At 42.5% G+C, this 282464-nt stretch overlaps 6 protein-coding genes and 1 long non-coding RNA gene across 18 annotated transcripts; 3 read left to right on the top strand and 4 right to left on the bottom strand.

Annotated features, from left to right (window-relative positions):
• The first annotated feature begins 52955 nt into the window (after positions 1-52955).
• Positions 52956-116255, top strand: CLUAP1 (clusterin associated protein 1). 2 transcript variants are annotated; one of them, XM_070761001.1, is made up of 13 exons: positions 53005-53107; positions 60676-60787; positions 61687-61771; positions 66115-66294; positions 68062-68157; positions 80529-80612; positions 82122-82255; positions 83673-83814; positions 97758-97830; positions 108764-108871; positions 111595-111650; positions 113467-113523; positions 115153-115390. In XM_070761001.1, the coding sequence occupies exons 1-13, from the start codon at positions 53086-53088 to the stop codon at positions 115303-115305; spliced, it is 1302 nt and encodes a 433-aa protein (XP_070617102.1). In that variant the 5' UTR covers positions 53005-53085; the 3' UTR covers positions 115306-115390. The 2 variants fall into 2 exon arrangements, with proteins under 2 accessions (XP_070617101.1, XP_070617102.1); XM_070761000.1 differs by lacking the exon at positions 113467-113523 and having other exon boundaries at positions 52956-53107; positions 115153-116255.
• On the bottom strand, positions 109767-167837 carry NLRC3 (NLR family CARD domain containing 3). Of its 3 annotated transcripts, none has more exons than XM_070760997.1 (17): positions 167749-167837; positions 161430-163170; positions 159482-159568; positions 151006-151089; positions 147141-147224; positions 146740-146823; positions 145339-145422; positions 143440-143523; positions 141829-141912; positions 139053-139136; positions 136213-136296; positions 134089-134172; positions 130189-130272; positions 128994-129077; positions 124880-124963; positions 122515-122598; positions 109767-109833 (listed from the first exon to the last, which is right to left on the bottom strand). In XM_070760997.1, exons 1-17 carry the CDS (start codon positions 167753-167755, stop codon positions 109821-109823), a joined length of 2940 nt encoding a protein of 979 aa, XP_070617098.1. In that variant the 5' UTR covers positions 167756-167837; the 3' UTR covers positions 109767-109820. The 3 variants fall into 3 exon arrangements, with proteins under 3 accessions (XP_070617098.1, XP_070617097.1, XP_070617099.1); XM_070760996.1 differs by lacking the exon at positions 109767-109833 and adding an exon at positions 115020-116683; XM_070760998.1 differs by lacking the exons at positions 109767-109833; positions 130189-130272 and adding an exon at positions 115020-116683.
• Positions 167838-177352: 9515 nt separating this feature from the next.
• LUC7L (LUC7 like) lies at positions 177353-200717 on the bottom strand. Of its 6 annotated transcripts, XM_070760995.1 has the most exons (12): positions 200365-200626; positions 197768-197838; positions 196701-196795; positions 194984-195082; positions 194141-194251; positions 192410-192553; positions 190822-190998; positions 189071-189159; positions 188194-188223; positions 186119-186289; positions 184873-184936; positions 177353-180279 (listed from the first exon to the last, which is right to left on the bottom strand). In XM_070760995.1, exons 4-11 carry the CDS (start codon positions 195077-195079, stop codon positions 184909-184911), a joined length of 846 nt encoding a protein of 281 aa, XP_070617096.1. In that variant the 5' UTR covers positions 195080-195082; positions 196701-196795; positions 197768-197838; positions 200365-200626; the 3' UTR covers positions 177353-180279; positions 184873-184908. The 6 variants fall into 6 exon arrangements, with proteins under 6 accessions (XP_070617096.1, XP_070617092.1, XP_070617094.1 ...); XM_070760991.1 differs by lacking the exon at positions 197768-197838 and having other exon boundaries at positions 200365-200600; XM_070760993.1 differs by lacking the exon at positions 184873-184936 and having other exon boundaries at positions 196701-197516; positions 200365-200593.
• Positions 200718-203963: 3246 nt separating this feature from the next.
• PERCC1 (proline and glutamate rich with coiled coil 1) lies at positions 203964-221796 on the top strand. Of its 2 annotated transcripts, none has more exons than XM_070760989.1 (2): positions 203964-204073; positions 220778-221796. In XM_070760989.1, the coding sequence occupies exon 2, from the start codon at positions 220846-220848 to the stop codon at positions 221662-221664; it is 819 nt and encodes a 272-aa protein (XP_070617090.1). In that variant the 5' UTR covers positions 203964-204073; positions 220778-220845; the 3' UTR covers positions 221665-221796. The 2 variants fall into 2 exon arrangements, with proteins under 2 accessions (XP_070617090.1, XP_070617089.1); XM_070760988.1 differs by lacking the exon at positions 203964-204073 and adding an exon at positions 215952-216026.
• Positions 212860-215902, bottom strand: LOC139172167 (uncharacterized). The gene is made up of 3 exons (XR_011559844.1): positions 215589-215902; positions 215052-215232; positions 212860-214747 (listed from the first exon to the last, which is right to left on the bottom strand). It is a non-coding gene; the product is annotated as an uncharacterized lncRNA (long non-coding RNA).
• An 8021-nt stretch (positions 221797-229817) lies between the features above and the next one.
• CCDC78 (coiled-coil domain containing 78) lies at positions 229818-260352 on the top strand. Its single transcript, XM_070760987.1, has 15 exons — positions 229818-230015; positions 233170-233301; positions 235881-235967; positions 237073-237252; positions 238126-238302; positions 240234-240287; positions 240425-240513; positions 241797-241875; positions 242640-242765; positions 244828-245021; positions 246544-246718; positions 249233-249270; positions 256631-256725; positions 257730-257826; positions 259450-260352. The coding sequence occupies exons 1-15, from the start codon at positions 229944-229946 to the stop codon at positions 259598-259600; spliced, it is 1746 nt and encodes a 581-aa protein (XP_070617088.1). The 5' UTR covers positions 229818-229943; the 3' UTR covers positions 259601-260352.
• A 2008-nt stretch (positions 260353-262360) lies between these two features.
• On the bottom strand, positions 262361-275098 carry ANTKMT (adenine nucleotide translocase lysine methyltransferase). 3 transcript variants are annotated; one of them, XM_070761784.1, is made up of 7 exons: positions 275060-275094; positions 273217-273348; positions 270917-271083; positions 269249-269353; positions 268245-268385; positions 265998-266048; positions 262361-263274 (listed from the first exon to the last, which is right to left on the bottom strand). In XM_070761784.1, the coding sequence occupies exons 3-7, from the start codon at positions 271076-271078 to the stop codon at positions 263086-263088; spliced, it is 648 nt and encodes a 215-aa protein (XP_070617885.1). In that variant the 5' UTR covers positions 271079-271083; positions 273217-273348; positions 275060-275094; the 3' UTR covers positions 262361-263085. The 3 variants fall into 3 exon arrangements, with proteins under 3 accessions (XP_070617885.1, XP_070617886.1, XP_070617887.1); XM_070761785.1 differs by lacking the exon at positions 275060-275094 and adding an exon at positions 274957-274994; XM_070761786.1 differs by lacking the exon at positions 273217-273348 and having other exon boundaries at positions 275060-275098.
• Between the last annotated feature and the right edge of the window lie 7366 nt (positions 275099-282464).

Below are 282464 nucleotides of genomic sequence, written 5' to 3'. Positions count from 1 at the left end.
CATTTATTTATTTATTTGCATCCACTGAGTCAAGACGATAGAACGTAGGAGGAACTGCAATTGCTGGTGGATGCCGAAATTACAGTTTTTTGAAGGAGTGGGAGAGAATTTACAAGGAGCTTGTACCTCCTGAGAGCCATTTATTTTATTTTATTATATTATTTATTTATTTTGTCCAATACACAATGAGGGTTTTAGTGGGTATATATCAATATACACATAGTAAAATACATGATGAAGGTTATAGAGGAGATACTCATAGTAAAATATATCTAAGAAACAATAGAAAAGAAGATATAGGAATAGAATATATCAATGAAAGAATAGAAGAAGAGATATAGGAATAGAGGAAAGGTATAGGAGATATAGGAGAGCAATAGGACAGGGGACGGAAGGCACTCTAGTGCACTTGTACTCGCCCCTTACTGACCTCTTAGGAATCTGGAGAGGTCAACCATAGATAATCTAAGGGTAAAGTGTTGGGGGTTTGGGGATGACACTATGGAGTCCGGTAATGAGTTCCACGCTTCGACAACTCGGTTACTGAAGTCATATTTTTTACAGTCAAGTTTGGAGCGGTTAATATTAAGTTTAAATCTGTTGTGTGCTCTTGTGTTGTTGTGGTTGAAGCTGAAGTAGTCGCCGACAGGCAGGACGTTGCAGCATATGATCTTGTGGGCAATACTTAGATTGAAAGTCTAGTCTCATAGGGTATTCTATTTCGAGTGGAGGAGTGAAGGGCTCTTCTGGTGAAGTATCTTTGGACATTTCAAGGGTGTTAATGCCTGAGATGCGATATGGGTTCCAAACAGATGAGCTGTATTCGAGGATGGGTCTGGCAAAAGTTTTGTAAGCTCTGGTAAGTAGTGTGAGATTGCCAGAGCAGAAGCTACGTAGGATTAGGTTTACAACTCTTGAAGCCTTCTTGGCTATATTGTTGCAGTGGGCTTTGGCACTTAAATCTTTTGTTTTTAGTATACCAAGGTCTTTAACCGAGTGGGGATTATCTGTGATAATTTGATTATTCAGTTCGTATTTGGAGTTCAGATTCTTCTTCCCAATGTGTAGGACAGAGCATTTGCTAGTTGAGATTTGGAGTTGCCATGTGTTAGACCACTCAGAAACAGTGTCAAGGTCTTTTTGGAGAGTAGTTGTGTTATCGGTGGTGTTGAAGAGTTTTACATCATCGGCGAAGAGGACGCAGTTGCTTGTGATGTAATCGCAAAGGTCATTGATGTAGAGAATGAAGAGTGTTGGTCCCAGTACACTACCTTGGGGAACACCGCTTTTAACTGGGATGGGGGTGGATATGCTGCTTCCTATTTTGACCACTTGTTGCCTGTTTGACAGAACATTGGGACGTCCGGCCTGCCACATTTAGCGCGGTGGGAAACTGGGAGGGGGAGATTGTATGAGTGGGGACATATAGTCAAAATAACACTCCTTTCTTTGAGAGTCAAGGTCACTCTGCCCTGCACCTGGAGGGGTATGACTGGGAGGCATCTCAGCAGTGAAGGACTACCAAAATTTTGACTACCACACTGTGGGCATGGCTTATGCAGGACGCCCTGCATTTTCTTTCAACGTCTTTCAGTGCAAATTAGGTGCTCTGGGGTAGAGCTCCATTTTCACTACCACACTGTGTGTCCCCCCCCCCCGGGTCCGGGCAGTAGCCTACCCCTACATCTCAGCCATGCCCCTCCAGTTGCAACTGAGGTGGTTGAATAAGTGACTCTTCTTTGTGACTGCTAGAACATAGCTACCAAGCCACCTAAACCTTCTCTGCCTTGGGATCTTCCTTCCCCTGCTAGCTTCAACTACGTCTCTTGATGTTTATTTATTTATGTTCTGCCGGGCTCTATGGTAAGAGTCACCTGAAAATTCAAGGGTACAAATTTCAGACACACACACACTTGAAAGTTCAAAAACAATGTTCTTTATCCCAAAAATTCAAAGGAAACAAAGCACCCTTTTTGTATTCAATTCAATTCAATTTATTAGATTTGTATGCCGCCCCTCTCCGAAGACTCGGGGCGGCTCACAACAATAATAAAAACAATATTCCAGCGAAAACAAATCTAATATTAAAAAGCACATAAAACCCTATCATATTTAAAAAAGCAAACAACATATACATACCCAAACATAAATATAAAACAAAAGCCTGGGGGAAAGCTGTCTCAACTCCCCCATGCCTGGCGGTATAGATGGGTCTTGAGTAATTTACGAAAGACAAATAGTGTGGGGGCAGTTCTAATATCCAGGGAGAGTTGATTCCAGAGGGCCGGGGGGGCTGCCACAGAGAAGGCTCTTCCCCTGGGGCCCGCCAAACGACATTGTTTAGTCGATGGGACCCAGAGAAGGCCAACTCTGTGGGACCTTATCAGTCGCTGGGATTCGTGCGGTAGCAGGCGGTTCTGGAGATACTCTGGTCCAATGCCATGCAGGGCTTTAAAGGTCATAACCAACACTTTGAATTATGACCAGAAACTGATCGGCAGCCAATGCAGGCCACAGAGTGTTGCAGAAACGTGGGCGAATCTGGGAAGTCCCACAATAGGGCCACAACTGGTGGACCAGGCGGACCTGTATTGCAAAGAGCACTCGTCCCAAAACAACCTGCACTTTCCTTCAATTTTTATAAGGCACTTTGACCCATAAATGTTTCTTTGAGGAAGTATTGAATTTAAAAAATAAATCCAGACAGACATTTAGACATATATGCACCAAATTCCTTATTCAGGCATGACAATAAAGGTACCTTTGAAGCCCAGGCAGAAATTCTACCACCCTCCTTTTCTCTTCACCAAAACCCACAGGTTCTGGAGCCCCATAAGGACACTAATAATCTTTTTCCTCTTCCTCTCTGGACGTGTTTTTCAGAAGGCTCCTTTAGGCTCGAAAGAGGACTGAGAATTCAAAAAGGAAGGAGACATCCTAATCAGAGCGCTCCCTGCGTGCCCCAGTCAGTTTCAGGTGTAAAATCCAACGGTGCCCGAATCCATGCAAGACTCTACAAATTGGATGGTATTTGAAGATGCCCCTCTCATGCAAGAGCCCAGATAATACGAAGAAGGGGGGAAAAACCCTATTCTGTGACCCAGCTGGAAGGTCCAATGGCATGACTGTCTGTTAAGGAGGAGCAGAAGGAGGAGAAGGAAGAAGAAAAAGAAAATAAAAGAAGTCTGGAGGACAGAAGGGAAAGGGCGGGGACATGATTGAAACATTTAAATCTGTCAAACGGTTAAATAAGGTCCAGGAGGGAAGTGTTTTTAATAGGAAAGTGAACACAAGAACAAGGGGGCACAATCTGAGGTTAGTTGGGGGAAAGATCAGAAGCAATGAGAAATAATGAGAAAATATTATTTGACTGAAAGAGTAGTAGATCCTTGGAACAAACTTCCAGCAGACGTGGTTGGTAAATCCACAGTAACTGAATTTAAACGTGCCTGGGATAAACATATAGCCATTCTAAGATAAAAGACAGGAAATGGTATAGGGGCAGACTAGATGGACCATGAGGTCTTTTTCTGCCATCCATCTTCTATGTTTCGAAGAGGAGGAGAGGAGAAGAAGAGAAAGAGGAGGAGAAGAGGAAGAAGGTGAAGGTGAAGGTGGAGGAGGAGGAGGAGAAGAGAAAGAGGAAGAGGAGGAGGAGAAGAAGAGGAAGAAGGAGAAGGAAGTGGAGAAGTAGAAGTAGAGGAAGAGGAAGAAGAAACCCTTTGCACGCCCTCAGACACACATTTACAGAGATACCCCATTTCCTTATCTTCCCACCTACCCACCCCCCAAAAATCAAAACCTTCCGGAGTCAAATCCCCGCTTAATCCAGACTTCAAGTAAGCCTTAGCAACACTCCACATGGGAAATGCGCGCGTACATTCCACAGCCTTGCGCCTTCGGGATAGATGCATACATACACACGACGCGTGTTGTCCAAGTTGTGGCCGCGTCCCCGGGGCTCTACCTCACGACCCCCCCAACCCACCCCCCATCAAGCTTTCCTGGCCTCGGGGGCGCCTCCCTGCCCCTTACCTCCTTGGTGCGCGTCTCCTGCACGAGCCTGTGTTCCCACCTCCGGGTAGATGGAGAGTTCTTGCGCGACCCACAAACCCCGCACTGGTGGGTAAATCGCTAGGCACGGCACGGCCTGGCGCCCCCCAGTAGCTCAAGATCGCCCGGGTCAAGAAGCGAAGGAGCTTGTGCCTCCGTAGAAGACCCGATCCTGGAAAGGTTTGGCGCGCCTTCGCCTGCCCAGCCACCGCCGCCCGCCCCTCCCCGCTCCACGTGGCGCCCTGCTCGGGGGCGGCAATTTAAAGAAACCTGGCCATCCCCCCCCCCCATCTCTCTGTCTCTCCCTCGCGTGGCAAGTTTCTCCTTCTGCAAGCGCTGCTTCTGGTTTTCTATGGGTTTTTTCCCTGCGTAAAATTGGGAAGCTCAGACGGCCATGCGTGAGGCTGGAGTCCGTTCTGGAGGGGTGGATAACCCGCCAGTGAGTCCATTCACACGAGGCGCTGTGCCTCCAGATGGGAGAGGCCCGGAGTTACAAAGCCCAAAGGATTAAATTAGATTAGATTATTATTAGAGTTGGAAGGGACCTTGTAGTAGTAGTAGGAGTAGTAGGAGTAGGAGTAATAATAATAATAATAATAATAATAATAATAATAATAATAATAATAATAATAATAATAATAATAATTTATTAGATTTGTATGCCGCCCCTCTCGGAAGACTCGAGGCAGCTCACAACAACAATACAATGTAATACAAATCTAATATTAAAAAGAACAAGTTAAAACCTGTTATTACTAAAAACAATCAATGCTACACAATCACAAATTATTCCTGGCAACATAAATGGTTCTTCAAGGTCTTGCGGAAGGCAAGGAGGGTGGGGGCAGTTCGAATCTCCGTGGGGAGCTGATTCCAGAGGGCTGGGGCCGCCCCAGAGAAGGCTCTTCCCCTAGGTCCCGCCAGACGACATTGTTTAGTCGATGGGACCTGGAGAAGGCCAACTCTGTGGCACCTAATTGGCTGCTGGGATTCATGTGGCAGAAGACGGTCCCGTAGGCATTCTGGGCCGATGCCATGAAGGGCTTTAAAGGTCATGACCAACACTTTGAATTGTGACCGGAAACTGATCGGCAGCCAATGCAGGCCACGGAGTGTTGAAGAAACGTGGGTGAATCTGGGAAGTCCCACAATGGCTCTCGCGGCCGCGTTCTGCATGATCTGAAGTTTCCGAACACTTTTCAAAGGTAGCCCCATGTAGAGAGCGTTGCAGTAATCGAACCTCGAGGTGATGAGGGCATGAGCGACTGTGAGCAGTGACTCCCTGTCCAAATAGGGCCTCAACTGGTGCACCAGGCGAACCTGGGCAAACGTCCTCCTCGCCACAGCCGAAAGATGATGTTCCAATGTCAGCTGTGGATGGAGGAGGACGCCCAAGTTGCGAACCCTCTCTGTGGGGGTCAGTAGTTCCCCCCCCCCTAGGGTGAGGGACGGACAGGTGGAATTGTCCTTGGGAGGCAAGATCAGTATCATTCCATTTAAAGTATTCTATTGCTATCATTCTACCAAAAAAAAAAAGGACCATAATGGATATCTAATTTAATTTTTTACTTTGTTCTTTTATCATTCTTTGTAGCTATTTATTAAAAAAAACCATTCATAAGAACTAGATAATGATTAAAATATCCCAACTTTAGATCTTTTTTGCGGGAAGATCCAGAAGGACCAAACTATCCTCCCTTTCTAAAGGAAGTTTGAATCACCAGCATGTCCATTTCCCAAGATCCACCCGTGCCCTCTTCCATTCTATTCATAGCACTCAGAGTGGCATAGTGATGGGTTGTTGTCATTTCAGACCAGTTCGTCCAAATTGGTAGCAGAAATTACCCACCCACCCCTGCCCGCTTGCCAAATCAACAGTGATGGCCAGCTGGCCATGCCCCCAGACCGGTCCTCCAGTCTCCACTCCCTGAAAGCTTAGTTGTTACTATCGACAGCATTTGTGTTTTTTAAAAAATGTGCTTTTTTGTGTCTTTTTTCTTCTTTTCTTTTCCTTTGGTGGGGGTGTAATGTTAGTTGTATTGTTTGTAGCGTGTTACATTTTCTTCTTCAATTATTTCATTTTTCTTTTCAAATTATTCTAAAGGTAAATAAATCTAATAAAAAATTTTTTTTAAAAAAAAAGAAAAGAAAAGCATTTTGCCTTGGTTCGTTTATTCCCAAGCAATCCTGCATCAAACCAACTGTGGGGAAAAAAGCATTTTAATTTTAAACACCCTGTTTTCAGTAGCAGCCAGACAATGTTTGCCTCTTGCTAGGATGGAATTGGCTTGCCAACTTTTTGGTTTCCGCGTTAATACGAGCAATCCTTGACTACAATTCAACCCCAAATTTCTGCTGTTAAAGTGAGACATTTGTGAAGTGTGATTTGTCCCATTTATCAAAGACTCGTGCCAGATTTATGCAAACTCGCTCAGGCTGTGTGATTCCCTACAGTCTTTGCTACGGGTTCAATCATTTTCCTCCATGGATTGGTTTTTAGAGATAATTCATTACATACATTATATAACCAGACTGCTCGTTTTCACATTGAAAATCCTTGTGGGAGTCCTTTTGGGCCGAAAATGAGAAGGAGAAAATTATTTTAACAAGATTCTTTTTAAAAAAAAGATGGCAACCCCACAAGCAAAAATTCTTCTAAGATAGCAGAGGGCAATCAAACATAAAGCTGGCATCAGAATTGCAGACAAGATAATTACTGCCAAACTGCCTTCTATTGAAGATTTATATATTGCATGAGTCAAAAAGAGGGCTGTGGAAATATCTACAGACCCCTCGCATCCTGGACATAAATGGTTTCAACTCCTTCCCTCAAAGTGATGCTACAGAGCACTGCACACCAAGACAAATAGACACAAGAATAGTTTTTTTCTGAACACCATCACTCTGCTAAACAAATAATTCTTTCGCCACTATCAAACTATTCACTAAAGCTACATTACTATTAGTCTTCTTATCGTTCCTATCACCCATTTCCTCCCACATATGACTGTAGGGCTGTAACTTGTTGCCTGTATTCTTACAATTTATATTAATATTGATTGCTTATTTGTACCTTATCACAATCATTAAGTGTTGTACCACATGATTCTTGACAAATGTATCTTTTCTTTTATGGACACTGAGAGCATATGCACCCAAAGACAAATTCCTTATGTGTCCAATCACACTTGGCCAATAAACAATTCTAATCTAATCTAATCCAAGTTGTGCACTGAGAACAAAGTTGTATATGTGCATGCTGTCGTGTGGACCTCTGGGTCTGGTGCTCAGCTGCACCAGAGCCAGCAATTTATTTTTCACTTGGTATTCGTTCTTTTGTGTTTCCTTTGCCGGTTCTTTGTATTTGCTCAAAGCTTCTGCGGTTGCAGGAGATCTGGACATTACCGATGACTGAGGCTGCAGAGCGCAGCTGTGAAAGGGAAAGGTTGCTTCATATTGTTAAGCCACTTCTTGGTGTCCCCAGTCAATATTTATTGACTGCAGAGAAATGAAAACATAAAAAAAGAGGAGAGAAAATGTTCTTCTTGGCTCTCTCGGAGGATTCGTGGGGCCTTTACTGAAGGAGGAAGGAAGTTAAAATGTTGCTCGTTTTAAGAGTGATTTTAAGAGGCTACCAAATACTATTCCCCTTTTTCTTGAATGTTTTTGGGAGATGAGAAGGATAGGATTCTAAATATGAAATCAAATCAAATTGCAGTGGTCTGAATAGTGTCAATATTAAAAGCACAATGGCAGCTATAAAGAATGTACAGTATATAGGTACAGACTAGACTAGAATATAGAAGAGAAGATTAGGATAGGGTAGAGTAGGGTAGGATTAGGATAGGGTAGGGTAGTATAGGGAATGGAATAGAATAGAATAAGAGAACAGAACAGAATTTGTCTTGGTGTATACACTCTCAGTGTACATAAAAGAAAACATAAGGTCATCAACAATCATAAGGTACAACACTTAATGATAGTCCGGGTACAAATAAGCAATCATATTAGGAACCAGTCAATATAAATTGTAAGGATACAAGTAACAAAGTTACAGTCATACAGTCATTTGTGGGAGGAGATGGGTGATAGGAATGATAAGAAGATTAATAGTAGTGAAGACTTAATAAATAGCAATAGTTTGACAGTGTTGAGAGAATTATTTATTTAGCAGAGTGACACCATTCGGGGAAAAACTGTTCTTGTGTCTAGTTGTCCTGATGTGCTCTATAACATCCCCTTCTCGTCCCTATGGGTGGCCTGTGGCTTACTCAACCTTGGGATCTCTACCAGAAGCTTGGGAGCTTGGAGGTTCTGTGCAGTACAGGTGGTCCTCGACTTATGATCAGAATTGACCCCCCAAATTTCTGTTGTTGTGGAGAAATGGCTGGGGCACCCAGATTCAGCACCATGGAGAGTGCCAGCAGCTGCCTTAGCTCCAGCACCATGGAGAGATCCTATGGGGAGGGCAGTTCCATTGTTTCAGAACCATGGAGAGCAACACCAAAGATAAGCATAGAAACATAGACATAGAAGTCTGACGGCAGAAAAAGACCTCATGGTCCATCTAGTCTGCCCTTATACTATTTTCTGTATTTTATCTTAGGATGAATATATGTTTATCCCAGGCATGTTTAAATTCAGTTACTGTGGATTTATCTACCATGTCTGCTGGAAGTTTGTTCCAAGGATCTACTACTCTTTCAGTAAAATAATGTTTTCTCATGTTGCTTTTGATCTTTCCCCCAACTAACTTCAGATTGTGTCCCCTTGTTCTTGTGTTCACTTTCCTATTAAAAACACTTCCCTCCTGGACCTTATTTAACCCTTTAATATATTTAAATGTTTCGATCATGTCCCCCCTTTTCCTTCTGTCCTCCAGACTATACAGATTGAGTTCATTAAGTCTTTCCTGATACGTTTTATGCTTAAGACCTTCCACCATTCTTGTAGCCCGTCTTTGGACCCGTTCAATTTTGTCAATATCTTTTTGTAGGTGAGGTCTCCAGAACTGAACACAGTATTCCAAATGTGGTCTCACCAGCATTCTATATAGCGGGATCATAATCTCCCTCTTCCTGCTTGTTATACCTCTAGCTATGCAACCAAGCATCCTACTTGCTTTCCCTACCGCCTGACTGCACTGTTCACCCATTTTGAGACTGTCAGAAATCACTACCCCTAAATCCTTTTCCTTTGAAGTATTTGCTAACACAGAACTGCCAATACAATACTCAGATTGAGGATTCCTTTTCCCCAAGTGCATTATTTTACATTTGGAAACATTAAACTGCAGTTTCCATTTCTTTGACCATTTATCTAGTAAAGACCAACTGCCCTAATTCTGATTTGATCCAAGTGCTGTATTCACACAAGACCCCCAGCTGCGGTCTTTGGTTAGGAAACATGCCTGTGGTGGTACTTTACCAGACCTGCAGATATCCCTTCACCATGCGTAAATCCCAAACTCCTCCCACCTTGGATCTACAGCCGAAGTGCCCTAGCTTTCTTGTAGGTTTACAACCTTCTGATTGTGGCAATCCAAAAATGACAGATACAAACCAAACTCGATGAGCTGTGTGAGATAGAGACAGAGAGCACCCTAGCCTTGCTTGCCAGCTTTCTAATTGAGCTAAATTTTATACCTATGCCATAAATATAGTGAAGGCAGGGAAGGCTGTTGCGCTAAACTAGTGCTTCTCAAATAGTGGGGCATGTCCCCATAGGGAGGCAAAGAGTGATGCTAGGGGACCACATGACCCTGGAGAAAATGCTTTTTTTGCCACAGGGAGTAGGACTAGCATCCTACTTGACACTTGTACTGGTACCTCTGTCGCATTCTATTTGGACCGGGAGTCATTGCTCACAGTCACTCATGCCCTCATCACCTCGAGGCTCGACTACTGTAACGCTCTCTACATGGGGCTACCTTTGAAGAATGTTCGGAAACTTCAGATCGTGCAGAATGCAGCTGCGAGAGCAATCATGGGCTTTTCCAAATATGCCCATGTTACTCCAACACTCCGCAGTCTGCACTCGTTGCCAATCAGTTTCCGGTCACAATTCAAAGTGTTGGTTATTACCTATAAAGCCCTTCATGGCACCGGACCAGAATACCTGCGAGACCGCCTTCTGCTGCACGAATCCCAGCGACCGGTCAGGTCCCACAGAGTTGGCCTTCTCTGGGTCCCGTCAACTAAGCAATGTTGTCTGGCGGGACCCAGGGGAAGAGCCTTCTCTGTAGCGGCTCCAACCCTCTGGAATCAGCTCCCTCCAGAGATTAGAACGGCCCCTACCCTCCTTGCCTTTCGTAAATTCCTCAAAACCCACCTCTGTCCTCAAGCGTGGGGGGAACTGAGACATCTCCCCCTGCCTATGTTGTTTTAGTGCATGATATGACTGTATGTATGTTTTTATATTGGGGTTCCTTATTTTTAGATTTTTTAAATGTACAATTGCTCTTTTAGATTTTAAATTATTATTTATTCGATTTTATTATTTATTCGATTTTTATGCCGCCCTTCTCCTTAGACTCAGATTTGTAGATTTGTCAATCTATATTGTTTTTTATCACTGTTGTGAGCCGCCCCGAGTCTGCGGAGAGGGGCAGCATACAAATCTAATAAATAAAATAAATAATAAATAAATAAAATTCTTTGGCATTATGTCCAGGGCAGACCATTCTAAAAGAAGTTCAATCAAACTTCTCAAACTTGCAAGAACCTTTCTTTTAGAACAGGCTGCCTTGGACACAACACCAAAGAAACCAGTGGAGGTACCAATATAAGAATGCAGGTACCAGTATAATTGTATAATTGTAGGATGCAAGTTTTATGGTGGGACGCAATTTGGAGGTGGCAGGTCGAACGGGATGGGCCACAAGATGTGTATCGGTGGAGAGTTGGGGAGGACGCAAAATGTTTACTTCTTCCTGGGGGGCCATAACAGAAAATAATTGAGAAGCACTGCCTTAAACCCTACAGGCACCAAGGCCCATTGGAAGCCCTTCACTGCCAGACTTCACCCCATGTCTTCCCCAACAACCTGATTTCAGGGTCATAGCATGGGACCAGCATATCACTACTGCAGAGACATGGAACCATTAAAGATAACCATTTCCATATCTGGTCGTGCCCAACTCGAGGGAGTGGTGCACATCTCCTGGTTTTGTCAAGGAAGCCACGGTTGTCCAAAGACCCCTTCCGTGGTCATGTGGCCAGCACGACAATACACAGAGGCGCACAAAATGCAGTTACTTTCCTACAGATGTGGTACCTATTTATCTACTCACATTTGCATGTTTTTCAAACTGCTAGGCAGACAGGAGCGAGCTGCAGCAAGTAACGGGAATTCGCCCCATCACAGGGCACTTGGGTCTCGAACCTGGGATGTCAGACGAACTCAGCGTCTTCACGGCTAAGCCATCATGCTCTCATTGCCGTCATCTAATGGAACCTGGCCAAGAGGCCATCCTGATGTTCTCAGAGTAGAGCTTGCAAGCCTAAGTTCTCAGACCCCATTAAAAGCCGTAGCTGAAGTCAGAAGGGAGGAGGCAACGGACGACGTAAGAACTGCAGCTGTTATCACGTTCTCCTTCTGCTATCCCTTTTGAGTCAGCCATGGCCTCAACAACTTGTCCTGGAACAGGAGCCCCCAGAGGTTTTCTCTGGCTGGTTGACCTTTTCTTCTTACTTCTCCTCTTCTTCCTTCCTGCTTGGGAAGGAAAGAGGAGAACATCATCTTTGGGCTGCAAAAATCCAACTGCGCAATGGCAGCCCAAGTTTAATGCTGCATCTCTTTGCAGCCGTTTGTTGAACAGCTCAGTCTCCCCTTGAGACTCAGAAAACTCTATTTACAGCCAGAATGATTCTCTAGCTCTCTATTCTCTAAACAAGAGAGCTGGCCCGAGTCTTTGGAGAAGGGCAGCATACAAATCTAAATAATAATAATAATAATAATAATAATAATAATAATAATAATAATAATAACAACAACAACAACAACAACAACAACAACAATATAAGAGAGTCCTTTTTTTAAAAAGGAAAAACAATCAAACCTCCATCTATATCTATTTTTTAAAAGAGCCATTGCTCTTTGGAGCAATTTGAGCTCTTTGTAACAGACATTCATTCATTCATTCATTCATTCATTCATTCATTCATTCATTCATTCATTCATTAGATTTGTATGCCGCTCCTCTCCGTAGACTCGGGGCGTCTAACAATAACAATAAAAACAATGTATAACAAATCTAATATTTAAGTAACTAAAACCCCTTATTTTAAAAAAAGCAAAATATACACACAAACATACCATGCATAAATTGTATAGGCCTGGGGGAAGGGGGATATCTCAATTCCCCCACGCCTGACAACAGAGGTGGGTTTTAAGGAGCCTACGAAAGGCAAGGAGGGTGGGGGCAACTCTGATCTCTGAGGGGAGCTGGTTCCAGAGGGCCGGGGCCACCACAGAGAAGGCTCTTCCCCTGGGTCCCGCCAAACGCCATTGTTTAGTCGACGGGACCCGGAGAAGGCCCACTCTGTGGGACCTAACTGGTTGCTGGGATTCGTGCGGCAGAAGGCGGTCCCGGAGATATTCTGGTCCGATGCCATGAAGGGCTTTATAGCAGTGGTTTTCAACCTTTTTTGAGCCACGGCACATTTTTTACCTTTACAAAACCATGGGGCACATTGGGGGGGGGGCAGCTAAAAAAAGTTTGGACAAAAAAATTCTCTCTTCCTTTCGCTCTATTTCTCTCTCCCTCTTTCCCTCTTTTTTTCTCTCTCCATCCCTCTTTCTTTCTCTTCCTTCTTTCCTTTTTTTGCTCTTTCTCTCTCCCTCCCTACCTCCCTCTATGTCTTTCTCTCTCCCACCTTCCCTCCCTCCCTCTTTCTCTCTCTCTCTTGCTCTCTCTCTTTCTCTCTCTCTTACTTGCTTTCTCTCTTGTTTTCTTTCTCTCTCTCCTGCTCTTTCTTTCTTTCTCTCTCTTTCTTTCTCTTGTTTTCTTTCTCTCTCTGAGCTTCGCGGCACACCTGACCATGTCTCGCGGCACACTGGTTGAAAAACACTGCTTTATAGGACATGGGTATGAAAAATAGAGCAGTTTCCAAACCTGTTGAGTTTCTAAATCTCGTGGCAAACTTGAGGCCTGGAGGGCAGGATCTGTCCCACAGGGTACTTAGATCTGGCCTGTGGGGCTGTCCTAGAAACAGCGTAGGTCCAGCCTGTGATGCTTCTGCCAGCAGAAATGAGCTCCCAAGATGCATTTTTGGCTGTCACAGCCACCTGCAACCCTCTGCCAGTGAAAATGGAGCCTTATTATGTTTAGTATGTTTTTTATTTAGTTGGACTGAGTGTGTATGACTGTGTAGTAGATAAGTTTTTATAATGTATTTTAAATTAGTTTTTTCATAGATTTGTATCTATATTGTATTGCTATTGTGTTGTGAGCTGCCCTGACTCTTCGGAGAGGGGCGGCATACAAATCTAATAAATTAATAATAATAATTATTATTATTATTATTATTATTATTATTATTATTATTATTATTGTGGGGGCCACGTCAGAGGGTTGCAGGCAGTGGCAGCAGAAAACATACCTCGGGAGCCCGTTTTCACTGGCAGAGTGCTCGGGCTGCCACAGGCACCCCTGACAAGAGTGACATCAAGCTGGGCACACACACCCAGCTCAACCCCACCCCAAGGTCAAACACAATCCTAATGCATCCCTCAATGAAATTGAGTTTGACACCCCTGCTTTAGATGGTCTTTTCCCACCTGCCTTGACTCCATCAGAAAACAAAAAAGGCACTCAGAAATCGCAGCTCTCCTTAAATCTCATTTTGGGCGTTCATCAGCATTGAAAGGGGTGTTGCCAGGACCTGTGCTTTCCCCTAGGCAAGTGATGGGCTCCTACGGGTACGGTCAGGTACGCAGTACCGGTAGCAAAATTTTGATATATTTTTTTCTTCCATTTTTTCCCTTCTGGGCTCTAGGTATGTTTTTCCTATCGAAGTGAGTGAGGTTGAATGTGTATAATTTTAGAAGAGCTGTGCGTGCGTGTGTGTACACACACTGTTGTGTTTGGGCCTGGGCCAGCCGTTGCTCCCATAGATGGGAGAGACGCGGCACACACTGAATGCGAAAGCCTGGCAGACAGCCAGGAGGACGAGGCAGACAGCCAGGAAGACGTGGCAGACAGCCAGGAGGACGAGGCCACTGATACGCAGGATTCAGCAGACAGCCCAGGGGATTTGGCATGCAGTCCCTCAGACAGTCTTTTGTCTCTGGATTCTTCTGCAGATCAATATATTGATCTGCATAGCAGAAGAGCTATGCAGAGAAGGGATCGACTGAAGGAGTATTACAAGTCATCATAGTAGCACCTGGGCTGGGTGTGGTTCTTATACTGAGGGCTGGGTGTGGTTTCCTTAATGAGGGCTAAAGGGATAAAAGGGAACAGAAGCCCAAGGCAAACTGTGGCTGTTTATCTGTGTTATTTTGTGGTTCCTGCTCTGAAGTTTCTGTTCCGTTCCGTTGGAGTTTTCAACCCAGCTTTTTCAGACAAGTGGGAGGTGAAAACTCTGGGACTTGCTGTTTGCTTCAAAGATTCAAAAGGACTCCTGAAACGTCTTTGCTAATTCCAGGTTGTCTTTGTTTGTTTTTTCCTGTGTTTTTGTATGCAGCTGAAGTAAGCCTTGCACTATCATTGTTTTTGGACACTAAGAACTGTTTTGAGTAACCCTTTTTTGTTTATTTAATACAAGTTTGCTGATTAGCAGAGCACGTGTGTGTTTGATTTCTTTTTCTCGGACTATTACACATTGCCTGAGCCAGTCAGGCAGAACACACACTTTATGTAGTAGATAATGGAAGAATGAATACATGCCCTCCGAAACAACGGTAATTAGCAAAATACTGGAATGTGCAGAAATGAATAAATTCTCTTTAGAATTATGTAATGAACAAAAGAAAGACATATACAGTATATCATATGGGAGAAACTGTATACATGGCTTGAAAAAAGAAAAAATCTATAAATCCACGAACATTAATATTACACTGATGTCAAGGAAGCAAATAGTAGTAAAATATGAATAATAATGTAACGTGGTTTTTTTCTTTGTACATTACTTGTATTATACTGTAGTGTTTCCTCTTTTTTTGTTTTGTTTTCTTTTTACATGTATTTTATCTTAATGTTATTTTGTGTCCTTAAGTATGTTTTTAAAACTTTTGAAAACTCACAATAAAAGTTATTTTTTAAAAAAAAAAGAAAGTTCACATCCCTTGTCTCCCCACCCACAAACTTGTCACATTGCCCACTCAGATTGTGGCAATGTGGCCAGTCCTCCTTCCGCTTCCGCCCAGGTGAGTGGGCATAGCATGGCCTTGAACCACTTGAAAGAATGCTGTTTCCCTTAAACATCAGGCATTCTATAGACAGCGTGGCAAGCCATTAATTTATCTCCAACTTCTGAACCAGCTTGACAGACAGGTTCATCTGCATCCTTTCCCTTTCTTCTTCCTTCCTTTCATTTCCTCTCCTCCCCTCCCTTCCTTTCCTTTCCTAAGGAAAGAAGAAACAAAGGCAATAACAAAGAAATTCCAACCTTCATTATATTAAGCATAAGCTAACCTAATAGTAACTCTTCACCCCCTTTTAAAATTACAAGCAAAAATCTCACTATTAACTTAATTCTTTGCTATACCCAATCCAGAATTCATTACCTTTTCAGTCCTGGCTTTGATTTATCGTATTGTGTGAATCCAGCCATAGAAGCATATTAAACCATGGCTCGTGGCTTAACGAGATATGGATCCAGCCCAAGGTGAATTCTTTGAACAAACCAGGCTTAAGCAAATTATACTTGGGGGCACCTAGTAATAAACCTATTTGTGGGTGGTATGTATTTGTTCCTATTCACAGGAAAGAAAGAGACAGAATTAACTAATGTGTTTGCTTCTTCTGTAGTGTGGCCTCCATTCTCTCCTCCCCAGAGGTCTCTTTGTCAAGGGAGAGAGGTCACATTTATGGCATGGACCCAGCAGTTTCTATTAGCTGGGCCTTTTGCATCCATGGCTAGAGGGCATCTCCAACCACCAATTATTTTATTCTTCAGCAAGAACTGGAAATGGTACAGCTCATACCCAATTCCATTTTAACTTGTAACCAACCAGTATACCCTAGGGAGGCAGTTCAAGGTTGGGGATGGAGATGGAGCTTGATTTGAAACCAGAAAGGCAGGCCATGAATGATGTGGAAAGTCCTTCTAGCCTCCGGCTGCTTTCTCAATTTGGAGCAACTCTAGATTGTGTTGCAAGAAGAGGTAGATAAGTCACCATTTCTGCTCTGTGCATGGGTCTCAGAGCGAACCCACCGACTCAAAAATACTTTATTTTATGATAGAATCCAACTATTGAGAAAAGTACACATAATGAAAAGCAGATTTTAAACTGCAAGGGAAAAGGAGTTATTTCTCTCTTTGGAGTTAAACATAAACAATGTCCGAGAAATGGCCCAAACTCGGCCTAATCAGCACTCCTTAGATCAGTGTTTTTCAACCAGTGTGCCGGGGCACACTAGTGTGCCGCGAGACATGGTCAGGTGTGCCGCGAAGCTCAGAGAAAGCAAACAAGAGAGAGAGAAAGAAAGAGAGAGAAAGAGAAAGCAAACAAGACAGAAAGCAAGCAAGAGAGAGAAAGAAAGAGAGAGAGAAAGAGAACAAGAGAGAAAGAAAGCAAGAGAGAGAAAGAAAGAAAGCAAGAGAGAGAGAGAGAGAGAGAAAGAGAGGGAGGGAAGGTGGGAGAGAGAAAGACATAGAGGGAGGGAGGGAGAGAGAAAGAGAGCAAAAAAGAGGAAAGAAAGAAGAGAGAAAAAAAGAGGAAGGGAGAGAAAGAGGGAGAGAGAAATAGAGCCAAAGGGAGGAAGAGAGATAATTTTTTTGTCCAATATTTTTTTAGCCGCCGCCACCCCGCCCCCCCCCCCGCCCTCAATGTGCCCCGTGGTTTTGTAAATGTAAAAAGTGTGCCTCGGCTCAAAAAAGGTTGAAAATCACTGCCTTAGATAACAAGTCCATTTATCATTTAAGCCTATGGATTTGCTCACCGAAGTCCAGGGCAACAAGCATTCAGCAGAGAATATCTTTTATTGAGGCAGAAATCATAATTTTAAAGCCTTGTTCAATCACACACACCCAGTCTCACATCTCTTCCATTGAACAACGTTGAAATCCCACACCTTTGCCTTTATACTGCCTGGAAGTGACATCACACTCCAAAGAGGCTAAGGCTGTAAACTAATACATTTTATTACGTAACTCCTCTCGCCTTCTCAACAATCTCCTATAGCGAGGGTCTATCCACTGACTTTCCACTCTCATGTTTTCCTCATCTTCTTATTTCATTTTATTTATTGTTAGAGTTGGAAGGGTCATCAAGTCCAACCCCCTGCCTGAGCAGGAACCCTATAGCATCCCAGCCAAATGGCAGTCCAATTTCCTCTTAAAAATGTCCAGAGTATTGGAGTTCACAACGTCCGCTGGTAGGTTTTTCCAGTGGTTGATCGTTCTGACCGTCAGGAAGTTCTTCCTTATTTCCAGGTTGAATCTCTCCTTGGTCAGCTTCCAGCCATTGTTCCTCGTCCGGCCCTCCGGTGCCCTGGAGAATAAAGTGATCCCCTCCTCTCTGTGGCAACCCCTCGTATACCTGTAGACTGCTATCATGTCCGCTCTGGCCCTCCTTTTCTCTAGGCTATCCATGCCCAGTTCCCGCAGTCTATCTTTGTAAGTCTTGGTTTCTAGTCCTCTGATCATTTTGGTTGCTCTTTTCTGCACCTTCTCCAGAGTTTCAATGTCTTTTTTGAAGTGTGGTGACCAGAACTGAACACAGTATTCCAGGTATGGTCTGGCCAGGGCATAGTAGAGTGGTATTAAGACTTCCCTGGTCTTGGATTGGGACCACTCCCCCATTGTCATATCAGCCCCCTCTGGTGGTTCCTCAGGTTCACTCAGGTCACTTTCTCCCTCACTGTCACTCTCTGTATTAACTGGCAACCACCTGGCCCAGGGGTACCCAGAGGGGCCTGGTTCATCCTCCTCAGAATCTGACATGACCTGAGATGGACAAGGAGCACTCATAACAATTTCAGGAAGCAGCTAGAATGCCCTGGGATCTTGTCAGAGCCTGATTCAGCTTCACCTTGGGAACTAGTCAAAAATATCCCATTGAATGGAGGTAAGTCAAAAGACACCTCTGTCTAGACCAAAAGTCAGCAACCCACAGCTCTGGAGCCACATGTGGCTCTTTTATCCCTCTGCTGCAGCTCCCTGTCACTCAAAATATGTCTCAATTGCCAATGTGTGACATCCATCAATGCACAATTTATTAAGATTTTTGGCCCCCAGTAGGCCAACCATGGATAAATCCAAGGGAAAAAAAGTTTCAGAAGAAAACAGAACTTTTAATTCAACTATACATGCTAGTTTTGTGGCCATTCAGGAAATCGAAGAGTTTTGTGGCTCCTGGTGTTTTCTTTTCTGTGGGAAATGTGTCCAAATGGCTTTCTGAGTGTTTATAGTTGCTCAAAGTCTAGGCAGACAGTTAATTATGCTGGACCTTTTCTGCCTGGATCAAACTTTCTCAAATTGCCCTCAAGCTTGACTAAACACCCAAGGATTTCAGAATCCAAGTGAACAGTCACAGTTATGCATTGGAGTCACTCAGGGGCAGATTCTACATGCCGCCGCTAACAGTACACTTCCTGCGGAGCTCTGCAACCCCTGCCCACCTGCGCACTGGAGCGAGATTTGCTCCCCTCTCCTCTTGCTCACTCGCTTTGTAGCCGGCGCCTTTCCTTCACTGTGGTGACTCCTGTTTGGCTGAAGCCGAATTGATCTGGCCGGGGCAAAGTGACCCCTTTTGTCTTTCCACATCCAGACACTCCGGGAGGCAACCTCGGGCCGGGTGTATGGGAGGCAGCACAAGGGAGTCACCACAGCGAAGTGGTACGCTCTGGGCTGCCCAGAGCAAAGGGAGCATTTCTTTTCTCTGGGCACTGGCAGAGGTTTATTCCCTCTGCAGGCGCCCAGAGAAAATGCTCCGTTCGCTCTGGGCTGCCCAGAGCAAAGAGAGTGGTTTTTTCTCTGGGCGCTGGCAGAGGTTATTCCCTCTCCAAGTGCCCAGAGATAGGAAAATGCTTCATTCGCTCTGGGCTGCCAAAGCCTCCTTAAGCGCCACCAAAAGGCTCCTCTGGCTGCCCAGAAAAGCCCAAGATGGCCGGGATTAAAGGGAGAATGGCAGGAAACTGTCCAGGTCTTCGTGTCGCTCTCAAATTTCCTGGGAATTTTTTCCGGGCTCGGGTTCTTAAGTAGAAAATGTTTCTTAAGAAGAGGGGAAAAAATCTTGAATACCCGGTTTTTATCTAGAAAAGTTCTTAAGTAGAGGTGTTTTTAAGTAGAGGTATTCAGATCTCTCCCTCCCTCCCTCTCTGGATGTGTTCAAAGATCTGTCTTGTTCCAGGCTTGCTGTTTAGCAAGAACAATAGAAGAGCTGAATAAGTAAGTAAACTTTACCCTAGTTCAGTAATGGCAAACCTTTTTTGGTTCGCCTGCCAAAAGTTTAAGTTTTATTAGATTTGTATGCCGCCCCTCTCCGAAGACTCAGGGCAGATCACAACAACAGCAATACAATATACAAAGTACAAATCCAATATAAGTTAAAAGCAATTTAAAACCCATAAATATTTTTAAAAGATGTGTGTGTGCATGCTAGCAATCGTGAATGTTCCCATACCCCTTCCCTCCCCCCAACATGCAGGCATACGGTACCCCACCCCTGCACTGTCACCCCCCCACCCTCATGCGCACCGGCCTTACTGGAGCCTGGTAGGTGGAAAAAAAAGCCCAAATGGGCAAACCAGAAGTTCGGGAAAACGCACTTCCAGTTCGCCATTGTGCTCTTTTTTGTATTCTGGGGTTTTTGGTATTCCGGCAAATCGGAAGTGTGTTTTTCTGAACTTCCAGTTTGTCCATTGGGGAACTTCTTTTGCCTCTTGGGCTTCATGGAAGTTTCCCTGAAGCATCCAGAGGACAAAATGGTCTTTCTCCCCCCAGAGATTAGGATTGCCCCCACCCTCCTTGCCTTTCGGAAACTCCTTAAAACCCACCTCTGCCGTCAGGCATGGGGGAATTGAAACCCTTGCCCATGTAGTTTCTGTGCATGATTTGACTGTGTGCTTGTTTTTTATATATTGGGATTCTTTTGGATTTTTTAACTTAAAACTGTAATTTAGATTGCTAAATATTAGATTTGTTATTATGTATTGTTTACCATTGTTGTGAGCCGCCCCGAGTCTACGGAGAGGGGCGGCATATAAATCCAATAAATCTAATCTAATCTAATCTTTCCCAAGGCCAAAAATCAGCTGGCCAGCACATACATGCACGCTGGAGCTGAAACACGTCAAAATCTCTTGCGCCCTCTGATATGGCTCCATGTGCCACCTGTGGCACCCGTGCCATAGGTTCCTCATAACAGCCCTAGATACAGAGAGTAGAGCAAGTAACCTTTAAACTTCAATAGAACAGAGGAATAGGATGTTTGGTCAATATAAATGACAAGATAGGCTTTCCGTATTGTTGGCAAAAAAAATTTTCTCAGCCTACAGTAACGGTACAAATGCGAAACCTTAGATTTACATTATTTAAATATTTCAGGAGTGCGTGTGTAAATTTTGCATTTTTTCAGACAGATAACGTAGCTGCAGCAGTGTTTTGAAATGGCGTCTTTAAGTGACATACGTTACGAGAGTCACCCAGAAAGTAATGCACCTACATCTCATCAGGGATATTCAGGGGTGTCCACAGATTTGTCGAAAAAAAGGGCAAGCTGACCATGGGATCAAACCCAGCCCTTTTTTGGGGGTGGGGGGCTTCAATTGTATAATCGTGGTTGCCATTTTTTTTAAAAAAAATTCCCTTCTTATTGACATCCATGTTTGGCACCGAGGATTGGGCAGAGATGTAATTTTAACCGCGACATAACATTTGCGACATAGCCTAATGAAAAATGACATTTTTCATTAAGAAGGAGTTGCTGAGATACATGAATTACTTCAAAGCATATGCATAGATTTCAAGTTGTTCAAAGCTACACAGCGAGTGGAAAAAATAATTGGAGAGGAAAATTGCTATGAACGCCCGATGAGTTACACGACTTAAGTGGCAAAACAACAGTGCTCCAATATCTCAGGGGCTGCTGCAGAGAAGAGGAAATCAAGCTATTCTCCAAAGCCCCTGAGGGTAGAATGAGAAGCAATGGGTGGAAACTAATCAAAGAGAGAAGCAAGCTCCGGGACTGCCTTCTGCCGCACGAATCCCAGCGACCAGTTAGGTCCCACAGAGTTGGCCTTCTCCGGGTCCCGTCGACTAAACAATGCCGTTTGGCGGGACCCAGGGGAAGAGCCTTCTCTGTGGTGGCCCCGGCCCTCTGGAACCAACTCCCCCCCAGATATAACAGTTGCCCCCACCCTTCTTGCCTTTCATAAGCTCCTTAAAACCCACCTCTATCATCAGGCATGGGGGAATTGAAATATTCCCTCCCCCATGGCTTATAAAAAACCTATGCATGGTATGTCTGTATGTATGATTGGTCTCTTAAATTGGGATTTCTATTTAAAATTAACTTAAATATTAGATTTGTTTATATTGTTTTATTACTGTGGTTAGCTGCCCCGAGTCTGCGGAGAGGGGCGGCATACAAATTTGATTAATAAATAAATAATAAATAAATAAATAAACAATGTCGTTTGGCGGGACCCAGGGGAAGAGCCTTCTCTGTGGCGGCCCCGGCCCTCTGGAACCAACTCCCCCCAGACATTAGAATTGCCCCCACCCTCCTCGCCTTTTGTAAGCTCCTTAAAACCCACCTCTGCCATCAGGCATGGGAGAACTGAGATATTCTTTCCCCCTAGGTTTCTACAATTTATGCATGGTATGTTTGTATGTATGCTTGGTTTTATAATAAGGGTTTTTTTTAGTTGTTTTAGTATTGGATTGTTACATGCTGTTTTTATCACTGTTGTTAGCCGCCCGGAGTCCAGGGAGAGGGGTGGCATACAAATCCAATCAATCAATCAATCAATCAATCAATCAATAAACTTGGAATTAAGGAGAAATTTCCCGACCGTGAGAACAATTAATCACTAGAACAGCTTGCCTTCAGAAGTCATGGATGTTCAGATGTTAGAGACGGAGATTATGTGGAAAAATAGAGAGTGTAGAAGAAACATCATTCTTTCTTGTGTGTATGTTTCATTGTGTTCAATAAATAGTTGTTGAACGGAAAAAAATGTGGTGCATTACTTTCTGGGTGACCCTCGTAACGTACATCACTTATAGACGCCGTTTCGAAACACGGCTGCAGCTACGCTATCTGTCTGAAGAAACGCAAAATTTACACACGCACTCCTGACCATTCAAATAATGTAAATCTAAGGTTTCGCGAATCCCAGCGACCGATAAGGTCCCACAGAGTTGGCCTTCTCCGGGTCCTGTCGACTAAACAATGTCGTTTGGCGGGCCCCAGGGGAAGAGCCTTCTCTGTGGCGGCCCCGGCCCTCTGGAACCAACTCCCCCCCGGAGATTAGAACTGCCCCCACCCTCCCTGTCTTTCGTAAACTACTCAAGACTCACTTATGCCACCAGGCATGGGGGAGTTAAGATATTCCTTCCCCCTAGGCCATTACAAGTTATGCATGGTATGTTTGTGTGTATGTTTGGTTTTATAATAGGGGTTTTTAGTTGTTTTATTAATTGGATTGTTACATGCTGTTTTTTTTATCATTGTTGTTAGCCGCCCCGAGTCTACGGAGAGGGGTGGCATACAAATCCAATAAATAAATAAATAAATTTGTACCGTTACTGTAGACTGAGAAAAAAAAAGTGGTGCATTACTTTCTGGGCGATCCTTGTATCTGTCAGATTTTCTCCCGAGTAACGGATATAGGTTACGCTGGGATCCTATCAGTGTCGGGTTGCTACTTGAATGGGGTGGGTGAGAAAATGGAGCTGTGCGTGAAACTCCAGCTGACCGGCGGGTGGGCGCATGCGCGGAAGCAAAAAAATCAATGAAAATTGCTGAAATCCCAGGCGTTCTCATGCGCAGCTGAATTTTGCACCGACATGTGCGGGTTTGCGCCGGGGATCGCAGAGGTCCACCGGGAAGCACACCAGTTGTGGCCATAAGTGCAATCCGCCCCTGGATCCCATATGTCCTTCCCTTGGAGTAAAGGTCCCGCCAAAGCCCACTGCAACAATATAGCCAAGAAAGCTTCAAGAGTTGTAAACCTAATCCTACGTAGCTTCTGCTCTGGCAATCTCACACTACTTGCAGAGCTTACAAAACTTTTGCCAGACCCATCCTCGAATACAGCTCATCTGTTTGGAACCCATATCGCATCTCAGACATTAACACCCTTGAAAATGTCCAAAGATACTTCACCAGAAGAGCCCTTCACTCCTCCACTCGAAATAGAATACCCTGTGAGACTAGACTTTCAATCCTGGGCCTAGAAAGTTTAGAACTAAGACGCCTTAAACAAGATCTAAGTATTGCCCACAAGATCATATGCTGCAACGTCCTGCCTGTCGGCGACTACTTTAGCTTCAACCACAACAACACAAGAGCACACAACAGATTTAAACTTAATATTAACCGCTCCAAACTTGACTGTAAAAAATATGACTTCAGTAACCGAGTTGTCGAAGCGTGGAACTCATTACCGGACTCCATAGTGTCATCCCCAAACCCCCAACACTTTACCCTTAGATTATCCACGGTTGACCTATCCAGATTCCTAAGAGGTCAGTAAGGGGCGAGTACAAGTGCACTAGAGTGCCTTCCGTCCCCTGTCCTATTGCTCTCCTGTATCTCCTATACCTTTCTTCCATTCCTATATCTCTTCTATTCTTTCATTGATACGTTCTATTACTATACCTTCTTTTCTATTATTTCTTAGATATATTTTACTATGAGTATCTCCTCTATAACCTTCATCATGTATTTTACTATGTGTATATAGATATATACCCACTAAAACCCTCATTGTGTATTGGATTAAATAAATAAATAAATAAATAAATAAATAAATAAATAAATAAATAAATAAATAAATAAATAAATAAATAAATAAAGCAAGCAAGCAAGCAAGCAAGCAAGCAAGCAAGCAAGCAAGCAAGCAAGCAAGCAAGTGGTGGGCTTATTTCTGAGGCCGACGGGCACAGAATTGGACAGTAATGTCACTCGCGCTGAGGTTTACGGTTTCCAATTCTCTGCATGTTTCGTTCCAAGATGACTAACTTCAACTCCCTTAAGTCACTGCTCGCCCCCGAAGCCACTCCAGCATTTCCTGCCAAATTATAATTGCTAATGTGACAGAAAGTGGAATTGATTAAAGACACACTGTTCAATTGTTTGGATGATGCTTTCATTTGCTAAATCTTGATCCTGGTCTCCCCCCAGGCCAAGGATTATAGTTAGCAATCTATCCTAATAGAATTAAATTCTGGTGAATTCCTCTGGACGTCTTCTTGGATCAGTGTTTTTTCAACTTTTAAGATGAGTGGACTTCAGCTCCCAGAATTCCTTAATTAGTCTGGACTTCAGCTCCCAGAATTCCTTAGTTAGTCTGGACTTCAGCTCCCAGAATTCCTTAGTTAGTCTGGACTTCAGCTCCCAGAATTCCTTAGATAGTCTGGACTTCAACTCCCAGAATTCCTTAATTAGTCTGGACTTCAGCTCCCAGAATTCCTTAATTAGTTTGGACTTCAGCTCCCAGAATTCCTTAGTTAGTCTGGACTTCAACTTCCAGAATTCCTTAGATAGTCTGGACTTCAGCTCCCAGAATTCCTTAGTTAGTCTGGACTTCAGCTCCCAGAATTCCTTAGATAGTCTGAACTTCAGCTCCCAGAATTCCTTAGTTAGTCTGGACTTCAGCTCCCAGAATTCCTTAGATAGTCTGGACTTCAGCTCCCAGAATTCCTTAGATAGTCTGGACTTCAACTCCCAGAATTCCTTAGATAGTCTGGACTTCAGTTCCCAGAATTCCTTAATTAGTCTGGACTTCAGCTCCCAGAATTCCTTAGATAGTCTGGACTTCAGCTCCCAGAATTCCTTAGTTAGTCTGGACTTCAGCTCCCAGAATTCCTTAGTTAGTCTGGACTTCAGCTCCCAGAATTCCTTAGATAGTCTGGACTTCAGCTCCCAGAATTCCTTAGTTAGTCTGGACTTCAGCTCCCAGAATTCCTTAGATAGTCTGGACTTCAGCTCCCAGAATTCCTTAGTTAGTCTGGACTTCAGCTCCCAGAATTCCTTAGATAGTCTGGACTTCAACTCCCAGAATTCCTTAGTTAGTCTGGACTTCAACTCCCAGAATTCCTTAGATAGTCTGGACTTCAGCTCCCAGGATTCCTTAGATAGTCTGGACTTCAACTCCCAGAATTCCTTGGGAGCCCTGAGAAGGCTGTTTTCACCCTCCTGGGGGCTTGAGGAAAACCTCCAGAGCCTGGGGAGGGCAAAAAATGGGCCTGACAGAAGTTTTGGAAGTCGGAAATGGGCCTGTTTTTTGTCTCTGGAGGGCCTCTGGACCCTGGGGAAGGCCATTTTCATCCCCCTGGAGGCTCAAGGAAAGCCATCAGAACCTGGGGAGGCCTCCTGGGAGTTCTGGATTTTTTAATCCTACCCCTGCTCTCGCGCACGTACAAGGGGGGGCAGGGGAGCACAGGGATGTCACACACGCATTGCATTATGGATGCCAGCATCCGCACACACGCTTTCGACACGTGATGAGAAAAAGGTTAGCCATCATTGTTCTAGGCAGATCCTGGCACATCCAAGTCCTTTGTCCAATTCTACCCGCTCCAACTTCTCCTATTCCCAAAATGCCCCTAATAATTTTAACAACTTCTCTTGAGGCTGCGGGGATAATTCTCTTGAGCCTGCTGTTGAATTAGCAATAGCATTTAGACTTATATACAGCTTTCTCTAAGCGGTTTACAAAGAGTAAGCCCATTGCCCCCAACAACCTGGCTCCTCATTTTACCAACCTTGGAAGGATAGAAGGCTGAGTCAACCTTGAGCCTACTGAGATTCGATCTGCCGAACTGCTGGCAGCCGGTGATCAGCAGAAGTAGCTTGCAGTACTGCACTCTAACCACTGCTCCACCGAAGCGATGAGAAGGTGAACATGTTTAATCTCCTTTTATCCAGCCAGTAAAAGACCTTTCTATTTCTCCCCATCCACGTGGTTGCCATCCAGAATCCGCCTTCTCTGATTTATAAATGTCACTGCAGTTATTGAAAGGCACCTCGGAGGGAGGACAGATTAAATTGTTATCCCCACATGTCACATCCCTGGAAGAAATGATGGATCCCCAAGGCAACAATTAGCAATTTGAAAGCAAGACACCCAGGTAACAAAGCAACAGATTTACAGTGGGTTCAGGCCCTAAGCTCATTCCAAAGTGGCAATAACATCGGTGGGTGGTGGGGTGTTGTTTTTTGGCCTCCTTTGGCTGTTCCTTTCTGCTGTCCACTGCCTTCCTCGTTGGCTTTTTAATGTATTTTTATTTATTTATTCATTTGTCAAACATTTATAGGATAGTAGAAGTTTGTATAAGCATAAGTAAAAAGTAACAATAAAACGAGGACAATAGGACAGGGATGGTGAGCTGATGCACACTCATATCATAACATTATATGCTGCAACGTTCTACCTGTCAATGACTATTTCAGCTTCAATCGCAACAACACAAGAGCACGCAACAGTTTCAAACCTAATATTAACCGCTCCAAACTTGACTGTAAAAAATGTGACTTCAGCAACCGAATTGTCGAAGCGTGGAACTCATTACCTGACTCAGTAGTGTCAACCCCTAACCCCAAACATTTTTCCCTTAGACTATCCACAATTGACCTCTCCAGGTTCCTTAGAGGTCAGTAAGGAGCATGCATAAGTGCACCAGTGTGCCTTCCGTCCCCTGTCCAATTGTCTCTCCTTATCTCATTTATCTTTTCTTCCTTTCAAATATGTTCACCTATACTTTTAAATCTTATCTTCTATTCTTTTCTTTACTTATATTATTACATATCTTTCTCTTCAATGTGTATTATGTATTGGACAAAATAAATAAATAAAAAATAAATAAAACACTCCATACAGACCTCTTAGAAATGAGGAGAGGTCGACTGTAGACAATCTAGGGTTAAAGTTTTTGGGGTTTGGGGAAGAAACCACAGTGTTAGGTAGTACGTTCCAGGTATTGGTCATTCTGTTGCTGAAGTCGTACTTTCTGCAGTTGAGTTTGGAGAGATTTACATTTAATTCGAATCTATTACATGCTGCGGTGGAAGGTGACGTAGTCTTTAACAATGGAGGGCATTTTGGTATATGATTTTATGAAATACATTTAGATCAGATCGGAGGCCGCGTAGTTGTAAATGGTCTAATCCCAGTATTTCAAGTCTAGTGGAATAAGATTTATTTATTTAATTTATTTATTTACTTACTTACTTACTTACTTACTTACTTACTTACTTACTTACTTACTTACTTACTTACTTATTAATTAATTATTTGGATTTGTATGCCGCCCCTCTCCGAAGACTCGGGGCGGCGCACAACAAGTGAAACAAATCATAAATAATCCGACTAAATTTAAAATATTTGAAAATTTAAAAAACCCCATATACTAACAGACACACACACAAGCATACCATGTATAAATTAAACATGCCCAGGGGGAGATGTTTCAGTTCCCCCATGCCTGACGGCAAAGGTGGGTTTTAAGGAGTTTACGGAAGGCAGGAAGAGTAGGGGCAGTTCTAATCTCCGGGGGGAGTTGGTTCCAGAGGGCCGGTGCCGCCACAGAGAAGGCTCTTCCCCTGGGGCCCGCCAACCAACATTGTTTAGTTGACGGGACCCGGAGAAGGCCCACTCTGTGGGACCTAATCGGTCGCTGGGATTCGTGCGGCAGGAGGCGGTCTCGGAGATATTCTGGTCCAATGCCATGAAGGGCTTTAAAGGTCATAACCAACACTTTGAATTGTGACCGGAAACTGATCGGCAGCCAATGCAGACTGCGGAGTGATGGTGAAACATGGGCATACCTAGGTAAGCCCATGACTGCTCTCGCAGCTGCATTCTGCACGATCTGAAGTTTCCAAACACTTTTCAAAGGTAGCTCCATGTAGAGAGCATTACAGTAGTCGAACCTCGAGGTGATGAGGGCATGAGTGACTGTGAGCAGTGACTCCCGGTCCAAATAGGGCCGCAACTGGTGCACCAGGCGAACCTGGGCAAACGCCCCCCTCGCCACAGCTGAAAGATGGTTTTCTAATGTGAGCTGTAGATCGAGGAGGACGCCCAAGTTGCGGACCCTCTCTGAGGGGGTCAATAATTCCCCCCCCAGGGTAATGGACGGACAGATGGAATTGTCCTTGGGAGGCAAAACCCACAGCCACTCCGTCTTATCAGGGTTGAGTTTGAGTCTGTTGACACCCATCCAGGCCCCAACAGCCTCCAGGCACCAGCACATCACTTCCACCACTTCGTTGACTGGGCATGGGATGGAGATGTAAAGCTGGATATCATCAGCATATTGATGATACCTCACCCCATGTCCTTGGATGATCTCACCCAGCGGTTTCATGTAGATGCTAAATAGCAGGGGGGAGAGGACCGACCCCTGAGGCACCCCACAAGGGAGAGACCTAGGAGCCGACCTCTGACCCCCCACTAACACCAACTGCGATACATTATTCCTTGCCTTGTCTTTCGTCACAGCAGGACTGAGCATCCATTCCTCAGAAAGGGAGGCAGATCCGGTGCAGATATTTTCGTGAGAAACTTTCCTTCCTCACTCTCTCTTTATTTCTCTCTAAAAGCTAGCCTTTCTCAGAAGTTTGGTTTCAAAGGAAGTTAGAAGTTAAGAAGTTAAGAGAATACCTTCGGGACCGTCTTCTGCCGCACGAATCCCAGCGACCGATTAGGTCCCACAGAGTTGGCCTTCTCCAGGTGCCGTCGACAAAACAATGTCGTCTGGTGGGCTCCAGGAGAAGAGCCTTCTCTGTGGCGGCCCCAGCCCTCTGGAATCAACTACTGAAAACCCACCTATGCCGCCAGGCTGACCCTTAGCTGTTTCATTTTATATATGGTTTAATTGGATGGTATGACTGTTTTATAATGGGTTTTTATAATTGTTTTTAATATTAGATTTGTGCTTTGTATGTGAGATGCTCCGAGTCTTCGGAGCAGGGCGGCATAAAGTCTAATAAATTATTATGTCAATACAACTCAGCAAACGAGATCACTATGCTGGATTTCGTATTTCATCACCAGTCGGGCGCTTCCCAAGCACCTGGGACTGCGTGATGTAGCGGCGAATTACGTTTGCTGATCCCAGTAAAGCGGCCTTTTGCAATTGACAGATGGAGATTTTCAAATGTCCGTTGAGATCCTTTGGTACTGCGCCCAGCGTGCCAAGTACCACTGGGACCACATTCACTGGCTTATGGCAGAGTCGTTGCAGCTCGATTTTTAGATCTTCGTATTTCACTAATTTATCTAGTTGCTTCTCCTCAATTCTGCTGTCTCCTGGGATTGCGATGTCGATGATCCATACTTTATTTTTCTCCACAATCACAATGTCTGGTGTGTTATGCTGTTATGCTTATTGTTGTTGTTGTTGTTGTTGTTGTTATTATTATTATTAGATTAGATTTGTATGCCGCCCCTCTCCGAAGACTTGCATTTTGGAATGCAATGCCCTATAGCGCCATCCCAAGATGAGGAGTTGAAACAGCTTATGTCCAGGATCTGAGGGGTCTCCAGGTATCTTCTCATCCCTCCTTCTGACCCATGCAATACACAGGTTCCTTCCATTTTAATATAGTTATTCTTTTACGCAATCTAACCACGAGAGGTTTTCATTGACGTCGGAGAAATGTGTTATTATCCCTCTATTTCCGAAATCTCTGCAGAATCCAGGAGGCCACCAAACCGAAGCTAAGGAGGGAAAACTTCCAATAAAAGGGCGACAAATATATTAAGGGAACTGCCAGGAGGTAAAATTGCTTCATCCATCACAGTTCCTTAGCTAGCCAAAGGTTGAGCAAATAGAGATGGCCAGGGGAATCTGCCAATGTGCTCAGCTTTTATTTTTGTGAAATAACCACAAAATGCAGCTGTGTAGTAGTCGAAGGATAACCAGATTATTCTCACAGTCCTCACCTGCCGGCTCGATTACTATATATCTCCGGGACCGCCTTCTGCCGCACGAATCCCAGCGACCGATTAGGTCCCACAATGTTGTCTGGCGGGCCCCAGGGGAAGAGCCTTCTCTCTGACGGCCCCGATCTTCTGGAATCAACTCCCCCCGGAGATCAGGACTGCCCCCACCCTCCTTGCCTTTCGCAAACTCCTTAAAACCCACCTCTGCCATCAGGCATGGGGAAATTGATTCCTCCGGGGCCGTTCCATTTTATGTATGGTTTGTTTGGGATGTATGATTGTTTTTTATATTAATGGATTTTAAAATGTTTTTTAATCATTAGATTTGTACTGTATATTGTTTTTGTGAGCTGTTCCGAGTCTCCGGAGAGGGGCGGCATACAAATCTAATAATTTGTTTATTTATTTATTGGATTTGTATGCCGCCCCTCTCCGTGGACTCGGGGCGGCTAACAACAATGATAAAAACAGCATGTAACAATCCAATACTAAAACAACTAAAAAACCCTTATTTATAAAACCAAACATACATACAAACATACCATGCATAAATTGTAGAGGCCTAGGAGGAAAGAATATCTCAGTTCCCCCATGCCTGACGGCAGAGGTGGGTTTTAAGGAGCTTACGAAAGGCGAGGAGGGTGGGGGCAATTCTAATCTCTGGGGGGAGTTGGTTCCAGAGGGCCAGGGACACCACAGAGAAGGCTCTTCCCCTGGTCCCGCCAAACAACATTGTAATAAATAATAAGAATAAGAATACTGCAATGCTCTCTACATGGGGCTACCTTTAAAGAACGTTTGGAGACTGCAGTTAGTCCAAACCGCACAAGCACTCATAGGTCTATTGAGGTATACAGTGATCCCTCGCTACTTCACGATTCATCTTTCGTGGATTCGCTATTTCACAGATTTTTCCAAAGGGTTTTTTCAATGGAAAAAGAACGCCGGGGCAGCGACGGAGGAACACTGGGGCGGGGGGGGGAGAAACTCTCTCTCACCGGTCACCAGCGGTGCGTTGTTAACAATACAGGGAAGGTTTAAAGTCCAAACACTCGTTAAATACATTAAAAAAATATTTCCTCTACTTTGCGGAAATTCGTTTTTCACGGGTGGCCTTGGAACGTATCCCCCGCGAGAAACGAGGGATTACCGTATCTCTCTCGGGCGCACGTCCCTTCACAAGATTTTGCTACCTGAGCATGCGCAGAAGCAAAACCTTGCCAGGAGGCATGCACACCAGAGACCGGTGCAATGGTGCCGAGCATTTTGGTAGAAACACCGATACTGCACACACAGTGTCAGGAGTCTTTATTAAGGCGTACAAACCTGAGCTGGCATTCACCAACACCGTCTGATCGAAACATTTAAATATGTTAAAGGATTAAATAAGGTTCAGGAGGGAAGTGTTTTTAATAGGAAAGTGAACAGAAGAACAAGGGGACACAATCTGAAGTTAGTTGGGGGAAAGATCAGAAGCAACCTGAGAAAATATTATTTTGCTGAAAGAGTAGTAGATCCTTGGAACAAACTTCCAGCAGACGTGGTTGGTAAATCCACAGGAACTGAATTGAAACATGCCTGGGATAAACATAGATCCATCCTAAGATAAAATACAGGATATAAGGGCAGACTAGATGGATGGACCATGAAGTCTTCTTCCGCCGTCAATCTTCTAGAATAGAATAGAATAGAATAGAATAGAATAGAATAGAATAGAATAGAATAGAATTTTATTGGCCAAGTGTGATTGGACACACAAGGAATTTGTCTTGGTGCATATGCTCTCAGCGTACATAAAAGAAAATATACATTTGTCAAGAATCATGTGGTACGACACTTAATGATTGTCATATGGGTCAAATAAGCAATGAAGAAGCAATATTAATAAAAATCTTAGGATATACGCAACAAGTTACAGTCATACAGTCAACATGGGAAGAAATGGGTGATCGGAATGATGAGAAAAACTAGTAGAATAGAAGTGCAGATTTAGTAGAAAGTCTGACAGTGTTGAGGGAATTATTTGTTTAGTAGAATAATGGCATTCGGGGAAAAACTCTTCTTGTGTCTAGTTGTCTTGGTGTGCAGTGCTCTCTAGCGACGTTTTGAGGGTAGGAGTTGAAACAGTTTGTGTCCAGGATGTGAGGGGTCAGTAAATATTTTCCCCGCCCTCTTTTTGACTCAGTGCAGTATACAGGTCCTCAATGGAAGGCAGGTTGGCAGCAATTCTATGTTTCTCCATCTGTCTGCTGTGCTAAATAGCCAACTTCTGTTTCAGCCCATCAAGAAGGTGGCCTCCTCATGAGTAATCTGGCTGACCTTTTCTCTGCCCTACATGTTCTTGGATCAGGAAGAGAAGGCGGTTCCTCTTCCTCATCGCTGACCGGCTGCAGCTGTCTGCTTTTCCCACCTGAAGCCTCAAGGCTGCCCTTCTGCAGCTGTGCTTCAGCCAAATCCTTCTCAGACAGCAGCTTGGAGCCATTGCCCAACTCCCCTCTTGACGTGCCCAGAACCGGGTCATCTTCCTCCAAGCTGGCATTTGGAGAGGTATCTGGGAAAGCGTCCAGGGGAGTCACCACAAATGGATTGCTCCGATGAAAAAACTTTTAGCTTTGTTTTATTTGGAAATCAGCTTTATTTATTTATTTATTATTTATTATTTAGATTTGTATGCCGCCCCTCTCTGCAGACTCGCTTCAGCTTACTGAAATGAAAATTTAACTTTGTGATTTGACTATCAGATTTGTTTAGAATTGTAAAAGTGTCCGGTGTTATGGTTAATTAAAAAACAAAAGTAATTGTATTTATACTTGCATCCGTACCAAAGAACGTCAGAAATTATTCTTGCCTATATTTTATTCTGCACTCCCTATTTTATTTTTTCCTTGACCCCCTTTTATCTCTTTTTTTCCTGTTGTATTTGATCTTCTTTTAAACTTAATAAGGTTTTCAAAGGTTTTCTGTTGTATTTTATCTTATTTGAAACTTAATAAGTTTTTTTTTAAACGAAATATTGAAAAGGGTATGCAAACAACAAAACCGAGAGAGTGGCCTAGATAATTTCCCTATATTGGATTTACAAAAGAAGCTTGTGAAAGGTTTGAAGGTTTTTATGAGTAGGGACAAAGAAAAAAATGAAAAGAAATTAAATTCTGGGACCTTGTTTGAAGGGACTAAAACCAAGATTGTTAGATGTAAAAGAAAGGAATACAAAGGGTGCTTGGAAACCCTTCCTAAGCTTCTCAAAAATGGTTTTAGAAATGATTGGCCCTTTCCCCACTTACACAAGTGTGTGAGGTTGCTTGGCAGCCTTTGAAGTCATTGTGTACTCAGACACTTGCCATAGGATTGTATTAAAAATCTGGATTTCTAGCATAAAAACCCCCCTGATTCTATAAAACCAGGACAGGAGGACACTAATCTGCATTCCTGGCAATCACTACAGGGCTCAAATAAAACATCTCACAATAAACAAAGTTTTCACCACTCTGGACAGGACATTATAGGATCAAAGGGGGGAATTTTCATTGCCTGGAGCACACAACAGCAGGGCAATTAAGGAAGATTAGCAAGATAAGGAAGGAGACTTCAGAGAAATTAGGAGTGAATAAACATCTGCTTTTAGGAAGTTCCAAGGAAATTGTTTCTTGATATCTATGGGAAAGGAAGAACTCAAAAATACGTTTGAAGTTGTATCATTTGACATGTATTATACCCCATTTCCTTATGTTCCCAAATAAAAAGGAGCACATGGCTCTACACCATGTCACTCCACCCAGAGAGAGAATGTGTCCAGGTTCTTCTTTCTAGGATTCGCGTTCGTGGGTGACCCCACACACGGTTGGGTTGCACTTAGCCCCTTTTGAAGGCATTGCTTTCATTAGGGACTCAGCAGCATCCACAAGGTGCCTAAATGTCTATTTGATGGAAGGTCAGCAATTTATTTATTTATTTATTTATTCATTCATTCATTCATTCATTCATTCATTCATTCATTCATTCATTCATTTGTCCAATACACAAATACATAGGAAGAAAATAGACATGTGGCAATATATATAACTGTAAAGGTGAACTTAGAGGAGAGGATATATGAAAGGAAGAAAATATATATGATAGGTGAAAGAGAGGAAAGACAATTGGACAGGGGACGAAAGGCACACCAATGCACTTATGTACGCCCCTTACTGGCCTCTTAGGAACCTGGAGAGGTCAATCGCGGATAGTCTAAGGGAGAAATGTTGGGGATTAGGGGTTGACACAATTGAGTCCGGTAATGAGTCCCATGCTTCGATAACTCGATTGTTGAAATCATATTTTTTGCAGTCACGTTTGGAGCGGTTCGTATTAAGTTTGAATCTGTTGCGTGCTCTTGTGTTGTTGCGGTTGAAGCTGAAGTAGTCATTGACAGGTAGAACGTTGCAGCATATGATCTTGTGGGCAATACTCAAATCGTGTTTTAGGCGCCATAGTTCTAGGCTTTCTAGGCCCAGGATTGTTAGTCTATTTTCGTAGGATATTCTGTTTCGAGCGGAGGAGTGAAGGGCTCTTCTGGTGAAATATCTTTGGACATTTTCAAGGGTGTTGATGTCTGAGAGAGATCCAGCCTAGAGCTAAGGAGAAATATCCAATGAAAACATTCAATCAGTGGAATGGGTTACCTTACTTCCTGGAGTTGTGACTGCTCCATCTCTGGAGGCATTCAAGAAGAGGCTGGACAGCCACATGTCCAAAATGGTTTCCTGCTTGAGTAGGAACTTGGATTAGAAGATTTCCAAGGTACTCTTCCAACCCTAATAATTTATATCAGGAGACTCTCCATCCTTTATTTACTGACCCCTCGCATCGTGGACACAAACTGTTCCAACTCCTACCCTCAAAACGTCGCTACAGAGCACTGCACACTAGACACAAGAACAGTTTTTCCCCCCGAATGCCATCACTCTACTAAATAAATAATTCCCTCCACAGTCAGACTTTTTACTAAATCTGCACTTGTATTTCTACTAGTTTTTCTCATTGTTCCTATCATCCTTTTCCTCCCACTTAGGACTGTATGACTGTAACTTGTTGCTTGTATCCTAAGATTTTTAATAATATTGATTGATTCTTCATTGCTTAGTTAACCCCTATGACAATCATTAAGTGTTGTACCACATTATTCTTGACAAATGTATATTTTTCTTTTATGTACGCTGAGAGCATATGCATCAAGACAAATTCCTTGTGTGTCCAATCACACTTGGCCAATAAAAAATTCTATTCTATTCTATTCTATTCTTCGCAACTTTAGTACTTGTGGACTGCAACTCCCAGAATTCCTCAGCCACCATTTCTAATACCGGTAGTTACTTAGCATGGCTGGCTGAGGATTTCCGAGAGTTGAAGTCAACAAAGTCTTAAAGTTGCATTGGTTGCCTGCATTGGTTGCCGATCAGTTTCCGGTCACAATTCAAAGTGTTGGTTATGTTGGTTATGACCTGTAAAGCCCTTCATGGCACCAGACCAGATTACCTCAGGGACCGTCTTCTGCCGCACGAATCCCAGCGGCCAGTTAGGTCCCACAGAGTGGGTCTTCTCTGGGTCCCGTCAACTAAACAATGCCGCTTGGCGGGACCCAGGGGAAGAGCCTTCTCTATGGCGGCCCCAGCCCTCTGGAACCAACTCCCCCCAGAGATTAGAATTGCCCCCACCCTCCTTGCCTTTCGTAAGCTACTTAAAACCCACCTCTGCCGCCAGGCATGGGGGAATTAAGATTTCTTCTCACCCTAGGCCGTTACAATTGTATGCATGGTATGTTTGTATGTATGTTTGGTTTTGTATATTAAGGGTTTTTTAATTCGCTTTTAGTATTGGATTATTATTGTGTATTGTTTATGATTGCTGTTAGCCGCCCCGAGTTTTCAGAGAGGGGCGGCATATAAATCCAATAAAACTTTAAACTTGAAACTTAAAGTTGCCAAGGTTGGAGAGCCCTGTTCTATATTCTTCTATGAATCAAGATGAAGAGTCTAAATTGCAGAGAGTTTGATAGTAGATTAAAACCTTGGAGTTGGAAGGGACCTTGTATGTTATTTATTTTATTTATTTATTTGTTTGTTTGTTTGTCAAACAATTATAGGGTGATAATTTGTACATATAAAACATTAGATAAATAATGATAAAAAGTAGACAATAGGACAGGGACAGTAGGCACAATGGTGCGCTTATGCACGCCCCTTACAGACCTCTTAGAAAGGAGGAGAGATCAATTGTAGATAGTCCAAGGTTAAAGGTTTTGGGGTTAGGTGTAGAAACCACAGAATCAGGCAGTGCATTCCAGGCGTTGATTGCTCTGTTGCTGAAGTCGTATTTTTTGCAGTCAAGTTTGGAGCGGTTGACATTTAGTTTAAATCGATTTCGTGCTCGTGTGTTGTTGCGGTTGAAGGTGAAGTAGTCGTTAACAGGTAGGACATTTTGGTATATTTATTTATTTAATCAGATTTGTATGCCGCCCCTCTCCGCAGACTCCGCAGATTTTATGAACGATAATTAAGTCGGAACGGAGACGACGGAGTCGTCTAAACCAAGAATTTCAAGTCTGGTGGAGTAAGGTACATTTTGTTGTGAGAAGATGAATGAAGGACACTTCTTGTGAAATATTTCTGGACTCTAATGTCATCTAATCCATCCCCTTGCTGGTGCAGGAGACCCTATGCCACTCCGGACAAAAGGCAATCCAATCTTCAGATTGTGCAGAATGCAGCTGCAAGAGCAATCATGGGCTTCTCTAAGTATGCCCATATTACTCCAACACTCCGCAGTCTGCATTGGTTGCCGATCAGTTTCCGGTCACAATTAAAATTGTTGGTTATGAACTATAAAGCCCTTCATGGCACCGGACCAGAATATCTCTGGGACCGCCTTCTGCCCCACGAATCCCAGCAACCGGTTAGGTCCCACAGAGTTGGCCTTCTTCGGGTCCCGTCGACTAAACAATGTCGTCTAGTGGGACCCAGGGGAAGAGCCTTCTCTCTGGTGGCTCCGACCCTCTGGAACCAGCTCCCCCCTGAGATTAGGATTGCCCCCACCCTCCTTGCCTTTCATAAACTCCTTAAAACCCACCTCTGCCGTCAGGCATGGGGGAATTGAAACATCACCCCCTTGCCCATGTTGTTTTGGTGTTTGATTGATTGTGTGCTTGTTTTTTATATATATTGGAGTTGCTTTTATGAATTTTTTAACCTAAAACTGTAATTAGATTGGTAAATATTAGAATTGTCACTATGTACTGTTTTTGCCATTGTTGTGAGCCGCCCCGAGTCTGCGGAGAGGGGCGGCATATAAATCCAATAAATCTAATCTAATCTAATCTAATCTCTTCTTGAATGTCTCTAAAGTTGGAACGTTCACAACCTCCACTGGCAGGCCGTTCCACCGGTTGATCGCTCTTACCGTCAGAAAATTCTTCCTCATTTCCAGGTTGAATCTCTCCTTGGTGAGCTTCCAACCGCTGTTCTTTGTCTGGCCGATTCTGGTGCTTTGGAAGATGGAGCAATCATAGGACAATTGATGGACGTGGACAATGGTGGAGATGTGACACAGCTTTCCAGTTCAGCTCCACTCGTGTGTGTTGTGCTGTTTGGGTTGGCTCCTCAACTATCTCTTTTGATTGGAGAGGATGCTGGCATAAAGGAAACTCAATTCTCCTTGGCAGGGAACAAACCTTCCTACAGCACTTTCTTTCTTTTTTAAATGGCTTACAAATAAAAACCACCCACTTGCAAAAAGCTCATGTTATTGAATGTTTTCTTTTTCCACCGATATCCCTTTTTGAAAATGTCCAAGCCACCCACCAATCTTTATGTCTTGGGGCAGTGCAGTATTTTTTTTGGGGAAAAAAAATTTCTGTTCATGATCTGTTTGTTCTTTTGACAGCTAGACTCTGTGCTGCAAACTGAAAGACAGACTAAGAGATGTTCCAAATGCATTATTTAACGGACTAGAATCTGTAGTTTTGCTGTTACTGAAGATTTGCAGGCACCGTGGAAAAGTTTTAAGCATATATTTTGTTCTGCAAGTCCTTTGTACCTTTTGCTCTCTTTATGACTTATATTGATGACCCATAGATAGAGCTGTTGAATAACCCAATTCATTTTTTTAATATAGTTTATATTGGATTTGTATTCTATTGTATTTTATTGTTGCTGTGAGCTGCTCCGAGTCCTCGAAGAGGGGCGGCATACAAATCAAATTAATAATAATAATAATAATAATAATAATAATAATTATTATTATTATTATTATTATTTGCGATGCTTGCTTTGTTTGCAATAAAGTTTGTTTGGAGCAAAGGAGAAAAAGAAATCCCCTACACGATCTAAGTATTGCCCACAAGATCATATGCTGCAACGTTCTACCTGTCAATGACTACTTCAGCTTCAATCGCAACAACACAAGAGCACGCAACAGATTCAAACTTAATATTAACCGCTCCAAACTTGACTGTAAAAAATATGATTTCAGCAACCGAGTTGTCGAAATGTGGAACTCATTACCGGACTCAGTAGTGTCAACCCCTAACCCCCAACATTTTTCCCTTAGACTATCCATGATTGACCTCTCCAGGTTCCTTAGAGGTCAGTAAGGGGCATGCATAAGTGTACCTGTCCGTCCCCTGTCCAATTGTCTCTCCTTATCTCATTTATCTTTTCTTCCTTTCAAATTTGTTCACCTATACTTTTATATCTTTTCTTCTATTCTTTTCTTTATTTATATTATTACATATCTATTCTCTTCAATGTGTATTATGTATTGGATAAAATAAATACTTTGGAGGATTTAAAAAAACCTTTGGAGTATGAAGCTATACTTCCTCATCCTATTTCATGATGGCAAACCTATGGCAGGGGTGCCACAGGTGGCACGTGGAACCATATCTGAGGGCACACAAGGTGTGGCTTTATGTCAGCTCCGGCGCGCATAAGCGTGCTGGCCAGCTGATTTTCAGGGTCCTTTTTTGGCCATTTTCATTCTTCCCAGGCTTCAGGAAAGCCTTCTGAGCCCCGAGGGCGGCGAAAAACGGCCAAACAAGGCCAAATGGGAGTTTGGAAACGATAGAAGCAATTGTCCCCAGGCTTCAGGAGGCTTCACTGAAGCCTGGGGATGGCGAAAAATGGCCAAACGGTTCCATGTTTCCATTTGGCCCAATTGGCTGTTTTTCGCCATCCCCAGGCTTCAAGTGCTTGGAGGCTTCAGTGAGGCTTGCGTGTATGCATGGGAGGGGGGGGGGTTAGTGGGGAGGTGGGTTTGTGCCAGTGATGGGCTCCTACAGGTCCGGTTAGGTACGGAGGACAAGTAGAAAAATTTTGATTTCTTTTCTTTTTTCCCCCTTCTGGGCTCTGGGCATGTTTTTCCTATCGCAGTCATTGAGGTTGAATGTGTATAATTTTAGAAGAGCTGTGCGTGCGTGTGTTCACATAAACTTTATATAGTAGGTAGTACAGTCATACCTCGTCTTACGAACCTAATTGGTTCCAGGGGGAGGTTCGTAAGACGAAAGGTTCGTAAGACGAAACATTGTTTCCCATAGGAAACAATGTAAAGTCAATTAATCCGTGCAACCAAAAAAAAACCCCGCAAAAAAACCGCTGCCGCCCGGCTGTGACCTTTCAAAACAGCCGCGCGGCTTCCCAGCCGTCTCCCGAACGCCAAACCCAAACTTCCGGGTTTGGCGTTCGGAGGCTGCTGGGAAGCCCCCCAGCCCGGCTGTCACCTTTTAAAACATCCGCGCAGTTTCCCAGCAGCCTCCGAACGCCAAACCCGGAAGTTCGGGTTTGGCGTTCGTAACACGAAAAAAGTTCGTAAGAAGAGGCAAATTTTTTCTGAACCCCGGGTTCGTATCTTGAGTTGTTCGTAAGACGAGGGGTTCGTATCTTGAGGTACCACTGTATATATTTTTGTGTGTCTGTGTGTAATACGTATGTACACATATGGCATATGTACAGTGTTCCCTCGATTTTCGCGGGGGATGCGTTCCGAGACTGCCCGCGAAAGTCGAATTTCCACGAAGTAGAGATGCGGAAGTAAATACACTATTTTTGGCTATGGACAGTATCACAAGCCTTCCCTTAACAGTTTAAACCCCTAAATTACCATTTCCCATTCCCTTAACAACCATTTAGTCGCCATTATTACTGGTACTCACCATTGAATAAGACACTTATTGATCCTGATATTTATAAACATAATTATTTATTAACAATAATTATTTTTTTTTGTTATTGATTTGCAAAAATTATTAGTTTGGCGATGACGTATGACGTCTTCAGGCGGGAAAAACCGTGGTATGGAAAAAAACCTGTGAAGTATTTTTTAATTATTTTTTTTTAAAAAACCGTGGTATAGGCTATTCACGAAGTTTGAACCCGCGAAAATCGAGGGAACACTGTACATAAAATTAAATAGTATATGATTCTTGACAAATGTATCTTTTTCTTTTATGTACGCTGAGAGCATATGCACCAAGACAAATTCCTTGTGTGTCCAATCACACTTGGCCAATAAAATTCTATTCTATTCTATTCTATATTTTGGATGTTCAATCACAGTAAATAGAGAGGAAAATTGTATCTCTTTGAGGTGAGGAGAGGCCAAGCACCCTAATCCAAACCCTTGACATGAGTAACGTCAAGTTGCCTACCTTTAATCCAGTCACATGACCTTTAAGCCATCCCCGGTCACATTATCGCCAAGCCACTCCCACCTGGTCACATGGCCAGCAAGCCACACCCACAACATAAGCCACACCCACAGTATGGTAGTAAAAAAAATTGCAACCCTTCACTGGTTTGTGTACATGCATGGGGGGGGCATCATGGGGATTGTGCATATATGCAGGGGGAGGGCATGGGTGTGGGCACACATTCATTCATTTATTTATTAGATTTGTATGCCGCTCCTCTCCATAGACTCGGGGCGGCTCACAACAATAACAAAGACAATGTAAGAACAAATCTAATAATTTAAAAAACACTAAAAACCCCATTATTAAAAGCAAGCATACACACAAACATACCATGTATAAACTGTATAGGCCCGGGGGAGATGTCTCAGTTCCCCCCATGCCTGATGGCAGAGATGGGTCTTAAGACCTTTACGAAAGGCAAGGAGGGTGGGGGCAGTTCTGATCTCCGCGGGGAGCTGGTTCCAGAGGGTCGGGGCCGCCACAGAGAAGGCTCTTCTCCTGGGTCCCGCCAAACGACATTGTTTAGTCGACGGGACCCGGAGAAGGCCAACTCCGTGGGACCTAACCGGTCGCTGGGATTCGTGCGGCAGAAGGTGGTCTAGGAGATATTCTGGTCCGATGCCACGAAGGGCTTTATAGATCATAACCAACACTTTGAATTGTGGCCGGAAATTGATTGGCAACCAATGCACATGCACGTGTAAGCATGGACAGAGAACCCCTTTTGGCACACGAGCCAAAGAAGTTTCCCCATCACTGTCATTCTTCCGTTGCTTTTATTTTTAAATACACGTTCTAGCCATTCCCCATAGGGAAAGCAATTCAACCCCTGCCTTTCTCTGCCCCAGGATATTAACAGCTTGGAGGTGGAAAAAATGTGTTTTCTTTCATTTAATTTACCCCATGCCTTTGAGTGCCTGTTTTTCCCCCCCCCAGAGGTTATTATTTCCTCCTATTAATCTATTCTGGATTTTGCATTTCCAATTGCTTCCGCCCTAGTTGGCTGCTTAGCACGCACAGATTCCATTAGTTAAACCTGGCCTTGGTGAATTTGTAAGCATTAGAAATGATTTCCAAGGTTTGGGGAGATTAAGCAAAGCCTCCAGAGCTCTGCCCTGCTGGGCTCACTTACTTTTCACTAAGTTACAACAGGAATGAAAAATAGGGGCGTTTAGAGAATTTGCTCTCAAGCCCAAACTAAGCTAAGGCTAGAATTCACGTCTCCTAGAGATTGGTCACCCTGCCAGCTTTCATGCCTAAGGCAGAACTACCGTATTTATTTATTTATTTATTTTTATTTATTCTTTGTCCAATATACAATACATATGGAAGAGAATAGGCATTAAGTAATATATATAATGATAGAAAGTAAACGAAGAGTAGATGAGAGGGAGAGAATATATATGATATAAGAGATAAGGAGAGAATATATATGATATATGAGTTAAGGAAAGACAATTGGACAGGGGACGATAGGCACACTAGTGCACTTATATACCCCCCTTACTGGCCTCTTAGGAACCTGGAAAGGTCAATCATGGAGAGTCTAAGGGAGAAGTGTTGGGGGTTGGGAGTTGACACTATTGGGTCCGGTAATGAGTTCCACGTTTCAACAACTCGATTGTTAAAGTCATATTTTTTACAGTCAAGTTTGGAGCGGTTCGTATTAAGTTTGAATCTGTTGTGTGCTCTTGTGTTGTTGCGGTTGAAGCTGAAGTAGTCATTGACCGGAAGGACGTTGCAGCATATGATCTTGTGGGCAATACTTAAATCGTGTTTTAGGCGCCGCAGTTCTAAGCTTTCAAGACCCAGGATAGATAGTCTATTTTCGTAGGGTATTCTGTTTCGAGTGGAGGAGTGAAGGGCTCTTTTGGTGAAATATCTTTGGACGTTTTCGAGAGTGTTGATGTATGAGATGTGGTGTGGGTTCCAGACAGATGAGCTGTATTCGAGAATGGGTCTGGCATAGGTTTTGTAGGCTCTAGTCAGTAGTGTGAGATTGCCAGAGCAGAAGCTAAGTAGCATCAGGTTTACAACTCTGGAAGCCTTTTTGGCGATATAGTTGCAGTGGGCTTCAGCACTTAGGGCGTTTGATATTAGTATTCCAAGGTCTTTTTCTGAGTGTGGGTTGGCTACGAGAATTTGTTTATTCAGTTCATAAGCGAGGTTTCGATTCTTTTTGCCGATGTGGGGGTAGAGCATTTGTTGGTTGAGAACTCATTAATTCTTGGTGACTGACCAAAAGTCACCCAGCCATCCTTCAAGCATTCGGTGCATGTCCAGAGGATAAAAGAACCCAAATGGCGGCATGAAAGCAGAGGGACGGAGCCTTGCACTCCCTTCACAACTGGCTCTCCGACAACTGACAGGCACGAGCGCACCGGGAGAATTTCCCCCACTGCCATTGACAAATCTGGAGGGAATGAATGAGCTGAGCCCAGACCTTGATGGCCCATTGACAAAGGTGGGGCTACTAGGAGTGAGTCCGTTTCCTGCTTAAAGCATATTTCTCCATTTCTTAGCGAGGGCAATATAAAAGTAATGCAATTATTTTTTTTAAGTGATTTATTGAATGGATTTGCACAAACACTTAAAATTCTTCAAAGTACTGTCCTTGGGCCTCTACACATTTTTTCCAGCGACTATGCCGTGACCGGTATGCGCCCTGGAAGGTGTCTTTGGGGACCTCTCGCAAGATCTTCGTCACAGCTGATTGGATCTCTTCTATGGACGAAAAACGCACCTTGCCACAACGCGCTCCGAGTCCGCAAGTTCCTGGCCAAACACCAGGTGCCAATGTTGTCCCCACCCCTATAGTCTTGATGTCACCCCAGCAGACTTCTTTTTGTTCCCAGCCCTAAAAGGAACCCGTTTTTCGTCCATAGAAGAGATCCAATCAGCCGTGATGAAGACCTTCCGAGAGGTCCCCAAAGATGCCTTCCAGGGCATGTACCGGTCATGGCAGAGTCACTGGAAAAAATGTGTAGAGGCCCAAGGACAGTACTTTGAAGAATTGTAACTGTTTGGGCAAATCTGTTCAATGAATTACTTTAAAAATAATAATTGCATTACTTTTGGAACGCACTCTGTATTCTGCCCTTTTAATATTTCCTAAAATACTTTAGGGGGAAGGTACGTGCCTACATGTGTATTTCACCAGCATCTTGTTTACAGTTGGAGCAGATGGTGTGTCATTATAATGCACTATAACGCAATCATACACCTGAAAGAGACAAGAGTTTTCTTTCCACAATCCTTCAAAAGTGTTAACACATTGAATCCTGGTTGGGAGAAAATGTCATTTCTTTGTCATGCAGATCCACAGAAATATGATAGGGATGCTCGATGCTGAAGAACGTTGCTTCTGAGTCTGCGGAGAGGGGCGGCATACAAATCTAATGAATTATTATTATTTTTAATTATTATTATTATTATTATTATTATTATTATTATTAATTAAATTTGTATGCCGCCCCTCTCCGTAGACTCGGGGCGGCTCACAACAATAGTGGCAAAACAATGTCATACAAATCTAATAATTTAAACTAAAAACCCATAATTTAAAAACATGCACACAACACACCATACATAAACAGTATAGGCCTGGGGAAGTTATTTCAGTTTCCCCATGCCTGACGGCAGAGGTGGGTTTTAAGGAGTTTACGAAAGGCAAGGAGGGTGGGGGCAATTCTAATCTCAGGGGGAGAGCTGGTTCCAGAGGGTCGGGGCCGCCACAGAGAAGGCTCTTCCCCTGGGACCCGCCAGACGACATTGTTTAGTCGACGGGACCCAGAGAAGGCCAACTCTGTGGGAACTAATCGGTCACTGGGATTCGTGCGGCAGAAAGCGGTCCCGGAGATATTCTGGTCCGATGCCATGAAGGGCTTTATAGGTCATAACCATTATTATTATTATTCCGAGGGTGCACCTATCCCAGGGACGAGCCATTCAATACCGTATGAGCCTCTTGGCATGTGCGTATATGTATGTGTGCGTGTTTGTGTAACATATTTTTGCTGATAAATGAAACTAGCGGGCTCTTGAAACCTTATTATATCCTTCTCCATCTCAAAAGCCTTAGCGGTGCTCTTCATGCTGAGAAAGTGTGACATTCAAGGCTCAAAAGAAGAAAACATTGGCTGCTGTGAAGAATCACAAAGAGAGCAAGCACTTTTGAAGTCTCTGAAGTGGCGAGGGGGGTTCTAATTTACTTCGCCGCAGGTTTGCTTCCTCCCGCGCCGTGTGGTTGCGCAGTGGCAAAAAATCAGAACACCCCAAAAGTCAAAAACAACATGGCAATGCATGTGCAGTGCCGAAAGCTTGGATTCTGTGCATGCACAGAAAGAAAAATAAATAAATATTTTATTCCCACCCAAAAAATCCCCCACTCCAAAAAAATTCCATTACTTTTTTAAAAAAATATGGCGGCCTCCATGGACCGGCAATGATCAATCCGGTTCCATGATGTCATCATGACATCACAAGTAGGTTGCTAGCGATTCAGGCAAAACGGTTGAGCCGGGAGGAATCCACCTCTGCTCTGAAGTTAAGTGTGGGAAGAGTGATTCGTCACTGCTGGAGCTGGAATGATTTGATTGATGGTGCAAAGAAATAGATCATAATAGGTTTGAACATCTGGCTGGCTGTGCAATGAGTCAAAATAATAATAATAAAACGGCAAACATAGAAACTTTTCAAAAGATGAATAAATCAGGGAATTGAATGATTAGCTTTGCTGTCAATGGATTTTTCTTCTTATAGTAAAAAAATAATAATAAATAAATAAATAAATAATAATAATAATAATAATAATACTGTCCTCTATTTATGACCATAATGACCATACCCATGAGCAATGTTCCCTCTAATTCTTTTTTGGGGTGGGCGGAAAAGTATAGTGTCTGAGCGGTAGTCCCTTTGGGACTGGGCGGCACAGAAATAATAAATAAATAAATAAATAAACAAACAAACAAACAAAAAACCCACCCTGTTTTGCCTCAGAGAATTTCAAAATAAAATACTGTACTGTGTGTCTATAACAGTGAGCTCATAATAGGGCAACTCTATCAATATCAAAATGCCACTTAAATAGTTGAGCGAGTTTCAAACTAGATTTTGATTTTCTTTCTCTCTTCCTTACTCCCATTCTTTTTCTTTCTCTTTTCCTTCCTCTCTCTTTTCTATCTGTTTCTCTCTCTTCCTCTCTCTCTCCTTCCCTCTCACTCTTTCCCTCTCGGCTTCTGGGCAGGTTTGGAAAACTCTGAGTTGATGATGATTTTTAAGTGAGCAATTGCTCACTGCTCAGCTTAGAGGGAACTATGCCCATGAGCCGGGGTGGCGCAGCAGGTAGAGTGCTGTACTGCAGGCCACTGAAGCTGACTTGTAGATCTGAAGGTCAGCAGTTCAAATCTCATCACCGGCTCAAGGTTGACTCAGCCTTCCATCCTTCCGAGGTGGGTAAAATGAGGACCCGGATTGTGGTGGCAATAGCCTAACTCTGTTAAAAAAGTGCTATTGCTAACATGTTGTAAGCCGCCCTGAGTCTAAGGGGAAGGGCGGCATAAAAATTGAATGAATGAATGAATGAATGAATGAATGAATGAATGAATAAATAAATAAATAAATAAATAATGGATCCTACCCAGCCTGGTCATAACTCATTTAAAATAGGTCACCAAGTGACTGACCTAATTTTGTAAGTTAAGTGAATACCATGGCTATTAAGTGATCATCTGCTGTGGGCTGATTTTCTCAAGACCGGGAAGTAAAGAGCTGTGCGTGTGTGTGTGTACATACACTTTAGTAGGTAGTGTATATTTTTGTGTGTCTGTGTGTAATATGTATGTGTACACATATGTCATATATACATAGAATTAAATAGTATATGATTCTTGACAAATGTATCTTTTTCTTTTATGTACGCTGAGAGCATATGCACCAAGACAAATTCCTTGTGTGTCCAATCATACTTGGCCAATAAAATTCTATTCTATTCTATATTTTGGTTGTTCAATAACAGTAAATAGAGAGGGAAACTGTATCTCCTTGAGGCAAGGAGAGGCCAAGCATCCTAACCCAAACCCTTGATGTGAGTGACGTCAAGTTGCCTACCTTTAATCCAGTCACATGACCTTTAAGCCATCCCCGGTCACATTATCGCCAAGCCACTCCCACCTGGTCACATGGCTGGCAAGCCACACCCACAACATAAGCCACACCCACAGTATGGTAGTAAAAAAATTTGCAACCCTTCACTGGTTTTGACCATAAGATGTTTAAATGCTATATTTGTGATGTTGAGTTCTGGTACTGAAGAGTCAGGAGTCAGGACTAGTAACAATAGCTCCTTATGGTATAACAGTTTGATCCAGCAAAGGAACCAGGCTGACATCTCTCCCTTTTAATACAGAGCTGTCGGATAGCTCAACCAATCAGCGATCTCCATTTTCCCGCTTGCAAAGCGGGCCTTAAAAAACTTCCAGTTTGGGGCCATTCACAACTTCTGGAAGCAAGCTGTTCCACTGATGAATTGTTCTCTCTGTCAGGAAATTTCTCCTTAGTTCTAAATTGCTTCGCTCCTTGTTTAGTTTCCACCCATTGCTTCTTGTTCTACCTCTGGTGCTTTGGAGAATAAGTTGACTCCTTTTTCTTTGTGGCAATCCCTGGGATAGTGGAACACTGCTTTCATGTCTCCCCTGGTCCTCCTTTTCATTAATAGCATTTAAACTTAATATACTGCTTCGTTGTGCTTTTACAGCCCTCTCTAAGTGGTTTACAGAATCAACATATTGCCCCCAACCATCTGGATCCTCATTTTATCCACCTCAGGAAGATGGAAATCAACCCTGAACCCAGTGAGAATCGAACTGCTGAACTGCTGGCAGAATTAGCTTGTAATATTCCATTTTAACCACTGTGCCACCATGGCTCTTACGTAACAGCACGGAAGATACGTTCAGGTCTATACACAAGAATGTAGTCAATTAAAGTTCAGTACTAAATTGCCACCAGATAACTGTCAACAGATTCAAGAAGGATTAGATCAGAATAGAATAGAATAGAATAGAATTTTTTATTGGCCAAGTGTGATTGGACACACAAGGAATTTGTCTTGGTGCATATGCTCTCAGCGTACATAAAATAAAATATACATTTGTCAAGAATCATGTGGTACAACACTTAATGATTGTCAAAGGGGTCAAATAAGCAATGAAGAAGCAATATTAATAAAAATCTTAGGATATAAGCAACAAGTTACAGTCATACAGTCAACATGGGAGGAAATGGGTGAAAGGAATGATGAGAAAAACTAGTAGAATAGAAGTGCAGATTTAGTAGAAAGTCTGACAGTGTTAAGGGAATTATTTGTTTAGTAGAGTGATGGCGTTCGGGGAAAAAACTGTTCTTGTGTCTAGTTGTCTTGGTGTGCAGTGCTCTGTAGCGACGTTTTGAGGGTAGGAGTTGAAACAGTTTGTGTCCAGGATATGAGGGGTCAGTAAATATTTTCCCCGCCCTCTTTTTGACTCGTGCAGTATACAGGTCCTCAATGGAAGGCAGGTTGGCAGCAATTGTTTTTTCTGCAGTTCTGATTCTCCTCTGAAGTCTGTGTCGGTCCTGTTGGGTTGCAGCACCAAACCAGACAGTTATAGAGGTGCAGATGACAGACTCAATGATTCCTCTGTAGAACTGAATCAGCAGCTCCTTGGGCAGTTTGAGCTTCCTGAGCTGGCGCAGAAAGAACATTCTTTGTTGTGCTTTTTTATGATGTTTTGGATGTTAGGTGACCATTTTAGGTCTTGAGATATGATAGAACCTAGAAATTTGAAGGTCTCTACTGTTGATACTGTGTTGTCTAGTATTGTGAGAGGTGGAACGGTGGAAGGATTTCTCTTAAAGTCTACCACCATTTCTACGGTTTTGAGTGTGTTCAGTTCTAGATTGTTCTGGTCACACCACAAGGATAGTTGTTCAACTTCCCATCTGTATGCAGATTCATCATTGTCTCGAATGAGTCCGATCACTGTTGTATCATCTGCAAACTTCAGTAGTTTAACAGATGGATCGTCTGAGATGCAGTCATTAGTGTATAGAAAGAAGAGAAGTGGTGAAAGTACACAACCTTGTGGGGGCCCTGTGCTAATTGTACATGTATCTGATGTGATTTTTCCTAGCTTCACCTGCTGCTTCCTGTCTGTTAGGACAGACAGTTTGGACCATTTGTGGCAATGTAATGACTCTAAACTAATGATGCACTTAACTCCACACCCCAGTTCCACTTGCTCTTTTCCTATGTACAGCAAGAACTCCTTAAGTAAGGAAGAAATGTATCCTGGTTTAGATAATTACAAGTTACTGTAAGAAGAAAAAGTGAACTGAAGAAAGAAGGAGGAACTTTGAGAAATATGACAGAATTTAATTTTTCCATATGGAAAGGTTTAATTTAGTTTGACTGTTGCAGTTTTAATAGCTTTCAGTTCCTATTGTATAAATACCATTGTACTTGGCTACCATTTGCATTCTAAATGTATTACAACAATGAAAAGTAGGAAAGATGACAGCATTTGAAATGCTTATACAAAATCCAGATCACCTACTAGGAAATACATACAGTGTTATTGAAGGAGAACAATGAAGTGGAATAAATTAAAAACATCATGATAAAGTGGATGTAAAACAAAATAATTACAGGACAGTAGTGGAAAAGAAATAGAAAAATCATTAAAATGCAGTATATTTTAATGATTTTTTTAATATATACCATTTGAAAAAAATATTTCTAGCAATTTCTTTGAATTATATTGCAAGTTATAATTCAGAGCCATTTGCCATAACATATTTTTTTCTATAAGCCTTTGAAATGTTTATACAAAACCCAGATCACCTACTAGGACATTCAAACAAATTGTTATTGAAGAACAATGAAGTGGAATAAATTAAAAATGTCACGATAAAGTGGATGTAAAAAGAAAAAGCATTAAAATATGCTGCATTTTAATGATTTTTCTATAATCCTTTTCCACTGTTATACTGCAATTATTTTTGTTTTACATCCACTTTATCATATTTTTATCATCTGCCCACACTTCCAAAAACATTAAAATCTGGTTCAATGACCATGGGATTATTGTGCTTGATTGGCCAGCAAACTCGCCTGACCTGAACCCCCTAGAAAAGGGGTAGGAAAAGTTGGCTCTTTTATGACTTGTGGACTCCAATTCCCAGAATTCCTGAGCCAATCATCAGACCAAACAATGTAGAAGAGCTGAAGGCCACTATTGACGTCGTTCATAACACTTCAGCAGTGCCACAGGCTGACAACTTACATGCCACACCACATTAAGGCAGTAATTGCTGCAAAAGAGACCCAAACCAAGTTCTGAATACATATGCATGATTATTATTATGATGATGATGATGATGATGATGATGATGATGATGATGATGGAGTGGCTGTGGGTCTTGCCTCCCAAGGACAATTCCATCTGTCCGTCCATTACCCTGGGGGGGGGGGACTATTGACCCCCTCAGAGAAGGTTCACAACTTGGGCGTCTTCCTCGATCCACAGCTGACATTAGAACATCATCTTTCAGCTGTGGCGAGGAGGGCGTTTGCCCAGGTCTGCCTGGTGTACCAGTACTATTTGGACAGGGAGTCACTGCTCACAGTCGCTCATGCCCTCATCACCTCGAGGTTTGATTACTGCAACGCTCTCTACATGGGGCTACCTCTGAAAAGTGTTAGGAAACTTCAGATCGTGCAGAACGCGGCCACGAGACCCATCGTGGGGCTTCCTAGATTCGCCAACGTTTCTGCAACACTCCGTGGCCTACATTGGCTGCCAATCAGTTTCCGGTCACAATTCAAAGTGTTGGTTATAACCTTTAAAGCCCTGCATGGCATTGGACCAGAGTACCTCCAGAACCACCTGCTACCACACGAATCCCAGCGGCCGATAAGGTCCCACAGAGTTGGCCTTCTCTGGGTCCTGTCGACCGAACAATGTCGTTTGGCGGGCCCCAGGGGAAGAGCCTTCTCTGTGGCAGCCCCGGCCCTCTGGAATCAACTCCCCCTGGAGATTAGAACTGCCCCCACACTCGTCTTTCGTAAATTACTCAAGACCCATCTATACCGCCAGGCATGGGGGAGTTGAGACATCTTTCCCCCAGGCTTTTTTTATATTTATGTTTGGGTATGTATATGTTGTTTGCTTTTTAAAATATGATAGGGTTTTATGTGCTTTTTAATATTAGATTTGTTTTCGCTGGAATATTGTTTTTATTATTGTTGCGAGCTGCCCCAAGTCTTCGGAGAGGGACGACATACAAATCTAATAAATTGAATTGAATTGAATTATTATTATTATTGATTAGATTTGTATGCCGCCCCTCTCTGTAGATTTGGGGCAGCTTATACTTTTCAGAGGTCTGAAATTGTTCTTTGTACAATCCTTGTATTGATTGCATGTAATATTCTAATTTTCTGAGACGGTGGATTTAGGATTTTCATGAGCTGTACCCCATAATCATCACAATGATGACAAATTAGGGCTTGAACTCTCTTGCTTTGCGTGTAATGAGTCTCTCTCATATACAGGTGAAACTCGAAAAATTAGAATATTGTACAAAAGTTTGTTTATTTCGGTAACACAACTTAAAAGGTGAAACATATTATATGAGAGAGACTTATGTAGACCAGTGTTTCCCAACCTTGGCAAGTTGAAGATATTTGGACTTCAACTCCCAGAATTCTCCAGCCAGCAAATGCTGGCTGGGGAATTCTGGGAATTGAAGTCCAAATATCTTCAACTTGCCAAGGTTGGGAAACACTGATGTAGAGGGTAAAGAGAATAGCTTTGAGGCAAAGAGGGAAGGAGCATTTCCTAAGAGATGCTTTGTGTTATTTATCAAAACAATAAAGGCTTTATTGTTAGTCCTGGTACAATAAGAATGTACAATGTCAAGGGAAGGTATAGGAGGCTGATAGTTCTGACCAGACAGAGCTAAGGGGATATTCTACTCCACATTGGGTCACAATATTGGAAATGCCAAAGAATTCTCCTCTCAAATTCTAGCAACAATTATAATAATGGAATACGGTAGTCTGATTGAAGGTACAAATTGAAGCGAGAATGGATCGGGTGTATACAGCACATTGTACAGCAAGTCCAATTGACATACTGTATTTGGAATATAGGTTTTAGGGGAAATCTTGCCTTGCATGTAACCAGGCTCTCTCATACATTATGTTTCACCTTTTGAATTGAATTATTGAAATAAATGAACTTTTGCACAATATTCTTATTTTTTGAGTTTCACCTGTATATTCTATTCTATTCTATTCTATACTATTCTTCATTCCAATATTGTATTCTATTCTCTATTCTAATTTTATTCTATTCTATTCTTCATTCCAATATTCTATTCTATTCTATATTCTAATTTTTATTCTATTCTACTCTATTCTTCATTCCAATATTCTATTCTAATTTTTATTCTATTCTATTCTTCTTTTCAATATTCTATTTTATTCTGTTCTCTATTCTAACTTTTATTCTATTCTATTCTATTCTTCATTCCAATAGTCTATTCTATTCTATTCTGTATTCTAATTTTTATTCTATTCTATTCTATTGTCAACTAAATGGACTTTAACAAATCATACCTCCAGTGACACGCCCCGGGTCAGAGCCATCCTAATCTCAGGAAGAATGATGTTTCGGATAACTGTCTTCATATTGCAAACTCTTTTGTATGTTACTTTATTTTACCTTTTTGCTACTTTGCTTTCTCCTATTCAACCCCCGGGCAGCGCAGAACCAAGTCCGGGCAGCCCCGTCTTCTTCCTCGCCTCCCATTCGCTTTCCCGCCTGCGGGGCGTTCGACGCCGCGGCTCCGCCTTCCGCTTCGCTTGAGCCCCATCGCTCGCCGTCGCCCCGTTGCCATGGCTACGTAAGCGGCGCGGCCTGCCGTGAAGCCTGGGTGGCGTTTACCCGACGAACCGTTGCAGCAAGCCATTATGTCTTTCCGCGATCTCCGGAGTAAGTCCAACGGGGCCAAGGGTGTGTGGGACGGTCCGATGCAGAAATCCCAAGCGAGCCTCCTCTAAATTATTCCATTATTTAATTAATCACCCGAGCGCGGCGCCGTGATCCCCGCACTTCCATCACCAAAGAGCTCAGGGCAGCACACACACACACACACACCGTTTTGATCCATGTTCCACAACCCTGGCAGGTAGGAGTCCCAGGAAGGCTAGCATAGCTGGCCTGCAAGAATCATCCCGATCGCAGATGGTAGCAAAGAGGCGCGAGCCAAATCCCTGCCCGCTGCTGCCATCGAGAGGCCTCCTGCAGGCATCCACAATAACAAAAGCTGTTTTTCCCTGGAAGCTTAAAGATGATGTGGAGTCCCATCGTCCCCAGCCAGCATGGTGTGTGTATGTGTGTGTGTGTGTGTGAGAGAGAGAGAGAGAGAGAGTTTTATTTTAAAAAACAATTTGTTTTTTCTTTAAAAAAATTATTGAGAATTCTTAAAAAACATACAATATAATAATTACAATACAAAGACTTGACAATAATGGCAAAAAAGAAAAAGAAAGATCTGAACAACCCCCCCCCCGCAAATTTAAAAAGAGAGAAATATTCTATTACTCTCATAACTATCTTATTCTTATCATTCCGTATCATATGCAGTTGTTCATATCGTTTAATATATTATCATTCTTATAGTTAGTACTTAATGACCATATTAAATTGCAATTGGTATTAAAGTTATTAAAGTTACATAATTTATGCTATCTATCGTTCACTCCACATTTACATAATAAACTATCTACAATTTTACACTTTTCCATCTCTCATTAATATCGCCTCTATACTACTTTTATTATTTTATTTATTTCACTTTATTGAGCCATTTGTACTATTAATCCCAAATTTTATAGTAATCCGTTTCTTCTTTTTTCTTTTATCCGCATTGTAAGTCTATTCATTTCTGCCACTTCAAGTATTTTATTTGTTGTCAATAGGTTGATGGGAGCTGTTTCCTTTTTCCAGAATTGTGCATAACAAATTCTTGCCACAGTTGTTATCAAGTATCAGTTGTCTTTGTTTATCTTTTGGTCTAATATACCTAAGAGGAATAATAATAATGAACTTTCTCCCACTATGTCCTGGCCACTGGACATGTCCTTAAAAAAATTGATTATACAGTATATATTTTAAAAAGGACAAACAAACATTAAACATTAAACATTATAGGTATACATATATGTCTCTAGGCTAGGGTTATCTTATGGTAGAGACAGAGGGAGTTTTAACATATGTGAAGGGCATCAGGTTTGGAGGAACCACTTAATTCCTAAATTAAAATAATGCCACCATAATACCAATAACTGTGTTAAACCTGCATGTCCCGATCTCTGCTTTCTATTGCTTTATTGCTTTATCCTGTGTTTAATCGTCACCAACCCCCCAGATGTCACTGGGAGCCTCCAAATTTAATAAAATAGTGATAAATGATATATAAGGTGCCTTTTGCCTCTGGTACACTTTTGGCCTTCCTCTGAGGACCGTTGTGATGAAAAGCTTCTGAGTCAGAAAATTGTCTCTCCTGGATTTTAGTTTATATCTGAAATTGTCTCTATTTGAAGAAGTGAGTCAGTCTGTCTTCCTGTACTAGAGGCCAAAGAAGAGGGGAGTCTCATTTTGGCGTGTGTGTGTGTGTGTGTGTGTGTGTTGGGATGTAATGATCAGATCAATCTGGTGCTACAAGAAGCTAAAATGGTGAACGTTGGATGTATTTCACACAACATGTTTAACCAGATCAAATAAGGAAAAGAGAATAGAGAGACTGGACTGGACTGGACTGGAGTAGAGTAGAGTAGTTCAGTGGTGAGTGGTGGAGCACCCACAACTTCTGGAGGCAAGTTGTACCATTGACTAATTGTTCTAACTGTCTGGAAATTCCTCCTTAAGTTCTAGGTTGCTTCTCTCCTCGATTAGTTTCTATCCATTGCTTCTTGTTCTATCCTCAGGTGCTTTGGAGAATAGCTTGACTCCCTCTACTTTGTGGCAAATGCTTAGATATTGTAACAATGCTATCATATCCTTCTTTTCATCAAACTAGACATGACCAGTTCCAGCAACTGTTCTTCCTAAGTTTCAGCTTTCAGTCGTCTACCAGGATCTTTATTACTTTTCTCTGCACTCTTTCTAGAGTCTCAACATCTTTTTTTACATTGTGTCGATCAAAAAAAAAGACTGTGATTTAATTGAATAAAAAATAAACTATGAAAAATAAAAAGCAATAAATTGCATAAAAATAAACTGCATAAAGAATAAATAAAAATAAATAAAAATAAACTGCATAAAGAATAAAAAGCAGTGATTTGAGGTAAAATTGGGCCTCAATAAAGAACAAAGTCAGAATAGTTTAGTTTTGTACAGGTAGTCCTTGACTTGAGACCACAGTTGCGCCCAACATTTATGTTGTTAAGTAAACCATTGCATTTATTAAGTTAGTAATATGGTTGTTAAATGAATCTGGATTCGCCATTGGCATTGCTTGTCAGAAGGCTGCAAAAATAGATCACATGACCCCAGGATTTAATTAATGACTGGATGATTCGCTCAACAACCATGGCAAAAACAGGTGCAGATCACTAAACAGCCTTCCCTAGTGTTCTGCCGACGTGTTTCAACCGCCTGTAATTACAGGGTAATTAGTCCAGGAAGACACACAGCACACAATAAAAGGAAAACCCAAAAGTTTTTATAAACAGAAAAACAGAAACAGCTCCCTTTTTAAATGTCAAAGGGATTTTCTGGTACACACAAGGCACAGGTTAAATGCAATCCAATTGCTCATCCAATAACTAGGAAATTGAGTACAATTCTAAAGTCCAGAGAGTCCACACACAATCTTGAACAGCACAAAAACCACGATCTTGATGAAACAATGAATCAGATAAACTGCCATGATGCTAAAACTCCAAGCTGCACTTTTATCTGTAGCACTAATTATAGCAGCCCCACCCAACCACAGGTGGCCTCATTTTCTCTTGTAATAATCCTTCAGTTGTTGTCTCCTATGCATCATTCTACGCATACGTGGATGTGTCATTAATTCTTGTTCAGAATCCAGGGATGATACAGATGACTGATCTCCTCCTGGGCTGTCTGCAAAACTCCCCTCTTCCCTGTCACTCATGCTTCCTTGGTCAGAGGAGGCTTCGTCGGCGGATTCCATCGAGAGCAAATCATGCCTGCGGCATGTGGATGTCTCCCCCACATTCACCTGCACATTCCTTGGGGCAGGAGCTGGGCCAGAGCTAACCACAACACCTAGCAATGGAAGTTCCGGTCCCAGTTGCCCTTGCAAGCTGAAGACTACCTGTGTATGGAAGTAGTCATACAGCATACAGTTTCTAAAAGTACCCATGAAAATTTATGACCCACATTGTGACAACGTAAAGACAGGCTGACATAATTCTGCTTTTTATAAATGGGCATATACTGCCCACAGCCCATCGCGTTATCTTATTTTTCATACTTAGGAAACTAATGTTGACACGTATGACTAATTATGAGCCAAGCACCAAACTCTGTTTTCATTACAGAATTCAGCCGCCAGCCTGCGGTTTTCTGCACTTCATTTTCATTTGTTGGCAGGCCGCGCTTCAAAGCGTAGCATGCAGAATGAGTTCTGCTGTGAAGCCTCTGTCACTGCCCTCATCTAGTGTTTTTTGCTCTCCCTGGGGAAAAATTCCTTTACGAGTTCATTGCCTTCCGCTCTGTCTTCCCAGTGTTCACACATTACACTAATCCATAATGTGATGTCTTTCCTTTTTGCTTTACTGCGTGGCTCATTTCCAGCTTTGGTAATTTGCAAACCACCGTTAGTGAATTCACGTTCTGGTTTGTCATTTTATTCAAGAAACCAAGATCTGAAATGATGTGCTAAAACCCAGCCACCGAATCAGGATTTATTTATTTATTTTTTGGATGGACAGGGTGTCCTTTTTTTCCAAAGAAGAAAATGAAGTTGTTCTTGCAATGAGCCACAGTGTCTCAGTGGTTAAGAGTACAGTACTGCAGATCACTTCTGCTGATCACTGGTTGCCAGAGGTTTGGTAGATCCAATCTCGCCAGGCTCAAGGTTGACGTAGCCTTCCATCCTTCTGAGTCAGTAAAATGGGGACCCAGGTTGTTGGGTGCAATAGGCTGGCTCTTTAAATCGCTTTGGGAGGGCTGTAAACCACTGTGAAATGGTATATAAGTATTCCCCTTCCTTCCTTCCTTCCTTCCTTCCTTCCTCCCTTCCTCCCACTTTTGTTTTCTTTCTTTCCTTCCTTCCTTCTTTCTTTTTCTTCCTTCCTTCTTTCCTTCCTTCCTCCCTTCCTCCCACTTTTTATTTTTCTTTCTCTTTCTTTCTTTCTTTTTTTCTTTCCTTCTTTCTTTTTCTTCCTTCCTTTCATCATCTATTTTTATTTCTTTTTCTTAACACTCCCTCTGTTCATTCATTCATTCATTCTTTCTTTCTTTTTCTTTCTTTCTATCATTATCTTTCTTTTTAATATCCCTCCCTCCTTTTCCTTCCTTCCTTCCTTCCTTCCTTCCTTCCTTCCTTCCTTCCTTCCTTCCTTCCTTCCTTCCTTCCTTCCTTCCTTCCTTCCTTCCTGTTAGAGTGTAGCACTGCAGGCTAATTCTGCTGATTGCCAGCAGTTTGATCCAGACCAGCTCAAGGTTGACTTAGCCTTCCACCCTTATGAGGTGAGTTAAATGAGGACCCAGATTATTGGAGGCAATAGGCTGACTCTGTAAACCGCTTAGAGAGGGGTGTAAAGCACTGTGAAGGGGTATATTAGTCAAAGTGCTAGTGCTATTGTTAATGACAGATATTAATCCTACCCCATCAATTTCTCTGATGAATTCCTCTTTGTCTGGTGCAAACCACTACAGCCTGTCTTGAATAGACAAAGTCAATAACTTGACTGTCTACCACTTATATCCCAGAGGTGTGGTGGCTCATGAGATTAGGACACTGGTTTGGGCGTTAGGAAGTCCACGTTTGAGACCCAAGTGCTGCTGCGTTGTAGAATGAACTCCCGACATTCACTCCAGCTCCTTAATAGGGGAGATGGAAGGAGCCCACCCCGCAGGTCTCCCAAGTAATGATGACATCACTGACTAATCCTTTCAACGAAGAAACGGAAAAGCATGGGATCTATAGTACAACTATCTCCCGGAATGCTTGTCTTCGCCTGGGAGATAAGGCTTCATGGATCTTGGGGGAGGTCAAATTTATGTCGCTTGCAACTATGCTGTCAAGATTGGTTTCACTCAGAATTTAAGCAAAGTAAAGTAAAAGTAAAAGTCAGAATCCATTTTGAACTTCAAAATGAACTTCAAAACTTCTAAATCAGAATGCATCGAAAGCAAAGCAAATTCTGAAGGAAAAGGCGTGATAGTTGCCCATATCTAAGTAACCCCAAGTGCCCCCCTTGGAAAAACAATCAATCCCCATTGTCCCTCTTCGTCAGGTGGACGCATCTTCACCGGCACATCAGACTTTTGGAATGCACACCATTAATGTACCCCTTATCACCTCTTCGCCAGAGGTAACGAAACCTACGTGGGCTCCTCCAGCAAACGTCCCCCCCACCCAAAACCCAACACCTACTCCCACCCACCCCATTTCTCATGACAGATCTGTAAGGGGCATGCATAAGTGCACTTATGTGCCTAATGTCCCTGTCCTACTGTCTTATTATCCTTTCTATTATTTATTTAGTTATTGATTGATTGATTGATTGATTGATTGATTGATTGATTGATTGATTGGATTTGTATGCCACCCCTCTCCGCAGACTCGGGGCGGCTAACAACAATGATAAAAAAAACATGTAACAATCCAATTTAATAAAACAACTAAAAACCCTTATTATAAAAACCAAACATACACACAAACACACCATACATAAATTGTAATGGCCATGGGGAAGGAATATACTAACTCCCCTATGCCTGGCGACAAAGGTGGGTCTTGAGTAATTTTCGAAAGACAAGGAGGGTGGGGGCCGTTCTAATCTCTGGGGGGAGTTGATTCCAGAGGGCCGGGGCCGCCACAGAGAAGGCTCTTCCCCTGGGGCCCGCCAAACGACATTGTTTGGTCGACGAGACCCGGAGAAGGCCAACTCTGTGGGACCTTATCGGCCGCTGGGATTCGTGCGGTAGAAGGCGGTTCCGGATGTATTCTGGCCCAATGCCATGAAGGGCTTTAAAGGTCATTACCAACACTTTGAATTGTGACCAGAAACTGATTGGCAGTTCTACTTATGTTATGTTATTTTATGTTATGTTATGTTATGTTAATATGTACTATAATACTATACTTTTTTGACAAATAAATAAATAAAATAAATAAATCGGAAGTGAATGCATCGAAAGCATGACAGCTGAAGCACAGTTGAAGGATGAAACACAGCAAGACTGACACTTGCATTGACTCCAAACTAGGCCTTCGCTTGATCCCTTCTTCCAACCTAGCTGGCAGTTTCCAAGCATTTTTAGAGAAAATATATGAATTTATTTATATGGTTGTAGTCCATCTTTTTGTATGCACATAGTCCTTGACTTACAGCCACTTGTCCAGTGACCGTTCAAAATTATGACGTTGAAAAAAAGTAGCTTAGGGCTGTTTCGCACAACTGTGGCCGTTGCAGCATCCCCATAGTCACGTGATCAAAATTTGGATGCTCGGTGACTGGCTCATGTTTATGATGGCGGCAACGTCTTGTGGGGGTCATGTGATCACCATTTGCAAAGTCCTGATGAGCAAAATCATGGGGGAGCCAGATTTGCTTAACAACGGTGGTACTAGCTGACAAACTGAAGTGATTCGCTTCACAACTCCAGCAAGAAAGGACATAAAATGGTGCATAACTCGCTTAACAATGGCCTTGTTTTGCAGGGGAATTTGGGGCTCAATTGTGGTCGCAAGTCAAGGACTCTCTGTACTCTTCATGAATATCTCTTAGTAGCAGAATTATTATTGTTATTATTTATTAGATTTGTATGCCGCCCCTCTCCGTAGACTCGGGGCGGCTCACAACAATAACAAAGACAATGTAACAAATCTAATAATTTAAAATACACTAAAAACCCATTATTAAAAGCAAGCATACATACAAACATACCATGTATAAACTATATAGACCCGGGGGAGATGTCTCAGTTCCCCCATGCCTGATGGCAGAGATGGGTCTTAAGTGGGTTTTAAGCAGCTTACGAAAGGCAAGAAGGGTGGGGGCAGTTCTGATCTCCGGGGGGAGCTGGTTCCAGAGGGTCGGGGCCATCACAGAGAAGGCTCTTCTCCTGGGTCCCGCCAAACGACATTGTTTAGTCGACGGGACCCGGAGAAGGCCAACTCTGTGGGACCTAATCGGTCGCTGGGATTCGTGAGGCAGAAGGCGGTCCCAGAGATATTCTGGTCCGATGCCATGAATACCGAATGCAGTTTTCCCATTCCAGCATAGAAGAAAATTCAGATGTAATGTACCGTACTTGAATTTATTAAAGGTTTCCTATTTATTTTTTTGTTAAAGATTTTACTGAGATGATGAGGGCTCTGGGCTATCCACGGCTTATCTCAATGGAGAATTTCCGGACTCCAAATTTCATGCTGGTTTCAGAAATACTCATTTGGCTGGTGAAAAGGTTGGTACCTAGCTTTAATTTGAAAATAAATATCAGCAACTGCACTCACAGTTCTGGTGAAGTGCTTGGAGCTTTCTAAAATGGAAGTTGAAGTATTCTGGAAGATTTCCAGTTTGTGGGGCGGGGAGAGATTGAAACTAAAATATATTCATAGCTTTAAAAATGTTGATGCTTGATTGTCAGTTTATACCATCTGTTGTTTCTTTTTGGTAGTTCAAACATATTTTTGAGATTAAGATTTCTTTCCTCGATTTGTTTTGCATTCTTCTAATGAATTTATTTTATTTTGAATTGTTTGGTCATGTACATGTAAGTGGTATACAAAGATATAACAATATTTATTTACATGACACTAGTAAAAGAAAAACATTAGGACATTCTTTACTAATTAAAAAGACTGGTAATATATAAGGGCTTGGGGGGGAAAGTTGTGTATTTTTTAAACAAAACACTTTGGTGATACAGAACCTATGATTCCTGGGTTATTTGCAGTTTCAAACTTTAAGGTTTTGGGACAGGCCAGAGGTCCTGCAAAAATTGCTATTTCAATTGTGGTTTGCAATTACATAAACTAAATTAGATTAAATTGAAATAAACCGGTAAGATTATTTTTTTGTACTGGCCCTGCCTAGTTCTCATCCCATGTTCTTTTTGTGTATGATACCAATCACGCCTTGAGCCCTGGTGGTGCAATGGTTAAAAATTACGGGCTAAATTTGCCTACAGGCTGGAGTTTAATAATGACCAGCTCAAGGTTGACTCAGCCTTCCATCCTTCCAAGGTTGGTAAAATGAGGGCCCTGATTGTTGGGGACAAATAGGCTGACTCTGTAAAGCATTTAGAGAGGGCTGTAAAGCACTTTGAAGCTAAAATGCTTAATTCTGTATTCCCTTTTGCAGATACGAGCCTCAGACTGATATCCCGTCCGATGTTGAAACAGAACAAGACAGGGTTTTTTTCATTAAGGCTGTCGCTCAGTTTATGGTGAGTTTTTCATTTAATGTCTCTGAAGGGCCCTGAAAGATCAAATTCAATACCAGAGTGTTCTCGAGTTAATTTTTGAATAAAAGCACTTTTGATGAGAGAGAGACGGAGGGAGGGACGATGAGAGGAGAGGGAGAGAGGAGAGGAGAGGGAGAGAGGAAAGAGAGGGAGAGAGAGAGATGAGAGAGACAGAAGAGAGGGAGGGAAAGACGAGAGAGAGGAGAGCGGAGAGAGAGAGAGAAAGAAATTAAAATAGACGTGTGGTTTGAAAATTGGATCTGAATTTTCTGGCTGAGGCAGAAGCTGATGATAAATCCTGAGATTAATAATGCTGAAGACTCTTAGTATACGATGAGTTACATGGAAATAAATGCAATGGATGTGTTGAATCCCTAATGACTTGTCTGCCTGGGGTAGAGATTACATTCATCATCTCTCAGACGGTTAGGTTGGTAAATAGTCCTGGGCAGGAACATTTTCTCCTTTTTTTCCTATTGGCCTTTCCCAGGGATGCACATTCCTCATTTAATTTCCAGTTTTAATGTGTGTGTGTGTGTACCGTATTTTTCAGAGTATAAGACACACCGGAATATAAGATGCACCTTATTTTTTGGGAGGAAAATAGGGAAAAGAATCTGCTTACCAGGTATTCATCTGGCTAACGTCCTTAGTCTGGTCAGCTTCAGCACATTATTTTATCCCCTGGTTAAGGGTTAAAAAAAATATTCTGAGAGAGTAACAGTGAAAGAGTTTGTAAGCCGATAAGAGCTGGGAACATCATTAGCTCTGGTTAGGGCTGGAAAGAAACATTTGGAGCAAGTTAGAGTAATGAAAAAAACCCTGCAAAGACTTAGGACTTGGAAAACATTCTTCACAGAGAGTAACAATGAAAGAGCTTGAGTACATTCATAGCACCTGGTTAGGGCTGGAAAGAAATATCTGGAACAAGTAAAGCAATGAAAAAAAAACCCTACAAAGACAGGGTTAGGAATACATTCTTGGCAGAGAGTAACAGTGAAAGAGCTTGCAAGCCACTAAAAGCTGGGAACATCATTAGCGCCTGGTTAGGGCTGGAAAGAAACTTACTCAGAGCAAGTTAGAGTAATGAAAAAAACCCTGCAAAGACTTAGCGTTTGGAAAACATTCTTTGCAGAGAGAAACAATGAAAGAGCCTGCAAGGTAAGAGCTGGGAAGATCATTAGCAGCTAGTTAGGGCTGAAAAAAAAATTACATTCAGAGTATAAAACGCACCCAAATTATCAGCCTCTTTTAGGGAGGAAAAAGGTGTGTCTTATACACTGAAAAATACAGAGTATTTGTGTGTGTGTGTATAAATGAAGAGGCAAAAGCCATCGCGATATCTGGAACATTTAAAATTTATTTAAAAATTACTGAGCTTTCAACAATCCCTATTCTGATATACTCTGATGAAGTCAATAGGGTTTGACAAAAGCTCAGCAATTTTAAAATAAATTTTAAATGTTCCAGAGATTGCGACAGCTATTGCCTTTTCATTTATAACTATACCTGGAACTCGCATTTTTAAGACAATTCTTAAATGCTGTTGTGCATGTTCAACTTTGTACAGAACAAAGTATTCAATATTTCATTCATTCAGATCTAGGATATGTTATTTGAGTGTTCCCTTTATTTTTTTGAGCAGTATATATATATGTAAAATATGTTTGCTGATAATGAAAAAGAAGGATATATTTGCTGATATATCCAATCCATTATATATATAAAATGATTGGAGATACACACACAGATACACACACACACACACACACACACACACAGTGGTACCTCTACTTACAAAGTTAATTCGTTCCATGGCCAGGTTCTTAAGTAGAAAAGTTTGTAAGAAGAAGCAATTTTCCCCATAGGAATCAATGTAAAAGCAAATAATACATGCAATTGGGGAAACCACAGGGAGAGTAGAGGCCCTGTTTCCTCCCAGGAGATTCCTAGAGAGGCCCCATGGAGGTTTCTCCCCGCCTTTCCCGGCCCTGTTTCCTCCCAGCAGATTCCTAGAGAGACCCCACGGAGGCCTCTCCCTGCCTTTTCTGGCCCTGTTTCCTCCCAGGAGATTCCTAGAGAGTCCCCAAGGAGACTCCTCCCTGCCTTTTCCGGTTACAGTTTTGGAAGCTCGGGTTTGTAAGTGGAAAATGGTTCTTGAGAAGAAGCAAAAAAATCTTGAACACCCAGTTCTTATCTAGAAAAGTTCATAAGTAGAGGCGTTCTTAGGTAGAGGTACCACTGTATATAAAATGATCCATATACATGATTGGATTGACCTATGCCTTATAAACCAGGGAGTAAAACCCAAATAAAACGACCACACTTTAATAGATCCGTTGAGGTTGCATTGTGGGTCGGCAATGGGTTTTGAAAGAGCAGGGTCCGTTGAAACAAGTGATCCCGTTATGGCTATTCAGCAAAAGTGCAGCAGCCTTTGGCGGGGGGAGGGGGAAGGAGGCCACTTGGTATGGATAAAACTGATGTGACAATTAACTGAAGAATTGATCAACTGTAAATTTCATCCTGGGCGAACTAAAACAATAAAATTCCCGTGCAGAATTTTTCTTTTGGTTAATTAGGAACTGACTAGTCCAGACGGCGTTTGCTATGCTGGGATAAATCACTGCTCAAGCATTCTTTTTCTTCCCTGTATTACTCTGTTAGTATTTTAGGCTCTCGCTGAAAGTACTTCCATTTTGGGGTTAAAACATATTTGATGTATTGTTAGGATATAGGACTGGAATCAGAGGAGCTGCATTCAGCCACCGAGACATCACCTATGTCTTTGGGTCAGTTATGATTTCATTCAACCTATCTCACAAGTTGGCTCATGCAGCAATAACGTTGTAGAAGAGGTTGCCCTGGATGCTACCTCAAAGTGTCTGGAGAAAAGACAAATAAATGGTAACACATCAAATAAAAATTGGCTCTTGCAAAAATATATATATATTTGAAAGCAGGCTATAGATCCCAGCAATTGTGGCACCTAGTCAGAAGGCATGTAGGAAGACATAGAATAACAGAGTTGGAAGGAACGTCTTTTGGTCCAAACCCTTGCCCATGCAGGAGACCCTATACTAGCTGGGTCAAACTCGATTTTATTAAGTGCTGCATCAGGGTAGCGTTTGGTCACGCATGTCATGTGTGCCTGTCATGGCCCGAATGCTCGTCCAGTGAAAATGGGCTCCCGAGTTCCATTTCCAGTTGCGACGGTCTCCTGCAATTTTCTGCCAGCAAAGACAGAGCTTGAGGGGGCATCACACAGCCCTTCTGAGCTCCATTTACTCTAGCAGAGGCACTGCAGGCTAGTCCTTCGCTGTTTCCAGGGTGGATCCAGGGCCAGATCTAAGCATCCTGCAGGCCAGATCTGACTCCTGGGCCTTGAATTTGACATTTCTGCCCTATACTGTTCTGTTGGGCTCTCTGGTACACTCCTCCCAAAAATTCACAGGTACAAATTTCAGACACACACATGTTTGAAAATTCAAAACAATGTTCTTTATAATGAAAATTCACTTAAACTAAGCCTCTTTTGGTATAGCAAAGAGCACTGGTCTCCAAACAAACTGGTAATTTGTACAAGTCCCTTATCAGTTCTGTGATACTTAGTTTGCAGCTGTGAGGCAATTCACAGTCCTTCCTCTTTCACAAAGTGAAACACACTTTGCCCTGGTTTAGTTTCAAAGCGGGGAAAAATCAGCACACAAAAGGTCAAAGTCAGTAAAGCAGTCACGAAATACAACGATCAGATAATCCTCCACAATGGCCAAACCCACAGGCTGCTATTTATAGCAGCCTCACTAATGACCCCAGCCCCACCCAACCACAGGTGGCCTCATTTTCTTTGATAATAATCTCTCAGTTGTTGTTGCCTATGCATCGCTCTCCGCATGCGTGGCTGTATCATTAACTCTTGTTCTGAATCCAAGGAGGAGAGAGATAATTGATCTCCTTCTGAGCTGTCTACCACACTCTCCTCCTCCCTGTCACTCCTGTCTTCTTGGTCAGAGGAGCCTTCATCAGCAGATTCCACCGGGGGCAAAACAGGCCTGCAGCATGTGGATGTCTCCCCCACATCCACAGTCCTTGGGGCAGGAACTGGGCCAGAGCTAACCACAACATATACCATTCTGTATAAATGATCATCCAGTCTCTCCTTGAAAACCCCCAGTGATGGAGCACCTGCAATGCTCCATTTTAATTTCCTGAGTTGGAAATCATTTGGGAATTCTCTATAAATAGCTGTGAACCGCTTCCTCCTGAGATATAAATGTCTATGGAGAAAGCGAGGGGTGAGCGTTCATTTCCTCTTCTTCCAACAGGCCACCAAAGCTCACATAAAGCTCAACACCAAGAAACTTTACCAAGCTGATGGCTATGCTGTGAAGGAGCTGCTGAAGATCACCACGGTGCTTTACAACGCCATGAAGAGCAAAAGGATGGAAACCACAGCTATGGGTGAAGAAGACGTCGGCAAATTCAAATTTGATCTGGGTTCCAGAGTAAGGAACTTTGAACTTCTTTTATGCGCTGAGTCTTGCCTTTCCTCTTGAGGCTTAAAGCATCATTCAAGTCAGGAGTCTCCAACCTTAGCAACTTTATTTATTTGTTTGTTTGTTTATTTATTGATTGATTGATTGATTGGATTTCTTTGCCGCCCCTCTCCGGAGACTTGGGACGGCTAACAGCAATAAGACATGTGGTCTTAAAGGAGGATAACTATTAAATTTGGAGTTAAAAGTGGGTTCTAAGCAGAGGAATAATCCCAATGACAAAATTAGCCTTTTATTGGCGGAAGTGAATTTAGTGTTACATACCCCGGAAAAAAAATTAGTCTTCAGAGAGGGGCGGCATACAAGTCTAATAAATTAGTATTATCTTTGGAGTCATAAGAAATAAAATAGAATATTAATGGTTACAGAGCAGTCAAAGATGATTTTAGAGTAACAGCCTGCAAATATATAGGTTGGGACACTCAGGAAAGGATTAGAGGGTTGGAGAGGAAGTAGAAAGGTAGGGAGTGGGTGAGCGTCATGAGAGAGAGATAAAGAGAAAGAAAAAATGAAAGAGGAAGAGAGAAGTTTAGGAGTGAAGGGAAAGGAGGAAGGAGGAGGAAAGGGTGGAAGAGGAAAGGGAGTGCAAGAAAGAATGGTTAAAGGGGCAGGCAATGTTTATTACCTATTTTTTTATTCTTAAAAATGAAATGAGTTTATGAACGATGGATAAAATGTACAATTATGAACTCTGTAAGACATATGTAACAGTGGAAGGTATAAACATGTTGAATTTGTGTATGAGAAAGTGGAGAAAATTTTTTAAAAATTGGGGGGGGGGGGGACTTGTGGTCTTCAACTCCCAGAATTCTGGCTGAGGAATTCTGGGAGTTGGAGTCCACAAGTCTTAAAATTGCCAAGGTTGGAGAACCCTGATTTAAGTGATACATAAGTTCCTTTAAAAACTGACTGGATCTTATCTTACACATAATCATTGAAATGCGCATATCGTGCATCCCCATCCATCTAAACGCAAGTTCACACAACCTTTAAAAAGACACAGCTAAAAAAAGATTAGCTGTCACTGATGTAGGGCAAACAGCATCTATGGCAGTGGTTCTCAAGCTTTCTAATGCTGCGACTCCTTAATACAGTCCCTCATATTGTGGTGACCCCCAGCTATAAGTCTAGCGCCAATTCTCCCAACAGAGCTTGAAGTTGATAGGCAGGAAGGCCAGAGGGTCACCCTCAATGTAAATGCCTGATTGGTCGGATTGTAAAAATATATTCCAAGGCGCCAGAATAGAAGCTTTAGTTCTTAACACCATGGAAAATTTGTCTTTTCACAGGGGACCCCTGTGAATCCGTCGTTTGACTCCCAAAGGGGTCCCGAGCCCCAGGTTGAGAACCACCGATCTATGGTGACCTTTGGTAAGAAGTTGATGTGGTCCTTCTCCCATCCCCTCAATCCAGACCAGGAGCACATTCCAGCTTGGAATTTTGTGCAGCTCTTTTTCCTTCAAAATCGAAAGGTTCAGCGAAAATAACATAATGCCCAGCTTATTGCTCACCAACTCATGAACAAATAAATTATTCAGATCCATTGTAGCCTGTGCACAAATGATTACAGTTATTAATCTGCTTGGAGAACAGGCACCTCCAAACAGGCTACCACCTCCGTATACGGCTTTAGTTAGAAGCATTCCCTCTCCACTCCTCCCTACTAACTCTGTTTGGAAAGGTAAACTCTGGGTTTTTTTCCAAATGTCTGTTTAGATCAGCGATTTGAAGACAGCCAGGCAGCTTGCTTCAGAAATCACTTCGAAAGGAGCGTCTCTGTATGACTTGTTGGGCAAAGAAGTGATGCTGAGGGTGAGTCTACAAGAAAACATTTGAATTGTCCCTTACTTGCGCCCCAAAACAGTTTTCTATTTTTAGCATTTCTAGGCCCGCGATGCCCAAAACACGGTTACTTTTCAGTAACAAATCTGTGAATGTCAATTCTCCTTACCGTTTATTTATTTATTTATTTATTTATTTATTTATTTATTGGATTTGTATGCCGCCCCTCTCCGTGGACTCGGGGCGGCTAACAACAGTGACAAAAAACAGAATGTAAAAATCCAATACTACAACAGCTAAAAACCCTTGTTATAAAACCAATCATACATGCAAACATACCATGCATAAATTGTAGAAGCCTAGGGGAAAAGATTATCTTAATTCCCCCATGCCTAACGGCAGAGGTGGGTTTTGAGGAGCTTTTGAGGAACACTTTTCAAAGGTAGCCCCATTTAGAGAGCGTTACAGTAGTCTAGCCTCGAGGTGATGAGGGCATGAGTGACTGTGCGCAGTGACTCCTGGTCCAAATAGGGCCGCAACTGGTGCACCAGGCGAATCTGGGCAAACGCCCCCCTCGCCACAGCTGAAAGATGTTTCTCTAATGTGAGCTGTGGATCGAGGAGGACGCCCAAGTTGCGGACCCTCTCTGAGGGGGTCAATAACTCCCCCCCCCCCCCCAGGGTAATGGATGAGGGATACTGTTATCCCAAACGTCCTTTTTCCATTTTGGAATTTCTTGGCGTTTTCCTTTGAAAACGTTTCGCTTCTCATCCAAGAAGCTTCTTCAATTCTTCAGAAAGACTAAGGCTGAAATAATAACAGAGTTCCAATATTTAATCATTTCACCGTGACCAGAAGGCAGTACAAGAAGCAAAGGATGGAAAGTAATCCAGGAGAGAAACAACCTAGAACTAAAGAGAAATTTCCTGATGATGAAAACATGTAACCGGTGGAATGGCTTACCTTTAGAAATTGTGGGTACTTCAACACTGGGGGATTTCAATAAGAGATTGGACAACCATCTCTCTGAAATGGGATAGAGTTCCCTGCTTGAGCTGCGGGTTGGACTAGAAGATCTCCAAGGTCCCTTCCAACTCTGTTATTCTGTTAAAAGAAAAACAACCAAGAAAATCCAGCTGCTTTTTGGAAAAAGCACCTTTGGGACAACCATGACCTAGATCTATCTATCTATCTATCTATCTATCTATCTATCTATCTATCTATCTATCTATCTATCTATCTATCTATCTATCTATCTATCTATCTATCTATTGGATTTGTATGCCCCCCCTCTCCGGAGACTCGGGGCGGCTAACAGCAATAGTAAAACAGTGTACAGTAATAATCCAATACTAAAAATGATTAAAAACCCATTAATATAAAAAACCAAATATACATACAGACATACCATGCATAAAATTGTAAAGGCCTAGGGGGAAAGAGCATCTCAGTTCCCCCATGCCTGGCGGCAGAGGTGGGTTTTAAGTAGCTTACGAAAGGCAAGGAGGGTAGGGGCAATTCTAATCTCTGGGGGGAGTTGGTTCCAGAGGGCCAGGGCCGCCACAGAGAAGGCTCTTCCCCTGGATCCCGCCAAGCGGCATTGTTTAGTTGACGGGACCCGGAGAAGGCCCACTCTGTGGGACCTAACTGGTCGCTGGGATTCGTGCAGCAGAAGGCGGTCTCTGAGATAATCTGGTCCGGTGCCATGAAGGGCTTTACAGGTCATAACCAACACTTTGAATTGTGACCGGAAACTGATCGGCAACCAATGCAGACTGCGGAGTGTTGGTGTAACATGGGCATATTTGGGAAAGCCCATGATTGCTCTTGCAGCTGCATTCTGCACGATCTGAAGTTTCCGAACACTTTTCAAAGGTAGCCCCATGTAGAAGGATGATTGAGATTCTCCATAGACTCTCCTTACTGTTCTATGGCCGTCCAGCATTCTAGCTCTGTCCACTTTCAAGCAACATGGCATCCTCTCAGTCATGTGCTGAAAGAGTAGAGAGGTAATGGCTGGGGGAGTCTGGGAGTTGTAGTCAATGCATCTTAAAACCTGCCGAGAAACACTGCTCTGATTATTGAGAAGATCTCTTTCTGCCTCAAGAAGACCAGATCTTCCTTCTGCCTCTTTAGGGTCAACCCAGTAGTGGGCTGTTGCATGGATGGTCCGGTACGCAGTCCTGCTTGGAAAAATAGAGATGCGCATGCATGCGCGTGCCCACGTGAGATTCAGCTTCTGCGCATGCTCAGGAAGTGAACAGTCACATGAGGATGCTCGGTGCACGAGATTTTGCCGATTTTTGGCGTTTTTTTACTTCCGCGCAGGCACTGAAGCAAAGAAATCGCCAAAATCGGTGAAATCTTGCACACACAAGCATCCTCAAGCAAGATTTTGCTTTTTTGCCCATGCACAGTGTTCTGGTTTCTGGTAGAAGTTTAGTAATTACAAATAACTCTCATTAAATGTATCATTTATTTCTCTGCTCTCCTGTACTTCAACACATTCCAGACATCACTCGGTCCGTTATCTCTCTCTTAGCCGCATTTCTCACATTCCTTTTCCTGCTTCACTAGACAAGATTTATTTCCTAACTACATAGCTTTAAAAAGACAGCAGCACTGACTAACTACAATACAAAATACTTTGGCTTACTTTAGCGTGGGGAAAACACATCTATATTTCTTTTCAGCAACGTTGCAACTCCACCCTTCTTCTCCACTAGCCCCCTGACGTGCCAATTACCTCACTACAATATTTAACCCATTCCTCTCCTTAATATCTTCTTCCAGACCTTTGCTCTTTACGTTTCTGAATCCTTCTGAATTTAGGGTTAACCCAGCGAGCGTCTGATTCTCCCTCGCTAGATCCTGAACTCATAGCCCCATCCTGTGGCTGGCCTCCCACCTGTTCTACTACTTGTAACCCCGGGCTCCCCACTACTTCATAAATACTAAATACATAAATACTTAAAATGATGGAGACTCTACTCAAAAAGAGGATAAATCAGCACCTAAAAAACAATAACTTATTGGACCCAAATCAGCATGGCTTTACTGAAGGCAAATCATGTCAGACTAATCTCATTGATTTCTTTGACTATGTCACAAAGGTGTTGGATCAAGGTGGTGTCGTGGATATTGCCTATCTGGACTTCAGCAAAGCCTTTGATACGGTTCCACATAAAGAGCTGATAGATAAATTAGTGAAGATTGGACTTAATCCCTGGATAGTTCAGTGGATTTCAAGCTGGCTGAAGCATAGACATCAGAGAGTTATTGTTAATGGCGAGTATTCTGAGCAGAGACAGATTACAAGCGGTGTGCCACAAGGGTCTGTTCTGGGTCCTATTCTTTTTAATATGTTTGTGAGTGACATAGGGGAAGGTTTGGTAGGGAAGGTTTGCCTATTTGCCGATGACTCTAAAGTGTGCAATAGGGTTGATATTCCTGGAGGGGTCTGTAATATGGTAAATGATTTAGCTTTACTAGATAAATGGTCAAAGCAATGGAAACTGCAGTTTAATGTTTCCAAATGTAAAATAATGCTCTTGGGGAAAAGGAATCCTCAATCTGAGTATTGCATTGGCAGTTCTGTGTTAGCAAAAACTTCAGAAGAGAAGGATTTAGGGGTAGCGATTTCTGACAGTCTCAAAATGGGTGAGCAGTGTGGTCGGGCAGTAGGAAAAGCAAGTAGGATGCTTGGCTGCATAACTAGAGGTATAACAAGCAGGAAGAGGGAGATTGTGATCCCCTTATATAGAGTGCTGGTGAGACCACATTTGGAATACTGTGTTCAGTTCTGGAGACCTCACCTACAAAAAGATATTGACAAAATTGAACGGGTCCAAAGACGGGCTACAAGAATGGTGGAAGGTCTTAAGCATAAAACGTATCAGGAAAGACTTAATGAACTCAATCTGTATAGTCTGGAGGACAGAAGGAAAAGGGGGGACATGATCGAAACATTTAAATATATTAAAGGGTTAAATAAGGTCCAGGAGGGAATTGTTTTTAATAGGAAAGTGAACACAAGAACAAGGGGACACAATCTGAAGTTAGTTGGGGGAAAGATCAGAAGCAACGTGAGAAAATATTATTTCACTGAAAGAGTAGTAGATCCTTGGAACAAACTTCCAGCAGACGTGGTTGGTAAATCCACAGTAACTGAATTTAAACATGCTTGGGATAAACATATATCCATTGTAAGATAAAATACAGGAAATAGTATAAGGGCAGACTAGATGGACCATGAGGTCTTTTTCTGCTGTCAGTCTTCTATGTTTCTATGTTTCTATCTGAATCCGAGTCCTCAATATCTTCATCATCCTCCAACTGATCAGGAGTATGTACAACAAACAGGAGCTGAATCTTGGCTGGTGTGTGCCCACCGGACGCAAGCGTGCCCAGGACGGTCACCAGGAGTGCACCGGGAGCGCTGGCCATGGGGAGCCCTTCACTGGGTCAGCAGGACATTTTTAAAGATAAAAGCCCCCAGATCTCTTGTGCGAAAATCGCCGAGAAGGATTAAATAAGGGGTTTTTTTCTTTAAAAAAAATCTTGTTTAATCTTTCTCAGCGATTCTCTTCCTAATGATCAGTGCCGTTTTTTCCCCCCTCCTTCTGCGTTCTGGGTAATTAATTAAAATGAAGACGTGGGGCTCCTACCAAGGCAGGGATGTTGAAGCCGAGTTATTATTGCTCCCCGCTGAGCTCCTGTTACTGATCTAGTCTTCAGCAGCTACAGACACGGTCATATTAACAAAAATCCATGGAAGGCATGTCAAGAGGACTTTTCCTACACTTTGCATTTCCTTGTGGAATAAATAGCTTGCTTTCTCTGCCGGGGGAAAAAAATAAATAAATGATGTAGTTGGGGATAGTTTTCATTTTATACGCAGTCAACCTTGCCTTGCTCTCTAGATCATTAAAGTCTGGGGCTTTTATTTTTTTTGTTTCTATCCGAGCCTTAGCATGTGAATTGATTTCCCGCAACAAGAGGCATTATGGAATAATAATGTAATTAAATTGTCATTTTTCATCGGAGGCAGCTCAAGGGTAGAATATTCAATGCCCAGGTTTCAGAGGTTTCTAAATCCACGGAGAACAGTTTGTGGGGTGTCAGCGGCAGGTTTCACACAAAAGTTTGATTGATTCTCGGAAGACCTTAACAATGGTGCATATGGTGTTTCTACTAGGAATCACCCATGAGAAATACAAAAAAAGAACAGATATATCTAATTCTACATTTAACAACTGCAGCAATATTGGAAAAATGAAAAAATTCCAACGATAGAAGAAATAATAGAAAAAAAATATTGGCGTGTGCAGAAATGGACAGTTTTTCCCGAACAACATCACTCTACTAAACAAATAATTCCCTCAACACTGTCAGACTTTCTACTAAATCTGCACTTCTATTCTACTAGTTTTTCTCATCATTCCTATCACCCAGTTCCTCCCTTGTTGACTGTATGACTGTAACTTGTTGCGTATATCCTAAGATTTTTATTAATATTGCTTCTTCATTGCTTATTTGACCCCTATGACAATCATTAAGTGTTGTACCACATGATTCTTGACAAATGTATATTTTATTTTATGTACGCTGAGAGCATATGCACCAAGACAAATTCCTTGTGTGTCCAATCACACTTGGCCAATAAAAATTCTATTCTATTCTATTCTATTCTATTCTATTAACACTGGAAATCAAGGACAAGGGAGAGACGGAATACTATGTAATATGGGGCAAGTCGTATTTTCAAGGAAACACAGTATGTTTTCCAGTATATTTGGAAGGTGCCAACTTGTGACAGATTGAAATATAATCCTTAAAGGAGATAAAGACTAAAATTTCATGAGCCCTGAGCGATCAGACTTGTAGCGATGAAAATACATTTTCTCCCTCTTCATTCTCTGCAGTCAATCAGTGTGAGAGAAAAACAGTTAGAAACATGAAAAATCACTTTTATTAAAACAGCACATCTGGCTGGTCGACTACTGTGGCATCAGCCTGGCATGACCTTGGGGAGTCTTCCCTATAATCGGACCAGAATTTCTCTGAGACCGCCTTCTGCCGCACGAATCCCAGCGACCGATTAGGTCCCACAGAGTGGGCCTTCTCCAGGTCCTGTCAACTAAACAATGTCGGTTGGCAGGCCCCAGGGGAAGAGCCTTCTCTGTGGTGGCCCCGACTCTCTGGAACCAGCTCCCCCCAGAGATTAGAACTGCCCCTACCCTCCTTGCCTTTCGTAAACTCCTTAAAACCCACCTTTGTCATCAGGCATGGGGGAACTGAGATATCTCCCCCGGGCCTATACAATTTATGTATGGTATGCTTGTATGTATGTCTGTTTAATAATGGGGTTTTAAAAATATTTTTAAATTGTAAATTATTAGATTTGTCATGAACTGTTTTTATTGTGTTGTGAGCCGCCCCGAGTCTACGGAAAGGGGTGGCATACAAATCTAATAAATAATAATAATAATAATAATAATAATAATAATAATAATAATAATAATATTTCCAAATATGTTACTGATCTTGCCAGATTTCAGGCAAACTCAGCCTTCCATCCTTCCAAGGTGAGTAAAATGAGGACCCAGATTGTTGGGAGCAAGAGGCTGCCTCTATAAACTGCTCCTATGAAGCCTTATATAACTATGCGCTATTGCTATTATGACTGTTCAGTATTCCTTGCTTTTAAAATGAACAGCCATTAAATTGGCCATTTAGGACATCAAACCAAAACTGCTGCTCTACAGAAGCATGAAACTTGAAAGACCTTGAAAGAGGTGAATGAAATGTCAGCTTCGGTTCTTAGGGCGTACAGAGAAGCCTTGATATCCCATCACTCTTCCCGCCTAGGTGGCGTTTTCCACTCTGATGATCCGTTTTAATTTTCTCCTCCAAATTGGTCCCACGTTCCTCATATAGTTTTCTTCAAACCTGGTGGATTCCAGATGTGTTGAGAATAGAATTCCCCATGGCCAGGCTGGGTATCGGTTCTCTTCTTTTGCCATTAGCTTTCCCCCCCGAATGCGTAAAGACCAATGCCGTCTCTGCGGAATATTTTGAATTTTGGTTAATTGCTTTAAAATGACTTTCTGCTTTAGCTCATCAGCGTTAATGCTACGTTGATGCTCCCCTGATTTCTAATGAGTGGATGTTGCAGAATAACACAAACAGAAAGGAAAACCTAGCCCCCTTGACAAAAATACTGCTTTTTATTTATTAATCATAATATCTGATTCATCTGATTTATTATTATTATATATATAATATAATATTCGGAGAGGGGCGGCATACAAATCTAATAAATCTTAAATCTTAATCTTATTATTATCATCATCATCATTGTCATCATCATCATCATCTTTTAATATATCTAATTCTCAATTTATAACCGTTCATTTAATGAATATTTTGCTTAACTCTTAAACTTTATAAACGAATGTTATTGCCAGGGTAAAGCTGCAATGTAATATTAAGACTGCAAAAAAAAAAAATTCTGGATGAAAATACGTACATTGTTAGAGAAAATGATAAAGCAACACAGAGATTTAAAGCCAGAAATATTTTTGTTAGGTATATTGCCAGAAAAAAATGACAAAAGGAATGGATATTTAATACTGCATGTTTTGATAGAAGCCAGAATTGTACATGCAGAACATTGGAAAAATGAGGAAAACTCCTACAGTTGAAAATATAATTTTAAAAAAATTAGATTGTGCAGGAATGGATAGGTTAACATTAAAGATAAAGGTCAAAGAAGACACAGAATATTTTTAACTTGGGTTTTGTTTTATCAATGGTTAGATAATAAAGGTTGAAATTAGAAGTTGGAAGAATATTATGTACAAGTAAAGAATATTATTACTATTAATATTCTGATATTCTGATTCTCCAAAGCACCAGAGAGCAGGGCAACAAGAAGCAATGGGGGGAATGTCATTATAGGAGACTCAACCTAGAATTAAGGATACGTTTCTTGACAGTGAGAACAATTAATCAGTGCAAGGGATTACTTATTATTATTATTATTATTATTATTATTATTATTATTATTATTATTATTATTATTATTATTTAGACTTGTATGCCGCCCCTCTCCGAAGACCCGGGGCGGCTCACAAATACAGTACAGAAAACAATACATATACAAATCTAATAGTTAAAACTAGAATAGAATAGAATTTTATTAGCCAAGTGTGATTGGACACACAAGGAATTTGTCTTGGTGCATATGCTCTCAGCGTGCATAAAAGAAAAAGATACATTTGTCAAGAATCATATGGAACAACACTTAATGATTGTCATATGGGTCAAATAAGCAAATGAAGAAACAATCAATATTAATAAAAATCTTAGGATACAAGCAACAAGTTACAGTCATACAGCCCTAAGTGGGAGGAAAAGGATGATAGAAAAACTAGTAGAATGGAAGTGCAGATTTAGTAAAAAGTCTATGAAAAAACTATAATCTACAATCCCATTACATTAAAAAGCAGTCCATTTACTCAATCACATCCACACACAACATTTAATGGTCAGAGAAAAGGGGGCAAGATCTAGCTGCCCCATGCCTGGCGACATAGGTGGGTCTTAAGGCGAAAGGCGAGGGGGGGCAGTACGAATTTCTGGAGGGAGCTGAATCTGTACATTGCGGGTGCTCTGGAGGTTTTCAAGAAGGGATTGGACAGCCAATTGTCTGGAATAGTATAGGGTCTCCTGCTTGAGCAGGGGGTTGGACTAGAAGACTTCCAAGGCCCTTCCACCCATTCTATTCTATGTTCTGTGTTCTAAATCAGACTAGCTCTTTGAATTCTACCCAGAGTGTTCAAATGGTACATGAGGATGATGGATCTGGCATGTGAAATTACCCTTGCAGCTCTTCCCTGGTTCCAGCTGAAAAATAATTTTAAACTGACATGGCAAATATTGTGCCATACAGCAGTTAAAAATCCATCCTTATCATTTACTACTACACTATCAGTCATAGAATAACATCCCTTCGCTGAAATTGGGTGATTTGTGATTCCCTGCTTGATTTGTGCTGCTTTTTGCGTAGCTCAAAGGCACTTTGGCCAAAGTTATTTTTCATTGAATTGCATTGAATTGAATTACCTACAAAAAGATATTGACAAAATTGAACAGGTCCAAAGACGGGCTGCAAGAATGGTGGAAGGTTTTAAGCATAAAACATATCAGGAAAGACTTAATGAACTCAATCTGTTTAGTCTGAACGACAGGAAAAGGGGGGACATGATCGAAACATTTAAATATGTTAAAGGGTTAAATAAGGTTCAGGAGGGAAGTGTTTTTAAAAGGAAAGTGAACACAAGAACAAGGGGACACAATCTGAAGTTAGTTGGGGGAAAGATCAAAAGCAACATGAGAAAATATTATTTCACTGAAAGAGTAGTAGATCCTTGGAACAAACTTCCAGCAGACGTGGTGGATAAATCCACAGTAACTGAATTTAAACATGCTTGGGATAAAACATATATCCATTGTAAGATAAAATACAGGAAATAGTATAAGGGCAGACTAGATGGACCATGAGGTCTTTTTCTGCCGTCAGTCTTCTATGTTTCTATTGGCCAAGTGTCATTAGGCACACAAGGAATTTGTCTTTGGTGCATATGTTCTCAGTGTACATAAAAGAAAAGATACATTTGTCAAGAATCATGAGGTACAACACTTAATGAGGGTCACACGGTACAAACAAGCAATATTAATATAAATTGTAATAAATCATAATTTTATCAAGAGTAAAGGCTGCTTTTTGCAAATATGCAACTGATCTCTCCTTTGAGCTTTGCCTGCTGAGCATTACACAGATTTTCTTCCCTGTATGATCTCTTGTGTGCCAGTAAACCCATCTAACAATCTTGTGGTCTCTTTGTGACTGTTAAACATATTATAGCAGAAACTATTCCTCGAGGATGTTTTCCTGTCTCTCTGCCTATGCTAAAGGTCTCCCCTTACTAAATCCCTGGCAGGAATTGAATGAAATACCACAAAGCCTTCAGCTGCTGTGCTATAGAAACAGCATTGAGCCTTCAGAATGAGTAATGGGCTATAGCCATGTCTTTGACAAATAGTTTAGTTTAAGCTCAGAAATCAAAAAATCAGGAATGGAGACAGTTTCACTGCAAGGGTACATTCAAGATTTCAGAATTAAAACCTGATAATATCTCATTGTGCCTTTCCCTATTAAAATTGTACGAACAATTTTACCTGCTCACCTGTTTTCTACCTCATCCTATATTATACGACTTAATGATTACAATTGAATCCAACATCTTCGTTGCTAAGCAAGACAGTTGTTAATTTTACCCTGCTTTACGACCTTGCTTGCCAGCGTTGTTAAGCGAATCACTTCAGTTTGTAAGTTAGTCGCATGGTTGTGAAGGGATTTCTCCCTTGAGTTTGCTTGTCAGAAGGGATCACGTGACCACAGAATGCTTCAACCGTCATAAATACAAAACCAGTTGCCAAGCATCTGGATTTTGATTGCCTGACCAGGAAGAATGCTATAACTGTCACAAGTGTGGAAAAACGGTCATAAGTCATTTTCTTTAGTGCTGTTGTAACTTTGAACGTTCACTAAACAAATTGTTATAAGTCAAGGACTACCTGTAATTTATTTATTTATTTATTAGATTTGTATGCCGCCCCTCTCCGTAGACTCGGGGCGGCTAACAACAGTAAAAAAACAATATGTACAAATCTAATATTAAAAATAATGTAAAAAAACCCCAATTTAAGAAACCAATCATACATACAGACATACCATACATAAATTTTATAAGCCTAGGGGGAAGGGAATATCTCAATTCCCCCATTCCTGATGACAGGTGGGTTTTAAGGAGCTTACGAAAGGTAATGAGGGTGGGGGTAACTCTGATATCTGGGGGGAGTTGGTTTCAGAGGGTCGGTGCCGCCACAGAGAAGGCTCTTCCCCTGGGTCCCACCAAACGACATTGTTTAGTCGACGGGACCCAGAGAAGACTAACTCTGTGGGACCTAACTGGTCGCTGGGATTCGTAATAGTTCTTATAAATGATGGAATCACACCTATTGCTTTGTTCAGTAAACCACGGTTGTAAACCTGTGACACCGTATTTTTCGGAGTATAAGACACACCTCCTCCCCCGCCCTGAAGGAGGGTAGAAATATCAGTGCGTCTTATACACCGCAAATACAGCCATTTTTGGCCTCCTGAAGCTTTCCCCTCTGCGTCTACTTTTTGTGAAAAATGGGATTGTTTTTCACAAGAATTGGGAGCACAGATGGTTTGGGGGGCCTGCAATGTGCTGCTGGGGGCTGGGGAAAGGCACCCGTTTTTGAAAAAAAAATAAATGCATGAAAAATAGTCCAATTTTCACAAAAGCGAGAGCATTTTTGCCTTCCACCAGCCTCCAGGAGTTCTCTGCAGGCCTCCCAAACCCTGTTCCCACCACATTTTTGCAAAAAAACAGAGGTGAAAAACAGATCAGTTTTTGCAAAAAAACCGAAGTGCACAGGGGGTTTGGGAGGCCTGCAGAGAGCTCCTGGGGGTTGGGGGAAGGCAAAACATCCCTATTTTTTCAAAACATGGGCCCATTTTTGCACACAAAAAAAATGGGGCACCTAGACAGTTTGGGAGGCTTGCAGTTTGGGGGCTAGGAAGGACAAAAACTCTTTGAAATCTTGGTGCATTTTATACTCTGGAAAATACGGTAATTAAGATACATTTCCCAACTGGTGAGTTCTTAAAACAGTTTATTTTATTTATTTATTTATTTATTTATTTATTGGATTTGTATGCCGCCCCTCTCCGTAGACTCGGGGCGGCTAACAACAGTGGTAAAAACAACATGCGAAAATCCAATACTAAAGCAGCTAAAAACCCTTATTTTAAAACCAATCATACATACAAACGTACCATACATAAATTGTAGAAGCCTAGGGGGAAAGAATATCTCAGTTCCCCCATGCCTGACGACAGAGGTGGGTTTTAAGAAGCAGTTCTTGCCATGACACATGAGCCTCCTCTCAAAGCCAGGGGAGTGTACATGTTACGCTTCGGTCTTTTGGCCCATCTTATTATAATAAAGCATCGTTTAAATCGATGTTGACGGGCTGGATTTTTAACTGTTAACAAAGAGATTACACCAAAGTGGGTTGCCAACTTTGAAGATGTACGATAGCAATTAGAGCGAGTTCTCCGCACTTGACCGCATATTTCCTGCTCGGAAGGCTTCCTACATTTGGGGATCGATCCTCCTCCTAAATCCAGAGTTCCTGCCAAGAAAGGAAAAAAAAACATATTTAATGTCCGTAACAGTATCTTTCTGGTTTTTGTCCTTGTTTGCTCTTTTGTTTCATTTTGTTTCTTTTGTTCCTCTCAGGAAATGAGAACAGAAGCTATTGGAAGACCTCTTGAGATCAACGAAACCGAGAAAGTGATGCGCGTTGCCATCAAAGATATTTTGGTAAGGATGAGGAACCCCATAGGCTACAAATAAGCAGTCAGGAAACGATCAATATTAATATAAATCGTAAGGGTACAAGCAACAAGTTACAGTCATGTAGTCATAAATGTGAGGAGATGGGTGATGGGAACAATGAGAAGATTAATAGTAGTGCAGACTTAATAAATAGTTTGACAGTGTTGAGCGAATTATTTGTTTAGCAGAGTGATGGCGTTCAGGAAAAAAACTGTTCTTGAGTCTAGTTGTTTTGGTATGCAGGGCTGTATAGCATTGTTTTGAGGGTAGGAGTTATTTATTTATTTATTTATTCATTCATTTGTCCAATACACAATACATATGGAAGAGAATAGACATGAAGTAATATATATAAAGATAATATGTAAAAATAGAAGAGAAGATATATGAAAGGAAGAAAATATATGAGATATATGAGATAAAGGAAAGACAATTGGACAAGGGATGAAAGGCACACTAGTGCACTTATGTACGCCCCTTACTGACCTCTTAGGAACCTGGAGAGGTCAATCATGGATAGTCTAAGGGAGAAATGTTGGGGGTTAGGTGTTGACACTATTGAGTCCGGTAATGAGTTCACGCTTCAACAACTCGATTGTTAAAGTCATATTTTTTACAGTCAAGTTTGGAGCGGTTAATATTAAGTTTGAATCTGTTGCGTGCGCTTGTGTTGTTGCGGTTGAAGCTGAAGTAGTCATTGACCGGTAGGACGTTGCAGCATATGATCTTGTGGGCAATACTTAAATCGTGTTTTAGGCACCGTAATTCTAAGCTTTCTAGACCTAGGATTGTTAGTCTATTTTTGTAGGGTATTCTGTTTCGAGTGGAGGAGTGAAGGGCTCTTCTGGTGAAATATCTTTGGACGTTTTCAAGGGTGTTGATGTCCGAGATATGGTATGGGTTCCAGACAGATGAGCTGTATTCAAGGATGGGTGTGGCAAAAGTTTTGTAGGCTCTTGTGAGTAGTGTGAGATTGCCTGAGCAGAAGCTACGTAGGATCAGGTTAACAACTCTAGAAGCCTTTTTGGCGATATTGTTGCAGTGGGCTTTAGCACTTAGGTCATTTGATATTAGTATTCCAAGGTCTTTTACTGAGTGTGGGTTGGCTGTGAGAATTTGTTTATTCAGTTTATATATGAGGTTTGGATTCTTTTTGCCGATGTGGAGGGTAGAGCATTTGTTGGTTGATATTTGAAGTTGCCAGGTGTTAGACCGATCTGAGACAAAGTCAAGGTCTTTTTGGAGAGTAGATGTGTTGTCTGTGGTGTTGAATAGTTTTACATCGTCAGCAAAAAGAACACAGTTGCTTGCGATATGATCGCAGAGGTCATTGATGTTGAAACAGTTTATGCAAGGGGTCTGTAAATATTTTCACGGCCCTCTTTTTGACTTGTGCAATATATAAGTCCTCAAAGGAAGGCAGGTTGGCAGTCATCATTTTTTCCTGCTGAGTGTCAATCTCTCCCCTCCACTTTCTTTCCCTTTTTTTTGCAGGAGCAAGTCCAGGAAACCAAAGACATGCTCAACAACGTGGCCGCCGATGAAGCCAGTTTGGAGGCCAAGATCGAAAAGAGGAAATCCGAGCTGGAGAGAAACCACAAGCGGCTGCAAACCCTGCAGAGTGTTCGGTAGGAGCTGATGTGCTCTTGGTCCCTCCTAAGAGCTAAGTGGAGGTTCATTGTCCTGCAGTTTGACCTTCTAGGGTGGCTGTAATGCAAAGCTTCCCTGGTTCCTTCTAATGCGCTCTCTGCAACGATGGGTTGATTTTTCTTTTTTCTTTTAAAAAAAATAATTTTTATTAAATTTACAAAAATATATATACAAAGGAAGGAAGAGTGGGTACATCTTATTTTACATCATTATATTGACATATAATCACATGCTCTTATTATATTTATAAGATATAATTGTTCTGTTTACACTTTATCGGTTCCATATACATATCAAAACCAAACAAATTACTCAGTTATGGATTAAATTTTTAGAATGTTCTATCTCCGTAATTTGTTATCTTTTAGCTCTTCTGACTCTTCCTTCTCCCCCCCCCCCCCCAGTGAACTATTGCTAATTGAAGGTTTGGAAAATCGAATGGAAGGCATACAGGAAATTATAATTAACCATGAATAGAGGATACAAAAAATTGAAATAGACACAAAAAGAATAGATGAGAGAAGAATCGAAGCGGAAGGAAGATTAATAGCGGCCAATAACGAGCTCAAAAACTCCATCGCAATCCTGGAAATGGAAAAATCAGCCTACTTTCTCCGCTTTCAAAATATCCCCGAAAATGCAGACGAAGATTTATTCAACAAACTAGCTCAGTTAATCAGCGAGAACACAGAAATTGATCTAGACGAGGTTAAAAATCATATCGATGAAATTTACAGAATTCAAACAAATTATGCTAACAACCATAGATTACCCAGAGAAGTTCATGATTTTTCATTTGATTTGTTTATATTGTATTTACCCAGCGACCAATTAGGTCCCACAGAGTTGGCCTTCTCTGGGTCCCGTCGACTAAACAATGTCTGGCGGGTCCCAGGGAAAGAGCCTTCTCTGTGGTGGCCCCGACTCTCTGGAACCAGCTCCCCCCGGAGATTAGAACTGCCCCCACCCTCCTTGCCTTCCGTAAACTCCTTAAAACTCACCTCTGCCGTCAGGCATGGGGGAATTGAGGCATTCCCCCCTGCCCCGGGCCTATACAATTTATGTATGGTATGTCTGTGTGTATGTCTGGTTTAATAATGTTTTTTTAAAAAAAATTTAAAATTTATTAGAATTGTTTTATTGAATGTTGTGAGCCGCCCCGAGTCTACGGAGAGGGGCGGCATACAAATCTAAATAATAAATAAATAAATAAATCTAATAAGTAAGTAAGTAAATAAATAAATATTGCGGCCCCATTTCCCCCCGCATTAAAGTACAAAGCAAAGCTGGCAGAGGAATTCTGGGAATTGAAGTCCACAAGTTTTAAAGTTTGCCAAGGTTGGAGACCCCTGGCTTAGGGTGTTATGTCAACCCAGCTTGTTTTGATCTTACCAGCCCAGCCTTTATGGATGAATATGAGAAAATTGAAGAAGAGTTGCAGAAGCAATATAGCTGTTTCGTGGAGAAGTTTCGTAACTTGACGTACTTGGAACAGCAGCTGGATGACCAACACCGCATGGAGCAAGAAAGATTTGAGGTGAGCGTTTCTAAATATGGCTGTACTTGCACCGCTTCAGTCAGAATGTCTACTGTGCGTCTCTCTGAACACCATTCTGTTACCTGCTGTTTCATCCTAGTTATTGTTCTGTCGAGCTCTCTGGTAGAATCCTCCCGAAAATTCACAGATACAAATTTCAGACACACACACGTTTGAAAATTCAAAACAATGTTCTTTATACCGAAAATCCAAATAAACTAAGCACTCTTTTTTGTATAGCAAAGAGCACTCGTCTCCAAACAAACTGGTAATTTGTACAAGTCCCTTATCAGTTCTGAGATACTTAGCTTGCAGCTGTGAGGCAATTCACAGTCCTTCTTCTTTCACAAAGTGAAACACACTTCGCTCTGCTTTAGTTTCAAAGCGGGGGGAAATCAGCACACAAAGCTCGAAGTCAGCAAGGCAGTCAGGAAACACAAGGATCAGATAATCCTCCACAATGGCCAAACCCACACGCTGCTATTTATAGCAGCCTCACTAATTACCACAGCCCCACCCAACCACACGTGGCCTCATTTTCTTTGATAATCATCTCTCAGTTGTTGCTACCTATGCATCGCTCTCCGCATGCGTGGCTGTACCATTAACTCTTGTTCTGAATCCAAGGAGGAGCTAGATAATTGAACTCCTTCTGAGCTGTCTGCCACACTCTCCTCCTCCCTGTCACTTATGTCTTCTTGGTCAGAGGACCCTTCATGAGCAGATTCCACCGGGAGCAAAACAGGCCTGCAGCATGTGGATGTCTCCCCCACATCCACAGTCCTTGCGGCAGGAGCTGGGCCAGAGCTAACCACAACAGTTATTGGATACCCTCTTTTCTTGGAGCTTGATGCTGTATGCTGTAATCCTCAGGATACTGATTTTCATCTTTTCAGAAAAGTGCCCTCTTTTCAAAGAATAGCCAAAGATCCATAAAAGTAAAATTCTATGATGCCTATGATACATCCCACCTGGGTGATGAGAGACACCGTGAATAAATGGAGTTAGAGTAGAGTCATTTGTAATTGTAAGCCCCGTTTTCCCCAGCATTAAAGTACATCAACCCATGCACTGGACTCTAATTGGGTAATTCATCTTTTTTATTGGAAAAAAAAAGACCTATAGACATTTTAAGGAATTAATGCTTTGGAATGGGTAGGTTACCGGTGATTATTTTACCTGCCCAAGCCAATAGCTTACTTTCTGCAGTGAAATACATCTTTGGCACATTAAACTTTGTCTAGAAAAAACCTTAACTTCACAGTAATATATTCCTTTATAAACTAATGAAACTACTATTTTTAATCTTATACTAGTGTGTCTATGCTTATGGTTTCAGCTTTCTAATTGGGAACTATAGATAGAAAACAAAACAGGGGCACAAAATACAGACTTTTAATATGCTTATATTGTAATTTTACCTAAACTTATATGTCCTTAATTCTTATTATAATTAGTCCCATGAGATTGGGCGGCATATAAGTCAAATCAATTAGTTGGTGAATATTATGCTTGTTTTCTTTAGTTAATTTTTTTTTATTGACTTTACAAATTCTGTTCTTATGGTTTTCTTCTACATTAGTTGTAACCTTAAGGATATTCATGCAAATACCACTCATGCATCATCATGAAATCTCCAGAACCGTAAAGCCTAGAAACTTGAAATTTGGCACATATGTTCCTCTTGGCTTTTAGGTGCTCACTAAGGATTTTTTGAAATGTCCATCAGATGATTAGTTATTCCTTATATTATTATTAACACGCTCTGATGCTAAGGAGTTAGACGTTCTACTCCCCCTCCTCACCTGAAAAGAACTCTATTCCAACTGCCAGTGGGCATGGCCAGCATGTGACTGTTCTGTCCGGCTCTCTGGTAGACTCCTCCCAAAAATTCACAAGTACAAATGTCAGACACACACACGTTTGAAAATTCAAAACAATGTTCTTTATAAGGAAAATTCACTTAACCTAAGCCCTCTTTTGGCATAGCAAAGAGCACTCGTCTCCAAACAAACTGGTAATTTGTACAAGTCCCTTATCAGTTCTGTGATACTTAGCTTGCAGCTGTGAGGCAATTCACAGTCCTTCTTCTTTCACAAAGTGAAACACACTTTGCTCTGGTTTAGTTTCAAAGCGGGGAAAAATCAGCACACAAAAGGTCAAAGTCAGTAAAGCAGTCACGAAGCACAACGATCAGATAATCCTCCACAATGGCCAAACCCTATAAATAGCAGCCTCACTAATCACCACAGCCCCACCCAACCACAGGTGGCCTCATTTTCTTTGATAATAATCTCTCAGTTGTTGCTGCCTATGCATCGCTCTCCGCATGCGTGGCTGTATCATTAACTCTTGTTCCGAATCCAAGGAGGAGCTAGATAATTGATCTCCTTCTGAGCTGTCTGCCACACTCTCCTCCTCCCTGTCACTCATGTCTTCTTGGTCAGAGGAGCCTTCATCAGCAGATTCCACCGGGAGCAAAACAGGCCTGCAGCATGTGGATGTCTCCCCCACATCCACAGTCCTTGGGGGCAGGAGCTGGGCCAGAGCTAACCACAACATAATCCATACTAAGGAGTTCTGTTTCGTAGTGAAGCATGGGTATCCAGCTACTAGTACATTTATTGAAGAATTTTGCAATTCAAAATTCTGGTGCTTCCTTCAAAGAACTTAAAGGCACTCTGGAATCTTCATCAGAATGTCATTAAAATGAGGTTAGATGGCCATGTGTTTGAAAAAACTAGTTGGGGTTTTTTGCCATACTGATTGTTTACTTTTCAATCAGAAAAGTTGCGAGAAAATATTTGCCAGAAAATTTTACTGCTATTGCTGGGACGTCATTTATTCGAGCCATATTTGCAACTGCATTGCGATCCTTTGTCATCATTCTCTCCTTCATTTGGTAATGGATATTAAGACTCTAAAAGGATGTTGAGACTCTAGAAAGAATGCAGAGAAGAGCAACAAAGATGATTAGGGGACTGGAGGCTAAAACATATGAAGAACGATTGCAGCAACTGGGTATGTCTAGTTTAATAAGAGCTGGGGTGGCGCAGTGGTTAGAGTGCAGCACTGCAGGCTACTTCAGTTAACTGTTAGCTGTAGTTCAGCAGTTCAAACTCACCACGGGCTTAAGGTTGACTCAGCCTTCCATCCTTCCGAGGTGGGTAAAATGAGGACCCAGATTGTTGGGGGCAATATGCTGATTCTGTAAACCGCTTAGAGAGGGCTGTAAAAGCACTATGAAGCAGTTTATAGGTTTAAATGCTATTAATGAAAAGAAGGACCAGGTGAGACATGAAAGCAGTGTTCCAATATCCCAGGGGCTACCACAAAGAAGGAGTCAACTTATTCTCCAAAGCACCTGAGGTAGAACAAGAAGCAATGGGTGGAAATTAAACAAGGAGAGAAGAAGTTTAGAACTAAGGAGAAATTTCCTGACAGAGAGAACAATTAATCGGTGGAACAGCTTGCCTCCAGAAGTTGTGAATGCTCCAACACTGGAAGTTTTAAAGAAGATGTTGGATAACCATTTGTTTGAAGTTGTGTAGGGTTTCCTGCCAAAGCAAGGGGCTGGACTAGAAGACCTCCAAGGTCCCTTTCTACTCTGTTGTGGGTTTTTTTGTTTTTTGTTTTATCAATTTCTTTATTGAGTTTTCACATATAGTTCAAATCACACATTATTCTGTTTTACAGATTATAAACCATCTCTTTTAAAATTCTTACAATAAATTTTTACCTGTTACATTCCATTATATACATTATATTTCATACTTTTATATTCTAACATTTATTATATTCAATAACTGGTAAATAAAACTTTTTACAAGGTAGCTGTAGATTGTTTCCATTGTACTGTTGCTTCTTATTATATTGTTTCCATATTCTCTTTTGAACCCATTCATGCCATTTTTGCCATGTTCGTTTTGATTCCGTGATTTTGTTTCCCTTAATTGAGTTAGTGAGTTCGTCCATCTCCACGCATGTATATATCTTATCTATAATTAATTCTTCCGTTGGGGTCTGGTCATTTTTCCAGAGTTGTGCTATCGCAATTCTCGTTGCGGTGTTTATGTCTGTTGTTATTGTTGTTATGGATATTTGGTGGTTTGCCTTTTTTTTTGCCAGTTTAGCAAACACTTTTAGTAAACTTGGTGCAAAGAAAATAACATCCTCTCTGGTTTCTGTTTCTTGAGAGGATCAAGATACTTGGTTAAGTGTTTGTTTTCCTGGAGTGTTTTTAAGAATTTTTGTTATTCTTTTTCTCCTTGCCTGAGGGAGAAATGAATGTTTAAAAGGTGATGCAATTCTAATCTCTAAAACGCTTGGCAAATACAATGCTTTGTGTTCTTTGCTCTTATACCACAGCTGGTGAAATGGTGGATAGATTGCATTTTTAATTGGAAAAGAAAATCAAAGATTGAGCAAATATTTTGTCATCTATCTGAGACCCTCTGGATTACACACAACAAGCTTTTGAAAATTTTCTCTTCCCATTTATAAAGGCTAATGAAAAGAAATTGCATTCAGTATCTAAGTGTGTAATGAGGCCTATTATATTTTTTCTTCTCTGTCGATTTAAAAAAACAAGACAGTGGTACAGAATAGGACCGCAGTGATTCATTTAATAACTGTGGCAGGAAAGGTCATAAAATGGAGCAGCTTCTTCCTTTGGCAGCGACTGTCCTCCTCCTCTTCCTCCTCCTCCTCCCACCCAAATTCTGAAGTTTTATTTCTTCCCTAATGTGTTTGCACACATTATTTGCTTTTACATTGATTCCTATGGGGAAAATTGCTTCTACTTACAAACTTTTGTACTTAACCTGGTCACGAAACTAATTAAATTCTTAAGTAGAGGTACCACTGTACATGGCAAATTTCAAGTTTGTAGGCTTTACAGTTCTGGGGATTTCATGATTAATGTGTGAGTAGTTTTTGCTTTTTAATCACGAAATTTCCATAACTGTAAAACCTACAAACTTGAAACTTGGCATATATCTTCCTCTTGGCTTCTAAGTACTCGCTAAAAAGAGATTTCTCAAAATAACCATCAGATAATTAGTTATTTCTTATATTATTATTAACATGCTCTGAGTTAAATGTTCTACTCTCCCTCCCCCCTGAAAAGAACTCTGTTCCAACTGCCAGTGGGTGTGGCCAATGCGTGTTTCAACCGGCCTGAGGGCTGGTAGTTTAGACATTCTACATGCTAAAGAGCTCAGTTTCATAGTGAAGCACAGGTATCCAGCTACTAGTATACCATATAGGTTAAGAAGATAATTTTTGGGAGTCTTCAGATATGGCATCAACAAATGCCCCTTAATGTTGCATTGAAGGCTCTAATGCTCAACTCCATTTATTTATTTGTTTGTATGTTTGTTTGTTTATTAGATTTGTATGCCGCCCCTCTCCGCAGACTCGGGGCGGCTAACAACAGTAAAAAAACAATATGAACAAATCTAATATTAAAAGTAATGTAAAAAACCCCAATTTAAGAAACCAATCATACATACAGACATACCATGCATATATTTTATAAGCCTAGGGAGAAGGGAATATCACAGTTCCCCCATGCCTGATGACAGAGGTGGGTTTTAAGAAGCTTACGAAAGGCAAGGAGGGTGGGGGCAACTCTGATATTGGTTCCAGAGGGTCGGGGCCGCCACAGAGAAGGCTCTTCCCCTGGGTCCCGCCAAACGACATTGTTTAGTCGACGGGACCCAGAGAAGGCCAACTCTACCCCGCCCCAGCTCTACCCCAAATTAAGGAATTGCAGGTTTATTAAAAAGGGAGTTGCATTGAAGGCTCTATGTTAGAACCAGTGGAAACAATGCACATAAAATAAGATCTTCTAATTCCAGTGTTCCCAATTCTCACCCTAATGCCTCGTCAGCCTGTCCCAGATGCACAGATGCCACTTCTGATATGCGCGAAGACAACTAAGCTAGTAAGATTTCTTTGAGCCGGCTCTCAGAAGCCCCATCTGTGAAACTAAGTCCTCTATCAGAATTAATTGATAAACTTTTTCAAGCATTGCAAAACATCCCTGTGTATTTTTATCCCTATAAAACCTGTGCATTCAACCAACTCACCAAAGTAAACTAATGCACTTAGACTTTTAACGCTTGGGGAGAATAGCAAATGAGCTTTTATTGAATCATTACAATTCATACTTTTCACCAGCTCCAGAGAGAAAAGTAAGCAAATAAATAGGAGAACCTGTTGAAGTAATTTCGGATACAATGGAAACACACTCCGTTTAATTGGAGATGTCCCCGACTTAAAAGCTTTGCAAAGAGTGGGCCATTTAAGAAAAGGACTCATTATGAAGAAACGTACACATCGCAATCCCTTAACGATTCTTTTTAAAACAACAACAACCGACAACAGTGTGCGGTTTCCTGATCTCAGTTACCAACATTTACATCTTGTTCCCATCCCTGTTGACCTTCTCTCCCAGACATAAATTTTAATTTAAAACTCTTTGTGTCCGAGGATACATTATGTTCAAGCAACAACGACAACAAAGAAAAACTCTTGTGAATTGGAATTTGGCATTTCCATCTTATTCTTCTTCCCTGGACTCTGTGCTTGTCGTTGTTCAGTTGTTGCATAAGATTGATGCGTTTTGCCCTGGTATGTAAAATGAGGAAGGGTTGTGAAAACTAGAGGCCCTTCTGGATTGAACTGTGAGGATGCAAAGAGTATCTCTGGAGTGTGTAGGGGAAGGGAAGCCTACTAGGGCTTGCAGAGAAACAAGAAGTATCAGTTCCTCTGGCTGTCCTTATCTTTGACTCTTGATGAAAGTGCTAAGGATGTTTTAAGGATAGAATAGAATAGAGCTGGAAGGGACCTTGGAGGTCTTCTAGTCCAGTGTTTTTCAACCAGTGTGCCGTGGCACACTAGTGTGCCGTGAGACATGGTCAGGTGTGCCGTGAAGCTCAGAGAGAGAAAGAAAACAAGAGAGAGAGAAAGAAAGCAAGAGAGTGAGAGAAAGAAAGCAAGAGAGAGAAAGAGAGAAAGAAAGCAAGAGAGAGAGAAAAAGAAAATGAGAGAGAAAGAAAGAGAGAGAAAGAAAGAAAGCAAGAGAGAGAGAAAGAACAAGAGAGAGAAAGAAAGCAAGAGAGAGAGGAAAAGAGAGAGAAAGAAAGAAAGAGAGAGAAAGAGAGGGACGGAAGGTGGGAGAGAGAAAGACATAGAAGGAGAGAGGGAGGAAGAGAGCAAAAAAGAGAGGAAGGAAGGGAGAAAGAAAGAGGGATGGAGAGAGAGAAAAAAGAAGGGAGAGAAAGAGGGAGGGAGAGAGAAATACAGCAAAAGGGAGGAAGAGAGAGAAAAAAAATTTGTCCAAACTTTTTTTAGCCCCCCCCCCCCTTCAATGTGCCCCAGGGTTTTGTAAATGTAAAAAATGTGCCATGGCTCAAAAAAGGTTGAAAATCACTGCTCTAGTCTAACCCCTTGCTCAAGCAGGAGACCCTAGATCAGCGGTCCACAAACTTGGCAACTTTAAGACTTGTGGACTTCAACTCCCAGAAGTCCACAAGTCTTAAAGTTGCCAAGTTTAAAGACTTCTGCCCTGGTGATGAACCTATGGCACGTCTGCCGGAAGTGGCAGGCAGAGCCATTACCCATTGCTCTTCCAGTTTCCAGCACACGGTTGTGTGAATACACGCGTTTCCGTTTCGGCTACTCAATACTGAAAAGCTTTGCTTTTATTCCAGACATGTGGCTGTCCAGTCTCTTCTTAAAAACAACCAGGGATGAAATACCCACAACTTCTGGAGGGAAAGCTATTCCACTGGTTAATTGTCCTCACTATTAGGAAGTTTCTCCTTAATTCCAGGTTACTTCTCTCTCTTTGATTAGTTTCCAACCATTGTTTCTTAACTTTATTTTATTTTATTTATTTATTATTTAGATTTGTATGCCGCCCCTCTCCGCAGACTCGCGGCAGCTCGCAACAAAATAAAACAATTCATGACAAATCTAAATTATAGTTTAAAATATTTAAAAAACCCCATTTACTAAGCAAACACACATACAAACATACCATGCATAAATTGTATATGCCCGGGGGAGATGTCTCAGTTCCCCCATGCCTGATGACAAAAGTGGGTTTTCAGGAGCTTACAAAAGGCAAGGAGAGTAGGGGCAGTTCTAATCTCTGGGGGAAGTTGGTTCCAGAGAGTCGGGGCCGCCACAGAGAAGGCTCTTCCCCTGGGGCCCGCCAACTGACATTGTTTAGTTGACAGGACCCGGAGAAGGCCCACTATGTGGGACCTAATCGGTCGCTGGGATTCATGCAGCAGAAGGCGGTCTCGGAGATATTCTGGTCCAATGCCATGAAGGGCTTTAAAGGTCAAAACCAACACTTGCCTTCTGGAGCTTTGGAGAATAATTCGATCCCCTGCTCTCTGTGGCAGCTCTCAAATACTGGAATGCTGCTATCATGTCGCTGCTAGCCCTTCTTTTCTCTAGCCTAGCCATACCCAATTCCTGCAACTATATATTCTGGTCCCCAGGCCTTTAATGTTTAATTAAATGTTCTTTAATTAAAGAACATGCAGATTAAACGTTTGTGTTTAAGGAGGTTTAAGGAAGTTTTTTCCCCCTTGAGGAAGAAGACGGAAGTTTGCAAGCTTCTTGGATGAGAAGCAAATTTGTTTTTCTTCTTCCTAAAGAAAAATGAAATCCAGTTGCCTTTCGAAAAAGCACCTTCGAGATCTCAGTCACTTAATTTTGCCTGCTCAATCTTCCCAATTGTATTTGCCCACTTTTGACATAGTTAATATCAAGGATTGTAGAGTGAGTGGCAGTTTTCACCACCAACCTTAATGCCTCAGGATTGTCTCCTCTTCAGCATTTGTTTGTTTGTTTGTTTGTTTGTTTGTTTGTTTGTTTGTATGTATGTATGTATGTATGTATGTATGTATGTATGTATGTATGTATGTATGCCGCCCCTCTCCGCAGACTCGGGGCGGCTAACAACAGTAATAAAAAACATCATATAAATCCAATACTAAAACAACTAAAAAACCCTTATTGTAAAACCAAACATCCCTACAAACAAACATAACATGCATAAATTGTAAAGGCCTAGGGGAAAGAATATCTCAGTTCCCCCATGACTGATGGCAGAGGTGGGTTTTAAGGAGCTTTCAAAAGGCAAGGAGGGTGGGGGCAATTCTAATCTCCGGGGGGGAGTTGGTTCCAGAGGGCTGGGGCCGCCACAGAGAAGGCTTTTCCCCTGGACCCCGCCAAATGATATTGTTTTGTTGACGGGACCCGGAGAAGGCCCACTCAGTGGGACCTAACCGGTTGCTGGGATTCGTGCGGCAGAAGGCGGTCTCGTAGATACCCTGGTCTGGTGCCATGAAGGGCTTTATAGGTGATGACCAACACTTTGAATTGTGACCGGAAACTGATCGGCAACCAATGCAGACTGCGGAGTATTGGTGTTACATGGGCATTTTTGGGAAAGCCCATGATAGCTCTCGCAGCTGCATTTGGGGTTCGCCCAGCAAAGAGAAGCCCTTTTGGTGTCCTACTTAAGTCAGTAGGCTACAAACCAGGGAACCATTAGTTCTAGGTCCAATTTAGGTACAAGGATGACCTTAGGGCAGTCCCTCTGCTTCAGCCCTAGGAAGGAAAAGGCAATGAAACTTTTTTATTTATTTTATTTATTTATTTATTTATTTATTTATTTATTTATTTATTTATTTATTTATTTATTTGTCAATCAAGTATAGGATAGTAGTTTATATAAACATAACATAGAAAGTAATGATAAAAATAACAATAGGACAGTAGGACAGGGACGGTAGGCACAATGGTGCGCTTATGTGTGCCCCTTACAGACCTCTTAGAAAAGGAGAGAAGTCAACTGTAGACAATCCAAGGTTGAAGATTTTGGGGTTGGGGGAAGAAACAACAGAGTCAGGTAGTGAATTCCAGGCTTTGATCACTCTATTGCTGAAATCATATTTTCTGCAGTCTAGTTTGGAGCAATTTAGATTTAGTTTGAATCTATTACGTGCCCGTATGTTGTTGCGGTTGAAGGTGAAGTAGTCATTAACAGGAAGGACATTTCGGTATATGATTTTGTGAGCTATGATTAGATCAGTTCAGAGGCGACATAGTTGTAAATTGTCTAATTTCAGTATTTCAAGTCTGGTGGAATAAGGTATTTTGTTGCAGGAGGAGGAGTGAAGGACTCTTTTTGTGAAATATTTCTGGACACTCTCAGTTGTATCAATGTCTGATATGCAATGCGGGTTCCATACAGGTGAGCTGTATTCTAGAATTGGTCTGACAAATGTCAAGAAAAATGCAAGGACTTGTCCAGGAGGTCGGCAGGAGTCAACGAAGACTCAGAGACACACCCAGAGACAGAGCGAAAGGAAGGGGAACCACTCACTGCCATGGCTTATAACAGGGGTCCTCAAACCTGACAACTTTAAGACTTGTGGACTGGAAACATCTTTATTTTTCCATAACATTTGCATATGCGAGTTGAAGTCCACAAGTCTTAAAGTTGCCAAGTTTGAAGACTTCTGGCTTATAATATTGATTCTGAAGCTAACTTTAGTTGTGTCAAGTGGGGTTTTAAGGAGAAGGCCCACTTTTTGTAGAGCAGGAGGGTGGGGGATTGGACTAGATCAGTGTTTCCCAACCTTGGCAACTTGAAGACATTTGGACTTCAACTCCCAGAATTCTCCAGCCAGCGAATGCTGGTTGGGGAATTCTGGGAGTTGAAGTCCAGATATCTCCAAGTTGCCAAGGTTGGGAAACACTGGACTAGATGACCTCCTTTCCAACTCTGTTAATCTATAAGAAGCCATGGCTTCTGTAAATTGGAAGAACCGAACAAGGCAATGTGACTTTATGGATGTTTCCAACAGTGACTTAGAGGCACCAAGACACCACTGCAGACTCGCCAAAGTTGTGAAGGCAACTTTGCGGGAACCCTATGGGATAAATTAGATGCATTGCAGAGCTTTGGTGTTGCTCAACCTCATTAACTGGTGTTTTTGTCTGTTTATTCTGCAGCTGCCTTTGTTTTCAGCTTTTTAACCTTCCTTGGGAGATAGCTGTTCAAACTCTAGTCTAATTCAACTCCCAGAATCTGTATTCTCCTTTTATAATTTTCTGTAAAATGATTTATTACCTCAATGCTTCCAAAAGGTTTTTTTCTCCTTCCCCCCTCCTCAGCTTAAAGACTGAAGAGATGAGGTCTAGGATAATAAACAGGCTATTAATTAGTATATGATCAATAGAAATAAAGAGTATTTTCATCAACATACTGATTGCTAAAAATCCTTTAGCTGTATCGCCAGCTGGAAGCTGTCTGTGGTGCAAATTAAAGCAAGATCAAAATAAAAGGAAAATGGATAATATTCCTTACTACTACTACTGCAACTACTACTACTACTACTACTAATAATAATAATAATAATAATAATAATAATAATTATTATTATTATTATTATTATTATATATACACTAGTATACTAGTTCCTTATTAATATCTATTTCTTCCCACTTATAATCATGTTGCTTGTATCCCTTAATTTATATTGCTTTGTTTCCTAATATGATTTGATAGCTTATTAGTAACCTTGGCCATCACTAAGTGTTGTATCGTTTATTCTTGATGAATGCATTTTATTCTCCTTATGTATACTGAGAGTATAAACACCTAAGACAAATTCCTTGTGTGTACAATAAAGAATTCTATTCTATTCTATTCTATTCTACTCTATTCTATTCTATTGTAGCAATAGCACTTAGACTTTTATACTGTTTCATAATGCTTTACAGCCCTCTCTAAGTGGTTTGCAGGGTCAGCATATTGCTCCCAACAATCTGGGTTCTCATTTTACCCACCTCAGAGGGATGGAAGGCTGAGTCAACCTTGAGCCTGGTGAGATTTGAACAGGTGAACTATAGCCAGCAATCAGCAGAAACAACTTGCAGTACTGCACTCTAACCACTACACCACCAAGGCTCAATAGCCTCACCAAGGCTATTCTATTCTATTCCCCATTCCATTTCATTCTATTATTCTATTCTCCATTCCATTCCACTGCACTCCACTCTCCTCTCCACCCCACCCCATTCTACTCTACTGTACTCTATAATTTACAGCAGAAACAACCTGGATGGTTCTTTTTTTTCCTCCCATACCTGGATCATTTCTGCCTAGAGCTTGAAATTTGGGTTGTTAATTCTACAAGTTGTGATCCCATCACTTTGCAGGACATTAGGTTGGAAGTGGGGAGATGCTTGTGCTGACAAATTTCAGGATATTTGTCTGCCCCCCCCCAAGCAAAAATGGACTTGCAAAGGCAAATGCCTGTGATGTGTGGAGCAGAGAACACACCGTTCCACTCGGCTTTTGTGCATCACATTTGTTTATTTGCAAATCGTCGCCATGCCATCGCAGATCAAAAGCTTAAACCGTGGGAACTATAGATCTGTTTTTCTTTAAATCACAGCTTAATGTGAGTGCAATTGAGTCAAACATCCCCGTTATGATAATGTTATATGGTCAACCTGTCAGGCAAAACAACACAGCCTCCTCTAAACCTTTTGCTAGGATCACATACCAAACCTCTGTAAAGCACAGAGAAGCAGTTGCAGCCTTAAAATTTTCAATTATTCCTGGCAAAAACTCCTTGAATTTTCCCTGTAAACCTCCATTCAGATAACCAGAAAATGTGGCATTTTACAGCCAGGTAGGTTTCTTTTGCTTGCAGGAAAGATAAATTGGATTGTCAATTCAGTCTCCCATTTCTCAGCCTAAGAGCTTACTTAGGTATTATACAGAAGCTAATAGACATTAAAGAATCCATCTGTTTCAAACCGTACATATGCTGCAAGGTGAATTTAATTAGTGATCAAAGATGAACAAGAGAAAACAGGGGCATATAAGTGGTTTTTAAAAGTTTGTTTTTCAGACAAGACGGGTAATTTTTTTAATGGGCTTCTACTCCAGGAGACTTACGAGACATAAGAGGAAAGGGGACTATTTATTTATTCGATTTATTTATTCAATTTTTATGCCTCCCTTCTCCTTAGACTCAGGGTGGCTTACAACATGTTAGCAATAGCACTTTTTAACAGAGCCAGCATATTGCTCTCATAATCTGGGTCCTCATTTTACCCACCTTGGAAGGATGGAAGGCTGAGTCAACCTAGCCTAGTGAAGAGAAGGATTAAGGGCAGGGGCGGATTGGTCCGGGTTCACCCAGGTTCACACAATACTTTAACAAAGATTCTGCATGGTTCAGCGAACCCCCAAATCCCAGTCCTGAATTCCCCCCCCCCCACCCCTCCTATTAAACATATCCCTTCCCTTTGAATGTTGGTGGTTACACTGGTTGGTTAATCACAAAGGCAAGGGAATTGTGGTACTCTAGCTACAAAGATAAAAAGTTTTCTCAGATATCCCTGGAATAATAAAAATGGCATTTAATTATCTCTCTAGATTCTGAATATTTTTCCCCTTCTTCTAAGGCTTAGCTAACATACTGTACTTTTCTCACTACATTTTAAAAAAATATTCTTTTATATGGTAGAAACTGAGACCGTATACTACAGTGTTGGCGAACCTTTTTGGCACTGCATGTGCATGTGAAGACCAGCTGGCTGGTGCACATGGTTTTCCTGGTTTTCCAGTTTCTGGTGTGCATGTGTTCATGAAGACCAGTTGACCAGCGCACCAGAACCCAAAAGGGAAATAGGTGACAGCTCGCATGCCCGGAGAAATGGTTCTGTGTGCCACCACTTCCAGCATGCATGCTATAGGTTCCCCATCACTGGCATATCAGTTCTCAATTTCTGGAACTAAACTATCTTTCAGAAGCCTTTTCTCACATCCTGGCTGTCTCCTAAGCCGAGAGATTCTCCAGCAGTGACCATCCTGATTTGATTTTCCCTTACAGGAAGCAGAAAACACCCTGCGGCTGATGCAGAATAAGCTGAAGGAGGAAGAGAAACGTTTGCTGAAGAGCGGAAGTAAGTTACTTTTTTCATGCAGCGGGGTAGTCCTGTGTGGGCTTTGTCGACATCCAGTTTTGAATAAATGGGTAAAACCGAAACAGCCCAATTGAATTGACCTTGGAGGCGCAACACACCAAGAAACATGTTCAGCTACTTCCAAGTAGTTTCTTTATTGCTGGCAGACAGACAGACTCTTGCCAGACTAAAACTATCTGCATAACTGTTGTGGTTCAGGTCAGCTCCCGTGGCTGCTGATTTTGATGCAGAGGAGTGGGGGCCGTCTGTTCACAGAAGACCAGTCTGGCTGCAGGACGAATCAGACAGTGAACCAGAAGCAGAGACAGGGAGCAGGAAGGGACTGGAGAGACAGAGAGGAGAATGGATTCAGTCCAGTGTTCCCTCTAATTTTTTGGGGGGGTGGGCGGAAATGTATAGTGTCTGAGCGGCAGTCCCTTCGGGACTGGGCGGCACAGAAATATCAAATAAACAAACAAACAAACAAACAAACAAACAAATAAAAAACCCACCCTGTTTTGCCTCAGAGAATTTCAAAATAAAATACTGTACTGTGTGTCTATAACAGTGAGCTCATAATAGGGCAACTCTATCAATATCAAAATGCCACTTAAATAGTTGAGCTAGTTTCAAACTAGATTTTGATTTTCTTTCTCTCTTCCTTACTCCCATTCTTTTTCTTTCTCTTTTCCTTCCTCTCTTTTTTCTATCTGTTTCTCTCTCTTCCTCTCTCTCTCCTTCCCTCTCACTCTTTCCCTCTCGGCTTCTGGGCAGGTTTGGAAAACTCTGAGTTGATGATGATTTTTAAGTGAGCGATTGCTCACTGCTCAGCTTAGAGGGAACTATGATTCAGTCAGCTCTCCAGCCAGAGGTTCATCTAAATCAGAAGGGAAAGAGTTAATGAGTAATCCTATTCTGAATGCTCGGCTCTGGAGAATGCTGGGAAGATAAGAGCAACTGCGCAAACTCAGAAACAAATTATAGGGCACAGGTGATAAGACTTAATGATGCTGCTGCAACCTTGAAAAAAGGGGAGGGTTGGAGAGATCTGTGTGGGAGATTATCGTTCAGCTTTGGAGAGCTTTGATGCAGCGTGGTTTTGTTTTGGCCTGTGACATTCTGACATTCCATTCTGATAATTACATGTACATGTCAAGTGATATACAAACATCCAATAACATAACTTTAAACATGACATATCTTTGAGTCCTTCCTTTCCCCAGATATCACAAACCAATTTCCTTGAATAATTTCCTTTGAGCAAATGTTTGTCACACCTAATTTCTCTGGAGCCTTCAGCCTTATCACAACCAATCTCCTTTGATCACAGTCTCGTCCTGTTTTGCTTCAGGCAATGTAAATTTCCCCTTTTGATCGTATAACGTCCTGTTTGGAGTGATGTATACTTGTTTATCAGTGAGATGTTTATTGAACCCTTTTATGGTCAGTTGTCTTCCTGTTGCAAATTTCACCAGGAATACAGACTAAGGAAGTTAATTCCGTCCTATCCTGGCTGTAATAAAATCAGGGTAAGCAGAGCATTTTTATGCTAGAGGTCCAGATATATATAATATGATATATTCCTATTCTAACATTCATGCTACACTGCAACACTCCTTGGGTCCCAGAAGCACTCTGCAGTGCTCTGCACATCCCGTTTTGGCCAAAAATGGATTCATTTTTGGACTCCCAAGGCCTCTGCATATTGCATTTTTGCCCTCACGGGCCCCCAGAAGCACTCTAACCCTAACCATTTAAGAAATCCAGGTTTATTTATAGAGAGTTCACCCACGTTGCTATTCACACAAAGTTTATCAAGTCCTGAACATATGTGATCTAAAAGACCACAGTGAAAAGCTGCGTCTGTTAATTCTCATTCATTCCCTCAATCTTTCATTTGATTTATTTCCTGCAAGGGACAGTTTAAAATCTGGAAGGAAAAAACCAAACCCCAGATAATCTTCTTTCTTCCTCGTCACCCCCTTGATCAAATCTGTCTATCCCTTTGAGCAGGATAGAATTAAGCTGGATGTTGAAATACATAACAATATAAATTATTAACATAATAACTTTTGACTGGAAAAATTAGTGATAGATTGGAATAATTTATTTTGGAGCTTCTGCCAACCGTTTTGACTCAAATAAGACGTCAGCAAAGGCCCTGTGGATGAATGAATCACCTGGGCAGTTTTAATATTTGCCAAACAGAGTTAACTTGAGCTGAGCAGAAGTTCTCTGGGGGCTCAATTATGGAAATTAAGCTGTATATTATCATGCTTGTTGATTTTCCATTGGCTTGTAGCTTTCCCTCTGTTCCACTCCGTTTTTTCCTATGGTGCAGAAACGAAAGTTTCTACACTGATATTATCAAGATATTCACTGATAATATCAAGATATTCACTGATATTTAAGTCAGTGAAGGGCTTCTCTTTTTACCTGCTACCGGAGCTCCCCCCGAAGCTGTCGCAAGTGTGCGGGCGCCCATCCGTCATGCGCGCCCATCAGCATGAGATTTGGCATCTGCACAAAAAAATAGGTGAAAATAGCCAAACTCTCGCTCTCGCGCATGTCCTTGTGCCGTGATGCACAGAAGCCAAATCTCACATGGGGGCACATTGGGGGCACACAGCTGCGCATGCATCCAGGATTTTCCTACCGGAGCCGCGTACATGAAAGCGCCGGCTGCTGCCCGTCGATGCCTGAAGTGCTGCTTTATACTGCAGTGGCGGGAGCACACTGTGTCCATGTTTGATCATCATGATACAAAACAGATGTTGAGACTCTGGAAAGAGTGCAGAGAAGAGCACCAAAGATGATCAGGGGACTGGAGAATAAAAGATACGATGAATGGTCGGGGGGGTGTTGGGTAACCTAATGAAGAGAAGGATTAGGGATGACGTGAGTCTTCCAATATTAGAGGGACTATCAGAGAGAAGAGTGGGGTCAACCCAGTGATGGGCTCCTACGATCAGATACATGGTACCGGTAGCAAAATTTGGAGTTCCACCCCAGAGCACTCAATTTGCACTGAAAGATGTTGAAACAAAATGCATAAGCCACACCCACGGTGTGGTAGTAAAAATTTTGGTAGCCCATCACTGGGTCAACCTATTCTCCAAAGCACTTGAGGGCAGAAAAGAAGCAACTTAATATTAACTTAACTTAATATTAACCGCTCCAAACTTGACTGTAAAAAATATGACTTCAGTAACCGAGTTGTTGAAGCGTGGAACTCATTACCGGACTCCATAGTGTCATCCCCAAACCCCCAACACTTTACCCTTAGATTATCTACGGTTGACCTATCCAGATTCCTAAGAGGTCAGTAAGGGGCGAGTACAAGTGCACTAGAGTGCCTTCCGTCCCCTGTCCTATTGCTCTCCTATATCTCCTATTCCTTTCTCCTATTCCTATATCTCTTCTTCTATTCTTTCATTGATATGTTCTATTACTATATCTTCTTTTCTATTCTTTCATAGATATATTTTACTATGAGTATCTCCTCTATAACCTTCATCATGTATTTTACTCTGTGTGTGTGTGTGTGTATATATATGTATGTTTTCGTATATTTACAGCAGCACGAAGCTTATAACTTCAGCCTGATGATGGTGAATGTGATTTCACCGAAACGTCGCATAGACACTCAAAATATTACACGGGGCAAAACCCGAACTCAGAACAATCTATACCCACTAAAACTCTCATTGTGTATTGGACAAAAGAAATAAATAAAAATAAAATAAAATAAAAGCTTATGAAGGAGAGATCCAATCTCTAACTTGTCCCTTAATTACACAGATTGCGATGCTCATCAAGGTCTTTTGTAACAACTTTTATTCATAACACTTTTCATCCAAATTATCAAAATATCCTCTCATTTCCAGCTAAGTTCATTTGTTCTCAGCAATTCTGCATTCCAATCTCACTTCTACTGTAATGGCTCCCGGAGCCATGCCAAAGACTAATTCATTAGTGTCCCAGATAGATAACATTCCTTATACATCACAAGCTCTGACAGCTTCCCCAAAACACTCATGTACCTTACATCTCCTGCCCCAGTTCACAGCTCTTTTAAGCTAGAAGCAGTGTTTTCTGAGAAACTCCATCAAAGCACTCTGGAAGAAGCAGCTTTACAAGAATAGTTGCGCCCCACAAGGAATTTACCCAGACTCCCATTCTTTTATAGTTCTAGTGATGAAACAGCCCTCTAAAGCAGGGGTCCCCAACCACCGGGCCGTGGACCAGTACCGGGCCGCGGGGCATGTTGCACCGGTCCGTGGAGTCAGCAGCTGCTGGCCCTCATGCCGCCACTCCCTCCCTCCAGCGCTTCGCCTCCCGCCGGGCAAGAGGCCTCGGGAGGCAGGTTCTGCCGGCCACAGGACGATGGACGGGACAGAGGGGCGGGAAGGACCGAGAGGCTCAAGCCTCTTTTGGCTTCTGCTGCGGGGCGCTTTTGTGTTTTTGGCTGGGGGGAGGCAGGAGGGCCAGCCTGACCCCCTGTCTCCAGCGCTTAGCCCCCGCTGGGCAAGAGGGCTTAGGAGGCAGGTTCTGCCGGCCACAGGGCGATGGCGGGAAAGAGGGGCGGGGAGGACCAGCACCCCCATACTTAATCCCGCCCCCAACCACACCCCTTTCCGCCCCCACCGGGCCATAGAAAAATTGTCTTGCTGAAACTGGTCCCTGGTGGAAAAAACGTTGGGGACCACTGCTCTAAACTACACATAGTACAGACTCATTTCTTTTCCCATACAATTTCTGCTGTCTGATATAGAATTGTCTAAATCTAGGGTCCAACAAAGGTTCATTTTCCAGAAGATCTCTCTCCTCCTCTGATTCAGAAATAGTCTGCCTTGACCCATCTTCACTTTCTGCCTCGTCTGGCAAGGCCATGGGGTCAGAGCACCCAGGTGGCCCTGTTTCTTCCTCATCCTCCTCATCCGACATTATCAAAGTTGATCTAAGCTCACTCACAACAGAACTAAGGCTACATTTCCTGACAATGAAAAATTGGCTGGTCAGTTAAATGGCTTGCCTCCAGTAGTTGTGGATGCTCCATCACTGGAGACGGAGTGGCTGTGGGTTCTGCCTCCCAAGGACAATTCCATCTGTCCGTCCATAACCCTGGGGGGGGAATTACTGACCCCCTCAGAGAGGGTCCGCAACTTGGGCGTCCTCCTCGACCCACAGCTCACATTAGAGAAACATCTTTCAGCTGTGGCAAGGGGGGCATTTGCCCAGGTTCGCCTGGTGCACCAGTTGCGGCCCTATCTGGACCGGGACTCACTGCTCACAGTCACTCATGCCCTCATCACCTTGAGGTTCGACTACTGTAACGCTCTCTACATGGGGCTACCTTTGAAAAGTGTTCGGAAACTTCAGATCGTGCAGAATGCAGCTGCGAGAGCAATTATGGGCTTTCCTAAGTATGCCCATGTTACACCAACACTCCGCAGTCTGCATTGGTTGCCGATCAATTTCCGGTCACAATTCAAAGTGTTGGTTATGACCTATAAAGCCCTTCATGGCACCGGACCAGAATATATCCGGGACCGCCTTCTGCTGCACGAATCCCAGCTACCGATTAGGTCCCACAGAGTTGGCCTTCTCCGGGTCCCGTCGACTAAACAATGTCATTTGGCGGGACCCAGGAGAAGAGCCATCTCTGTGGCGGCCCCGGCCCTCTGGAACCAGCTCCCCCCAGATATCAGAGTTGCCCCCACCCTCCTTGCCTTTCGCAAGCTCCTTAAAACCCACCTCTGTCGTCAGGCATGGGGGAATTGAATTTTTTTCCCCCTTCCCCCTAGGCTTATAGAATTTATACATGGTATGCTTGTTTGTATGATTGGTCTCTTAAATTGGGGTTTTTTAGATTGCTTTTTAATATTGGATTTGTTACATTGTTTTCTTTATTGTTGTTAGCCGCCCCGAGTCTTCAGAGAGGGGCGGCATACAAATCTAATAAAACTAAACTAAACTAAACTAAACTTTTAAGAAGAGACTGAACAGTCATTTGGATTAGAAGCCCTCCAAGATCCCTTTCAAATCTATTCTGTTCTGTTTTGCTCTATTCTATTCCTGATTCCATTTTCTTTTCTACTCTACTCTAATATTTGACCTATATCAGGGGTGTCCAACTTTGGCAAATCATCTATTGCAAATATGCAAGCATCTACCAAGTGAAGCTTCTTCATGTCTTAACTAAAGGTTTGAGGAAATATCCTTGAATTTGCAGATGAATTCATAGCTTCCTTCTTCGGAGCTGAGCTCTTCCCCATTTCTTACCCCTCTTGCTTTCTTTGTGACCATTTCGGGTAGGTGCAGAAAGTGTCTGCTTAATTTACTTACATTTCTGGTGGGAAAATGTGTTAAATCCTAAATGAAGAGTGCTAACAGGCATAGGGGAGACGCGGCAGACAGAGGACACATTCAGAGTTTTTGCATTTTAAGAATGTTTGGCAGATTTCATCCCCATCGCCTTAGACTAACAGTCAAAAATGAGCATTTGCCTAAGGCCACGAAATATGTTTCTGAGTGAAGAACGAAGGAAACCAGGCACATCAAGTGCCGGATTTGAAATTTTCCCTTGATGCAATCATTATCTCGGCTCCCGCACAGCTCCTTCTTATCATAGACATCCTTCAGGTTGTTTATATGTTAGCAGAATGCCGTAAGGATCGGAGCAGGGGGTTGAGTTCCAGAGTTGGCCATTCAAAGGAACGTCTCGCAGATTTGGTGAAGAAATATTTGAAGTTCCAGGAAAGAGCAGCATTGGAGTTCCAAGGCACCACCATCCGAAGAAACGTGTTCTTCTGGGACATAAAGAATAGAATTCTTTTTTTTTTAAATAAGTTTTTATTCACAAATAGAAAAACAATACAATTCAAAAAGAATAGTAAACGACTATTACAAACATGTAATTAAGAGAGAAAAAAGAAAGGGTAAAGAGAAGAAAAAAGGAAAAACCTAGCAAAAGAAAAGAAAGAGAAACAAGAAAGATGGACAGAGAGAGAAAAAGAGAAAAGAAAATAGAAGAAAAAGAAAATAGAAAAAGAAAGGAAAATGGTTACATAGTATGTCATTTCCATTTTGTTTGCATTCCTGGTGAATCAAAAAGCAAACTACAGTGATACCTTGTCTTACAAACATAATTGGTTCCGGGATGAGGTTCTTAAGGTGAAAAGTTTGTAAGACGAAACAGTCTTTCCCATAGGAATCAATGGAAAAGCGATTAATGCGTGCAAGCCCAAAATCCACCCCTTTTGCCAGCCGAAGCTCCCGTTTTTGCACTGCTAGGATTCCCCTGAGGCTCCCCTCCATAGGAAACCCCACCTTCAGACTTCTGTGTTTTTGCGATGCTGCAGGGGAATCCCAGCAGGAGAATCCCAGCATTGCAAAAACAAGCACTTCGCTGGCAACGGAAGTCCGGAGGCGGGGCATCCCAGCAGCGGCGGTGGGTTTGTAAGATGAAAATAGTTTGTAAGAAGAGGCAAAAAAATCTTAAACCCCGGGTTTGTATCTCGAAAAGTTTGTATGACGAGGCGTTTGTAAGACGAGGTATCACTGTATATATCTCCTTATTGCTTTTTCTAATCCATATATCAATTGTTTACATTTGTATTGTGTTATTTATAGTTATCAATTACATCCATATATTATTTACTTGTTTATTAGTTATTTCTTCTGGTTTCAAGCCATTCATAAAGATTTTCCCAAATTGTGTAAAAGTCTTTCTCTTGTTTATTTTGTAGTTCAAAAGTGAGCCTGGACATTTCAGTGCAATCCATGAGTTTGTTTATAATCATATTATATGTTGGGAGGTTATTATCTTTCCACATTTATGCATAGGCTAATCTCGCTGCAGTTATTATATGGATGATCGGGTAGTATTTTGATTTTACGTATTGCCCTCTAACAAGCCCAAGAACAGTGTTTCCCAGCCTTGGCAACTTGGAGATATTTGGACTTCAACTCCCAGAATTCCCCAGCCAGCAAATGCTGGCTGGGGAATTCTGGAAGTTGAAGTCCAGATATCTTCAAGTTGCCAAGGTTTGGAAACACTGCCCCAGAAGATAGGTCTCTGGTTTTAATTCTAAATTGAATTGCAGTATATCTTTTATCCATCCTTTAATTTTCAGCAAGTGGCTGAAAAGAATAGAATTCTTTATTGGGCAAGTGTGGTTGGACACACAAGGAATTTGTCTTTGGTGCATAAGCTCTCAGTGGACATAAAGCTATAAGTGATAAATCATAATCATGGTCATCATAAAAATACATTCATCACAAATCATAAGATATAACACTTAGTGATCATCATAGGATATTAAATAAGCAATCCACAGAAATCATATCAGGAAACTAAATTAAACAATATAAATTGTAAAGACACCAGCAACAAAGTTATAGCCATACGTAAAAAAGAAAAGATAAGAAGAAAAATAGTAATACTGCCTTGCTAAACAGTTTGACAGTGTTATGGGAATTAGTTGTTTAACAGTCTGCTTGTGCAGAAGCAAACAAAACAGCGAAAATCTCTGAAATCTTCCTTGCATGAGCATCTTCACACAAAATTTTGCTTTCTGTGCATGCACAGAAGCCAAATTTCACGCGGGGTGCATGTGTGCGCATCGGGGACATGCAGCTGCATGCGTATCCCAAAAATTGCTACCGGAGCAAAGCACCTGACTGATCCTTGGGCTGAAGACCTCTTGTTTTGTAGCCGCATTTCTTAACAAAATATCTGTTTTTTGGGGGGGGGGGGGTATTTTTAAGAAAGACTGAGTCTGCTTTGTGTCTTTAAAAGCAGGTTTCCTCTAGGGGGGAGAGCCTCCCCCATTCTGAAATAAAACATTTTGGGGCACGAATCCCAGCAACCGGTTAGGTCCCACAGAGTTGGCCTTCTCCGGGTCCCGTCGACTAAGTGGGACCCAGGAGAAGAGCCATCTCTGTGGCGGCCCCGACCCTCTGGAACCAGCTCCCCCCAGATATCAGAGTTGCCCCCACCCTCCTTACCTTTCACAAGCTCCTTAAAACCCACCTCTGTCGTCAGGCATGGGGGAATTGAAATTACCCTTCCCCCTAGGCTTATAGAATTTATACATGATATGCTTGTATGTATGAGTGGTTCTTTAAATTGGGGTTTTTTAGATTGTTTTTAATATTAGATTTGTTTACATTGTCTTTTTATATTGTTGTTAGGCGCCCCGAGTCTTCGGAGAGGGGCGGCATACAAATCTAATTAATAAATACATACTTACTTACTTACTTACTTACTTACTTACTTACTTACTTACTTACTTACTTACTTACTTACTTACTTACTTACATGAATGAATGAATGAATGAATGAATGAATGAAAACCTGGTGATGAATAACCTTCTTCATGCAATAGGCGATGGCTAGTGGTTCATCAGGTCCCCTTAGGATGCTTTGAGAAGGGCAAGAAAATTGATAGCATCGCTTGTTTGCAAGGGAGGGAGGAGCAGCAATGGCTGGGGAGCTGCTTGGCTCTTTCCCGGGGGGTTTCTTGGCAGGCCAGACTGAGCCCAAATGCCAGTGGTTAGATTTGTGTGAATGTGAATCGGCCGAATGAGACGACATAGGTCAGTTGACAGCAAATGCATCTGGGGTTTATCAAGCCTGACCTTCTGTGTTTGTGATGAATAACCAGCTGGCAGGCAGGAAGATGGCACGGTCTGCGCCAACTCTTTGTAAACACAATCAGTGCAAGATAGCATGTGAAAAATGCCCAGCGTGATCTCACTCGGCCTGAGACAGACAGGACAATTTGTCTGACATGTTCGTCACGTGGAAAGAGAGAGGGGGGGAGGAATCAAAAATACCCCCAAAAAGGAATACACAACATTACTCAAAAGTTTTAAAGGGAGAGCGAATTCAAACTTCAGGGTTGTGGTTGTTTTCCTACTAGGAACTGTTCTAGAACAAACGAATTAAAAATATCATTGTAGGAGATGATGAGGCTGAGCATGAGGAAGGGGTCAAATGCATCATCGGTCTCAAGTCCTTTCACGCCCACACGACATTTAATTCCAGCCCACCTTGAATTCCCTAGCCTCATATCTACTGCCAGTTTGTTTTGAACTGTCTGGGTTTGTTGATTTTCCCGTTTGACAATCGCAGCTTAATAAGATGATGATGATGATGATAATGATGATGATGATGATGATGATGATTCTTCTCCTCCTCCTCCTCCTCCTCCTCCTCTTCTTCTCCTCCTCCTCCTCCCACCCTCTCCTCCTCCTCCTCCTCTTCTTCTCCTCCTCCTCCTCCCACCCTCTCCTCCTCCTCCTCCTCTTCTTCTTCTACTTCTACTTCTCCTTTTCCTCCTCTTCCTCCCCCCTCCTCCTCCTCCTCCTCTTCTTCTCCTCCTCCTCCTCCCCCCATCTCCTCCTCCTCTTCCTCCTCCTCTTCTTCTTCTTCCTCCTCCTCTGACTAGTCTGACATGATTTGCCTTCAGTAAAGCCAGGCTGGTTTTGGTCCAATAGGTAATTGGCTTTCAGGTGCTGATTTATCCTCTTTTTGAGTAGAGTCTCCATGATTTTAACTATAACTGATGTCAAGCTAACTGGCCTGTAGTCACCAGTTTCTTCTCTACTGCCCTTCTTGTGGATAGGCACAAGACATGAAGCTCCCACAACTTCCCAAGGCAGCTTCTTTTCCATGAGTTGATTGTTCTCACTGTCAGGAAATTTCTCCTGCTTTCCAGGTGCAATCCCTCCTTGATCAGTTTTCACCCATTATTCCTTGCCTGGATTTCGGGTGCCTTGACCCCTTCCTCTCTGTGGCAGCCCCTCAGATATTGGAAGACTGGTGTCATGTCTCCCCTGGTCCTTCTCTTCACTAAACTGTGCCCGGTTGCTGCAACCGTCCATCGTATGTTTTGAACTTAAAGGGATTCTCGTTTTTACTCAGGTCACGATGACTCAGACATGGAGATCCACGAGGACGAGGGATCTGACAGCGACCTGGAAGACCGACAGCTGATCAAGCAACACACAGCCATGGAGATGCTGATGCATGGTGGGTCGATCTCTTCCTCTTTCTTCTTCCCAAACTGCGTAGCCTATCCCCGTGACCATGCAAATGAGAAAAATGGCTTTTGACCGATGAAGCGATGTCAGCTTGAATCCAGGTGAAATCCAAAAGAAAGAGAATTTACAGGGATTCAAGATGTGTGCTTTGCTGTTCGCCCTTTGAGATGAGCCAGGAAAGCAAGCTCCACAAGAAATATCATAAACTCTTTATTTATTACTATATAGGCCACGATCAGTATTTGGAAAGGCTGACCTTTTCTTGTTCAGTAGAAGAGAATACAGTGGTACCTCGGCATACGAGTTTAATTCGTGCCAGAGCCGAGCTCGTATGTCGATCAATTCGCATCTCGAACAAATGCATTTAGATTTTGCTTTTCGCACCGAGATAACTGGAAACATGGTGTTCTTGCGCCACCTAGTGGACGCTCGGCTCGTATCCCGAATTTGAGCTCGGGTGTCGAACAGAAATTTTGCTCGCGTCTTGGCTCGTAACTTGGAATACTCGCATGTGGAGTAGCTCATATCTAGAGGTACTACTGTATATAATATGTCACAGAAGTGAGTACAAAAATGGAGAAACATCCCTGCAAAATGTATGGGATGCTGCTAAAGGGGTGCACTGACTTTCGTTGCCAGCAGTTTAGACATTAATGGCTGCGTGTTGCATTATTTTGAGGAGATGGCACATTTACACTGTCATACTCACTACTTTACATTGTAGCCAAGTGTCATTTCTTCAGTGTTGTCACATGAAAAGATATACAGGGTGTCCCCAAAAAATGTATACACATTTTAAATAATTATAAACTTGGTGTTTATTATAATTTTATTATTTCAAAAACGTGAAAATATTTACAAGTATCATTTTATTGTTTTTTTATTGTTTTATTGTTTTTATTTGTTTTCGAAGTTTAGTCTGGCTGTCATTATTGTATTCAGGGATTGAATCTGCAATATAAAAACAAACAGTTTAATTATTGGCTATTTACAATTAGTTAAAATTAGTTAAAATGCAGAAAAATAAAATAAAATGATACTTGTAAATATTTTTACATTTTTAAAATAATAAAATTATAATAAATACCAACTTTACAATTATTTAAAATGTGTATACATTTTTTGGGGGACACCCTGTACTTAAATACTTACAAAATTTATTTATTTATTTATTTATTCATTCATTCATTCATTCATTCATTCATTCATTCAATTTTTATGCCGCCCTTCTCCTTAGACTGAGGGCGGCTTACAACATGTTAGCAATAGCACTTTTTTAACAGAGCCAGCGTTATTGCCCCCACAATCCGGGTTCTCATTTTACCCACCTCGGAAAGATTGAAGGCTGAGTCAACCTTGAGCCGGTGATGAGATTTGAACCACTGACCTTCAGATCTACAAGTCAGCTTCAGTGGCCTGCAGTACAGCACTCTACCTGCTGCGCCACCTCGGCTCATGTGAGGGGGTGTACTACCTTCTGTGACATACTGTATGTCACTCAGGGTTGAACCGTGCTCTCTGAACTGAGTTTGTTTTCATGACCATTTTATTATCCAAGTAGGTAATGTCATCAGTGCTAGGCAGAGGTGGGCTGCTAAGGTGGAATGGTGATGTGTGCTCACCCCCGTGGCTCTGAATGCTAGTGGAGTCCAGCGCAATTATGCTACTGCACCTGGCAGGTAGCGAAATCGCGCACGGACACGCAGGTGCACCAAGGGCAAAAACCACAGCCTGCTTTCTCTGTCCATGCCACACGAGAGGGACTAGAGACTAAGAAGGCTTTTGCAGGATCCTTCCTGCCCAAGAGCCGGCACAAGGGCCAATTAATCTGGGGGTGGGTGGGGAGAGGAGGGGCTTCAATGCTAAATTGCGCTGTTTTCCCAGGTTTAGAGCTGGGGTGGCACAGTGTTTAGAGTGTAGCACTGCCGGCTACTTCAGCTAACTGCTAGCTATAGTACAGCCGTTCAAATCTCACCACCGCCTCAGGGTTGACTCAGCCTTGCATCCTTCCGAGGTGGTAAAATGAGGACCCAGATTGTTGGGGGCAAAAGGCTGAATCTGTAAACTGCTTAGAGTGGGCTGTAAAAGCACTATGAAGCGGTATATAAGTCTAAAGGCTATTGCTATTAATTCTAGGCCTCACTTTGGCACTAATGCATAAGTAGTTTCTTTAAAGCAGGGGACACAACCTCTCACATTCTTTCACAGGCTCTCTCCAACAAGAGCTGTTCAGTAATAAAACACCCATTTGTGGAAGGATCCACAGCTTCAGATATTAACAATGAAAAATTTTGAAGGTAGACGACCAACAGTCTTAGACCAAGTCAGTTTCTTTTGTTTTAAGCCCATCTTGCCTAATTCAACCCGAGTCAAAGGAAAATATGCTCCTTAGAGCAGTGTTTCCCAACCTTGGCAACTTGAAGATATCTGGACTTCAACTCCCAGAATTCCCCAGCCAGCGAATGCTGGCTGGGGGATTCTGGGAGTTGAAGTCCAGATATCTTCAAGTTGCCAAGGTTGGGAAACACTGCCTTAGAGGGTCGAAACCCCACCCAATAAGATGCCCATTTTCACAGGTGTGAACATTTCTACCTTTGATAGCTCTACCGACGATGGAAACATCTGTGTGCTTTGAGTTTATTTATCACTGGCTCTGTCAGAGCTTGGCTTATATTTTTGTGACGTTTTCTGACAAATAATTGTGTGTTTCAGGGCGGCCAAGCAAACGGCTGGTTGGAACCATGCAAGGAGGAGACACGGAGGACGAGGTAAGTGGCCGTGGCTGAAATCCCATGATAACATTTAAATGTGAGTTCATGTGCACTTTTTTGCAAATTCGAAACAAAGGGTTTTTTTTTTTTAGAATAGAATTCTTTATTGGCCAAGCTCATCCATTATTCTTTCATCGATTCTATTAATAAAGAAATAAAGATTATTTTAATGGTTTTCCTGCATGGAGAAAAGCATGAAAATTTCGCTCATTTCCCGCTGGTACAGTTTTGCATTTATTTATGACTAAGCCAAAACTCATTTCCTCTGCTTAGAATTACACTCGGTTTAAAGTAACAATTATTAAATGAACTTTTCAATGTTGGTTTTTAAGTATCCCAGTCTCTTATTTAAAATTTGTATACTGTTTTTATGTTCAGCTGTTTTATTTATACACCCACCAAGTCCCTCTATAAGCCAGATGGGTGGTTTCTAAATTTGACTCATTAATTACTTAAATTAGGCAAGATTGAACCTTCTTAAATAAATCAGAGATCGGGTGGGGGATAAAGTAGGATTGTGAATAATCGAAAGGTAAAAGGATCAACTATAAAGCTATGATTGCTTACACTTCTCTCTGAATGATACTTTTCATGTGTATAGTATATTCAAATATACATATGCTCTGCATACTTAAAGCATCTGAGATGTGAATGAGTTTTGAATGATTTATAGAATCCACTTTGATTAAAAGTGCTCAGGAATGCTGACAATAAACTGCTTTGCGGTACAATATTTTCAGAGCCCATTATTTCTCAGAATTGATAGCTTGGGCCTGAATCTTACATACATAATTTTGCAATTTACTCCTTAATCCCATGGCTTTCAGTGGGCACTCTCTTAAGTATTTTTCTCCGGGCATTCAGGATTCAGCTGAAATTTTACCCGGCCTCTTGTATAAAACATCCTTTTGATTCTGATGTGAATAGAAATTAGAAACGTGCCATTTATCATTTGCTGCTCTACAATACAGAAAGTCTTTGACTTACAAACTTTCTTTAGCGGCTGTTCAACTTAACAGCGGCCCTGAAAAAAAGCAGCTTACCTCCAGTCTTCACATTTAGAACCATCACTCCATCTCCGTGGTCACATGATCCGAATTCAGGCGCTTGGCAACCAACAAATATTTTGTGACGGTTGCAATATTCCAAAGTCCCTTCATCATCGTTTGCGACCTTTCCAGCCGGCTTCTGAGAAGTGGCCCATGGGGGAAATCAGATCTCTTTAATGACCGCCTGATTCGCTTAAGAGCTCCAGTGATTCATTTAACAAGTGTGGCCAAAAAGAAGAAGAAAATCCATAAAAATTGACCAGTTTACTTAAGCACCGCTTTGAAATGTTCCAAAAGTGGCCGTAAGTTAAGAACTACCTGCAGTAATAGCACTTTTCTTTGGTTTATTTGCGGGGCCCACCACCTCCAAAATAGAGCCGTTGACTCAGGGCCAGATTTGGGGGACGAGCAGGTCCGAAAATGGCTTGCAGGACTGCGCTGTGACATCAGCACAACTACCCACAAATAGCAGCATACACGGACGTTACACAGCCTCTCCTCTAACTAACCTGTAAAACTCAACCCTAAAGTTATCTGCCATGGTTCATGTTTCCTCAAACAAATAGTTGGCTCTCTTAACTGGATCGTTCACGAGCCGATCGTGCTGCTAAGCTGTCTTCTCCAGCCTTGTTTGGATGTGAAATTCTCTTTTCTATTTGCCTTTGGCACTCACGCTTTTTTTTTAACCCTCTCTGGTGTTTCGTTCCTCTTTAATTTCTTCCAACCTCCATCTTGTGTGGCCTCGCACGCTGCTGCTCCCAAAGATCGGGGCAGCCCGAGCCCGAACCAAAAAGCACAAAGCTTCCCGAGCCAAAGCAAAGGTGCGTTGTCTCTCCTGCCTGCCCCACACTTGGCTCCTCCTCTTCCTCCCTTGCCCACAATCCCCCTTGCTTCTCTTCTCTGCTCTTTGGGTCCTGCTGCCCATCAGAAGCCCTTGGCGGTTGGGAGGACAGGGATGAAGGTAAGACGCGAGAGCTGGCCAGGGGTGGAGGCCACCTACAGTAGCTTCTCCCCAACCTGGAGACTGCCAGTGAGGGAGGTGGAGGGGTTGAATCTAATGCAGTGTTTTTCAACCTTGACAAACTTGAAGATGGATGGACTTCAACTCCCAGAGTTCTGAGATTTGAAGTCCACACCTACAGCTCACCAAGATTGAAACACTCTGATCTAATGGAAGAAAGTCATCCGAAAACTAAGAAAGAGAACTTTCTCGGGAGTAGTTTTGTCAAACCTGTTTAGTCATAATTTTCTGGGTTTTCACAACATATTAAGGTTTAAATTGTGTTTTGGTAAACCCACTAGAGCAGGGGGTGTCAAACTCAAGGCCCGTGGGCCAAATACGGCCCGCAGAATGTTTAGATTAGGCCTGAAGGACCATCCCGCGCAGCGAAGGCCTGCCATCTTTGGCACTACCAGTGCACCCTCCAAGGCCGATGTGGGCGTGCGGGCATCTGGCACACACGTGCCCGTCAATGCAAGATTTGGTTTCTGTGCATGCACAGCAAGTGAAATCCTGTGCCAAGGATGCGGGGTGCGAGTGAGCATTTGGCGATTTTCATTGATATTTTTGCTTCCGCGCATGTGCAGAAGTAAAAACACCAGTGAAAATCGTTGAAATCTCACTTGCGCAAGCATCTCCACACAAGATTTTGCTTGTTGCACATGTGCAGAAGCCAAATTTCATGCGGGGCGCATCGGGGGGGTGCAGCTGCGCAGGCATCCCGAAAATCGCTACCGGAGCGTAGCACCTTACCATTCCAGTAGCAGGCCATCACTGATCCCACAGTGCCTCTGCCATGCACAATGGATAAATATTCTGCTGTGCCAGCCTCCTACACCCCTCTGCCAGTGAAAATGGAGCTCGGGAGGGTCGCGCGTGGCCCTCCCAAGCTCCGTTTTGGCCGACAGAGGGCTCGGCCCACGACAGGTTCCTCCGATAACGAGTGACGTCGAGTTGGCCACGGCCTCCCGAGGTCAAACACAACCCTGATGCAGCCCTCAATGAAATCAAGTTTGACACCCCTACACTAGAGGATGTGAGAACCAGGAAGTGTAATATTCTTTTTTTTTTTTTAATTGGAAAGGCAGGTTTGATAGTATAAATCTTGTTTCTTTCACATCAAAAATTTCCTTTTATCATTGTAGTTCCCTCTGGTACTCTATCTTCAAGCCAAAAAATTCAGAGGACAGCAGGTTGCCTTAGAAGGGGCAAGGGCTCTCTTCTGGGGCCTCACTGTGTCACTCTTGCACACGTACACAAAGTGTTCCATTCCTTAAAATTAGAGCTTTTATTCACAATGAACTAAAGAGGCTGTAGATTATTTAACCGGATAGCAACTGTATTCATTCAATCTTACGGATAAATAATATCCATATTAATCCTTCAAGACCAGGGTGTATTTTTTTTAAAAAAAAAAAATCAGATAACCAACGCATAATTTTTCCTACAGGATGACTCAGAGGAAAGTGAAATTGATCTGGATGACGATGACGACGACGATGATGATGATTTGGAAGATGACAGCATGGACATCTCCCCAACCAAGGCCAATCGGAGGGTCAGGAAGCCTGAGCCACTGGAGGAGAGCGATAATGATTTCTGAGGAACCTCAACAGGGATGCCAACTGACAACTTGCCCAGGACTAGATGTATGATGAGACCACACTGAGGCAGTGCAAGATGATCAAGAGAGTGATGAGAGAGAGAGGGAGAGGGAGAGAGAAAGAGGGGAGAGAGAGAGAAAGAAAGAGAGAGAAAGAAAGAAAGAAAGAGGGTGAGCGAAAAAATGGGAGAGAAAGAGAGGTTGGTTGGTTGATTTTAGGCCTCAAAGCTATTATTGCTTCATGAATTTTACACACTTTAAAAATTGAAGACACAAAATTACACCAGACATCAGTCCTGGAAAGTCCTACCATGCTGAAGGTTCAAAGAACTTCACATCTTCAAGTTATCAGTCAACAAAATCTCGGTTAGCGATAGGATGTGACTCTCAGTTATTTCAAAGAGCAGTTTAGGATGGATTAACAGCCTGAGTTTCTGTCTATTTTACAGGCTGCAGTTCAGTCTTAAAGAAGCCAAGCTCTCTGTCAGATAAAATAATAATATATATATTTTTCTTTTGCTCAAAGATCAAGGCAAAATTGTCAGTTGAGCAAAGTGGAGAAAACCCCCACAAGCAGAAGCATTCCCAGTTGTTTGAACTCCCCTATTTGTCCTTCAAGCTATTGGTACATCCAATTCCAAGCCAGTCCATTGAGTAGAAACCCCCAACAGAGGGGGGTGGGAAATAGCTCTAGGAAAAACAGAGTTTATTTTAACTGAATTAAATCATATACAACTCTAATACCATCCCTGGTCCTTCTGTAGAAGCACCTCTCTTCAGATTCATGGAAGTATTTGGCAAGACCATTTCGTTCAAGCCAAGAAGTATTAACCTTGTTCTGTACTGACGTCCCCTTGGTTCACAACTCTGGGCCAATGACAAATCTTGTTCCCTTCTGATTTTTGACTGTAACATTCCTGCATTTGGCAAGTAAATGCTCTTCACCTCCTTTGTCTTTGCTCTTGTGTCTTTGCCCCCAATTAAGAAATGCAAGAAACGTAATTCCAAAATCAATCTACCGCCCTCTTTCAAATCAGGTTTGGCCATGTAGCTTCACCCGAGCATCTTCCTCGCAGGAGGAAAAATCAAGAATGATTGGTTGAGAATGAGTCGGGCTTCTCTTTGATCCCAGTTTCCTGGCTGTATGTCCCCTTTAGGTCTTTCGCGGGCCTTCAGGGATATCCATCCTTCCACCATGCCCTCAGTCAGTGGGCCAGGCACGGGGAAGTTATCCATCCAGGCATACAAAGTGCCACCTTCTTCCTTCAACATAGTCCCAACTGTGCTTTATATCTCCACCACGCAGCTAGGGTTGTTTGCTCGGATGGCCTCGGAAATCACCTTTGCTCCTGATTCACCGATTTTATTTCCCAGTAAGCTGTGGGAGAAACGAAGAAGAGGGCCACTTATTTTATTTACTTACTTATTTATTTATTTATTATTTACTTATTGGATTTATATGCCGCCCCTCTCCGTGGACTCGGGGTGGCTAACAACAGTGATAAAAACAATATATAGCAATCCAATAATAAAACAACTAAAAACCCTTATTTATAAAACCAAACATACATACAAACAAACATACCATGCATAAACTGTAGAGGCCCAGGGGGAAAGAACATCTCAGTTCCCCCATGCCTGACGGCAGAAGTGGGTTTTAAGGAGCTTACGAAAGGCAAGGAGGGTGGGGGCAGTTCTAATCTCAGGGGGGAGCTGGTTCCAGAGGGTCGGGGCCGCCACAGAGAAGGCTCTTCTCCTGGGACCCGCCAAACGACATGGTTTAGTCGACGGGACCCGGAGAAGGCCAACTCTGTGGGACCTAATCGGTCGCTGGGATTCGTGCAGCAGAAGGCGGTCCCAGAGATAATCTGGTCCGGTGCCATGAAGGGTTTTATAGGTCATAACCAACACTTTGAATTGTGACTGGAAACTGATCGGCAACCAATGCAGACTGCGGAGTGTTGGTGTGACATGGGCATTTTTGGGAAAGCCCATGATTGCTCTCGCAGCTGCATTCTGCACGATCTGGAGTTTCTGAACATTTTTCAAAGGTAGCCCCATGTAGAGAGCATTACAGTAGTTGAGCCTCGAGGTGATGAGGGCATGAGTGACTGCGAGCAGTGAGTCCCGGTCCAGATAGGGCCGCAACTGGTGCACCTGGGCAAACGCCCCCCTCAGCACAGCTGAAAGATGTTTCTCTAATGTAAGCTGTATTTATATGCTGCCCACTCCAATAGGTCTCAGGGTGGCTACAGCAATTAGCCAAACTAATAAAAACAACAATAAAATAGAACAATAATAAAACAGCGATACTATAGAACAGTGTTTCCCAACCTTAGCAACTTGAAGATATCTGGACTTCAACTCCCAGAATTCCCCAGCCAGCGAATGCTGGCTGGGGAATTCTGGGAGTTGAAGTCCAGATATCTTCAAGTTGCCAAAGTTGGGAAACACTGCTATAGAATATGTAAAACCCTTTTAAAAAACCATACATGCACACAATCATTCTTAATTCCAGGCCTGCCGGAAAATCCAGGTCTTAACGGCTTTCCGGAAAACCAGTAAGGTGGAGATAGTACAGATCTCTGGAATCAGTTGATTCCAAAGGGTCAGAGCCACCACCGATGGGATCCGAAGAAGGCTGACCCTGTGGGCCCTTACTGACCACAGCAAGGTACTTCAGCACAAAGGTCAGGCTGATCAGCTATCCAATTGCATCAGGTTGGAAAGAGATGTGGGTTGTACCTTCACTGCTTACTTTCCGCCATTGGCTTACAGTGGTTATTCATTCGGTCATTTTTGACTCTTCTTGAGCAAACACATTATTTCAGCTGGTCTGACAGCTTCTTGGAGCTCCTGCTTAGATCATTGGCACTGATTGGCTACCTTGATTTCTGTTGACTTCTTGTTAAGCGTTTGTGTGTGCAGAGTAATCTCTTAGTAGTCAAAGACACACATACTCAGAGGAAACGTAGAAGTTTTGCAGATATCCGCCTGTTAGCCCACACATACTAATAATACAATCCAGATACATTATTTATTTATTTATTAAATTTGTATACCGCCCCTCACCGTAGACTCGGGGCGGCTCACAACAGTAATAGAAAACAATATATAATACAAATCTAATAACTAAAAAACTAAAAACCCATAATTTAAAAAACATGCACACAACATACCATACATAAACAGTATAGGCCTGGGGAAGTTATCTCAGTTCTCCCATGCCTGACGGCAGAGGTGGGTTTTAAGGAGGGTGGCGGCAGTTCTAATCTCAGGGGGGAGCTGGTTCCAGAGGGTCGGGGCCGCCACAGAGAAGGCTCTTCTCCTGGGACCCGCCAAACGACATGGTTTAGTCGAGGGACCCGGAGAAGGCCAACTCTGTGGGACCTAATCGGTCGCTAGGATTCGTGCGGCAGGTATATAGGTATATAAAAGTTAAGAACAATTCTAATCATACTCAATTACATCATTCAATAGCTCTCAATAAATATATAATGCTATAAGCCTTACTTATTCAGCTTACAAATCCATTAAAACATTATTTAAACACAGTTCTACAGCATAGTCACAAAGACAAACTAGCAGAGAATAATCAGGGAGAGAGAGACACTTCTGGCTCCTTATTTATTTATTGAATTTATATGCCAATGCTAACTGCAACACTGACTCTTATAGTGTTTAAATACATTTAAACATACATTGTTAGTTTGTTTATGTATTGTCAAACCCAACCAGTTATGTGCGTAATACTAACACTTTTTTTTCAAGTGCCTCTGATTTTTCCAAGCACCGAAGTCTTCTCTGTGGATACTTACCTGTGCATTAGGTGTCCAAAACATCTAAGCTTATAGTACCTGCATGACCTTAATGATATCATTTTCTGGCCTGCTAGCAAGTACAGTGGTACCTCGGCTCTCGAACGCTTTGGTTCTCAAACAAAAATTTCAGCAAAAATTTGCTTCAGTATCTGAACAAAAATTCGGATACCGAACAGCCACAGAAAATTTTGTTTGTTATCCGAAATGTTACCGCCCGCTTAACAGCCTCCCAGTCTCTATAGTCTAACCCAGGGGTCCCCAAACTTTTTACACAGGGGGCCAGTTCACTGTCCCTCAGACTGTTGGAGGGCCGGACTATTAAAAAAACGCGTGAACAAATCCCTATGCACACTGCACATACATTATTTAAAGTAAAAAACAAAATGGGAACAAATACAATATTTAATATTTATTCTTCCTTTCTCTCTCTCTCCCTTTCTCTCTGTCCTTCTGTCTTTCTAGTTCTCTCTCTTTCTCTCTGTCCTCTCTCTCTCTCTCTCTCTTTCTTTCTCTCTCTTCTCTCTTTCTCTCACTCACTCTTTATATCTCTCCCTCTTTCTCTCTCCCTCTCTCTCTCTCCCTTTCTCTCTCTCTCCCTTTCTATCTCTCCTCTTCCTTTCTCTCTCCCTCTCTATCTTTCCCTCTTTCTCTCCCCCCTCTTTCTTTCTCTCTCTCTTCTCTTTCTCTCACTCTTTCTCTCTACCTTTCTTTCTCTTTCTCTCTCTCCCTTTCTCTGTCCCTCTTTCTTTCTCTCTGTCCCTCTCTTTCTTTTTCTCTGTCCCTCTCTTTCTTTTTCTCTGTCCCTCTCTTTCTTTCTCTCTGTCCCTCTCTATCTTTCCCTCTTTCTCTCCCCCCTCTTTCTTTCTCTCTCTCTTCTCTTTCTCTCACTCTTTCTCTCTACCTTTCTTTCTCTTTCTCTCTCTCCCTTTCTCTGTCCCTCTTTCTTTCTCTCTGTCCCTCTCTTTCTTTTTCTCTGTCCCTCTCTTTCTTTTTCTCTGTCCCTCTCTTTCTTTCTCTGTCCCTCTCTATCTTTCTCTCTGTCCCTCTCTCTCTCTGTCCCTCTCTTTCTTACTCTCTGTCCCTCTTTCTTTCTCTCTGTCCCTCTCTTTCTTTCTCTCTGTCCCTCTCTTTCTTTCTTTCTGTCCCTCTCTTTCTTTCTCTCTGTCCCTCTTTCTTTCCCTCTGTCCCTCTCTTTCTTACTCTCTGTCCCTCTCTTTCTTACTCTCTGTCCCTCTTTCTTTCTCTCTGTCCCTCTCTTTCTTTCTCTCTGTCCCTCTCTTTCTTTCTCTCTGTCCCTCTCTTTCTTTCTCTCTCTTATCTCTGTGTGGGGGGGAGGCGGCTGCTTGAAAACCCCTGACCTCCATCGCCTCCCCCCCACGGCACAAGGCGAGCACACCTCGCCGCTGACACAGGCGGCGGGGACTGCCCTGTCCCCGTCCCCCTTGCGCAAAACTACGCAGCCCCAGATCGCTCGCTTCTCCAGCCAGCAAAGCCGATTGCCCGGCTTTGCTGGCTGATGCAGGAAAGGAAAGCCTCACATTTAAAAAGCACGCCACTTTCTGGGACTACGGCGCCGTGGTGGCCTTCAAGCGCGGCCCTTCGCGGCGCCCCCCACCCGTTCCTGCAGGAAGAGATCGGGCACTTTACCGGGAGGTGGAGGCGGCGTGGGGCCGGACGCTGGGTGCCGGGGAGGGCGAAGGCGTGGACGCGCCTCTCAGCTGCAGAGCGGAACGGGGATGGAGATCCGCGGCGGAGTCCGGCGCTGGGGCCATGCGGGACCGCTCATCCAGGCGCGCGTGGACCGGCAAGCCTGGATGAACGGTCCCGCATGGCCCCAGGCTCCCAACGCCGGACTCCGCCGCGGATCTCCATCCCCGTTCCGCTCTGCAGCTGAGAGGCGCGTCCACTCCTTCGCCCTCCCCGGCACCCAGCGTCCGGCCCCACGCCGCCTCCACCTCCCGGTAAAGTGCCCGATCTCTTCCTGCAGGAACGGGTGGGGGGCGCCGCGAAGGGCCGCGCTTGAAGGCCACCACGGCGCCGTAGTCCCAGAAAGTGGCGTGCTTTTTAAATGTGAGGCTTTCCTTTCCTGCATCAGCCAGCAAAGCCGGGCAATCGGCTTTGCTGGCTGGAGAAGCGAGCGATCTGGGGCTGCGTAGTTTTGCGCAGGGGGGACAGGGGGACAGGGCAGTCCCCGCCGCCTGTGTCAGCGGCGAGGTGTGCTCGCCTTGTGCCGTGGGGGGGAGGCGATGGAGGTCAGGGGTTTTCAAGCAGCCGCCTCCCCCCCACACACAAACTTAGCCATGGTGCACTTAGCTGTGACTTTCAGTGGACAGTTTTTCACTCACCGCGGAGGAGGAGGGGAGGAGGAGGTGGAGAGGCAAGGGGGCGGGGAGGAAAGCGGCCCTGCAATTGGCCAATTTCTTTCTCGCCTTTAGGGAGAGGAACTGTTGCTGCTCTGCCATAGGGCAGCAACAGTTTCTCTCCCTAAAGGCGACAAAGGAAGGGGCCAATTGCAGGCCCGCTTTCCTCCCCGCCCCCTTGCCTCTCCACCTTCTCCTCGCTGAGCAGCCGACCGCGGTGAGTTGACAGGAGATTCGGGAGCTTATTTTATCGACCAGTAAAATCTCGTGAGCTTGCCACGGGCCGGTTAAAAGACCTCGTTGGGCCGCATCCGGCCCGCGGGCCGTAGTTTGGGGACCGCTGGTCTAACCTCTCCAAGCTGCAGGAAGGGTGGGGGCGGCTGCAATACCGGCAGCTTCGGGGGGCTCCTTTCCTCAGTGCTTCGTCTTTTGCACCAACTTTCTCCTTCCCGGTGACAGCGGTGGCAACAGCAGCGGCTTCCCTTCGAGGAGCAGCAGCGCCGGGAACGTCACATGATGAAGGGAAGCCGGTGGAGCCATCTCAGCAGTTGCCACCGCTCCACCGGCTTCCTTTCATTACGTGACGTTCCTGGTGCTGCTGCTCCTCAAAGTGAAGCCGCTGCCGTCACCACCGCTGCTGCCGGGAAGGAGAAAGTTGGTGCACAAGACGAAGCACTGAGGAAAGGAGCCCCCCGAAGCTGCCGGTATTGCAGCCGCCCCCACCCTTCCTGCAGCTTGGAGAGGTTAGACTATAGAGCTCCTCAGATTTTTTAAATAAAGAAAATAGATTTAATTGGTTCCCAGCGAGTCAACAGGACCTGGGAACCAATTAAATCCATTTCCATTATTTCCTATGGGATAAATTAATTCGGTACTCGACCAAATCGGTTCTCGACTACACTTCTGGAACGAATTGTGGTCGAGAACCGAGGTACCACTGTATAAAAAAAACCAAACTCCATATGATCTTTGCTTCCCCATAAGTGTGACAGTAGGAAAGGCTGTAGTAGTTCATCAAAGGTACTTACTTGATGTAGGTGAGGTTGTGGCTGCCCGTCAGTGCCGTGGCAATGCAGATGGCCCCATCCATGCCCAAGGAGTTCTCCTGGAGGCTGAACAAGAACACGAAAACATCTAGCTAGCTGGGCACAATTAGGAAGTTCTAACATTGTTTGGTTGTTGCTCAGCAGGCGGAATGAACCGCAAAATTTCTTGCAATTTTGTACTTGTGCTTCGGTCTGATCTGACACGTCCCTCATATCTGCTCTAGCTTTATTCTCTACAGACGATCTTGAGACATTCCAAACGAATACTAAGAATCGATCCAGATTTATGTCGGAAGGAAAATCTAAGGACGTTTTTGAAAAATTCACCAATGTAAACAGTCCTGTTTTGCATCTCTTGTCTGCTTGAGCTTAAAGTGTTTCTTTCAGCTTGAGACAATTCAAGGCAGCCAGCTGATTTATTTATTTATTTATTGGATTTGTATGCCGCTTCTCTCCATAGACTCGGGGCGGCTAACAACAATGATAAAAATAACATGTAACAATCCAATCCAATACTAAAATAACTAAAAAAAAACCTTATTATAAAAACCAAACATACATACTGACATACTATGCGTAAATTGTAAAGGCTTAGGGGGAAAGAATATCTCAGTTCCCCCATGCCTGATGGCAGAGATGAGTTTTAAGAAGCTTACGAAAGGTGAGGAGGGTGGGGGCAATTCTAATCTCTGGGAGGAGTTGGTTCCAAAGGGCCGGGGCCGCCACAGAGAAGGCTCTTCCCCTGGGTCCTGCCAAACAACATTGTTTAGTTGACGGGACCCGGAGAAGGCCCACTCTGTGGGACCTAACTGGCCGCTGGGATTCGTGCAGCAGAAGGCGGTCCCTGAGATAATCTGGTCCGGTGCCATGAAGGGCATTATAGGTCATAACCAACACTTTGAATTGTGACCGGAAACTGATGGGCAACCAATGCAGACTGTGGAGTGTTGGTGTAACATGGGCATATTTGGGGAAACCCATGACTGCTCTCGCAGCTGCATTCTGCACGATCTGAAGTTTCCGAACACTTTTCAAAGGTAGCCCCATGTAGAGAGCATTGCAGTAGTCGAGCCTCGAGGTGATGAGGGCATGAGTGACTGTGAGCAGTGACTCCCGGTCCAAATAGGGCCGCAACTGGTGCACCAGGCAAACCTGGGCAAACGCCCCCCTCGCCACAGCTGAAAGATGTTTCTCTTAGGAACAAAGACATGTCATTCTTGTAATATTGATAAACCTTGTACTTCACAAATGTAACAAATGCCTAATGATAGGTACGATCTTGGTTAGAGTAGGCTCTTAAGGTGATCTGCTTCTTTTTTTGGATAATCAATGCAAAACCATTTCAATCTGACCCAATTTGAGCAATAGCATACATCAAAGCTGTCCAATCTTGACAACTTAAAGACTTTATTCATTTTATTTATTTATTTATTGGATTTGTATGCCGCCCCTCTCCGCAGACTCGGGGCGGCTAACAACAATGATAAAAAACAACATGTGACAATCCAATTTAATAGAACAACTAAAAACCCTTATTATAAAAACCAAACATACACACGAACATACCATACATAACTTGTAATGGCCTAGGGGAAGGAATATCCTAACTCCCCCATGCCTGGCGACAAAGGTGGGTCTTGAGTAATTTGCGAAAGACAAGGATGGTGGGGGCCGTTCTAATCTCTGGGGGGAGTTGATTCCAGAGGGCCGGGGCCGCCACAGAGAAGGCTCTTCCCCTGGAGCCCGCCAAACAACATTGTTTGGTTGACGGGAACCAGAGAAGGCCAACTCTGGGACCTTATCGGCTGCTGGGATTCGTGCGGTAGAAGGCGGTTCCGTATGTATTCTGGCCCAATGCCATGTAGGGACTTGTAGAGTTTATCACCGAAAATTCCCCAGCCACCCAGAATTCTGAAGTTGAAGTTCAGAAGTCATAAGTTAAAAATTCTGAAAGTTGAAATCCCTAAGTCTTAAAGTTGTGAAGGTTTGGACAACCCTAGCATATAAAGTACCGTATTTTGTGGAGTGTAAGACACACCTTTGCCTCCCTATAAGAGGGTGAAAATTTGGTGCAGTCTTGTATGGAAGTTTCAGGGACTGAAAAAAGCCTCTGTAATTTTTTCAGAGGCTGGAAACACAAGGCATAGAGCTCACAACGAACAAACCTGTTGCTAAGGTTCACCTCTGGGAATAGCTGTTTGGTGGTATTCCAGGAAGCCGATTCTCCCACCAATCAGCCTTTTTCTTATTTTCCTTCCCCCAAAATTAAGGTGCATATTATACTCCAGTGTGACTTATATTCCCAAAAATACAGTATTCTTCAGTGTTTCCCACATGCACTACTTACTTCAACCTGCGGAGGGTGCTGTTAACTTTCAAGGAGTGGGCCATAGCCTTGGCTCCCATCAAACCAATGGAGTTTCCCCTAAGGCTGAAATCAGAAGTAAAGAAAAGTCATGTTTATTTATTTTATTTATTTATTTATTTTGTCCAATACATAATACACATTGAAGAGAAAGATATGTAATAATATAAATAAAGAAAAGAATAGCCGAAAATATATAAAAGTATAGGTGAACATATTTGAAAGGAAGAAAAGATAAATGAGAAAAGGAGAGGCAATTGGACAGGGGACGGAAGGCACACTTATGCACGCCCCTTACTGACCTCTAAGGAACCTGGAGAGGTCAATCGTGGATAGTCTAAGGGAAAAATGTTGGGGGTTAGGGGTTGACACTACTGAGTCAGGTAATGAGTTCCACGCTTCGACAACTCGGTTGCTGAAGTCATATTTTTTACAGTCAAGTTTGGAGCGGTTAATATTAAGTTTGAATCTGTTGCGTGCTCTTGTGTTGTTGCGATTGAAGCTGAAATAGTCATTGACAGGTAGAACGTTGCAGCATATGATCTTGTGGGCAATACTTAGATCATGTTTTAGGCGACGTAGTTCTAAGCTTTCTAGACCTAGGATTGATAGTCTGCTTTCGTAGGGTGGAGGAGATGGCTACACCTATCTTGGAGACAAAGGGGGGTGAGAGACCCCCTGCCCATAATCCAGGCAGGGAATGACCCCCTTCCCCAATGCTCCATTTTTTATTTGGGCAGGCAGTTTTCTTTCCCCCCTTTTTTAAAACTCATACTTGCATATGACTAATTGTTTGGCTGCCGATCAGTTTCCGGTCACAATTCAAAGTGTTGGTCATGACCTTTAAAGCCCTATATGGCATTGGACCAGAATACCTCCGGAACCGCCTACTACTGCACGAATCCCAGCGGCCGATAAGGTCCCACAGAGTCAGCCTTCTCCGGGTCCCGTCGACTAAACAATGTCATCTGGCGGGCCCCAGGGGAAGAGCCTTCTCTGTGGTGGCCCCGGCCCTCTGGAATCAACTCCCCCCGGAGATTAGAACTGCTCCCACCCTCCTTGTCTTCCGTAAACTACTTAAGACCCATCTATACCGCCAGGCATGGTGGATTTGAGACACCTTTCCCCCAGGCTTATTATAATTTATGTTTGGTATGTATGTGTTGTTTGGTTTTTTAAATTGATAGGGTTTTTAGTTTTTTCTTAATATTAGATTTGTGCCTGTACAATATTGTTTTATCGCTTGTTGTGAGCCGCCCCGAGTCTTCGGAGAGGGGCGGCATACAAATCTAATAAATTATTATTATTATTATTATTATTATTATTATTATTATCATGTTCCTCTTCATATTCCACTTGCATAACAATCACAGGCTGCATTTGTCTGTGTCTGATGGGGCCCTGAAACAGATGCCCGGTTCAAATCTGTACTCAATGCTCATCCATGCAATCAATACATCACAGCAGAGAAAATAAGAAGAGCCCTGCTGAATCAGGCCAAAGCCCATTGAGTCCAGCATTCTGTGTCACACAGTGGGCCACCAATTGTATATGTGGATCTTGAGCAGAAAGAGAAGGCAAAACCCTCCTTTTCCCTTGACCCCCCAACAAATGGTACTCAAGGGAATCCTGCCTGCCTCAGCCAACATAGAGGCGGCACTTGGACATCCGTTTCAATAACTACCAATACGCTTGGCATCCATGAATCTGTCTAATCCTGTCTTGAAGCTATCAAAGCTGACAGCTGTCACGACCTCTTCTGGAAGAGAATTCCATAAACCAAGGACCTTCTGGATAAAGAAATATTTCCCTTTATTTGTCCTCACTTTCTTACCTATGAGCTTTAGGGAGTGCCCCCTTGTCCTAGTATTGTGTGATTGTTGTGGTTAGCTCTGGCCCAGCTCCTGCCTCAAGGACTCTGGATGTGGGGGAGACATCCACATGCTGCAGGCCTGTTTTGCCCCCGGTGGAATCTGCTGATGAAGGCTCCTCTGACCAAGAAGACATGAGTGACAGGGAGGAGGAGAATGTGGCAGACAGCTCAGAAGGAGATCAATTATCCAGCTCCTCCTTGGATTCAGAACAAGAATTAATGATACAGCCACACATGCGGAGAGCGATGCATAGGCAACAACAACTGAGAGATTATTATAAAAGAAAATGAGGCCACCTGTGGTTGGGTGGGGCTGTGGTAATTAGTGAGGCTGTTATAAATAGCAGCCTGTGGGTTTGGCCATTGTGGAGGATTATCTGATCATTGTGTTTCGTGACTGCTTTACTGACTTTGACCTTTTGTGTGCTGATTTTTCCCTGCTTTGAAACTAAACCAGAGCAAAGTGTGTTTCACTTGGTGAAAGAAGAAGGACTGTGAATTGCCTCACAGCTGCAAGCTAAGTATCACAGAACTGATAAGGGACTTGTACAAATTACCAGTTTGTTTGGAGAGGAGTGCTCTGTGTGTGTCTGAAATTTGTACCTGTGAATTTTTGGGAGGAGTCTACCAGAGAGCCCGACAGAACAGTGATAGAGAACATAATTTTTCTCTATCCACCTTTTCTATCGCATGCATGATTTTATACACTTCGATCAAGTCACCCCTTAAACGCCATCTTTCAAGGCTGAAGAGACCAAGGCGTTGCAACCTGGTATCATAAGGGAGGTGCTCCATTTCCTTGATCATTCTTGTTGCCCTTTCTTTGCACCTTGATATATTGATATATTGATTTATTGATTGCATGGATGATGTGATATGTGGTCATATCTGATATGATATGTGATCATACGTGATGTAATTTGTAATGATGTGATGATATGATATGTGCAATGGCACATATTAGCTTGCTTCATGGCACAGTAATGCAAAATGACTTTACAACATGCACCTGTTGAAAAATGAGATGACGTACAGAGAAAAGTAAGTAGTACATGATACCCAGACAAATATTTTTTATGAAAGAAATCCATTGTACTAAAAACAAGGATGTAATTTGGAACTTGCAGCCTGGTCTATATTTAAAGCAAACATAATTGCAAACAGCCGGGGACGGCTTTTCTGAGCAAAATAAATAGATAAACATTAATTTTTAATTTCATTTTTCATTTGTTTATGATCAAGCATAGTATACCATAGTATACCAATGCAATAGGTATTCAAAAAAAAATACAGTAGCTAAAATAGAAACATAGAAGACTGACGGCAGAAAAAGACCTCATGGTCCATCTAGTCTGCCCTTATACTATTTCCTGTATTTTATCTTACAATGGAGATATGTTTATCCCAGGCATGTTCAAGTTCAGTTACTGTGGATCTACCAACCACGTCTGCTGGAAGTTTGTTCCAAGGATTTACTACTCTTTCAGTAAAATAATATTTTCTCATGTTGCCTTTGATCTTTCCCCCAACTAACTTCAGATTGTGTCCCCTTGTTCTTGGGTTCACTTTCCTATTAAAAACACTTCCCTCCTGAACCTTATTTAACCCTTTAACATATTTAAATGTTTCGATCAAGTCCCCCCTTTCCCTTCTGTCCTCCAGACTATACAGATTGAGTTCATGAAGTCTTTCCTGATACGTTTTATGCTTAAGACCTTCCACCATTCTTGTAGCCCGTCTTTGGACCCGTTCAATTTTGTCAATATCTTTTTGTACGTGAGGTCTCCAGAACTGAACACAGTACTCCAAATGTGGTCTCACCAGCGCTCTATGTAAGGGGATCACAATCTCCCTCTTCCTGCTTGTTATACCTCTAGCTATGCAGCCAAGCATCCTACTTATCAACCTTTTTCTTAGTCTGGGTCAAATGGGAACAGAACAAGTGTATAGTCACAGCAAAAACTAAGCAACCAAAAATAAAATACTCATAGAAAGAACCACTCAAAAGAGGCAAAGTCATGTAATTTCAAGTTTCAGATGTGCAGGGAAATTTTCTTACAGAGTCTGAAACTTCATTTCGGGTCAAATAGACCTGAACAGAACAGCAGAGACAAACTGTTTTTAAATGCTGTTTTTCTTTGTTGGAAGCCGCCCAGAGTCCTTTGGGAGTTGGGCAGCATATAAATTAGATTAATAAACAAGTAATAAGACGTGGTTACTTACTCCAAGACGGCAAGTTTCTTGTTAACGACCAATGCTTCTGCCAAGGCTGTGGCCCCACTCACCCCGATGGCTGCCACCTGCAGGCTGCAAACAAACCAGCACCTTTTAAGAGGGCTCCAAGTATGTCAGGCTACCATTTGTCAAAGTACCAATATGGTGTAAGAGAAAATTTGTAGCTCAACTAAGACATTAAATATGCAGGTAAACAATGGTGGGCAGCAACCGGTGCGCCTGGGATCGCCATTCCGGCAGGTCTGGAGCTGCATGCACATGTGCGCACAGCTCCAGATGACCGGCAGCTGCCGCCACTCACGCCACTGGTTGCCCACTGGAGATTTTTGGTGAAAATCGCCATGCACAGAAGCAAAGTAATTGGCAATTTTCACCAAAATCTTGCACGAGCGAGCATCTTCGTGCGACATTTTGGCAGAAGCAAAGGAAATGGCGATTTTCACTGAAATTGCAAGATTTCACTTTCTGTGCATGTTCAAGTAGCAAATATCATGTCAGGCGCGCATGCCCAACCCCCTCCTGCGCTCTACCGCCTGCCTGCTGCTGCCCGACCGGGAGGGCGCACCATTATAAGGTAAGTTCGTTCATTCATTCATTCATTCATTCATTCATTCATTCATTTATTGGATTTGTATGCCGCCCCTCTCCGGAGACTCGGGGCGGCTAACAGCAATAATAAGACAGCGTACAATAATAATCCAATACTAAAAACGATTAAAAACCCATTAATATAAAAACCAAACATACATACAGACATACCATGCATAAAATTGTAAAGGCCTAGGGGGAAAGAGTATCTCAGTTCCCCCATGCCTGGCGGCAGAGGTGGGTTTTAAGTAGCTTACGAAAGGCAAGGAGGATGGGGGCAATTCTAATCTCTGGGGGGAGTTGGTTCCAGAGGGCGGGGCTCTTCCCCTGGGCCCCGCCAAGTGGCATTGTTTAGCTGACGGGACCCGGAGAAGACCCACTCTGTGGGACCTAACTGGTCGCTGGGATTCGTGCATCAGAAGGCGGTCCCTGAGATAATCCGGTCCGGTGCCATGAAGTTTTCAGCCCATTGCTGCAGGTAACCCTTGAATCAGGACCACTATTGAGCCCAGTAGCTGATCTCAGTCCCCGAATGCTGTCGCCCACCTCTCTCTTAATCGACGTGCTGCCCCTTCTAGGTAGCACAGAAACATACTAGAGAGCTTCCAGCGTTGCGTTCACGCGTAGAGCTGAGGCCAAAGCAGCCGTTCCTTCATCCCCAATGGCATTTTCTTGCAAACTGGGGAGACAATAAATGCAAAGGACTAGTTTACTTCAATCTGGTGGAGATTGGACCATTATTGGCTTGGAAATTGGACAATACCAGCCATGGAAGAAGAGTTCTGAAGACGGTGAAGATTGTGGAGATGACTTCTTGGAGTGGAGGAAAAAACACTACATTAATGGTGGACTGGAAACAAAGTAATAGAGTTTTGCATAAAGTTTGCATATGGGAGACTTATCTATACCTACCTCACGTCTTCTGACTGTTCTGTCGGGCTCTCTGGTAGAATCCTCCCAAAAATTCAGAGGTACAAATTTCAGAAACACACACGTTTGAAAATTCAAAACAATGTTCTTTATAACGAAAATTCAAATAAACGAAGCACTCTTTTTGTATAGCAAAGAACACTTGTCTCCAAACAAACTGGTAATTTGTACAGTCCCTTATCAGTTCTGTGATACTTAGCTTGCAGCTGTGAGGCAATTCACAGTCCTTCTTTCACAAAGTGAAACACACTTTGCTCTGGTTTAGTTTCAAAGTGGGGAAAAATCAGCACACAAAAGGTCCAAGTCAGTAAAGCAGTCACAAAACACAACGATCAGATAATCCTCCACAATGGCCAAACCCACAGGCTACTATTTATAGCAGCCTCACTAATTACCACAGCCCCACCCAACCACACGTGGCCTCATTTTCTTTGATAATAATCTCTCAGTTGTTGTTGCCTATGCATCGCTCTCCGCATGTGTGGCTGTATCATTAACTCTTGTTCTGAATCCAAGGAGGAGCTAGATAATTGATCTCCTTCTGAGCTGTCTGCCCCACTCTCCTCCTCCCTGTCACTCATGTCTTCTTGGTCAGAGGAGCCTTCATCAGCAGATTCCACCGGGGGCAAAACAGGCCTGCAGCATGTGGATGTCTCCCCCACATCCACAGTCCTTGTGGCAGGAGCTGGGCCAGAGCTAACCACAACACTGACCAACCAAGAATTCTTTTCAACCGAATCAGATTGAGTTCATTTTGTTCAACGGAGGCCTTTGGGTGAGGATTCAACATGGTAGTACCAACTTACAGGGTGCATTCCAAAAGTAATGCAATTGAATTTCCCAGGCTGCTCCTATTGGTCAAAGTGGGACGGGGGACGCTAAGCTTTGCCGCGAAACCGGTCTCAGTGCTCTCCAAGTTATGGAAGTGGCAGGACGTCAGTTATGGCAAATCTGTGCAATCCGACCGTGTCATCAAAAGACCAACCGAGGGGAAATTTCAAGATAACTTTTGCAACGTATAGAAATTGAACCTGATTATTTGGACAACGTCATCGCTGGTGATGAAACCTGGGTTTTTGAATACCACCCAGAAACAAAACGCCAAAGCTCTGAGTGGCACACTGACCAGTCCCCCAAGCCCCAAAAGGCAAGAATGAGCAAATCAAAAGTGAAAACAATGCTCATTGTCTTTTTCAACAGTAAAGGAGTGGTCCGTAAGGAGTTTGTTCTTCAAGAGCAGACAGTTAACGCTGCCTACTACGTGGATGTGCTGGAAAGACTCCCGTTTTTCGTCCATAGAAGAGAACCAATCAGCCATGATGAAGACCTTGCGAGAGGTCCCCAAGATGCCTTACAGGGCACGTACAGGTCATGGCAGAGTCGCTGGAAAAAATGTGTAGAGGCCCAAGGACAGTACTTTGAAGAATTTTAAGTGTTTGTGCAAATCTGTTCAATAAATCACTTTTTAAAAAAATATAATGGCATTACTTTTGGAACGCACCCTGTAGTTGACAAGGATTACCCAGACTCATATGTGCTCTAATAGCTGCCTTTACACCAAGGTAAACATGGTGAGGTTGGTTTTTTAAAACCTTGGTTAGTTTTGTTTTATGGATTAACATGTTGTGCAACCTCCTGCCTGTTTCACTGGTTTATGGTTGGGTGTATTGACTCAGTTCAGATGAGGCATTCTCAATGACCATGTGTCAGTGTAGCAGGACACCAAGTGTGCCCCAAACTTGCGTTGCCTGTCCACGTGGAACAATGCCACCTGGTGGTCTGGCAAGGGTCTACAGCCAATCCCCATGGCCCAGGCGTTACAAGACGTCCGCCTCCTGAAGCATTATGTTTTGGACCCCCAGAACACCAAATTGCTTTGGCTTGCTCCAGATGGTATGTACTGGATATTTATTGATTGATTGATTGATTGATTGATTGATTGATTGGATTTGTATGCCGCCCCTCTCCGTAGACTCGGGGCGGCCAACAACAATAATAAAAACAGCATGTAAATCCAATACTACAACAACTAAAAAACCCTTATTTTAAAACCAATCATACCTACAAAGAAACATACCATGCATAAATTGTAACGGCCTAGGGGGAAAGAGTATCTCAGTTCCCCCATGTCTGACGGCAGAGGTGGGTTTTAAGGAGCTTACGAAAGGCGAGGAGGGTGGGGGCAATTCTAATCTCCGGGGGGAGTTGGTTCCAGAGGGCCGGGGCTGCCACAGAGAAGGTTCTTCCCCTTGGCCCCGCCAAACAAAATTGTTTAGTTGATGGGACTCGGAGAAGGCCCACTCTGTGGGACCTAACTGGTCGCTGGGATTCGTGCAGCAGAAGGCGGTCCCTGAGATAATCTGGTCCGGTGCCATGAAGGGCTTTCTAGGTCATAACCAACACTTTGAATTGTGACCAGAAACTGATCGGCAACCAATGCAGACTGCGGAGTGTTTGTGGGAAGTATGCTTATGTTCAATTCCCGCTCAATTGGTGTGGCTCTTGTGTCCTTGGTGTCATTCGCCCGGGATTTTTCCTACTCCCCCTGAAACAAAGGCAGATTCTTGGGGTGCCTGTTTATGATGAAATTGGCAATGTTCGCTCTAAACGGTCACTCATTAGCGATCTTAAGATCGGGGACTGGAAAGAGGATGAATGGCCCCCCGGAAAGCATTATTAAGGTTTATGGCCCGTCTACCTGGGCCGAGGATGGCACCTTTGGTTACTGCACCCCCATTTATATGCTCAACCACTTCATCCGCCTTCAGGTAGTGGTGGAAATCATCACCAATGAGACGGTGCGTGGTCTTGCCCAACTGGCCACGGAAAGTGTTAAATCACGCACATATATCATGCAAAACAGATTGGCCTTGGACTATGAGCTTCCTCATCAGGATCCCATTGCTGGCCAATATGCAATATTAATTTAATGTAGTGTAATTTTTTAATAATTTAATTTAATAATTTAATTTAATTTAATTTAATTTAATTTAATTAATTTAATTAATTTAATTTAATTTAATTTAATTTAATTTAATTTAATTTAATTTAATTTAATTAATTTAATTTATTTAATTTAATTTAATTTAATTTAATTTAATTTAATTTAATTTAATTTAATTTAATTTAATTTAATTTAATTTAATTTAATTTAATTTAATTTAATTTAATTTAATTTAATTTAATTTAATTTAATTTAATTTAATTTAATTTAATTTAATTTAATTTAATTTAATTTAATTTAATTTAATTTAATTTAATTTAATTTAATTTAATTTAATTTAATTTAATTTAATTTAATTTAATTTAATTTAATTTAATTTAATTTAATTTAATTTAATTTAATTTAATTTAATTGCCGGCTAACTCCCGAGGGACTCTAGGAGGTTCACAACCAAGGTGTTACATTTTAAATAATGATTATGAAATCAAAGCAGAGTCATCTCAAAGTGTTCTGCTGCAACCCAATTCTCACATGTCTACAACATGAATCCCGAGATTTTAGAAAAATGGATCCCCCCCTCCCCCAAATCCCAATTCATGTTAGATTTAAATGAAAACTTACTCCAAGATAGTCAGGCTCTTGTTGCACTGCAAAGCTAGATTCAGGGCCTTAGCAGCTTTGGCTTGAATGAAATTCCACTGCAAGCTAAAAGAAGGGAGAAAAAATCAGAAAGAAAGCAAATTCATAGAAACATAGAAGACTGATGGCTGAAAAAGACCTCATGGTCCATCTAGTCTGCCCTTATACATTTTATCTTAGGATGGATCTATGTTTATCCCAGGCATGTTTAAATTCAGTTCCTGTGGATTTATCTACCACGTCTGCTGGAAGTTTGTTCCAAGCATCTACTACTCTTTCAGTAAAATAATATTTTCTCACGTTGCTTTTGATCTTTCCCCCAACTAACCACAAATTGTGTCCCCTTGTTCTTGGGTTCACTTTCCTATTAAAAACACTTCCCTCCTGGACCTTATTTAACCCTTTGACATATTTAAATGTTTCGATCATGTCCCCCCTTTTCCTTCAGGGCAGTATCAGTTCAGCATGCTGATGCTGTGGGTCTGGATTGGTCGCCTGGCATGGAATGGCAGAAGGTGACTGCCCTATATTTTCATCAAAGTACTTTTCCCAAATCTGCCCTTGAGTGAAGTTTGGGATTATAGTTATTCGAGATGAAGGAAATATTGGGGGTTTTTTGGGAAGGCAAGGAGGGGGGGGGCAGTACGAATCTCCGGAGGGAGCTGATTCCAGAGGACCGGAGCTGCCACAGAGAAGGCTCTTCCCCTAGGCTCTGTGGGACCTGATCGGTCGCTGGGATGTATGGATAACCGCCTACCCCTTTTGCGAGAGATGGGTTATGCTGTAGATCTCTCCCTCCACCCAGGAAGTGGGCTGCACACAGTATGGGCATCATAATACTATAGTGTGGTAGCAAAAATTGTGATGCACATGGAGCTGCGCATCCCCAGTGCGTGTACATGCGCCCCACGTGAGATTCAGCTTCTGTGCATGCGTAGGGAGCGAAATCTCACACGAGGGCTCTCGCGCATGTGAGATTTCCCCAATTCTCAGTGGGCTTTTTGCCTAAAATCATGAAATCTCTCACTCACAGGTGCCCTTGCATGAGATTTTGCTGCCTCTGTGTGTGTGCAGAAGCCAAATCTTGCACCCATGGGCACCAAACATGCAAATGCCGGACGTGTGTGTGCCCACACCTGTCACCCGGAGTGCATTGAAAACCTCGGCAACGGGCAGCCCTTCACTGCTCCACCCCACTACAGTGATACCTCGTCATACAAACTTTTCGAGATACAAACCCAGGGTTTAAGATTTTTTTGCCTCTCCTTATAAACTATTTTCACCTTAGAAACCCACCGCCACCGTTGGGATGCCCCGCCTCCGGACTTCCGTTGCCAGCAAAGCACCCATTTTTGCGCTGCTGGGATTCCCCTGAAGCTCCCCTCCATGGGAAACCCCACCTCCGGACTTCCGTGTTTTTGCAATGGTGCAGGGGAATCCTAGCAGGGGAATCCCAGCAGTGTAAAAATGGGCGCTTCGCTGGCAACAGAAGTCTGGAGGTGGGGTTTCCCAGCGAGGGGAGCCTCAGTGAAATCGCAGCATTGCAAAAACACAGAGGTCTGGAGGTGGGATTTCCAGGACTTCGGTGTTTTTGTGATGCTGCGATTTCACTGATGCTCCCTTCACTGGGAAACTCCACCTCCAGGCTTTCGTTGCCAGCGAAGCGCTCGTTTTTGCGATGCTGGGATTCCTCTGCTGCATCGCAAAAACACAGAAGTCCGGAGGTGGGGTTTCCCATGGAGGGAAGCCTCGGGGAAATCCCAGCAGTGCAAAAACGGGTACTTCGGCTGGCAAAATGGGTGAATTTTGGGTTTGCACGCATTAATCACTTTTCCATTGATTCCTATGGGAAACATTGTTTCGTCTTACAAACTTTTCACCTTAAGAACCTTGTCCCGGAACCAATTAAGTTTGTAACACAAGATATCACTGTATTTTTATAACCCCCTGGAGTAGGAAACTCAAGAGGGCCTTAGTTGGGAGCTTCCGTGTCTGCTTGATGCCTTTGGTTTTGCATTTCAGAAGATGCCAAGGCCTAAAATCCAGGACAAATTTATTCCAAGAAAGACAGCAAAGGCCCCCCTTTCATAAATGTCATAAACTTACTGCAGAGAAGTGAGGGCCTGGTTTTCCTTCAACGCCTGGGCAATGGCATGGATCCCCTCATCATAAAGCAAGTTGGCTGCCAAGCTGCAAGAAACACCCAAAGAAAGAGAGGTTAAAAGGGGGTATGGATGCTGTTGAAGGTTTAGATTCACGAGGGTTACAGCAATCCCTCGCTACTTCACAATTCATCTTTCGCGGATTTGCTATTTCACGGGTTTTTTCAAAGGGAAAAGAACGCCGGGGCAGTGATGGAGGAACGCCGGGGCAGGGGGGGGGAACTGCAGCGGTGGCCTCCTTCGGCCCGCGGTGTAGCTGAGAGAAGCTGGTCTCTCTCAGCAGTCACCAGCAGTGCTTCGTTGACAACGCATCGTTACATTCAGCAAATATATTCTCATAGTGCAGAGAGAGAGAGAACTATCTGCCTCTACCTAGGATCGAACTCACAGCCTCCTGATTGTGAGGCAAGAGCTCCACCTCTAGGCCGCCACTCCACTCATAGAAACAAACATAGAAACATAGAAACATAGAAACATAGAAACATAGAAACATAGAAACATAGAAACATAGAAACATAGAAACATAGAAACATAGAAACATAGAAACATAGAAACATAGAAACATAGAAACATAGAAACATAGAAACATAGAAACATAGAAACATAGAAACATAGAAACATAGAAACATAGAAACATAGAAACATAGAAACATAGAAACATAGAAACATAGAAACATAGAAACATAGAAACATAGAAACATAGAAACATAGAAACATAGAAACATAGAAACATAGAAACATAGAAACATAGAAACATAGAAACATAGAAACATAGAAACATAGAAACATAGAAACATAGAAACATAGAAACATAGAAAAATAGAAGATGGACGGCAGAAAAAAGACCTCATGGTCCATCTAGTCTGCCCCTGTACTATTTCCTGTATTTTACCTTAGGATGGATATATGTTTATCCCAGGCAGGTTTAAATTCAGTTACTGTGGATTTACCAACCACGTCTGCTGGAAGTTTGTTCCAAGCATGTACTACTCTTTCAGTGAAATAATATTTTCTCATGTTGCTTTTGATCTTTCCCCCAACTAACTTCAGATTGTGTCCCCTTGTTCTTGTGTTCACTTTCCTATTAAAAACACTTCCCTCCTGAACCTTATTTAACCCTTTAACATATTTAAATGTTTCAATCATGTCCCCCCCCCTTTCCTTTCTCCACACTATACAGATTGAGTTCATGAGGTCTTTCCTGATGTGTTTGATGCTTAAGACCTTCCACCATTTTTGTCGCCCATCTTTGGACCCGTTCAGTTTTATCAATATCCTTTTGTAGGTGAGTATTCAGTAAACAGTCAACTTCATATATATCCAAGTCAAGCAATCATATACAAACCAGATATTAGAATATTCAGTTCTTTGCATACAGCAACTATGCAATAATATTCTCCTTCAATATTAATATTACTTCATATATGATACATAGACCAATATTTAGCACACAGCAATATTATAGTCACACAGACAAAACTAGCAGAGAGTGAGATCAGAGAATTAGCGTTAGCAAGGACAATAGAGCAATAGCAAGCATTAGCAAGACTAACTGCAATAACCAACAACACAACAACAGAGAGCAATACATCTGACTCCCTTTTATGGCTAATTGCAGCCTAGGTCTTAAAGGAACATTATACTAATTCCTCCAAACATACATTGCTGGTTAGTTCATATATTGACAAACCCAACGGTGAAGTACGTAGTACTGACAGCAAGTACAACCATTACCAACAGACAGGTAAATTTTGAAGTTGAACATGGAATAATAATGACAATGACAATGATAATTGTTGTGGTTAGCTCTGGCTCAGCTCATGCCCCAAGGACTGTGGATGTGGGGGAGACATCCACATGCTGCAGGCCTGTTTTGCTCCCGGTGGAATCTGCTGATGAAGGCTCCTCTGACCAAGAAGACATGAGTGACAGGGAGGAGGAGAGTGTGGCAGACAGCTCAGAAGGAGATCAATTATCTAGCTCCTCCTTGGATTCGGAACAAGAGTTAATGATACAGCCACGCATGCGGAGAGCGATGCATAGGCAGCAACAACTGAGAGATTATTATCAAAGAAAATGAGGCCACCTGTGGTTGGGTGGGGCTGTGGTAATTAGTGAGGCTGCTAAAAATAGCAGTCTGTGGGTTTGGCCATTGTGGAGGATTCTCTGATCCTTGTGTTTCGTGCCTGCCTTGCTGACTTCGACCTTTGTGTGCTGATTTTCCCCCACTTTGAAACCAAACCAGAGCAAAGTGTGTTTCACTTTGTGAAAGAAGGACTGTGAATTGCCTCACAGCTGCAAGCTAAGTATCTCAGAACTGATAAGGGACTTGTACAAATTACCAGTTTGTTTGGAGACAAGTGCTCTTTGCTATACAAAAAGAGGGCTTCGTTTAAGTGCATTTTCGGTATAAAGAACATTGTTTTGAATTTTCAAATGTGTGTGTGTCTGAAATTGTATCTGTGCATTTTCGGGAGGATTCTGCCAGAGAGCCCGACAGAACAGATAATAATAATAAATAATAATTTATTAGACTCAGGGCGGCTCATAACAACAATAACCAGAGTCTTCGGAGAGGGGCGGCATACAAATCTAAATAATAAATAAATACTAAATAAATAACACAATATAAATACAAATCTAATAATTAAAACTATGGCTAAAACCCATTATCTTAAAAACAAGCAGTAATACACAATCAACACTCAATATTACAATCATACCCACACATAACTTTTAACGGTCAGAAGGTGGGGGGGTATATGCTAGTTGAAATGAACTCACTCCAGATTCTTCAGGGTAGAATTAGCTCGTAGAGCGTTGGCGATGGCTTGCGCTCCATCTTGGCTTACGGAGTTTTCCCGTAGACTTGGGTTTTAAAAAGAAAAGGGAGAGAAAAATCATTATTGATGTTTTCTTAACTACTGTATCTTCGTTTGACATGACACTCCAGTCTGACCTAAGAACGTAGAAGAGGATGCAGCTATAGAAAATGCTCAAGCAGTAATAGTTTTAGGTTGGAAGGATGCAACAAAATGGACAATACAAAATTGGTACCGGTACATGGTGGACCACATTCAGTTTGAAATTATGATGGTAAAGATTAATATGATTAATAAAAATAAATTGGGAGAATTGATGGGATGATGGGATAGGGTGAGAGATTATATGGTTGGTAGAATTCGGGACCAAGCTATGAAGAATAAATTGGAATTACTTTATATTATAAATGGACATATAATTGTACTATAAATGTAAATGGACATTGATCTTAATTCAAAAGGCTCATTTTGAACCCTCATTTTAGTGATGGGGTTTGAGTGTTGTCTGGTGCTGGGTGCACAGATCACCAAGCACTGCGTTATATGTAATGTGCATGTTTTTATTATTATTTTTTAAAAATCAATTAAAATTATCATTAAAAAAACAAAAACATAGAAAAGGATGGGGAATTCTGCATCCTTACAATTTACTTTTGTGGTGTTTTTGTTCTGTCCCAATAATGAGCCCTCCAAGAAATAGGTAGACACACACATGGAGTTGACAAGTTTTAAGTATATAATTTCTAACAGTTTACTAGCCAAAAAGTTTAAAATATATCAACAAAAATGTATGAAATATATCAGCAAAAGCAAGTAATCAGTCCGTTGCTGTAGCGGCTGTTGATTAAAGTCATGGGTAGAAAACCAAAACTCCCAAAATAGTTTTCTTTGATTCAGTCTCTAATTAACATGACTCACGCTGAATTGGCAAGAAGCCTGGGGAACAGTTTTCAGTTTCTTAATTTGTAAATCACAGAAATATTCCACAAGCATGATCCGATCGTCCATCTCTCCTATTCGAACGATGATTTCCTCAATCACTTGTCAGGAGACTCACCCTTAAGTAGGCAAAAGGCGTGGCCAAATGTTCTAGATATCTATTCAAACATAGACCTCTTCCTCCTTAGCCACTCCTGCCTTCTGACACTCCTGTGTACTCTGGCATCAAGACGAAGCACGTCCTCTTCCTCTGAGTCACTCATGGGCACCTCTGCAGGTGCCACAGGCCCTGGTTGACTTTCTGCCTCTTATCCCATATCCTCTCCGCCCTCCTTGCTATCAGACTCTGGTGTCAAGTACACTGGCCTCGGATACTGTTGTGGTTAGCTCTGGCCCAGCTCCTGCCCCAAGGAATGTGCAGGTGGATGTGGGGGAAACATCCACATGCCACAGGCCTGTTTTGCTCCCGATGGAATCTGCCGACGAAGCCTCCTCTGACCAAGGAAGCATGAGTGACAGGGAAGAGGGGAGTTTGGCAGACAGCCCGGGAGGAGATCAATCATCTGTATCATCCTTGGATTCTGAACAAGAATTAATGACACATCCACACATGCGTAGAGTGATGCATAGGAGACAACAACTGAAGGATCATTACAAGAGAAAATGAGGCCACCTGTGGTTGGGTGGGGCTGCTGTAATTAGTGCTACGGATAAAAAGAACAGCGTGCTGGTTTAGCTTTGTGGCAGTTTACATTGTTTCTTCAAGATCATGGTTTGTGTGCTGTTCAAGATTGTGTGTGGACTCTCTGGACTTTAGAATGGGACTCAATTTCCCAGTTATTGGGTGAGCAATTGGATTGCATTTAACCTGTGCCTTGTGTGTACCAGAAAATCCCTTTGACATTTAAAAAGGGAGCTGTTTCTGTTTTTCTGTTTATAAAAACTTTTGGGTTTTCCTTTTATCGTGTGGTGTGTGTCTTCCTGGACTAATTACCCTGTAATTACAGGCGGTTGAAACACGCCGGCAGAACAGATACCAACCCACATTCGTCTCTCGCTCCTCAGAATCCGTGATCAGCTGAGGGGACACTTTTAATAACTTTTCCCCTTTTTAATAGAGGCAATTGGAACCTTGTTTAAACCAAGTTAATGGCCTTTTTAGGCTTCCTCCACATAAGTAGGAGTTCACTTTTTGAATTTGAGGATTTTAGAGATGCTTAGGTGGGGCATGGACAAAACAAGGTTGGGAACCACTGAGCTAATTGTTTTTTTAATTGTTATTTACACCCCTTTTCCCCAACCAGAGTATGAATAAGTGGGCACAAGAGATGAACCTTCCATTGGCCAATGTCAACAGGGATGATCCTATATAGGGGTGATCCTAAACAGGCACATTTACACTTACAATATTTTACCTTCCCTGACATTATCAGATGCTCTGATAAACTCAGGGAAGGTGTAATGTTATAAGTGTAAATGTGCCTATATAAGAGAAGATGTATAGTTCAGGCTTGGACAGTGGGGTCTTTAGCGCACTCTGTGCTTGCAGACGTTTCATTACCAAGCTAGATAACATCATCAGTGCCAGTAATGAAAAGTCTGCAAGAAAACAACCAAACTAAGGGAGAGCACTAAGAACCTCACAAGTGTGTAGGATCACTCCTGTTGACTTTGGCCAACGCGGTAAACAATCAGAGCCAATGCTATATTCTAAATATTCCTCCTTTCAGAATCCTAGGCAAAGGTCTAAAGACTTCGTAGGAGTTACCATTGGACGCACTGCAGCAGTGTGGACTTACTTGAGGCTAGTGAGACCTTGGTTGCAGCAGAGAGCATGTGTGAGCGCTGTCACTCCGGTGTCACTGATGGAATTGCTCTGGAGGCTGAAGCAGACACAAAACCCGGGAAAATGAGAAAGGCGTGCTAACTACATAGAAACATAGAAACATAGAAGACTGACGGCAGAAAAAGATCTAGTCTGCCCTTATACTATTTCCTGTATTTTATCTTACAATGGATATATGTTTATCCCAGGCATGTTTAAATTCAGTTACTGTGGATTTACCAACCACGTCTGCTGGAAGTTTGTTCCAAGGATCTACTACTCTTTCAGTGAAACAATATTTTCTCACGTTGCTTTTGATCTTTCCCCCAACTAACTTCAGATTGTGTCCCCTTGTTCTTGTGTTCACTTTCCTATTAAAAATACTTCCCTCCTGAACCTTATTTAACCCTTTAACATATTTAAATGTTTCGATCATGTCCCCCCTTTTCCTTCTGTCCTCCAGACTATACAGATTGAGTTCATTAAGTCTTTCCTGATACGTTTTATGCTTAAGACCTTCCACCATTCTTTTAGCTCGTCTTTGGACCCGTTCAATTTTGTAAATATCTTTTTGTAGGTGAGGTCTCCAGAACTGAACATCTCTTCCTACTCGTATTCTTCCTGTTCTGTTTGAAGTTTTCTTTTTCACTTAACTGCAGTGATTAACTTAATAACCCTGGCAAAAAAAAAAGAGCGGGGACAGCTAAAAATAGAACATCACTCACTTAACAACCGCCTTGCTTAGCAACAGAAATTCTCGTCTCAATTATAGATATTGATATCCCACCTTTATTTTTACAAACAACCTAAGTGGTGAACATTCCCCGAGTCTTTGGAGAGCGCCGTCATACAAATCCAATCAATCAATCAATCAATCAATCAATCAATCTTCCACCTACTTTCCCTACAACAACAACCCTGTGAGGTGAGTTGGGATGAGAGAGAATGAGTGAGCCAAAGACACCCAGCTGGCTTTCATGGCCAAGATGGGACTAGACCTCCTGGTCGCCTGGTGATTGTCCCAAATTTTTTCATTTCACTTTTCATTTGTTTATGATCAGGAATGTTCACATTACTACACCAATGCAACAGGTATTCGAAAAATTTGGAATTTGCAGCCTAATCTATATATAAAGTGAACATAATTGCACACAGCCGGGGGGGGGGGATTTTCTGAGCAAAAGAAACAAATAAGCATTAATTTTTTTCATTTCATTTTTCATTTGTTTATGATCAGGAATATTCAAATTAGTATACCAATGCAAAAACACTTCCAGGAGCTAAAATCAACCTCAAATAGATCCGGAAACAGAACAAGTGTAAGTTTTTTTGCCTAGCAAAAACTAAGCAACCAAAAAAAAATACTCATAGAAAGAACCCCTCAAATGACTCAAGGTCATGTAATTTCAAGTTTCAGATATGCAAGGAAAATTATTTACAGGGTCTCAAACTTCGTTTTGGGTCACATATGACCTGAACTGAACAGCAGGGTTAACCACTAGACCAAACTGACTACAATAGTCTCTTTCCAAGACAGAGAAAAAGTTACCCCTACAGACAGAGACCAGCAGGGCGAGCCACTTACTCCAGAGTTAGAAGGGTGTGGTTCAATTTTAGTCCTTTGGCCAAAGCTCCTGCACCCAGGTCGCCAACACAATTTCCCGACAAACTATAAAGGAAGAGCAAGGAATGGATGTCAATAAGTCACCGGTTGATTTAAACTTGTAGAAGGAGACTTTAACAAGCGATTATGAATTTTGGTTCTCATAGAGTTCATTTTCATTCCATCTGACGGATAGAGTTATCATCCCATGAAGGGGGAAAGACATTTATTTATTTAATAAATAAATATCTCCAGGCAGCTTACAAAGATAAAAATTCAATAAAGATACAATTAAAAAGCAACAACCCCATCCCTTTTGGCAACAACAATCAATCAAATAAGCCACTTGATGGGCTCCATCCCTCTCTGGAATCCCCAGGCCTGTGGGCATCAGGGGTGGGCTGCTGGGGGTTCGCAGGGGTTCGGCAGAATCTCTAAAAGGAGGGTGAAAAACAGGCCTACTGGAAATTTGGAAAGACCAAAGAGGACCTCCGGAGCCTGGGGAGGCCATTTTCACCCTCCTAGAGGCTCAACGGAAGCCTCAGGACCTCGGGGAGGACAACCCCCACCCCTGTAGTCAGGGAAATGATTAGGCCACGCCCACCCTGCCACGCCCACCCAGCAACCAGGCAGAGAATCCCTTGGTAAAATTTTTGAAGCCCACCACTGGCTAGCATTTGTGTGTGAGTATGTGTGTACTGTATATGTTTTTTCTGACTTTCCTGGTACAAAGCTGAAAGGAAGAGATCCTGTGGCCTAGAGGTTAATTCTCTACCTTACGGGGCAGAAGCTACAGGTTCAAATCCCAGTGAGGGTACGGCTAGCTGATGAGAGAAACACCCTTGAAATAGATCTATACTAGTATCCCTTCATTTTTAACTCAGCAAAAAAAATGTGTTACATATACACTGCTCAAAAAAATAAAGGGGGCACTCAAATAACACATCCTAGATCTGAATGAATGAAATATTCTCATTGAATACTTTGTTCTGTACAAAGTTGAATGTGCACAACAGCAGGTGAAATTGATTGTCAATCAGTGTTGCTTCCTAAATGAACAGTTTGATTGCACAGAAGTTTGATTTATTTGGAGTTATATTCTGTTGTTTAAGTGTTCCCTTTATTTTTTTTTTGAGCAGTATATATCATCAGCTAGCCATACCCTTACCAGGATTTGAACCTGGGGTGTCTAACTGTAAGACAGTACCTTTAACCTCTAGACCACAGGTTCTCCTCCTCTCAGCTTGTACCAGGGAAGGGTTATATGGGTTTTTTCCCTGTCGAATCACCCTGGTATATCCAAATAGGAGAGGGAGCATACTTCCTTCTTGCCTATATATGTGTACACACACATGTAGAACCAGGTCTTCAGGGCCTGTGAATGAATGTGAAAATGGGGACTAATCTTTTCTCTGCAGGGAGGATGTTCCACAGGAAGGGAGCCACCACTGAGAAGGCCATACTTCTTGGTCCTATAAGAGGGACATTTTAAGGCAAAGGGATCCATAGCATTCTGTGTCTCCCTGCTCTAGTGAGTTGGGTAGATGTGATCAGCAAAAGGCACAAGATGGAGCTCAACTGAGAGGATTCAATCTTGGCGCATCCTGTTTCCAAACACAACCCTTCGGATGGCTTCGTGTGTGGTCTGATTCCTACAATAGGTGTGTGTGATGTCCTGATGCCCCTATAGTGTGACAGAGTCCACCCTACAATGCATATATCATATTTTCTCCCTCCATAAATCCCAGCCCTAGGAGCTTTCCTGAAGCCAACCACAACACCCATGGACCAGTCTGCCATCATATGAATGGCCACCATCTACGCTTAATTACCCCCACCCCTCTTGTCACCCCACGAGGCATCCTGTGTCTCATTCCTCACATGAGGTCCTTGAGCCCCCAGTTCCTCTTCAGGGCTTCGGCCAGCTGCTTCGAACCTTGCGGTCCCACCTCGTTCTTCTGGAGGCTGGGAAAGGAGAAGGACACGGTGAATGAATCCAGGCATGGAGCACTGTCCTTCGAAGTAGTGACTCCCTACTTTAGAAGAGGGCCGATTTGAAGGGGGGGGGCATGGATGTTTAGGGCCATAAGCAGGGGGCTTTTCTAATTTGAGGAAGGGCATGTCATCAACTGTTTCCCTCTTGCTTTCACTCTCCCGTCATTTGTCAGTCTGCCTGTCGGATCCATCTGTCTGTCTGTCTGTCTGTCTGTCTGTCTGTCTGTCTCTCTCTCTCTCTCTTTCTCTCTGTCTATCTATCTATCTATCTACCTATCTATCTATCTATCTTCTATCATCAATCTATGTATATCATATCTATCATCCACCCACCCACCCATCTACCTACCTACCTACCTATCCATATCACTACCTAGCTTGCTAGCTAGCTATCATTATCTATCTATCTATCTATCTATCTATCTATCTATCTATCTATCTATCTATCTATCTACCTACCTACCTACCCACCCACCCACCCACACACCCACCCACCCACCCACACACACACACACCCATCCATCCATCCATCCCTATTTAGCTATCCATCTATCTTTTCTATTTATCTATCATTTAAATGTCTGTCTGCCTGCCTATCTGTCTGTCTGTCTGTCTATCTATCCATGCATCCATCCATTCAGTTAGCTATCCTTCTATCTTTTTCTATTTATCTATTTATCTATTTATCTACCATCTATATGTCTGTCTGTCTGTCTGTCTGTCTGTCTGTCTGTCTGTCTGTCTGTCCTTATGCATTTATCATTTTTCCATTAAGATGATAAACATACCTCATCCTCCCTCCTTCTATTTCCCCTACAGAAACAAACTTGTGAGAGGGTTGAGCAGAGAGGAAGAGAGAGTGGCCCAAACTCACCTAACCCCCTTTCCTGTTCTCTCGCCTTCTTGTCTGCTGCCTTAACCATTAGACCAAAACCCGGCTCCTTTAACATGATCTCAAGGGAGAAAAGCAGAATTGCTGCTTTGGAGTAGTAGAGATAACAGATCCACAAGACAAACCTTGTTTGCCCAGCGTTGCTGGAAAGGTCCAGAGGAGGTTTTGGGACCTTCCAACTCTGCTTCAGAGCAGGGGTCTGCAACCTTGGCAACTTTTGGGAGTTGAAGTCCATAAGTCGTAAAGTTGCCAAGATTGCAGACTCCAGCATCAGAAGACAAGTTGATGGTGTAAATAAAAAAACAGCCCATGGCCTAAAATGCCAGCAGTTGACCGGGAACGGATGGGGGGGTGGGTGGGAACGATTCCATGTGGCAACGATGGGACAAACTCACTGCAGCGTCATCAGTGTTTGGTTGCTGGTGAGCACCTCGGCCAGGCCTGCTGCCCCTTTGTCCTTGATCTGGTTGCTTTGGAGGCTGGAGGAAGAGAATGAGCAAGTTAGAAGGTCAAGGATCCAGTTGGTCCTCAGCATATAGCTATTCAATGGTACAGGTTCTCCTAGATATAGATATTGCAAGCAAAGTCAAGGGAGCAAGTTGGATTGCCTTAACACAACTGCATGATTCACAACAACCATGGCCAATATATATATATATATATAAAATTGGGCATGCCTCATTTAACACACGCCTTGCTCAGCAATGGAAACTCTGCTCCCAATTGTGGTTGTGTGTCGAGGACCGCCTACTCAAGGCTTGTGGGTTCAAGGGCAAGAAAAGGGAGTTGTCCTTACTTTAGTGAGAGCAAGCGTTGGTTGTTTTTCAAGGAGTCAGCCAGCGCCTTCGCTCCGTTGGGCCCGATGGCGTTGCCCCGAAGACTTAACATAGGGGAAAGAGAGGAAAATTAGCAGCGCATGGATCATCTCCGGAATCTGCTTTAAAATGCTTTCAAAAATACGATGAACTTTGAGATTTATTTTGTATTTATTATTTATTTTATTCATTTCGACTTCTACGCTTCCCAATCCCAGGCGACTCAGGTTTGCTTGTGGACTGGAGAGGTGGAGCTCTCGCCTTGCAATCAGGAGGCCGCGAGTTCGATCCTAGGTAGCAGCGGATATGGCGCTCTCTCTCCGGGCACACTGAGAATTTATCTGCGGAGCAAAACTCCACATTGGTGACAGGGAGGGCATCGGGCCAGGAAACACTCTGCTAGCCTCATTCCGTTGGCCAAGACTCCAACCCAGGGGTCCCCAAACTTTTTACACAGGGGGCCAGTTCACTGTCCCTCGGACTGTTGGAGGGCCGGACTATAAAAAATACTATGAACAAATTCCTATGCACACTGAAAAAACCTCGTTTTAAAGTAAAAAAAAAATGGGAACGTACTATTTAGAGGGGGAAGGTCTGAAATTCATATATGTTTATGTTTTGTTTTTAATTTTCTTTTGTTGACATCTGATTGGCTATACAAGATTTTCTTGGCTTATGAAAAATGTATAAAGAAAGAAGGAAGCACTTTGGCATAATGGTTAATAAGTTAGAAATATAATTGGTGTTGCACTTTTTGAAGGAACATTAAGGAGGGAATTTAATTAAAAGAAAATGAATGTAACTGGATGACAAAATTAGAAAAAAAACTTTTGTAATTTTTTTGATTGATATTAGTTACTTACAAAATACTGCATTTTATTCATGGAAAATTAGATGGTACACTGTGTTGTTTGAATGTATGTTGAGAGAAAAATTAAAAAAATTACCCCTCCAAAACAGTCCTTCCTTCCTCTGTCCCTCCATTCATTTCATCCTTCCTTCCTTCCTTCCTTCCTTCCTTCCTTCCTTCCTTCCTTCCTTCCTTCCTTCCTTGTTCCCTCCATTTCTCCTTCCTTCCTTCCTTCCCTCCTTCCTTCCTCTCCTCCTTCCCTCCCTCTCTTTCCCTTTTCTTTCTTTCTCTCTCTCTTTTCCCTGTGCTCTTGTCACTCACCGGCGGGCCGCATAAATGGCCTCAGTGGGCCGCATGTGGCCCGCGGGCCGTAGTTTGGGGACCGCTGCTCCAACCCAATGCGAGCGATTATGGGGTCATTAAAAGAAGTTGGTGATTTGATTGATTGATTTTATTGGATTTGTATGCCGCCCCTCTCCATAGACTCGGGGCGGCTAACAACAGTAATAAACAGCATATGACAATTCAATATAAACAGTTAAAAACCCCTATTGTAAAACCAAACATACATACAGACATACCATGCATAAAATTGTAAAGGCCTAAGGGGAAAAAGGATCTCAATTCCCCCATGCCTGGCGGCAGAGGTGGGTTTTAAGGAGTTTACGAAAGGCAAGGAGGGTGAGGGCAATTCTAATCTCTGGGGGGAGTTGGTTCCAGAGGGCCGGGGCCACCACAGAGAAGGCTCTTCCCCTGGGTCCCACCAAGCGACATTGTTTAGTTGACGGGCCCCGGAGAAGACCCACTCGGTGGGACCTAACTGGTCGCTGGGATTCGTGCAGCAGAAGGCGGTCCCTGTGATCATCAGGCAGGGGTTTCTCGGCGGCGGTGCTACCGGTGTGGTTGCGTGCGCAGCTCCGAGTGACCGGCGCGCATGCGTCTGTGGCCATACAAGATTTGGCTCTGTGCATGCACAGGAAGGAGGGGTGGGCTGCACTGAAAGATGTTGAAAGAAAATGCTGGGCGTCCTGCATAAGCCATGCCCACAGCGTGGTAGCAACAAAATTGGTAGCCCTTCACTGACAGGAAGCCAAATCTTGTGTGAGGATGCTCAGCTGAGAGAGATTTCACCAATATTTTTAGTGTATTTTTTGCTGCACAGAAGCAAAAAACCCTGAAAACTGATGAAATCTCTCATGCTTGAATGTTCTTGCGCAAAATTTGCCTTCCTGCACATTCCCAGAACCAGTTAAGGGCTACAATTTTTTTTTTACTACCACACTGTGGGCATGGCTTATTTTGTGGGTGTGGCTTGCCAGCTATGTGACCAGGTGGGAGTGCCTTGCTGGTCATGTGACGGAGTGGCTTAAAGGTCATGTGACTGGCTTAACGGCGGCCATTTTGACGTCACTCACATCAAGGGTTAGGGTTCGGGTGCCTGGTCTCTCCTCGCCTACAAGAGATACAATTTCCCTCTCTATTTACTATTACTAAACATCCAAAATATACTATTTAATTCTTTGTATATACAGTGGTACCTCGAGATACGAGTTTAATTCGTTCCGGACCTGGGCTCTTAAGTCGAGCAGCTCTTATCTCGAACGACTTTTCCCCATAGGAATTAATGTAAATAATTTTAATTGGTTCCAGCCCTCAAAAAACTCACAAAGTTAGTCTAAATTATGCAGAAAGACATGTTTTTAATGAAGAAATGTACATGTACATATAAATGAATAATGAAGTTTCTTTCACTTAACTTGTAAACTTTCTTAAACTTTTAAATTTACATATGTTCAACTTCTCTGCCACCCAATCCTGTAGGACAGAGGTCCCCAACCCTTTTTGCACCAGGGACCGGCTTTAAGCGATCAAGAGAGGAATGGGTGAATGAATGGACGGAGGGTGGGAAGGAAGGAAGGAAAGAGGGAAGGGACAAGAACAGAGGAAGGAAGCAAGGAAACTTATGAAAGGGGAGAGTAAGAGAGGAATGAGTGAAGGGAGGGAGGGAAGAAGGTGGGAAGGAGAAAGAAAAGAAGAAATAGAGGAAGGGAAGGTAAAAGAGAGAAAGAAAAAGAGCAAGAAAGAAAGAAAGAAAGAAAGAAAGAAAGGGGGAAGGGACAGGAACAGAGGAAGGAAGCAAGGAAACTTATGAAAGGGGAGAGTAAGAGAGGAATGAGTGAAGGGAGGGAGGGAGGGAAGAAGGTGGGAAGGAGAAAGAAAAGAAGAAATAGAGGAAGGGAAGGTAAAAGAGAGAAAGAAAAAGAGCAAGAAAGAAAGCTGCAAGCACCCCCCCGAGCCCCCCAGGCCGGCTGCAACCTTTTAAAACATGCGCGCCGCTTCGCAGCTGTCTCCTGAAGCCGAACGCGGAAGTTAGCGTTTGGCTTCAGGAGACAGCTCCTTGGCGCTTGTATCTCGAATTTGGGCTTGTAAGTAGAACAAAAATATCTCTCCCCTCCCAGCTCTTATCTCGAGTTGCTCTTAAGTAGAGCAGCTCTTATGTCGGGGTTCCACTGTATGCCATGTGTGTACAAACCAATTATACACAGGCACACAAAAATATACATTACTATATAAACTGTATGTGTATGTACACACACACACATGCACGCACAGCTCTTCTAAAATTATATACATTCAACTTCATTTACTGTGATAAGAAATATATCCTTAGAGGCCAAAAGAGGAAAAAAGAAAAAAAAATCCATTTTTTTTCTACCAGTTTTGTGTACCTGATCAAATTTTTTCTACCGGTACTGTGTACCTAACCGTACCCGTAGCAACCCATCACTGCCCAGAACCCAAATCTCATGTGGAACTGAGCAAGTAGCTCTGTTTTCTCTACTGGGATGCCGTGTTGGACTGTTCCAGCTGCAACCCAACACTGGTGATGATAGAGGTTTCTCTGTTGGGGCAGGCTCAACTCAATGGCAGCCAGTTGCCAACCGCTCTCATAGCACCACAATGTGCTTTTTTAAAAAATCCCACCAAATACTTACTCCAGAGCTAAAAGGCTCCTGTTGACCATCAGGGATTTAGCCAGGGCTTTTGCTCCTTTGGTACCAATCTGGTTTTCTGCCAAGCTGCCAAAAAAGAAAGAAAGAAAGAAAGAAAGAGAGAGAAAGAAAGAGAGAGAGAGAAAGAAAGAAAACACCACAGATAATTTAAAAAATAGTTAAAAGCATTTTTTTTAAAAATCTCTCCGTTCACTATTGAAGGCCAAATATGGTTTTTTAGGCTGATACCTCGGCGTGCATATTTTCCAATGGGACAAATTTGAGGCAGGAAGATTATTTTATTACAATTTATCCAAATATTAAGAGAGAAAGAATGTTCTTTCTGTGCCAGCTCAGGAAGCTCAAACTGCCCAAGGAGCTGCTGATCCAGTTCTACAGAGGAATCATTGAGTCTGTCATCTGCACCTCTATAACTGTCTGGTTTGGTGCTGCAACCCAACAGGATCGACACAGACTTCAGAGGAGAATCAGAACTGCAGAAAAAACAATTGCTGCCAACCTGCCTTCCCTTGAGGACCTGTATACTGCACGAGTCAAAAAGAGGGCGGGGAAAATATTTACTGACCCCTCACATCCTGGACACAAATTGTTTCAACTCCTACCCTCAAAACGTCACTACAGAGCACTGCACACCAAGACAACTAGACACAAGAACAGTTTTTTTCCAAACACCATCTACTAAACAAATAATTCCCTCAACACTGTCAGACTTTCTACTAAATCTGCACTTCTATTCTACTAGTTTTTTTCATCATTCCTTTCACCCATTTCCTCCCATGTTGATTGTATGACTGTAACTTCTTGCTTATATCCTAAGATTTTTATTAATATTGCTTCTTCATTGCTTATTTGACCCCTATGACAATCATTAAGTATTGTACCATATGATTCTTGACAAATGTATATTTTATTTTATGTACGCTGAGAGCATATGCACCAAGACAAATTCCTTGTGTGTCCAATCACACTTGGCCAATAAAAAAAAATCTTTAAAAAAATCTAAAAAAAAAAAATTCTTCTAATTCAAAGAGGGAACCCCGATCCTTAGCTTACGTCCCCTTTTAGAGTTAACGTAACAAAGAAAAAGTGAAAAAGGAAAGTAGATTGGACAGGATAAAATCAGTGACGTGCAGTCAAGCATCTTACATAGTTGCATCCCATTTAATGAACACATGTTCATTAAAATGAGGTCTGACATCAGAAGGGGAAATAAACCCGATCCCAATTTATACTAACAATTTTAAAAAGATCTGGAACTAGCCTCCAGCTTGTTTATCAGTTTAAGGATGTTAAAAGCGAATAAACCTGAACATCATTTTAAAAGAGAGAAAATAAATCAGATTAAAATGCAAACTAACTTTGTTAACAGTGTGCAGCAGCAGCAGCCCTCCACACACAAAAAAAGTCAATGCAATTCTATATACTGGGATAAATCCACAATGTTGAAGATGCAAAGAACACATGGGGACGTACTATCATATTTGGTGGACCTGCCCAAAAATAAATAAATTTTGGATTAAGATTCAAAAATGGATAACGGATATACTTCAAATTAAGATAAATAAAAAACCTGAAGCTTTCCTTTTAGGAATTATTGATTAAAAAATAGACAAAAATAAATATTATTTAATGATACCGTGTTTCCCCGAAAGTAAGACAGTGTCTTTCTTTTTACCCCCAAAAGCCCCACTACGTCTTACTTTCGGGGTATGTCTTACATTGGAAAAAAATTGAAAGGGTCGCGTTCCCGAAGGCATCTCCCCAGAGTCCAGAAGGGCAGCCGCGGGACAGGAGCCTCGTGAGCCCTTTTCCAAGTTCAACCTCAGGGCTCCAAGCGGCGTGCACGCGTGGAGCCACAGACGCGTGTCGGGGAAGCGTGTGTCTGGAGGGGAGGAGCCGCTCTGCGCAGTTGGGCAGCCCCACCTGCCTGCTGGAAAGGAGGCGGGCGAAGGAGGGCGCAGCTCCGGCCGCTCGCCTCGGAGCTGGTCGGCCTCGCTGGCCGCTTGCAGCCGAGCCTCGGCAGGACTCGGTTGCCGGGACGAGTGCCTTCGCTGCAAGCCGCCGCCCGCTCGGCTCGCTTCGGACCAGCGCCGTCCTTCGCTTTGCCAAGCCGGGGAAGAGGCGGTGGCGCCGCGGCGAGGCGAAGGCGAGTGGCGCGCGGGAAGCTTGGAAGCGACGTCATCGGGCTCCCCCCCCGGCAATACCCCCGTGTTTCCCCGAAAGTAAGACATATGTCTTACTTTCGGGGTACGGCTTATATTAGCTGATCCCCCTGAAACTCCCGATACGTCTTACAATCGGGGGTGTCTTACTATCAGGGAAACAGGGTACATATACTGACCGCAACTAGAATGGTGGTAGCCCAGTGTTGGAAACAACCTAATCCACCGAAAGACTCACTAATATGAAAAAAAAATTGGATTGTGCGGAATCTGATGCTTTAACTCTTAAATTAAAAAACAAGAAAGACTCTGATTACTATAAAACATGGAATTGTTTTTATGATTGGTTCAAGAGGAGAATTGATAATGCAAACTAAACTATGACAATAGCAATATACTATGGCATGTGGTTGGTTTTTTTTAATACAATAGATTAGATACGATATATATACAGTTGTTTAGTGAAAACAAAATCTCTATGTAATTGAATTAATTAATAAAGAGTGTATAGAAGGCGTCTAAGAAAATAACAATAACAAACAAGACATTGATAACCCAAAGAAATAATAGTGAACACCGACTGTCTGTTCTTTCTTCACCAGAAAATAATTTGATATTAGAAGAGATTGTATTTTCCCTCCTCACAAGAGGATATTAATGATATATCTTCCGTTACTTATTTATTGTTGTTATTGTTGATATTGGTTATTGTTTTTGTTGTTGTTGTTGTTTTGTTTTTGTATGTATTTATTTTCTTATATGTTATTTTTAAATCAATTTAATAAAAATTATTTTAAAAAAATAAATAAACTGCATTGATCAAGATCAATTGAGATACCAATACCACTCTATAAAGCCTTGGTAAGACCACGTCTAGAGTGCTGCTTACAGTTTTGGTCTCCACACTATAAAAAAGATGTTGAGCATCTAGAAAGAGCGCATAGAAGAGCAACCTGGGTGATTAGGAGACGCAAGCCTAAAACACCCGAAGAATGTTTTTGCAGGAACTGGGCATGGTTAGTGAAGAGGAGAAGAGAGGAGGGGAGGGGAGGAGGGAAGGGAAGAGTAAAACTGAACTAACAGAGGACCCTTACTCAATCAAAGACCTTGGAGTACTCATTTCCAATGACCTTGGTGCTAGAGCCCACTGTAACAGCATTGCCAAAAAAGCATTAAGAATTGTAAACCTAATCTTACATAGCTTCTTCTCTAGAAACACTGATTTATTAACCAGAGCATACAAAACATTTGTCAGATCTATTCTAGAATATAGCTCACCTGTGTGGAATCCACACTGCATATCAGATATTAATTGCAGTGTTCCCTTTAATTTTTTTGGGGGGGGCGGAAAAGTATAGTGTCTGAGCGGCAGTCCCTTCGGGACTGGGCGGCACAGAAATAATTAACAAATAAATAAATAAATAAATAAATAAATAAATAAATAAAAAAACAAAAAAACAAAAAAAAATAACAAACAAACAAACAAATAAAAAACCCACCCTGTTTTGCCTCAGAGAATTTGAAAATAAAATACTGTACTGTGTGTCTATAACAGTGAGCTCATAATAGGGCAACTCTATCAATATCAAAATGCCACTTAAATAGTTGAGCTAGTTTCAAACTAGATTTTGATTTTCTTTCTCTCTTCCTTACTCCCATTCTTTTTCTTTCTCTTTTCCTTCCTCTCTTTTTTCTATCTGTTTCTCTCTCTTCCTCTCTTCCTCTCTCTCTCCTTCCCTCTCACTCTTTCCCTCTCGGCTTCTGGGCAGGTTTGGAAAACTCTGAGTTGATGATGATTTTTAAGTGAGCGATTGCTCACTGCTCAGCTTAGAGGGAACTATGGGAAGGAGTCCAGAAATACTTCACAAGAAGAGTCCTTCACTCCTCCTCACGTAACAAATTACCCTACTCCTCCAGACTTCAAATACTACATTTAGAAAATTTATAACCATGATCTTATGCTTGGATGGCACGCATTTATATGGTACGATAAGGAAAAAAACCACTCATATTTTAAAAGACATACATTAAGGAAGTATTTATTAGAGATTTGGAAAGACATAAGGAAAAATCATTTTCTAAATATCCCAGAATGGCTTGCCCCCCTAGAAGCAATAACACATCCGAAGTCTATAAAAGATAAGAAAATATCTTTTAGATATAAAGAATTACTAAATGATCAGATGAAGTTAAAATCTAGGATTAAATTACAAGAAGAAGGGATAACAATAGACTGGTGGCATTACGCCCAGATTCGATCTAGATACCAAAAGGATAAAACTCTTTATATTTTTAATAAAAGTAAAAATTTGCTAAGTAATCTAATCACTACCAATCCAACAAAAATGATAGGTAAAATATATAAATTCCTCATTGCCCATAAGAATATAGAGTTGACCTTAAAAGATACTATGATAAGATGGTATAGAAATATTGGCAAGGAAATAGACATAGACACATGGGAGAAAGTTTGGATTAATAACTGGAAAATTACTAAATCAGTCTCATTAAAAGAAAATCAAGTTAAAATGTTTTACAGGTGGCATCTCCCACCAAATAGGATAGCAAAAATGTTTCCCAAAACATCCCCACTATGTTGGAAATGCAAGAATGAAATAGGAACCTACTACCATCAATGGTGGACATGTGGTAAAGCTAAAATATATTGGAAGATGATAGAGAAAATAATAAAAGAAATAGTAAAGCAAGATATAGAAAATACCCTGGAATTTTACCTATTAGGAATTACCAACCAGACTTATAAGAAAGAAATTCTTTACTTAATTATACACATACTAACTGCGGCTAGAATATTATATGCGCAAAATTGGAAGGGGGAAGAAATCCCCAAGGAGGAAGAAGTTATAGCCAAAATATTAGATTGCGCTGAAATGGATATGATGACAAGACGATTAAATGATCAAGAAGATACTAAATTCTATGAAACATGGAACAATGTCTATAAATGGATAGACAAGAAAAAATAAGATATACAAACTTATTTTTAGTTAATTTTTTGTATTTGTTTTTACCTAGGTGATAACAATGTTAATATTAGTTTAAATGCATTTATTGATGATTATGGTATAGTAGTTTATGTACAAGCAACATATTAAGAATTTTGGTTTATATACGTATAGTAGTTAAAATTAGTTTAAATGTATTGTTTGATGATTATGGTATATTAGTTTATGTATAAGCAACATATTAAGAACTTTAGTTTATATATGCATAGTACTTAAGATTTTGAAAATTCTAACCCAAATTTACTAGACTTTTTAATATTCAACACATATTCAACTATGTATTCTTTTTCTGTATTTGAATCTATACTTTCAAGAGAAGCGGGGGAAATGCACCCCCACTTTATGTTTAATGTTTGTATGTGTGTCTGTTTATTTTAAGAAAATTAATTAAAAAAATTAAAAAAAAAGAAAATTTATAACTACGTCGTCTTCGAACTGATTTAACTGTTGTTCATAAAATCATACATCATAATACTCCCTGTCAGTGACTACTTCACCTTTAACAACAACACAAGAGCACGTCATAGACACAAACTGAAGGTAAATCGCTCTAAACGTGACTGCAGAAAATACATTTTCAGCAATAGAGTGGTCATTGCCTGGAACTCATTACCTGACTCTGTTGTTGCTTCCCCAACACCAAAATCTTCAACCTTACACTATCTACAATCGACCTCTCCTCTTTTCTAAGAGGTCTGTAAGGGGCGTGCATAAGTGCACTTATGTGCCTAATGTCCCTGTCCTATTGTCTTATTATCCTTTCTATTACTACGTTCGAATGTTATGTTATGTTAATATGTACTATAATACTATACTTGTTTGACAAATAAAATAAATAAAAAATAAAGAGAAGAGAGAGGAGAGAAGAGGAGAGGAGAGGAAAGAAGAGAAGAGATGAGATGAGAGGAGAGGAGAGAAGAGAAGAGAAGAGAGGAGAGGAGAGGAGAGAAGAGAGAAGAGAGGAGAGGAGAGAAGAGAAGAGAGAGGAAGAGAGGAGAGGAGAGAAGAGGAGAGGAGAGAAGAGAGAAGAGAGGAGAGGGGAGAAGAGAAGAGAAGAGAGAGAGAAGAGAGGAGAAGAGAGGAGAGGAGAGAAGAGGAGAGAAGAGAAGAGAGGAGAGGAGAGAGGAGAGAGGAGAGGAGAGAAGAGAAGAGAGAAGAGAGGAGAAGAGAGAAGAGAAGAGAGGAGAGAAGGGAAGAGAGAAGAGAAGAGAGGAGAGAGAAGAGAAGAGAGAGGAAGAGAGAAGAAGAGAGAGGAGAGAAGAGAGGAGAGGAGAGAGGAGAGGAGAGAAGAGAGAAGAGAAGAGAAGAGAAGAGAGAATAGAAGAGAGGAGAGGAGAGAGAAGAGAAGAGAGAGGAAGAGAGAAGAAGAGAGAAGAGAAGAGAGAAGAGAAGAGAAGAGAGAAGAGAAGAGAGGAGAGAAGAGAGGAGAGGAGAGAGAAGAGAAGAGGAGAGGAAGAGAGAAGAAGAGAGAAGAAGAGAGAAGAGAGGAGAGAAGAGAAGAGAGGAGAGGAGAGAGAAGAGAAGAGAGAAGAAGAGAGAAGAGAGGAGAGGAGAGAAGAGAAGAGAGAAGAGAAGAGAGGAGGGAAGAGGAGAGGAGAGAAGAGGAGAGAGGAGAGGAGAGAAGAGAGAAGAGAAGAGAGGAGAAGAGAGAAGAGAGGAGAGAAGAGAAGAGGAGAGAAGAGAGAAGATAGGAGAGGAGAGAGAAGAGAAGAGAGAGGAAGAGAGAAGAAGAGAGAGGAGAGAAGAGAGGAGAGAAGAGAGAAGAGAGGAGAGGAGAGAGGAGAGGAGAGAAGAGAGAAGAGAAGAGAAGAGAGAAGAGAGGAGAGGAGAGAGAAGAGTAGAGAGAGGAAGAGAGGAGAGAGAAGAGAAGAGAGAGAAGAGAGAAGAGAGAAGAGAGGAGAGGAGAGAGAAGAGAAGAGAGGAGAGAAGAGAGGAGAGAGAAGAGAGAAGAGAGAGGCAGAGAGAAGAAGAGAGAAGAGAAGAGGAGAAGAGAGAAGAGAAGAGGGAAGAGAAGAGAGAAGAGAAGAGAAGGACCATGGAGACACGAGAGCAGTGTTCCAATATTTGAGAAAGGGCTGCCACAGAGAGGAGGGGGATCAAGCTATTTTCCAAGGCCAGACAAGGAATAATGGATGGAAATTGAACTTGGAAATAAGGAGGAATTTTCTGACATTGAGAACAGTCAACCCATGGAAGAGAAGTTGCCTTCAGAAGTTGTGGGAGCTTCATGAGTGCACGCATGCGCCCAGGTGGTGTGGGAGGAAGCGAACTGGCAGTGAGAAAAGTAGGACCCCACCACTGGTTCTATCTATAAGGAATTATTCCTAAAAATATAGTTATCTCATTGAAATTATAGTGTCAGAAGAGATAACAACGGTCATCAATCATAAGAAACGGCATTATTAAATATTTGTTCTTTATTGTCTCTTACAAGTAATAAAAGCCTGGGAACATCAAGGAAAGTGACAGCCACAAAGAATTTGTCCTGTCTCAATTTGGCCCTGCTAGAAATCAACAGAGATAGGATCTCTGAGAGATAGACAGACCAAGGAAGGAGGAACAGAAAACGAGCCATCTCCTCCATCTCGCTGATGAGGTTGCAGCCTTAGTGTCAGAAGTGGGAGTGATACCATGATCTCATTCTAAAACAAGGACAATTTCTTCCCCACAGAGGGCATTGCCAAGCACGGAAGAATACGTAAATATAAAATTCCCATGTTTGATCTGTACAGAGAAGGAGAAAGAGAAGGAGAAAAAGAAAAAAGAAAAGAAAAGGAGAAAGAGAAGGAGAAAAAAGAGAAGGAGAAAGAGAAGAAGAAAGAAAAAGAAGAAAGAAAAGAAAGAAAGGGACAAAAAGAAGGAAAAGAAAGAGTAAAAGAAGGAAAAAGAGAAGAAGAAAAAAAGAAAGAAAGGGACAAAAAGAAGGAAAAGAAAGAGAATGAGAGAGAAAGAGAATGAGAAAGAAAAAGAGGAGAAAGAGAGAAAGAGAAGAAAGAAAAGAAAGAGAATGAAAGAGAAAGAGAATGAGAATGAGAATGAGAAAGAAAAGAAAGAAAAGAGAAGGAGAAACAGAAGGAGAAAGAGAAAGAGAAGAAAGAAAAGAAAGAAGGGAAAGCGAGAAAGAAAATGGAAGAAAAAGAATGAAAAAGAGAAAGGAAAAAAGAGAAAAAAGAAAGATGAGAAAGAAACAAAGAAAGAGAAAGAATAAAAAGAGAAAGGGAAGGAGAAGGAGAAAGAGAGAGAGAGAATTGTCCTATCAATGAGAAATACCTGATCCGTTGAATCTGACAGTCTTTCCCGCTCAGCACACTGCTGAGGAGGTCCATGGCATTGTCTTTCAACTGGTTGCAATCCAACCTTGCCGGAAAGAAAAGAGAAAAAACAAAGTATTTTCCATTTGTTTGTTTGTTTGTTTGTTTGTTTGTTTGTTTGTTTGTTTAACTTCTATGCCACCCAAATATGGTTTCCCCCTCCACCACCAAAAGGCATCTTGGGTTTTTTTTTCTTTTGAAAATGTTTCCATTTTCTGTAGCTCAGAACTGGAGAAGCTTTTTGAGTGGGAAGTGAAATGTTTTCAAGCAAAAAAAAAACAACCCACAAAAAAGCCAAAAACCCCAAGCAAGACCAGTTGCATTTGAAAGAAAGTGCCTTTGGGACCCAAGCCATAGAATTTCCCAGAAACAATCCACAAAGCAGTCAACCCTGAAGCAAACTTGGCTGCGGCCATCTTTGCAGCTTCAGGTTTGCCACTAGAGGGAGGGGAAGGAGGGAAATAGTTAACTAGGGATTTGCAGTCGAAACAAAATGTTTTCATGTGGGAACCAAGGTCATTCCAACAGGTGGCTGGGAGAAGAGGAGCGGAGTAACCAAGCAACCGGACAGTACAGTGATGGGCTGCCCATCGCCAGCGCTACTGGTGTGCTACCAGTGCTTGGTGTGGCACATCTGGTACACGCAGGCCAGTGGTGGGCTACGAGCCGGAACATTAAATTGCGCTTGCCACCGTGGCTCGTAAGTTCTTGTGAGACCAGCGCGGGTCCAGAGGTATTTCACGAGAAGAATATTCCACTCCTCTGCTCACAATAGAATACCTTATTCCACCAGGATTGAAATTCTGGGCTTGGACAACCTTGAACTACGCCTACGGTCTGACCTAAGTGTAATACACAAAATTGTCTATCCTATCTGTCAATGACTACTTCAGCTTCAACCATAATAATACATGGCCAAACAATAGATACAAACTCAAAGTAAACCGCTCCAAACTTGATGGCAGAAAATACGACTTCAGCAACAGAGTGGTTAATGCCTGCAATCTTCTATCTCACTCCGTTGTTACATCTTCAACCCACCATAGCTTCAATCTTAAACTGTCTAGCGTGGACCTCACACCATTCCTAAGAGTTTTAAGGGGCATGCATGAGTACACCAGTGTGTCTACCGTCCTGTCCCTGTCTTACTGTCTTCATTATTCGTATCCATTTCCTGTGTTCATATTCATGTTTATAATCTGTTATCTTGTACATGTTTGACAAACGAACAAATGAATGAAAGAAAAAAAAAGAAAAAAAGAAAGAGAAAGACAGAAAGAAAGAGAAAGACAGAGAGAAAGACAGCAAGAAGGAAGGCAGGAAGGAAAGAGAGAAAGAAAGAAAGAAAGAAGGAAGGACGGAAGGAAGGAAGAGAAAGAAAGGAGAGAAAGAAAAAGAAGGAAGGAAGAAATAAAGCAAGCAAGCAAGCAAGCAAGAATGAAGGAAGGAAGGAAGGAAGGAAGGAAGGGAAAGACAGAAAGAAGGCAGGCAGGAAGGAATGAAAAAAAGAAAGAAAGAAGGAAAGAAAGAAAGAAAGAAAGAAAGAAAGGAGAGAAAGAGAAAGAAGGAGGAAGAAATAAAGCAAGCAAGCAAGCAAGCAAGCAAGCAAGAAAGCAAGAAAGAAAGAAAGAAAGAAAGAAAGAAAGAAAGAAAGAAAGAAAGAAAGTTCTAATTCATCCCAGCCGTGGAAAGTCCATGGGGGATGTTGAGCCAGTTCCTCCCTCTCGACCCAAGAGGTGTGATGCTATAGTGCTGAAGGTTCCTGTTGTGGGAGGAAATAGGAGGAGGGAGAACTCTGAGCATCACCACGGACCCCTGGATGACAGACAGAATGTGCAGCTAATAATTGTCCAGATAATCAAGCTCTGGTGAGTCTCATCTCACTTCAAATCCTGAATAAGACCTACCTGAGACTGTGGCAGTAAAGAAGCTGAGAGAGAAGACTTTGCAAGTTGTGGTAAGTGAGACAGTTGGAGAGGTTGGCTTCTTCCACACACACCTCTGACGTCTGCAGAACGTAAGCCAAAGCAGAGCAATTCATCGGCGTCAATGTTCCAGCTAAGTTCTCGGTTTTCATGGCCTCCTCAACGTTGGCAGCCACTTCGGTGTGATGAAGTTCATGTAAGCACCGCATGAGGTTCACAGTCCTGCAGGAGACAACTTGGTCCACCGCCAGAAAGTTCTGGAAGAGGCCCACCACGTGACTCTGGTAGCCGTGGTGTTCGTCCCTCACCAGGAACCAATCGGACAAGACTTTGTTTACCGGTGAGGAAAGGAGACCAACGAGGAAGCGTATAAAAATGTCCAGGTGTCCATCCTCGGATTGTAAGGATCTCTGGATGGCATTTTTTACGTGGTTGACAAAGCCCAGCTTGGGCCAAGACATGCCGCTTTCAACAAAGAGGTCAAATAGGGCACGCTTTGCCACGGAATAATAATACGTGGCTGCTAGATATTCCTGAAATGTTAAGTGGGAGAAATAGTAGAGGCTAGAAAACGGGGTCTCTTCTTTGAGCAAGATCCTACTGGACAAGGCAAATTGAAGGGAAGCAAGGTCAACTCCGTAGGCTTTCATATCCTGCTCAAAAAACATGTATTTTCTCTTGATCAGGCTGTAGAAGGCCAGTCGGCCCAGCCCATTTATCATCTTCTTCCCGTTGTTCACCATTGGCTCAATCCGGAGGACTTCCTTCTGTTTCCCCTGCCAATCACCGCACAACAATATTTTAAAGTAATAGGAATAGATTTCCGACAAAGTCTTAGGAACCGCTAGAGTTTCAGCAGGCCGATCGGCACTGCTTAGAAAATAGCCCATCGACGAACCACAGATGCAACAAAATGCCGGCATGGTGCAGAGGGCATACAAGGACCTGTTGGCCTTGAGATGTCGCATCACACTATCTGCTAAGCTTTGGTTCTCGCTGAACATGTGAGCTAAATAGTTTTTGATTTCGGTATCTCCAAAACCTTGTATTTCAGTCAAGCGGTCGACAAGACCCCCTGGGATTTGGCTGGTTGCTGTTGGCCGGGAAGTAATCCAGATGGTCATCTTTGGCAAGAGGTGGCCTCGGAGGACGTTGGTGATTAGGTTGTCCACTTGGATTTCCTTCTGGGGGTCTGTGCAAACCGTTGCGTTGGAAAAATCGAGAAGCGTCTTGAATTCGTCTAGTCCATCCAAGATCAGAAGGGTCCTGGCGCTGCGTGTGGGAAGAAGGTTTGGGTCCATTAAATGGGGAGCTGCCAGTCGGACCAGCTTCTCAGCGGAGAGTTTTTCGTAAGCGTTCAGTTCCCGAAAAGTGAGAGGCAAGACGAAGGTAAACTTTCTGCTTATCTCCCTCTTCGCCCAAGCGTGGACAAAGAATTTCACCAAGGTGCTCTTGCCGATTCCTGCCACGCCAATGGTCACCGAGACCCGTGGAGGTCTGCTGAGCTTGGAGAGAGGCAGGAAGAGCTTCTCCAAGGGGATCTTTTTGGAGATGTTCCTTAATCCGTTGGTGGTTTCAATCTGTATGAAGTCATGTTGCTTCTGCTGGAGATCGCTCAGCCCTTCCACAAGGAGGAGATCGCTCAACGTCTCCAAAGGGATGAGTTCTGGGTTCGCACCGCACCAGGTCTGAAGACCTTCAATGTGCCTTTGGACCATTGGTTCTGCAAAGAAAGAAGGAAGAGAATGACCAACTTGTTAAGGAGTGAGCAGAGTGACCCTTCAGTTATCAAGGATGCACATGTGCAAAGGAAATGTGGAATTCTAGTAGATGTCCATCTGATAGCTGACAGATATAAATAATGGTTCAGTAGTATAATCCAGATACATAAAGTGTATAAAATATTATTTACTTTGGTGAATATCTTAGTCAAGAACAGTCTTAGTCAGGCACAGTTAAATCAGTCAATACATATACAATACTGTAAGTTTTACTTGTTCAGTTTACAAATACATAAACCAGCATTTAACACACAGCAGTCCCAGAGAACATAACAGCAAAATAGCAGAGAATCAAATAGGAAATGATCAGAGAGAGAGAAAATCATGCTGCTGGCTCCCTCTTATGGCTATCTGCAACACTTGCTCTTAAAGCAATAGTGTTTCAATACATTTAAACATACATTGTTATTTATTTAATTGGATTTGTGTGCCACCCCTCTCCGAGGACTCGGGGCGGCTTACAGCATGTACAAAAACCAGAACAATAATATGAATCCAATTAATAGTACATTAAAACAACAACCATTAAATTCAATTAAAAAGAAAACCTATCAAACCAATCATTCAACAATCATACTTAACACATTCATTGGTCAGGGGGAAGATCTAAAAGCCCCAGGCCTGGCGGCAAAGATGAGTTTTTAAACTCTTTCAGAAGGCGAGGAGGGTGGGGGCAGTGTGAATCTCCAGGGGGAGTTGATTCCAGAGAGTCGGGGCTCCCACAGAGAAGGCTCTTCCCCAGGTCTCACCAGCCGACATTGTTTGGTCGACAGGACCCTAAGGAGACCAACTCTGCGGGACCTCACTGGTCGCTGGGATTTGTGTGGCAGAAGGTAGTCTTGGAGATAGTCTGGCCCTATGCCATGTAGGGCTTTATAGGTCATAACCAATACTTTGAATTGTGTCCGGAAACAGATCAGCAGCCAGTGCAGTCCGTGGAGTGATGAAGAGATATGGGCATGTCTTGGAAGGCCCAAAACCACTCGGACGGCTGCATTTGGAACACCATCTCTCGGCTGTGGCGAGGAGGGCATTTGCCCAGGTTTGCCTGGTGCACCAGTTGCAGCCCTATTTGGACAGGGGGTCATTGCTCACAGTCGCTCATGCCCTCATCACCTCGAGGTTCAATTACTGCAATGCTCTCTACATGGGGCTACCTTTGAAAAGTGTTCGGAAAGTTCAGAACGTGCAGAATGAGGCCGCGAGAGCCATCGTGGGGCTTCCTAGATTCGCCCACGTTTCTGCAATACTCCGTGGCCTGCACTGGCTGCCAATCAGTTTCCGGTCACAATTCAAAGTGTTGGTAATGACCTTTAAAGCCCTACATGGCATTGGACCAGAATACCTCCAGAACCGCCTTCTACCGCATGAATCCCAGCAGCCAATAAGGTCCCACAGAGTTGGCCTTCTCTAGGTCCCGTCGACCAAACAATGTCGTTTGGCGGGCCCCAGGGGAGGAGCCTTATCTGGGGCGGCCCCGGCCCTCTGGAATCAACTCCCCCCAGAGATTAGAACGGCCCCATTGTTATACTGGTTTTATTCTGTTGTGAGCTGCCCCAAGTCTTCGGAGAGGGGCGTCATACAAATCTATTAAATTGAATTGAATTGAATTCTGGACGATCTGAAGTTTCCGAACACTCTTCAAGGGTAGCCCCATGTAGAGAGCATTGCAGTTAGTTTGTTTATATATTGCCAAACCCAACCACTTATATACATAGTACTAACACAACTGACCAGAGATTCAGGAAATGTCACGTCAGGAATTGTAGTATTTGTCTAATAGGCCACAAATGACCTTCACTACAGTTGAAGACCTTCACTGTAGTTCAAAAAGGCTAAAGGGGGGAGGGTTTCTCTTCTAAATACATTCCTTCTTTTTCACGAATCAAATAGCATGATGCTCAGCACTGAAAAATACAGAGTAAGTCGCTTGATGAGTGTTCTGTCTGGGTCCCTCCAGCAAACACCAACCCAAAAAGAGAATTCAGACACACTGGTAAAAAGCAAAGGCAGTTTATAGAATTCAAAGCAAACACAGGTAACAGAAAATGTTCTTACACACAGAAACACGCTGAAACTTCAAAGATGTTTCACGAAGGCCATGAAGTAAAACAGGATTCTTGCTGTCAAAAACAACGCTGGAGATAACAAACATACGCCTCCCCCAAGTCTTCCAGTCTTCTAGGCCACAAGCCAAGATCAGAGACGCCGAGAAGCAAAGCAGGGTCACAGAACTTTCAAGTTGATAACGCTCCACATGGCTGAAAGGGCTTGCCTGCCTTTTAAACCCTGCTGAGGAGAACCACACTCAAACCCAGCTGTTGCCAATTCAGTGATGCCAATACCTTTCTAATTGGTCCCGTCTCTGAGCTGCACGTCTCTGTCTCATGTGAATTATAGCCTGTGCTTACTCATCCAATGAAGCCAGGCTACTGCCTGGGGAGAGCCCCCCCCCCGGGGCTCTCAGGCTGCTCCCCCTCATCCTCTTCCTGACGTTCCTCTCCCCCGTCTGCCTGGTCCTCCCCCTCCTGTTCACTGTCCTCCTCCTCCGGGCCTGGATCCAGCAGAGATGCAGCCGGTCCCTGAGGAGCCTCAGGCTGAATCACAACAATGAGCTATATTCGAGGATGGGTCTGGCAAAAGTTTTGTAAGCTCTGGTACGTAGTGTGAGATTGCCAGAGCAGAAGCTACGTAGGATTAGGTTTACAACTCTTGAAGCCTTCTTGGCTATGTTGTTGCAGTGGGCTTTGGCACTTAAATCTTTTGTTATTAATATACCGAGGTCTTTAACCAAGTGGGGGTTATCTGTGATAATTTGATTATTCAGTTCATATTTGGAGTTCAGATTCTTCTTCCCAATGTGTAGGACAGAGCATTTGCTAGGGGCGTGGAAATGTGTGTGCATCTCAATTCCTGCTATCGGAACCCCGATACCAGGCATACCGGCTGCAACCTGCTACTGATGTCCACCATGGTTATGCCCATCCAGCGACAAGGTAGAGAACCCCTTGCTGAAATTTTTGAAGCCCACCCGTGGATTGAAGTACAGTAATCCCCTTTCCGAAGGAACTGAAGACAAATCTATCAGTCAGAGTTGGTTTCAAAGGGAAATGAAAATTCAAGTTATTTCTTCTTTATATATTTAGAATCTCCCGTTTGGGGAAGGACCCTAAGCCAGTATCCACACAAGGCCAGGAATGGTTGAAGCATCTTGAAAGAAATGTGGTCCATGAAGTTTTTCTTCTTTTGTGTGTGTATGTGCTAAAAGTCATTCTCATAGAAACATAGAAACGTAGAAGACTGACGGTAGAAAAAGACCTCCTGGTCCATCTAGTCTGCCCTTATACTATTTCCTGTATTTCATCTTACAATGGATATATGTTTATCCCAGGCATGTTTAAATTCAGTTACTGTGGATTTACCAACCACGTCTGCTGGAAGTTTGTTCCAAGGATCTACCACTCTTTCAGTGAAATAATATTTTCTCACATTGCTTTTGGTCTTTCCCCCAACTAACTTCAGATTGTGTCCCCTTGTTCTTGTGTTCACTTTCCTATTAAAAACACTTCCCTCCTGAACCTTATTTAACCCTTTAACATATTTAAATGTTTCGATCCTGTCCCCCCTTTTCCTTCTGTCCTCCAGACTATACAGATTGAGTTCATGAAGTCTTTCCTGATACGTTTTATGCTTAAGACCTTCCACCATTCTTGTAGCCCGTCTTTGGACCCGTTCAATTTTGTCAATATCTTTTTGTAGGTGAGGTCTCCAGAACTGAACACAGTATTCCAAATGTGGTCTCACCAGCGCTCTATATAAGGGGATTACAATCTCCCTCTTCCTGCTTGTTATACCTCTAGCTATGCAGCCAAGCATCCTACTTGCTTTTCCTACTGCCCGACCACACTGCTCACCCATTTTGAGACTGTCAGAAATCACGACCCCTAACTCAAATCATCTTGAGTTAAAGACTAGCAAACCCTGTAAAACTGTGCAGATGACTCACATACCAAAGTATTTTTCATAACCATCAATGGTGGAGGAGAAAGAGAAGGAGAAACAGAAGCAGGAGGAAGAGGAGGAGGAGAAAAAAAAATTCCAAGCTTCTTTTTTTGCAATTGACAAAACCCTGTTAGTCAATTGCAAAAGGCAGTTTTTTCTGGAACATCTCACATCCTGCGAGGATACTTTTAAAACCACCACACAACATCTGCCTATCCCAGGTTTTTGAGAAGAACTCAACAGTTGGGCAGAAACATCTGGCTGGCTGCAGTGTTCTCTCTAAAAAATTTTTGGGCTGGGCGGAAAAGTATAGTGTCTGAGCGGCAGTCCCTTCGGGACTGGGTGACACAGAAATAATAATAAAATTTCCCTCTCGGCTTCTGGGCAGGTTTGGAAAACTCTGAGTTGATGATGATTTTTAAGTGAGCGATTGCTCACCTGCTCAGCTTAGAGGGAACTATGGCTGGCTGTGCGGTCAACTGTAATAAAATAGAGCAAGAAGGCATCCTCTTACTCACCATCCATTAGGGGTTTGCTGGGATCATCAGCTGCAGTAGGGTGTTGACTTCACATAGCAGGCAAATTCCACCATGTTCACCCTTCAAAATGGTCTACTTGACACATCCCATGGGTGGTCTTACTGGAAAAGCCTTCATCCATGATTCTGAAGGAAAGAGAGAAAAAAGATTACCACTAAGGCAGAATGAAAAGATGGAAAACGATCAACACAATCTTTTCAGTATGTCACTATTTCTCTCTTCATTTCTATTGTTGTAATAACAATAGCAATAGCAATAACAACAACAACAACAACAATAATAATAATAATAATCGGACTTCCGACTTCAGACTGACCGAATTCTGAAGCATAACACACCAGACATTGTGATCATGGAGAAAAAGAAAGTATGGATCATCGACATCACAATCCCAGGAGACAGCAAAATTGAGGAGAAGCAGCTAGAGAAATTAGTGAAATACAAAGATCTAAAAATCGAGCTGCAACGACTCTGGCATAAGCCAGTGAAAGTGGTCCCAGTGGTACTTGGCACGTTGGGCGCAGTACCAAAGGATCTCAGCGGACATTTGAAAACCATCGGAATTGACAAAATCTCCATCTGTCAATTGCAAAAGGCCGCTTTACTGGGATCGGCAAACATAATTCGCCGCTACATCACGCAGTCCTAGGTGCTTGGGAAGCGCCCGACTGGTGATGAAATACGAAATCCAGCATAGTGATCTCGTTTGCTGTGTTGTACTGACATAATAATAATAATAATAATAATAATAATAATAACAACAACAACAACAACAACAACAACAACAACAACAACAACAGAGTTGGAGGGGACCTTGGAGGTCTTCTAGTCCAACCCTCTGCTTAAGCAGGAAACCCTACACTACTTCAGACAAATGGTCATCCAACATCTTCTTAAAAACTTCCACTGTTGGAGCATTCACCACTTCTGGAGGCAAGCTGTGAAGGGAGTGAAGCTATTCTCCAAAGCATCTGAGGGTAGAACAAGAAGCAATGGGTGGAAACTAAAGAAAGGAAGCAATGGGTGGAAACTAAAGAAAGGAGAGAAACAACTTAGAACTAAGGAGAAATTTCCTGACAGTTGGAACAATTATCAGCCTCTTTTAGAGAGGAAAAAGGTGCATCTTATACTCCGAAAAATACAGTACATAAATATGACATATACAGTAGATAACAAAAAAACCCCAATAATAATAATGATACTAACAAGGAGAACAATGCCCCTCTTTTTCTGCATCCATGTGCTTTACTATTATCTTGAAAAACGTCTGAATGTGTAGGATAAACTTTCGTATTAAAGAAGGGGGGGAAATCCCACACATAGCTACGTCTACAAAAGGGGCAACAATGACTCAGATAGTCCCAGCTCTTCGGGAAAAACAGAAAACTCCTCTGCTGAAAAGTTCTGCCAGGCAACCCAAAGAGTGGCAGGACAGGACTCAGGTTTCCAAAAACCAAAAACGAATTTGCATTTTGCATCATAAATACCATTAATGATTCCCGCTCTTCATTTTGTGAAGCTTCCCTGGGTTTTGATTCTTACAATTCTGGGTCAAAGCTACGAATGTTTCCTGCAAACATCTTCAGCCAGTTTTCCCCTTGCTGTTTATACTAGATTTAAAACTTTAACAAAACCATCTCCCAACTGGTTGCAGATCCCATACGTACATCTCTGCAGCAGTGGTCACGAGAGGCTAGAATATGACTGCTCTCAGAAGATACACCACAGTTTTAAGCTTTGAAGGAACAACGGGGCAAATCCTGGCTACACCGTTGTCAGGCGTCGCTTGCTCTTCTTGTGACTCTATCAGCAGAGAAATGTAAACTAGGTTTTGCTTTCTCCTGTTCTTTAAAAAAAAGACCCCCAAAATACAGTTTACAACTACGATTGAGCCTAAAATTTCCATTGTTAAGTGAGACAGTTTTATTAAGTAAATCTCGCCTCATTTTATCACCATTCTGGCTACACTTGTTAAGTGAATCACTGCAGTTATTAAGTGAAGTGAACAGTGAAGTCAGCCGGTAGGGAAAGCAAGTAGGATGCTTGGCTGCATAGCTAGAGGTATAACAAGCAGGAAGAGGGAGATTGTGATCCCCTTATATAGAGTGCTGGTGAGACCACATTTGGAATACTGTGTTCAGTTCTGGAGACCCCACCTACAAAAAGATATTGACCAAATTGAACGGGTCCAAAGACGGGCTACAAGAATGGTGGATAGTCTGGAGGACAGAAGGAAAAGGGGGGACAGGATCGAAACATTTAAATAGGTTAAAGGGTTAAATAAGGTCCAGGAGGGAAGTGTTTTTAATAGGAAAGTGAACACAAGAACAAGGGGACACAATCTGAAGTTAGTTGGGGGAAAGATCAAAAACAACATGAGAAAATATTATTTTACTGAAAGAGTAGTAGATCCTTGGAACAAACTTCCAGCAGACGTGGTTGGTAAATCCACAGTAACTGAATTTAAACATGCCTGGGATAAACATATATCCATCCTAAGATAAAATACAGAAAATAGTATAAGGGCAGACTAGATGGACCAGGAGGTCTTTTTCTGCCGTCAGACTTCTATGTTTTTATGTTAAGTGTGAAAAATGGTCATAAGTCTATCTTTTCCAGCCCCATTGTAACTTTGAATGATCACTAAATGAACCGTTGTAACCTGAGGACAGCCTGTAGGTATAGCTGCACCTCCTACCTTCTCTATAAATACTTACATTTGTGGAGGTTCCTCCAGGACTCCTTGAAACTTTCATTTTCAATCCAACTCCCAACTTATCGAAAGCCAAACTTCTGCATTTTGAGCGTTGCACATTTGAATAGAAGTCCTTGTTTAGAAGACCCGGTTTCGAATGATGGCAATCCTGTCTGGATCAACGGTTTCCAACCATTGAGAATTTTAAATGTTATAAAGGTAGAGTTGAGTTTCTTTTGGGATGCCCCCAGTTTGAGAATAAAATGGTGATGAGGCTAAATAGCGTTGCAGCTTTTTCTTGTCACCGAATTAGCGACATGGTTCCAGCAAAGTTGCATTATCTTTTTTTTAATGGTTATCTTTTTCGGTTTTTGGTTCAGAGTTCCTTTGTTCACCTCTTCCTGTGCTGCGGGGTCTAAATCGATCTTCCTTCCTGTTTGTTGCATAGGCTACAAGACAACCTGGTGCAGAGAGGTGGCCACCAAGGAGTAATGTGATAGAGAGTGAACCACAGGGTGTCAGAATGCATTCATGGTTGCAAAGAAAAGAAAAAAAGGGGGAAGGGTTAAAGGTTTGCAGCATGCCCAGTCCTCAGTTGAACTGACAAACTTCACTCAATTCAAGGTTGACATTGAGCATTAAAAAGCAATGTGTTTGGAGTCAAATTGGGTTGAATATTGTGTACTCTGAAAATGTTTGCTCGTTCATCCTAGGGCTCTTTCTCTCACTCTTTTTCTTTTAATCCTTCCTTCTTTCCTTCTTTCCTTCCTTCCTTCCTCCCACTTTCTTTCCTTTCCTTCCTTTCTTTCCTTCTTTCTTTCTTTTTCTTCCTCCCTCCCTTCCTCCCACTTTTTTCTTTTTTTTTCTTTCTTTCCTTCCTTCCTTTCATCATCTATTTTTCTTTCTTTTTCTTAACACTCCCTCTGTTCATTCATTCATTCATTCATTCTTTCTTTCTTTTTCTTTCTTTCTATCATTCTTTCTTTTTCATATCCCTCCCTACTTTCCCTTCCTTCCTTCCTTCCTTCCTTCCTTCCTTCCTTACTTACTTACTTACTTACTTACTTATTTACTTACTTACCCATCCATCCTTGCAGCTTAGGTCAACTATCTTCCGTCTCCTTCTCACTTTGCTCAGATGGTTATAGACTTGTGGCATGAGAGCTCTCGCATCAGATCAGCCTATAGACAGGATGCAGAAAACCACATTCAAAGAAGGAGGAGGAGGTGGAGGCACGGACATTTTATGACATGTCAATTCTATAATCAAGTGGGGGAGGGGACCTGAATACTTGAAATCAGCTGCCTAATTTGATTACTCTGAGTTTAGGAGAGACCAGAAACCGAGTGTCCTTGACAAGGTCTCAAATCAGGTAAACCGACAGCTGCCAGTTAGAAAATCTTGTTAACATGCCAGGAGTGGTATCTGTAAAGTCAAGACTGTTGTGAATTTATTTATTTGTTTGTTTGTTTGTTTTTCAAGTACATATTGGAGGTATGTAAAGATATAATAATATTCATATGCATGATACTAGTAACAAGAAAAAAATAAGAAGAAACATTCGATATAATAATATTCATATGCATGACACTAGTAACAAGAAAAAATAAGAAGAAACATTCGATATAATAATATTCATATGCATAATACTAGTAACAAGAAAAAAATAAGAAACATTAGATATAATAATATTCATATGCATGACACTAGGAACAAGAAAAAATAAGAAGAAACATTAGATATAATAATATTCATATGCATAATACTAGTAACAGGCATGGGGGATTTGAGACATCTTTCCCCCGGGCGCCTTATAATTTATGTTTGGTATGTATGTGCTGTTTGGTTTTTTAATTATGATAGGGTTTTTAGTTATTTTTAATATTAGATTTGTGCCATTATAATACTGTTTTTATCGTTGTGAGCCGCCCCAAGTCTTCGGAGAGGGGCGGCATACAAATCTAATACATTGAATTGAATTGAATGTTTAAATAAGAATTACTGGAGTAGCTTCTCCCCTGATGTTTTCTAAAGAAATTGAGATTTTTAATTTAGCCAATTAAGGTCACACACACACACATATATATACCATGCTATTTTCCCTCCAGTGACTGGATGAACAAGGTCATGAATAAACTAAGCTTTCCAAATTTTAGCTGCTTGCTGTAAATATAACAGGTGATTTGATAATCTCGTCACAATTAGCTGCAATGCGTTCTATCTTGGCTTGTCAAGTTGACCCCAGCCAACCATGGTCTATCCAAGTACTGCGAGTGGTCCACGACCAGCTCAGGTAGTCATAGATTCTAAGGAGGATGAACGGGGTCCTCCTTGGTACCCTAAGCCAGTGTTCTTGACAGCTGAGCCAGAGAGTGAGGAAGAATTGGAACCTGATAAACCTGGGGAACTACAGAGACTGTAGAAACCCCAATTATGGTAATGTCTGACTCAGAGGAGGAGGGGGACACTGGGAACCAGGAGCCCCTATTAGATGCCAGGGTCAGAAGGTCACGAAGCAGACAGGAATATCTTTATGGGAAAAAATTCCAGAAGGTGAATATCTCTATGGAAGAAAGTCTAGACACTGAATATCTCTAGGAAACAGTTGACCACACCGGGACAGTATATAAGTGAGGAATTATGGATAAGGGTGTGTGGAGAATCAACGTTTGTAATGGTGGAGGTCCTAGATCCGGAGTTCCAGAAATGCTTTGCTGGCAAACTGCTGTTATCCTTTTAAGTTCATCGTGCAGAAATGCAGATATCTGAGGAAAACATGAAGATTCATGAATGTGTGTTTAAAAGGATATTTGAAAAATTTAGGAATGCACTAATTGGATTTGGCTCCTGGCGGCAGCCTGCTCCTTATCTATTAGACAATTTTAAAAATATTGGATTTGTATATTGTTGTGATTATTGTGAGCCGCTCCGAGTCTCCGGAGAGGGGTGGCATACAAATATAATAAATTAAATTAAATTAAATTAATTTTGACCAGGAATGCTGCCAACATGGACTAGGAGCTTAACTTTGTTTCGTACAAATCATTTTAAAATATATGTGTGTTTGGTTTGAATTTCTTGTGAGCTGGGGCTGTTTTGTTCCAGACCGAAGCAGAACACCAAGAAAATACTTAGAAGCCAATATTAGGGTGAAGGGAACATGTAATCTGTCTCTATAGCTGGGCTGATCAGAACAATAATCAGGAAAGACTTAATGAACTCAATCTGTATAGTCTGGAGGACAGAAGGAAAAGGGGGGACATGATCGAAACATTTAAATATGTTAAAGGGTTAAATAAGGTTCAGGAGGGAAGTGTTTTTAATAGGAAAGTGAACACAAGAACAACGGGACACAATCTGAAGTTAGTTGGGGGAAAGATCAAAAGCAACATGAGAAAATATTATTTTACTGAAAGAGTAGTAGATCCTTGGAACAAACTTCCAGCAGACGTGGTAGATAAATCCATAGTAACTGAATTTAAACATGCCTGGAGATAAAATACATGCATCCTAAGATAAAATACAGAAAATACTATAAGGGCAGACTAGATGGACCATGAGGTCTTTTTCTGCCGTCAGACTTCTATGTTTCTATGTAATAATACATAGCAGGTCATATAGGACTATCATAAGGCATATAAAGACTGAGAATACCAATTTGCACTTGGTAAGAGATTATACAGGCTTGAATGCCACCTGCTGGAACGCCAGAGAGCAATTTCTGTTGTTGCAAATCACTGACAAATCGGATCTCCAGATGCGTTGAGCTGTTCTAGCCATCTCCAGCCAACAAGACCAAGGAGCATGCTGGAAATCCAATACAATATACAGCTCTTGGCCATTAAAGGGCTGGTGGGCACAGAGTTGAAAACCTCAAGTAGACCTCCAAACATTTTGAACTGATGATGTCCAATATTTCTTAGGTGAATTATAGTCTTATTTCAGTGGATGGTGAATCTTTTTTGGCTGAAAAGGGTTTGCTCACGTGGCAATGAGTGCCCAAAAGGGAGCACTTTGTGCGTTTGTCTGGGTCATGACCAGGAAGAGGAGCTGCCCAGGGGACATCCGTGTGCTGGGAAATGAACTTCCGGTTTCCGGTGCATGCGTACACATCGGTTAGCAAGTCTTTCAGTTACTGCTGCACATGGATGCATGCCAATTGTCTGGCCGCTATACATGCTCATGCCAAAAAAAGCATAAGACCAACTCTTCCGGGTTTCCATACGCAAAGGCCAGTTGATCGCCATGTGTGCCTGCATGCCAGAAACCCAGAAGAGGAACTAGAGATGCCGCGTGCGCCAAGCAACATGGTTCTGTGTGCCACTTCAGCCATGGGTACTATAGGTTCACCATCACTGATCTATTTCTTGTCTAGTCTGTTTCCCCATCACCATCTTTTGGATTTAGAGGAGACTATGATTTTGAGGAGGATGAGCCAGGTTCATCATGGTACCCTGGGCCAGTGATGCTGCCAGGTGATGCAGAGTGAGAGTGATGGGACAAATAGACCTGGATGAACCTGAAGGAGCACCAGAGGTGGCAGATATGCCAATGACAGTACAGTCTGACTTAGAAGAGGAGGAGGAGGAGCCTTTGCTAGATGTCCTCTTTAGACTAAGATTAAGAAAAAAACAAGAATACTTGTATGGGAAAAGGAAGTAGTCTGTAGTTTGTAATTCTAGGGAATTGTTGACCACTCCCTATAGGTATTTAAGGGTGGCGCATGGGTAAATTGGGGTGGAGTTTCAACATTTTGCAATGGAGTTGGATACTGTTTGAGGTTTCAGCCAGGGTACGCTAGTCAACTGTTATTTTCTTGTTAAAATCTTTAGAGTAAAAGTGCCCTGTCTGTGGAGATGCTGGGAAGCTGTAAAAGTAAGTCTGTGAAACTGGAGACTCCTTATCTCATGAAGGAATCCGCAATTAGCTTTGATCTTTGGCAGCAGCCTAGCCCCGAGACTATTATCTTTTAATTACTCTCACTGAGAAGCCGCCAAGATTAAATCACATGCATGACTTTGGCTTGTATGAGACTTTCTATATAAAGAGATTGACTTGAGATATCAGTGCATGGATTCCTTCTTTGTTTTCAACCTGCGTAGGCCCGGAATAGAACACTATGACAGAACATGCAAACGTGCGGATTAGTATGTTCAATTTAGAAATCCCAAGGAAGTCTGGAAAATCTCTCAGGTATAAGCTCAAAGGATGCTGGATCTGATTTCATCTCATTATAGACTTTCTTTTATAGTATAGTTCTTGTGTGTCTTGGTTTGACACTCAGAAGGAATATGACATATTCTGTTGAGGGAGTTGTTGTGAGTGGCCCATGTCCAGCTCAGCTGATCACAATTTCAAGGACCAAGAGAAAGAAGAATACTGGCATTGCAGACCAGTGTTCTTGCCATCTGAGTCTGAGAGTGAAGGGGAATTAGAGCCTGGGGAACCACCAGAAACTATAAAACCCCCAGTTAGGGTATTGTCAGAGGTGTGGCAAGCAACATTCATCATGAAGACGGTGCTTTGAGAGACTGCTTCTGATTCCATGGATTTACAGAAACTGGAAAAGCCCTGAACGGTGAGTGAAGTGAAAAAATACCAGACACATCTCATTAAGGAAGATTTATGCCTCTGGCTGGCTTGCATCCCAAACTGTTATCTATGCTCCTTAGAAGGGAATGCTGTCAGCCTGAACTGCCTTTGAATTCACTTATTTCTTGCTGGACTTTGTGTAAATAATACTTTTGCCTTGATCAATATTTCAAGCATGTGTGGGCTTGCTTTCTAATAATTGATCCGGCCAGACAGAACAGGAGTCACGTAAATTCCTTCTAGTGATAGAATGATATCTTCTTAGCGAGAAAAGAGCTCTAGGACAGGGGTCTCCAACCTTGCCAACTTTAAGCCTGGTGGACTTCAACTCCCAGAATTCCCAAACCAATTGAAGTCATCCAGGCTTAAAATTGCCAGGGTTGGAGAGCCCTGCTCTGGGAGACGCATCTCCTGAACTTGTCCTGGGCACAGGATCAGAAGAGAAGGAGAGCAGCTTCCAAGCAGTCCTACAAGTGTGAATTAAGATCCAATAAAGCATAGGTGGTATGAATGGAGAAATCATAGCACGGCCAACAAGGTTTTAATCACTCTTCAGACTTGTCAAGGAATCGGTTACATAGCAGTGAATAAGTAACACACAAACCCAAAATTCAGCTAAAAGGTTGAAAGCTCATCTCCAACTACTCCGTCGGTCAGACTGTTAAGAAACAAAATTCTAGATCATATCTAGATCACTGATAGCACACCTGCCATGTGCTACACACAGTTGGCCAGAATATGAATAAAATACACAGTAGCTGAATGTAAAAAGTTGAACTTAAAAGATTATAAACTCATTTGAGTTCTAAAGCTAGTGCCATTTCCAGAACTGCAAATCGTCAATGCTGGAATTCATACGATTAAAAGAAAGAAAAGGTGTTCATATCCAATCCTGCCAGGCCTTTAGAAATGTTAATGGACTACTTGGATCCCATCTATACCTTCTTTCTACTTCTTTTTAAAAAATGAAATACATCTTTTTTCTTCTTCTTCCCATCTGCTCCAACCAAATAAACTGATTATGGGAGGAACTGAAAATATAAACCAAACAAAAACAATCCCGAATAAAGTTTTCAAAAATACAAGTTTTCCAATAGCAAAAGCCTCATTTTTGTATCATCTCTGGAAAGAGTAGGGCTCAAAGAAATAATGAGATACTTCCAAAGCAAGGGTCAGGTCCTCTTGGAGGAGAGGAGAGGAGAGGAGAAGGAATCAAGCCTGTCAGAAATGTCGAACAGATTCTTGCATTAAACAAGAGGATTATAGTTGATGACATAAATTCTACAAAATTCTTATTGCAAGTACATATACACCCATTTTTATTACACGATCTCAGTGTTTAAAGGCAATGTTACACTATGTTGTTTCTGGTACTTTGTAATAACAGTGACTCAGTGGTTTAAAACACAAAATAAAAGTCAGCAAGTATTCAGCTTTTATTTCCATATGAACTTATTTGGTAAATTTTTAGAGGAGACTGCTGCCCTTAACCATTGATCGAATGTGTAAGTTAATGGCAGCTGAGGAAGTCCAGACAAAAAATTGAGCTCGTTTGAGTCAGATTCCATCACATGAAACATTTTAGAAAATTGTTTTATTTGGAATATCCAAATCAGCCCTATTTGGACAAAACAAACGAGTCACCAAAATCAAAATGAACCAATCTGCTCTGAATATGCCCACCCAATTTGGAGCACTGGTTATTTTCAGGAGCCTTATAGTAAATACATAGTATGGCCCCATGAGACCATCACTGGAGCAAAAGATCAAAAGCTATCAGCACAGAGTTGGCAGACCTGGACGATGCCTGTGATGAGCAACAATACAAACGCAAGGATTTCTCTTCAGACAGAATTTAATGGAAACTTAACACACCAGGACGCAATGTAATCGAAGTGGAATGATTAATTCATCCTCCGAACAAACGCAAAGCATATAAAGCTTGTGTTAGATGCGTGGGTGTTTAGGCAGGAACCAAGATAACTGGAATTTTTACATTTTTCAGCTGAAGTGGTAGCTTTCTCCTTCCAACCTACTTCCAACTCTCAAAACTCTTTTATATAGATCAGGGATGTCCAATCTTGGCAACTTTAAAACTTGTGGACTTTAACTCACAGAATTCCATGCTGGCTAGCTGGCTGGGGAATTCTGGGAGTTGAAGTTCACGGATCTTAAAAGTCACCAAGGATGGACAGCTCTGACCCAGCTGTGCTATGCGGTACTGCAGACCGACAGCCCATATTAATGGCTGGTCTTTTGTTATAAACAGAAATACTGACCCAGCCTTCTACCGAGTATTCACAATTCAGGAATGTGTAAATACAAAGAGAGCATCTTATGGGCTAGAGATACTCACTGTATGGCCCCAGAGCGTGCTTCAGCACATTACTCTGTGCTAATGTTGATAGGACTGTTTTTTCCAAGATGTTTTAAACATCGATGCCACCCTCAAATAGATCACTGACCACTCCAAGCCACAAAGGTAAGCTTTTAATGTGAATCAGACTGGCAGGACAACAGCACTTAAATTACACCTTTGTTACTTAGACCAAAACTCCTCAAAAGACATTGGGAGGGGGAGGACAGGAGGGGCCGAGAAGGGGGGAAAGTGCTGTTACAGACCAAACTGCTCAAATACCGAAGATAAAAATCCCAAGACGGGTGGATGCCATATGCACATTTAACGTGATTTGCCTTGCTGGTTTCTTTTCCTGGACCCATCAACCTTTCAAAGTGGGAGGGGGGGGGAGAGGGGTGTATTTTAAGATTTTAAAAGTTCCACGGAACAATCTGTCCCGATGGCATCTCTCTGTCGCTCTGGGAGCTTTTCATCGGAGGTGGGGGCCCTCCCCGACCCCTCTCCTCTATCCAATCAATATACTGCGCGCGCAGGAGAGCCATGCGCGCCTTACTCTATCAGAAAAAGCAGCAGCGAAAGAGGAAAGAAACTCCCAATTGTACATTAAGGTTAGGAGAATTCTGTTAATCTCTGCAATTTGGGGGCATGAAGCCAAAAAAAAGGGGGCAAAGGGGAGGAGATACAGAAATGGAACTAGCGGATTCCCCAATTCACCAAATGTGGTGACTGCTGTTAAAAAAAATCTGCTGACAGTGGTCATTTGTCAAAATTCCAGTGTTGTAACTCAAACAGAGCATAGTGATAGCAGATCATGGTCCGTTATCCCACCGATTTCTAACTGATGCTTAAATTTATCACGGAAAATGCCACTCCTAAGTTGTGGCACTACATAATTTTTTAACCAATCAAATAAATTTCTGGGAGGGAATCACCTGCCCAGCGAGGGCACCTCTTAAAAGTGCCTTTGATGGGGCTCTCCTTGTTAAGTGACAAATTAGGGCACGTGAACCAAATTCAAAAAGCAAAGGGGCTGAAACATAGGCATGCTGTGAGAAAACTACACCGAAGAGCACAGCACTGGGCAAAATAATCCAGTTAAGGTTCATTTATATTAGGATGCTGCATTATAACTTCGCCAGACTGCGGAGATACAATACTCCAAAACCCTATCCAGTTGGGAGCAATTGTCTCCAAATTACAACAAGGGTGCATGTGTCTATTAAACCGCTGATTTGTTTACAGAGAAGTTGAATGTTTGAAATACGGGAGTGGAAATCACCAATTAAGGGGTTTAGGAGAGAGGCCAAAAGCACCACCATTTCTGAGGTTCTTTCAATTCGGGTATAAACTTAACTTCGCAACATATCACTTGCATTTCTTCGCAACAGAAATGCAAGTGATGTTTTAAAGTGAGCAGGAGAGGGTACCTTTCCCCCTCCGCCTCTAAAAAAAGCAGAGTGCAATCTTTCTGATAGGATTGGTTCCCAGCAAGCTACGTTCTGCTTAAAGTATTAATCTGGATGGACCCCTGGCTGCTGGGTTTGTTTAGGCTTAATACAAACATAGTTTTGGTCAATGGCAGGGAACTGTCATTGCTAGCTGCGGAAACGATAGAAATTCAGAACTACAAAAGGATGTGCTGTCTTCCGTTAATATATAAATGAGAGATTTGGGCCGTATAGAATGCTGCTCCAGGTTATGTACAGTACACGAAGGGAAATTCAGATCTCGCCGGCTTCTCTCTCCTCCGACCTCTTGGAGCGAGATTTGCCATTGGTGCTCTCGTGCCGCCGTTCAGATGCGCTCTTCTCTTTCTTCTCCCGATCCCGAGATTTCTCTCTTGAAGACCGATCCCTAGAGGATCTGAAGTACAAAATGAGCAACGTCATAAAGGACCCACTACAAAGGCAAGGCAGTTCAATCTAAATATACACCAAAGGTGGCCAAGAGAAGGAGCTTTATATTCTCTGTCAATTCTCCTTTCTGGGACCTGGCTAGTTTGTGAATCCTCAGCCAGCAGATGACGTATCTAAACTGGTCTCAAAGAATACAAAGGTTTTGTCTGAAATGTAGCACATCATCCCCAAAAGAATGGCCAAGTAACACAAAATGATAAGCGAACCAGATAACAGTGATGACGAACCTATGGCACGGGGGCCACAGGTGACACGCGGAGCCACATCTGCTGGCATGCGAGCTGTTGCCCTAGCTCAGCTCCAATGTGCATGTGTGTGCTTGGCCAGCTGATTTTTAGCTCGCACAGAGGCTCTGGGAAGGAGTTTTTGGCTTCCAGAGAGCCTCCGAGGGGATGCGGGAGGGCATTTTTACCCTCCATTGGCTCCAGGGAAGCCTTTGGAGCCTTGGGTGGGTGAAACATAAGCCTACTGGGCCCACCAGAAGTTGAGAAAGAGACCTTTTTCAACCTCCAGAGGGCCTCCGGCAGGCAGGGGAACCAGTTTTTGCCCCCCCCCCAAGCATTGCATTATGGGTGTGGGCACTCACACATGCACGATACCGCACACCCATGCTCTTTCAGCACCTAAAGAAAAAAGGCTCAACATCACTGCTATATAACAACACTCCAAATATAATTTAGGTTCATCACATTTGATCAATTTTTGTGCATCAGCCGAATGCTTCAAAATCCAGTTTTCAGAAGATGTCAATTCTTAAACTGTGACATTCTCCTATTCCGAGGGTGTTGGCCTAGATTTATTGGGATATAAATTAATCCTCCCAACTTTGTAGCAATGGAGGGAGTCAAAAGTCAATTCCTTAAAACGTTCACAGGAAAGTAAGACATAAATCTTTTTTTGCTTTTATCAAGGAACCATTCATTGTCCAGGAAAAAAATGGCAACAAGGATAAGCATAAAAGCCTTAGAATCTGAACAGAAGGGAATGTCTTCATCCTTTCCAAAGTGAGATTTGGTAATTAATAACTTTGCTCCTGTGACTGCTGGGAACCCCTGCCAGCCTTGTAGAAACACTAAACACAATTCAATCTTGTTTTAATTCATTTATATCCTAAGATTTGATGTTGACATTAGCACCAAGGAGATTCTCCCGCCCTCCCCCCACCCACTCTGCATCACATTATGCACAGAGGAATTTTATGATATTCTATGCATTGTCACCAGTAGTGGGTTCTAAAACCTGTTACTACTGGTTCATGTATGCACAAAAGCATCCAGGGAGGGTGGGCGGAGCCTCTTGCCACAGCCACCGGTTTGCAGAACCAGGCCAAACCGGGAGCAACTCACCACTGATTATCACCCATTCTTCAGCTTCTCTGGTTAGTACCCAGAGGTGGACTGCTAAGGTGGAAAAGTGACGTGTGCTCGCCCCCCCCCCCCCGTGGCTTTGAGTGCTAACGGAGTCCAGCGCAATTCTGCTACTGCACCTGGACAGATAGCGAAATCACATGCGGACATGCAAGTGCGCCACGCCACTGGACTCCACTAGCACTCAGAGCCACGGGGGAGAGCACGTGTCACCGTTCCACCTTAGCAGCCCACCTCTGTTAGTACCCAACCATTCTATAATTTGTTCTTTGCCACACATTTTAAATTCCATTTCCCTTCAATTTGCACCAGACATTGTCTCAAAGGTACCCCTCACTTTCTTTCTTTCTTTTTGGTCTTCCAAAGGCAACTGGACTGTTTTTTGAGGAAGATGATGATGTTTCACTTCTTATCCAAGAAGCTGCATCCGTTCAACTGAAGAAGCTTTTCGGATGAGAAGGAAAACACCTTCTTCTTCCTCTTTCTCAAAAAACAATCCAGTTGCATTTTGAAGACAAAAAATATACAGTGATACCTCATCTTACAAACGCCTCGTCATACAAACTTTTCGAGATACAAACCCGGGGTTTAAGATTTTTTTGCCCCTTCTTACACACTATTTTCACCTTACAAACCACCACAGTCGCTGTGATGCTCTGCCTCCAGACTTCTGTTGCCAGCGAAGCACCCGTTTTTGCGCTGCTGGGATTTCCCTGAGGCTCCCCTCCATGGGAAACCCCACCTCCGGACTTCTGTGTTTTTGTGATGCTGCAGGGGAATCCCAGCATCACAAAAACGAGTGCTTTGCTGGCAATGGAAGTCCAGAAGTGTGGTTTCCCAGCGAGGGAAGCCTCAGTGAAATCGCAGCATTGCAAAAACACAGAGGTCCGGAGGTGGGGTTTTGAGGACTTTGGTGTTTTTGCGATGCTGCAATTTCACTGATGCTCCCTTCTTTGGGAAATCCCACCTCCGGACTTCCGTTGCCAGCGAAGCGCTCATTTTTGCGATGCTGGGATTTCCCTGCTGGGATTCCCCTGCAGCATCGCAAAAACATAGAAGTCCGGAGGTGGGGTTTCCCATGGAGGGGAGCCTCAGGGGAATCTCAACAGCGCAAAAATGGGCGCTTCGGCTTGCAAAAGGTGAATTTTGAGCTTGCGCGCATTAATTGCTTTTCCATTGTTTCTTATGGGAAACATTGTTTCGTCTTACAAACATTTCACCTTAAGAACCTCCTCCCGGAACCAATTAAGTTTGTAAGACAAGGTATCACTGTATATGCAACTATGACCCGGACAACCGAAAATCTCCATAATGACAGTGTTCTTCTTCAACCGGCTCTTCACAGGAACCAGCCCTAGGCTATAGATATAAAGCTTCCCCTCTTGATCTTAAAACCCAGCTTACCAAAGGAGCTCTCCAAGGTTGGCTCGGTCAAGGAATCATTAGGCAAGCCACTTTTATGCATGGCCCAACCTCTCCCCCCTTACGATAATAATGTCACTTGCCCTCTCCTTCTGAGTCCAATCCATACTGCCACCCAGAGAAAAGCACAAGCAATGATGTCAGTGCTCAAACAGAGGAGGGGGAAAGAAAAAAAAACAACAACAGGAAGAAAAATAAGAGTCAGGAATTCTGAAGGTGGTTAAGATTCCTTCTTCAGCATATTTATTTATTTCTTGGATTTGTATGCTGCCCCTCTTCTATGTGAAGTTGCTAACTGCTCTCCGACTTCAATGCCAGCCTGCTAGAGTTTCAGTCTATAAACCTGGATTGATTTTATGAACCTCATTCCACTCAGCAATCCCCCTTTTCTCTCAACCCTGGTTTATCGCATGGGATTGAAATATGCCATCTGCCCACTGCTAAAAAGGTGGGAGGATACAAGGTATGAAACTACAGGAAGTCCTTGAGTTACGACAACTGCTGGAGCCAGAATTTCCACTGCTAAGCAAGGTGGGCTGTGGGATGAGCCGTGCCCACTTCAACCTTCTCTGCAGTTGTTAAGTGAATCCAGGGGTTGTTTAGCAAATCCAAGTTCCTCCTCCTACCATTGACTTTGCTTGTCGGAACGTGACTGATACAGTCACAAGTTATCTGGTGATCTGGGATGCTGCCACCTTGGGAAACGCATGCTGGTTGCTGAGGGCACCAATTTGGGTCACGGGATTGTGGGGAGGCTGTGCCAGTCTGAGGAGTTCCTCTTTTGAGTGCTGTTGCAACTTCAAATGGCTGCTAAGTCAAGGACTACTTCAAATGAAAATGCTCACTTCTGACTACGGGGCAATAGTTTTAATTTAAGACCATTTAATGACTCTTGTCCATGAGTCATCAAATGAATTAGGATAAATCCCATCATTTCTAGCCTATCATATGAAAGCATCTAAAGTGGTGGCAGTGGCCTAGAGGCAGAGCTCTCGCCTCCCAATCAGGGGCCTGTGAGTTCGATCCTAGGTAAAGGCAGGCATTTCTCTCTCTGGGCACAATGAGAATATATCTGCAGAACAAAACTCAGCATTCAGTTGCCCAGATTCCATTCTGCAAGGGATTTATGGAGTCATTTTTAAAAAGATGATGATATGAAAGTATCTAAAGGAGATGACATTAACATGATACAGAATTCTCATTTGTTTTTAATTATTCCAGTAGCTCATTACATTGAAGCTGCTATGGACCCAAGCTGAAAATGAAGGTATTCTGCTCCCAAAGTTTTGCCCCAAAAGCTTTACCTGAGAAGCCTTTTAGACTTGGCCGTAACTTTGTTCTGTGAAATTAAATCAAGGGTCACCCTCCCGCCAAACAACTCCAGTCCTTGACTAAAGCTTTCTGGATTCTGAAATGCAAAAATCACCTTGTATCTCTTGCAGAAACAACAAAAGGATGGCAACAGTTTCACATCCATTAAATATAAAAATTTATTTATCCAGTGCCACCTCAAATATATATATATATTGCACCTGCCAGATACTGTTTCTTTCGAAGATGCTGAATTTTTAAGAAATTGCAGCAGTTGATTATTTAAAAGAAACAGGGAGTTTTTACAATCTGTCATTTTCTCTCCAGGTTTCCGGCATTTTCCATTTTTCCAGAAAATATTCTCCATGCAATTCTTCCCCCTGGGGGAGGGGGATTTTATGAGCTATAGTACATTCATGTTTTCTGAAGTCTTCCCTTACCTGCTCTTTAGAGTAATAGTAATTACAGGGTCTTCCTCATTTCCTAATTGTCCAAACTTCTTTTCTTTATTGTTCATGTTTAAGACAGATTTAAAAAATGAATTTAGTATCTCAACCATGAGTCAACTGTTTCCACACATTTTATAATATCCCTAGTGTTCAATTCTCCTTTCTGTGCAAAGAAAAGGGATAAAGGCTTTCTATTTTCACTCATTCTTCTAATGGGTGGTTATAAATCCACTTTATCACTAGGTAAATGAGATTTGCAAAGGAGTGTGGTTAACTTATATGTGGGGAAATAAATGATTTCTCTTAAAACTTTTCCTTCTATAGGGTACAGAATGGTAAGTATTAAATGGAAGAACTAGGTGCAAACTAGAAACTAGATCCATTCCTAACATCATCTCTAAATCTGAGAATCTGGTTTTTTTCCCTAATTTGGATTAAACTGTGATATCAAATCATTATCACTGAAAGAGTAGTAGTAGATCCTTGGAACTATCTTCCAGCAGACGTGGTTGGTAAATCCACAGTAATTTAATTTAGACATGCCTGGGATAAACATATATCCATCCAAAGATAAAATACAGGAAATAGTATAAGGGCAGACTAGATGGACCATGAGGTCTTTTTCTGCCGTCAGTCTTCTATGTTTCTTCTATGTTTCTATTAGCTACTTTCTTTGTAAAATATTGCCAATTTGGGCCACTTTTGTGCATCCATGCCAGAGGTCTTCCAATGTGGCAACTTTAAGACTAATGGGCTTCAACTCCCAGAATTCTTAAAGTTGCCAAGTTTAGGGATCCCTCATCCATGCACGCCTCTCTGAAAGTTTTTAAAAATGCGAATACTTTCCTAACAGCACTACGTCAATTACTCACTAAGTGAGCAGCGTGAAGTGAAAGTGGATCAAAGAAGCAGGGAAGCCTTGTCTTACACTGGAGAAAACAGGATTTGCAGGTTGGCAAAAAAGTTCAAAATTATTGCTGGAGCTTGTTGTCTTTGATATAGACGAAATCTCTACGTATTCATGAAGGAGCAAAACAAAATCCCAGCCTTCCCTGCTTCTTTATATCTTGACAACTGCACTTTTTAACCCAACATATTCCCTGGGGGCCTTGGAAACTGGGACCGTTATTTCCAAACGTATGCCGGCTTCCTTTCAGCTTTAATGTGTTTTCCCCTGACTAAACTCCAAGAAAAACAAAGCCTCCCAAGAAGCGGCGGCGAGAAATGCTGGCCATACTTATGCTTGGAGCTCCTGTCTCTGGATCCACGTCGGTGACCCCGACTATGACTTCCGGAACGGCTGCGGTGGCGCCGGTGCCTCTCTCGTTCCCGAGACTTGGAACGGGATTTTCGCTTCTCGCGGGAAAGGGAACGGGAACGTCGTCGCCTCCGCTCGCGGGATCGCGATCTGTAGCGGGAAGATTGGGGAAAAAAATTTAGTCCAGCCAAATCAAAGAGATTTCCATTAAGAGTGACTGGGCTACCTCCATTTCTTTTCATATACAGAGTACAGATGTGCCTTTCCTTCAAGGAGAGAACAAGTGCTTGTCTGTTTTTTATCACAAAAACAACTAAACTCTAGGCCCTGAAGACCCATCTTTGCCGAAAGGAATGGGGGGCTGTGTGTGTTAAGAACTAGCTCCAGCCACAAATGGTTACATTTAGTTAGGTAAATGTGGATGATATGGGGTTTTAGAATTTTTTAGGTTTTTAATATGAGATTTCTACATATTTTCTATTTGTATTTATTATGTTGTAAGCTTGAATCGGTTGAGAAAGGCAGTATAGAAATATAATTAATTAATTCATTAATTAAACAAATAAATAAACCAATGTTGTACCTTGAGTACCAAAACACTAAGTGTAGTGGTACTTTGGTACTCAACTGCTTTGAAACACATTGAATAGGGTATTCAACGCATTTTGACATGAACATTTTGTCCTGGTACTCACTGTTTGGTACTCAACACAAAAGCTAGATCTTGATGGTGCTGGCTGCCTTGTGTCTCACCATATTAATAATAATACATTTTATTTACGGTCAAAGACCATCAATATAATATTAATAATAATTAAAAGGAAAAAGAACAGGAAACAGGACTTTTGGCTGAGCAACCAAGATTGACCCATCGTAACTATACAAGAGATGTACATATTTCGCTATGAAGGCACACATTTGCGACGAATCCCCGCTGCTGCCGCGCAGAATCTGGCCACCTATGCCGTAATCCTGGCCTGCTCATCCCCAAGCAGCCACCGGAGATAGGCAACGTCCGAGCGGCTAGGAGTCTCACCATATTATTCCTTATGAGAAAAAATTGTTTGGTACTCATTGTTTTTGGTTCTCATCGCATCTCCTGGAACCAACAAAAGATGAGTACCAAAATAAGAGTGTTTTGATGTGGATGGAAAGGCAATCCCTTAAGGAACGATACCATATTCACAGAAAATCAGATTTTATTCTTTCCCCTTTATTCTCTTACGGCATTTAGCAATTTACAAATAAAATAAAATAAATCGCCTTTTTTAACAGTTGGTCTTTATTATTAAGCAATGATTTAAGTGATTTTCAGATTAGAATCCACACAAATTAATGGTAGAAGGGTTTAGTTCAGGGGTGGGCTGCTGGGGGTTTGACCACCCACCCCTACCAGCCTGTATTGGATGCAGGTGCATGCAGAGGCTTGGGGAGGGCAGAAAAACGGGCCTACCAGAAGTTCGGGAAGGCCAGAAACGAGCTCGTTTTCAGAGGCCATTTTTACCCTAGACCAGTGCTTCTCAATCTTAGCAACTTTAGGAAGCGTGGCTTCCTAAGGAAAGCCTCCGCAGCCCAGGAAGGAGGCCGACCAGGCAACTGGGCAGAGAACCCCTTGCTAAAATTTTTGAAGTCCACCCCTGGTTTAGTTTTTTTACCCTATGCTCCCTTTTAAGCAATGGCTTATGACTTTATCCCTGTGAATTACAATTATACAGAGACTTCTAGAAGAAAAATCATTGGAATGTAGGTATGTATGTTTATTTATTTGATTGATTTATATGCCACCCCTTTCCCAGGACTCAGGGCAGCTTACAACATACAAGACATTATATCTAAAGACTGAGGTTACAACTCCAATTTGGCTCTATGCTTACTGATATTCCTCCAGATATTTTACAATTGGAGGAAGTTTTCTGTTTTGTGCTTGGAGAAAAGCAGCAATTGGAGAGCTGCCAAAAGCGGTCAAGCAGCTCATCTGAAATGAAGGACCATCATTTCAATGTACGTATATATGCACACGTACCCCTCACTCACACACATACAAGCTCTTTTACCTTTTGCGATCTTGATTTCTTGATCCAGATCTAGGAGGGGGGAAAAAAGAGAAGCACTGATTTAAAAGAAGGGGTTGGAGACAGCAGGCAAGCAAAGTTATGAGCATTCCAGTGGTGAAATTCAAAAAATTTCCCTACCAGTTCTGTGGCCATAGCTTGGTGGGTGAGTGGGTGGGGTCATGTGACTCAGAGGGAGTTGCCAACTTCTTAAAAGTATTTTTAAACTAACCGGTAGTTTAAAAGTGCTATAAGTTTTTTTTTAATTCCAATGATCAGTTGTGATGATCGGCTGTTCCACAAGGGTTGGAACCCTTTTCCCCCCTTTTAAGTATTTTACTATCTATTCGCCAGAACCAGTAGTAAAAAAATGCTTTAAAAAGAAAAGTTCCCATGCACATCACAGCTAATTATCAGAACCTTTTAGAAAAACCTTTAAAAAGCATTTTTTACTACTGGTTTGGGTGAAGTGGCCCAAACCGGTATCATTTCATCCCTGGCATGTTCTGATATAGCATAATTCTTTGCTCTAAAAAGCGTCGTACACTTTTAAGACCCCAGAAAGTAACACACCCTGAAGAGATTGAGAATGAATTTGGCAAAGGATGATAAAGGAAATTCTAAATAGTTCAGAAAGAGATGTTTAACCAACACTTTTCCTCTTCTGTGAAGCAGCCCTGTTATTCTAATTTCAGCATGTGTCTGAACTTTTCCTTCCTTCTTTCCTTCCACTTCTACTTCCACATTCTAATGATTCCAGAGGGCAAAAGGGCTCCAACATAGGTCTGGCCTGCCTGGGGACCAAACGTAGCCCAGTGTCTACAGCAAAAGACCTCTTATGCCACTACGCCAGGAAGCCAAATACTTCTCCTCTGCTCACCGTTGTCCCACGCGTTCTTCTCGCTCTCTTTCTTCTCTCCTTCTCAACCGGTCTTGATTCCTCTTCTCCTGTTTTTCGGCTACAGTTTTCTAGAGCAAGACAGAAATGCTATCAAATGTAATTGGGCTCTACATCAAACGGACTCCTGCAGATAGCAAGGAGACATTCAAAGGCATTTAGTGACATCATCTTGTATTACAGAGATCTTCAAACTTAGCAACTTTTAAGACTTGTGGACTTCTCCAGCAAGAATTCTGGGAGCTGGACTCCACAAGTCTTAAAGACGCCAAGTTCGAAGAGCTCTGCTCTATTATGACGTCCCTATAAATAAGTGACACATTAAGCTTAAAAACAGAAGCTACTTAAAAGCCACACCTTAATAAATATGTAAAAACCATATAAGATTGTTATCTGACTACATATCATTTTCTCCTATGCCCTGGTGTATTTGTGATGTACTGGCTCCACAAATTTCAACAAGCGTGGTCAATGTCCCCACCAGACACCTTTACCCAACAAGTCTGCGGAGAGGGGCGGCATATAAATCCAATAAATCTAATCTAATCTAATAAGTAAATTAGAAGAGAGTTGTAGAGATTAATTTGAAAAGTATTAATATCAAGGCAGAATAATTTGCCAAAAAGTCAAATACTCATGAAGAAAATAACTCTAGGAGACATAGGTCTCCAACCATGGCGATTTTAAGACTTGTGGACTTCAACTTCAAGCAGTGACATAAACATCAGCCACACAGTGATTTTATAGGTTTATTGCTGACAAAATGTTGGTTTTATATACAGTACCTTAAGTCACCCTTCAAAATGGGAAGTACTGGAAGTGTTTACTGTATTTAGAAAAATATTAGATAAACCTCCCTGTTGATAATGACAAGTTTCTAGTTTCAGCCTATGGATTTATCCCATGGACAAAGGCAACAATTAAATAGGAGGGACCAATTTGTTAATTCTAATAAACAAATCTGACTCACACAGGCCTGTTTACTTGATGACAACCATGGAATTACATAAAACATCTCCCATCAATGAGGTCATTCCACACACACATTACAGTATTAAGAATTTTATTTAGCAGAGAAAAATCAAGGCACACACCCATGGACTTAATCATGTGTACGTAAAATTCTCCCTACTCCATAGGATTGTCTGATGTGGGCTAGTCACCCATTGTAAGTTTTAAAGGACAAGAGAATGCTCAAAGATTGATTTACCTAGACCAGGGGTAGGCAAAGTTGGCTCTTCTATGACTTGTGGACTTCAACTCCCAGAATCCCTGAGCCAATCATGCTAGCTCAGGAATTCTGGGAGTTGAAGTCCACATGTCATAGAAGAGCCAACTTTGCCTATCCCTGACCTAGACCAATATTGTGTCTACCCAACTGTTAAAACGGAAACTATCCAGAGTGATTTTAAGGCTCTTTTCCTTTTCCTTTATTTAGAGTACAGTAGTACGTCTAGATACGAGCTGCTCCACCTGTGAGTATTCCAAGTTACGAGCCAAGACGCGAGCAAAATTTCTGTTCGACACCCGAGCTCAAATTCGGGATATGAGCCCAGCGTCCACTAGGTGGCAGAAGAATTCCATGTTTCCAGTTATCTCGGGGCGAAAAGCAAAATCTAAATGCATTCGTTCGAGATGCGAATTAATCGACATACGAGTTCGGCTCTGGCACGAATTAAACTCGTATGTCGAGGTACCACTGTACTTTATCTCCGAGTAACAACAGCCCTTACCCGCAACTGGTCCAATTTCTCACGGATCTGAATGAAGCCCAAATGCAATTTGCCCCCAAAGTGATCAGCGAGGCGACGGTCATTGTCATGGAGACCGAGGTATGCAGAACAGACCTCACAAACACGCAGCTTCTGTTGCTGGAAACTGGACGCAGGCATAGAATTGCGGTATTCCTCCTACGGAAGATCAGAAAGAGGTTAAATTTAAAACTCTCATCACTCACCTTTCGGTCTTCCTTCTCCCCACCTTAGCCAACGACTCATCGTTACCTTGCCTAATGGCAGCATGTTGCAAATAATACTAGTGACATTCATCTAATCTAGGAAGCTGCATTACTCAAAAATAAGATACACGTTACAGTTTCTTCTCCATTTTTTGACAGATAATAGACTCGTTTTGCTTGGTTAGTTAGAATGCATCTCATTGTTTCTCCACTGCTTCTCAAATAGTGGGGTCCCCCCCCCTGGGATGTGTGTGGAGCAATGCCAGGGGGAAGCATGTGACCCCAGGGAACATGTTCTTTTTTTGCCACAGGGAGTAGATTATTATTATTTATTATTATTATTATTTATTAGATTTGTATGCCGCCCCTCTCCGTAGACTCGGGGCGGCTCACAACAATAACAAAGACAATGTAAGAACAAATCTAATAATTTAAAAAACACTAAAAAACCCATTATTAAAAGCAAGCATACACACAAACATACCATGTATAAACTGTATAGGCCCGGGGGAGATGTCTCAGTTCCCCCATGCCTGACGGCAGAGATGGGTCTTAAGACCTTTACGAAAGGCAAGGAGGGTGGGGGCAGTTCTGATCTCCGGGGGGAGCTGGTTCCAGAGGCTCGGGGCCGCCACAGAGAAGGCTCTTCTGGGTCCCGCCAAACGACATTGTTTAGTCGACGGGACCCGGAGAAGGCCAACTCTGTGGGACCTAACCGGTCGCTGGGATTCGTGCGGCAGAAGGCGGTCACGGAGATATTCTGGTCCGATGCCATGAAGGGCTTTATAGGTCATAACCAACACTTTGAATTGTGACCGGAAATTGATCGGCAACCAATGCAGACTGCGGAGTGTTGGTGTAACATGGGCATACCTTGTGAAGCCCATGATTGCTCTCGCAGCTGCATTCTGCACGATCTGAAGTTTCTGAACACTTTTCAAAGGTAGCCCCATGTAGAGAGCATGCATATGCATCCTACCTGACACTTGTACTGGTACGTCCGTCAGGTTCCTCAGCAGGGGAACCCATTCCTGTCCAGGGCAGCCCGTTCTAAAACTCGTGAGATGTTTTCTTTTAGAACGGGCTTCCCTGGACACAACGCCAAGGAACACAAGAGAGGTACTGCTATAAGTGTCAGTTGGATGCATATCTTGCAATGGGGTGCAATTTGGGGTGACAGGTCAGGCAGGCCGGGGCGCGAGACGTGTGTCGGCAGAGAATTGGGGGTGTGCGAAATGTTTACTTTTTCCTGGGGTGGGTGGGTGGGAGTGGGTTTGTAACAGAAAATAATTGAAAAGCACTGGGCTAAACAAAGCAGCACATCCAAGCAGTAAATCTGCACATTCAGTTCAGAAAGAACAAACCTCTGCTTCTTTCTTCTTTGCGCGGACTTTGTCCACTTCCATCAGGATCTTCTGGGATTCATCCACATTCCCTTCAGCTCCCAACTGCTCAGCTTTAGCCAGCAGTTTCCCAATGTCTTCGTTGAGTTCGTGCACTTTCTCCGCCTAAAGAACGGACACAGGTTTTGGGTCATTTATTTGACTTGAAGAAAATGCATATGACTCGCTCTCAGTGATGCCAGTAGGTTACACAGATTAAAAACCCAAACAATAAAAAAAGCAACTCAACAAGGAATGGGTTTCTAAAAGAAAAATTCCAGATTACAGGAATCAGGAGCACTACTAAAGTGACCCTGAGGACACAGATAAACATCCAAGAGCTTCAATGACCCTCTAAAAGGACACAAATAACCTGCTGTCTGCACAGAATATAAATCCTTCCACTGTCCACCATCCTGTGAAAGCTGAAGAAGCTTTTTGGATGAAAAGCAAAACGTCTTCAAAAGAAAAAAAACAAGGAAGTCCAGTTGCCTCTTGAAAGAAACACTTATGGGACAAAAACTCATCAAGCAAATGGATTTTTAAAATTATTCCCCTCTTTAGGAGTCAGTACCATTCCGAAACCTGGAATGCCATGCCAGGGGATCCATATCAAAATAATAAGTAGGTCAAAGATGTAAAATCAAACCGATTTTTAGTTTAAGTTGAACAAAAATCCAACTAATTTATCTCAAATGTGATTCATAGGATCACACCTCGAACAGGGTCAATAATTTTCCTCTTCTGTCACATTAAAGAGCTTAATCCAACTGCAACTTAGAAAGGAGTCTGGGCAGCATCATTTATTTTATTTATTTATTAGATTTGTATGCAGCCCCTCTCCGAAGAAGCCCCCCATGAATCCCAAGTGGCAGGAGCTTTGTTTTTTGAAGTTCTGGCATTAAAAGAGGTTTAATAGAAACCACGCTCATTTTTAATCTCCTGGTTCAACCACTGCATCTTTGGTTTTGTAATGAATTTTAGCATTGGGAGAGCCGCGAGACAAAAGTAATTAGTAAATGAAGCCATTATTATATAAAAACGCACGTTTATCTATTTAGGATGCGAAGCATGAATAGAACAGATAAGCAATTCTCCACACAATCTCTTGGCTAAACTAATGTTAATCCCCAATGTAAATACTGAACACACAGCTATGCTCTTTATTTAACCTTTAAATCTAGATTCTGTCTCTCTAAAGGAATTTCAAAGGCCTAGAATGCCACTGAAACAACCAACCTAAGAGGGTTTTGCCCAATCAATTGTATAGACCAGGGGTCAGCAACCTGTGGCTCTGGAGCCAAATGTGTCTCTTTCATCCATTTGCTGCGGCTTCCTGTTGCCGGTCAGCACAATTTTGAGAGGAGCTTCTAGTTGGTGAAGAGGGGGAAGCCGGGCATGCCAGGAGGAATGGCAAGGGGAAGGTTTTCCGGTCAGCTCCACAATTGATAGGATTTTCGGTTAGGATTGGTAGAGGAAAACAGACACCACACTAGGAGACTCTATGGTGGGGGAATTGGACTTCCATTTGGCTCCAGAATTGAACGGGGGGCTTCTGGTTAGGATATTTGTGACTCTTTTGAGTGTTTAAGGTTCCCAACCTCTGGTATAGACAACCACCAGAAGAAGCCTTACGCAACGGCCAGTTAAGAGACTATGAATTTCAATAGAGTCTCGCCATTTCACCAGAGGCACAACTGCATTCAGAAATACCTTTGCAGCCACTTCAGCGCTGATCTCCTCCTGGGTTTCTGCCAGTCGTTTTTTAGCCAGTTCTGTTCTTCGATCACACTCAGCAATGAAAGATTCCAAGTGGTCCATCGCCTGATTGTACAGAAACAGCCAGTGCTACTGTTAGAAAGCCATTATTTACATGTCCATCCTTCAGGGATAAAAATCAGGGGATGATAGCAGCATGGAAGGCCCATTTGAAATGGATTCTGTTCAATGCAGTGCCTTACATGGCCCCTGGAATGGGGCTGAAAAGCGAAAGGAAGCAGTATGCTCCCTCCTATATTTGGGGATACTAGGTGATCTGGCAAAAGGGGAAAAATTAATCTCTCTCCTGATTCAGCTAATAGGGAGGAGAACTCCCTATCAGGCAAACAGCCCAAGTTTAAATCCCTGAAGAGTATGAGAGCTAAATAGCTTGAAATAGATCTATACTAGTCTCCCTTTATTTATCAGTAAAATGTAAAGATACACACACACACACTATAAAAACAGCAAAACTAATAAGAGAATTAATAAAATAACTTAGTAAAATAACCCCCACCCCAGTGACAATATATCACATGAGCCATTTAATGGGCTCTATCCCATTCTGTGTTCCCCAGAGTTTAGTTGTAAATGACTACTTTTTTAATTCATTTCATTACAATAAATGTAACATTAAGTAACAATCTACCAGCTGCAGATCTGCCTAGCCATGAACCTAAGTGCTCTGCAGAGGTGACACAACACTTATGCCTATTGCAATAATACAACATGATAGTGATATTAATCCACTGCCCGTCCTTGTATCTGTTTATGATTATCAAAATGGAGAGCACTTACATCCAGCTCAAAGAACAGGTCCCTCTCTTTACTTGCAATCTCATAATCTGCTCTCAGGGCCAAATCATGAATCTTTGTACATTCTCCAAGGTCCATACGCTATTGAAGAAGAAAAAAAGAATACGAGATAGTATCATCTGAAAATCCAGTATATCACCACATAAAAAATATACAACCACTAGTGATGAGCAAAGGAATCAATTATAATCAGCTGCTCAATTTGTTTCATATGCCAAAGAGTGTTGTACAGAATAGATATTCCACTGATATTTCACCGGCCGAAACGTGGCCAGCCAGGAAGGATGTCTTTGTGACATCAAAGCTCCGGCCATGGAATTCCCTATTGGGATTCCCCACCTCCTTTCCAGCCTTCCGACCGGCCCGACAGCTCCGTGGCTCTTTTGAAAACCTAACAGCTGGGCGGCGGGGCTTCTCGGCGTCCTCCTGCACCCGAACGCCGACCCCGAACTTTTGCCGAACTTCTGGGTTCGGCGTTTGGGAGAATGCCGAGAAGCCCCCCCGGCTGTTTCAAAAGGCGACAGCCGGGCGGCGGGGCTTCTCGGCGGCCACCCGAACCCGAACTTTTGTCGAACTTCTGGGTTCGGCGTTTGGGCGGCGGGTTCGTAAGACGGAAAAAGTTTGGAAGAAGAGGCAAAAAATTTCTGAACCCCGGGTTCGTATCTCGGATTGTTCGTATGGCAAGGGGTTCGTATCATGAGGTACCACTGTACATACATACTTACATACATATATATACACACACAAAACCACATTTGAAAATGACCCCGAAGCTTCATGTGACCCAAACAAACAGCATTGTATTACAAAAGGCTGCATATCTCTCCCACGTTGCACCTCTTTTGATGGTATCATTTGATCTCCTGCTTCCTAAAAGGACACTTCTTCCTCTAAGCAGCAGCCACAAATGGTTTTATTTTATTTTACACTTCCTCAAATTGTGATGGTCCCCTTATATTTTTATTGCCTTTTAAAAATGTTTTACCAATTAAAAATTGTCATACCACATTCGATGACCATGGTAATAAATTAAATTAAACGCTTTAAAGTTACCTCTTTAAAGAATGAAAGTTAAATAATGTTGAAAATGTCTAAAAGTTCTGATTTTTCAGGTATCAGAGCTTGCAATGCGACATTTACCCTACCCCCCCCCCCCCCCGTTTGGATTTAGGCCCTCAGTTGTGGAGATATCTAGAAATTATTGACTTGACTCCTATACAGTCCTCAATTTACAAGTTTGTTTAATGACCGTTTAAGGTTACAGCACTGGAAAAATAAATGACATGACTGTTTTTCACATTTATGACTGTTGTAGCATCTGCATGGTCATGTGTCCCGAATTCGGACACTTGGCAATTGGTTCTTATTTTATGATGTCTGCAGTGTCCTGGGGTCATGTGATCTCTTTCTCTTTTTTTTTGGCGGCCCTTCTGACAAACAAAGTCAATGGGAAACAACATCTGCCTAGTTGCGGCAAGAAAAGTCATACATTGGAGCAAAACTCAATTGTCTCATTTAGTAGCAGCAGGCTCAATTGTGGTCGCTAAGTCGAGGACTACCTGTGCCTCTATCCATTATGGCTACTATCCACAACTACTGGGAAATCTAGGGAGTAGCAATTCAATAGAACAAAGGGAGCAGGCTGAGGAATGCTGAAATTAAACAGTGACCAAGATGTGTACAATGAAAAAGGACTTACCGTCCCTGCTAAAATATCATGAGGGCAACAATCCAGGAGATGGCTCTTGCAGACTCGTTCGTCTGTAAACTTCACCCTTTGTCTGGTTTCATCTCCTGAAATTCATTTTTGGTTATAAATATGAAATATGGTTACATGTCAATGAAGCACGGTAACATTACGGTACGTTTTATTTCGCCTCATTATGCAGATAAAAATCATTCACGGACCCCAGAACTGATCAGAAAATTATAAAAGCGTGAAGTTATAGATTTTCTTTCTTTCTTTCTTTCACAGCTGGAGAATCAAACTATGCACAGCATTTCATATCACGGGCACCACTAAGTACTGGTGCTGACCATAATTACATCGACAGTCACGATATTTACATTAAAAACAAACAAACAGAAAACACAATCTTGGGTCCAGACCACGGAAGACCTTTTCTACAGAGAAAAACAAAGATTCGGAAAACCAAAACCCATTCTAGCTGAAGGCCGTGAATCACACCCAGAAATTTTACTAGGTAGCCATTTATGAATCAAGTGTCTTTTTATTAAGTATTGATGATTCATATATATATCTATATAAAAAATGCATACTGAATGTCTAAAGGCTACCAGATCTTTTTTTCTAAAAAGCGATAATTGTCTTATGCCTCCCTTTTCCCACCCTCATTTGGGAGCCATTTAAAACAAGCAAAAAAAAAAAAAATTAGTTGATACACACTGCGAGCTCCAACACATACAATACCCATCTGCATTCTTCAAGACCTCAGCTGCAGAATTTTATGCCCGCTGTTGAAAAGTTTTAAAGGAAAAGTTTTCTTGCCCAAACCTGCAGTAAGGAAGTCAGGGGAATGATACATAAAAAGTAAAGGCAAAGTGGTAATGGTATGTGACAATTGTTCTTAAAAAGCTAGTCTGTGTATGACTATAGATCAGGATTTGCAAGCATCCGGTTGTGTCTACTGAAAATGGTTTTTTTCTCTCTCTTCTTTTCTAAACTATACTTTTAAAGTTACTTGTGAAAAAAAGCAGCAAACACTTTTTTTGTTATAACAGCTTTAAAAATTGGTTGTGACTCACGGCTCGATGAACATGAGGCTTTTCTGCAACTCCCTTGCAGATTGATGTAGGCAGGCAAAGATACACTGAACCTTTATAAATAAAATAGAGGGGCCACAATTGTTCAGTTTGTATGAAATAAAAATATGGGAAGCAATTAAGAAAAACAACTCAAATTACACAAAGAAAGAACGAGCACTTTATTCATTTACGAAACCAAGTGCAAAAAGTTATCTGCAAGTTTTTGGCAAAGGTGCCAGACTTTTAGTGGCTGATTTCCAGTAAGGAAGCAGATACAAACTTTTGTCTGGAATGCACAGCTTTTCAGGGGAAATATATATATTTTCCCCTGGGGCACATACTAAAGCCCTGTTTCCATGCAGAACAGGCCTACCTTCGTGGTTTTGTTTTGTTTTTTTACACACGAAGCCTTACGTCTACAGGCGAGTCTACAAAAGAAAAGCCTCACCACGTAAAACCAGAAAAGTCAGGCTTTCAACTCAGGGTGCAGAGTTCCAGCCGACGCATCTGGGGGGTGTAAAGCCTTATGTCTTATAGGCAGCTCCAATTGTCCAAGTTATATAAAAAAATCGGTGCTAATATGTATTCCCTGCCAATGCTTTCCAGAAAGCCCTATAAACGTACAGCATACACCAAATCCCATGTTATTTCCAAACCCTTCATACCATCTGTACCAATGTTTTTTTTATCACTGAGCAGATGTTTCCAGGCATCAGATGTTACATCAAGAACCGCACCACCTGCTTGAGCAGGTAGCTGGACTCGGGTACCGAGAAGATGGGATGACGCAGGTGTCAGGGACATGTCTATCCTGCCTGAGCACCTGTCACCAGGGGCTGAGCTGAAAACCATTTTGCCACCCAAGGTACTAGGACCAATGCTACCCACGCTGGCAAGGCTGCTGCTCTGCCAAACCGGCCCAACTGGTTTGCCATTCATAAGCTGGCTTTGTTTTGCTCTCATGTTTAGTTTCCTTTTGCTAAAGATGGCCTGCGTAACCCAAACAAGAATTTTGCCAAAGGCTAAAGTCCATTTCTGTGGCATTTTGTGTTGCCACAATGCCTGTTGGAAAGTGCATCAGAAGAGCACCAAAACAGTAGCTCTCCCTGATTTTCCCCACTTTCCTCCCCCTCCAACATCTCACAATTCTGAAGCAGGGACAGTCCTCGACTTACAACCGTTCGTTTAGCGACTGTTCAAAGTCACAATGGACCTTTTAACGACTTAAAACCATTTTTCACACTTATGGCTGCTCCAAGATCTCCATGGTCACGTGATCAAAATTTGGATGCTTGGCAACTGGTTAATATTTATGACAGTTGCCATGTCCCGGCATCCCTTTTCACATCCTTCTGACAATCGGGGGAGGCCAGATTCACTTAACGACCGTGGTGCTAACTTAAACAACAGCAGCAATTCACTTAAGCAGGACAGCAGGAAAGGTTGCTAAATAGGGCAAGACCCTTATTTAACGTCTTGCTTATCAAAAGAAATGATGTGCTCCACCATGGCCGCAAATCGAGGACTATACCGCCTCTAGATTTGGAAGCTATGCTTAGCCGGCATATTTAATACTGCCAAATGAAGAAGCCAAGGGGCCTTCCTCTTTTCAAATGGCATTCCCTTACAGCAACCAGGGGCCTTTATTGATGGGTGGCTGGCTGGATTACATTTTTATACCATCCATCTTTCCAGAGCATTATTATTATTATTTTATTCCCAAAAGAGTAATACACAGCAAATGAGATTTATATGCTGTATCTTGTATCACAATATCACAAACTGAACATTTCCCAAGTGTCTAGGATTGTTGTTGTTGTTATTATTATTATTATTATTATTTTCTTGGATTTAGATAGCTGGGTATGCAGATTCAAACCCCAGGCTGGCATTTTAGGCTGAGGGAGGATTTTCTTTCCCACCCAAGGTAGAACCAACCCAAGGGCTCCAGCCAAATAACCTGTGTAAATCACAATCCACCCACCCCCAAAATAAAAACAAATGTGATTTCTAATGCCTCCAGGGGAAATGTTCCTCAGGGCAACCCCAAAATCAATGGCCCAGGTATTACTTGGGGGTGAGGGGAGAGAGATATATAGATGATAGATAGATATAGATAGGTGACTGATAGATGACAGATATAAAGAAGATATAGATAGATGGATGATAGATAAAGAAGATGGATAATAGAAGATAGATATAGATAGAAATATATAAGATGGATAGATGATAGAGATAAAGTAGACAGATAATAGATAGAAAAAGATAGAAAAAGGAGAGATAGATAGAAAGAAAAAGAAAGAAAGAAAGGTAGAGGGGATTCACATAGAATGACCGCCTGTCCCTGTCCGGGGGCGGTGTTTCCCAAGCGGGGAAGCCCAGCAAAAGCGGACGGGGACGTGTTTGTGGGGTGGGGGTGTTGTTATGGCGGACGAACGCGAAGCGAAAGGCGACGAAAAGGAGGGGGGGGTTGAGGCGGCGTCCACGCTTCGCCTCGCAAGCGTCCACGCCGGGCCCGGAGGGAGCGCGGCCTTCCTTTCTTGCTCTCCTTCCTTCCTTCCTTTCTGCAGGCCCCCGCCTCGCCCGTCCCAACTCACCGTCCCGGGCAGTGCCCATCAGCTGGTCGAGCAGCGCTCGCATCTGGGCCTGGGCCGACATGGCGGCGGCGGCAGCGGTGGCTGAAAAGGGGGACTCGAGTCTCCTTGGTAACGGCGGGAGGGGTGAGAGAGAGAGAAAGAGAGGGAGGGGGGAAAGGAGGCCCGTCGCGAGCCTTGCCCCCGCCGCGAGCGGCTTTTAACGGCCTTCTTGGCGTCGCCTGCCCGCCGCAAAGCACGACGGGAGAGGGGAAGGAGACGAAAAGAAAAAGAGGGCGGAGGGGCGAGAGAAAGGAGCAGGAAGACGGGGAAGCTGACGTCAACGCGCGGTCGTCCGCTTCCGCTGAGCAAAAGGCACGCCGGGAGCGGAAGTCGATGACGCCAGCTAGAGGCAAGATGGCGGTCTTCCTTTGGCTGAGGCTTTCGGGAGATGTAGTTTCAGCCCTGTTCAAGTGCATTTATCGTTTAGACTTATATACCATTTCACGGTGCTTTACAGTCCGCTCTAAGCTGTTTACAGAGAATAAGCATATTGCTCCTAACAATACAGTCCAAGTCTCACTGGCATACATTAGGACGTTGACATTGTTTTTTTATATGTTGTAAGCCGCCCAGAGTCCTCGGAGAGCGGTGACAATTAAATTACATTGAATTGAATTAAATTAAATTAATAAATCTGGGTCCTCATTTTACCGACCTTGGAAGGATGGAAGGCTGAGTCAACCTTGAGCCTACTGAGATTATTATTAATTTATTTATTTGCCATTGAATGGTAGAGTTTGCGCATCTTAAATGTGGAGGAATTGGAGGCTTCATGTGGTTTAATGGTGGCTGGCTTCAATAGGAATAAATCATAAACATGACAATCCAAACACAAACCATAGTTAATGTTAGGTTGACTTGGCCAGAATTGTGTAGTAGGATATTCCAACCAAGTATCCACTTCTTGGTTGATTTTGTGCAACGGATGTAAATTTGCTGGAAGCAGCGTGAAAAGATGCATTTTTATTCTATTTTTGATAGCAAAGGAAATGGCAGCGCACCCAAAGCAGTGGGGCCACTCCAGTTGCGCTAATACAAGTAGTCCTCGACTTACAGAAGTTCATTTGGTGATTCTTCGAAGTTACAACGGCACTGAAAAAAGCCACATGACCACTTTTCATACCTATGACTGTTGCAGCATTCCCTATGAACAAAATTCAGACATTGTTAACTGACCCGTATTTATGACGGTTGCAGTGTCCCGGGGTCACACGATCCCCTTTTGTGACTTTCTGACAAGCAAAGTCTGTGGAAGCCAGATTCATCTAGCGACCGTATTCCTAACTTAACACACTACAGTTATTCACTTAACAACTCTAGCAAGAAAAGTCGCAAAATGGAGCAAACCTCACTTAACAAATGTCCTCACTTAGCAACAAAAATTTAGGGCTCAATTGTGGTTGTAAGTTGAGGACTGATGGCAGATAGATGTCTGCTTGCTAGACTTGTGAGAGGATCTCCTAAACCCATATCTTACAATGTGTAGCTCTGATCTTAGACAGCAGAGGTCAGTAAGCATTTATGATGCTCCAACCCTCATTTCGTTGTCAGGGAGGACAAATTACACTTGTGACAGTATAAACTTTCTGCAAACTGTCCAAAGTCTCTGCTGGAGATTGCGGAAAATCATTCTCAGTTTACAAAAATCTAAGATAGCCTTCTTGAATCTCGAGTTTAAAAATGAAGGGAACACTCAAATAACACATCCTAGATCTGAATGAATGAAATATTCTCATTGAATACTTCGTTCTGTACAAAGTTGAATGTGCACAACAGCAGGTGAAATTGATTAACAATGTCGTCTGGCGGGACCCAGGGGAAGAGCCTTCTCTGTGGCGGCCCCGACCCTCTGGAACCAGTTCCCCCCGGAGATCAGAATTGCCCCCACCCTATTGCCTTTCGTAAGCTCCTTAAAACCCACCTCTGTCATCAGCCTTGGGGGAACTATCCTTTTCCCTCTAGGCCTATACAACTTATGCATGGTATGTTTGTGTGTATGTTTGGTTTTAATAAGGGTTTTTTAATTATTTTAAACATTAGATTTGTTACATGCTGTTTATTACTGTTGTTAGCCGCCCTGAGTCTACGGAGAGGGGCGGCACACAAATCTAATAAATAAATAACTAAATAAATCAGTGTTGCTTCCTCAGTGGGCAGTTTGATTTCATAGAAGTTTGATTTACTTGGAGTTATATTGTGTTGTTTAAGTGTTCCCTTTATTTTTTTGAGCAGTGTATAGATACAGATATATAGATATAGATATAGATATTTGCTGATAATGAAGGGAGACTACTATAGATCTATGTTGTTGAGAATTGTGGTGAAATCCACATACTATATGTAGAAAGCAGGGATGCAGAAAGATAAGTTGGAAGGAATTGACGTTGCTCCCAGGTTACATCACAGCCCAGTTTGAGCCAAATTAGAATGTAGATGCCTTCATGCCTCCTGCCAACCATGATGTGTTTAACTATGAACTGATCACTATTAATTCTCACAGCCTGATCTATAATAAGATGCTTATTTACCGTATTTTTCAGAGTATAAGACACACTTTTTTCCTCCTTAAAAGGGGCTGAAATTTTGGGTGTGTCATATACTCAGAATGTAGCTTTTTCGAAGCTTTTTCCCCAACCCTAACTAGGTGCTAACAACCTTTCCAGTTTGCTACTCCTTCCAAAGAAGGTTTTCCAGCCCTAAGTCTTTGCAGGCTTGGCTTCATTCCTATTTCCTCTGTAAAAAAGGCTTTTTCAGTTTTATTTTTATTCCTACTCCCCCCCAAAGCAGTTTTTCCTGCCCGTAGTCTTTGCAGGCTTGTTTCCATTCCTACTCCCTCTGAAAAAGTTTTTTTCAGCCCTAACCAGGCGACAAAATAATGTGCTAAAGCTGACCAGACTAAGGACGCTAGCCAGATGAATACCTGGTAGGGGGATTCCCCGCTACCTATTTTCCTCCCCCCAAAGTAAGGTGCATCTTATACTTCCAAAAAATACGGTAATTATTTAATATTTCATTTAAAAAAAAGTATTTATTGAATATATACAGATATAAAAGACATACATTTAACAGATCAGTATGTTCATAGAGTGTAAGTACAGATATAGCTTTTCTGTTACATCGACATACACCCACAATCCCTCCTCCCTAACCATGCTGCCGTCGTGCAGCTGCTCTTAATATGGTTTTCCGAAAATATATATCAGCGAAATCCTATATCTATATATATTGTACATTTATATATCTCAGTTTTTCCATTATTATTTGTTGTGATTCCGTCTGAGGCCCCTCAGGGAACGGCTGATCCTCTGCCGGCTTCCTGCTCAGAGGGGGAGGATGAGGAACAGGAGGTTCAGGCAGACGGGGAGGAGGAATCTCAGGCTGAGGGAGAGGGAGGACAGCCAGAGTCCCCCGAGGGGGAGCTCTCCCCAGCAAGCAGCCTGGATTCCTTAGATGAAAATGCACAAGCAATCATCGATCTCTGGCAGAGAAGAGCAACACAACGAAGGGGACAATTAGCCAGGTACTTTCAGCACTAAAGAGGCAACAGCTGGGTTTGGGTGTGGTGCTCTCTGGAAAGGCTGAAAAGGCAGACCCACCCTTCCTGGCTTGTGGAGTATTATCTTTGGGAGTCCTGGGACCTGGCTGTGATCTTTGGCGTCTTGGAATTCTGGTTTGTGACTTTGAATACTGAAACCTTGGGGGGGGAAAGGTGTGGGTCTTATTCTCTACAGTGGTCGGTGTGTCAGCAAGAAGTCTGCTGTATTGTCTGGCCGTCAGGACTCTGCTGTGAAGTCTCATAGCCTGCCTGTTGGGAAGAACAGGTTTTTCTCTGTGTTTATTTTTCAAACTATAAAGTGCTTTTGCTTTTACCAGCGTGTCTGGCTGCTTTTTCCAGTTGGTGTTGAGGTCTGGGGGCACCCAGACAGAACATTATTATTATTTTTAATTGAAATGACAATAATATTTCGGTTGAAAAGGACTGTCAGTGAGTAAATAAGGTAATGCTTTATCCCGCTTTGGGTTGTTGTTGTATTTTCAAACTCATTTATTTATTTATTTATTTTACTTTATTTGTTAATTTTTTATTCAGTATTATTATTATTCTCTCTCCCCCTGTCGTTGACCCATTTGTAAAAATTTTCCCAGGTATCTGTGTCTTGTATTTTCATATTGTTTTTCAGTTTTTGCATTAAAGTATCAGATTCGGCACAGTCTAGCATTTTTTTGATCAAATCTCTGTCTGTTGGTGGTTCTTCTTTCTCCCAGTTTTGAGCTATAGTGATCCTGCTTGCGGTTATAATGTGTTGTATTAGGTGGTATTCTTTTTTCTTAACTTTTAAGTCTATTATCCCTAATAAAAAGATCTCTGGTTTAAATAGTAGTTTAATTTTCGTGATTTCATATATCCAACTTCTAATTTTGATCCATATTGTTCTAATTATTTAGTATTTCAATGTCAAGGCTGCCTCCTCAGTGGTGACTCTGGAGAACTTACGGATAAAAGCTATTTCCTGTTAGGTGATCGCAGCAGAAGCAACTGGACTGCCATCTGTCAAAAAAGGTGTAGGGTCCCCTTGGGTGGTGGGTTGGATTAGATGATCTACAGCAGAGGTCCCCAAACTTGGCAACTTTAAGACTTGTGGACTTCAACTCCCAGTTGAAGTCCACAAGTCTTGGAAAATAGTTTATTTATTCATAAAAATGGGGGGGGGGGAGGAAAGTATAAACAGAAAGAGGTAAGGGGAAAGGATACAAAATCAAGGAGTTTGGGAAAGTGATAGTATACATAGTAATACATAAAATTCTTTGTATCAATATTATATTTCTCAAACTATGTAAATAAAAGGTATCCTTATTGTTACCATTTATATCATATATTATATTTGTAATTCATACATTTAATTTCCAATTAGATTCCAATTTTGAATACGTATACAGTGATCCCCCGAGTTTCGCGATCCCGATCATTGCGAAACGCTATATCGCGATTTTTCCACCCGATGACGTCACTCCCTTCCTTTCTCATCTTTCTTTCTCTCTCTCTTTCTCTATCTTGCTTCTTCCTCTCTCACACTCTCTTCCTCCCTCTCTCATCTCTTTCTTTCCTTCTCTCTCTTTCTCTATCTCTCCCCCTCTTGCTCTCGAGCGGCGGGCGGCACCCAGGGAAGGTTCCTTCGGCCGCCCACCAGCTGATCTGCTCGGCAGCACGGCAGCAGCGAGGAGCCAAAGATGGGGTTTCCCCGTTGCCTGGGCAACGGGGAAACCCCATCTTCGGCTCCTCGCTGCTGCCGCGCTGCCGAGCAGATCAGCTGTTGGGCGGCCGAAGGAACCTTCCCTGGGTCTTCCCCGGGTCTTCCCCGCCGCCCACACGCAAACTCCACCATCTGCGCATGTGCGGCCATGGAAAAAGGGGCGCGCATGCGCAGATGGTGTTTTTACTTCCGCACCACTACATCCCGAAATATCGATTATCGCGAGGGGTCTTGGAACGGAACCCTCGCGATAATCGGGGGATCACTGTATATATATATATATATATATATTAGTTAGTAAAAGATGATTTATGAAAGAGGAAAGTGAGAGCAGTTAAAAAGATTTGAAATTTATTTAAGTAAATGATATAGTTAAGGAAGTTTAGAGTTTAAAAAAAATATTGAGGGGGGGTGAATCTGCGTATGGCGCAGACGTTTTTAGGTGATACGACATTATGTAGAAAAATAATAAAGGGTGTATATGTATCCCCCTAGGCCTTTACAATTCTATGCAGGGTATGTATGTATGTATGTTTGGTTTTTTTTATATCAATGGGTTTTTAATTGTTTCTAACATCAGACTACTATTGTACACTGCTTTATTGTTGCTGTTAGCCGCCCCGAGTCTCCGGAGAGGGGCGGCATACAAATCCAATAAATAAACAAACAAACAAATAAATAAATAATATAGTAAATGTATTCTTGTGTGTAAAGAAAGAGAATGTAAGAATTGATATAAAAATTAGTAAGTATTTGAATAGATATGTTATATGGTGTATAATCTATTGATTTAAAGACGAATAAAGAGAGACGGTTGAAGTCCACAAGTCTTAAAGTTGCCAAGTTTGGAGACCCTTGATCTACAGGGTCCCTTCCAACTCTGTATCTGTACCTCACAGGATAACCTGAACTGCTTGTGTATGTTCCTGGTTTATTATTTTTATTTGTTTGTTTTGTCCAATACACAATAATACACAATGAAGGTTATAGAGGATATATACGAGTAGAATGTATCAAAGAGAGTATAGAAGAGAAATATAGGAGTAAAATATAACTAGAGAGAATAGCAGAAAATATAAGAGATAAAAGAGATATAATAGATGATGAATAGAAGAGATAGAAGAGAAGATGAGCCGGGGTGGCGCAGCAGGTAGAGTGCTGTACTGCAGGCTACTGAAGCTGACTTGTAGATCTGAAGGTCAGCGGTTCAAATCTCATCACCGGCTCAAGGTTGACTCAGCCTTCCATCCTTCCGAGGTGGGTAAAATGAGGACCCGGATTGTGGGGACAATAGCCTAGCTGTGTTAAAAAAGTGCTATTGCTAACATGTTGTAAGCCGCCCTGAGTCTAAGGAGAAGGGCGGCATAAAAATCAAATAAATGAATGAATGAATAAATGAATGAATGAATGAATGAATAAATGAATGAATGAATAAATGAATAAATGAATGAATGAATGAATGAATGAATGAATGAATGAATAAATAAATAAATAAATAAGATAAGATATAGGAGATATAGGAGAGACTATAGGACAGGGGATGGTAGGCACTCTGGTGCACTTATGTACTTCTTTCTCCTTCGATTTTTCTCATTGTCCATAGTTTGAGCCATCTCTTGCTTTCTTATCTCAGAACCCCCCCAAAATAGCAACCAGGAGTGGATGGAATGAGAGGACTTCTACTGCATCCTAAATGTGAACTTGGCCTTTTCTTCTTAGCCTCCATGCCAGAAAAAAAATCAATAGCTCCAATATGTTAGCACTCCAAACGAGCTCCAATATTACACGGCCATTAACTCCACAAGCACTTAGTTATCGTCTGCCCATTAGGCAGAACACCAGGTTGTAGCATTCTACATGCTTGTATTCACCGGCGTTGGGGGGAAAACCCCCCATCACAAATGCACACGAATCTGAGATGAGTAACTGAGGATGAAACAAGTAGCCCATTTTTTATATATACCTTTGAGTCTGCCGTACATCACATATAACCTCATATATCAACTGAATAAACAAAATCTCACAGCCAACCCCACAGTAAAAGAATTGTAATATCAAATGATCTAAGTGCCAAAGCCCACTGCAACAATATCGCCAAAAAGGCTTCTAGAGTTGTTAACCTGATCCTACGCAGCTTCTGCTCCGGCAATCTCACACTACTCACCAGAGCCTACAAAACTTTTGCAAGACCCATCCTTGAATACAGCTCATCTGTCTGGAATCCATACCGCATCTCGGACATCAACACCCTCGAAAATGTCCAAAGATACTTCACCAGAAGAGCCCTTCACTCCTCCACTCGAAACAGAATACCCTACGAAAATAGACTAACAATACTGGGTATAGAAAGCTTAGAACTACGACGCCTAAAACACGATCTAAGTATTGCCCACAAGATCATATGCTGCAACATCCTGCCTGTCAAAGACTACTTCAGCTTCAACCGCAACAACACAAGAGCACACAACAGATTCAAACTTAATATTAACCGCTCCAAACTTGACTGTAAAAAATATGACTTTAGCAATCGAGTTGTCGAAGCACGGAATTCATTACCGGACTCACTAGTGTCAACCCCTAACCTTCAACATTTTCCCCTTAGGCTATCTACGATTGACCTCTACAGGTTCCTAAGAGGTCAGTAAGGGGTGCACATAAGTGCACCAGTGTGCCTTTCGTCCCCTGTCCAATTGTCTCTCCTTTATCTCATATATCTTTTCTTCCTTTCATATATCTTCTCCTCTATTTTTATATCTTTTCTTCTATCCTTTATATATATTACTACATGTCTATTCTCTTCAATATGTATTGTGTATTGGATAAATAAATAAATAAATAAATAAATAAATAAATAAATAAATAAAGAAAGAAAGAAAGAAAGTAAGTAAGTATTGGGGCAGAAGGAAGACTGAGCGCCCAAGAATTGATGTTTTTGAATTGATGTTCTCGAATTGTGGCGTTGAAATCCCTTGGACAGCAAGGAGATCCAATCAGCTGATCCTAAAGGAATTCAATCCTGACTGTTCTTTGCAGTGGAAGGTGTGGCTTGGTGGGCATGGCAGGAGAAGGATACTGCAAAATCCCTATTTCCTCCTGATCAGCTGGAACTCGGGAGGCAGAGAATAGATGGGGTGAGGCCACGCGCTTCAGTCGGCACGAGATTTGACTTCTGTGTATGGGCAACAAATGTGAAGACATACGCAAGCGAGGTTTCGGTGACTTTTGAGATATTTTTGCTTCTGTGCATGTGTGCAAGAGCCCCCAATCACAGCCCATGGCCCACTACCAGTCCATGGCCTGTCCGAAACCGGGTTGTGGGAGAAATGGGCTAGCGCATGTATGCACATGAGCACCCTCCATTTGCACAAATGGGAGTTTTACGCAGAGTTGTTCTTCTCCGGGTCCCGTTGACAAAACAACGGGACCCAGGGGAAGAGCCTTCTCTGTGGCGGCCCCAGCCCTCTGGAATCAACTCCTCCTGGAGATTAGGACTGCCCCCACCCTCCTTGCCTTTTGCAAACTTCTGAAAACTCACCTTTGTAGAGAGGCTTGGGGAAATTGACGTACCTCTAGCTGTTCCATTTTATGTATGGTTTGTCTGGACTGTATGATTGCTTTTTATAAGGGTTTTTCAAATTGGTTTCTAATATTGGATTTGTATCTCATGAGTCCTCGGAGAGGGACGGCATACAAATCTAATAAATTATTATTATTAATTATTATGTGTGCTTGCCATTCACATGCCCTCCCCACACTTGGAGTGGGGCACTAAGCTGGAAAGCTTGGGGACCGCTGCTCTAGAGCAGTGTTTCCCAACCTTGACAACTTGAAGATATCTGGACTTCAACTCCCAGAATTCCCCAGCCAGCATTCGCTGGCTGGGGAATTCTGGGAGTTGAAGTCCAGATATCTTCAAGTTGCCAAGGTTGGGAAACACTGCTCTAGATGGTGGATCCTCCACAAAATTGGCCGAAGGAGCCAGCTTTTCAAATCCACTGCTTGGCACAAAGGGACAGAAGGTCCGGTCCCCTCACTCTGAAGAGGCACCTCCGTTTCTTTCGCCGGTGCCCTGGGCATAAATGACGTGCAAAACCCAGTCCCCTGTGGGAGTACTTTGTCTTCTCCAAACATTGCGGCTGGTGGCCCTCCTGCCTCTCCGGCAGCTATCAAAGCCATTTGCAGACTTGACAAACAGATCTGAGCGGCAGCTGATAAGGGCAGTCGTTGCTCTTCCAATATGCTCCCATGACGTCACTGAGGCTGTTTCTGATTCCGTGGTGCGAAAACCCACCAGGCTGATCCTTTATGACTCCGGGATAGATCAGGAAACCTTAGGATCTCTTCTACATCTATTTATTTATTGATTGATTTTATTCAATACACAATGAGGGTTTTAGTGGGTATACACATAGTAAAATACATGATGAAGGTTATAGGGGATATACTAATAGTAAAATATATCTAAGAAAGAATAGAAGAGAAGATATAGGAACATATCAATTAACATATCAATGAAAGAATAGAAGAAGAGATATAGGAATAGAAGAAAGGTATAAGAGATATAGGAGAGCAATAGGACACGGGACGGAAGGGACTCTAGTGCACTTGTTATATTTTATGTTTGGTATGTATGTGTTGTATGGTTTTAAATTGCTAGAGTTTTAGATATGTTTTATTTTAATATTAGATTTGTTTCACTGTTATATTGTTTCTATTGTTGTTGTGAGCCGCCCCCAGTCTTCGGAGAGAGGGGGCATACAAATCTAATAAATAATAATAATAATAATAATAATAATAATAATAATAATAATAATAACAACAACAACAACAACAACTTGTACTCGCCCTTACTGACCTCTTAGAAATCTGGATAGGTCAACTGTGGATAATCTAAGGGTAAAGTGTTGGGGGTTTGGGGATGACACTATGGAGTCCGGTAATGAGTTCCACGCTTCGACAACTCGGTTACTGAAGTCATATTTTTTACAGTCAAGTTTGGAGCGGTTAATATTAAGTTTAAATCTGTTGTGCACTCTTATGTTGTTGTGGTTGAAGCTGAAGTAGTCGCCGACAGGCAGGACGTTGCAGCATATGATCTTGTGGGCAATACTTAGATCATGTTTAAGGCATCTTAGTTCTAAGCTTTCTAGGCCCAGGATTGAAAGTCTAGTCTCGTAGGATATTCTATTTCGAGTGGAGGAGTGAAGGGCTCTTCTGGCGAAGTATCTTTGGACATTTTCAAGGGTGTTAATGTCTGAGATGCGATATGGGTTCCAAACAGATGAGCTGTATTCAAGGATGGGTCTGGCGAAAGTTTTGTAAGCTCTAGTAAGTAGTGTGAGATTGCCAGAGCAGAAGCTACGTAGGATTAGGTTTACAACTCTTGAAGCCTTCTTGGCTATGTTGTTGCAGTGGGCTTTGGCACTTAAATCTTTTGTTATTAGTATACCAAGGTCTATAACTGAGTGGGGGTTATCTGTGATAATTTGATTATTCAGTTCGTGTTTGGAGTTCAGATTCTTTTTCCCTATGTATAGGACAGAGCAATAGAGCGTCTATTTTTATTTTTATTTTGTCAGACTTTCTACTAAATCTGCACTTCTATTCTACTAGGTTTTTTTCATCATTCCTATCACCCATTTCCTCCCATGTTGACTGTATGACTGTAACTTGTTGCTTATATCCTAAGATTTTTATTAATATTGCTTCTTCATTGCTTATTTGACCCCTATGACAATCATTAAGTGTCGTACCACATGATTCTTGACAAATGTATATTTTATTTTATGTACGCTGAGAGCATATGCACCAAGACAAATTACTTGTGTGTCCAATCACACTTGGCCAATAAAATTGTATTCTATTCTATTCTATTCTATTCTAAGATGGGCAGTTCTCAACTTATGACTGCAAAGGGAGACCAGAATTTTTCTTGCTGAGTGAGACAGTGGTTAATTTTGCCCTGTTCTATGACTTCTCTTGTCACACTTGTGAACTGAATCACTGCAGTTGTTAAGTTAGTAACATGGTTGTCAAGCAATTCTGAGTTCCCCATTGTCTTTGCCTGGACTGGGTGATGTAGCAGCGAATTATGTTTGCTGATCCCAGTAAAGCAGCCTTTTGCAATTGACAGATGGAGATTTTGTCAATTCCAATGGTTTTCAAATGTCCGCTGAGATCCTTTGGCACTGTGCCCAGTGTGCCAAGTACCACTGGGATCACTTTCACTGGCTTATGCCAGAGTTGTTGCAGCTTGATTTTCAGATCTTTGTGTTTCACTAATTTCTCTAGCTGCTTCTCCTCAATTCTGCTGTCTCCTGGGATTGCGATGTCGATGATCCATACTTTCTTTCTCTCCACAATCAGGATGTCTGGTGTGTTATGCTTCAGAATTCGGTCAGTCTGAAGTCTGAAGTCCCACAGTAGTTTTGCTTGCTTATTATTATTATTATTATTATTATTATTATTATTATTGTTGTTGTTGTTGTTGTTGTTGTTGTTGTTGTTGTTGTTGTTGTTATTTATTAGATTTGTATGCCGCCCTTCTCCGAAGACTTTATTCTTTGAATATGCAACCAAATTTCATTTTAACGTTTGCCGATTAGAGTGCATTCAAAGTGACAATAAAAATTAAATCTTCAAAATCTAAGTTGTAAAACTGGAGCTGACATAGGACAACGCCTCGCGTGCTCTCCGATATGGCTCTGCGTGCCACCTGTGGCATATAGACCTATTGTATATGAGAAATCCTCATAGACCAGTGATGGCAAACCTTGATATTCCCTTCTGTTCAGATTCTAAGGCTTTCATGCTTATCCTTGTTGCCATTTTTTTTCCTGGACAATGAAATGGTTCCTTGATAAAAGCAAAAAAGATTTATTTCTTATTTTCCTGTGAATGTTTTAAGGAATCTACTTTTGACTCCCGAGATAAAGAAATTGCTTTTGACTTCCTCCATTGCTACAAAGTTGGGAGGATTAATTTATATCCCAATAAGTCTAGGCCAACACCCTCGGTCTCAGTTTAAGAATTGACATCTTCTGAAAACTGGATTTTGAAGCATTCTGCTGACGCACAAAAATTGGCCAAATGTGATGAACCTGAATTATATTTGGAGAGTTGTTATATGGCAATTGTTCTGCCGGCGTGTTTCAACCGCCCGTAATTACAGGGTAATTAGTCCAGGAAGACACACACCACACGATAAAAGGAAAACCCAAAGGTTTTTATAAACAGAAAAACAGAAACAGCTCCCTTTTTAAATGTCAAAGGGATTTTCTGGTAGACACAAGGCACAGGTTAAATGCAGTCCAATTGCTCACCCAGTAACAGGGAAATTGAGTCCAATTCTAAAGTCCAGAGCGTCCACACACACAATCCCGAAGAGCAAAAAACATGATCTTGACGAAACAATGAACCAGATAAACTGCCATGAGGCTAAAACACTAGGCTGCACTTTTATCTGTAGCACTAATTACAGCAGCCCCACCCAACCACAGGGGGCCTCATTTTCTCTTGTAATAATCCTTCAGTTGTTGTCTCCTATGCATCACTCTACGCATGCGTGGATGTGTCATTAATTCTTGTTCAGAATCCAGGGATGATACAGATGACTGATCTCCTCCTGGGCTGTCTGCCAAACTCCCCTCTTCCCTGTCACTCACGCTTCCTTGGTCAGAGGAGACTTCGTCGGCAGATTCCATCCGGAGCAAAACAGGCCTGCGGCATGCGGATGTTTCCCCCACATCCACCTCCACGTTCCTTGGGGCAGGAGCTGGGCCAGAGCTAACCACAACAGCAATGATGGTGAACCTTTTTTTCCTCAGGTGCCGAAAGAGTGTGGCTATCGTGCATGTGTGAGAGCCCACACCCATAATTCAATGCCTGGGGAGGGTGAAAACAGCTTCCCCCACACCTTGGAGGCCCTCTGCAAGCCAGAAATGGCCTGTTTCCCAACTTCTGGTGGACCCAGTAGGCTTGTGTTTCACCCTCTCCAAAGGCTTCCCAATAGCTGGGGGAGGGTAAAAAGGCCCTCACCCATCCCCCCCAGAGCCTCTATGTGAGCCAAAAATCAGCTTGCCAATATACACTTGCACACTGGAGCTGAGCTAGGGCAACAGCTTGCGTGCCAGCAGCTATGGCTCCAGGTGCCACCTGTGGCACCCATGCCATAGGTTTGCCATCACTGTCATAGACTGAATATTCTCCGTGCCTTTCCTTCATTCTTTCCTTTTGTAATGATTTGTTACTATGGTTCCTTTGTGGCCTATTTAATTTTTTAAAAACCCCAGTTTTAAAAAAAGTCTAAAATGAAAGGCACTCTAACATTTCTACCCAAGCAGTTTGGCCTTCCAACCCTCCTTTGCAGTGAAGGGATACCAAAATTTGTACTACCACACTGTGGGCATGGCTTATGCATTTTCTTTCAGCATCTTTCAGTGCAAATTGGGTGCTCTGGGGTGGAGCTCCATTTTTGCTACTCCACTGCGTTCCGCCTCATCCGGCCAGTAGCCCATCTCTGCTCCTTTGTATCCTAAAGGTTTGCAGAGATTCTCCATCATCTAGGTCATGGTATGCCCCAAAGGTGCTTTTTCAGTAGTCAACTGGACTTTCTTGGTTTTTCTTTCGAAGACATTTCTCTTCTCATCCAAGAAGGGGGGACATGATCGAAACAAAGGGGGACATGATAAAAAACATTTAAATATGTCCAAGGGTTAAATAAGGTTCAGGAGGGGAGTGTTTTCAATAGGAAAGTGAACACAAGAACAAGGGGACACAATCTGAAGTTAGTTGGGGGAAAGATCAAAAGCAACGTGAGAAAATATTATTTTACTGAAAGAGTAGTAGATCCTTGGAACAAACTTCCAGCAGACGTGGTTGGTAAATCCACAATAACTGAATTTAAACATGCCTGGGATAAACATATATCCATCCTAAGATAAAATACAGGAAATAGTATAAGGGCAGACTAGATGGACCATGATGTCTTTTTCTGCCGTCAAGCTTCTATGTTTCTATGTTTCTTCAGCTCCGACAGGATAGTGGAGAATGGAAGGATTTATATTCCTTGCAGAGAGCTGGTCATTGGCACCCTAGGAATTAAAATGTCTTCAAAAGTAAAACCAAAACCATCCCAGAAGGGGGGACATGATCGAAACAAGGGGGGAACATGATCGAAACATTTAAATATGTTAAAGGGTTCAATAAGGTTCAGGAGGGGAGTGTTTTCAAGAGGAAAGTGAACACAAGAACAAGGGGGCACAATCTGAAGTTAGTTGGGGGAAAGATCAAAAGCAATGTGAGAAAATATTATTTGACTGAAAGAGTAGTAGATCCTTGGAACAAACTTCCAGCAAATGTGGTTGGTAAATCCACAGAAACTGAATTTAAACATACCTGGGATAAACATAGATCCATCCTAAGATAAAACACAGAAAATAGTATAAGGGCAGACTAGATGGACCATGATGTCTTTTTCTGCCGTCAAGCTTCTATGTTTCTATGTTTCTTCAGTTCTGACAGGATAGTGGAGAATGGAAGGATTTATATTCCTTGCAGAGAGCTGGTCATTGGCATCCTAGGAATTAAAATTATTATTATTATTATTATTATTATTATTATTATTATTATTAGATTTGTATGCCGCCCCTCTCCATAGAGTCGGGGCGGCTCACAACAACAAAACAATATACAACAAATCTAATAATTTAAAAGTCACTAAAAAGCCCCTTATTAAAAGCAAAAACATACACACAAACATAACCATGCATAAAATGTCTTCAAAAGTAAAACCAAACCAAACCAGAAAGTTGGAAAAAAGAACCCCCTAGATATTCAAAAGGTTGCATTTCCCTAGAAAAGCTTTTTCCCAAAGAGGAGGAAGAAAACGCCAGCATCTCTTGTTTGCTCACAAATTGTTAGATAAGCATTTACTTTTCTTCTGGAGATGATTTCTACTCCTGGAGTCAAAAGACCATGAAATTTAATTTTACGCCTATTTGACCAGGATCAATTTGGGCTCCAAATCAATGTGAGAGATAAGAGTCAATGGGCGCCAGGCGGTTGGGCAGCTGGAGGTGCGGAGCGCGGAGGGAACTCAGTGGCCATAACACTTGAAAATCGCCCAGGAAGTCCACCATTAAGGTGAGTCCCTATCGCTCATCCTCGCTGGCTCCTTGTCGACGGTGTTCTCTGGTTGCCGGGCAGTAAAGCAAACTCAAGCTTTGTTTACGGAGTCTACGATTACAATGCAGGCTCCAAATATTTGCTAGTCTGCAATCTTGCAGCTCCACTATAAATACTTTGGCTCCAGGTGGATGGGCGGAGAACTAGGAGAGAAGGAGGCAGAGGGGGATTACCTGCGAAGATCAGGTAAGCATCCGGAAGATTATTGGTGGGGGGATAGGACTGGCCTTTGAGTTTCTGGCTTCGTGGCTAAAGATCATTCATTCATTTATTTATTGATTGGTTGATTTTGTCCCTTACACAATGAGGGTTATATTGGGTATAAATATAGTAAATACATAATGAAGGTTATAGAGGAGATACTCATAGAAAAATATATCTAAGAAAGAAGAGAAGATATAGGAATAAAATATATCAATGAAAGAATAGAAGAAGAGATATAGGAATAGAAGAAAGGTATAGGAGATATAGGAGAGCAATAGGACAGGGGACGGAAGGGACTCTAATGCACTTGTACTCGCCCCTTATTGACCTCTTAGGAATCTGGAGGAGTCAACCGTGGATAATCTAAGGGTAAAGTGTTGGAGGTTTGGGGATGACACTATGGAGTCCGGAAATGAGTTCCATGCTTTGACAACTCGGTTACTGAAGTCGTATTTTTTACAGTCAAGTTTGGAGCTGTTAATATTAAGTTTAAATCTGTTGTGTGCTCTTGTGTTGTTGTGGTTGAAGCTGAAGTAGTCGCCCGACAGGCAAGACGTTGCAGCATATAACCTTGTGGATTATATAGTAATCAGAGGAGCAAAATGAAAAGTAAAGCTTTAATTAAGGAGAGATGTCTCTACTTTGGTCTTAGAATATCATAGAACAGAGTAGGAAGGGACCTTGGAGGTCTTCTAGTCCAACCCCCTGCTCAGGCAGGAAACCCTATACCACTTCAGACAAATGGTTATCCAACATCTTCTTAAAAACTTCCACTGCTGGAGCATTCATAACTTCTGGAGGTGAGCTGTTCCACTGATTAATTGTTCTAACTGTCAGGAAATTTCTCCTTAGTTCTAAGTTTGTTTCTTTGTTTGTTTGTTTGTTTGTTTGTTTGTTTGTTTGTTTATTCATTCATTCATTCATTCATTCATTCATTCATTCATTCATTCATTCATTCATTCATTTAATATATTTGTATGCTGCCCCTCTCCGAAGACTCGGGGCGGCTCACAACAGTAATAAAAGCAATATTCCAGCAAAAACAAATCTGATATTAAAAAACATATAAAACCCTGTCATTATTTAAAAAACCAAACAGCACATTCATACCAAACATAAAACAAAGTATTAAAAAAACCTGGGGGAAAGGTGTCTCAACTCCCCCATTCCTGGCAGTATAAGTGAGTCTTGAGTAGTTTACGAAAGACAGGGAGGGTGGGGGCATCTAATCTCCGGGGGGAGTTGCTTCCAGAGGGCTGGGGCCGCCACAGAGAAGGCTCTTCCCCTGGGGCCCGCCAAATGACATTGTTTAGTCGACAGGACCCGGAAAAGGCCAACTCTGTGGGACCTTATCAGTCGCTGGGATTCGTGCGGTAGCAGGCAGTTCCAGAGGTAATCTGGTCCAATGCCATGTAGGGCTTTAAAGGTCATGACCAACACTTTGAATTGTGACTGGAAACTGATCGGCAGCCAATGCAAGCCACGGAGTGTTGATGAGACATGGGCGAATCTTGCTTCTCTCCTTGTTTAGTTTCCACCTATTGCTTCTTGTTCTACCCTCAGATGCTTTGGAGAAGAGCTTGACTCCCTCTTCTTTGTGGCAGCCCCTGAGATATTGTGACACTGCTATCATCTCTCCCCTAGTCCTTCTTTTCACTGAACAAAACATTCCCAGTTCCCGCAACCGTTCATCACATGTTTTAGCCTTTGTTGCTCTTCTGTGCATTCTTAAGAAGGTAAATCTAGTGGCGAATTTTGTCCAGCTGCAAAGCAACCCAAAGAGCAATGAGGGAGCAGAAGTCCAAATCTGGCTGTCTTAAGACTCAAAACTCTGGGCTAGTTCCATGCTGGAAGGGAGGAAGAAGAGTAGACCCTTTCTAAAGATTTCTGAAAAGAATGCCCTTGTCAGGGTGGAAACAGAAGAGACCATAGCAATAAAGAGTGGTCCTTGTTCAGCCTGCCTTGTGCAATGCTCATTTTCTATCTGCAGGGCCTGGCAGGAAGGAGCATTCCAAATAACTTTATTAGGTAGCCAGAATCATATAGTGCAGGGGTGTCCAGCCTGGGCAACTTCAAGTCCTAGATCACTGATTGTTGTGGTTAGCTCTGGCCCAGCTCCTACACCAAGGACTGTGGATGTGGGGGTGACATCCACATGCTGCAGGCCTGTTTTGCCCCCGGTGGAATCTGCTGATGAAGGCTCCTCTGACCAAGAAGACGTGAGTGACACGGAGGAGGAGAGTGGGGCAGACAGCTCAGAAGGAGATCAATTCTCTAGCTCCTCCTTGGATTCAGAACAAGAGTTAATGATACAGCCACGCATGCGGAGAGCGATGCATAGGCAACAACAACAACTGAGAGATTATTATCAAAGAAAATGAGGCCACCTGTGGTTGGGTGGGGCTGTGGTAATTAGTGAGGCTGCTATAAATAGCAGCCTGTGGGTTTGGCCATTGTGGAGGATTATCTGATCGTTGTGTTTCGTGACTGCTTTACTGACTTTGACCTTTCGTGTGCTGATTTTCCCCCGCTTTGAAACTAAACCAGAGCAAAGTGTGTTTCACTTTGTGAAAGAAGAAGGACTGTGAATTGCCTCACAGCTGCAAGCTAAGCATCACAGAACTGATAAGGGACTTGTACAAATTACCAGTTTGTTTGGAGACGAGTGCTCTTTGCTATACCAAAAGAGGGCTTGGTTTAAGTGAATTTTCATTATAAAAAACATTGTTTTGAATTTTCAAACGTGTGTGTGTCTGAAATTTGTACCTGTGAATTTTTGGGAGGAGTCTACCAGAGAGCCCGACAGAACACTGATGGTGAACCTTTTTTCCCTCGGGTGCCGAAAGAGCGTGCGTGTGTGCTATCGCACAGGCGCGAGTGCCCACACCCATAATTCAATGCCTAGGGAGGGCAAAAACTGCTTCCCCTACCTGCAGGAGGACCGCTGGAGGCCGAAAATGGCCTGTTTCCCACATTCTGGCGGGCCCAGTAGGCTCGTGTTTTGCCCTCCCCAGGCTCCAAAGGCTTGCCTAGAGCTGGGAGAGGGTAAAAACGGCCTCCTCATCCCTTTGGAGGCTGCCTGGAAGCCAAAAACGCCCTCCCAAAGCCTCTGTGCGAGCCAAAAACCAGCTGGCTGGCACACACATGCACATTGGAGCTGAGCTAGGGCAACGGCTCACGTGCCAGCAGATATGGCTCCGCGTGCCACCTGTGACACCCATGCCATAGGTTCGCCATCACTGTCCTCGATGAAAGATACTGGTAAATAAATTCAATAGTCTCCCTCTCTCTCCATTTCTTTCAAACGAAGCAACTTTTGCTAAAGAACTTGGGTCTTTGGTCTATTCTGGGTTGGAAAGTGTTGGTTTCAACAGAATAAGAGAGTTGGAAGGGACCTTTGAGGTCTTGTAGACCAAACCCCTGTACAAGCCGAAGACTCTGCATCAGGGATGGTGAAGTTTTTTGGTTCACATGACAAAAGGATGCGTGTGCCTGTGCTAGCATGCGTGTCTTCGGAAAGGGGCAGCATACAAATCTAATAATTTATTATTATTATTATTATTATTATTATTATTATTATTGATAATAATAATAATAATAATAATAATAATAATAATAATAATAATAATAATAATAATGTGCAGTCTGCACTGGTTGCCGATCGGTTTCCGGTCACAATTCAAAGTGTTGGTTATGACCTATAAAGCCCTTCATGGCATCGGACCAGAATATCTCCGGGACCGTCTTCTGCCGCACGAATCCCAGCGACCAGTTAGGTCACACAGAGTTGGCCTTCTCCGGGTCCTGTCGACTAAACAATGTCGTCTGGGGGGCCCCAGGGGAAGAGCCTTCTCTGTGGCAGCCCCGACCCTCTGGAACCAACTCCCCCCAGATATCAGAGTTGCCCCCACCCTCCTTGCCTTTCGTAAGCTCCTTAAAACCCACCTCTGTCGTCAGGAATGGGGGAATTGAGATATTCCCTTCCCCCTAGGCTTATAAAATTTATGCATGCTATGGCTGTATGTATGACTGGTTTTTTAAATTGGGGTTTTTTACATTATTTTTAATATTAGATTTGTACATATTGTCTTTTTTACTGTTGTTAGCCGCCCCGAGTCTACGGAGAGGGGCGGAATACAAATAAATAAATAAATAAATAAATAATTAATAAATAAATAAATAAATAAATAAATAAATAAATAAATAAATAAATAAATAAATAAATAAATAAATAAATAAATAAATAAATAAATAAATAAATAAATAAATAAATAATAATAATAATAATAATAAGTTTGATGGCAGAAAAAGACCTCATGGTCCATCTAGTCTGCCCTTATACTATTTCCTGTATTTTATCTTAGGGTGGATATATGTTTATCCCAGGCATGTTGAAACTCAGTGACTGTATTTTATCTTAGGATGAGAGGGAGGGAGAGAAGAAGGAAGGAAGGAAACTAATAATGATGGGAAGAAGGGATTGACCAACCACGTCTGCTGGAAGTTTGTTCCAAGGATCTACTACTCTTTCAGTAAAATAATATTTTCTCACGTTGCTTCTGATCTTCTCCCCAACTAACCTCAGATTGTGCCCCCTTGTTCTTGTGTTCACTTTCCTATTAAAAACACTTCCCTCCTGAACCTTATTTAACCCTTTAACACATTTAAATGTTTTGATCATGTCCCCCCTTGTTGATAGGATCTAGTCTCATTGTGTCTTTGTTTTCCAACAGTGGGTCCCCACTTTTCCGTGGTTGTTTGATCCAGAAAGTCAAGCCTTCGAACAACAAAGGGGGAAAAGATGGCCGCTGGAGTGATACAAACTCTAAGCAAATTCAGATTGCCCACAGAATTCCAGCATCCGTTTCTGACCTCCCTCGCTGGTCAGGAGATGAGCTTCCAATATTTATCTGGAGAAGAAGACACTGAAGAGGAAGAGGAAGATGATGAGGCAGAAGAGGAAGGGAGGGAAGAGATGGAACTAGAAGACTTCGTAGTTACCTCTGCGCACGAAGACGCCCCGGCGGAGGTCAACTCCAGCGTCAACACCACAAAAAAAACCGTGCAGCTCCTCCAATTTGCTGAACGCATCAGCAACGACATCCAGAGGTATTTTGGCAGGAAGAACAAAGGGCAGCAGGAGGAGGAAAGAGTGGAGGAAAGCAGTTGCAACGCTTACGAGGACTTCTGCTCCCCACCACTCTCAGGACAAGGGGTGATGAGGATTCCTCAGCGTGGGGAGACGGAAGATGAAGATCTTTCTGACCCCTACAAGACTTTTGAGCAGCTCTGGAGATGCCTGTGTGGGAAAGATGAAAAGCTAGGCCCGCTGGCCGAACTTTTTGAGTATGGTTTTTGTAGGTGTCTCCAACGGCGTCTCTCGCCCGATGATAAGAAATTGATGAAGCTGGAGAGGAAGTTTGCACATGTCACCCCCATGCAGAGCAGGAAGCTACCTCAGTCCTTCTGGAGGGAACCGACACTCAGCCCCATAGGTACCCCCCATGGCAACCCTCCCGATTTTAGTGATCTACTGGCTAATTGGACTTCTGAATCTGGCCAGGAGGAGCTGAATGCCAGCCGAGAGCATCTTGGGGAGATCCCCGGTGATGGACACTGAGACGTGAGATGCTAAGGAATCAAAGGAGGGTTGAGAATCTTTATTTTGCTATTGACCGGCCTTACTTTCTCATATCGATCCAACGTGTACATTTCTAAAGGCATATTCAGATAAATGTTTCATTTCATTTCATTTTATTGGATTTGTATGCCGCCCCTCTCCGTAGACTCAGGGCGGCTAACAACAGTAGTAAAAACAACATGCGACAATCCAATACTAAAGAAGCTAAAAACCCTTATTTTAAAACCAATCATATATACAAACGTACCATACATAAATTGTGGAAGCCTAGGGGGAAAGAATATCTTAATTCCCCCATGCCTGACGACAGAGGTGGGTTTTAAGAAGCTTGCGAAAGGCAAGGAGGGTGGGGGCTATTCTAATCTCTGGGGGGAGTTGGTTCCAGAGGGCCGGGGCCGCCACAGAGAAGGCTCTTCCCCTGGGCCCCGCCAAATGGCATTGTTTAGTTGATGGGACCCGGAGAAGGCCAACTCTGTGGGACCTAATTGGTCGCTTCCTCCAGTACTTTCCCCTGGAGAGTTTGGGAATCTATGACTAGTACTGATGACGTCAGCTAGTTGGGTATTGAAACGCCTACAAGAAAATAAGCAAGTTCAGAGAGCACCAAGGACCCCTCGAATCTATGACTTTCCAGATGTTGAATAAATTACTGCCTCCTCTCCAAGCCTTCCTCATCTGGTCTGGTCAATGCTCCCTGTAGCTGTAATCGAATATTTTTGTGGGGTGGCATTGAGTTGCTCACTCATGTAACCTGACTTTGAATGATGTGGCAATTAGAGTTGAGATTTGGTGAGCTTGAGAGTTTGATCCTGTTGTGAGTGGTCCATATCTGGCTTAGTTGATCATGGGTTTCAAGGACCAGGAGACAGATGAATACTGGCATCGCAGGCCAGTGTTCTTGTCACCTGAGTCTGAGAGTGAGAGTGAAGGGGAGTTGGAGACTGGGAACCACCAAAGACTGTAGAACCCCCAATTATGGTATTGTCTGACTCAGAAGACGATGGGGACTTTGGGGATCAGGACCCCCTCTTACAAGGATAAGGAAGATGAGATCAAGACATGAATAATAATAATAATAATAATAATAATAATAATAATAACAACAACAACAACTTGAAGCGACTCACAACAACAATACACTATCTACAAATCTAATGTTAAAAAACAATTTAAAACCCTTATTATAAAAAGAAAAACAATCACACAACCTAACAGACCATACATAAATCATAATAGCTAGGGATATATCAGTTTCCCCATGCCTAGCAACAAAGGTGGGTCTTCAGAAGCTTTCAAAAGTTAAGGAGGGTGGGGGCAGTCCTAATCTCTGGGGGGAGTTGATTCCAGAGGGCCGGGGCCGCCACAGAGAAGGCTCTTCACCTGGGTCCCACCAGACGGCATTGTTTAATCGACGGGACCCGGAGAAGGCCAACTCGGTGGGACCTAATCGGTCGCTGGGATTCGTGCGGCAGAAGACGGTCCCAAAGATATTCTGGTCCGATGCCATGTAGGGCTTTATAGGTCATGACCAACACTTTGAATTGTGACTGAGATGGAGGGATATCTGAGAACATTCTTACAGTATAGAATTGGAAACATCAATGAAAGCTCCAGAGCCCTCCTCCTATCCATGAACCTTCTTTTTTAATGGGATGAAAGGGGAAAATATGAAAAGATCTTGGAAATTCAGAAACAGAACAGGGAGAAAATGGATTCATACTGGATGAAGGACTAGTTAAGTCAAGGGTGTTCATTTTAGCAATTTCAAGACATATGGACCTCAGCTCCTGGCATTTCCCAGGGGAATTCTGGGAGTTGAAGTCCACAAGTCTTAAAGCTCTCAATATTGAACACCCAAACCTAGGGCATCCGGGGACTGTTTTCTAGACCAGGTAGCATAAAACATCCTTCAATGTCCAAAGATTCTGCTGCCAAGAAAACAACTTGGAGGTGTCATAAGAGTTGGTGATCAACCTCTCAAGGAGATCTTGAAGACAAGAAGAACCATCATATGAATCCATCTAATTGATATTTTATTAAGCGTCAAACATAAATCAAATGCAGCTATTCTCCCGGTCTACATATTTGTCCGGTGACCTCAACTTTATGGCACAGCCACCCAGAGACCATATATATATATAGATTCTTAGAATCTAGACATTTTAGTATCTCTTTGATCCTAGTAGCAGATTCTTGGGTGATAAATGTAGTCCTTGACTTACAGCAGTTCGTTGACCATCCAAAGGTGTTGAGGTTCTTGGACCATACGCCATTCATTTTCCACATTCATCTACAATGGTTTCTAATGCCGCAACTCTTTAATACAGTTCCTCAAGTTGTGGTGACCCCAACCATAAGTCTTGCACCAATTCTCCCAACAGAGCTTTAAGCTGATTGGCAGGAAGGTCAGAGGGACACCACTGTAAACGCCTGATTGGTCAGATTGTAAAAATATGTTCCAAGGTGCCAGAATAGAAGCTTTAGTTCCTAACACCATGGGAAATTTGTCTTTTCCTATAGTGTTAGATGCCCCCTGTGAAGCGGTCATTCGACCTGCAAAAGAGTCCTGACCCCCAGGTTGAGAACCATTGATCTAGAATCTGAGCATCTCCATTATAGCATTTAACAATAGCATTTTAGACTTAGATAAGTCTAAGTCATAAGAGCACCTTCCTTATGAAACCAGGTTGCAATGCCTTGGTCTCTTCAGCCTTGAAAGACGGCATTTAAGGGGTGACTTGATCGAAGTGTATAAAATCATGCATGGGATAGAAAAGGCGGATAGAGAAAAATTCTTTTCTCTATCACACAATACTAGGATGAGGGGGCCCTCCCTAAAGCTCATAGGTAAGAAAGTGAGGACAAATAAAGGGAAATATTTCTTCACCCAGTGGGTCATTGGTTTATGGAATTCCCTTCCAGAAGAGGTTGTGACAGCTGTCAGCCTGGATAGCTTCAAGGCAGGATTAGACAGATTCATGGATGCCAAGTGTATTGGTGGTTATTGAAACGGAGGTCCATGTGCCACCTCTATGTTGGTCGACGCAGGCAGGATTCCCTTGGGTCCCATTTGTTGGGGGTCAAGGGAAAGGGAGGGTCTTGCCTTCTCCTTCTGCTCAAGATCCCCATGTACAATTGGTGGGCCACTGTGTGACACAGAATGCTGGACTCGATGGGCTTTGGCCTGATTCAGCAGGGCTCTTCTTAGGTTCTTATACCGCTTCACAGTGCTTTACAGCCCTCTCTAAGCGATTTACAGAGAGTAAGAATATTGTCCCTGACAATCTGGGTCCTCATTTTACTAATCTTGGAAGGATGGAAGGCCGAGTTAACCTTGAGCCTACTGATATTCGATCTGACAAACTGCTGGCAGCTGGTGATCAGCAGAAGTAGCTTGCAGTACTGCACTCTAACCACTGCACCACCGAAACTCTCAGGACCCCAACTTGAATTAAATCAGCCACCATGAATATTACTTAGACATGCTTCTCATTTGCTCATCTTTCCATTTGATCTGACTGACATTTTTTATTATGGAATTGTTCAAATGGTCATGCAACCAAATCAAAGAGAACATGTAGCGATTTGCTTAGTTTTGGTGCAGTAATTTTACCACCATCCCAATTTTATTGGATTTAACCCAGCGTTGATCCTTCTGTTGTAAGACAGTGTGGCCGTAGATATAATTGCTTTCACCACTGTATTACACAGAAATAATTCAGGGCTGATTTATAATTACATTGTCCGCCTTACTAATTAATACTATTCAAAGGTCTGTGGGACCGTGTTAGAGAAATAACTAGATTTGGAACCAAACAGTATAATTGTTGAGAGTCAAAGAAAATTGAAGGGTTCATCTAAGGGGTCTGAAAATAAAAGTGACATGAAAATGGATAAAATAACCTCGCTGTTCAGTCTCTTTCTGCTGATTAAAAAACAAAATCCAGAAATAAGAAGGTACCAATCCATTTTTGAAAGCACACTTTCCCCCCTCAATAACCAGAAACAAAATGAACGGAGCAACTGCAAAGCAGAGAAAAGGGTTGTGGGACTTTGTAGTCAAAAGGGGATGAAAAAGGAAATCTATGGTCGGGAAAAAAATGTTTGAAAACAAACTTAAAGAGGAACAAACACATTTGTCTCATCAGCAAATCTGTCTCTTTGCTTGGGAAAAAGGTGTGGTGGGGATGATACTAATAATGATGAGAAAGAGGGAGAGAAGAAGGAAGGAAGGAAACTAATAATGATTGGAAGAAGGGAGGGAGGGAGGCAGGCAGACTACTAATAATGAGAGGGAGGAAGACAAACAAACATAGAAACATAGAAACATAGAAGATTGACGGCAGAAAAAGACCTCCTGGTCCATCTAGTCTGCCCTTATACTATTTCCTGTATTTTATCTTAGGATGGATATATGTTTATCCCAAGCATGTTTAAATTCAGTTCCTGTGGATTTACCAACCACGTCTGCTGGAAGTTTGTTCCAAGGATCTACTACTCTTTCAGTAAAAATAATATTTTCTCACGTTGCTTCTGATCTTTCCCCCAACTAACCTCAGATTGTGTCCCCTTGTTCTTGTGTTCACTTTCCTATTAAAAACACTTCCCTCCTGAACCTTATTTAACCCTTTAACATATTTAAATGTTTCGATCATGTGCCCCCTTCCCCTTCTGTCCTCCAGACTATACAGATTGAGTTCATTCAGTCTTTCCTGATAAGTTTTATGCTTAAGACCTTTCACCATTTTTTTAGCCTGTCTTTGGACCCATTCAATTTTGTCAATATCTTTTTGTAGGTGAGGTCTCCAGAACTGAACACAGTACAGTGATCCCCCGTTTATTGCGTCCCCAACCATTGCGAACAGGGTACTTCGCTATTTTTCAACCCGGAAGTCAAAATACCATCTACGCATGCGTGCCCGTGGGCACGCATGCGTAGATGGCAACCGGGAGATCAGCTGCTGGGCGGCTTCCCTGAGTCTTCCCCCTCTTGCTGGCGTCAGCGAGGAGTTTCCCCACCGCCCACGCAAACTCCTCGCTGCCGCCCGCCCACGCCATTCATTCTCGCCGCTTTCGAGCTGAGTCCGGGAGCGAATTCGCTCCCGGACTCAGCTCGGAAGCGGCGAGAATGAACGGCGTGGACAAGCCGTTCCTTGCCGTTCGTTCTCGGCGCTTTCGAGCTGAGTCCGGGAGCGAATTTGCTCCCGGACTCAGCTCGAAAGCGGCGAGAATGAACGGCGTGGACAAGCCGTTCCTTGCCGTTCGTTCTCGGCGCTTTCGAGCTGAGTCCGGGAGCGAATTCGCTCCCGGACTCAGCTCGAAAGCGGCGAGAATGAACGGCGTGGACAAGCCGTTCCTTGCCGCTTGCTATCGGCGCTTTTGAGCTGAGTCCGGGAGCGAATTCGCTCCCGGACTCAGCTCGAAAGCGCCGAGAGCCAGCGCCCCCCGGACCACCGCCTGTCTCCTGCTGCCCGGTTTAGCCAGGACACGAGCGGTGAAATGACTTGGAGGAATGTGAAGCTGAAACCGGCCGGTTTCAGCTTCCCATTCCTCCAAGTCATTTCGCACCCCGCTTTAGGGCGACAGGCGGTGGGCTGGGAGCCGCAGGCGAAAGGAGCTCGGGCATTGTTCTCTGGACCCCGCCCGCAGCCTGGAGAGGGAAAGGGCCGCGGGCGGGGTCCGGAGAACAATGCCCGAGCTCCTTTCGCCCGCAGCTCCCAGCCCACCGCCTGTCGCCCTAAAGCGGGGTGCGAAATGACTTGGAGGAATGGGAAGCTGAAACCGGCCGGTTTCAGCTTCACATTCCTCCAAGTCATTTCGCCGCTCGTGTCCTGGCTAAACCGGGCGACAGGCGGTGGGCTGGGAGCCGCAGGCGAAAGGAGCTCGGGCATTGTTCTCCGGACCCCGCCCGCAGCCTGGAGAGGGAAAGGGCCGCGGGCGGGGTCCGGAGAACAATGCCCGAGCTCCTTTCGCCTGCGGCTCCCAGCCCACCGCCTGTCGCCCTAAAGCGGGGTGCGAAATGACTTGGAGGAATGGGAAGCTGAAACCGGCCGGTTTCAGCTTCACATTCCTCCAAGTCATTTCGCCGCTCGTGTCCTGGCTAAACCGGGCAGCAGGAGACAGGCTTTGAGTTTTTGGCTGCGGGGGGAGAAGTAGGACTTTCCTAACTCCCTCGCCCCGCAGCCAAAACTCAAAGCCTGTCTCCTGCTGCCCGGTTTAGCCAGGACACGAGCGGCGAAGTGACTTGGAGGAATGGGAAGTCCAAATCGGCCGGTTTCAGCTTCCCATTCCTCCAAGTCATTTCGCACCCCGCTTTAGGAGTCAGCGGAGAACGGCGCAACTGTTTTAAAACGATCGGAGCTTTCCAATGAGTCCCGAAGACAAACGTGTCTTCGGGACTCATTGGAAAGCCGCGCGGGTGTTTTAAAAGGTCCCCGCCGACATGGGGGGCTCGCTAGCACCCCCCCAAACCTGGGTTGGGGGTTCGGGGGGTGCTAGCGAGCCCCCCATGTCGGCGACGACGTTTTAAAACAGCCCCGCCGCCCCCAATCTTCGGCTCCTCGCTAGCGCTGCGGAAGTTAAAAACATCATCTGCACATGCGCAGATGGTGTTTTTACTTCCGCAGCGCTACTTCGCGAAAACCCGCTCGTTGCGGGGGGTCCTGGAACGGAACCCTCGCAACGAGCGGGGGATCACTGTATTCCAAATGGGGTCTCACCAGCACTCTATATAGCGGGATCACAATCTCCCTCTTCCTGCTTGTTATACCTCTAGCTATGCAGCCAAGCATTCTACTTGCTTTCCCTACCGCCTGACTGCACTGCTCACCCATTTTGAGACTGTCAGAAATCACTATCCCTAAATTCTTCTCTTCTGAAGTTTTTGCTAACACAGAACTGTCAATCTTATTTTCAGTTTTGGATGTATGTGATTATTTTAGGGGGGGGGGATTTTTTTCTGAATTTTTCTTCTAGATAAGATAGATAACTAGATAGATAGATAGATAGATAGATAGATAGATAGATAGATAGATAGATAGATAGGATAGATAGGATAGATAGATAGATAGATAGATAGATAGATAGATAGATAGGATAGATAGATAGATAGATAGGATAGATAGATAGATAGATAGGATAGATAGATAGATAGATAGATAGGATAGATAGATAGATAGGATAGATTAGATAGATAGATAGATAGATAGATAGATAGATAGATAGGATAGATAGATAGATAGATAGATAGATAGGATAGATAGATAGATAGATAGATAGGATAGATAGATAGATAGATAGATAGGATAGATAGATAGGATAGATAGATAGATAGATAGAGAGGATAGATAGATAGAGAGGATAGATAGATAGATAGATAGATAGATAGATAGATAGATAGGATAGATAGATAGATAGATAGGATAGATAGATAGATAGGATAGATAGATAGATAGATAGATAGATAGATAGATAGGATAGATAGATAGATAGGATAGATAGATAGATAGATAGGATAGATAGATAGATAGGATAGATAGATAGATAGATAGATAGTCTAGATAGATAGATAGATAGATAGGATAGATAGATAGATAGATAGATAGGATAGATAGATAGATAGGATAGATAGATAGATAGATAGGATAGATAGATAGATAGATAGATAGGATAGATAGATAGATAGATAGGATAGATAGATAGATAGATAGGATAGATAGATAGATAGATAGATAGATAGGATAGATAGATAGAAAGATAGATAGGATAGATAGATAGATAGATAGATAGATAGGATAGATAGATAGATAGATAGATAGATAGGATAGATAGATAGATAGATAGATAGATAGATAGATAGATAGATAGATAGGATAGATAGGATAGATAGATAGATAGGATAGATAGATATGCCCTGAAGCTGAATTTCCTGCGGTCACCAGGCATTTTTTTTTAAAAAAAAAGTTGGATTTTTTGCATGCGCCCACGAGGCTTACCCACACAGCGTGGGAGGAAGCGAACCGGCAACGAGGTGAGTTAGAACTTCCCCTTGAACTGGTTGTATTGTTTGGTCATTTTTCTTCACCTTCTTATGAAGCTGTGAGCCACGCCTGTTAGCAACTGGAGTTGATAGCAACCCTGCCTTCACCCATCAGAACAAGGGAAAACTTCCTTCCTTGCCATTCGGTCAATCTTCTTGGGCTTCTTCCTGGATTTTACTCCCTTGCAGGCAACACTTCAGCCTCACTGCTTGGGACTCCATGGCCAAAGGGTCCGAGTACAGTGACCTCGGCACTTTCCTGGAGCAAATTCAGTCCCTCACCAATGAAAATGTAAGTAGATGAACAGGAAAAAAAAGTAAAGGGTTCAAATAAATGCTTTCCTGTCCTATTATATTGGTATTATAATAACCAAGGTCCAGGAAGGAAAAAGTCAGAACGGTTTTACACCTTTAAACTCCCATTTCCAAAAGGCTACGGCAGCTATTGGAGCTATCTATCACCTTCAAAATAATTCTGCACCATTTGGGGAGGGGGGGAACTATCTATCCTCTGTCTTTGTGTCTGTCTATCATCTCTCTCCCTCTCTCATTTATCATGTTGCTCCTTTCCCTTCTCTCTATATATATTATCCGTCCATCCATCATCATCTATCTATCTATCTATCTATCTATCTATCTATCTATCTATCTATCTATCTATCTATCTATCTATCTAGTTATCTATCTATCTATCTATCTATCTATCTATCTATTCATCCTTCCTTCTTTCCTTTCTTTCTCTTTCTTTCTATCATCTATCTATCATCTCTATGATCATCTCTCATTCCTTCTTTCCTTTCTCTCTCTCTCTATATTCTTTCTGTCCGTCCATCCACCCATCTTTTGTTATCGTGTGGGAACCAAAGCTGGATGCAGTACTCTAGATGTGGTTTTACTAAGGCTTTATAGAATGGTATTAGACTCATTTATGCCACCAGGCTGGGACTGATTAGACCTTAGACCCTGGCCCATGAATGATCGTATGGTTGCTGTATGAATGGGTGTGATTGATTTTAATATAACTAGGGATTTTAGATAGTTTATGTAATTTTAATTTCATTGGATCTAATTTATCCGAACTTACGGTTTTTATATGTTGTAAGCTGCATAGAAATCCAACAAACAAGCAAACAAACGTCCATGTCTCATCAACACTCCGTGGCCTGCACTGGCTGCCGATCAGTTTCCGGTCACAATTCAAAGTGTTGGTTATGACCTATGAAGCCCTACATGGCATCGAACCAGAATACCTCCAGGACCGTCTTCTGCTGCATGAATCTCAGTGGCCAATTAGGTCCCACAGAATTGGCCTTCTCCGGGTTCCATCAACTAAGCAATGTTGTCTGGCGGGGCCCAGGGGAAGAGCCTTCTCTGTGGTGGCCCCGGCCCTCTGGAACCAACTCTCCCCGGAGATCAGAACTGCCCTCACCCTCCTCGCCTTTCGCAAGTTGTTGAAAACTCACCTTTGCCGCCCTAACTACTGCTTTATGTATGGTTTGATTGGGTTGTGTGATTATTTTATTATAAGGGTTTTTTAAATTGTTTTTTTAAATATTGGATTTGTACATTGTTTATAATTGTTGTGAGCTGCCCCGAGTCTTCGGAGAGGGGTGGCATACAAATCTAATAAATTGTTGTTATTATTATTATTATTATTATTATTATTATTATTATTATTATTTAATTAATTAAACAAGTAACTACCTCCCTTGATCTGATTGTATCAAGTTGCCAGAATTAAAGTCTTCTCCAAGGCACCGTGCGCTTCCATCTGCCGTTTTGTACGGCAAGTACAAGGGAACTCCAGCCACTGAAAGATTTTATTATTATTATTATTATTATTTATTAGATTTGTATGCTGCCCCTCTCCGTAGACTTGTGGCTCAGGAAAGGTGGAGACTGAGGGACACATGCTCCTGAGATGCTCCTTCTACTCTGACATTAGGAGAAAGCATATTTTACCACTTATTGCGGGATATCCTGGCCTCTCGGACGTTGCCTATTTCCAGTGGCTGTTTGGGGATGAGCAGGCCAGGATTATGGCACAGGTGGCCAGATTCTGCGTGGCAGCAGCGGGGATTCGTCGCAAATGTGTGCCTTCATAGCGAAATATGTACATCTCTTGTATAGTTACGATGGGTCAATCTTGGTTGCTCAGCCAAAAGTCCTGTTTCCTGTTCTTTTTCCCTTTAATTATTATTAATATTATATTGATGGTCTTTGACCGTAAATAAAATGTATTATTAAGTCTTCTACAAGACTTCTATCTGGGACTCGACCAACTAGTAACTAACAATACCAGACTTGATAACTGTCTGGATCTCATCTTCTGCAACAGCAAAAGTGCAATATATGGCTTACAAATAACAGAACCATTTTCCAATAGCGACCACAGCATGATAAACTTCAGTCTCAACCTAAGCCATACCATGATCCACCAAAATAATACAACACCTAAATTCAATTTCAAAAAAACGAACTGCGAACTCATTGAAGCCCACTTCTCAACATTAAACTGGAAAACTCTATTCTCTGAATGCTACACTACTGATGACTTCTACAACACATTCCTACTCAAAATGAAAATTATCATCAGACTTCATGTACCTCTAACATGTACCAGAAACAAAAAAAATAACCTCCCCATCTCAATAAGAAAATTACAAACAAGAAAAAAATCTCTCTGGAGGAAAAACAAAAAAGGACAAGTTTCCATCCCCAAACCCCCAACACTTTACCCTTAGATTATCCACAGTTGACCTATCCAGATTCCTAAGAGGTCAGTAAGGGGCGAGTACAAGTGCACTAGAGTGCCTTCCGTCCCCTGTCCTATTGCTCTCCTATATCTCCTATACCTTTCTTCTATTCCTATATCTCTTCTTCTATTCTTTCATTGATATGTTCTATTACTATATCTTCTTTTCTATTCTTTCCTAGATATATTTTACTATGAGTATCTCCTCTATAACCTTCATCATGTATTTTACTGTGTGTGTGTGTGTGTGTGTGTGTGTGTGTGTGTAGCTAGCTGATGAGGCCTAATAAGGCCGAAATGGGACCATCCTAGTCTCCCTTAATTTTAAAATTCCAGCTAAAAAAACATTTAACACATACAGAATATAGTTGTCGGCTATAAATATATTAACTGCCTTGTAGTGGTCCTGGGTCGGGCCTAGAGGCAAAAAGGAGCTGTGACGTTCCTTAAATATACCAGGGTGATCCGACATAAGAAAAACATATAGCCCCTCCCTGGTACAGAGCTGGAAGGATTCAGATCTGATAGCTCTAACTGTTAGCTCTCTGCTTTACAATGCAGAGTTCACCAGATCGAATCCCAGTAAAGAAAGGGTGTGGCTAGCTGATGAGGCCTAATAAGGCCGAAATGGGACCATCCTAGTCTCCCTTAATTTTAAAATTCCACCGAATCTCCCTTTCCCCTCACTCAGGTTCAGCTGCAAGATCGAAACGAAAGGCTATACAGCAAGCTGGGAGAACTGCAGGAGAGGCTGGGACAGTTGGCAATCTCCAAGGCGGATCTGTCCTCCAGGTTGATCCACAGTGAAGAGGAGAAGCTCAAGGTAACAGCAGGACAAATTTGAGGCTCTGTTGCTGCCCCGGAGAGAAGCAAGAAGCATTTGGTCCTTTCCTCCTTGGTCCAAGGCACTTGGTCCTTCAATATTAGGCCAACGTGCCTACCACCCCTGCCCTATGTTTCTCTCTTATTAGTACCAATATCGTGTATATAAAGAATGTTATTTCTTTGTATACTACCAATACCAATACGTACTTGACAAAATAAAAATTAAAAAAAATGTAAGTTACATAGACCACTGTTTGTAAGTCAAACCTATTTTGCTCCTGGGTTGTCTCAAAATAGTAGTCACGCTATGCACACTCTGACAAAATACTAAAAAAGTCCGTCATGCATAGAAACATAGAAGATTGACGGCAGAAAAAGACCTCATGGTCCATCTAGTCTGCCCTTATACTATTTCCTGTATAAAAACATAGAAACATAGAAGATTGACGGCAGAAAAAGACCTCATGATCCATCTAGTCTGCCCTTATACTATTTCCTGTATAGAAACATAGAAACATAGAAGATTGACGGCAGAAAAAGACCTCATGTTCCATCTAGTCTGCCCTTATACTATTTTCTGTATAGAAACATAGAAACATAGAAGATTGACGGCAGAAAAAGACCTCATGATCCATCTAGTCTGCCCTTATACTATTTTCTGTATAGAAACATAGAAACATAGAAGATTGACGGCAGAAAAAGACCTCATGATCCATCTAGTCTGCCCTTATACTATTTCCTGTATAGAAACATAGAAACATAGAAGATTGACGGCAGAAAAAGACCTCATGATCCATCTAGTCTGCCCTTATACTATTTTCTGTATAGAAACATAGAAACATAGAAGATTGACGGCAGAAAAAGACCTCATGATCCATCTAGTCTGCCCTTATACTATTTCCTGTATAGAAACATAGAAACATAGAAGATTGACGGCAGAAAAAGACCTCATGATCCATCTAGTCTGCCCTTATACTATTTTCTGTATAGAAACATAGAAACATAGAAGATTGACGGCAGAAAAAGACCTCATGTTCCATCTAGTCTGCCCTTATACTATTTCCTGTATAGAAACATAGAAGATTGACGGCAGAAAAAGACCTAATGGTCCATCTAGTCTGCCCTTACACTATTTTCTGTATAGAAACATAGAAACATAGAAGATTGACGGCAGAAAAAGACCTCATGGTCCATCTAGTCTGCCCTTATACTATTTTCTGTATAGAAACATAGAAACATAGAAGATTGACGGCAGAAAAAGACCTCATGATCCATCTAGTCTGCCCTTATACTATTTTCTGTATAGAAACATAGAAACATAGAAGATTGACGGCAGAAAAAGACCTCATGTTCCATCTAGTCTGCCCTTATACTATTTCCTGTATAGAAACATAGAAGATTGACGGCAGAAAAAGACCTCATGATCCATCTAGTCTGCCCTTACACTATTTTCTGTATAGAAACATAGAAACATAGAAGATTGACGGCAGAAAAAGACCTCATGGTCCATCTAGTCTGCCCTTATACTATTTTCTGTATTTTATCTTAGGATGGATATATGTTTATCCCAGGCATGTTTAAATTCAGTTACTGTGGATTTATCAACCACGTCTGCTGGAAGTTTGTTCCAAGGATCTACCACTCTTTCAGTAAAAATAATATTTTCTCATGTTCCTTTTAATATTTTTGATCTTTGCAGAAGATCACATTCAACTTTTTCTAGGGCTATGTACAACAAGCGTTCTGGTTTTAAGGGAGCAACGTAGGGGATGAATTTGAATGATGGTGGTGGCCTAGAGATGGAGCTCTCACCTCATAATCATGAGGTTGTGAGTTCTATCCCAGGTAGAGACCAATGTTCCTCTCTCTGGGCTCGATGAGAATATATCTGCCGAATATAACTTCACATTGGTGACAGGAAAGGCATCCAGGCAGGAAACATCCAGCTTCATTCCATTGCCCAGACTCCACTCCGCAAGGGATTATGGGGGTTAAGCCTAAAACACAATCTAAGTATTGCCCACAAAATCATATGCTGCAACGTCCTGCCTGTCAATGACTACTTCAGCTTCAACCGCAACAACACAAGAGCACGCAACAAATTCAAACTTAGTATTAATCGCTCCAAGCTTGACTGTAAAAAATATGACTTTAGCAATCGAGTTGTCGAAGCGTGGAACTCATTACCGGACTCAGTAGTGTCAACCCGTAACCCCCAACATTTTCTCCCTTAGACTCTCCACGATTGACCTCTCCAGGTTCCTAAGAGGTCAGTAAGGGGCGTACATAAGTGCACTAGCCTGCCTTTCGTCCCCTGTCCAATTGTCTCTCCTTATCTCATATATCATATATCTTTTCTTCCTTTCATATATCTTCTCCTCTACCTTTATATCTTTTCTTTATATATAATACTTAATGTCTATCCTCTTCAATATGTACTGTGTATTGGACAAAATAAATAAATAAATAAACAAACAAACAAATAAATAAATAAATAAATGGAGATATATGGGACAAATCTTTGCTGCTTTTTATCCCCAGGTGTACAAAGTAAACTTGATGTATCTGTTTTCATAGATTTCCAAAGACTTTGTCGATTTCCAGATCGAAACTAATAAAAAGAGAGAACAACATGAAGCTGAGAACTTTGAACTGAAGAATCAGGTATATCATCTTTCGTAGCAGACTTAACCATATTTTTCAGAGTATAAGACGCGTCTTAGTTTTTGGGGAAGAAAATAGGGAAAATAATCTGCTTACCAGGTATTCATCTGACTAGCGTCCTTAGGCAGCACATTATTTTATCCCCTGATTAGGGCTTCAAAAAAACTTTATTCGGAGAGAGAAACAATGAAAGAGCTTGCAAGTCAGTAAGAGCTGAGAACATCATTAGCACCTGGAAAGAAACATTCAGAGCAAATAGAGCAATGCAAAAAACCCTGCAAAGATTTAGGGCTTGGAAAATATTATTCGCAGAGAGTAACAATGAAAGTGCTTGCAAACTGGTAAGAGCTGGGAACATTGTTAACACCTGGTTAGGTCTGGAAAGAAACTTATTCGAAGCAAGTTAGAGCAATGAAAAAAAACCCTGCAAAAACTTAGGGCTTGGAGAACATTATTCGCAGAGAGTAACAATGAAAGTGCTTGCAAGCTGGTAAGAGTTGGGAACATTGTTAGCACCTGGTTAGGTCTGGAAAGAAACTTATTCGAAGCAAGTTAGAGCAATGAAAAAAACCCTGCAAAGACTTAGGGCTTGGAAAACATTCTTTTCAGAGAGTAACAATGAAAATGCTTGCAAACTGGTAAGAGCTGGGAACATAGTTAGCACCTGGTTAGGTCTGGAAAGAAACTTATTCGAAGCAAGTTAGAACAATGAAAAAAAAACCTGCAAAGACTTAGGGCTTGGAAAACATTCTTTTCAGAGAGAAACAGTGAAAGAGCCTGCAAGGTAAGAGCTGGGGCTGAAAAGAAAGAGGCTACATTCAGAGTTTAAGACACACCCAAATTATCAGCCTCTTTTAGGGAGGAAAAAGTTGTGTCTTATATTCTGAAAAATATGGTAATTATTGCACCTTTATAAATTGACACTTGATTCCCTCGCCCCATTTCCAGCTGACTTCTGTGTCCACTTAACACATTTCTCCCTCTATGATCCAGTTGCTCCATGGGAAATGTTGGATTTAAAATGTGTTCTACTTTCCTATTCCCATTCTTGATCCAGGCTTATTTTTCAGCCTACATTTCTCTCTCTCTGGATTTACTTTCTCAGATCTTGGACTTGGAGAATCGTATTCTGGAGACTGAGCTCCGTGATGAGAGGACCGCTGGGGAACGTGATGCTTTGCAGGAACGCCTGCACACCTTGGAGAATGACCACAAGGAGCTGGGGAATGAGTGCCTTGCTTTGAAGAGCAACTACCTTGTGTTGGGCAAGGAGCATGAACAGGAAGTATGAATGGCTCATGAGTAATCCTTCACCTGCTTCAGACACTAGGCAACTATCAGGTTCCAAAACCCAAGAAAGACGTGTATGTTTCTTCCAAGCAGGTTATTGTTCTTCATCTATAGACAGAATCGTGCCAAACTGAAGCTAGCCAACACCTACATAAAGCATATACCATGAGAGTTACCGGTATTAGGGAGGAGCTGTCTTCACCCTCTCATACAAACTGTCAGAACTGAGTTGTATCTTTCTTCATTTCATTTCATTTCATTTTATTGGATTTGTATGCCGCCCCTCTCCGTAGACTCGGGGCGGCTAACAACAGTGGTAAAAACAACATGCGACAATCCAATACTAAAGAAGCTAAAAACCCTTATTTTAAAACCAATCATACATACAAACGTATCATACATAAATTGTGGAAGCCTAGGGGGAAAGAATATCTTAATTCCCCCATGCCTGACGACAGAGGTGGGTTTTAAGAAGCTTGCGAAAGGCAAGAAGGGTGGGGGCTATTCTAATCTCTGGGGGGAGTTGGTTCCAGAGGGCCAGGGCCACCACAGAGAAGGCTCTTCCCCTGGGTCCCGCCAAACAACATTGTTTAGTTGACTGGACCCGGAGAAGGCCAACTCTGTGGGACCTAATTGGTCGCTGGGATTCGTGCGGCAGAAGGTGGTCCTGGAGATAACCTGGCCCGGTGCCATGAAGGCCTTTATAGGTCATAACCAACACTTTGAATTGTGACCGGAAACTGATCGGCAACCATACCCAGAGCCCAGAAGGAAAAAAAAATCATAATTTTTCTACCGATTCTGCGTACTTGACCATACCCATAGGAGCCCATCAGTGACTGTATTTATCCACTCTCTCATTTGTTAGGTCTCTAAGAATGAAGAACTGAGCAGGGAGTTACTGAACTTGGTTAAGGCCAAGTGGGAGCATCTGCACTACTTCCAAACCAAGAGCAGGGACCCCCAGTCTGAACCTGAAGAACCATCTGCTGAAGTCGAGCGGGTGCGAACCTTGGTCCATCACCTCTCTGCCCGAAAAGTCAAGGTATCTGCCTTCTTTGTCCTTCTCTTTGTTGTGAACAAACTGTTCACATCACCACGAAGATGTCTTTGGACAGTGCTCTTTGACTTAGAAATTGTTCTGCCTGACTGAGCTCAGGCGATTAGTAACAGTCCAAGGAAAAGAAATCAAACACACACGTGCTCTTCTAATCAGCAAACATGTATTAAACAAACAAAAGAGGGTTAACAAAAACAGTCCTTAGTGTCAATAATAAACGATAGTGCAAGGCGTAAATCAGCCCAAATACAAAACACAGGAAAAAGCAAACAAAGACAATCTGCATGGAGCAGAAACGTTTCAGGAGTCCTTTGAATCTTGGAGACTTGCGAGCAAACAGCAAGTCCCAGAGATTTCACCTCCCACGTGCCAGAAAAGGCTGGGTTGAAATCCAAAGGCACGGAACAGAAACTTCAGAGCAGGAACCACAAAGTAACACAGATAAACAGCCACAGTTTGCCTTGTGCCTCTGTTCCCTTTTATACCTCTAGCCCTCATTAAGGGAACCACACCCAGCCCTCAATATAAGAACCACACCCAGCCCAGGTGCTACTCTGATCACTGATAATAGTCCTTTAATTGAGCCCTCCTTTGCATAGCTCTTCGGCTACGCATGTCTATGAATTGGTTTGCAGAGGAATCCAAGGAAGATAGACTGTCTGAGTGACTGCATGCCAAATCCCCTGGGCTGTCTGCTGGGTCCTGCGTGCTGTCTGCCAACTCCTCTGAACCAGTGGCCTCATCCTCATGGCTGTCTGCCATGTCTTCCTGGCTGTCAGCCAGGCTTTCGCACTCACTTTGTGCCGCATCTCTCCCATCTGTGGGAGCAACGGCTGGCCCAAGCCCAAACACAACAGAAATGGTGATTGATTGATTGATTCAATTTTTATGCTACCCTTTTCCTTAGACTCAGGGCTGCTTACAACATGTTAGCAATAGCACTTTTTAACAGAGCCAGCCTATGCCCCCACAATCCGGGTCCTCATTTTACCCACCTCGGAAGGATGGAAGGCTGAGTCAACCTGGAGCCGGCGATGAGATTTGAACCACTGACCTACAGATCTACAGTCAGCTTCAGTGGCCCTGCAGTACAGCACTCTACTTGCTGTGCCACCCCAGCTCATGAGATGAGCACCGCCCCCTAGAGCTGGGAACGACTAGCACATATGTGCGAAGGAAACCTTTACCTTTAATTGGTACTTGAAATGGTTTAAGGTTCTTACTCAAGCAAGAGGTTGGACTAGAAGACCTCCAAGGTCTTCCTTCCAACTCTGCCATTGTATTATTTTTTATTTATTTTTTATTTATTCTTTGTCCAATATACAATACATATGTAAGAGAATAGACATTAAGTAATATATATAACGATAGAAAGTAAAAAGAAGAGAAGTAGATGGGAGGGAGAAAATATATATGATATAAGAGATAAGGAGAGAATATTCTTTGTTGTTGGGTCCTACGAGAGGTGGAATAGGTCTGGAGTCGTTAAGTTTGTTGTTGACAAAGTTGTAGATTTGGTGCGTAGGAGGTTTTCCTCTTGTTCACTGTAATAGTTGAGACATTCTACTTTTATTTGTTGGCATATGCTTCTGTAGTGGCTTTTAAAGTTGGTTACTGGGCCTTTTTTGTTTTTACGCCAGAGGGATCTTTTTTTGGTTTGTAGTTTCTTTATCGAGACTGGTACGTTATTTTTTTGTTTTCTTCTAGGAGAGGTGAGTGGAACATGCAGGTCTATAAGTCTATTAATTTGGTGTAAGAACGTGTTGTAGAGGTCATCAATGGTGATGCAGTTAGGGAACAAGGATTGCCAATTAATAAATGAGAGATTCTGTATTCTTCAATTGGATTGTAAGGAGGTCCTGTGTTGATTCCATGTACTATATTAACCGTTTGGATGCATGCTTGGTTTCTTTTAGCCCGAAGATATGGTGGTAGCTTCAGAAGAAGAACGTCAAAAATTGGAGAAAAGTGTGAGTTGAATAGCACGGCCACTACATTCCCCAAATGATGGAGTTTATAATCTGAATTCACCAGACTGAAAATATTTAGGATGAGCAGTGATGAAGATGCATCACTCGGTCTGAATGATTGTTTCCCCCTCCAACAGTTACTTGGAAACCAAGGCCGCGTCACTGAAGAGATGGAAAAAATGAGAGAAATGCACAGTTCCCAGCAACAGAAATTGGAGGAGAGAATGTGAGTAAGATCTCTCCATACCCGAGTCCTAATTAAACCAACTGAGAATGTGTGTATTGCAGATTTTAGCTGTCCAATTGTTTTCAAGGGAATTCAAGGATTGGAAACTTGCTTATGTATCAAGTCAACTTGTCTCTAAAGGAATTTTCTTAGTATGTCCAAGGCCTTCTTTTTCTCTCCCAAAATGGATAGATGTTGTCACTGTTGTGATCCCTTCTTCCTTTTTAATCATATATCATCCTCTTCTTTTGGCTTGGTGTCTGAAGAAAAGCAGGAAAATATACTGTAGGTGGACATCTCAAATGCTTCACCCAATACAAGGAGGAAGAGGAAGAGGAGGCTCAAAAGTACCATAAAAAGTCAGCAATACAAGAGAAACAAGGAACAGAACTTGAGTTCAGAACCATGGAGAGCAGCCCTAGAGGTTGAATTGAGAGAGGTTATTCCAGCTCTCTCCCTCTTGGAATTACTAATTGAGATTTGATAGCTGAACTTCTTTGAAGTTCTATTTCTCAAATACTACAGCTAATACCCCTTTCCTGCCAACCTCTTCCAGGTCCAAGATTGGCGATATGATCAGTAGGCTAGAGAAGGCTTGTTAGTTGGCTACACAATTTGGAGATCCATTCTGCTAACTGCAAGCTCCAAATCAGAGGAGATTGGCAGTTTGAGTCACGATCATTGGACAACTGTATTCCGAAGACTTGCAAAATTTATTTATTTGTTTATTTATTAGATTTGTATGCTGTCTCTCTCCGAAGACTTGGAGATGAAGGAATAGGTTCACATTTTCATGTGAATGGCAGACATATATGTAGTTCCTGCCCACCCATTGATCTGGTTAAAACATACTGCACAGGAAACAAGAAAGAACCAGACTGAAGCAGATGTAGACCTCCTCACCAAAGATCATATGAAACAAGAATGTATCACATCTTTGAGTGAAGGTTCTAAGTCATCCAAGCCAAGTTTGTCCTAAAGATGCTTTTTCAAAAGGCAATTGGGTTTGTTTTTCCTTGATGATGATCAGTAGTGGCGGAAAAATCCACAGTAACTGAATTGAAACATGCCTGGGATAAACATATTATTATTATTATTATTATTATTATTATTATTTATTTATTGGATTTGTATGCCGCCGCTCTCCGTACACTTCATCCTAAGATAAAATGCAGGAAATAGTATAAGGGCAGACTAGATGGACCATGAGGTCTTTTTCTGCCATCAATTTTCTATGTTTCTATGTATGTGCAATACTTTTATGCTATTTTTGGTGTCTCCAGGATCACCATGGGCAAGGAACTGCAGGAAGCCAAGAAAGCAATTCGGCAAACGCAGCATAAACTGGCTGAAGAGTCAGCGGTGAGAATCGATCGGTCCTGCTTTGCATGCAAAGGGACGGTACAGTAATGGTATGTGGGAATGGCCTTGGGAGACAGGAGGCAGAGTCGGAGACTGGAAAACCACCATGTAAAAGGTATCTCAGCTAAGAAAAGGGCCTGTGGGACCTTATTGGTCGCTGGGAGTTATACGGCAGAAGGCAATCCAGAAGATATTCTGGCCCTGTTCTATCCCAGGGTCACTCAGATTGAAACAAAGGCGACAACCCACAATTTAAGCATCGAATCACACTTTTTATATGAAAAGCCACATTTACAAGCAAAAGAGGAAAGGGCCAAGGGAAGGGCCTTCTCTGTGGTGGCTCTGGCCCTCTGGAATCAACTCCCCCCAGAAATTCATACTGCCCCCACCCCTCCCAGCCTTAAAAATACACCTCTGCCGAGAAACTTAGAATCATTGAATTTTAACAACTACCTTGGGCCTATGATTGAATTGATAATGTATGCTAGCATGAAATGTGGATGATTGGTTTTTAATTGAATTAGGGGTTTTAGAATATAACTCTTGTGATTTTTAAATATGATTTTAAATATGATGTTTTTTAGTATTTTAAATGTTAGATTTCTCACATGTTTTGTATTTGTCTTGTTATAAGCTGCCTTAAGTCTCAGGAGAAGGGCGGTGTAGAAATATATTGAATGAATGAATGAATGAATGAATGAATGAATGATTGGATGGATGGATGGATGGATGAATAAATGAATGTTTCTCTCCTGGGGCTACAGATATTGCTGTCCTCCCAAGGCCATCTTCAAGAGGTTGAATCTGAGAATTCCAGGCTACAGTTACAACTCAAAGAGCTAAATGAGGAGTACCGCTCGCGCCTTGTTCAGTACATCACTGATTTGGCGGTAAGCATTTTTTCATTGAGGGCGTGTGTGATTCCCGATGCCCCTCTTAACTTCCTTCGCCCCATTAAAACAATCCAAATCAGGAGCCAGCCAAACACTGGCAGACTCGAAAGAAAACCACCCCACATTGGGGCGCCATGGAATAAGTAGGAGTATAAGACGCACCTTAGATTTGGGGGGAGGAGAATGGGAAAAAATTAATCTGTCTAGCAGGGATTCATCTGGCTAGTCTTTAATCTGGTCAGCTTCAGCACATTAATTGTGAGCCCATGTGCTTGCTTTTTATCACCTGGCTGGGGATAAAAAACAGCCTCTAAAACATTCCACTTCTCGCTCTCTTCAGAGACAGAAACAATGAGAAAATCAGGCAAAGGGAAAATCGCTTGGCTAGCAAAGCACAGAGGATTGCTTCACTCACTCATTAGCATCTCATTAGGGCTGAAAAAAAAGGCAGATTGCTTGCTAGCAAAGCACGGAAAAAACTGCATTCCGATTAATTTTCAGCCTCTTTTGCGGAGAGAAAGGTGCGTCTTATACTTTGAAATACAGTGATACCTCGTCTTACGAACCCCTCTTCATACAAACTTTCCGTGATACGAACCCGGTACTTAAGATTTTTTTGCCTCTTCTTCCGGACGATTTTCACCTTACGAACCCGAGCCACCACCGCTGGGATGCCCCACTTCCGGACTTCCATTGCCAGCCGAAACGCGGGGATTCCCCTGAGGCTCCCCTCACTGGGAAACCCCACCTCCGGACTTCCATTGTCAGCTGAAGTGCGGGGATTCCCTTGAGGCTCCCCTCACTGGGATTCAAAGCAGCGCCGGCAAAAATGAAGGGAATCCCTTCATTTTTGCCGGCACTGCTTTGGTTGGCAACGGAAGTCCAGAGGTGGGGTTTCCCAGCAAGGGGAGCCTTAGGGGAATCCCCGTGCTTCGGCTGGCAATGGAAGTCCGGAGGCGGGGATTCCCAGCGGTGCAAGGCAAAAGGGGTGACTTTTGGGATGGGGTTGCACGCATTATTGGCTTTTACACTGATTCCTATGGGGAAAATTGCTTCATCTTATGAACTTTTCATCTTACAAACCTGGTCACGGAACGAATTAAGTTCGTAAGACAAGATATCACTGTATAATATGTAATATATATATATTACATATTATATTTTATAATATAATATATATATAATATATAATAAGCAACTGTGTTCTCTTTGCTGATGATATTAAACTATTTAATCCCATCGACAAAAGGACCTTGACCATGTAGCAGAATGGTCTAAACCCTGGCAACTTCAAATCTCCACCAGTAAATGCTCTGTCTTACACATTGGTAAAAAGAATCAGAATACTAAATATATACTTGGAGGAAATGAACTTGTAGACGACCCTGTCAAAGCCCTCGGAGTACTCATATCCAATGACCTAAGTCCTAGAGCCCACTGTAACAACATTGCATAAAAAGCATTAAGAGTTGTCAATCTAATCTTACGTAGCTTCTTCTCTGGTAACATCAAACTGCTAACCAGAGCTTACAAAACATTTGTCAGACCAATTCTAGAATACAGCTCACCTGTATGGAACCCACATGGCATATCAGACATTAATGCAATTGAGAGTATCCAGAAATATTTCACAAGAAGAGTCCTTCACTCCTCCACCCCAACAAAAATACCTTACTCCACCAGACTAGTCCCACCTCAGGTATAAGTGAAATATGAAAAATGAGTTCTAGTCCCACCTTAGGTATAAAAGACAGCTTGTTGGTTTGGGCCATTCACCAGAAGATGGCGAGTTCTAGTCTCGCATTAGGACTGAAAAGCAGCTGGTGACTTTGAGCTGGTCCATCTCTTGAGTCCAGCCCACTTCACAGGGTGGTTATGGGGAAAATAAGAAGAAAGGGTACTAGATATACTGTCTGCCCTGAACTAATTAAAAATGATAAAGGTGGGATAAAAATCTAATCAACAAACAAATTTTAAAAAACCAAGCTGATGGGTCAGTAAGTAGTTAATGCTAGGGTGCCCAATTCTGTAGCCTCACCAAATGGATTTGTATCTCCAGGAATACACCGATAGTAAATCATCTACAGCTAAAAAGGATCCCACTCAAATGAAGCGTTTCGTGGACAGCATGCTGAAAGACATCCGGGCTTCCTATAAATCTCGGGAGGAACAGCTGGCTAGAGCTGCTCGTGGTTACAAGAAGCGCATACAGAATTTGGTCAAGAAGCATGAGGGTCTACTCATTGCCTACAGGTGAGAGGCCAAGGTGGAGGACAGCAAACCCCAGAACCTAGACGGAGACCCAAGACTTTGGGATGTTGCATCTTCTACATACTTAGCCCTGTGGAGTCCTCCGTACTCTCTGTGCTAATTTGTTTCCTTACAGTCATCCAGTGAAGGGTTGCAAAAAAAATTTACTACCACAATCTGGGTGTGGCTTATTGTGTGGGTGTGGCTTGATGGTCATGTGACCAGATGGGGGTGGCTTAAAGGTCATGTGACTGGGTGGGAGTGGCTTACCGACCAAGCTTCAGGGTGGGGAATTTGTAGTGGATGGGACATTTTATTCTATTCTTTATTCTATTTTTTATTCTATTTTTAAATTTACCTATTCTGATTTTATGTATGGTGGGACTGGTCTCTGGGTGTCACACGACTTTCGTTGCCAATGACAATTCGTTGTTTTGACAATGACAATAAATTTATTATTATTATTATTATTATTATTATTATTATTATTATTATTATTATTATTATTATTATTATTATTATTAAGCTGTTTTCAAATAGGTGCCTGGACTCTTTTTCAGTTGATGAAGTCAACTGTTTAGTTTAGTTTAATTTATTTAGATTTGTATGCCGCCCCTCTCTGAAGACTCGGGGCGGCTAACAATAATAAAAAACAATGTAACAAATCTAATATTAAAAAGTAATCTAAAGAACCCCAATTTAAGAGACCAATCATACCAACAAACATACCATGTATAAATTCTATGAGCCTAGGGGGAAGGGAGAAAAAATTTTCAATTCCCCCATGCCTGACAACAGAGGTGGGTTTTAAGGAGCTTGCGAAAGGCAAGGAGGGTGGGGGCAACTCTGATATCTGGGGGGAGCTGGTTCCAGAGGGTCGGGGCCGCCACAGAGAAGGCTCTTCTCCTGGGGCCCGCCAAATGACATTGTTTAGTCGACGGGACCCGGAGAAGGCCAACTCTGTGGGACCTAACCGGTCGCTGGGATTCGTGTGGCAGGAGGCGGTCCCAGAGATATTCTGGTCCGGTGCCATGAAGGGCTTTATAGGTCATAACCAACACTTTGAATTGTGACCAGAAATTGATCGGCAACCAGTGAAGATTGCGGAGTGTTGGAGTAACATGGGCATGCCTTGGGAAGCCCATGATTGCTCTCGCAGCTGCATTCTGCACGATCTGAAGTTTCCGAACACTTTTCAAAGGTAGCCCCATGTAGAGAGCGTTACAGTAGTCGAGCCTCGAGGTGATGAGGGCATGAGTGACTGTGAGCAATGACTCCCGGTCCAAATAGGGCCGCAACTGGTGCACCAGGCGAACCTGGGCAAACGCCCCCCTCGCCACAGCTGAAAGATGTTTCTCTAATGTGAGCTGTGGATCGAGGAGGACGCCCAAGTTGCGGACCCTCTCTGAGGGGGTCAATAATTCCCCCCCCCAGGGTAATGGATGGACAGATAGAATTGTCCTTGGGACAATTGTTTGGTCTGGAGTGTTGGCCTGGGGTCAATAACACGTTTGCTTGTTGATAGGACACAACGTGAGCAAATTCGGTTGCTGGGCTCTCGTGACCTGGATCCTGGCCCACCGGAGCACCATTTCTCCATCACGGATGCCGAACTGCTCACCACCACCTCGCAAGAGTTAAATCGGTTGCGGGAAGACAAAGCCAACCTGGAGGGACAACTCTACGAGTTGCAGATGAAGGCGAGTCCACAACGTCCTTTTCCCTAGAAGGGGATCTTATGAGGAGCAGCTGGGAAGTATATTGACATAATTATAGTTATAAACCATCTTTATATTTAATACATACAGCCATAGTCTTTCTTTCTCTAATTTCTACCTCTTACCTCTAACCACTTGTAAAGTCTATTCTCTTAATATTAGATTTGTGCCTATATATATTGTTTTATCATTTGTTGTGAGCCGCCCCGAGTCTTCGGAGAGGGGCGGCATACAAATCTAATAAATTATTATTATTATTCCATATCGAGTAATATTATGTCTTCTTTATCTTTTATTTTTAAAATTAGACTGTCCATCTCAGCACAGTCTAAGATTTTCTGAATGTAATTTTAAATATGATACATCACCTATGTTCTGTAGGCGTTTGACTCTATTATTCATAGATCTCCCCATCTTGACTTCCAAAATAAAGCAAGCTGGTCCCATGATTATTTCTTCTCTTACTGAAGATTAAGACCTCTTTGAAGACACAACTGAAACAAGAGTGGGGATTTTTTAGAAACAGCCATGGTGTCTTCTTGGCAAGAAGCTATCTTCTTCCAACCATTTTTCAAATTGTGCTCTGAGCTTGAACTTCTGGTAGGCGAGTACAAGTGCACTAGAGTGCCTTCTGTCCCCTGTCCTATTGCTCTCCTATATCTCCTATACCTGTCTTCTATTCCTATATCTCTTCTTCTATTCTTTCATTGATATGTTCTATTACTATACAGTGATCCCCCGCTCGTTGCGAGGGTTCCGTTCCAGGACCCCCCGCAACGAGCGGGTTTTCGCGAAGTAGCGCTGCGGAAGTAAAAACACCATCTGCGCATGCGCAGATGGTGTTTTTACTTCCCAGCAGCGAGGAGCCGAAGATTGGGGTTTCCCTGCCGCCCACGCAAACTCCTCGCTGCTGCCACGCCCGCCGCTCGCCCGCCCTGAAAGGGAAAGCCCCCCCAGGCCGGCTCCGATCCCCCCAGGCCGGCTCCGATCCCCCCAGGCCGGCTCCGATCCCCCAGGCCGGCTCCGATCGTTTTAAAACTGGTGCGCCGTTCTCCGCTGACTCCTGGCGAACTTCCCCGCTTTAGGAGTCAGCGGAGAACGGCGCGCCTGTTTTAAAACGATCGGAGCCGGCCGGCTCCGATCGTTTTAAAACAGGCGCGCCGTTCTCCGCTGACTCCTGGCGAACTTCCCGGGCGAAGGGCGGGCGAGCGGGTGCTGGGGGGGGCTTCGCCCTCCCGCCAGCAAGAGGGGGAAGACCCAGGGAAGCTGCCCAGCAGCTGATCTGCCCGGCGCCATCTACGCATGCGTGCCCATAGAAAAAAAGGGCACGCATGCGCAGATGGTGTTTTGACTTCCGGGTTCAAAAATCGCAAATTACCCTGTTCGCAATGGTCGGGGACGCAATAACCGGGGGATCACTGTATCTTCTTTTCTATTCTTTCATAGATATATTTTACTATGAGTATCTCCTCTATAACCATAGGTTCACCATCATGGCTCTAATCCTTTCTTTCTTTCTCTCTCTTTCCTTCTTTCTTTCTTTCTCTCTTTCTTTCTTTCCTTCCTTCCTTCTTTCTTTCTCTTTCTTTCTTTCCTTCTTTCTTTCTCTCTTTTTTCTTTCTCTCTCTCTTTCCTTCTTTCTCTCTCTCTCTTTCTTTCTTATTTATTTATTGATTTGATTTTTATGCCCCCCTTCTCCTTAGACTCAGTGCGGCTTACAACATGTTAGCAATAGCAGTTTTGAACAGAGCCAGCATATTGCCCCCAAAATCCGGGTCCTCGTTTTACCCACCTCGGAAGGATGGAAGATTTATGTATGGTATCATGGGTTGTGCGGTTATTTTAATAATAAGGGTTTTTTAGATAGAGTTTTTAATTATTGGATTTGTCATATATTGTTCACTAATGTTGCGAGCCGCCCCGAGTCTTTGGAGAGGGGTGGCATACAAATCTAATAAATTATTACTATTATTACTATTATTATTATTATTATTACTATTATTATTATTACTATTATTACTATTATTATTACTATTATTATTACTACTACTACTATTATTATTACTATTACTATTATTACTATTATTATTATTATTATTATTATTATTATTATTATTATTATTATTATTATTGAAGGCTGAGTCAACCTTGAGCCAGTGATGAGATTTTAACCACTAACCTGCAAATCTACAGTCAGCTTTAGTGGCCTGCAGTACTGCACTCTACCTGCTGCGCCACCTCGACTCTTTCAACGTAATGGTGAACCTGACGCACTAAAACTGGGTGGCTGGAAATTCTAGTTCCATCTTAATAAAATGAAAGCCGGTTGGTGACTTTGAGTCAGTTCCTCTCTCTCTCTGTTGGTTTAAGCCCAACCTGCCTCATGTGGTTACTGTGAAGAAAACGGCAGGGAAGACCACTGTGAGTTTTAGAAAAATAAAGACAGGATATAAATCTAATCACAAATTCATTACTTTTTTTCCCTTTTTTGTTTAGGTAAAACTAAGTGAAAAAATCATCTCCGGGACATCTCAGTGAGTACCACTCCCCTCCATGAGGTTCCTATGAAATCAAATCTTTATTATGGCCAAAATTCTGGGAGAAAAGACACAAAAATGGAACAGCTCAGTTATCATTAAGTAAAAGTAATACAGGGAGTCCTTGACTTACGACCTCAATGGAACCCAGTTTCTGTTGCGAAGCAGGGCAGTTGTTAAGTGAATTTTGCCCCATTTTACGACCTTTCTTGCCACCGTTGTTAAATAAATCACTATTTAAGAGTTACCTAAATCAGTGTTTCCCAACCTTGGCAACTTGAAGATATTTGGACTTCAACTCCCAGAATTCCCCAGCCAGCGAATGCTATTGACTGTTGACCATTGACTATGCTTGTCACAAAAGGGTATCATATGATCCTGGGGACATGTCAATCATTATAAATGTGAGCCAGTTGCCAAGCGTTTGAATTGTGATCACGGGATCATGGGGATGCTCCAACGGTCGTAAATGTGAAAAAATGGTTGGAAGTCATTTTATTTTCTGTGCTGCTGTAATTTTAAATAGTCACTAAATGAACTGTTGCAAATTGAGGAAGCGGGGAGGAGGGGGTATCTCAAGAGGCCAGCCTACCCCATGGATATGCAGCTCAGATTAAGAGAGTGGAAAGGGGTCTTGTACGTCATCTGGAGGCGTCTGTAATATGGTAAATGATTTAGCTTTACTAGATAAATGGTCAAAGCAATGGAAACTGCAGTTTAATGTTTCCAAATGTAAAATAATGCACTTGGGGAAAAGGAATCCTCAATCTGAATATTGTATTGGCAGTTCTGTGTTAGCAAAAACTTCAGAAGAGAAGGATTTGAGGGTAGTGATTTCTGACAGTCTCAAAATGGGTGAGCAGTGTGGTTGGGCAGTAGGAAAAGCAAGTAGGATGCTTGGCTGCATAGCTAGAGGTATAACAAGCAGGAAGAGGGAGATTGTGATCCTGCTATATAGAGTGCTGTTGAGACCCCATTTGGAATACTGTGTTCAGTTCTGGAGACCTCACCAACAAAAAGATATTGACAAAATTGAACTGGTCCAAAGACAGGCTACAAGAATGGTGGAAGGTCTTAAGCATAAAACATATCAGGAAAGACTTCATGAACTCAATCTGTATAGTCTGGAGGACAGAAGGAAAAGGGGGGACTTGATCGAAACAATTATATATGTTAAAGGGTTAAATAAGGTTCAGGAGGGATGTGAGAAAATATTATTTTACTGAAAGGGTAGTAGATCCTTGGAACAAACTTCCAGCAGACGTGGTTGGTAAATCCACAGGAACTGAATTTAAACATGCCTGGGATAAACATAGATCCATCCTAAGATAAAATACAAAAAATAGTATAAGGGCAGACTAGATGGATCATGAGGTCTTTTTCTGCCACCAGTCTTCTATGTTTCTATGTTTCTATCTAGTCCAGGGGTAGGCAAAGTTGGCTCTTCTATGACATGTGGACTTCAACTCCCAGAATTCCTGAGCCAATCATGCTAGTGCAGGAATTCTGGGAGTTGAAGTCCACAAGTCATAGAAGAGTCAAGTTTGTCTATCCCTGAATTCTAGTCCAATCTCCCCACCCAAGCAGGAAGCCCTACACCATTTCTGACAGATGGCAGTCCAGTTTCTTCTTGAAAAACTCCAGTGATGAACTGCCCACAACTTCTGAAACTTGGGTTGATTGCTCTCACTGTCAGAAAAATTCTCCTTATTTCTAGGTTCAATTTATCCTCGTTCAATTTCCATCCATTATTTGTCCGTGTCCCAATTAACATCCGAGAAATAAACCAGAGTTCAAACCTTGTCCTTCTTCCAAATTCCAATTTATTAACAGAGCCATGTTGGTTACGAACTTAGTCAAACCGATACTAACTTTTCCTGCACCAAGTTAGGCTTCATCCCCCGTCCCCACACCCACAAGTTCATCACCTGGACCACTCCGGTCTCTCTCAACATCCCTTTATTTCCGGCTAGTGCTGAACAAAAGATGACCTTGAACCTTTGGGAATAATTTGCTGTGGCTAGTATTTTCCCCTCTCATGCAACCGCCCCTCCCCAATTCCCACAGTACTATTCTACTTGTGGCAGTCCAAGGTCTCTAAGTCAAAATGATGCTTTGGGCCTGACATTATTCCTTGTCTGGCTTTCAGGTGCTTTGGAGAATAGCTTGACTCCCTCTCCCCTCTGTGGCAGCCCCTCAAATATTGGAAGACTCCTATCCTGTCTCTCCTAATCTTTCTCTTTCCTAGACCCGCCATGCTCAGTTCCTGCACCTTAATATTAACAGCTCATCTGTTTGGAACCCATATCGTATCTCAGACATTAACAGCCTTGAAAATGTCCAAAGATACTTCACCAGATGAGCCCTTCACTCCTCCACTCGAAATAGAATACCCTACAGGACTAGACTTTTAATCCTGGGCCTAGAAAGCTTAGAACTAAGATGCCTTAAACATGATCTAAGTATTGCCCACAAGATCATATGCTGCAACGTCCTGCCTGTCGGCGACTACTTCAGCTTCAACCACAACAACACAAGAGCACACAACAGATTCAAGCTTAACATTAACCGCTCCAAACTTGACTGTAAAAAATACAACTTCAGTAACCGAGTTGTCGAAGCGTGGAACTAATTACCTGACTCCATAGTGTCATCCCCAAACTCCCAACACTTTACCCTTAGATTATCCACGGTTGACCTCTCCAGATTCCTAAGAGGTCAGTAACGGGCGCGCATAAGTGCACTAGTGTGCCTTCCGTCCCCTGTCCTAATGCTCTCCTATATCTCCTATACCTTTCTTCTATTCCTATATCTCTTCTTCTATTCCTTCATTGATATATTTTATTCCTATATCTTCTCTTCTATTCTTTCTTAGATATATTTTACTATGAGTATATTCTCTACAACCTTCATTATGTACAGGAGTGGACCAAAAAATGGAAACACCTTGCATCTCTTCTGTGGAATCCAGATTTGTGAAGCTCCCTTCGAACAGTTTTTGTGGAAACTGGGTTCTCTCCGTGTCTATTGAGCTCTGCAGTGATTTTAGGAGCTAGGGTCTTGTGATCTGCTCTAACAATTCGCTTTAGAGTCCGACGGTCTCTCTCAGACAACGTCGACTTTCGACCAGACCTGTGCTTGGCTGAGGACGTTTTCCCTTCTCTTTCAAAAGCAGCCATGACTTTTGAGACATGACCTCTTGAAACGCCAAACATTCGGGCACTTTCTGTTTCACTAGCGCCTGCCATTCGAGCACCAACAATTTGGCCTCTTTGAAAGTCTGAGAAGTCTGCCATTTCTAGAAGGTTGTAACCAATTTCCTTAAATTTCTGTAAAAAAAAAAAAGGTACTGTAGTTTAAAAAAACATATCAAATAGCAGAATTAAAAAAACATTAAAATATGTCAAGTTTTGATTGATTTGAACACGTTCAAACATTATGATGCCAAAAAGTCAAGTGTTTCAATTTTTTGGTCCACCCCCTATGTGTATACCCACTAAAACCCCCATTGTGTAATGGACAAAATCAATGAATCAATAAATAAAATAAATGAAAAATGTTTTAGCCTCCAATCCCCTCATCATCCTGGTTGCTTTCCTCTGCACATTTTAAAGTCTCAATGCAGGCCCCCACGTCTCCTTTTCAACCTCTTTGTGGAAGGCCAAAATATTGGGCGCTTTCCTCAATGTCTGTAGGCAAGACATTCCACATGAATCACGTTTTGCAAAAGGGGGGCAGACTCAAAGCCCTCCCTCAACCAAATCCTTTTAAAACTCGCAGAGAAACACAGCCCATGCAAGAAGAAACCTAACTAGGCGCCCTTGCCTTTAAGTCTTTATCTATCTCTCCTCTTTCCTAAACTACAGAGCATGAAGCATTTTCAATGGAAGCATTCACAATTAAGCCAGGCTACATCATTAAAACGCAGGGGGAATAAAAGGGCTTCTCACAGTCACAAAAACAGCACCGGCCGAACAGCAAAAGAGGAGGGGAAGCCCCCAGCTTGTGCATTATTAATCTTTTATTTTGCCTATCTGGCTAAAAAAAAAAAAGGATGTTTGGGAGGGCTTATAAAAAAGTTAAATATGTGTGTGTGTGTATAACATATTTTTGCTGAGAATGAAAAGGAAGGGATAGTATAGATCTATTTCAAGCTATTTTGCTCTCACCAGCTAGCCAGGATGCCCAACCTGGGGAGTCTACCTGTAAGGCAGTAGCTTTAACCTCTAGCTGATGAGAGCCAAATAGCAGGAAATAGGTATATACTAGTCTCCCTTCCTTTTCATTCCCAGCAAAAAATATGTTATACATATAGAATATAGTTTGCTGGCTGTACAGATTTAAGTGCCTGGGGCCAAGAGGCAAAAAAGGAAGCAGTATGCTCCCTCCAGTGAAGGGCTACCAAAATTTTTACTACCACATTATGGCCGTGGCTTATATAGGACGCCCTGCATTTTCTTTCAACATCTTTCATTGCAAATTGTGTGCTTTGGGTTGGAACTCCATTTTCGCTACCCCACTGCATTCCCACCCCCACCCACCCCGTCCGGGCAGTAGCCCACCCCAGCTTCCACCCATATTTGGGTGTACCAGGGTATCTATGTATCTGTCTGTCTGTCTGTACGTCCATCCATCCACCCATCCATCTAACTAGGTATCATCTATCCATCCATCAATCCATCTATCTATTTATCTAGGTATCATCTATCCATCCATCCATCCATCCATCCATCCCTATCTATCTGTCTGTCTGTCTGTCAGTCCGTCCGTCCGTCCGTCCGTCCATCCATCTATCTATCTCTATATCTACTGTCTGTCTGTCTGTCTGTCTGTCTTTCTGTCTGTCTCTATCTATCTATCTATCTATCTATCTATCTATCTATCTATCTATCTATCTATCTATCTATCTACTTACCTACTTACCTACCTACCTATCTACCTACCTACCTATATCTATATCTATATCTACTGTCTGTCTGTCTGTCTATATCTATCTATCTATCTATCTATCTATCTATCTATCTATCTATCATAGTCTGTCTGTCTGTCTGTCTGTCTGTCTGTCTGTCTATCTATCTATCTATCTATCTATCTCTATCTCTCTATATCTATATCTACTGTGTCTGTCTGTCTGTCTGTCTGTCTATCTATCTATCTATCTATCTATCTATCTATCTATCTATCTATCTATCATAGTCTGTCTGTCTGTCTGTCTGTCTGTCTGTCTGTCTGTCTATCTATCTATCTATCTATCTATCTATCTATCTATCTATCTATCTATCTCTATCTCTCTATATCTATATCTCCTGTATCTGTCTGTCTGTCTATCTACATCTATCTATGTCTATATCTACTATGTCTGTCCGTCCGTCCGTCCGTCCATCCATCCATCCATCCATCCATCCATCCATCCATCCATCTATCTATCTATCTATCTATCTATCTATCTATCTATCTATCTATCTGTATATCTATCTATATCTATCTGTATCTCTCTCTCTCTATCCATCTCTCTCTCTTTATCTATCTATCTGGCTGATTGCTGCACTCACCAACTTATTTACCTTTATAAATGTTGTCTCGGAGCCAGACCTAGCTATTAAAAATGCCGACCTCTCTTTCTTTTTAACTGCTGAGAGAGGAAAAGGGAGGTGGAGAATTCCTGGCGGCAATGGACAGACCCTCCAGAGGGAGCTCTGGATATCCCAAATGCGTTCACCCACACCCCAACAACATGCAAATTGGAGCACAATGCATTCCTCAGTTCATTCCATTCTTTTATTACAGTCAGAATTCGCCAAACATCAAAAGTGACCTATATTTTACTTATGCGGGACTCGGACCAACTCGGCCGAACTTTCCCACGGCTCGCTCGCATATCCCCCCACAATTAGATCACCTATCCTCAACGTCCCCCGAGTGAAGTGAGGGGATTTTGCCCCCTCGGAATGGAAACATAAAAGATGGGCGAAGGTCAAGAGACGGTGAGGCCTCCTTCCCACCGTTTCCCATCTCCATTTTATTTTATTCGTTTATTTTTGACAAGGCTTCTCTTGTGCAGAAGCCACGAGGGTGCACTTTGGGTTTGCACTGGCTCAAACTCGGGATGTTCGTCCAGGGTAAATTTGGGGTTGCCGACAGAATTGGTTAGGTAGACTCAGCCTTCCATCCTTCCGAGGTGGGTAAAATGAGGACCCAGATTGTTGGGGGCAAGAGCCTGACTCTCTGTAAACAGTTTAGAGGGGGCTGTAAAAGCACTATGAAGTGGTACATAAGTCTAAATGCTATTGCTATGCCTGAGAGAGCAGGACCTTCCTGAAATGGCCCCCATTCTATGGAATGATCTCCCTCCAGAAGTATGTACAGCGTCTAGCAAAGCAAGGTATTTTATATAAATAGGGTGCAAGCCCCATACTTTCACTGATGATGTTACCTAGTTGGGTAATAAGATGTCTGCAGGCAAACAACGTAGCTCAGGGAGTGAGAACAATCAATCGATGGAACAGACGTTGCCTTCAAAAATTGTGGGGATTTAATCACTGGAGGCTTTCAAGAAAAGACTGGACTGCCATCTGTCAGAAATGGTATAGGCAGATGACGAAGGAAGGAAAAATAATATGTTCGATTCAAAGGGTAGGACTACAGTTCAAGCACATGGTATATTTTGTATGTTTGCAGAAATATATGCATCTTTATTTCTGATTAAAGGAATTCTTCATAAGGAACTGAATAATTTCTTATGAATCCAATGACTTGGGAATCAAAAACAATTTGTTATATAACTGTGTAATTATTGTTTTGACACTTTGTCATGTTTTATTGTTGTTTGTAACATAAAGTTTGAAAAATAATAATAATAATAATTATTATTATTATTATTATTATTTATTGGATTTGTATGCCGCCCCTCTCTGCAGACTCGGGGCGGCTAACAACAGTGGTAAAACAACATGAACAATCCAATTAATAAAAACAACTAAAAAACCCTTATTATAAAAAAAAACAAAAAATCCAAACATACCATGCATAACTTGTAGTAGCCTAGGGGGAAAGGATAACTTAACTCCCCCATGCCTGGTGACAAAGGTGGGTCTTAAGTAATTTGTGAAAGATAATAAAAAAATGTGGGCAACTGCAGGATAATACCAGTGGGTGGGGTGGGGAAGAAATGGTAGAGGCCCAGGGTCTCCTGCTTGGGCAGGGGGTTGGACTAGATGACCTACAAGGTCCCTTCCAACTCTGTTTGGTTAGTTGATGGCTTAATGTTTTGAGAAATGAGTGAATTCAGTAGTCAAGGTAAAAGGGTGGTCTGTGCACAGCCCTGACAGCATAACATCAGTGCCTCTTTTTAATTCAGTGTTCTGCCTCTCCCTGTGCCTCATCTGCCGGAAACCGAGGGCTGGGCTGAACTCCGGAAACAGCTACGGGAATTTACCCACACGACGCAAGTAGGTAAAACTCTCCAAGAATGTGGCAATGTCAATGAACAAAAGGGCTACGGGCATAGTTCCCTCTAAGCTGAGCAGTGAGCAATGGCTCACTTAAAAATCAACATCAACTCAGAGTTTTTCAAACCTGCCCATAAGCCGAGAGGGAAAGAGTGAGAGGGAAAGAGTGCCGCCCAGTCCCGAAGGGACTGCCGCTCAGACACTATACTTTTCCGCCCACCCCCCGAAAAAATTAGAGGGAACACTGGCTACGGGGTGCATTTTTTTCAAGTCCCCCTATCGGTTGATGTGATTTTGGTATGCAGAAAACACTTTGGAAGATTCCGCATAAGGAACAATCGGATAAGACTCGTAATAACCCACCAGGTTGGCCTTCTCCGGGTCCCTTCAGCCAAACAATGTCGGTGGGCAGGTTCCCGGGAGAGGGCCTTCTCGGTGGGGGCCCCGAACCTATGGAACCAACTGCCTCTGGAGATTCATATTCTCCCCAACATGCCAACCTTCCGCAAAGCTGTAAAGACTTGGCTGTTCCGACAGGCCTGGGACCGTTGAAAGAGGAATGTTAGTTTGAGGATGTGTGTTTTAATTGGGGTCATTCATGAATGTTTTTACTGTTTTAGAAATTATTTTTATTTTGCTGGAAAATGCCCAGAGTCCTTTGGGCTATGAAGAAGATATTAATTTTAATCTGGTTCACCGAACTGGTTGTTCCAAGGACTGGCTGAATTTTTTTCTATCCACCTTTACCACTCCATGCATGATTTTATACATTTCGATCAAGTCACCCCTTAAACGCCGTCTTTCAAGGCTGGAGAGACCAAGGCGTTGCAACCTGGTTTCATAAGGGAGATGCTTATTTGACTTCAATGCCTCCCAATCCCGTGGGACTTTGACAACTGGGGTTCAAGTCTACTTTACTGTGAAGAGCTGAGAGTTCTCTTCTACAGACATTCAGTTACGGGTCATCCGTCTTTTATCTCGGCTTTCCTTTCTCGCCATTTCAGGTAGAACTAGAAAGGGAGAGAAGCCAGCTGCTGACCCGGGCGATGGTAGCAGAAGAACAGGTTGCTGAACTGCAGGAATATGTGGACAAACACCTGGTGAGGTAAGACCAAAGACCAAACCTTTCTTTGGGCCTATAGCAGGGGTGAAACCCAGCAGGTTCGGGAGAACTGGTAGCGGAAATTTGGAGTAGTTTGGAGAACCGGCAAATGCTACCTTTGGCTGGGCCCAGTGGGACGGAATGGGGATTTTGCAGTATCATTCCCCTGCCACGCTCACCAAGCTACACCACACCCACCAAGCCACGGCCGTAGAACTGGCAGTAAAAAACAATTGGATTTTACCACTGATCTATAGCAGGGGTGTTAAAGTCACTTATCTGTCCTGCGGGGTGCTTAAATCCAGCCTGGGAATATCAAAGGACCAGCCTGCTGGAGGCCGGGGATGCTGAAAAACGGGCTGTGCGGGCCCGTTTTCAGCTGGCAGAATACTGCAGGAGGCCATGGAGGGCAAAAATGAGGCAGAAAGCTGGTTCACATGCCTCCCAGGACCCCATTTTGGCCAACTGGGTGCTGCAGGAGGCATCCATCCATCTCTCCACCCCCCCACCCAGCCCTCAAAGAAATCTAGTTTGACACCCCTGGTCTGTAGAATTATCAGTCCGAATTCCAAGCAGAAAGCTTCAAATTTCTCTGGTTCCCAAATGCTGAAGGAAGACACAGGTTATATCTCTCCCAGGTGTTGTGGTTAGCTCTGGCCCTGCTCCTGCCCCAAGGACTGTGGATGTGGGGGGGACATCCACATGCTGCAGGCCTGTCCCCCCCCCCCGGTGGAATCTGATGATGAAGGCTCCTCTGACCAAGAAGACATGAGTGACAGGGAGGAGGAGAGTGTGGCAGACAGCTCAGAAGGAGATCAATTATCTAGCTCCTCCTTGGATTCAGAACAAGAGTTAATGATACAGCCACGCATGCGGAGAGCGATACAGAGGCAACAACAACTGAGAGATTATTATCAAAGAAAATGAGGCCACCTGTGGTTGGGTGGGGCTGTGGTCATTAGTGAGGCTGCTATAAAGAGCAGCCTGTGGGTTTGGCCATTGTGGAGGATTATCTGGTCGTTGTGTTTCGTGACTGCTTTACTGACTTTGACCTTTTGTGTGCTGATTTTTCCCCGCGTTGAAACTAAACCAGAGCAAAGTGTGTTTCACTTTGTGAAAGAAGGACTGTGAATTGCCTCACAGCTGCAAGCTAAGTATCACAGAACTGATAAGGGACTTGTACAAATTACCAGTTTGTTTGGAGACGAGTGCTCTTTGCTATACCAAAAGAGGGCTTGGTTTAAGTGAATTTTCATTATAAAGAACATTGTTTTGAATTTTCAAACGTGTGTGTCTGAAATTTGTACCTGTGAATTTTCGGGAGGAGTGTACCAGAGAGCCCGACAGAACACCAGGTAAGTTCATTTTTCTGTCTCTCCTGCCCTCTTTGTTTCCTGTCTCTCCTGCCCTCTTTGGTCTCCTTATTTCTCACACTGGAAGCTGCTGGATACCTGGATTCTCTCAGTAGAAGTGAGTTCAGCACCCGTGATCTCTTTAATAATAATAATAATAATAATAATAATAATAATAATAATAATAATAATAATAATTTATTAGATTTGTATGCCGCCCGTTCTCCGGAGACTCGGGGCGGCTCACAACAATAAATCTGCGCTTCCATTGCAGATACAAGCAGGAGATTGTGAGAATGCGTAAACTCCTAGGAACAGACGGATCCCGAGCATGGAGTGATGGAGCATCGGACGTTCCAGTATTTTTGACGTCCCAAGGGAACCTCAAGCAAGGAAGTGTAGTTTTCTTATCGGAATCAAAATAGAGACGGAAGGGACCTTGGATGTCTTCTAGTCCAGCCCCTTGCTCAAGCATGAGAACCTATACCATTTCAGACCAATGATTCTCTTTTTAAAAATCTCCAGTAATGAAACAGCCACAACTACTGAAGACAAGCCGTCCCACTGGTTAATAGTCCTCAACCATTAGGAAATTTCTCCTTAATTCCAGGTTGCTTGGATGATTAGTTTCCATCCATTGTTTCTTGTCCTTCCATTGTTTCAATCCATTGTTTCTTGTCCTTTTCTCTGGTGCTTTGGAAAACATCAGAATCCTTGTAGATGTTCTCAAGAAGCCTCTTGGCCCGAATTAACAACTGGGCCCAACATCTGGTACACACTCATCTCCAAGAAATATGAGGAAGAAAAAAAAGGCTTGGAAGTATTTCATATGTTCCAAAGCACCAGCGAAGGAGGTTCCTCGATGAAATTTAAGCTTCCAAAATGTGAATGTTTTGTTCAACACTAAAATTCCCAAATTCTGGAATTTGTCTGTTTATGAAGAGCTTCTGGATATAAGTGTGCGTGTGTGTGTATACACAACACACGCACACATACACACAGACTGTGTGTGTGTAAGAAGTGATTATGCATTCTTGGAAGGACCTCCTGTATAAGTTAAACAAAATCTGTCCACACTTTATTTTGATTTAGTATGGAAACACAAAGGTCAAATATGATTCCATTTGGTCTGGGCTTGATTTGTTGATTAAAAACCGCCTATTGAGATTTATATAAATATGATTTTAGTCTTAGTTCACTTATTTTCAGTTACTTTTACTGTATTCCTGTTTCAGTTCTTTCTTCTTAACTTCACAATCGCTTTTGCTCTTTCCTCTTCTTTTTAAATTTTATTTTTTTTATTTTATTCATTTGTCCAATACACAAATACATAGGAAGAAAATAAACATGAAGTAATATATATAAGGATAAAAGAAAATAGAAGAGAAGATATATGAGAGGAAGAAAATATACATGATAAATGAAATAAAGGAGACGATTGGATAGGGGACGAAAGGCACACCAGTGCACTTATGCACGCCCCTTACTGGCCTCTTAGGAACCTGGAGAGGTCAATCGTGGAGAGTCTAAGGGAGAAATGTTGGGGGTTAGGGGTTGACACTATTGAGTCCAGTAATGATTTCCACGCTTCGACAACTCGATTGTTAAAGTCATATTTTTTTACAGTCAAGTTTGGAGCGGTTTGTATTGAGTTGGAATCTGTTGCGTGCTCTTGTGTTGTTGTGGTTGAAGCTGAAGTAGTCATTGACCAGTAGGACGTTGCAGCATATGATATAAATGTACCATTTAGCTTTCTTGCAGCATATGTTAGCATCGGCAGTATTGAATAATGCAGCTTGACATTTGTAAATACAGTGGTACCTCTACTTAAGAACTTTTCTAAATAAGAACCGGGTGTTCAAGATTTTTTTACCTCTAGTTAAGAACCATTTTCTACTTAAGAACCCAAGCCTGGAAAAATTTCCCAGGAAATTTGAGAGCGGTACGAAGGCCCAGCCAGTTTCCTGCCATTCCCCCTTTAATCCTGGCCATCTCGGGCTTTTCTGGGCTGCCAGAGGAGCTTTTCAGTGGCGCTAAAGGAGGCTTTGGCAGCCCAGAGCGAATGAAGCATTTTCCTTTCTCTGGGCGCTTGGAGAGGGAATAAACCTCTGCTGGAGCCCAGAGAAAAGAAACGCTCCCTTCACTCTGGGCAGCCCAGAGTGAATGGAGCGTTTTCCTTTCTCTGGGTGCTGCCTCAGAGTCCCTCTTTTTTTTTTAAGCCTTAAAGTTTTGGATTTTTTAAATTCCCCTCCCCTCCCCTCCCCTTCTTCCTTTGGCAGCGACTCTCCTCCTCCTCTTCCTCCTCCTTCTCCCACCCAAATTCCGAGCTTTTATTTCTTTCCTAATGGGTTTGCATGCATTATTTGCTTTTACATTGATTCCTATGGAAAAATTGCTTCTACTTAAGAACGTTTCTACTTAAGAACCTAGTCATGGAACGAATTAAGTTCTTAAGCAGAGGTACCATTGTATTATATTTTTCAGACTATGAGATGCACTGGAGTATAAGACGCACCTTAGTCTTGGGGGAGGAAAATAAGAGAAAAAAATTTCTGCCTATCAGTATCCGTCTGGCTAGCGTCCTTAGCAAATAGCTTGGAACAGCTGTATAACCTTGCAAAACTCTGTTTGAGAGGCTGCATTTTCAGCTTTGCATTTGAGAGGCTGGGCAGGGCTACATTTGGTGTAAAAGACACGCTTAGATTTTCACCCTCTTTTAGGAGGGAAAAGGGCGCATCTTATACGTTGAAAAATACGGTAAGTAAAACTCAATTCAATGATAGAAATATTTTTTTTTAAAAAAAGAAAGAATTTATCACCCAACGTTCACTTTATCCTCCCAGCAAACTTATAAGGTAGGATAGATCAAGATACAACAACCAGTTCCAGACTGTTCATTAACTAGCGATAGCATTTAGACTTATATACCGCTTTTCACAGTGTTTTTGCAGCCCTCTCTAAGCGTTTTACAGAGTCAACCTATTTGCATCTATAATCTGGGTCCTCATTTTACCCACCTCAGGAGGATTTGAGGCTAAGTCAACCTTGAGCTGGTCAGGATCGAACTGCTATAGTAGTCTGCAGATGTGAAGCAATAGCATTTATATACCACTACACAATACTTTACAGCCCTCTCTAAACAGTTCACAGAGCCAGTCTATTTGCATCAACAATCTGGATCCTTGTTTTACCTATTTATTTATTTATCAGATTTATATGCCGCCCCTCTCCGTAGATTCGGGGCGGCTAACAGCAATAATAATATAATGTAAACAAATGTAATATTTAAATTAATTTAAAAAACCCCAATTTAAGAAACCTATCATACATACTGACATACCATGCATAAATTTTATAAGCCTAGGGGGAAGGGAAAGTCTCAATTCCCCCATGCCTGACGACAGAGGTGGGTTTTAAGGAGCTTACGAAAGGCAAGGAGGGTGGGGGCAACTCTGATATCTGGTGGGAGTTGGTTCCAAAGGGTCGGGGCCGCCACAGAGAAGACTCTTCCCCTGGGACCCACCAAACGACATTGTTTAGTTGACGGGACCCGGAGAAGGCTAACTCTGTGGGACCTAACTGGTCGCTGGGATTCGTGCGGCAGAAGGCGGTCCCGGAGATATTCTGGCCCGGTGCCATGAAGGGCTTTATAGGTCATAACCAACACTTTGAATTGTGACCGGAAACTGATCGGCAACCAATGCAGACTATCTTGGAAGGATGGAAGGTCGAGTCAACCTGGAACCGGGTGAGATTTGAACTGCCAAAGTGCAGTCGGCAGAAGTAGCCTGCAGTACTGCACTCTAACCACTGCACCACCGGATGGACAATGGAGACACCTCGGCAAAAATGGTGGGATTGGTGGGGGGTTTTTAATTTAGAAATTGGCATGTCCAATGTGACTTTGTTCTCACACTGGGCTCCCTTCTGGTTCATCCTTCTTCAGTTGCCGGACCACCTGGACATCGTAGGCCCAGGCTTGATTTACACCTTCCCCAGCGGTGTCAGTGTGGGTCCAGTTGGGGAGAGGAAACCGGCCAGCTACCACCCGAGCTTCTCCTGGAAGTTCCATCAGTAGCTTTTTCTCCAGAAGCATCAGCTAGGAAGAAGAGCAGAGATTTATTTATCTGTCAAGTACGTATTGGTAGCATACAAAGATATAACAACGTTTATATACATGATACTAATAAAATAAAAACATTAGGACAGGGGACGGAAGGCACAATGGTGCACTTATGCACGCCCCTAACTGACCTCTTAGGAATCGGGAGAGATCAACAGTGGATAGTCTAAGGCAGTGTTTCGCAACCTTGGCCACTTGAAGATATTTGGACTTCAACTCCCAGAATTCCCCAGCCAGCAAATGCTGGCTGGGGAATTCTGGGAGTTGTAGTCCAGATATCTTCAAGTGGCCAAGGTTGGGAAACACTGGTCTAAGGGAAAAGTTTTGGGGGTTAGGTGATGGGACTACAGAGTCTGGTAGTGAGTTCCATGCATCAACTACTCGGTTACTAAAGTCGTATTTCCTGCAGTCGAGTTTGGAGAGGTGTGTTGTTGTGGTTGAAGCTGAAGTAGTCGTTGACAGGAAGGACGTTGCAGCAGGTGATTTTATGGGCTATGCTTAGGTCGTGTTTAAGGCGACGTAGTTCTAAGCTTTCTAAACCTAGGATTGTAAGTCTGGTTGCGTAGGGTATTCTGTTGCGAGCGAAGGAGTGGACGGCTCTTCTCGTAAAGTATCTCTGGACATTTTCTAGAGTGTTTATGTCCGAAATATGGTGTGGGTTCCATACAGATGAGCTGTATTCAAGGATTGGCCTGGCGAAAATTTTGTATGCTCTGGTTAGTAGTGGGAGATTACAGGAGCAGAAGCTAGATAGGATTAGGTTAGTTAGTTAGTTAGTTAGTTATTCATTCATTCATTCATTCATTCATTCATTCATTCATTCATTCATTCATTAAATTTGTATGCTGCCCCTCTCCGTAGACTCGGGGCGGCTAACAACAGTAATGAACACAATAAAGCAAATCTAATATTTAAAATAATTAAAAGACCCTTATTTAAAAACCAAACATACACACAAACATACCATGCATAAATTGTATAGGCCTAGGGGGAAGGGAATATCTCAATTCCCCCATTCCTGACGACAGAGGTGGGTTTTAAGGAGCGTACGAAAGGCGAGGAGGGTGGGGGCAATTTTGATCTCTGGGGGAAGTTGGTTCCAGGGGGTTGGGGCTGCCACAGAGAAGGCTCTTCCCCTGGGTCCCGCCAAATGACATTGTTTAGTCGACGGGACCCGGAGAAGGCCCACTCTGTGGGACCTAACTAGTCGCTAGTATTTGTGCGGCAGAAGGTGGTCCCGGAGATATTCCGGTCCGATGCCATGAAGGGGTTTATAGGTCATAACCAACACTTTGAATTAACAACTCTTGAAGCCTTTTTGGCGATGTTGTTGCTGTGGGCATTGGCACTTAGGTCATTTGATATGAGCATTTAAAGAAGATGTCCTCCTGAAGGATCTATTAGTCAATACGGAATAAAGATAGCTCAACAAAAGAGAATATTTGTAGCTCCTAGGGTTGAGCTGTGAGTCCTCGGTACTTTCTGAGCTTGGCTGTTATCTTACAGATGTTTCATTACCCAACTAGGTAATTCCCATTTCGGAATCCCCCCCCCTTCCCAAATTGACCAGTGACAATAATTTATTTATTTATTTATTTTATTATTTAGATTTGTATGCCGCCCCTCGCCGCAGACTCGGGGCGGCTCACAGCAGGATATAACAATTCATGACAAATCTAAATATAATTTAAAATATTTAAAAAAACCCATTTACTAAGCAGACATACACACAAACATACCATGCATAAATTGTACATGCCCGGGGGAGGTGATTCAGTTCCCCCATGCCTGACGACAAAGGTGGGTTTTAAGGAGCTTACGAAAGGCAAGGAGGGTAGGGGCAGTTCTAATCTCTGGGGGAAGTTGGTTCCAGAGAGTCGGGGCCGCCACAGAGAAGGCTCTTCCCCTGGGGCCCGCCAACCGGCATTGTTTAGTTGACGGGACCCGGAGAAGGCCCACTCTGTGGGACCTAATCGGTCGCTGGGATTCGTGCGGCAGAAGGCGGTCTCGGAGATATTCTGGTCCACTGCCATGAAGAGCTTTAAAGGTCATAACCAACACTTTGAATTGTGACCGGAAATTGATCGGCAGCCAATGCAGACTGCGGAGTGTTGGTGAAACATGGGCATACCTAGGTAAGCCCATGACTGCTCTCGCAGCTGCATTCTGCATGATCTGAAGTTTCCGAACACTTTTCAAAGGTAGCCCCATTTAGAGAGCATTACAGTAGTCGAACCTCGAGGTGATGAGGGCATGAGTGACTGTGAGCAATGAGTCCCGGTCCAGATAGGGCCGCAACTGGTGCACCAGGTGAACCTGGGCAAATGCCCCCCTCGTCACAGCTGAAAGATGGTTCTCTAATGTGAGCTGTGGATCGAGGAGGACGCCCAAGTTGCGGACCCTCTCCGAGGGGGTCAATAATTCCCCCCCCCCCAGGGTGATGGACGGACAGATGGGATTGTCCTTGGGAGGCAAAACCCACAGCCACTCCATCTTATCCAGGTTGAGTTTGAGTCTGTTGACACCCATCCAGGCCCCAACAGCCTCCAGACACCGGCACATCACTTCCACTGCTTCGTTGACTGGATAATAATAATAACATTTACGGTTGCCACAAACAGGAGAGAATTCATCTGCACTACCCCCCCCCCCCCCAACTGCATGGATATAGTTTTGGAGGGTGTGTGTGTTATACATACCACACTAGGTGCCAGGAATACGGTTACATTCCGACAATCGGATAAGTTCACCTTAAAAAAAACCCAAAAGACAAAAAAAAATTAGAGAAAAAAGTTGACTTTCATATAGTGTTTAGGGCATTTTTGTATTTAAAAAGGTCTGGAGCGAAAAGGGAAAAAAAATATATATTCTTGAGCCAACTCAGTGGGTGGGTGCTCAAATTTCACTCACAAGCCATAAATAATATTGGCTTGGCTTTGGCTCAGAGGGTTGTGGAAACCAAGAGATTTCGATCTGCAAAAGAGGACTTCGGGAGTTTGAACGCAGCCAAGTGTAATTCCTTCAAGAAGCAGACGCCAATACAAACCACCACAAATGTAGCACAATCGAATCATTACAGTGATTGATCATGCTAGACTAGTGGTGAAAACTATGCACATACACATGCACAGTAGATACATAGGGTCAATTTTTTTGTTGTCATGTGCTGAAAGCATGACCTCTCATCTATAAGACAATGAGGGTACGTTTGTTTTTTTCTTTTTCTCTTTATTATTTTTTTTTAGCAGTATAAGAAATTGTCAGACCCCGAATATAGGCCTTGGCCGTATCCCATAAGTTTTGTGGCGTTGTTTCTGGATTTTTATTTATTCTGGTTGAACGAAAGAAATTCTCAATGAATTTAAACACATTTAAATTGATCATTTTGAAATGTGTATAAACAGAGATACGTAAATAGATGTTTTCATTCCTCTGAAATGATCTAATCAACAAAAGTTTTCCCTTATTGTATTATGGAGACTTCTATTCTGAGCAGTATTTTGTCTGTCTGTGACCGGCCCGCAGAGGTTGGAAGGAAGGAAGGAAGGAAATAAGGAAGGAAGGAAGGAGAAATGGAGGGAGGGAGGAAGGGAGGAAGGAAGGAGAAATGGAGGGAGGGAGGAAGGAAGGAGAGAAGGAAGGAAGGAAGGAGGGAGGGAAGAAAGGAGGGAAGGAAGGAAGGAGAAATGGGAGGGAGGGAGGAAGGGAGGAAGGAAGGAGAAATGGAGGGAGGGAGGAAGGAAGGAGAGAAGGAAGGAAGGAAGGAGGGAGGGAAGGAAGAAAGGAGGGAAGGAAGGAAGGAAGGAGAAATGGAGGGAGGAAGGAAGGAGAAATGGAGGGAGGGAAGAAGGAAGGAGAAATTTTCTTTCCCTGCCCTTTTGCAAAAGTCCAATAAATGCTCATTTTTAAATTGTTCATTGGTTTCATTGGCCTTTCCAGGAAATTTAAAGCAATCCCCCCACCCCACCTCTCAGGGGGGGAAAGGGAGGAGGAGGAAGAAAAGGAATCCAAAGCTACTTTCAGGCAAAGCCTCCACTATGCTTTCTCAACTGACAATGTAGGTCAGTTGAAGAGAGGCACCAGAAAGGAATATTTTGAAAGAGAAGTAAAGAACTGCGGAAAAGCAGAAATAAAAGGCAGAGAAAATCAGAGAGACAGAAGCTTATCTCCATCTGGAAAAGGAAGGAAGGAAGGAGAAATGGAGGTAACAAAGAAGGAAGGAAGGAAGGAAGGAAGGAAGGAAGGAAGGAAGGAAGGAAGGATGGAAGGAAGGAAGGAAGGGATGGGCAATTAATTTATAATTATAATATAATTATAATATATAATTATATATAATATAATATATAATAATATATAATAATATAATATAATTTATAATTATAATATATAATTATAATTTATAACTATAATATAATTAACTCAGTTCTACCCAATAATATACAGTATTGGGTAGAAATGAGTTAATTATATTAATCCGGCCCTCTAAAACCATCCCAATTTCTCATGCAGCCCCATGGCAAAATTAATTGCCCACCCCTGCTCTAGAGGCTTCTCTGGAGCCTGGAAGGTCAAAAATGCCCTCCCCTAATCCCCCAGAGACCCCCTGTAAGCCGAAAATGCCCTCCCATAGCCTCCATGTAAGATGAAAATCAACTGATTGGCATGCACATGCATGTTGGAGCTGAGCTAGGGTAATGTTAGCTGTGCCAGCAGATATGGCTCTGCGTGCCACCAGTGGCACCCATGCCATAGGTTCACCACCACTGCCTTAAACTAATCAATGCAATCATACACTCACACATACTAATCGAACCATGATTTGGCTGGGACTCTCATGGACCCAGGCTTGCTGGCAGAGCCAGGTCTTCAAGGCTTTTTGGAAGGCCAGTAGGGTGGGAACAGTACGTACATTGGGGCTGGGGTAGTTTCGGGGGGGGTTTCCTCACCTTCCAAAGGTCTTCTTTGTAGTAAGAAACCTTTCCGTAACACCCAGCTTTCCATGCACGGTAGTTGGAAAGCCGCAACAGCCATGGATTGAGTTCATAGCCAACAGCTGGCCTGAAACCTTGTTTGTAAGCTTCCAGGACCTGTAAATATAAACCAGGTTTGTTTATTTCCTGGATTTGTTTACCTCAGAAGCTAAGGGGGCTGCTTTCCAGAAGATCAAACAATCCATCTTAATCTGGTTTTATTCTGACTGACTCTCTTAGGATTCCGGGAGAGAGAAACATCTCCATCTCCAAGTTAATTTTTAACTGAAAATCTCCAGAAGTCAAAATTGAATGGTGTTCTCTTTCCATTTTTAACAGAGTTTGAGAGAATTTTAGGATCCCAAAAGATTACACAACTCTTGATATAGCAACAGAACCAAGCCACAGAAGAAGAAGAAAAACCCAATATAATTGAAATACTACGCCCAGCTCTGAAACATGCCATTTCTGTGGCAAAATAAATATTAAATATAAAAATACAATATAATACAATACAATATGAAGGAGGATAACAAGCAATAGAACAAAATGAATCTTCCCAAACTACATCTGATTTTAAGTAAAAGGAGCTATTTTAAAAGAAAAAAATATTAAACTTTAAAATAACAAATTACAACAGGAAAAGTTTTTAAAATGGCACAAAACCACAGTTTAAATAAACGAATAAAGAAAGATTACTTTCCAACTTTCTTTCTCTCTCGTTCTCTCTCTCCCTTGCTTGCTTCCTTCCTTTCTTTTGCATAAAGCATTTTATTTTTTAACATATCAAAGTTTCATTTTCAATTCAACAGTGTATTGTCTGGGTATTAATAGTTTGAAAGACAGTAATTGTAATGTTTACAACAGCATCCATTGCATTGATATCAATTCTATAATAATAAAGATAATAATCATACTATTTACTTCTCTATTTCAACAAATCTCCCTTACTTCATTGCATTGCAACGAGATTGTCTTACAATTCTGCCGTCCCCGGAGCCCAGATCTACGATCTTCCCAGAACGGCCTTTGAGTAACTGCATCACGTTCTCAATTTGTTTAGCACTTGCTGGGACATAGGGGACCTGAAGGACAAAAGAGAAACCGGTATTCTACCCTGGAGTAAAGGTCTATGGAGATTCTCCAGATCAATGGTTGACAGCTCACTACTTTGCGATTCATCTTTTACGGATTCGCTACTTCATGGGTTTTCAAGGGGGCCTTAAATCCATTAAAATTTTTAAATCCATTAACAATTCTTCTACAGTACCACTGTACTCTATTAAAGAAACTGGTAGGCTATCACATGTAGTTCCAGCTGAGAAACATTATAGAATGACTGTATTATTATTATTATTATTATTATTATTATTATTATTATTATTATTAATTAGATTTGTATGCCGCCCCTCTCCGTAGTCTCGGGGCAGCTCACAACAGTGATAAAAACAATACATGGTAACAAATCTAATAATTAAAATCTAAAATAACAGTTTTACATTACAAAGTCTTAAAAAAAAAACCCAATAGATAAAATACATACACAAGGGTGGGTGTTAAAAGTCCAAATACTCATTAAAAATATCTTTCCTCTACTTCACGGAAATTCGTTTTTCACGGGTGGTCTTGGAACGCATCCCCCGTGAAAAATGAGGGATCGCTGTATATCGGACATTAATACAATTGAGCGAGTCCAGAGATATTTCACGAGGAGTTCTCCATTCCTCCACTCGCAACAGAATACCTTAGGCCACCAGGATTGAAATGTTGGACCTGGACAACCTAAAACAGTGATGGCGAACCTATGGCACTAAGAGACATATCTACTGGTACGTGAGCCGTTGCCCTAGTTCAGCTCCAACGTGCATGTATGTGCCAGCCAGTTGAAGCTCAGTGAGGGTGTTTTGGGCTCCCAGAGAGCCTCCAGGGGGTGGGGGAGGGCGTTTTTACCCTCCCCTGGCTCTAGGGAAGCCTTTGGAGCCTGGGGAAGGTGAAACACAAGCCTTGTGGGCCCACCAGAAGTTAGGAAATAGGCCATTTCCAGCCTCCAGAGGGCCTCCAGGGGGCAGGGGAAACTGTTTTCGCCCTCTCCAGGCATTGAATGATGGGTGTGGGCACTCGTGTAAGTGTATGCCCCGAGTCTGCGGAGAGGGGCGGCATACAAATCTAAATAATAAATAAATAAATAAATAAATAAATAAATAAATAAATAAATAAATAAATAAATAAATAAATAAATGCTCTTTCAGCACCCAAGGGAAAAAAGGTTCACCCTCACTGACCTAGAACTAAGCCACCTATGGTCTGACCTAAGCTTAGTACACAACATTGTCTGCGACTGCATTCTACATGTCCATGATTACTTCAGCTTCAATCGTAATAATACACAGGCAAAGAATAGATGCAAACTCAAGGTAAACCGCTCCAAACTCGACTGCAGAAATACAACTTCAGCAACAGAGCAGTCAATACCTGGAATGCTCTATCTTAAAAATTTAGACTTCAAAAATCCTCTCCAGTGCTTGACATTTGAAAGTCGAGGATGTGGGGGAAGAAAACGAAATGTCTCCACTCCCCATTTTCTCCCTGGCCTGCACAACTCAATGCCATTCTCCTCTTTAAAAGCCTTATTCGGTTACTTGGTTTACCTGCAGTTTTAAGGGTACTTTGCGAAAACCGGGCATAAGAATTCCTGCCCACACGACATAAACCGTCAAGCCAGTGCCAGCTGCAATTTGCAAAACGTCCCAGCCATCTATTTTCTTGCCTTTCAATTCAGCGGCCACCTCTTCAACATCTTCTGGATCCATCTTTTCTGTAAATTAATTCCATTTTAATTCAATCGGGTTTAGCGCTAGTTCGGTAGATGTTAAAATGGTAATTTTCGTTTTCCTAAAGGCCACTTTTCCATATGGGGTTGGATTAATAAATCTTCTCAAATCTTAAATTCCCAGGGATCCCACAAACACATTCGAAGATTTTGCGTAGCCACTACATCAAACACATTTTCTTTTGCAAATCAATATTTTTGGATATTTAATCAGAACCCACCAAAAAGCAGATTGTTAAGAAAACAATACCTTTGCTGCATTGTTCATCCTGCCCCAGTATAAATTACTACAACAAACAGCCCTGAACCTCACTTTAAAACCTGTATCAGCCCATCCTACTTTATTTTATTTTATTTATTTATTTTGTCCAATACACAATACATATTAAGGAGAATAGACATGAAGTATTTACATATAAAGAAAAGATATGAAAATAGAGGAGAAGATATATGAAAGGGAGAAAAGATATAGGATATATGGGATAAGGGGAGACAATTGGACAGAGGACAAAAGGCACACTGGTTCACTTATGTACGCCCCTTACTGACCTCTTAGGAACCTGGAGAGGTCAATCGTGGATAGTCTAAGGGAGAAATGTTGGGGGTTAGGGGTTGACACTACTGAGTCAGGTAATGAGTTCCACGCTTCGACAACTCGATTGCTAAAGTCATATTTTTTACAGTCAAGCTTGGAGCGATTAATATTAAGTTGGAATTTGTTACGTGCTCTTGTGTTGTTGCAGTTGAAGCTGAAGTAGTCGCTGACAGGCAGGACTTTGCAGCATATGATTTTGTGGGCAATACTTAGATCATGTTTTAGGCGTCGTAGTTCTAAGCTTTCTAGGCCTAGGATTGATAGTCTGCTTTCGTCGGGCATTCTGTTTCGAGTGGAGGAGTGAAGGGCTCTTCTGGTGAAGTATCTTTGGACGTTTTCTAGGGTGTTGATGTCCGAGATGTGGTATGGGTTCCAGACAGATGAACTGTATTCAAGGATGGGTCTGGCAAATGTTTTGCAGGGCTGTTTGCCATAGGGGAGAGCAATATCATGAAAAGCGTTTGTAGGAAGTGAGCATGGTCAGTCTGGCGAAGAGAAGGACCAGGGGAGACATGATAGAAGTGTCCCAATACTGCCACAGAGGGTGAGTGTGTGTGTCAGGTTGTTTTCCAAGGCACTAAAAGGCCAGACAAGTTATAATGGATGGAAGCTGACCAAAGAGAGATTCAACTTGGAAATAAGGAGGAACGTTCTGATGATGAGAGCGATCAACCTGTGGAACAGCTTGCCTGCAAGAACTCCAATGCTTGAGAATTTCAAGAGGAGATTGGACTTCCATTTGTCTGAAATTTGTAGGGACTCCTGTTTGACTGGGGTTGGATTAAATGATCTACATCAGTGGTTCTCAACCTTTCTAATGCCATGACCCCTTAATGCTGTTCCTCATGTTGTGGTGACCCCCAACCATAAGTCTAGCGCCAATTCTCCCTACAGATCTTTAAGCTGATTGGCAGGAAGGTCAGAGGGATGACCCCACTGTAAACACATGATTGGTCAGATTGTAAACATATATTCCAAGGTGCCAGAATAGAAGCTTTAGTTCCTAACACCATGAAAAATTTGTCTTTTCCCATGGTCTTAGGCGACCCCTGTGAAACGGTCTATTGATCCCCAAAGGGGTCCCGACCCCCAGGTTGAGAACCACTGATCTACATGGTCCCTTCCAACTCAAATAAATAAATAAATGGCAAGAATGCACGCAATTCTCCACCCAGCACTGAGCATGCCACCTTGTACTCAGCATAATTACAAGACGGATGGTCTAGACCAGTGTTTTCCAACCTTGGCAACTTGAAGATATCTGGACTTCAACTCCCAGAATTCCCCAGCCAGCGAATGCTGGCTGGGGAATTTTGGGAGTTGAAGTCCAGATATCTTCAAGTTGCCAAGGTTGGAAAACACTGGTCTAGAAATGAAATAGGGGTGGTTCTCGACTTACGACCGCAATTGAGCCCATAATTTATCATTAAGTGAGACGTTAAGTGGATTTTGCCCCATTTTATGACCTTCCTTGCCCCAGTTGTTCAGTGAATCACTTCACTTCTTAAGTGAATCTGGCTCACCCCTTCGATTTTGCTTGTTGGAAGATCTCAAAAGTTGATCCCGTCATCCCAGGACATTGCAATTGTCATAAATATGAACCAGTTGCCAAGTGTCTGAAATATGATCACATGTCCTCAGGGATGCTACGACGGCTGTAAGTGTGCAAAAACGGTCATGTCACTTTTTTCCATTTTCAAATTGTCATCAGTCACTTCCCCCCCCCCCAATGGTCCTAAGTCACTTTTTAAAATGATTACTAAATGCACTGTTGCAAGTCAAGGACTTGCAGAGAGAGAAGGTTGCTCCAGGGCATGGGAAGAGTGCACATCCCAGCTAGGGACAAGAAATAGATTTCTAACCACACTAAGAGAAAAAGCTTGGGGACTGGAGACTAAAATACAGTGATCCCCCGATCATTGCGAGGGTTCCGTTCCAGGACCCCCCGCAACGAGCGGGTTTTCGCGAAGTAGCGCTGCGGAAGTAAAAACACCATCTGCGCATGCGCAGATGGTGTTTTTACTTCCCAGCAGCGAGGAGCCGAAGATTGGGGTTTCCCCGCCGCCCACGCCCACGTTCGCCTTTGACTTCGGGACTCAGTTGGTAAACCGCGCGGCTGTTTTAAAACGTCGCCGCCGGCATGTCCCGAAGCCAAACGAACCCGGGTGGCCGGGCGAGCAGCGAGCGAACGGCGGGTGGCCGGGCGAACGGCGGGCGAATGGCGGGTGGCCGGGCGAAGGGCGGGCGAGCGGCGAACGGCGGGTGGCCGGGTGAACGGCGGGCGAGCGGGTGCTGGGGGGGCTTCGCCCTCCCGCCAGCAAGAGGGGGAAGACCCAGGGAAGCCGCCCAGCAGCTGATCTGCCCGGCGCCATCTACGCATGCGTGCCCATAGAAAAAAAGGGTGCGCATGCGCAGATGGTGTTTTTACTTCCGGGTTCAAAAATCGCCATATAGCCCTTTCGCAATGATCGGGAGCGCAATACCCGGGGGATCACTGTATATAAAAAACGGTTGCAGGAACTGGGTATGTCTAGTTTGATGAAAAGAAGGACTAGGGGAGACAATGTTCCAATATCTCAGAGGTTGCCACAAAGAAGAGGGAGTCAAGCTATTCTCCAAAGCACCTGAGGGCAGGACATGAAGCAATGGGGGGAAACTAAACAAGGAGAGAAGTAACCTAGAACTGAGAAATTTCCTGACCATGAGAACAATTAACTAGTGGAACAGCTTGCCTCCAGAAGTTGTGAATGCTCCAACACTGGAGGTTTTTAAGGGGAGAAGAGCAACAAAGATGATTAGGGGACTGGAGGCTAAAACATATGAAGAACAGTTGCTCAAATTGGGTATGTCTAGTTTGAAGAAAAGAAGGACTAGGGGAGACATGATAGCAGTATTCCAATATCTCAGGGGCTGCCACAAAGAAGAGGGAGTCAAGCTCTTCTCCAAAGCACCTGAGGCGAAGACAGGAAGCAATGGGTGGAAACTAATCAAGGAGAGAAGCAACTTAGAACTAAGGAGAAATGTCCTGACAGTTAGAACAATTAATCAGTGGAACAGCTTGCCTCCAGAAGTTGTGAATGCTCCAACACTGGAAGTTTTTAAGCAGATGTTGGATAACCATCTGTCTGAAGTGGTGTAGGGTTTCCTCCTAACGGGGTTGGACTAGAAGACCTCAAGGTCCCTTCCAACTGTTGTTATTCTATTCTACTGCAGATTGACACTCAAAAACCCCCGCCTGGTCTTGCTCCTTCTCGCTTTCTTACTTCTTTTTTAAAATGCAAATCCAATTCAAGCCTCTCTCTCTCCTCCCGCCTCCCTCCCACGACGAGACCCCTCCCAGGGGCTTCTTCGCTCAAGCCCCCTCACCTCCGGGAAAGGCACTTCCTCGGAAACCACGTGGCTCGTCCTGGGTGGTGGGGGAGCGGTGCGTCAGTCGGACGCTCCGTGTCGAGCGAGAGAGTTGAAGTTCCGTTCCGAGGTCTTTTCCAAAAGGAACGATTGCACGTCGGATTATTAAGCCGGTGGAAAGTTGTGCTGCTCGGTGCAGGGTTGCACGCTCGCTGGTGCAACACATCAGAATAGAACTGGGAGGGGCCTTTAGAGAGGTCTTCTAGTCCAGCCCCTCGCTTAAGTAGGATATACCTATACCATTCCTATTACTGTACTGTCATCAAAACTATTATATAACGTTATTAACTATCATTTGCAATACTCTAAAACAGCCTGGCCATTCTCAGCATGAACCATCGGACAAATAGGTTTAACAGAGTTGGAAGGGACCTTGCAGGTCATCTAGTCTAACCCCACGCCCAAGCCGGAGACCCTACATTTGCCTCTACCTAAGATTGAATTCACAAGCTCCTAATAATTGCACCTGAATGTTGACCATGTAGCATGGTGTGTGTGTGTGTTCATTTATTTATTTATTTTTATTTATTCATTTGTCCAATACACAATACATATGGAAGAGAATAGACATGAAGTAATATATATAAAGATATGTAAAAATAGAGGAGAAGATATATGAAAGGAAGAAAATATATATGATATATTTATTTATTTATTTATTCTTTTATTTATTCATTCATTCATTCATTTATTTATTTTGTCCTATACACAATACATATTGAATTGAAGTGAATAGACATGTAGTAATATATATAAAGAAAAGGATAGAAGAAAAGATATAAAAATAGAGGAGAAGATATAAGAAGGAGGAAAAGATATATGGGATAAAGGAGAGACAATTGGACAGGGGATGGAAGGCACATTAGTGCACTTATGTACGCCCCTTACTGACCTCTTAGGAACCTGGAGAGGTCAATCGTGGATAGTCTAAGGGAGAAATGTTGGGTTAGGGGTTGACACTATTGAGTACGGTAATGAGTTCCACGCTTCGACAACTCGATTGCTAAAGTCATATTTTTTACAGTCAAGCTTGGAGCGGTTAATATTAAGTTTGAATCTGTTGCGTGCTCTTGTGTTGTTGCGGTTGAAGCTGAAGTAGTCATTGACCGGTAGGACGTTGCAGTATATGATCTTGTGGGCAATACTTAAATCGTGTTTTAGGCGCCGTAGTTCTAAGCTTTCTAGACCCAGGATTGTTAGTCTATTTTCGTGTGTGTAATACAGTGGTCGTTAAGTGTTAAAAGCGGTCATAAGTCACTTTTTTCAGTGCCATTGTAACTTTGAATGGTTACTAAATGAACTGTTGTAAGTTGAGGGCTACCTGTATAGGGGAAAATTGGAATTAATCACACGGGCCATTTTCCCCCCGAACTGCTTGGGTCAACAGAAGCAGTAAGAATCCAATATTTGTCTGACTGCGTGGCTAAGATCAGGCAAGAGCGCCAAGTTCAGAAAGATCGACCTTCCATCATCCTTTCCATGGTTGACTTCTCCAGATTCCTTAGAGGTCAGTAAGGGGCGAGCATAAGTGCACTAGTGTGCCTTCCCTCCCCTGTCCAATTGTCTCTCCTATATTTTATATATCTTTTCTCCCATCCATATATCCTTCCTCTACTCTTCATTGATGTATTCTATTCTCATATCTCTTCTTCTATCCCTTCCCTGATATTTACTACTACACGTTTTTATTCTCCTTAACTTTCAATTTGTATTGGACAAAATAGATAGATAGATAGATAGATAGATAGATAGATAGATAGATAGATAGATAGATAGATAGATAGATAGATCAATACTTGGTCCGCCTAAGAGTTGAGGTGAAGTTGCTTTTTCCACACAGAAATTCCACCTCCTGGGATGCTGTTTATATTCTGGCTGCTGACCTTGGACCCCTTGTGTTTATTTGCATAGCATGGGATGAAGGACAGTTGATTCAAGGAGGTTAAATAGCAGATTTCACACCATGTATTGGCCGGATGGATGTTTTTCTTTCCTCTGACCCAAGGATATATACCACATGGCCCAAATGCCTGATGCCAAGAGTGTGATGTACATTAATTTCATCTCCCTCCCTCCCTCTGTCTCTCTCCTCCAGTGTTTCCCAACCTTGGCAACTTGAAGATATTTGGACTTCAACTCCCAGAATTCCCCAGCCAGCGAATGCTGGCTGGGGAATTCTGGGAGTTGAAGTCCAGATATCTTCAAGTTGCGAAGATTGGGAAACACTGCTCTGCTCTGTTTTAACAGAGTTGGAAGGGGCCCAAGGGGTCTCCAACCTTGGCAACGTTGTGTGGACTTCAACTCCCAGAATTCCTCAGCCAGCAAGTTGCCGAGATTGGAGACCTCTGATCAGTGGTGAAATATAGTTACCTGCCCTACCAGTTCAGAAGAGCACATTTTTTCACCCTCTGCGCATGCCCAGAAGGCTGTGCGTATACACAGAGGGCTAAAAAAATAAAACAGCTGCATCCGAGCATGTGGGCTGCTAACCCTGGGGAATGGGAAAGAGAAAGAAAGGAGGAGGAGGAAGAAGAAGGAGAAGAGGAGGCTGCGGGTTTCAGCATTCAAAATAATATCCGAGAAATAAATCAGAGTCCAAACCTTGGTATTCTTCCAAGTTCCAATTTATTAACAGAGTCATGTTGGTTACGAACTATACTCATCCAGATAGTAGTTTTTCCTACAGTTCTCCACCCAGGTTAAGCATCATCCCTCATCCCCACACCCACAAGTTCATCACATGGTCCACTCCAGTTCTCTCAAGGTCCACAATCCTCCCCTGTACTTCCAGCTGGCGCTGAACAAAGGATGACCTTGTACATCATCTAGTCCAGGAGTAGGCAAAGTTGGCTCTTCTATGACATGTGGACTTCAACTCCCAGAATTCCTGAGCCAATCATGCTAGTGCAGGAATTCTGGGAGTTGAAGTCCACAAGTCATAGAAGAGTCAAGTTTGCCTATCCCTGAATTCTAGTCCAATCTCCCCACCCAAGCAGGAAGCTTTACACCATTTCTGACAGATGGCAGTCCAGTCTCTTCTTGAAAACCTCCAGTGATGAACTGCCCACAACTTCTAAAGCTTGGTGAGACCAATCCATCAGAAAAATTCTCCTTATTTCTAGGTTCAATTTATCCTCGTTCAATTTCCATCCATTATTTGTCCGTGTCCCAATTAACATCCGAGAAATAAATCAGAGTCCAAACCTTGTCGTTCTTCCAAATTCCAATTTATTAACAGAGCCATGTTGGTTATGAACTTAGTCAATCTGATACTAACTTTTCCTACAGTTTATGCATATGCTCTGGGAATGTGTTGAAGTTCAAAAATTTTGGAAGGAAGTACAGAATGAAATTAACAATATGCTAAACATTAATTGGATAATCACGAAAGAATTAGCAACACTAGTTAAACATGGGGAATTACGAGAATTTAAAGAAATCAAAACAGCAGCTTTGGAAAGCGCTCAAGCAGTAGTGGTATTAGGGTGGAAGGATAGTAATAAATGGACAATCCAGAATTGGTACTGGTACATGGTGGACCACATCCACTTCGAAATTATGGAAATAAGATTAAATAACTTTGATGAAAATAAATTGGAGAAGCTGATGGCACGATGGAATAAGGTGAAAAATTATATCTTAAGTAGAATTTATGACGACAATGTGAAAAATAAATTCCAATCACTTTTTGTATGTAAAGAAATGTAAACCGGAGCTAAGGAAGAAATTGAAATTTATTGTAAATAATTTAACCCCCTAAATGGTGGTGGGGTTTATTAGTGGTGGGCACTTTTTCTTTAAGATTTTTTGTTTGTTTGTTTGTTGTAATAAACATTTAATAAAAATATTTTTTTAAAAAAACGTTTCCTACAGTTCTGCACCAGGTTAGGGTTCATCCCCCGTCCCCACACCCACAAGTTCATCACCTAGACCACTCTGGTCTCTCTCAACATCCCTTTATTTCCGGCTAGTGCTGAACAAAAGATGACCTTGAATCTTTGGGAAGAATTTGCTGTGGCTAGTATTTTCCCCTCATGCAACCAGCCCTCCCCAATTCCCACAGTACTATCCTACTTGTGGCAGGCCAAAGTCTATAACTCAAAATGATGGCTTGGGTCCTTATTAGTCTGGAGGACAGAAGGGAAAGGGGGGACATGATCGAAACATTTAAATACATTAAAGGGTTAAATAAGGTTCAGGAGGGAAGTGTTTTCAATAGGAAAGTGAACACAAGAACAAGGGGACACAATCTGAGGTTAGTTGGGGGAAATATTTATAGCTCAGGATTGAACTGAACTGAATCCACGCAATGTTATTGTTGCTGAGTCCAAGAGTCCCTGCATTAGAGAAACCCAACAGATGTTCTAAGGGAGGCAATGTGGACTCGGTCTACACCCCCCCCCCCCCCGGTTCACTTTCATACATTTCTCTTTTCCATCATCACCCCGACTTTTTTTATCCTCGCCCCAGGGCTGTCCGGCCTCCAAGAGGCTACGCAGAACAGCTGGCTGTGTGAGGTTGGAACCACGGCTCTTGTCAGAAAAAGTGTTTTTTTTTTTTTAAAGGAAGGGATTAAATGCAAACCACAATTTTCGTTCCAGTGAGAAGATTTTAGCTTTCCGGAAAAGGGAGCATCACACATGAGTTTTCCCACCTACGCACATTCATGCGGTGGAAAGTCTGGTTTGTATCAGGCATATGCAACTAATAGGAATCGCAGGGTCATATACCAGTCACTGAATGACACGCTTGGCCTGTACAGCGAGGATTTGAAGGGGGCACTGCTAATTTTATAGTTTGCATTGTTAATTTAAAAAAAAAATGTTCCCAGCCAAACTTGCCAAAGCAATAAACTTGGTTCTACCAGCAGTGTTCCCTCTAATTTTTTTGGGGGGTGGGCGGAAAAGTATAGTGTCTGAGCGGCAGTCCCTTTGGGACTGGGCGGCACAGAAAAAACAAACAAACAAACAAACAAATAAAAAACCCACCCTGTTTTGCCTCAGAGAATTTCAAAATAAAATACTGTACTGTGTGTCTATAACAGTGAGCTCATAATAGGGCAACTCTATCAATATCAAAATGCCACTTAAATAGTTGAGCTAGTTTCAAACTAGATTTTGATTTTCTTTCTCTCTTCCTTACTCCCATTCTTTTTCTTTCTCTTTTCCTTCCTCTCTTTTTTCTATCTGTTTCTCTCTCTTCCTCTCTTTCTCCTTCCCTCTCACTCTTTCCCTCTCGGCTTCTGGGCAGGTTTGGAAAACTCTGAGTTGATGATGATTTTTAAGTGAGCGATTGCTCACTGCTCAGCTTAGCAGTGTTTCCCAACCTTGGCAACTTGAAGATATTTGGACTTCAACTCCCAGAATTCCCCTGCCAGTGAATGCTGGCTGGGGAATTCTGGAAGTTGAAGTCCAGATATCTTCACGTTGCCAAGGTTGGGAAACACTGGCTTAGAGGGAACTATGTCTACCAGTCAGGAGTGTGCATATCTCTAGGGGAAATCTTGATTTTTCTGAACGTTCAAGCAAAGTGGTCTTCCAGACAGTTCACATTAGATAGACACAAGTTGTGTCGTGAGAGGTTATTTTTGTTTTAAAATACATGTTATTCATTTTCTATCACTGTATTTTTCAGAGTATGAGATGCATGGTACGATGGAATAAGGTGAAAGATTATATGTTGAGCAGAATTTGCGACGAAAATGTGAAAAATAAACTCCAATCACTCTTTGAATAGTAAACAAATGCAACGTCCTACCGGTCAATGACTACTTCAGCTTCAACCGCAACAACACAAGAGCACGCAACAGATTCAAACTTAATATGAACCGCGCCAAACTTGACTGTAAAAAATATGATTTCAACAATCGAGTTATCGAAGCGTGGAACTCATTACCGGACTCAATTGTGTCAACCCCTAACCCCCAACACTTCTCCCTTAGTCTCTCCACGATTGACCTCTCCAGGTTCCTAAGAGGTCAGTAAGTGCACTGGTGTGCCTTTCGTCCCCTGTCCAATTATCTTTCCTTTCCTTCACCTATCTTATATATTCTCTTCCTTTCACATATCCTCCCCTCTAAGTTCACTTTCACCCTCTTTTATATTATCACATGTCTATTTTTCTTCCTATGTATTTGTGTATTGGACAAATGAATAAATAAATAAAAAATTAATAATCTAGTAAATATCTGAAACCCCCGCAATTGGTGGTGGTGGTGATGGTTATTGTCAGTCGGGTGATGGACACATGCAGTGTGCACTGTTTTATGTTTGTTTTATGTAACCTTATATGCAAAACCAATAAAATATATTTTTTTTAAAAGAGATGCACCTTAGGGGTTTTTTTGGGGGGGGATAGGGGGAAAATCTGCCTACTAGGTATTCTCCAACAACTGGGGTGGATCACAGCCTATCAAAACAATAAACATATCTAAAAAATTCAATTAATGTAGCTAAAAAACTTTAAAAGCCCTAATAACTTTTAAAATCATTCATTCTCATTCACACAGAGAGACTTACTACACTAGTTGGCTGCGGACTATGGTTTAATGGCCCCAAGCCTGGTGGCGCAGATAGGTCTTAAGACTCTTACAAAAGGTGAGGAGGGTGGAGGCAGTATGAATATCTGGGGGGAGCTGATTCCAGAGGGCTGGGGCCCCCACAGAGAAGGCTCTTCCTTTTAAAAAAAAAATTTTTTTAATTAAATTGCAAAGACAAACAAAACATACATTGCATGTAACATTTAGTGGAGCAACAATCGCTCCTCTCAAAGTAGAAGTCATCTTTATATTTGTAATAAGAAAGAAAAAAAACTTTATCATTGTTTATAAAATACTTAGAAATATCAATTATAAGATAATAGGTAAAAACACGTCTAAAACATATATAGAAATTTAATGATTACAACTTAAAATGAACTATGAAGAAAAAAAAAAAAGAGAAATAGTACAAGAAGAAAAAAGGAGTTTATCTAGTACAATATAACTACCAGGTACAAATATATTTAAAATAGTGTAAAAATAAGGTTATCTCTGTTTCTTTGTATCCCACCAGATATATACCTTTTGCCAAACATCATAAAATTCTGATTCTTCTTGATTTTTTAACCTAGAGAAGGCTCTTCCTTTAGGCCCCACCAAACGACATTGTCTAGTTCAGCGTTTCCCAACCGGTGTGCCGCGGCACACTAGTGTGCCGCGAGACACAGCCAGGTGTGCCGCCAAGCTCCTAGGGAAAAAGGAGAGCTTAAGGAGAGCCCTGCCCAGCTGGAGATTCCCTGGCAGCACCAGGTAGAAGCCGGCAATGCAGCACCCTTTTCCAGTGCCGCGCAAGGAGCTGGGCGTTGGAGTTTGGGGTAGGGAGCG

The sequence above is a fragment of the Erythrolamprus reginae genome, chromosome 9, assembly GCF_031021105.1.
Source record: "Erythrolamprus reginae isolate rEryReg1 chromosome 9, rEryReg1.hap1, whole genome shotgun sequence".
Taxonomy (NCBI): domain Eukaryota; kingdom Metazoa; phylum Chordata; class Lepidosauria; order Squamata; family Dipsadidae; genus Erythrolamprus; species Erythrolamprus reginae.
The sequence above is the reverse complement of the archived record's forward strand: the minus strand, read 5'-3'. Positions and strand labels throughout refer to the sequence as shown.

Coding starts and splice junctions, on each gene's coding strand:
- ANTKMT (XM_070761786.1), bottom strand. CDS start 271,078: ATGGATCCAGAAGATGTTGAAGAGGTGGCCGCTGAATTGAAAGGCAAG. Junction 269,354..270,916: donor AAGTACCCTTAAAACTGCAG/GTAAACCAAGTA, acceptor TTTGTCCTTCAG/GTCCCCTATGTCCCAGCAAG. Junction 263,275..265,997: donor TATTCCTGGCACCTAGTGTG/GTATGTATAACA, acceptor TCTTCTTCCTAG/CTGATGCTTCTGGAGAAAAA.
- CLUAP1 (XM_070761001.1), top strand. CDS start 53,086: ATGTCTTTCCGCGATCTCCGGA. Junction 53,108..60,675: donor GTCTTTCCGCGATCTCCGGA/GTAAGTCCAACG, acceptor TTTTTGTTAAAG/ATTTTACTGAGATGATGAGG. Junction 111,651..113,466: donor GAGGAGACACGGAGGACGAG/GTAAGTGGCCGT, acceptor CTGCTCCCAAAG/ATCGGGGCAGCCCGAGCCCG.
- CCDC78 (XM_070760987.1), top strand. CDS start 229,944: ATGGCCAAAGGGTCCGAGTACAGTGACCTCGGCACTTTCCTGGAGCAA. Junction 233,302..235,880: donor GTGAAGAGGAGAAGCTCAAG/GTAACAGCAGGA, acceptor CTGTTTTCATAG/ATTTCCAAAGACTTTGTCGA. Junction 257,827..259,449: donor GTGGACAAACACCTGGTGAG/GTAAGACCAAAG, acceptor CTTCCATTGCAG/ATACAAGCAGGAGATTGTGA.
- NLRC3 (XM_070760996.1), bottom strand. Junction 151,090..159,481: donor TGTCAGATTCAACGGATCAG/GTATTTCTCATT, acceptor CTTTTTTGGCAG/CTTGGCAGAAAACCAGATTG. Junction 129,078..130,188: donor GCAACGCTGGAAGCTCTCTA/GTATGTTTCTGT, acceptor GTTTGTTTGCAG/CCTGCAGGTGGCAGCCATCG.
- LUC7L (XM_070760990.1), bottom strand. CDS start 200,425: ATGTCGGCCCAGGCCCAGATGCGAGCGCTGCTCGACCAGCTGATGGGC. Junction 196,796..200,364: donor GATGGGCACTGCCCGGGACG/GTGAGTTGGGAC, acceptor AATGAATTTCAG/GAGATGAAACCAGACAAAGG. Junction 190,999..192,409: donor CAAAGAAGAAAGAAGCAGAG/GTTTGTTCTTTC, acceptor GATCTTCCGTAG/GAGGAATACCGCAATTCTAT.
- PERCC1 (XM_070760989.1), top strand. CDS start 220,846: ATGGCCGCTGGAGTGATACAAACTCTAAGCAAATTCAGATTGCCCACA.